Below are 240,605 nucleotides of genomic sequence, written 5' to 3' on the forward strand. Positions count from 1 at the left end.
GCGGAACCTGGCCTGCAAACAAAACCACCACCCATTTGTCCCATGCTTCTACATGACAACGAGAGGCAGGTTTAGCCTGAATGAGGATGTATGGTTTTTAAAATAACACCTACGGCACTGCAGCTCAGCAGAAGGATTCGGGGTGTTCAGGGAGCAGAGAGAGTGGTGATTCATCAGAGAACATCTGGAGAAGGTACACTCTGTCTTAAAATGTTTCTCTTGTTCTAGTTGTAACCTTAGTCTACAAAAAGAGCACAGAGTGTTCCTCTATGATATAAACAGCATGTGCTGTTGTAACCTGTATAACTGTTCATTAAAGAGAGTTAATGATTTCATACTGATCCCATAGATTGAGGCAGCACGGCCATACATAAAAGTAACATTAATTAAGCCTGACCTCACTGAGCTGCTTGAAGGATAACCTATTGGTTTGGGTTCTGTTGCTGGGTTTGCAGGTTGTTCTGGTGCCTCCACAACATTGGACTGCACCACTCAGTCAGGCTGCTGAAGACCCTCCACCGCGGACCTGTACAGTGTGGGCTTAGTACAGATATCCGATCCTGGACGGGAGAAGCACCCTGGGTTCAGTTTGGGGGCACTGAGAGGATTTATGGTGATTTGATGAGGGTGCCGGGCAAGTAGGAGACATTCGGCCAGGGTCACCACAGGGGACAGGGTCAACACAGGGAAACACAACAGCCAGACATTCGTGAGAAGGTGTTCTCATTTATTTACGTGTACAAAAGAATGGCTTTTTCAGCAGATCCATAATCGCAAGCGTGGGTGTCATCCAGTGCAAACTATTTTAGCTCCACTGTGTCACTCCACCCATACAGCATATATGCAGTGAACACCCCGGGGAGAGTCACAGAAGGAGTCACACACGCGATTCTCGTCTGCAGAAAAGAACCACAGCATTACAGTATCTCAGAAAGCCATAGAAAAGCAGAAGGCCCCTCATGATTAACAGACAGTATCGTCTATTTCTAAAGCTGGCTCGAACGCCACAGTAAAGCTACAATCAAATCCTCTTTCCAGTCCAGTTGCATTTCAGTGATTTAAATCTGAAATCTAAATGATAGCATTTTGCCCAAAAACGAGCCACAGCCAACATCAGCTGAAGGAGTCAAGACAAAGGTCTTTCTCTTTTCGATTTTTGACATTTACATCGTCAGTATAAAGGAAGTAGAGCGTTAAGCTATGTGATGTGAAAGCGCTAGGACTTTAAAGTGAGACATCACCTTTCCTCAGTCATCCTTCCATCCCACGTTCCGAGCTTCAAACCCCATCTGTCTACCACCATCCGTATCACCTCATCCATGACGGAAGTGACAGGCATGATCTATTGGTTTTCTTTTCAATTGTGTTTAGAGTTAAAATTCACTATTAGTGTTCAACATGTCAGTCACTTCCATTTTTATTTACAAATGCTCTCTGCAGAATATTTTTAAATAATATTTATTAGCTTGCATTTGATATCAGTAGTTTTAATGCACGCAGTATATCTGAATTTAGCAGAAAATTACAGTGTTTTCCTCCAAAAGTCCAAAGAAGTCACACTTCATGTAGCTAAAGAAGTAATTATGTAATAAAGATTTGACATCAAAATCTTTATCAAAACAACTTAGTATCAAATTTTTTATAACTTCTTTCAAACTCACCCAAAAATGAATAATTTTGGGTACCACGCTAGACTCCTTTATTTCCTGCTCAGAAGACAGGAATACATTCATTTCATTGGGTTAGACAACACAACTTAAAAAAGTTTGCATTGAAAGGTAACATTTTAGGACCTGCCGATGACCTGGCCCCGTAACATGTATCATTTAATCCGACTTCACACCTGGTTTAAAGCTCTAATGGAGTTTAGACCCGGCCCCTTGCATCAGTAGACAACTTTCAATTACATGTGATTTGAGGCACACTTATTTCAGCACACCGCCAATAAGGTGCAATACATCATGAAGACACAGACCAGGTCGACATGTTGAAGGGTGCCTGACACAGAAGAAAACTTTCAGCTTGAAAAATTTCTAAGACACGTGACCTGACAGACTCACACATTGGCTTACTGTACTTTACCTAACCTGTCAATTTTGGTCAACTAAAGGTTCCCATATCTGTACGCTGTGACACAATCTGTGGCAGCCTTGAAACAGCCAGATGGGGGCGCCATTTTCCTATGAATGTATAGCAACGGCAGGAATATTCTTGAAATATTGTTCTCCCATCAGCGCACAAGCTGCTCTGCCGCTAATTGTTAAGTAACCAGTGAAAGTTAAGCTCTTCTTACGACCACACAGTCTAAAAAACACAAAGTTAAGGAGAGATTAAGGCCAATCTCTGTCTTGTACTCTACAGAAGAATAGAGTCAATTGTCCAGAGTGCAAACTGGCTTTTGATCTTCCAGCCTATGAGTCCTCATTGCAGAGAGCATTCCCCAGGCCTCTCCGTGTGCAAACCATCCAACTTGGGGGTGTTTTTCTGCTCCATTTCCACCTGGAAGAAGAGAAGGCGCAACAGACATCAAGCCCTTACATCCAAGCACTTGCAGCCTCAAGGCTTTCCAAAATACATCTTCACGTATGATTAATAAATATGCTTCTATTTTGATTTAGCAGACAATGTACAAGAGAGGGAAAAAGCACATTACAGACATACGCGTTGTCATGGAGCTGACATTGGCTTAAATGTGGCTTGGCTGAGCTTACAGTGAATGCCTAGCTATAATTTAATAGCAATACTGGATATGTTTAACAGCACTGCATAGCACTGGAAGCCACCGTGCTGTAGGGCACTTTGAATTGTGTGTGCCTGTGCTAACACAGCCTTTGTACTGCAAGTCTCCTCCCATGTATGCTGTCAACTATTTGCTTCCACCTGATTGCTGATCACGGGGCAATTTCAAGTTTGCCACATACGCACTGAATGCCTCTGACCACAAGATGTCGCCACAACACAGTTTTCCACTACATTTCAAGTTCCTTAAATAAAAGCTCCTGGAAATTCCTGAGGCTCCTCCTCTGAACAAACTAAGAAGAAAGTTACTGATCTCAAACACACTCACACTCACATTCATACATACAGTACATACAGAACAAACATACAACTATCAGTTCCTGTTGTATGTGCTATATGTGCATAGATTTAATTCTAGAAGAGGAAATGAATTGAAGCTTTTGATTCAAGACTTAATGTTGTAGCACTTTAGAACCAGTTGACAGCACCTGGAAGGCGTGGTGTTATTAGGAGGTAATACACACACTACCTGGTACAGGAAGTGTGCCTTATAATTGATCCACTTCTTGACATCAGTTCTATCTCCCACCGACAGAGATCGCACGGTGGTTCTGGATGCTGAGGCAGCTGGCATGTCAAACTCCACTTCCAGGTGGCGGTGGAACTTGGTTGGGACCTCCCAGTCAGACCCCAGCTCCAAACGACAGAAGAAGGTGTGGGGGTGACTCAGAGCTGGAGAACATTGGAGAGAAGGGTTACCAGGATCAAGGGCAGGGAAACTGGATGGTAGTGATGCACAAAATGATGTTTCATGAACCACTTGCTGTATTTTCTGACCCCACTAGATGGTGCTCTCTGTTCAAAAAAAGGGCTCAAAGTATGCCCCAAAGCAAACCAACAGCACCATCTAGTGGTGTCAAAAAATACAGCAAATGCTTCATGAAGTGTCATTTTGTGCAACACTACTGGATGGATGCCCTGCGTGCATCTCAGTAAATAATCAAAGTCTCATTTTAAGGGAATGAGGGCAAGCGTCGGAAAGATACAGATCTACCAGACTGTGCTGGGTCAGATGCACCCAAAAAAAAATACCAAGCATTCCCGGGTGCGTTACCTGGGAGACAGGAACCTACTGGCCCAAAGTTAGAGTGAAGAACAAAATATACATTAGGATATTCTAACAGAACAGAATATACTGGGTCAGTTATACTGAAGAGCAGAACATACTGCTTGGGGTATCCTAACTGGACAGAACATACGGAGTCCAAATGCACTCAACATGAGACGTCTTGTTCCTTTATGTTCCTCCATCACTAACAGCTGTGAGGAAGCCTTTAATGTGGCTACTGGTTTATATTTCAGGTCACGAGATGTAAGGGCGTACAGTCAGAATACAAGGCGGCTATTATATTAAAGCACAGACCCTGAAAACTCACCAGCACAGTAGTCAAAGGTGACTTGTCTAACCTTCCAGGATGGCCCATCCTAGGCCGATTCTGACGACCGACACGTCATCAAACGAGATCGTGGGCAGTAAGTTAAGTGCTAGACAACACACGGACTCTCAGCAGATGGAGCTGGAGATATGCGATTATGTGCGATGAAAGCACCTCACAGATCGTGATGAACATTTTCAACTTTAAGTGGAACTAGAAAGTGAAACGTAGGCCTCACAGGATGTGTTCTGCCAGGAAAGGCACAAAAAAAAATAAATCACAAAAACACAGCTGCTCATCGCACTCAGGAGTGAACCACCAATCGGCAAAAAGTTAATGAAGGGTAACAGTTGCCTTTTGTCCAATCAGACACTAGAGACTAGACCAGGGGTGGGCAATCTTATCCAGAAAGGGCCATTATGTATGTGGGTTTTCACTTCAAGCCCTTAATTAGATTACTAATTAGAGGACTGATAGGCTGAAGAGTCCTCACACCTGGGTTTGAACAGCTGACCTAAAGGTTATCCCAAAAACCTGCACACACACCGGCCCTTTGCTGGTAAGATTGCCCACCCCTGCACTAGACGCTGGCCCTTTGTGGGTAAGATTGCCCACCCCTGCACTAGACGCTGGCCCTTTGCGGGTAAGATTGCCCACCCCTGCACTAGACGCTGGCTCTTTGCGGGTAAGATTGCCCACCTCTGCACTAGACGCTGGCCCTTTGCGGGTAAGATTGCCCACCTCTGCACTAGACGCTGGCCCTTTGCGGGTAAGATTGCCCACCTCTGCACTAGACGCTGGCCCTTTGTGGGTAAGATTGCCCACCTCTGCAATTGACGCTGGCCCTTTGCGGGTAAGATTGCCCACCCCTGCACTAGACGCTGGCCCTTTGCGGGTATGATTGCCCACCTCTGCACTAGACGCTGGCCCTTTGCGGGTAAGATTGCCCACCCCTGCACTAGACGCTGGCCCTTTGCCTGTCTAATCACACAACAGAGGCCTTGGCCCATTGACTTGGAAGTAAAAACTCACGAGGCAGTAATTCATGAGAAACTGGAGATCAGAACAGGTTCAGGGTAGACTGCTCTTCTCCTTCTTGCTCCATCAGTAACACAATACATCCTTGTCACTACTTCATTCATAAAAAAAAAATCACAACAAACCATCCATTTTCTGTACCCACTTATCCTAACCAGGGTCGCAGGGGTCTGGTGACCGTCTTGCATTTTCACACGTATCCTCTGATTTTAAGCACACAGCATTGTAACCTTGAACACTACTGGTGACTTCATGAAGACAGACCAATGTGGTAAGTAAACAGGGTGATCAGCATGATCTTAGCAGAACTGGTTCTTCTGCCCTACCTGAATTTTTATCAGGGAGAGAGTTTATCCTCCACACCACAGCCCTGAAGGCGTGCTCATATTTGGCCGTCCCCATCGTGACCCGCATGGCTGGCTCCTGCCCTGATGTGATGGTGGACCCAAAGTTGGCCCCCTTGTTGAAGCGAGCCTTCAGAGACTTCTCGCCCACCAGGCTTTCCCGCCTGAAATTCTTGGCCCAGAGCTGGGGGATGGGATAGCGGATCATCACATTCTCACAGGGGATCAAAGTGAGGGGATCCCGGTTGGAGGAGAATCCAGTTGACATTGCCAGCCAGGACTGCAGCTCTACCTCCGCGCCCCTGACGCTGGCCACCGTCCTCAGAGTGAAGGGCAGGCTCTTCTCCGCAAAGAGTGAACAGAAACGGAGCAGCTCGAATCTGCGTCCTGCCGGGGGTGTGAAGGAGATCGTTCTGTTGCGGGTGAACTCTTGCTTGTCTGCGCTACTGTGCAGCTGGCAGTCTCGCAGTCGGATCCAGCGTGTGGTGGTGTTGGGGATGATGTCATGCAGGGATACCACCTCGTTCCCCTTCACCTGGACGTCGTTGAGGCCAATCTTGCAGGCCGGTGACCCCGACACAAACGGCAGCACATAAATGTGGGTCATCACCAGCTGCTGCATGATCCTGCCATCGCACTTGGACACAACACCATGGAACTCATCTCGTACATCCACCAAGACCTCTTCCTCCTGGTAGGATGGGGAACTGCTTGGAGACTCTTGTTCCACAGGCAGCAGCATCAGCACATCCCTCAGGGCATGGGTGAAGCTCAGGAAGTCTGAATAGTCGACGGTGCCCAGTTTCACCAGCTGATCCTTGGCAGGAGTGTGCACCACGGCTACCTTGGACTGGATCTTGCGTTTCTCTTTGTAGGTGACGTGATCGATGCTGACAGTATGCACCCGGTCATTCTCGTTGTAGCTCTGAAGCTTGTGCTCGGAGATCTCGTGTCGGCCTTCTAGCTGAAACTCCTTGAAGGGCTTCTCCAGGCCCTTCTCATAGAAGAGCTGCAGCCGCCCGGCGTCAGACATCTTCACAAAGATGGGCCCCCAGTGCCGAGACGACATGATGTTCTTTTTCTCTGGGATGCGCAGCATCATGGGCCAGCCATCCCGTGGGGTCATGTGGCCCGGCTGATAGGGCAGCTCCTCCAGCTCCCCGGGCTCCACAGGATCGTCCAGCAGCAGGACGCTCTCCTGCTGATCTGATTCTGCCATCCACAAGCTTTGCCCACCTTTCTCAGAGGGGGGCCAGGGCAGGACACCTCCTCTAGCTGGGGTGTCCAGCTCAGTCGACAGGGGCAACAGGGATTCCCTTTTAATATCTGCGGTGCCAGGAGGGACCGGAGGAAAGGTGCAGGACTGCTGGGTGTTCTCTGGATAGCAGCCGTTGTTTGGTGTCACCTTGGCTTCTACTTGCTCCTGGAAAAAGTCAATGAAAGGGTTGATAGGAGATGGCTGCATATGTGACAGACCCTCGTCCAGGAAGGGGTTCTTCATGCTGGGCATGCCAATGCTCAACGGGGGACCGCCCAAGGCAAAGAGAGGGTGGACTCCTTCCGGTGTCAGGTCCAGGAGATGCCGTTTTGCATCTCGGGTCTGGACAGAAGGGGGAGAGGCTACGGGGTTCCCATCGACATCCGGCATGGAGCCGTCGTCATGGCTGGACTGCGGCAGGCCGCCAGGCCAACAGAAAATCGGTCCGTCGTCATCATCGAAGGTCACCCAGCTGGCGATACGGGCCACGTGGCTCTCCGATTGGCCGTTCACGTGCTTGGGGGCCGGCGGCCAGTTCTGTGATTCCATGTCTATGCCCTCGTCTTGGAAGATGGAAGAGTCTACAAATCAAACACATGAGCATATTAGAAACTGCTATAAACAAACATGGAGAATAACAATTTTCATTGGGAACTAAAAATAAAAATTCATACTATTCTCCTTATATGCTCGGGTGCCCCCCAGCCACCACTTGCTGTGTTTGCAGGTTGTCCCCCACCCCCCCTCTGCCGGGCATGGTGTGGCGCACACAGACTGCCTATGCGACACATGAACCAGACCAAGGCACAGTTCATTTTGGTTCTGGCGCCTAGTGCAGATTTTTCGCTGACTAAAGAGATCCTTTCAACAATATGTGGGAGGTAAGCACATTAGTGTTAAGCTTTACTCAGAAACACAACATCCAATAATGTGTCCTAATACCAGCCTGCCTCCTGTCCACTGTAACAGGGTGCAGGTCTGTTTCACAGACAAGTAATCTCACAAAACTAAAAAGTCTCCGCAATCAGTCCTTGAGCAGACAGGAAAAGCTCTTCATATTCCTCTGAACGAATGTGGCTCATTTATTCCTTAGGGTGCCCTGTCATATCACAGACATAATTACAAGGTCTGCATGTTACACATGTGGCTTCATCTTAAAAAGGATTGGGAGTTTTCACCCGATCCCCCTGCGAAAACACCCTTGTTCTCTAGTGCGAGATCTGCTCGTTCCTTCATTTGAATTTAATGCTTTTTACCAATGGAGGGGAAACATCTTCACCTGTTGCTAGGCACCGGCATTCCGCAGCTCGGCCGCGAGATCTCCCGCCCTGGCAACAAAGCATGACATGAATTCACTGCCAGGACAGGAACAAAAGGGGCAGAGACGGGCAGCTTGAAGCAGGGCCGAGCCGCGCGGATTCAGCACAACGGACGACTCTCACGGTCCACACAAGCATTAGCTTCTGGCACGTTCACAAAGAGGAACAGAAAGGCCAGGCATTAATATTCAGGTCACGCGACGCCAAGCGGCTGGAGACAGCCACATCTCTGTGGCTTACTGGGGGGAGATGTCACCTTTCTCATACACTTCCAACACACTGTTTGTGATCCAAACATGCATTCAGCTGTGCTTTACTCTCTGCTCTGTCGAGACATGAGGTTTTGCACTCTCTGCAGACTCCTCCCAGAATCCTAAATGGCAGAATTCTCCCAGAATTCTAAATGGCAATTCTTCTCGAGAATAACAGATTTCCTAGATCTTACCAAGGAAACACTCGTGAGCTCTCATGAATAACCTTCTCCATCCATGAGCGTCACCGTTTGTTAATCAGCCAGGGGAAAACAGGATGTCAGCGATACGCCGACCACAGAACATGTCGCTACCGCCGTCCAAAAGGAGGCCCTGACACGTTGCGAAAGTCCAGGGTTGAGGAAGCTGCCGTCTTTGCAGCCATGGTGTGGGAACGGAGCAGCAGAGCCTGCACTTGTTGTTCATCCTGACCTCCGCTGGCTGAAGCGCCCCCACCCACTGACATCAGGCTGCTGTGTTTCATTGGGGAGGGGAGAGCTTTCAAATGGGCCAGCCACACCAATTTACGAGCCACCCAGGGAAAAAAATAAAGACAAAATGAGCATGTTGCTAGGCACCGCCTTCTCTCCAGAGGGACAGACTTAAAAAGAAAAAAACCAAAGATTAGTGTGACTGGGGCGAGCGGGGCCCGGCCCAGACCCGAGCCGCAAGCAGAGACACGTTGGGCGTCCGTCTGACTCGCTCACTGTCTCCATTCAGAGCAAAACGCATCAAATGAACAGGATGGCTCGGGGCGGGGGGAACTCGAAAAGCTGTAAATGTCTCATAAACTCACAACCTCATGTTGCCGGTTGAGTCGTGTCCACACAGGATGGCGCTGCAGTAAAAACACAGAGAGATTTCAAACGCATGACTTGCTTTAAATGTCGACGGCCGTCGGGAGTCTATCAGAAGCTGTGGGCTGTGTCTGAATACAAAAAGTCTGCAAACAGAGGAGCTGTCCATTCAGCAGCCCCTCTGAGGGACCAGACGTCCCATTCAAACTGGGTGTCCTGCCCACTCCATCCCCCACTACATCTACAGCTCTGGTCCAGGCACTGGTCCGGTCATGCCTCCCCACAAAACCCTACCCCATGATCCCCAAACATGAATCGAATTTGAGCAGCTTTGGGCCCCCCGGCTCACTGAAAGCAGATGGCGGGCTTCCCCCCGTCAAGACTTGGACAGAGTGCCCCAGCACCACGGTGCTGGAGGGGGGTCATGTGACTGACTCAGCGCCCTGCATTGCTGAGCAGGGACATGTAAATGCCTGTCTGCTACCAGCCCCGATCCTGACCAGCATGGCCTCCCAGCAGGGGAGCTCGGCGAGAGACAGAAAGCAAGGGAGCTCAAGGGTGTGGGGGGTGGAGGGGGGAGGCTAAAGAAGTCACTGGAAAAACAAACTATGGGGGGGCTGGTATTACGAGGTGAGAGGGGTTTCTGGAGGGCTTCCCAGTAACAACACTAACTGGAATTTATAATCAGACTAGGCTACTGTGACACGATTAATGAGGTCAAGTGTAAGTTCACACGGGCCAGAGGATGATGGAAAGATGCTAACAGACTGACAGGCTCCTCCTTAAACCATCACTCAAGACGATGTCCCACATTAAAGCCTCTGTCCATGTTACCGCGACAGTGACTGAACTCTTTTTCGGTTTCCTGAGAGAATCCCTTAAAAACTACTTTTCAAGTTCCTGACCCTTTGCCAGGGCTGCGGCTACAAGCCGACACCAAAACAGGCCCAGCTGAGAACATGAAGACAGGAGCTGGCCGTCGAGACGTGTGACGGGGGGCAGCGGCCTTTAACTGACAGCACAGGTGCGGTTCTGGGCTGGGGGCGGGGGTCAGCAGGGGGTCACCCTTCGATAAACATTGCGACAGCCGTACTGCAGGGCTGCACGACCGATCCACAAGTCTGCTGGCCTACCAGGACATGGCATGTGACCGTAGGGAGCAGATCTTCTCAGCGACTCATGGGGGTTTTAATGAACAAGCTCAGAGCCACCAGGTCCCACAGCCGCTTGATTTTCCTGCCAGCGATGACTGACAGCTCAGGACCGCACGCCCTGGCAGGCTGGAACTCAGATCCAGCACCAGCTGCCATGTCCGTTTAACAGCACCATCAGTCCGGCTTCCGCAGGCCCGGCCTGGACCGCTGTCTGCGAACAGGCATGGTTCCTCCTTCTGACACAACAGGCCTGATGACAACACCCTGAGGTCTTACTGCTTCCAGCACAAACACTGGGCCAGCCTACAGGCCTGAGACTCACTCGATGACATCATCTCAGAGGGGACCGCAGCACAGCTGCTGGGTTCTCAGGCCGCAGAAAACACGAGAAAAAGGGGGGGGGGGGGGGGCAGGTTCTGATGGAACCACACCCTCAACCCCAAACCTCATACAGATCATCTTCTGGTTCTTCTCACCAGATTGGAATTAAAGCTCGGGCTCCTTCATTTGTTCATGAATACATTATTATTATTTTTTTACTTCGTTTATCATTGTTTTCTGAGTTTGTAACTTTTTTCAAGATGCCGGTTGTATTGTGTTTCAGAAGCAGGCTATTTGCATAACGAATCGAAAATAAACACATTTGCAAGTCCCACCCCAAAGTAGACCAGGAAACCAGTGACCCCTGTTTCAATTCAAGGGGTCGATGTGGACATAGTGCACTGCACAACTGCACTGTGCAAGAAGGGCCAGAGCCGTCTCTGTTTTCTGCGGCGGCTGAGGTCTTTTAACATCTGTCGGACAATGCTCAGGATTTTCTATGAGCCTGTTGTGGCCAGTGTCATACTCTACGCTGCTGCATGCTGGGGCAGCGGGCTGAGGAGCGGATGCCAGCAGACTGATCTGCAAGGCCAGTGATGTTGTGGGGATGGAGCTGGACCCTCCAAAGCTGTCGGAGAGGCGGATGTCGTCCAAGTTCAGGACAATGCTGGGCAATATCTCCCACCCACTCTGTGACGTGCTGGCCAGTCACAGTAGCATGTTCAGTGAGAGACTAAGACTACCTAGATGCACCACTGAACGACACAGGAAATCATTCCTGCCTGTGGCTCTCTCTCTGTACAACTCCTCCATCTAAGCACAGGTATGCACAGCAACACTGTATTTACACCCTTAACATAACAAAGGCCGTATGATAATTGGAGAACCTCAATTAAACTTTATCTATAGTTAATTTCTGCAATATATTTGTTTATTTATATATTGAATTATTGCATTATTAGAGCTATTTGTAATATTTTGCAATTTGTAATATATTGTATTATTTAATATTGGTATTTTAACTTGTTGACTACTTTCTTACTGTCCTGGAGGAGCAACTGTAACCACATAATTTCCTCAGGGATTAATAAAGTATTTTGATTAATTGATTGATTGATTGATTGATTGAGTACTGAAGTACCAAAAAAGTACCCCAGCTGGTTTGGCACTTTGGGTACTGGTACTCGACCAGAACTCAATAGAAATGGGAAAATACAAAAGTACCGTATCAAAAGTAAGGTACCTGGTGCGGCGGCAAAGCGCCTTTTCCTCCGCGTGCATTTTTATAATAAGGCAGAAGTGCACAACAATCAGGGTGGATATACGCTGTATACATTTATTAGAACGTATCATCAGTCTTCTTATAACTGAATGAATCGGGCGATCATAATGCGATGCTTGGCAATATAAAGACATGCTAGAGTGGAGTGACGCTTAGTTTATTAAAATTAAAAGAGTAACAATTTAAATGTACTTTTTGATAAATAAGTGCGTAATTTATCATGAACAAAAGTTTTTCCTGAATTGTTATCCTTGCAGTACTGGTATCGTGATACTTAAAGTGGTACCAGAATTGGGTCATAAGTTTGGTATAGTGACAACAAAACCATAGACCAACAATACCATAGACCAACAATACCATAGACCAAAGTGATCCTTGGCTGCCATGCTTGTGAAGTGATTCTCGCTACCCAATCTGAATGCGTCATTTTTTTTTTTTTTGCAACACAGTTTTGAGAAAAAAAATGACACGATCTGCACAGCCTCCTTCCAGGTTCAGTTCAGGTATGGCGTATGTGCGTATGCCTGTGTCAGTCTCACCACTGACGCCATTTAAGTGTTCCATACTCAGGCAGGGTTAGCAATTACACTAGATGCTTACCGTGCCCGAGTCCGACTAACTGTGCTCCAGCCCACCTCATCAAGCGGGCCCAGGCATGGCTAAGCATGCTGTGCCGGGGTATGGGAGGAGCAATCACACCAGTCAAACATGCTCAGGCACGCTACGGATCGGACAGTGTGAGTACACCCTTAATCAGCATGTTGGTTCCTCCGCTTCGGCCCTTCACCTCCCTGCCCACGCAGCTCCCCTGGGTTTTTCAGCACCTCCTGCGGGCGAAGCCACCTCCCCTGAGCCACTGGGAGCCGGTCTGCCGGGATTGTCATGTGCTAAGTTTACCGCCCACGAAGCCAGATGAACTCCTTCACCAGGTGCACAGTGACGGTCTTTGTGTAGCAGAGAGAGACTCTTACCAAAGGAAGGAGGGAAAGTGTGTGAGTGAATGGGGGGGGGGGGGGGGTACTCACTGGGCGAGTGTGTGAGGGAGGATGTCTGGCTAGGCAGGGGGGGGAGGTCTCCCAGCGAACTGTGCTCTTCTGACTGGCTCGTCCCACTGCTCTCTGAAGGGGGGTCGCTGCTCCAGAAGCTGGGTGAGGAGCACACGCTGTGCCGGGTGCCTGGGGGGGTGGAGTAAAGTGAGACGGAGCTGCCTCCCACAGGGTTGGCGGAGGACATAGGACAAGAATCCAATAAGTAGGGCATGTGAGGTGAGGCGGAGTCAACCTCATCGAGATGCCATGAGATCAATCAGCTCTCTGATACACACAGTTCCGGCTGCTGAGCCATCTGTCAGCCATCGTCCCCAAACAGCAACAGACACTGGCGAGGTATGAGAAACCTGCCCAAATTGCTGTTTATCATGGAGTCCGATTCATGTTCAGCCCTGCTGTGTCATTCAGTCCGCAGCGAACCGAGGCTTGTGTTACACAGAAGAGCTTCACATAAAGAACCGTCAACTAAAAGTCAACACCAAGATTACTCAGGGTGTGGCCGGCGGAAAGAACTACATGACTATAATCCATAACCAAGCTCCAAGCCAGTCAGGCAGGACAGCATGAACATCCATGAACATCCACACCGAGTTCCTCCAGCATGTTCTTCACTGTCCCATCTCCCAAACTCCTTCTAAAACCATGACAGCACGCACCCACCTCAGCTGACTGACTAGCGACGCAGTTTATTGAGATCGCCATGGCAACAATGTACTCTCTGCCTCTCTAACTGTGAGTAGAGATGGGAGGTGTTGTTATCACCCTGCAGCGTAGTTGCTTGGGTCCTGGACAAAAGATGACCACAGCTTGCTCGCAGATACATCTCCCAGAACTTCCCTTACAACCCTGAACCTCTAGTATTTCTGGCTTTGCACAATTTCTGCACGAAATGTCTGCTGCTATGCATGTATATTGTACACATGCCACATTTATTCTTCCAGATGCATCTATATCGCCATATCCATACTTATACTGACATATTCATATTTACACATATTTATTTTGCCTGCCTTATTGCCCTATGTCCTGTTATTGCCCTATGTCCTACGTGTTTGCCCTATGTCCTACGTGTTTGTCCTTTGTCCTACGTGTTTGTCCTTTGTCCTACGTGTTTGTCCTATGTCTTATTACCCAGTCTGTAGTAGAAACCATGCAAGTAAACATCTCATTGTAGTCAATGATTGGACCAGTACAAATGACAATAAACTTTTTGAATCCTTGAATACTTTGAGTCCCAAGGTACCTGTGTGGTTGCTCAAGAGGTTCCTGAGACCATGTGAAGGACAACACCATCTGTGCTGACAACTATGACTCTCTGTTATGTTTATAACAAGCAGAAAACACCTGGTTTTAAGACACCACTGGGGTATAAGCTGGGCCCACTGGAGGTCGCAGACGGAATCATTTTGTGTTCCCATGGTATTCTGATAATGTCTCACCTTTCACTTGTAGTTGTGAAGGAACAGTTTGGGTCGTAGGCCTATCCTCAAACTGGGCCCAGACAGTCTGCCGTGTGGACACACCCACTGAAGTCCTGCCCCCATGTATGAGGTACGGCGCTTCAGCAGGGCGGGGGTTCACTACACTGCCACCACCGTCTGAAAAGGTCAAAGGGCACAAACAGGACACCATTAATAACACCATTAATAACACAGTCATTCATCTCGCCAGCTTCAGTGCTGCAAAGACGCAGTGTCTAAAAATAATCTCTTGGACTTTCTGTTGCCAATATATTTGCAGTATTATTTCCACAGTCCAAACTGCTAAGATATTCTGACGGGCACCATCATGTCCCCAGCCGTATCACAGAGACACGGGGAGATCGATTGTATGGAAAAGAGAACGGGTCTGTCCTGGGAAGCCGCGTGTCATTTCAGGAGTGTCACCGTCACATGTCCCAGCCTTGAATACACAAAGGACTTGAAAGGAAATCCAGCTTGGCCCTTTTCTCCCACTCACGTTCACTGCATTCATTTCCTGAGGCAGGAAACTTGCCATAATGGGGGAAGAGAGCAAAGTCTGAACGTCTAGAGCAATACCATGCGTGACAGGCCGATACTGCTGCAGGTGTGTCGGGTAACTGAGCCCCGGGGCCATACCTGGGTGGGGCTCCAGGCCGGGAGGGCTGGGGTCGTCGTCTGTAAACACCACCCAGCCAGGTCGGGGTGTGGAGAGACTGCTGGGGGCCGCCATGGAAACAGCGAGGGAGGGGCGGCGTATAAACTCAGGGACGACAGTTCAGGCGCAGTATGTAGCTGGAGAACCTGAGCACATGGAGAAGAACATGACAGATAAAGGAGACCCACTACAGTGAGCCATTCCTCCAGCACCAATAGGGGGGGGGGAACTCACAACCCATAGACTCCTTACTTAAGTCGAATGGATAGCTGGGTCAGTCTGTGACCCAATACACTCAGGATAGAACCACTTTCAGGCAGGATATGCTGTCCCTGAAAGAAGATGAAGCCTGAAACAGCCTCGGCTGGATGCAATCTACTCCTAGATAAGGAGACCAAGAATCCACAAAGCCCATGAGAGCCTATGCACTGTGTGACAGGCCATGTGACAGGCCATGTGACAGGCCATGTGACTGGCCATGTGACAGGCCCCACAGTCCCACTCCCACCACGCCGATGACTTCATCTTCAGTCACGGAGCAGCATGTTCAGTGGGAGGATCTGGCTCGTCGTGGCAACAGGAAGCTGCCACCACACCGCAGTGCACTGAGCCTTGCGCCGCCACGCAGGACGATGATAAATGCAAACAGCACGTCAACTGGACCGCCAGGAGCACCTGGGTGGCATGGAGCCGTCAAACACGATCCACGCACTGCGTGCTTAGGCCGAACCCGGCACCATTTCTCTATGCATCACTCTATACCTACAAGAACGGATGAAGAGCCGCCTCGTTTTCCATGTCTAAATAAAGAACAATGGAAGTGCCCCTACACCAGGGCGAGCTGGCAGGAAGCACAGGATCCGAAAAGGAAGCGGTCCCTGTCTTTCAAAACCCTGCTATGACAAACTGTCTCTCATCCCCAAGTCACAGACCCGGATCACACTAATCATACCTTCATCTAGGATCGAGAGAGCTTTCCTCATGACACAACACGCCCAAGAACCGCATTTACCGAATTTAAAGCTAGGTCTGCATTAACACTTCGACACCAGGCATGAGATTCTTCCGCACGCTCTTTGTATAATTCCAATATTCAAGATGGACGCATGTCGTGTTTTTCTATGAACAAGAGGACGTGCCACATCTGCAGTTTGCTTTAATGAAAGCCAGTGTATATTCACCGGGTTTCCACAGGCTCACGCCGTGGACTTTATCTCTGCGGGCACAGGGGCAGAACACGCCGCAGAACTGGAAACCGACAGTGGCCAGAGTGCCTGCATTTTTATAGATTTCACTCTTTCCTGTCTTCTAATTGTCACCGACTCCTTGTCAAGGCAGTAATGCTGTCACCCCTATTACCACAATGACCATGTGCATGTTTGTGAAACACTGTTAACACATAGGGCCTTAGGCTCTGCATTTAACTGTCATTCTCAAAAACAGCGTAAAATCGATATACTGACTTTCCACCAGGCAACTGGTGGAACTTAAAGAGGGATTAACAGCAGCTAAAATTATGTTAATGATCAGGGAATACCTTCTGAAATGTTCTGGACAAAGACAGGATCATTCTCAGCTGCAGTCTGACTGTCGTCCCCCCCCTCCAGACAGGCCCTGCAGGTGGTTCAGACCGAGGCTGTAGCCCACAGCCCTGATCTGGTGGACACACTGCCAGAACCCCCTATCGGTCCATTCTCACTGGTGGCCAAAGGAAAGCGCCATCTGGACTCTGCAGGTAACCTAGCCATCTGACAGTCGATCAGTACTGTGCTCCTCCTCTCCTGTGGAGAAGCACGCTCCTCGTGTGCTCCTTTTCCCATAGGAGTGCAATGAGCTCTTACATCTTGTTGAGCCCAACACTGATTGGGTATCAGCTTCCTTAATATTAAGCAGCAGTAACACTAGGTTAGGGTGACTTAGTCATTCAGGTGACTTAGATCAGTGCAGTGGGGGGATGGGTGGGAGAGCACGAGCCCCCACCTGGGTAAACACTAAGCACAGAGCTACACAAGTCACCCTGAACACACATTAGGTAAAGAACTCACTCAAATTAAAAAAACAAGGCTGAAAACACATAATGAAAGCTCACATCTCCACACACCCCCTCTCCCTCCCCCCCAAGGGCCAAATCAGCAGTCTTACTAGGATACAGCTCGTATTTTGTCAAGCTTCTCACATATACAGCTCAAGATCCCGCTACAAAGAGCCAGATGGTAAACTGTCAGCTGAAGAGACAGACCTCTAATGCTGAGGGGTGTGTCGACGAGGGTCCACACGGGCTTGTGGCTGGCTCGAACCCGAAAAACAGAGGAGGAATTGAACAGGACGTTAACGCGGCCAAAGAGAATACAGGCGGACTGTGTACTGCTGGGACCAGTCCAAGCTGTGACTCTGAAACAGAGCAAACCGTGGACGGTGTGAGACCATTGCTAAACACAAATAGAATCCCAGTCTCAGCCAAAGAACCCCCCCCTCCCCTCCCAAGAGTAGCCCCCACATCCCTACCATGTGGAGGGAAACAGCTGAACAGTCCACTCAAGGAGCACAAACAGACTCTCTCCTCTCACCTTCAAGCAATACAAGTTAACACCTCAACATGTGGTCACACCATGTAGCAGCAGCAATCTCAGTTGGTGGACACCTCTGACATCACCCTAACCCTGACTGAGCACCAAGAAACAGTAGTAGGAGGAACACCACACACACCTATCCATTAATCTTAAGGGCTACCCCTGTGCTTCGCAGGGCTGTGCAGAAACGTCGGCATTTTTGACACATATTTAACCTAGGCAAAGTACAGATCCACCCGAATTCACACAAAGGCGTTGCCTACAGATATGCTTCCATGTGTCAATATTTAGACACCTTCTGTTTAGAGTTTAGCGCACTAGTCTTATAGCATATTAAACAAAATTCAACCAAGTTCTTGAGACTAATCACACTTTGACCAGTAGTGACGCAATCCTACCCCGAGTATCATAATGAAACTGTGACACCCTTACCGTAAGTCTCCCCTCCCGATCACCCAACTCCCACGTCACGGCATCGCAGGCGCCCGACGTCCACAGGTAATACGGAACAAATCCATCCATCCATTTTTGATACCGGCTTGTCCGATGCAGGAATACAGCCTGTACTCGTGCATGTACCTCGCCGCAGGACCAAGTTAAAGTTATGACCGTACGCACATTTCCCTCGAGTTTCCTGGTTTGTAATTCGTTACCGATTGAAAAACACGCAGGTATGTTACGCGATTAAATGTTCCTGGATGCCGGATAAACGTGCGAATTTTTGCCTAACAATAGCGATGAAAATCCGCAACACGTTTTGAGGCGATCGTAAATACCTCGGGCGATATAAGGCGCTTTCGGCTCCACCGCTTCCGAGAAATGCAGCACCCTCCGCATGTGAGCTCCGGGAGAGCGCCAGGTCCCGCACCGTACGGCCGCACTAGGGGCACCGAGGCCGGCTAGGCATCGGCAGGCAGGCACTTCCCCTGCCCGACTGATTCTGGCTCAGATCGTTGGTCCACCGAAGCCCAGTTTGGTGTTACGGCTGCATGACCGGTATTCCGGAGAAGGCTGGGTGCACGGCGGACACTGCAGCGCTATAGCGAACAGCTTAGTCCTACAGCCTGACGTGTGACACTAATGTGCCCGGGCAGGTTGCTCTGACAAAATCTTCACATCAGCGAGCTTACAAGACACTCTAACCAGCCCGATACTGTATTTATAAAACAAATCCAGAAAAACTTCAATTCGGATTAATACCATAAACGACACTTGTCATCCACACCCAGGCCGCCCGTAATTTCTTCAGTTATTCCCGTAACTTTTATATCAAGTAGCTGGAGGTGGGGCTGAACTTGTCAACAAAACTGGGATTTGAGAGCGCAGTGCGCTGGTTAAGCCCCAGGCGGGCATGGTCTCTATCGCCACCAGCTGGAAGTGTAACAAATTGCGGGGAGAGTGTAACACGGCGATCCAATTAAATAGTGTGATCACCAAGTATGTAATTATAAAACCCATAATCCGAATCTCTATTAACATTTCACGGTGACTAAACCTCCATTGATTAAAAATAGGACAGTCGGTTGGCACGACAAAATTAGATAACAAGGAAAAATACATACATGAGTAACTCATTACCGTTTTGCTAATATCTGAATGAACATGCTTGTTTATATTTTATATATATAAACAATACGAGAGTGCAGTGTTTAAAATACCATTCAAATCCCAGTATTGAATGGGCAGACGGGTAATTACGTGTTTCCTACCAGTAGATGGCAGGAGAGCTCATGAAATGGGAAAAACCGGCTATTCCACGGCATGAGAGACGCCTGGTGTGTTTAACGCACACAAACACCGTCCCGATATTGTCAGACATTGTATGGAAGGTAACATAACCCAGGTGCAAGGATATTTTTAGTGTCACTGTGCCATTATTTAGAAGTTTATCCAAACTAATGTCTTCTCTTTCTTTAGAACGACATGACCTTACTGGCTACTGATGAGATATGACTTTCTTCTGCATGTGTGTGATGATGATTCGTGCAAGTTGCAGTCCCTATGCAGATCACTGTGCACAGTGCACCGAGCAATCTTGTGCAAAATCAAACCTGCCCAAGGTCCAAAAGTCCTCAACTTCAACCCAATTTGACAATGGCAGTTGGCTTACAGCCTGTACAGCTGTATCTCCCATTTTGAGAAGGAAAGATGAGGTATGGAGCTTCTCATTCGGCACAAAATCGAGGTGTCTGGGAAGCCTGAGACCCATCTAGTCAGCAGCCCCCCAGGGATAGTGGTGTCCCCCCTATTGGACTGGCTTCCTTAGGTGCTGCAGGAAAATGCCTAATGAGAGATAAAGGGTGTTACCATGGTAAAAGCGATGTGTGGCGGCTACAGTGGGAGGCTCCGTCACCGAACATTAATTTTACTGCAGGCTGATTCACAGAGGTGAAGAGCGATGTGACTCGCGGAGGGAGTCTCTCAGCAGATCGGATGACGGGGGGGGGGGGGAGCAGAGGTGGGATTGGGAGTGCACACGACGGGAATACCCACACGCCACCACGCCCATGCTTATCGAACACAAATCCAGGTCTGCGGACCAGCCAGGCCAAACCATCATTTAAGCACGGCCTTGGGGGTATAAAATGTGGCACTCTCCATGACCTGGAACCGCTGGGCAGTACACTGGCGGATTTAGGCATAGGAGACATGGGCAGCCGACCAAAAAATCGGTATGGTGGCATTTACCCGACTGGTTTCCTATTTCTCATTTTCACATCACGTCAGCGATATCACCCCACCATGTGGGTGCCCCGATTCTAACTTGTGATCTGGGCAGGCGACCACTCAGATGTTCGAGATGGGGAGGGGGCGGGGCTGGGGTGAGCTCAGGTCGCATCACTGGAAGCCCGAGGCCGGGGGAGCAAGGGAGTCTATCAAATAATGCATCCCTAACTTCACACAGTACTCATGCAATTAGTCAAAATTATTTTTAATTTGATCATTTATTTGTATCATTCCAAATATCTTAATTAAAATGCAAATGGGTCTTTTTTTTTTTGGCAGGGGGTAGGAGATGCACAATTTTTGTTGCCAGCTGGGGGGGTGGAAGGTGGGTATTCACAGGCTGCCATACAAGCTAGAACCACCACTGGGACAGTAGAACCCGGGCTCTCCACAGAGCTACTCTACAGAGTGAGGATCCTGCACATTCCTGTGGAGCCCACAATGTACATTCCAGTATTTCTTAACCCCCCCCCCAGTGAATTATCCTCACAAAAGAGATGAACTCACTTGTGCTGCAAAGTCTGAAGAATAAGGCCAGCAATCTGCGGCAGGCTCATATCTGGTTTGACAGAAATGGGACAAATTAACACCAGTCTGCTGTGTATTTGGAGGGTCATCATCTCACAGAGCTCTGCTATCGATCTGCGCAGGTCAGCAACACCCCTGATCCCAGGCTGCCATGGAAACCTGGCTCAGCGGTCCCCCGGCCAGGTCGGCCTCCTCCCAACTCACCAGAGGCTGATGGTACTCCATGCTCTCTGAAAACATGCTTTTAGGAGGTCCCTCACAAGGCTGAAGACCAGGACAAACAAGAAAGAATGAGATGAGAAGACAAGTTGGTGTTTTCCAAGCTGAAAAAGTAGTGCACCTTACTGACGAGCTTGGTCAGTGCCCCAATCAACGGTCTTCTGATTTGGGCTGTACTGCAGGTGTACAGTGGCACCTGTATGAAGACATAACTCACTCCCACACAGGAACCTGCACTGAGCTGGTTTAGGACAAAGAGCACAGGGGGATACAGGAAACGTGACAAAACTGTGCACATCATGTGCCTAGTTAAACAAGCCAGAAGTCAGTGCAGAGAGACCAGACATTTCCCAAATGCTGCTGAGCACGAAGACAGGTAATATTTTCTTCAACATCATCATTCATACCTGGTTAGACACCCTCACCTGATCGCATGTGACAGTCAAGGTTACTGGAATACGAGTGCACACAGAATCATGCACACAAGCCGCATCCTACGTGTGGGTCACGTGTCCTCCCTGTTTCTGTTGCATAGCAACAGAATTAAGGAAGTGTGTGGTACTGTTGTCTGGAGTTGTTATTAAGATGCGCATCATGGTTATAAACGGACTGGCGTGTCAAGAATCTAGGTGATATGGATGTTGTAAGCGGACAGTGAATTTCAGAATGCGTTGCATCTCTGGCTTGGAGCCCCACGCCCCAACCATGGCGTCAGGACCAGGTCCGGTTTGTGATATCCATGACCATCGGAAAACTCTGGAAAAAGCTGGAGCGAATGAACACACGGTCAATGAAGAACATGCACCATGATGGACTTCTGCAACTTGGTCTTTTTATTGCAACTGGAAGACAATACATCACAGAAACTTCATGGTAGGTTTCAGAAAAATAAAAACAAGAACTCTTTTTTTGTCATAGTAATGGACAAAGTTATATTTACATTAACTGATGAAAGGGTTTGTCTTTGGCAATATGGTCACACATCAAGGAATTATAGAATGCAGGTGAGACGCAGGCCGTCTACATGCCTCCAGACCGTGTTTGATTAACGAACAACCAAGCAAAACCAACCACTGCCTTCTCCTTTCTGAAACCCCTTAAACGAGTTACCTCTTAAAAGAGAGTGAGTAAAGAAACTGGCCTCTTTAAAAAAAACAAGTATATACAGTTAGTCTCTCAAACTCGAACCCGTTTTCTACCACGTGAATGAAGAAACGAGTTTCGCGAGTTGGAACATGATACAAGGCAGTGAACAGGATAAACATGTAATGGCTGCTACATACAGTCAGGCGTGTGTATGTGAGGAGCGTCCTGACAGCAAACGCCGCATCAGAACCCGACATTTACCTCCAGCACGCCCAGTTTGACCCCAGTTTGCCCCACCTGCTCTCCCGGGACCAGAGTTCGACTCTTAGAGCGCGAGAAGGTCGAGAAAACACCGGGGGCATCTTCTGACAGTCAAGGGGTTTTTAGCAGAAGAAGCAAGAAGGTGGTGAGGAACCCACAACCACTTTCTCTACCTTCCGCAAAAGGTGGGACACCGTCAACAGACGGGACGGATACTGGTTTGGAAAATCTGACGCTTTCATGAGAAAAGCAGGACGTGTCCTCACAGGGATGACACCGATGCTACAACGTGACAAGGATTACAGGCTTTGGCACTGCACCTTAAACACGGAAATGGAGCGCACGTTTCAGCGGGCTCCGGCCCACGGGTCGCCCAGACGCCACTCGGCAGAATCGCGTCACGCGCTGCTACCTGACAGGAAGTAATACTGGGACCTGAAGTGCTACAGGCGCACATGGTCTGAAGTGGCACGGATGAGAGGAACAGGAAGACCACGAAACACGGATGTCGCCTCGACATGGAGACATGAGCAGAGTGCAGGCAGGCCATGGGGACACTCCACACGCACGCAGGCCGAAAACAGCGCCCCCCCTCCCCCCCGGGACGGAGGGTGAAAAGCGAGCAAGACGGGGCAGTTTCGTGAACCTCCCCAGCCCTAGTCGAAATTTAAAGTCTTCATATTGCAGAGACGGTTCCCAACAGTCAACGAATGTCCCTGAAGGTGTACCTTTAAAAGCCTGCTTCAAAACAACAACGAGAGGAAAAAGTAACGATAAAAAACACAAAACAACAAAACCATCTAGGCCTATGGGCATAAAAATTAGAGGCAAAGCCTTTTTTTCTAGGATCTATATTTATATGAAAATAATTCATGCTTCATGCTAAATACATTATTTACCTTACATGAATAAAAAACAGTTTCTTTTAGTTTACAGAACCCATGCAACACGATTTGGAAAATCCCGCTGGCTACATTGCTTAAATTAGGAAGGGAGAAAGTCTAGTGTAACTTTTATACAGCACTGTCCTGACTGCGTGAAATTGCTTATTACGTCATGAGGGCTGGAAACGCAAAACAAGACCAAACCGAAAAGAAAAGAAAAAAAGTTACTCCACAGTTACTTTGACATTTTTGTTGCTAAAACTTGGCAGGTTTTGCTGCACATTTTTAATACTCTCATCTAAGTCTGGCTGCAGTTTAACTGCAGATAAACAGGGAAATGTCCCCGTTTTGTATCACTTGATTATAATTTACCAATTCGGTCGGCAAAAACAGGCAGTTTTGAAGACGTTTTGATGAGTTTAATTTTGGTTTGTTTTTCCCCACATAATCATCTGGAACTACAGCTAATGGCTTTAACAGTGACCTCCCCCCCCCATGCCCAGCCTTTGTAGTGGACGAAATTATGGAGAAGAACTGGACCCCAGGTCACCAGTTGCAGAGCAGGGCTACAAAAGGCTCCCATCCCCACAGCAGTAACCGCTCGGGATTGTGGGAGCGTGACCACAGCTGTTGGGTCAGAGCTTAGGGATTAAGGCCTGGAGGGTGGCGCTCTCCTACGTGAGCATGCTGGTCTCCCAGCCACAGCAGCCATTCAAGAGGCCACCCACAGCTGCAAAGCATCCTGGGAGTGGTTTCTGTGGTGACAGCTGGTGACAGGACTGCCTGTCCCGCCTGTACCCGTGCCAATCAAATCTGGGAGGGTGGCTGATTTTCTCTCCGGTGCCTTTGTTTCAGCCAACAAAAACGTGGTCCTACATCAGCTGAACGTCAGTGAAGGTTTTCATATGGCTTTAATCTCCTTTAAAAAGTAACAAAACTAAACTAAAAACCCTCAGAAACAGTATCTAAAGGATAGGAAAACAAAGTGATTCTTGATATTGCCACAAATCATTAGGATTGACCTGATGTCCTGAAAAACAAGCCAGCGGTAAAGGTCAGTTCTTCAGGGTCTCCTTCTGGCCCTTGGCGGCTCGGTTGGTGATGTTGTTGAGACAGGCGCGCACGCCGGCCAGGTGCAGCAGCGAGCCGGCCGCCTCCTTCATCTCCTCGTCGTCGCTCTCCGGCGGCTTCTCCGTGTGCCTCTTCTTCAGGGGCAGTGACTCGCTGGGGCAGCGCGTTCTCATTCGGGTCCACTGCTGCCGCTTCTTGTGCTGGGCCAGGCCGGCTCCGTCCGCCGGTCGATCCGCGGGCTCCTTCTTGAGCCGCCCGCTGTCCACGTCGTCCGCGTCGCTGCCGGTGTCGCCCCGCGGCGCCCCCGCCTGGCCGTGCGGACAGGGGCTGCCCCCCTGCGGGGGGTTGGAAGATTTGGCGCTGCTGTAGGTGTGGTCCTCCTTGGGGTCACTGCTGACCAGTGGAGAGTCACAGGAAGGCTCGCTGTCGCTGCATTTGCGACAATCATCCAGGACCGACCTACGTGAGCACACACACACGGTCACACACACACACACGGTCACACTCCCCCATGACCCACCCCATGCGTGATGCTGTCAGCCTCTTTCAGCCTGTCTACATCCTGCATTTATGACTCAAGCCCCTGTTGCTACACAGCACAGTCAGGGAACTCTGTTTAATAATTAATGTGTAAATGTACTGCCTCCTGACACACAGAGGGTCGACTTTTCCCCGCCTTTACACTGAGGGAACATTCAGAGGATCCAAAGGGCCCAGAGCTGGTCCATTACCCGACCCCAGGGAGTCTGTGTGTCTGTGTGTGTGTGTATGGGGGGTCCAGATATACATTACGTTGTGGGGACCAAACGTCCCCACAATGTGATAGAATTTTTTTTGGTCCCAACAAGGGGAAATTCAATTTTATAAAAATGTGTGACTGTAATCAAAAAACTAAAAATGCCAAACAATCTTGTGTTTTGTTTGGTTACTTATGGTTAGGGTTAGGTAGGGGTTAACGTTGTCATAGTTGGGATTAGAGTTCCGTGTCTGTGTGTGTGTGTGTGTGTGTGTGTCCCATTCTCTGCATGGTGTTAGAGAGCAGACATGGAGGTGTGGAAGAGGGTCTGCTGCTGACCTCACAATGGCCGTCCTGGTCCCGATGGGGTTGATGGGAATGGATCGGATTCCGGGAAACAGACCCTGGCTCACTATCCGGGCTCCGTTCTGGATCACTCCCTGAGGAACTGGAGAGAGGGAGAGAGTGAGAGAGAGTGAGGCAGACCTGAATCACCCTGGAAGTCCTACAGGGCTACCAGCTGTACGACTATGTGAACCTGCAGGGGGCCAAGCAGCATAACAACCACCACCATCACACACACACACACACGTCCCCGTTTATCACTGATGAAACTTCAGGAAGACGCCACAAGTGTGATGAGAAAATTTCATAATTTATCCCCTCGTTTGGCAGTAAAATCACTTTCTCAGGGTGATAATGTACAGATCGTACACATAAAATACAAAGGACCCAAAGTAAGATTTCTCTGGGACCAGGAGTCGACGGGAAACGTTCCATGAATCTTTGAGCAGAAAAGATCAACCGTGGTCCACCTGTGACCCCGCGGGGCTGAGCTGGGTTTTGCTCGGCATATGTGACTTGGAAATGGATCCCACCGACTGGACCCAACGAACAGGAAGCCACGTCATCCCAGACAGCTCCGTTCTCATTGCCGAAATGCCGCGACTCCCTTCACCTGCTAAGTGAGAGATATCGACGGGGCTCCGAAGGTGAAATTGACCATTAAAGCGTCAGAGATTGGCTGGATCGATGGCTCCTCCGCGGCGCAGGGCGGCCGTCATCCGGGCGGCTCCAGTCTGCTCCCTGACAGCAGGTTCCAGACCTCCGCTAACCTGCTGCCAACAACATGGAGCAAGGCAGGGGCCAGAGGCTGGGCGGCAAGGAGCTCCACACCGCGGCCAGAGTGCCAGGTAGCTGCCCGTGGCCGTTCGGTGCTGCTTCGGCAAGACGACCCTAATCTGAGACAGATGGCCAGGCTAAAATACCACACGCACACACACCCTAGATACTCCCTTTGGAGTTTGGCACACTTTTTTACGCTCGTCAAGCAGCAGCACTGTTTCCATGGAAACCCTTCTCCTGCCGCCTTGGAGACGATATACAACTCATGACAGCCGCTGAAATGAGCCGAGAGAAACATCTGCCCTGGTGGGGTGAACGGCCCCACCGCTCTACCTTCCACGCACACACACCCCCCCCCAGCGCTCCCTTATGTGTAGGTACAGGCTGTGTGTTATGCAGACCACCTAACTGGACAATGAGCCCGTCGTAGACAGACCTCATAGGTAATGAGCACTGTCCACTATCAGGTGTCCAGTGAAGCTTGCAATCCGAGCACCGTGAATAAAGGGCGAACGCCGCATGCTTGTCGGGGCCAAGCAAGGAGACCCTGAGCTGTGTAGCAGGTGCTGAACTCTGAACAGAGCCCTCAGATGGTCTACAGGGTCAGGCCCTTGCAGATGGGGGGGGGGGGGCGTGGCTTAGGCTCAGCCCACTGACTGCTGATCCCTCTTCAAAAGGAGGGAAGGAGGCAGCGCTGTGCCCTGAGCCCCAGCAGCCCTCTCTGCTGTCAGGGTGGCACTGCTGGCCTGCAGAGCCTGACAGCCAGCCGGGCATCACCATGCCGATTGGGTTCCTAAGGGGGGGGGGGGGGGGGGGCATCTTCGAGATGCTGGATGTGGCTGGACAGAAATTCCTCCCTTTTGCAATTATGAATAATTTATGGACTGCTTCAGTTCCAAGTCCACAGGTGATGTTTTATTCTAACCGGACATCAATTTAGGACTGGCGGCGGACCGAAGCCACGGGCCCTATGGCTCGAGGAAGGGGTGACTGCTGCTGAAGCACTGGGTCAGCATGCAGGGAGGACAAGGCCAGGCCCGGAAGTGGGTGGGCACTTGAAGGGGTCAGCATCGCAAGCTTCTGTTCTCTGCTCTACACATGACACACCCTTTAAATGCAACTGAGGATGCACCGGGATATTAAATCGGCTGATCTCAGCCTCCCCACCACCCCCTCTATCTGCGAGTCATCACCATGACAACCTTTCACGTGCCATGCGCTTTGCTGGCGTGTGACATGCAGCAGTGGGGCATGATGGGATCATGACAGTGGTCACAGCACAGGTCACCAGGAGAGCGGAGAAGGGGTGCTGGTTTCACCGACATCTCGACATACCAGGTCTCACAAGCCAAAGGGACGTAGAGGTTCCCTCCATGGGGGGGGGGGGAGGTTCGGTCCTTCTGCATGCTTCCATGGTACTTCTCTACATGTGCTGGGTAATGGTGGCATGCATGGGAATCTGTACTTTGGCTAATGTACCTTCTGATCTCCCCACCCCTGCTGGAGCGTGGTTCCCGCGAAGCCCTTCTTCCTGTGACACCTCTCCTGCCTGGACCTTCTTCCTGTGACACCTCTCCTGCCTGGACCTTCTTCCTGTGACACCTCTCCTGCCTGGACCTTCTTCCTGTGACACCTCTCCTGCCTGGACCTTCTTCCTGTGACACCTCTCCTGCCTGGACCTTCTTCCTGTGACACCTCTCCTGCCTGGACCTTCTTCCTGTGACACCTCTCCTGCCTGGACCTTCTTCCTGTGACACCTCTCCTGCCTGGACCTTCTTCCTGTGACACCTCTCCTGCCTGGACCTTCTTCCTGTGACACCTCTCCTGCCTGGACCTTCTTCCTGTGACACCTCTCCTGCCTGGACCTTCTTCCTGTGACACCTCTCCTGCCTGGACCTTCTTCCTGTGACACCTCTCCTGCCTGGACCTTCTTCCTGTGACACCTCTCCTGCCTGGACCTTCTTCCTGTGACACCTCTCCTGCCTGGACCTTCTTCCTGTGACACCTCTCCTGCCTGGACCTTCTTCCTGTGACACCTCTCCTGCCTGGACCTTCTTCCTGTGACACCTCTCCTGCCTGGACCTTCTTCCTGTGACACCTCTCCTGCCTGGACCTTCTTCCTGTGACACCTCTCCTGCCTGGACCTTCTTCCTGTGACACCTCTCCTGCCTGGACCTTCTTCCTGTGACACCTCTCCTGCCTGGACCTTCTTCCTGTGACACCTCTCCTGCCTGGACCTTCTTCCTGTGACACCTCTCCTGCCTGGACCATCCTACTCATCCTACTGTTGGAAGCAGCACCATCACCTGCCTGCCCTGACACCAGCATCCATAACTCCACCGGACCTTCCGCATTTACACTCACACTATAACAGTTTGGAGCATATAAATCAGGACGTAATCTGACTTCCTCTGCCAGCCCAGAAGGACGGGCTCCCCATCTGAATCTGGTTCCTCCCAAGGTTCCTCCCTTTTAGCAGGTTGTTCTAGCCAATGGGCACTTTCACACCAAAGTTCCAGAACCTAGTCCTGGGCCGTCTCCACCTGGAACTCCCGGCCACTTCTGTGTGTCGCTTTTACACGCACAACAGGAACCAGGAACTTTATGCTCCAAACGAGCTTGACGGGCCGAATGGCCTCGTCTCGTTTGTAAATTTCTTATGTTCTTATGCTAAATAAACAAGGGAGATGCAAAAAGTTTAACCTACAAACTTCACACGTCTACACCGCCTTGCCTAAACAATGGAGGATAAACACAAATAACTAAATTTTGTTAGTTACTTGTTACTGGGGAGGATCGATGGCGATCAAAACAGGACACAACCTTTTATTTATATTTCACTTATATGACCCGAGACATGTTCATGATTCTTATTAAATCTAGCCAGCAGATCGATCTTTCGTTTTCCACAGAATAAAAAACGGTGTAACATTATCCCGCTAACAAGTGCTGGCAAGTTTCACTGCCGGCACCAGCGACATTAGACAAAAGTATACTGGTCAGCGATCGAATTTTCCCAAGCAGAAATATAGAGACGCAAGCATAAGTGCATTAATTGATGCATTAAATGTAATTGGGATACAAAAAATAATTCCATCTGCTCAGTTTTTGCTCTGATACATCTCTTATCCCCGCAATTTCACGCAACTTCCAAGTTAGCATCAATGCTTGTGGTCAACCAGTCAGCAAGCTATCGCTGTAAACACCTCTCTATAAACTCTCCAATAGTTTATGTTTGAACCCAGTCTAGAGTAGGTATGAAAAAAGGGCTCTGGAACTGCCTCTGAGGAACTACAATCAGGCCAAGTTCCTGCAGTGTGAACACAGCAAAAGTCCCTGGTTCTGGAAAAAGGTTCTGGTTCCGGAAGAAAGTTATCTCACTTATTCTCTGGGGACTTTTGGCAGGGATAATGTAAAATGCTTGCGAAAGTGTAATATTGTGAAGATGTGCTATACAAATCAAACCGAATTGGAAAATGTTATTGTTTCGGAGGCCCCCGGGCCAAGATCAGGCACCCAGGATCCAGAGGCAGCACGTGTCCCGAAGCTGAGTCACTGTGGAGCCACGTGGCCCTCATTGCAGAGCAGAGGTCAGAAAGGAGCTGCACGCCCTGACAGACGTCCACCTACTCGAGCAGTTACAGGGCACCACACTAAAGGAGGGGTCCAGGCCACACCAGGGTGACATCCCCAAAACCACGCCCTCCTCCCCCATCTCCCCTGCCAGGGACATGTGACCTTCAACAAATACAGTTGAGCACAGTGACTTTGTGTTTCACTGATATTAATTATCCAATTACATTGGGAAGCCTCCATCACGAGAAGTATGTGATAATGAATAAACATTAATCACACAGAGCAGCCTAAATATAACTCCGTTAGACGCACACTGTGCAAAAGAGAGAGGACGTGTGGCCCCAGTTATTATACAGCAAACGACCTGATGCCATCACACACACACACACACACACAGTATGGCCTGAAGTTGTCAGGCACGCACACACAATGACCAAATGTTATCATACACACACACACACACACACACAATGACCAAATGTTATACACACACACAGAATGACCTTTCATCACACACGTACAATATGCCCTCATACATGGTTATTGTGCATGCATGCACAGAATGACCTAAAGTTATACATCCACACAGAATGACCTTTCATCCTCCAAACACACACACACACACGATGATCTGTCATCACACACACAACAAATGACCTTTCATCACACACACATAATACACAAGAGTACAATATCCTACTGTTATCACATATATACAAAGAATGACCTAAGTTATTGTTCACGCACAGAATTAAGGTTATTATAAAAAAAAAAAAACACACTGATCTGAAGTTCTCACACACACACACGCACACATACACAGTCAGAGGATAAATGTGCAGGTGTGTGAATGTTATTAGGAAACCAGCACTCTGGGGTCTGTAACTCTGAACACAAATGGGACCAAGAGATTCCTCATCTCCTCCAGGCCATGGTGTCTCTGGAGATCAGAGGAAGCTAGATCACATCACGTTACTGGTGGGGGGGTGGGGGCAGGATGAGCCCCTCCCTTAGCCCGAAGGGAGGTGTCGTGTGTCCACGAGGGATCGATATGGCTGTCGTGGAATTAGTGATAGTACACTCAGGATACCAGCGTGGGTAAGTGCTCATAGACCAGGCAGGGGGAGATCTACAGCAACACGTGCACGGACCAGCATGCACTGCTGCCTGTGCTTATGAGAGAGGGCACAGTTGCAGGCAGGCCAGAAAGACAGCAGAGCCTCCCAACAGAGTCCTGGAAACAGCACAGGCTCCGTGACTCCATGCTGAACGTCCTCATCAGCAACCATCCATGGGTATAGCGAAATCAAGCAGCGCTCGTTAGCCTGTTAGCCCATGCCCCCCGCCTGGCCTGGGCCCTAAAGCTGCCCCCCTCTGCAACCAGGGCCAAAGAAATCAGTCTAATGAGAGGTAATCGAATCAGCATAAGCACGTGTACAAGGCTGCAGAGCAACAGACTGGTGGATTCGCAGAGTTCTCCCACAGTTACAGAAAAAGCAGCGAGGAGAGCAGGGCTGGGGTGCCGGATCTGCCAGAAACGTCCCGTTTCTCAGCAACCAGACGCCCCAATAACACACACACACACATTACCGTCATTTCCATATGATTTCACATCCCCAGATTCTGTACAGGAACGTGACTCTGCTCCAGTAGACAGAACTCACAAAAGTCATACAGAGACACTGTGCTACAACACCATACAGTGCATCAGACAACGACAGCAAAGAAATGTTAGCAAAACGTTAAGGAAATGTCCCTTTAATAGAGATGGGAAGCTTCTGATGTTTGGGTAAAACATTTATATGAACTGAGCTTGAACAGGACAGGTCACATTACCCGGTTAACAACCTTCAAGGAGGTCTAAAGAACTCACATTACACACCATCATTTTCACAGAAGCTGCAATCATCCCAGAGACCCCTGTGAGCTTATGTACAACCAGCTGCCTAGTTAACGGTAAAGACCCTACATCAGCCCGGCTGCCTGTCAGTACGGGATGCCACATGCCAGCAGGGGGCGTACACACACTGGTCTGGAGAACCGTCTGTCTGTTCTGCATCTCCGGCCATAAGATCTCGCGACAATCACGAAAAAGGGTCTGTCACTGCAGAGTCCACATGGAGTTTAAAGATAGATGGTATTATCCCACCACGCAGATAGACGGGCAGGCAGGCAAATCAGTAGATACAGGCGACAGGACCACTCACCTGGGCTCAAGATACAAGACGAGTAGGGTAATGGACGGCAGACAGAGCCAATCAGATTAACGAGGACTCCTCATTGGCTGAATGGTAAACGTACAACCACACTCTGTTTAGCGACTACCTTAGCGACCATTCGCAAATACTACAGTAATAAAAAAATCATTTGTAATTATTTTTTATTGGTATTTATGCACACATTTCCTGCAAAATGTTGTAAGCTAGAGCGAAATCGGCTACGGAAGGCTGAAGTAAAGTCGTAATCACAGTCGCGGTCACGCCTAGGCTACTGCGATTTTCGCTTAACGACTTGGTCGTTGGACCAGAACTCGGGCACTAAAGAAGGGGTGGTTGTATATATCAGACCTCAGTACGCTGTCAGGATGTGCTGCTGTTATTTTTAGGAATCACCCTACAAGCCCACTGTCATTAAGCGCAAACCCAGCCATGCTGACCAGCCCAGGTCCCACGTTTTCTGGGCCCACACATTCCTGAAGCAGGTCGCTTCTTCTTCCCCACCTTCTCCCACTTATTTTCCTGTGTGTCGTTCCTTTGTTTCCACAACAGAGAAGGGAGTTCCTCCGCCAGCTCTAATTCCACTGTTTAAAACAGATGCTTTGTCCCTGAGCCACTACCCAGAATGCCCCTGTTCCCTCCTGCCATACACAATAGCCATATTAAGTTCTGCTTGCTAAATTACTCACCCAGAGCCCAAGCCTGGAATACTGATGAACTGATCAAGTGACAATTAAACAAGTGCGATCTGTACTGTATACAGAGCTCGGCGCGCTGGTCGCTGGAGGCTCTCAGTACGGCAGACAGAAAGGCATTTCACAGGATTACACACAACCGCAGCCAGAACATTAACCACACGTGGCTGCCAGAAGCAGGAAAATGTGCATCTGTTAAACCAGGAACCTGTAATACAGCCGCTGCTCTAATCCCCTCACCATCTCGCCGGGTGCTGCAGTTCAGCGCCTCTGCTGGGGGAACGAGGAGCCCTCAGGGGAATCTGGCAACCCAGCACCCAGCAGCTGTATGCACAGTGGGTCATACTTGCCTGTTCCAGGGCAGGCTGCCATGGGACAGTGCCACTCAGCCATGGCAGTCTACCTGTACCAAATTTATATCAGTCAACCTGTACCACACCTGTACCAAACTTGGGGCAATCTACCTGTACCAGTCTACCTATACCTCCCCTGTATCTCGCCATCTGTATCATACCAGTGCTAGCCTCTCTGTACCCCTCCTGTACCACACCTTTACCAAACCAGTGTCAGTCTACCTGTGCCACACGCCGTCACGCCGGTGTCACTTTACCTGGCAGGAGGACTTCTCCATTTTTTCTGAAGAAGGGACTCCCTGGCCAAAGAGGAGGGCTGGACATGCTGGAGAGAGAAAGAGGGACAAGGGAAATCATCTGGTATCAACACTAGAATCTCTCAAAACGCCAGGAAGGTCAAGGCGCTCTGCAGGACAGCCACGGCCCAAACGCCCTCACAACTGCAAGGCATTTCCATGCTGTAAGCCCTACAGCCATGAAGCCACTCTCCATCACGTCACCTGTAGTCGCCGACTCCATTGCGCCTCCATCTTAAATCTTCTTATGGTGCATTAACTCTGTTTCTCAATCCAGTCCTAGGGGACCCCAGACAGTCCTCACTGTCTCCCTCCTGGCTTCCAGGACACCTGTACCAGTTATGTGGAGTTCTTGGTTGGTTCAGGTATGCATGGAGATGGGCTAACAATTTGGACTGTCTATGGCTCCCCAAGGGCTGGGCTGAGAGACACTGGGACTAGGAGAGCAGTCTGGGTCATCAAGAAACCAGGCTTTTACCTTCAGGGAACATGGCCTCTCTCTGTCACATCTGCAAGCCACAACAGGGCATCGCGGTCTAGTTAAGAGCACCGTGCGTAACAGCTGAGACACGCAGCCCGCAGCAGCGACGGGGATCGGATTCCGACCGACCGATCTGTCAGGTCAGACAGGAAAGCCTGATCACAGGGCTGTCACTCCCCGGCCCACTGATACTGTAATTACACAGTTCTGAGGGTCTTGTCTGACTTTTGCTGTGAGCGATTAATCACGCCTGAGCCCATCTCACCAGGTGCCTGGGAGGACTGATATCTTCATTAGCATATTAGTTGCCTAGAAACCAAACGTTTAACTTTTCCCCCCTTGCAGTTTCGGGTGCTCTGAGCACACATGATCCTCGTTCAGAGCACGGCGAGCGGCCGTGTGCTAGCTTAGTAAGAAGAGAACAGCGAGCCGGCTGCTATCCCAAACTCAGAAGTGTGCCACTGGCTTACAAACAGGGGTGTTTAACCCCGCACCGCTGGGCCACTCCAGACCCGCCTGCCAGCCCAAACATCTTCTATTATTCCACACGCACATATGCCTGGTGTCGGGTTACGACTATGGTATGTGTTGCCATGGACACCACATGCTTATAATACAGTGCCCAGTTTTTTTTTTTCCCCCAACCAGCTGTAAGGGCCGAGAAGTACAGCCATAATTTTTTAATTTCCCTCCCCCACGTTTCAGCACGAAACGGGACACACTGGAACAGAGTCAGATTATAGGGCTGAGCTGCCCAACTGAATGACACAAACTCCGCGGGGCTTATTGGAAAAACACCAAAACGGCATCTGACAAAATCTGCGCCCCTGAAACGCAGCGTCGGCACGAAGATTTGCGACTTGCGGAGCGGCTCCGCCCCTTAAAGGGCCGGCGACGCACGGAGGCAGCCTCTGCCAGGAGCGAGCGTGTTGGCGTATGTGAAATCCAGCTGACAGGAGGCTGCCAAGGGCCAGCCCCACAGACGCGCTTTTCTGGGCCAGGATGTGCCACCTATCCACAACTGGATTGGCAGAATATCTCAAGTGTGACTGTAGAATTATTGCCCCAATCACGTGAGCCCCTCCTTTGGCTTGCTGCCTTCCAAAGTGCACAACCCCTAAATCACAGCCCTCCAGCTCAACACAATCCTGCTTGAGTTCCCCAGTGCACTTATCACTATGCTCATACTGGGTCCCTCACCCGGAGTGCATGGCTCACAATGACGCCTTTCTCAAGGTCACATGGTCAGCGGGAGCGGCCTGCATTCCAGAAGTAACACAGGATATTCCATAAGTTGGAAGGTTACTTCACCTGCGGCTGACCTCTGCTTACCATTAAACCACAAAGATTATCTTTAGCTTAGCCATCGCAACCAGCGAACACACGTTAGGCAGTATTTGCTGTCAGGAACACTGGGAAGATCAGTGCCCAAGCCAGTGGGAGAGAGACTGTGATATGCGTGTATCATGGCACACAGAGGAATGGCACTCTGATGTAGGAGGAGGTCACCAAACACAGTGACGGCTTAGTACACTGAGGACAGAAAGGCCTTGTCTGTCTACTGACCCATGTCATCTACAACTCAGGAGGTCAGAGGTTCAGGATTCAGAGGAACGTCAGCAAAAAAGGAGGAGAATCAGAAGAGCTCCTATGAGCACATATAGGGTAGGGAACAAGGAGGAGCATCAAAGAGGAGCGGGGGGGGGGGGGTACAGAGTAGGGAGGAGCATCAAAGAGGAGCAGGGCAGGTATAAGGAAATAAGGAAAGAGAGAGGAACAGCAAGGAGAAGCACAGGAGGGGTACAAAAGAGGAAGGAGCAACAGTGAGGAGCAAGAGACATAAAGATGGAGGAACACCAAGGAGGAACAAGCCAAAGGGTACAGAGGAGGGAGAGGCAGCAAGGAAGAGCATGGACGAGGTAAAGAGGAAGGAGAAGCCCCAAAGAGGAGCAGGGCAGAGGTACGGAGAAGGGAGGAACATCAAGGAGGAGCAGGGGCAGGGTAGAAAGGAACAAAGAGGAGCACAGTTTTGTACTGTGGAATGAGAAATGTTCTCATGTACTATGAGGTGAATGTGTTGTAGTGCATAAGTGAAGTACAGCCAACAAATGCTGGGGAGCATCCAATGCTTGGATTCAAAAGGAAATATTTTCCATTGGACACGGCAGCATCTAGTCAGACATACTTTAGGCAGCAGGAAACTAGAAACAAACACTCAGCACCGATGCCCACAGGTGCAAAAGGAGAGACTTATCCAACATGCACATCAAACCTTTCTTCAGGACACCCTTCTCTCAATAGTGCTCAAGCCAGCACACTTAAAAACACTGCAGTCCAATCTGGGCTGAGGACAGAGAGCAGAACAATGAGCTCTTCTGGGACCCTAAATCTGAGCTTTAAAGGTTTTTTAAGTGACTGCAAAGTTATCTTTGGCTGGGGGCCATGCTTAGAGTCTGCCCTGAGTGCAGCCCCCTTTCAGGCAGACGATCCAGACTGACGCATGGGAGCACGGCGCTCTGAGTGAGCCCTCAGCTCCTGTTTCCAGGGGGATGGAGCCGGCGTCACGGGACCTCGTGGGCTGGGAGAGAGGAATGCAGTGCGGAATGGATACGGGTAGCATGCCACCGTACTGCCCTTCAGAGAGCTACTGTAGCCACGGCAACAAACAAACCAATCAGAAGCACAGAAATAAACAGGCATATACCTTTATTTGTAGATCAGATTTTGTAGTTTTTTTTTTTTTGTTTCTTAGACAGCGGCGCCTGTGTGAGATTAGTCAGGGTTACTCTTCCACATTGAACGCTTGCTTGCTCTTTCCTTTCAGAAGCAGGTTTATAAGGACTCTCCCAGAGCCAGAGGGCCACCAGTTGTCATCTCCAATACTTCACAGACCCACGGATTTTTATAAAGATGGACAAAAGCAGGTACAAAAACCCTAAAATAAGCTCCAAGCCATCTGGTGTTGCCATGGAGAGCTGTGTTGCCAGGGTGATAGCGTATCTCTCTGCGTTAATGGCCTGTCCTTTTGCCAGGCAACAAATAGCCCTGTGATGCAACTGCACCTGTCTCAGCTATGTGTTACCATGGAGGCATTCCCGTTGCCGTGGCAACCATCACGCTAATCACCTCACAAGGGCAAACATGCAGCAGTGAACTCCTGAGCACAGCTGCTGTTGCTGATCACCCCTAAAACAGGCTGGCCGAGGCACATGGGGGCTGTAAGTGGCCCTGAGGGGAACTTAAAGCAGAGCTCCACCTGTCAGGGCAGCATCTCACATCAGCACAAAGCCCCGTCCCTGTCGCTATCAAAGCACTTCCAAATACGCATATACTACACGCAAACGCTAGCATAGCCATATGTGCGCTTGAAAATAGAGGATGCAAAAAGTACATTAATCTCACCATATGCACAGAAAGACAACAGATCAGAACTCATGATGAAGGTGATGGTCTAGAGTAGGTCACTGTTACGACAGTGTGTGATGAAGATGATTTAAAAAAAATAAGGGTCAGTCTGACGAGATGATGATTATGATGAAGACGATACAGGTGATGAGGAACAGGCCAGTGTGAGGAGCTGATGAAGAGGAAGGTGATCATGGTATAACCCGACTGGCCTCTAGGAACTTGGTGTTTCGCAGATCTGCTGCAGATGAACTCTTCATTAGACTCTGGCACTCAGCTCATGCCATCTGGCCTGGTGGGGGCAGAGAGCCAAGTCGCTCCCCCCCCCACCACCACCAATCACTGCTGCTCTCTCACTGGAAGCCCACAGCCAGCCAGGGCACCACAGCAGGCAGAAGCACGTCTAGTCCTTCTGGAGATGGACCTAGCAGGACGCCTCCTTCTTCTAAGGCTAGCAGAAGACGTCACCTTTAAGAAACTGACAGGAGCCTCGGCTTGAAAGAACGTAAGGCGAGCTTAGAGCTGTAACCTTGAGGAACTCCCAAACAGCTCGTCCCCTGCTGTCCATGACTGCTTGAGAGACCCAAAGTGACATAATGACTCAGAGCTACGAGCCAGGGAAGCAGAAAACAGCACACAAGCATACGGTCAGCCCAAGTTTCTGCTCAGGTTCTGGTGGGAAAGCATGCAGAAGAACATTTCGGACCGTACCCAGCACGGACCTGTTGGGGTAGCAAAACTTGTGATGGTGTGTGAATGAGCCATGCGGCATGTCATGGTCCAACAATCCCATTCTTCAGTTCTCCTGCCCTCTCAGTTAAGGCAGAGAGATGATTATACCATCTGTCCCGCTTTGCTACCAGGAGCCCGCTGCCTACCTTTGACGTGCCTGAGGCGAAGCGGGGGGCGTGGCCAGCACGGGGGCGTAAGGGTGGCAGGGTGTCTTCTTCAGGGCCTGGATCAGGTTCTGCCTGTACTCCGGATCTATGCACCACAATGAGCCTTTCCCGATATTCTGTGGGGAGAGAGAGAGAGCAACAGGGAATCAGGCACCTCAGGAAGAGCACGACGACGCTGTAGTCGAACTGAGGAAGTCTCACTTGGGCCACCTCGTTCACCTGCTCAGATGGGGGACTCCGACTGTTGAACCCGAGCAGCAAAAAGTCCCATCAGCAAACAGGCTTCACATCCACCGGCGTATTCCCGCCCCTAAGTGTCCACCTGATGCGTCCTCACATCTACTGACATCACGAGAGCCTCTCGAAGGCAGCTCTTCCCACAGGAGCTTCCCACGCCCACGTGGGGCGAACACGCTTCATCAGAATTCCGTGTCATTGACAGCGGAGCCGCGCGGGCCGGGATTCCCCGCACCCCTCCCCCGCCCACAACAACGAGCACGGCATGGCAAGTTAATGATTTGCATGCCAGTGAGATAAAGTCCGATTTGGAGTTCAATCGACAGCGTCTCCCCTCGCTTTAGATTGTGAGAGATGACAGCGGTGACCCTAAAAACAACATCGCATTGTGCGCAGAACGGTGACCTCACACACAGGCCTCGAGCCAGTGCAAACTCATGAGTCGAGACAGAGTCACTGTATCCCGCAGCAAGACAATCAAATTCATCCAGAATCAGAGGCAACTCATCCTCCTTCAGGGAGGATGAATATTGTTTTCAAATCAATAACGATGACCTTCGGAGCTCCTGCCCTTTCTCCGGTTTCCTACAGCCTGGAATTCCTTTGCTGATGTACACATTCTCTACCTCTCTAGAACCATCACTCCCAGTCCAGGATTTTCCTTCCTCTTGGAAGAGAGAGGTTCTGCCAAAGGACCTGCAGGATGGCGGGATTCAGCGGACAAAGCTACTGAAAACACCACCGCGCCCCCCCCCCCACTGCTGCCACAGAACACATGTCCAGAACAGTACGACCTTGGAAAAGACCTCAGGTGTACTCCTCTACTCTGTGTTACACTGTCAGCATGACGTGCTCCTTATTCTGCTTCAGCACAAACATTTTTGGTTCTGCTCTGTGCTTCCTGTGCAGAACAGCACATGGACCTCCTCCTATTTAAGGCTTGTGTCTTCCAAGAACTCAACAAGACTTCAGCAACCTCCAAGGAGTCATCAAAGGTGAATATATTCGTGGGCTAGAAGTTTAGAAGCACCTCTCATTTTAGGAACCGTCACACCATGTCATTATATATATTTTCATCCATGTTTCCAATGTGAGCAAGATAGGCTGAGGTTCTAAAAACATCCTGTAATCAGGACACACTGGTGGGCTCCTCAGTGCTCTCCCTGTTACCCATCTCACCATCCTAGCAGCAGGGGCATCCGAGTGACGACGGCCTCAAGATGGGAGCCCCCGTCGGAGGCAGAGGAGGGCGAGCAAAAGGGAAAATACTTGGATTACACTGGTCGCCAAGGCAACAGGCAGCAGCAGAGCACATGGGAGCTGTTTGATAGTCTTGGCAGAGGGATGCTTCCTTCACATTGGAAGCGTGGGTCTCAGAAGATGCCCCACTTCATCACCATCAAGACGGTTAATCCTATCAGCTCCCATGCAAAAATAAAAGCCTTCCATTACATAGACTCTCCCTCCCCTCAGTCCCGCAGTCTGCCTGAAAGGACTGTGAAATATGGAACTGGTGAGAAGCATTTGGTCTAAAGCTGCCTTTCAGGAGGCTTTGACATGGGCAAAGGACCGGTGTGCGAGTTTAATTACAGTATTTGTCCAGCAAAAAGAGGAACAAAGAGGATTTAGAGCCATGAGACCCATCCTTCTGCTGTGCATTCAAAGCAGATTCTCTCTGCAAGACCCCCGATTTAGGGCCCCTGTTAACCGAATGTTCACTCTGAGGACAGACCCCTCAGGGATCACCGTTAACTACACGTACGCTCTGCCAGTGGATCCCTTCAGGGCCTCTGTTAACTGCATGTACACTCTGAGGACAGACCCCTCAGGGATCACCGTTAACTACACGTACGCTCTGCCAGTGGATCCCTTCAGGGCCTCTGTTAACTGCATGTACACTCTGAGGACAGACCCCTCAGGGATCACCGTTAACTACACGTACGCTCTGCCAGTGGATCCCTTCAGGGCCTCTGTTAACTGCATGTACACTCTGAGGATGGAACCTTTCAGGACCAACCCCTGTAAAATCACCATTAACAGTGTAGACCCATCATAGCCTTGTAACCAAAAGCAGTATCTAGGCTTGGGCACTAATTCAGGGCAGTCACATTACATTAATAATCAAAGTAAAGCTACCAATTAATAAGAAGATTTATCAAGTAGTCTTCTATATAGAACATTATATATACATATACACATACACACACACACACACACACACACACACACACACACACAGGAACCAACCCTGAACCAGGCTCCAGCCCACGGCATAGTGCACTCACTCACAAACACACTCAATTTAGGCACTTCCGATTAATTAAAGTTGCATGTTTTTGGACTTTGGGAGGAAACCGGACTATCCTAAGTAAATCCATGGACACACAAGGGGGACATGCAAACGCCGTACACACAAAGCAACAGCGTGCAGTGACAGAGGTACCAAAAGCACCAACGTGCCACCTTCAATAGCAGACCTGCACAATGTGCGATTTTAATATCAACATTGCATGTTATGCACATGTAACTGTCACATCGCAAGGACTGCAATAGTCAGCTGGGTTAAGACAAGTTACACCAAAACATTTTTACTCTGTCAGAGGAAATTTAGCGAGCTTTGCTATTTTAATGATGGTTCCTTTTGCACAAGATCTGCATGCACTCTCTGAATCAATCATAATCATTCTCGTCCTTGCTGTCGGACTCACTCACAAAAAGGGTGGCACGTTTGTGACCAACTTAACTAAATGAGTGAGGAAGAGAAAAACAAAGAAGACACTAGTCACCAGAAGACATTCACCTTCGGCTGTATGGAGATATTTTGGATTCCATAGACTATTGAGCATTAGCAAGTGATTTGTCAGCACTGCTTTGTGACAGTCAGCGCACTGTCACAGTGTCACCACCGACTTATCTGACATACTCAATTGGTAGATAAGTTATTTGGCTATGCATTATTTTGGGTAAATTTTCAGCTTCTTTTTAGTTTCATAATTATCACAATATTTATATATAAAAAAAATATATATATTGCTATGTGGACTTTTCTCAACTTCATTCAGGCCTGCACAACACACCCAGTACATTCAAAAAATAAGGTTATACACAGCTGTCAGATATATATAATGGTTATTAATTAATATTATATTATTACATATCGTATTATGCACTATGTTAGATGATACGACTAAATGACAAGGCTACCCTCATTTTCAACGTGATTATCTTGAGATAAAGGAATCGCAGAACGTAATTTAAGCTAAATGACTTGAGTCAGTGATAACAAAGATGGGATAGGATTCTAAAGGGCACATATCTTAGTCATCTGTGGCTAACTTTGCATTATTGGGTGAATCGATGGATGCCTTCTTTTAAGCAGTTGCATTGCAGTCATGCTGTTCTGCTTTGCAATACTGACAGATGCATGCATTTTCATTCACTTTTCATGTGAAGTGCTTCCACATAACTAAGGCTTTCATTCTTTATTTGGACCCTAAATCCACTATTCTCCATCTTCCTTCCACCATATTGCCGAGTAACGGGGAAGACACGCTAAAAATTATAATAATAATAATTATCGTGACAGCTCTAATCTAATTCTTCGTATCGTCATACCATTCAGACATCATACCATGGTAAACAGTATTTTGCAGTATTTTCAAAAGCAACACAATTACGATATTCTGAAGTCTTGGTCATAAAATACATGACACAACATGCCAGTTGGGGGCTGGGGGGGGGGCATTTTTTCATGATTGACCACCCGCCATCCCACCCCACACGGATAATTTTCGCGTCAAGAGTTCAAAATACTGCGGTATACCACTTCACTGTGGTACCACCCCAAGTCTAGCGGTACTACAGTTAGGCAGGTACCAAGACAGGAGTCCTACTGGGACTCAAACTGATTACCTTCAGGCCACTAAGCTGTGTCCTTAACTACCAACAACCTGCCTGTCTGCATTTTTAAAGGTAGCAACCCAGCTAAAATTAGATGATGACGCTTCAAAGACAAGAATAGTCATGAACAAGCAGACAACGGTGGGTACGGTGGGGCCGAGGCGGGGAGAGCAGGCAGAATCTCTCTCGGAGCACAGCGCCGTTTACGGCCGGGCAGATGCAGCATGGGGAGATTTTCACAGGCAATATGGCGTCCCCCACAAAGCCGGCATACGGCGGGGAGCACTGGGCCGACCACACTGTCGTGGGGGGGGTGGCCTCCTCACGCCGTCACATGCTTCACACAGCTACTCATGCACAGCTTAGATTCTGTGGCTTGCGGTTCGAATACAGCACAAACTTTATCACCACTGGAGGTGGCCCCCATTCCCAATCCAGCACAGCGACCCCTGCAGGGCGACGGGCTGTTTGCACTGGCCGAGACCACGGTATGTCAGCAAAGCTGCTCCCCTCTAGTAACGTCACGGCGCACACACCACTCACCCCAGCCCACCCAAACCCACCACCATGGTTGCTTCACCTGCCCTGACCATGCCTCCATAACAAGTGCATGTAACTCTCTCTGCTCTATCAGGGAAAACTGTAAAAGGCAGAGAAATGACATATGCTGCAGCATCAGAGGTAAGGCAGAGGGTACGGCAAGGAGACAGCAGGGGGCAGCACCACGAACAGGGATCAGTCAGAACCAACCACAAGCCCGCTGCACTGTTACATGAACAACAGGGCGGCGCTCTAATCACCTTGAGAAGCAAGCCCAGCAAGTCCAGTCTCTATCCAGTGGGCCCTAGCTTAAAAGCACTAGGCCACTCTTACCATCTCAAGGACCACTTTTAACTGAATGGATGTCTGATCTACATAACAGCACTAGGTGACACACACTCAGATATGAAGTGGTCAGACCGTCCCACCCAGGCTCAATGTGGGGCATCCACGGCCCACACTGGGGGCCCCACCTGGACATAGCAGGATGATCACTCCACCTGGTCACTCTCCTGGCGCCTTTCCGTCCCCAACGTGTCAGGCAGTGCTGCCATCTCCATGGCGACCGCACAAATAATCAGTAGCGTCCCACGTGCCGCACGGCACCGTATTCCGTCCTGGCAGAAACGACGATGATGTGACCGTCACGGTCCTAAATTATCGAGAGGCGCGGAATGCGACGGACGGGCCCACTCGCCGACGTGCGGCGTCATGCACGGGGCCCGCGCGGCAGACCGACACGGCGCTCGCCGATCCGCCTCAGCGGCGCCGAGCCGATGATCCCGAAATGGCAGCGGGGTGTTTGTAAACAACGCCATGGAAACAACAGGCCTGCCAATGAGCAGGCGGCGGAGTGGAGCAGCAGCAGTGACCCGGCTCATTAAAGCTTTTCAAACTCACCTTCCGACGTCTGGGCTCCGTCCTGCAGGAGAAAAGCTCTGTCCCTTTTCCAGGTAACGCTTCACCATCTCTCTACAGCCAAACCAACGCAAACTGGACACCTGTGTCCTGTGGGTTTCCCCCCCCCATCTGTCCAGTGATGTACTAGCATCCTGCTCAGGGTGGTACACCCCAGCCCAGTGCTGCCCGGGATGGTCTCCAATCCCCCCACCCAACCCTGACCAGGAGAAGTGGCAGAAAGATGGCTGGATATCAAGTATGCCTCACACAAGTGATCTCAATGCCAGTTATAGTTAAGACCACGCATTTAAGATTATGGATCCATTAACTGAGTGGTAATTTACACAGCCTGCAAAGGATGTGACCCTAGGCCAGGTAAGGATTTATCTGTCACTGGAAGATCCTTTCCTTTTCAACGGGCACGTGGTGGAGAATGCCACGTGCAGAGCCTTATCACTGACACGCTCTTGGTCCGAGAAACTGTGCAAAAGCTGGAGGGCTTGTCCCTGAGAGGACAACGCCGAACGGACTGAGCAATGGGGAGGGGAGACTGCTCCAGTGGCTTCACATCAGCCTTATCCTGAAACACATACACACTCAGGCATTGGTGTCCCTGTTGCCACGGCAACTGCTTTCTTTCCATGTCAACTGCAACCCAGTTTCTATGGAGACGCATATACAAAAAAAAAAAAAAAAAAAAAAAAAAAAATCCTTCGCGCTGCAGCCGAGGACCAGATGGCAGTGAACTGTAAGAGTCACATGATCAGCTGTACCGCTCAAACCGGCGCGTGCGTGCATGCATTTGGACACACATACAGTGATGCGTGCGCGCACACACACACACACACACCAGTGTAAACGTGCTGAGATTCCTCCTGCTACAGCCCTCACTGCTCTTAGGTTAACCCCTAACGCACTCCCACTCCTCACCCCCCACTGAAGTAACCCTCACACCTCAAACTCTTCTCTCTGGTTGTGATTCATTGCTGCTGCATGCCTCACACTGGCCGCATTCCTATGGTCTCTCTATGTCATCTCACATAAACCTTCATATGGTCCAAAAATCCGCCACATAACAAGACAAGCTCACCAAGAATACAGTCCCATTTACATCAGGCTACCCAAAAGCAATCCTGATCTACACAAAAAACAGACCCACTTATTTCATTAAACCTTTGAAAAGTAGGTCACAGCTTTGCACATGTACTAAAATGGCGTTACATTCAACAACATCCTTTCATACAGAGAGAATAGAAAGCTTGAATTTGCTGAAAAAACACACTTATCCCTGCCAGGCCAGAGGGCGGATCACTCCGGAGCCTCCATAAAAGTGACTTTACACTGCGCACCTTTCAAAAGTCCCGACCTGTCAACACACTGCATCACACTGTGGGTTTACACCCAGACACTCTCCTGTGGCCGTTTATACATCCAAGCTTTGAACAGGAGCGGCCGAGGTTAAGGACATCTCTCCAAGGTACAGGAACAGCCCTCCATGAAGGCATGACCTTTTCCGTGACTGAGCTCTGAGAAACAGCACACAAAGACGCACCTTTTCAACACAAACACAACAAAGTGAGCCTGATAAACTACATGTGAAAGGGCCAAATTCCACAGGAGCTCAACTGAGCCCCCCCCCCCCCCCGAGACCACACACACAGCCTCACCTGACTTCGGTCCTTGTCCACCTTCTTGAAACACTTATTGAGGGATAGGTTGTGGCGGACAGAGTTCTTCCACCCTGTGGGGGCGCTGGCGAAGTACGGGAAGTGCTCCAGGATCCAGCTGTAGATGTCCTTGACAGGGAGCCGCTTGGCGGGCGCGTCCTCGATGGCCATGAAGATGAGGCAGCTGAAGGAGTAGGGCGGTTTGCAGTTGGGGCTGTGCCTGGCACCGTGGGGCGGGTCGCAGGGCACGGGGGAGGGTGGCCCGTCGTCCTCCAGCTCCTGCAGTGGGCTCACACTACGCAGCACCGGGTCACCAAAGCTGTTGAGGAGGTTCTTGCTCTCGTGCAGCCAGTTTAAGTTGGTCAACTCCTCATCGTCCATGTGGGGGCGCTCGGGGCGCGAAGCCGCCAAGCCTGGTTCCATCTCCTCGGCCTCCCGCGGGGTCCTGGTGAGCGAGCGAGTCCCACGCAGGGGGCTCAGCCCGCTGGCCACGCCCACGCCGGAACATTCCGGCTTCTTGCTGGGAGGCATGACAGGACCCATGCAGAGCTAAACACCTGTGGAGAGGCAGATCGTGTGATCAACGCAGCCGGGTCAGCCAAAGTCGACGGAGTTCAACCAAGGTCAAGCAGAGCTACCCGGGGTCAAGCAGGCTTCAAGCTCAGCACTGTGAAAGGTGCACACACCCTAGGTCACAATGGTTTCATAGATAAGGCCGCAACTAACTATCTGCTAGTGCTCCTCCGACAGCCTGGCTCTGACCCCACTGGGTATGACACAACCAGGGGATTACTTCAGCACCCACATTAAATCATTAACATCATTTTCAATATAATGATCCTGAATAAATGGAAGGGGTTCCTTCAGGGACAGCAATTAAAAACAATTCTGCGGGTTTCACCCAGCAATGGAGCTGAAATCTTTGACTGTTACCTTGTGATTCCACTGGCATTCTGGATTAGCAGCTGTCATGGGCTCTCTGGAAGCCGGCCTCACTGTCTATCTAATTAAACCAGCCGACGTATGCCTTAATCCCTCCATTTCCCCGGATTTGTTAATCACAGCAGTTACTGAAAAATATCCGCCTGCTATAGAACTGCTCAGTGCGGCATCGTTTCCGGACAGAGGACAGCACAGGGTTTTATATAGCGGCAGGATGCGACGTCCGCTAAATGAAAGAGCAGTGAGGGGTGGAAGCGCACGGTGCATGAAGCGCAGCTTTCCCCGTTCGTTCGGGATCGACGACAGCACAGACGCAAGCCTGACACGGCTGTGAGCCCGCCCCCATCACACAGGCCCGCCTCTACGAGGTCCCTGTGCTAACGGGACGCTGACTGTACACCTCCATAGAATGACGTGCACTTCACAAATGACAAAGGTCTCATGATTTATTTACGAAAACAAGCTTTCCGATACATTGCCAGCAGTTAAGGCTTCAGGAAGGCTACATAGAAAAATAACCCATTAGACAATGGACATGGAATTAAGCATTTTTTACATAATACAGAATGTAATGAAAACGGCTTTATGTTAAATGGGACCCTGTTTAAAACATTCTTAAGCAAAGTGATATCGTTAACCCAGGCATAGATCTTTGCAGAAAGCTGCCGATCCAACATTGTCTCCAAATGGGAGCTGTGGTCCCGTGAGTCCTTGAAATTATATTATAGCTGACAGTAAAGTCATTTAATTGCACAGTTGCTATGACAACACTTCACTCTGTTTGGGCCTAATTTGCTTAACTGCCAATTGCATCCCCTAGGGAGCCCATACATCATTCTTCTCCAGTCCTTTGTGCTAAACAAACTTACAAACACCACCGCAGGAGCACCCTTCGCCTTTGGAGCCCCAGACCGTGGTGTAGGCCCTTTACTGATCTGCACTTCTAGTCTAACTATCGCTATTAAACCCCTACGTGGCGTTTCGATCCCGGACATATTAACTTAAATAAATGCCGTTTATTGACACAGGCAGTTTGGCAATGCGGCCGCGAAGCGTCACTCTGCATTCTCCTCGAAGTAAAAGTGCAAGCTCAGAGAAATTAGAGAGGAAAAGGAGCAAAGCGCAACCCCGAAAACTTTGTTTCGCAACATCTGACGTTTCCTGCATCCTGCGGAAGAAATGGCACGGCGCTGGAAAGCAGAGCCCGGGGCTGGAGTAAGGGCTGGGGAGCGGGGCGGACGGACCTTCCTGCCACGCGTCACGGACTGCGAGCCCCTTCCTGCACGCCCGTCAGGCTCGGGCGGCCGGGTCCGAACCACGGTGCTTCACGGTGCTGCATAGTGTGTTAAAACCATGCGAGACTGGGGACAGTGGCGTGGCATTTCCAAATGCCTGAATGTCACGACCATCAATGTCACATGGCGCAACGAAAACAAAGTGTACGATAAGCGATCGTTACGGAAAGGGTAAAGAAATATTACTTTTATACACGCGCACGCACGCACGCACCCACCCCTGCATTATCTCAGAGCCCAGGCATCTCTCGGTATCCTATAGCACGCCGTTTCTAAAAGGACGAACAGACCGTCTCTTTACCTTACCTGGGTATAAACCGAACCGGCTGCACAAACTGTCGCTGCGATCAACGTTTCTGCAAAAAAATCCTTCAAAATCTTCCATTGCATTCTTCAGCCAAAGTGAAACTCCGACCTCCAGAGTAAAAACCCGGGAAGGGGGACGAAATCCCGGCAGGCATCTGCACGCAGCTTCGGCACACAGAAAACCCTCCAACCGCCCCTGCTGTCCCGGCCGCCAGTCTGCCTCTGTGTGTGTGTATGTGCGTGTATGTGCGTGTGTGTTTTGGGCTCTTCTAGCTGTGAGAGGAAAAAATAAACTGGTGGACCGCGAATGAAAAGTGCACACATGAGCAGAGGGGAAGGCTGCGGGTGGGGCGTCATCGCCGCGGCTGGGTTTGCGGAGCCCGGCGGCGGCTGTCCGCGCCTAAGCGCGCTCTGCCCAGCAGCTGTCCGGTAAAGACCGATTAATTACTCCCGCTCTAAGGAAGGGGTGGGGGTCACGCTACGGTAAACACTCTTCTGATACTAACCTTACATCTTTTCGCGTTCATTTGATTTTTCGGGTTGGAGTTCCAACTAACGACCATATCTTTCTCATTATCCCAAAAAGGCGAAGCAACTTAATTATTACTGTCAGCATAGCGTTAAGAATTTACTCCAGTAAAATTTCCCCGAACGAAGCCATTTGTCCTGCGTTAAAACTTTATGCATGGCACAGGCCGGCAAATCTAGCAGTCGAAATATGACATTACAGGGTGAGACCACTCTCCTATTCCAGACATGAGTAGGGGGTTAGAAAAAATGCGGCAGGGCAATAAGTGCCAAGCAAGAACTAGAATAGCTACAGTCGTACTGAGCCACTCTTAAATTAGCACTAAGTGTGTGAATTGTCTTCTAGTATGCAGACCACCCATTTGTAAAATAAATTGAAACGATAACGCTGCTCATATCACATGAATAAGTTATCCGACATATAAAGCGTCCTACTTACGATCGTTCATATCCTTTCGGCTTTGTCTCACAAGCAGTTCTTAGGGAGGTAATTGGTAAGCTGGGACAATTTTTGAAATTTTACTCTCACTGTAAAAATATGATCTTAGTTATAAATATTAAAACATGAAAGTGTTATTGAAAGCCCAAGAACTGAACCAATGAACCAATGTTCATAGACCACAGAGATGTAAAGAATCAAGCATGTGTGACCCAGTTTACCCTTTCCTTCCACCTAACCAATACTGACCCTACTCCATATTTACTTTTGATACATCTTGTGGTACATATACGTGTTTATAGATGTTCAGTTAGAGGTTCTCCTTATAAATGGTTAGTGAACACAAACAAGGCTGTCAGCAGGTCTCCATCATGTTAAAAGGGCCACTTCAAATTAAGACTGAACATCTTTCTCCATCAGAGAGACAAACAAGTGGTTCACCATCTGGAAATCCAGACTGGAAGAACAGAGACCCTGTCCACATACTGCAGCAGCAAGTACCCTGATGAGTACTCAACTCTTGTTCACCACACTTGAAATACGCACATGCAAATAAATAACAGTAGCTTGCAAAAAAAATCTGGTCAAATATGGAAAAAAGATAAAACTCAAAGATTATAGCTAAAAGAACCAATGAAAGATGCTGGGCTTAGAACGTGGACATTTTCACCACAAACTCTGAAGAAAACCAAGGATAGAAGATAAGTACCAGTAAGCTTGAACATCACGTTCAAAATCTGAACATAGGCTACCGGGGCAGGTGAGTTGTGCTTAGAGTCCTAGACCACAACAGAGCACCGATGTTGGCTTTAAACTGAAGAGGCAGAGAGCACCCCCAGGACTTTAGTCATTTTGACTCACTCACTGCAGCCCAGTGTTTCTCAACCCAGTCCTTGGGGACCCCCAGACAGTCCATGTTTTTGCTACTTGCCAGCTCCGGGAGCAAAAACATGGACGGTCCCCGAGGACCAGTTTGAGAAATACTGTTGTAGCCCAGGCTTTGACACATACTGTAGCAGCCTTCCTACCTGGAATTCTGCTCCCTCTCGGACTCTCATTGAGGTGGACTCCTGCTTTGGCCTCCTCGCCGTGTCTTTGTGACAGGTTGTTTATAGACCTTGTGCGTCTACACGTCTCAATTCATGCGACGATGGGGTAAAAAAAAAAAAACAACAAAAAAACCACAGAAAGCCTCCAAGATCTATGTCAAAGCCCCAACAAGCCCTGACTCATACGTCTACTGTTTACTTGAGGAGCTGGAGCTGTCAGCAAACTCCTCCCTACACAGGAGTCACATATTTATTTACCTAAAGAGCTGTCAGCAAACTCCTCCCAACAAAGGAGTCACGTGTCTTTCCCGAGGTCTACCTGTCCGGTGAGTCTAAACTCCCTTGCATCTCATTCTTTTTTAGTTTAGGTTGTAAATAGCTGAAGTACAGCAGCCTGTGAAGTGGGTTTCTTATCTGCAAAGGTAGAAGACAAAGGATAAGAGCTAGCTTCACACCACCAGAGCAACCTTCCACAGTCAGCTTCAGCTTCAGCTCCAAACCCAATCTTGTCACTGTCATCCAGAAACATCCCGCCTCAGGCCAAACTGCATCATGATTTATCAAAAATACTGTTTTAATCATGGCTGAAATGTTTAGTCTCTGTTTTCCTTTTAATTTCCAGGCGTATAATAAATTCACACACGCAGCCAAGTACTGAGTCATGGTTTCCAAGACGTAAAAAAGAGGTTAATGTCAGTTAGTAGCTGCTGAGATTATTTATTACTATTTTATGACAGACCTTTGAGAGTAGTGATTTATACACAAACAGCCCATGGTGTCTCACAGGGTAAACTGCCCTGGCAGTGTCTTGTAGCTATTAAACCCAGCAGAGCTATTTAACAATGGTAGGACATTTTCAGCAAGCTTTCCATCTAACCCTTTAGTAGAAGGGGAGTGCCGCTTCATGCAGTTCAGTCTCAGGGGAGAACCCTGCGAGGTGAAAGAAGACACGTCCCCTTGCTTTGCAGAGCAGGCCAGTAGATACGCTACCTCTGAAGGCGTGACTCATGCCCGTTACCTCTGGGGAGTCTGATCACAGAGCTCTGCGCTAACTGCTGCGGAGGAAAGGGGGGGACAGGCATGGAGAAGCATCCACTTCACCATGGAGATCAGTAGCTCACTTGACTGATGGTCATCCATGTGCAGTGATAGGTGAAGTTAGGGATCGTCCTGTTTGAATGGACTCACGACTGCCACAGCGCCGCAGTGTAACCTGACACCCCAGGGACTTCTGGGTAAAGTGCTTGCTAAGGCAGAGGAGGTCACTTTTCTGCCGCCCTTTAAAGGAGAGGGGGTGCTCCCTCTCTACCAATCAGAGACTGAACAGATGGATTAAATCACTTTTTGATACCAGTGGAGAGAATATAGTCATTGTTGATATATTTTGACTGTCTGCTAAACCCAGAAGACAGACAAATTCCTCAGCCCTGGAAGATAAAGAAATCCCCAGGATTACAGCTGCATTACACTAATGTACACTAGTGTGTTCCCTCCAGTCCAGTGGGCACCTAGCATGGACCACAGCTCATTAAAACTTAAGCATTCACTTTTTATACATTTCTTTTGACCTAAAAGTAGATTGTTATTATTAGTGCTACAATTTGCAGAAATGAGAACTTTGAATTAGTTACACTTAGAAAAGGTACGTCATACTAAGCCAAAGAGGTCTGAAAATCAGCACTTTTGAAGGCAACTCGCAGAGTTCCAAAGAAGGTGAAGCTGACGCTCCAATCGCTGGTACGGCTTTGTGTGTCAAATAACGTATTCATGTGATATTATTTAACACGTCAAGGGGAAAAATGATGACACACATCAAACACACAAATGACACTGGCACTAGCAAATCAAAGCTTACCAACAGGCATAGATGGACACTTAATAGGACAATCACTAAACATAAAGGCATGGTTTCAAAAATGACTACAAAAATGGCGTCTCCGTCTCAATAATAACCAGACACTGGCTTCAAAACGCTCAAATGTACATCCGAGCCATCACTTGGAATCTGCTCATATCCATGTCCACTGCGGAATCCAGTGTAAGAGGCACAAAACCGCGACATCTAAGGAAAGAAGTATACCAACACTGTCAAATAGTCATCTCTCACCCTTTTTCCTCCATCCAAAAAGGTTACATTTAGAGAAAAGCACACCAACAATGTCCACTGGTATAGGGAGCCATCTCATTGGGGGCATTAATCCAACGACAGCTAATGCTTAGCTACTTACAAGACAACAAGAATTTATTTTGCACGGGCCAATACGAAGATATGAAATGACTTGACATGAAAAACCCATAATTCCAGAGGCTAATCATCCAGACTCTCATGCAGTCGTCAGAAGGGAAAGCAGACCTGTGTCACAGCATCTTAGGCTGTTCAAGGCTGCCCCTGCAAGTGTGTCACCACTGTTAGTGAGGACAGAGCGCGCTCTGGTTTCCCTGGCAACTGGAAGAGCCAGGGTGGAGTGACAAGCTGTGTTAATTCTCTCACCCATGAACTGCAGGGATCACCACCATTCATCTTCATTTCCATCGGTCTGTGTCACTGAATTAGGGGTATTAGTCTACTGGCATGGCTGAGCTCAGTATTCCAGGGCTGTTCTCTCTCCTGACTTCATGTAGAACATACTCATCTCCAACTAGGAGTCCACGGCTGTTCCTTCTCCTGACTATGCAGAATGTACTCACCCTCAGTCAATGAGATTAGTGTCGGCACCAAAATTCAGTGCAACAGCCCTAAAAACATAGCTGAGTGAATGCATCTTATAAGGGTATTGATACTAGTGAAAGTTTAGGCTTGGCTAAAGATGCGTATGCCCCCGTGGCAGAGAGGAAAAGGCCAATGGGAGGCATGCTCCTGGGACTGTGGCTTCTGCAAGGACATTGCAGACAGGAGGTCAAACTTGGGTTATAGGTCAGGGAGACCCACAGGGACCTCCAATGGAAAAGGTTGTGGCCCCAGGCTCCCCCAAGCCAAGTGCTAATGCCTCTCCCACAGGAGACATTTCAATAGCCTTGAAAGCTCCCAGTGAGACTGCTGGGGTTACACACCCATCTGCTGAGAAGAAATCAATGGTGAAAATGCATTGTTTGTGACTTCAGGTTCTCCCTCTTTCCAAGGTCCGACACTACTAAGAGACAGCCTAAGAGTGGAGATCAGCCAATAATGCCAAACCTCCACACAGCAGCTTACCCGTTTGCAGAAAGGTACACAGTGATGAAGGAGAACAGACAGCACTGGGATGTGCAGTTAGTGCCAAGTACAATAATAGTAAGCATGGAGTAATAGTAACACAGCTGAATACAGTAAGAGTTGCACAACAGAAATAGACAGTGCTGAGTAAGTGTAAGCCATTTCACAGTCACTTTGGCAGAGTAGTGCCTTGTGGTTGTGACTTAGGTAAGATTACTGGTAACATAAGGACCACCAAAGACCTGATGGCAGATCTTCAAGGTTAGAAACATTCTTTAGGAAGACCTGGTGGATCCCCACTGCAGGCTGGGATACAAGGGTGAACATTAACCTCATATGACTACACACTGAGCCTGGGGGCAAGCAGTCAGTAGTTTATGTGCATGGATGCCATCTCTAACAGGGTGGCTAATTCGTGGAGCACCCAGGGCAAGGCCAGGGCACATCCGGCTCCATGCTGACTTCCTGGCTACCTCTTTAGGTACAGCCATGCCCATGGCCCTAATCCTTAATCAGTGAGCCTGAAAGGAAGGCTTTGGGTGGTCACAACTCCCTTCTGCACCACTGCATCGTCGCTGTCACATAGCCAGCAATTCATAAAAGTGACATCTTTAGTAATGGTGCAGTCTTTGTTTGATGGAAGTTCAGCATAAACTGTCCGTGTGTTTTTAAATTTCTAACATTATAAATGATGGTTTGGCCTTCCGCATCAAATGCAATTCACAGACAGAAGTTCTCCTTTGGTATTAGCATTCCGTCGGCTCTGTCCGAGCGTGTTCCCTCTACCTGCTCCTGCTATGTCAACATGCCAGTACAGACACAAGTTCTGCAAAAACATCATTACACTGTCATTTCCTGCTTTCGGTTTGCTGTTAACGTTAAACATTCACACGTGGGTTATGCCACAGATAAAGTGTGCAAAGGTGAATGCTATTATCTGGTAAATACTTACATTAACAGTAACCTCAGCAAATATGGAGGAAATGCCCTCCACCTCAGCCTAGGAAACCACAGGGCCGCATGTGAACACATGTATGCTCCAGGTCAACCGCTCCTAACCTATGTATGTTCACGACTGACCTTGATCTTAACATGCACCATAAGGAATACATGCTGATGATTTGGTGTTTGACACATAAGCTGAGCACACAAGTGCAGGTCTTAGGGCCAGAGGTTCTGTGGTCAGAACTGACTGGTCCAGTCAAGAGGCATAGCTACGTGATCAGCGACTGGAGGGGGGCTCTCACTGGAGGGAGGCTCTCAGGCCAGGATAATCACACTGCCCAGCTTTCAAAATCAGTAACATCCCAGATTCTCTGCTGACAGAGTTCCCTGGCCATAAAGTAAGAATTTCATTGTACTGAGAAATACTACTTTTTCTGTACATATGATAATAAACTCTTTGAATCTTGAATCTTGAATCTCTGGCATCACTCACTTTGGGGCCAGAACTGAAGGAGACTGGACTGATGAGTACTGAGGAAATCTCACTGAGACCCCCCAGTGGTGTAGCAGGAACTCTGTGTTCAACTACTGAACTGAGAAAGCAGCACCTGCAGTGAGTGGGCTATGGGCAATGAAGATCACTGGCATGACGCACAACACATCCCAGGTGTTGATGTTTGAGGAGCATGAGATTTCCCTGCTCCTCAGGTGAAGTTCAGCTCGGTAGACTGATGAGCGAGAAAGACCTTACAGTCTGAAGAAATAGGAAACTTGTTCCACCATAGCTATAAGATATTGTTCCCTCTCGACAGGGGACAGACTGATGTCCTTGTGGTCTGGTACCATATGTGAGGTACACAGTGTCTGCAGATTGGCGGTGGGAGGAACAGGGGAACAGGAGCTGCAGTAATGGAGTCCTGCAGGAGCAGACAACTGTTCCATGTCACCTTTTGCAGTCCTTCGTCAAGCTCTGTGAGAGTCACAGCAAGAGTCCACGAGTACAAACAGGGACACTGCTGGAGTCAACTGCAGTGTGTAACAGGGAGCTGACGGAGATAATTAGGAATAAGTCTAACACCACAAAGGACCCCACTACAGCACTGCCTAAGCCTGCAATATCAGTGCTGGGCTTGCAAATGCCGGGTCCCTGAGACTCAACCATCAGACAGCTCTTTAAGCTTTAAAGGGGAACTATGCTCCACTGGCCATTTATGCTGCATTCAAAGCCCATGGAACTCAAAATAAATCTACATGTAGAAGGAAAGGAAGACACCACAGTGTGGGACAAGGTAGTGCAACACAATTAAGGTATTTTTAATGTTCTCTATCTTTCTGGGTTAGACCCTAGAGTCAGTCGAGGGAGTATACAGTCAGTGAAGAAGTGTCAGTTCTGACACAAGAAGTTAAATCAGAAAACCATCCTCAGAAATACCTGGAGGGATGCATCCCACTGCAGAAAACATGGCTGAATCTAGCCCTTGTTTTTAGATGGTGGCCATCTGAAAGCACCAGCTTGGGTTGTTGATGGTGCCATAGCAACAAAGACAGGCAATAGGACCAGAGGTGATCCCAATGGCGCACGTCACTCAGATGACAGTGACAGCATGGTTACAAAGAAAAAATAGGCCACAGGTCTCGTAGCAGAACATCATTTCGGAGAAATGTTCTAGTACATCCAGTTACATGATACCCGGAATGGTGTACCACAGAGGACTGATACCATGAGACTGTTTGGCAAGGATCTTGGCCAACGTGTATGCGATCTGTTTTCTGAGACACACTATTCCAATTTGTGAGATACGTACTAATTTAAACAGTAATGAATTCAACATTCCTTCCATTAACCCCAGTACAAGTGGTAAACAACCATTGAAAAACATGTTTGTCACAACGCAAGTGAGCTGGGACACGTTACGACGTATTCCTGGTCCCCAGCAATTCAGCTACATCTCAGCCCAGTATTATGTGAGCAATGCTGCAGGGCAACTGGCCACACTGACTGAATAAGGCAAGGTACCTCGTTCATTAGCTAACTAGCAACGTAACCTCTTCACTTATTGGACTAGACCATCTAGACAAAGTCAACTGATAGGGAGCAGGCAAATGACATGACAGACAGCTTTGTTTTCTCTGGTGAGCTGACAAGCACAAAAGACTGAAGTTCTCAGTCAAGGAGTTACAAAGTTAACAGCTTTCCTTTCAGGATGTACTCACAGTCTCTAAAGGCTTTTAAGTCAACTGACAAAAGGGCAAGTGGTTTCTAGGTCATTAGTCCTTTTGCCCCATCTCCATACCATACCAACCAGCACCAATCTGAGGTGGCATTTCAGTATGGAGAGTCTCTACATCAGACCAACCCAGTCTCTTATCCCAGTATGTTTTCTGGGTCATTAGTCCTTTTGCCCCATCTCCATACCATATCAACCAGCACCAATCTGGGGTGGTATTTCAGTACGGAGAGTCTCTACGTCAGACCAACCCAGTCTCTTATCCCAGTATGTTTTCTGGCCAATAGAAGCACATCCTTCCCTCATACTGGCCTGGCAACCACAGTGTCAAATCCAGCAAAGGATGAGTGGAATCCATGTCATTTGTTTTCTATACATGCTGATGGGTTAAGGGCTAATTGACAAGACCAAGTAATCTGGGTTAGCTTAGATAAGATGCATTAAAGCCCTCAGCTTATAGCTGTCAGAAGGGATCTCCTTCATCTGGAAACCTAGGCAGAGCCACAGTGAGGTCGCTCAGTGGCGGGAATGTGCCCCCCGGTGTTCTGATGCATTTTATTTAGACCTTTCGCCCTTAATAGGAGAAGGGCCTCTAGTAATGTGATGGTGGTCAGGGACCACCTCCCCCCTTCGCCTGGTGAGTAACCACACGTGGCCCACTTTGCCTCCTCTGATTAGCAAATTCATGGATCTGAATGCTGGGCTGTGAACAGCTATTGAGAGAAGGCTGGTCAAGTGGACCCCGGGCAATTCACTAAGTGGGACTGAAGAAAAACCCATTATCTGCGGCCAGTGGAAGAGGGGGCCGAACTGAAGGGCACTTACCGAACTGAGGAGCAGTACGACAGGGCGGCCGTGTGCACTGATGGCTATCCCCAAATTGCTACCTCCATGCCCCAGCAGAGACAGGTATTCCAGCTGCACCTGGTCCCCAAAAAGCGCCGGATATACAACTGTGCAGCTGTGCATTTTAGGTGTGTGACACATTCAACCGGCAAAGTGTTGCACTTCAACGGTGGACAGGTCTGCAGCACAGCTCTGAGAACAGCTATGACGAGCAGCCAATCCATGAGGGGTGCCCGAGGAACCACCAGGAACTCACGGCTCTGGGGAACGTTTGTATGAGTAAATCAACCTGGCAGGCTGGTAAGAAGCGCTCGGGCCATACAGTTAGCCTGTCTTCTCAGCGACAGTGCAGAATGAAATCCACATCAATGGAGTATGACACTGATAACAGGCTGGCTGAACAGACATGAAGATGACGGGACTCTCCTGAGGTCTCCAAGACGTCGAGACAGGCAGCCATCAGTACGTTTCCCAGGAAGCCACCCTGCCTTCAGCCTGTCACTTTAGGCTGCTGGGGATTTCTCGACATTAACACGGATTTGAACATGTCAAATCTGAGGCCACCGCTGTGACAGTACAAAACCACTGCACAACAAGGGGTCTTTATTTGAGAGCATGTAGCAATCATCTCCCACACTCCATTTTCAGAAGTATTTTTAAAAATAATAGAAAAAGACAGGGAACATTCAGAACGTAGCACGTCTGTGGTGTGTCTGTCACCTTCTGATGACATCACAGATGCCGGGAGAACCCTTCCTAGGGAGCGATGGGCCTGGGTTTACCCAGGGTTTTCATACATCCTCCTACAGATGTACAGGATTACCTGATCTTGGAGCAGGTCACAGAACACTGCGACTGCACATGGAGCAGGATGTTTTCAAGGACACCACCCTGCACCTCACAGCTGTCCGTTTCTGGAACATTCTCAGCTCAGTTTGATCTCCTTGGCTGAGTGGCCACGTTCGGAGGGAGAGCAGAAACCTCAGAGTTTCCATCTCACGTGAGGTCGTCATCATCCCCCACACAGGGTAGCTTTGGAAGCGTTCTAGATCCTGCTGGCTTATAGTCCTTCAGGATTGCGGATGACAGGAATTACGTGCCTCCCTCGAAGAGCTCAGCGACACCCTCAGAGTGTCCGGTGCTGTGTATGTGTGATCTCCTGGGAGAAGATCAGGTCACAGATGACAGAATAGGACCTCCCATTGCTGAAGCTGCCCAAATGGCAGCAATGTCTGTCATCCGTCTTAAGTACACCCTGTTTTCACCCTTGGGTCCACATGAAATGGAATGGAGATGCAGAAAAGCCGTAGAGATCTCGGGTGGATCACATTCCTCCAGACAGATGAATGTTCACAACAGCCCCTGGTCAGGTGTTCCTTTTATTGTTATTCCCTCATGTCTTGCCATTTTCCTTCGCCTCACAGCTCCCCCCTTTGGTCTACGGTTTAATATTCATAAGGGGTGGAGTCACACAGGGACCAGCCGCTGGCCACCGTCTCGAGTTGTCAGGGGAGATGTAGAACAGAGGCAGTGCTGGCAGGACTCCCACACGCCAATGGTTAAAAATACCTCCCATTCATGGCAGTCTGCTGCAAGACAACCTCCCACTTACACACACAGCCTGGAGAGCTTGGACTAAATAAACACAGAGCCAGTGCTAAAAGCAGGGAGAGCTACTGCTGCCTCAATCAAGCAAGCAATCTACCAGCCATCTGAAGGCAAACACTTGCATTCATGCCTTGCTGCAGAGGTGGCCTGGAGGCCTCAGGACTGCAGAGTGGGTTAAACAGACCAGCCCTGCTCTACAGCGACACCTACTGTTGACCAGGGGCCTATGGGACAACGCACCACTTCTCATATGTGTGAAAGTTGCAGCCCCTTATGATTTTGCCCTTGCATGATATGTCCAGTCGACAGGCATGGCTGAGAAGCTCAAAACGGAATGGGCTATAACCTGATGGACAGGATAAACTGAGGAGGTGCCCTGAGATCACACCCAGCGAGCTTCAGCTCCCCTCTCTGCCGACCCCACCCACAGCCAGCCTTCTCACAAGGCAGACACACTTCCTGCTAGCAGGCTTTCCTCAGATAAGAGTGTTCCAGTCAACAGGAAATCCTTTCATGGCGAGCGATGCAGCGCCAAATGCTGTCCTATCAAAGAGAACTCCTGGCTGGAGAAGGGCAGCCTGAGGACCTGGGACCGTGGAGAAGAGAGGCATGGACAGTGGACTGGAGAGAGGGAGAACAGCTTCCAATGCTCTGGACTGAAGACCCTCCTGAAGTAAATTAGCAATGGTAACGCAATGTCTCACCCCCACACAGAAATGACATTCTACCAAGAATCCAAGGGGAAGGACAGCCTCTCTGGACAGGTCACATGGAATAACTAATGGGGGGGTGACAATCGAATCATGTAAAAAAACAAAAACAAAAACAAAAAAAAAACAACAGTACACATACTCACACTCACAGGGCCCACCTGAGAAAGTGTGCATGTAGAAACCAGGCTGGAGAAAACAGTCTGCAGACTGCTGCAATGACATGCAAACAGGGCTTTCATAGTGTGGGGGGGGGCTGTCTTTGTCACTATGGCAACGGTGTCTCAGGGTGGCCGTTAGAAACCCTGAACTTCCTGTGTCTGCTCCCCAGCAGCCAATCGGTGGCAACGTTTTCTTTGGCATAAAGAACTCATGCTGTAAACATGCTGTTGCAGGGGCCACATGAACAGATCACAGAGAAGTCACAGAAAAGAGGCTGCAAGTTAGGGGGGCGGGGGGGGGGCATTCAACACCACGGGAATTCAGCTGGGCCTCAGTGTTAGTAAACATCCCGCTCTAGCCGAAATATCACTGAGCATGTTACATACCTACTAGCTACTCAGAGGGGCCTTCTGGCCATCAGCTGAGCGGAAGGCGGGGCTTTAATCCCCTCACTGTCGGCACGTTCTTCCAGCTGACTCACTTTTTCTAGGACTGGCGACGACGTAACCACAGCTCGGCATAACTGCAACACGATCACCGGGCAGACCGTCACAGGAAAGGCAGCCTGACATGGCTCACCGCTGCAGCCTTGGTGATGGACCCAGGTCAACAGGACCGAGGGAACCGGGCAGAGGGGGGGGGCAACCTAAGATTGACAGCTATGGGGCCCGGCTGTGGAGCTCATGAGTGTAATAATCTGATTAAGACAGACAGGCATAGAGAAGCTCACCAGCTCGCTCTCTCTCTCTCTCACACACACACACACACAATCACTGCTGCTGTGTAATGAATGACAGGTCAGTTTGTAGCGCAGTTTCACTGACGCTCAGAGCAGCCTCCAGTTTACCGCCTGACTGCGTGACTCATCTGCCACCGGGTACATGACATGTATCGCATACTATTGCTGCTGGGTTTTCCTGAGCCTGGGGACCGGCTGTGCCATATCGGGGTGTGAGGAAACTCTCACGGATGCGAGTTGGGAGCTCGGCACACATGCCCTCGCACGCTCTCAAACACACGGGGGCATGCACGAGACGCCTGGATCGCACACTTCCCCAACTCTTACACTCTAGCAGGAGACCCCCAAACCTGAAACCCAACTCGACGTGACCCCAACTACCCCCCCCCTCCACCCCACCACCCCACCGCGGTCCATTGTCCTCAGCCAACCGGGGTATACCGGGGACTCCCACAGAAGAACAAGCCAAGATTAGAGGAGGAATTAACAATCATACAGTAACCTTTTAATCCCGATCTTCTCTGGACAGGTTCCTCACCATGAGAGCGCTCTGAGCCTCTGCACGTTAAATCCCACTGGTTAATCCCTCCATTCTGCTCCGAAGCAGTGTTTCTGCAGTGACCACTAATCTCCACTCTCCCCTCTCCTTTCAGGCTCCTTCACTGTGCTGTGGAACGGAGGCTGCTGACGGCGAGGGCTGCGGGCTGTGGGCTGCCAGGTCCTAGTGCCTCCTGGGTTGCTGACAGGATTCAGCCGTTGCTCATTCTGTCTGTGGCACAGAGCTGAGAATGAATGAAAGACACAGGAAAACCCTGATGAAAGACTTCAGCTGGCTTCAGGGTTAAATATCATAGTGCTCATTAAGCATTTGTTTCTACAGAGCACACACTGTACTGTAATCTACCCATGGGGGGGGGGGGCAGTGTTGGGGTGGCCACTGTTGGGGGGGGTATCCTTCTGAATCACTGACCCACGGAGGAGCTTCTGTGATTTCATGCTGCTTTTTCAGGCCGAAGCAGGAAGCGTCCCTCGATGCCATCAACCCGGGGGCTGCGATGGCTGAGAGGTAGCGTGCCACATCTCTGGGGGGAGGAGGAACCCTGCCGCATGTCCCCTCCTGTAACGTCCCCTTTTAAACCACAGTTACACATGAGCACGCTGGTGGGGGGGGGCAAAGACAGCCACCTTCACACTGAAATGGAAAAGCGCAGGCAAGAAGCAGGTGTCACACAGCTGTGATAAAGAGGTCTCCCTCAGGTGGGCTTCACGCTCCATGGTGAAACGTCCTTCTCTCTGCGCACGTCTGCAGATGTGTGTCTGATTTGCAGACTCAGTGAGCCAGAGCCTAGCGATGTGGCCTTAATTTAGCATACAGTACAGGAACACAGTCATTCAATACAATCTGAGCACTGTACACTGTCAAGAAAAAAAGAAAGAGTACAGCCTTGGTACAGGTTTGTTTCCCAAGGTACAAATAATATAAATGTACCCCTCAACAGTACAAAAAAAAAAAAAGAAATGTTCCTCAGAATCAAGGGCATAATTTTGGGTTGAGGTCCATTTATGGGGGTCCAGGTGGTTGTATTGGCTGGTTTTGATTATAATATAATAATTTGCACCCATGCTCGGAGACAATTTTTGTAATTCAAATAAAACTGAAAGGTACGTTTACCTACAGCTAGGGTACAATTGGCAGACTCCAGTGACAAGATTTTTGTGCCCTCAAAAGGTACAAATTCATACTTTTTTTTCTCACAATGTACAGACCAAGAATGATATTTACGTCGGTACAAAGGGTCTTCTACAAGGAAATATACAGCAGCTGAAAAATGCACATCATGTGGAGTAAACCAGAATCGGGAGCAGTGGATGACAAGCCATCCGCAAAAGCACCGTCAAGCTCAGTGAGATGCAGTGAGCCCCATCGCAAACCATGGTTCACTGATCAGTCATCCTGGTCATTTAACATTCATCAATGATCAGACTGAACTGCCAAGGTCGAAGGCACCCTTCTCACTGGAACACGCTACTCTGTACAGTGCAGCAAAACCAGGGGACCAGGCGTCTGGACATGGAATGAGACCACAGGTGCAGCGAAATCCACACCACTGATTCGTTCTGCAGTGCAAGGCTGGTAAATACAGGAAATCTGTATTTTTAGCACTCAGGCTGGTAGTGCTTTAATACTTTGGCTCCTAACACAGCATACATCATTTCCAGGTACAGCCATTCTGCGGCATGCCTTGACTCAGGGTAAGAAGAGGGACTGCGGGGTGTCAGTGCTGAAGGTCAGTGCTGCAGCAGAGCGGGCATTCACCAGGAAGCCGTCCACCGAGACAGACTTTAAAGTGGTATCTCCACCCTGGTGTCCAGCGACCTTCCTTGATGACCCCGTACCTTGCATTCAGAAGAAACTGGCCACATATCTGTATGTCCTCTTTTCATGCCCTGTGTGTCTATGTGACTGTATCTGCCTTAAAAATCTATCATTGTAATCAAAGTCCCGCTTTCCCCTGGCAAAGCAGTGAGCAGCATTCATGCGATATGCAAACCAAAGCAGAAGCAATTTTTCATTGGTGAGAGAGAGACATGTCTCACCCGTCAGTCTTTGTTCTGATTGGTACGTGTGAACTGTCGAACTCTACACCCATGACCTCAGCAGCTAACCCTGCCTGCAGTGGAGTGACAAACAGCGCATTCATGCCACCCTGTGTCAGGGTCAGACAAGGAGAAGAGGCATACGTTATGAAAACGGTGTGCCATCAAATCACACACTATAGGCCAGACTACACTCTGGAAGGCGGCGGCAGGAGAGAATGAAACACTGGAGAAGAAGTTGCCAGATGACTAATATGAAGATGTCCACCCGTTTTATAAAGATAATTTTAAACTCAAGGAGAATCAGTTGTTCTACCACCCAAAGTCAGCCACATGGGCTACAAGATCACAACTCATGCATTAGAGTAGTTCAGTCTCACCTAATGTTACTTAATAGAGTGCAAAACGGTGGCTGCCGTGTTGTGATTGGCCGGATGTGACTTGCGTTCATTTATGACCCAGTGGATAAATTGTCTTCAAACAGCTTAGGGCTTCAGAGAGAAGGTTGTGTCACCTGAGATGTTTTGGAGTAAAGCTCAGACTGAGGGACAAAAATAGCTTCCCCAAGTTAATTTCATTACAGAATGAACATTAAATAATGCCTTTGAACATTCACAAAGTCAGAGGCATCGGCTTCAGATGTTATAATGAGACTATGTTAAATTTGTAGCGCAGATCTGGTCTTTTATCCTTAGTTGGGCAGTGTGAACACGAGCAGCACTGATATAATTAGAGTGAAATCTTCCAAAAGTTACAGGGAGCCGAGACCCTCCCGGGACCTCGCGTGCGAGAAGCGGCTCAGTGGCACCAAGCATCTCCATCTCTATAGCAACCGCCACCAGGCGCATTTCACAAAACATCCAAACATGAAAACAATGTTTTGGCAGGACAGACAAATCCGAATAAGGTGGGGACAGTCCTGCCGGGAACACTGCTCTGTGAGAGAGACTGTAGGTGCTGTACGAAAACCAGGAGGAGGATCAACAATGCCGAAGCCACGAGATAGGATCTCATCAAGCTGGTGGACGTTCAGCAAGCGTTCTCTATCCTCTCTGCCAGCTCTGGGGGGGGTCCAAGCCTTTTACCCCTGTCAGGTAACTAGAAACTGCTCACCAGGCCTGTTAGAGCATCACTCTCCCAACAGATTCACCCACAGGGGATGCGGACATACACAGTCCACAGCAGGTCAGCTTGTCAGGTCTACGGCTCTTCAGAATGGAGGCAGAGCCAGAAAGGACCACATTCTGACCAACAGGACCAGATATCAAGCAGACCTCTTCAGTCCCCCATTAGCCCCTTTATGCACTCCCGGGCAGTGTGTGTTCTGACAAGGGCCAAACTCTCTCTGACACAGGAGATTTTATCAGGCCCAAGTGACTGGCACCTGTTTCAGTCACGGCCACTTGATGGTTTTTATGAGACCTGATTTTATTTACCAGTGCTGTCAAGCTGCACGTTTGATTATGGGCCGTCTGAAAACAGCAGGTACATGCTCAGTTCTGCTGAAATCAATAGGTCCTTTAATCCATGAGAAATAGCGTTCAGCCAAGTCTAGGTAAATCCTTGGGGGGGATGGTGGTGACGATATCACAGGGCCAAACCTAACATCAGGGTAAATTTATGGTCATCCAGCACAGCAAAGTTCTCCAACTACCCACAGCAGAACAGACTTCTGCATCTGAGTGCCTCAAGGCTCCAGAGTCTCTACAAAAGTGTGTGTGTGGGGGGGGGGGGGGGGCAAAGCCTCCACCTACACCTCGGAAGTGCCACAGCAGGGGGACGAGTTCCACATCCATCATCCTGAGTCCCGGCCCCCACGTGGACAGGCATATTCCTCCACTTATCCTGCCCCCCCGCCCCGTCCGCAGAGGTCACAGCAGACTAAGGCAGAGTCAAGCATATGCCGGAATTTTTCTTGTGAAGTGACAAAGGTGCGAGCACAACATTGGCGTCCCAGGATGCTCAGCGAGCTGCCTGCCCAAGAAACATGTCACCATTTCCAAAGCTGTGTCTCTATGACAAAATGAGAGGAGAACCGTTCGTCTCAGCATGAAGCAACCTGTAAGCTGACCTCCAGTTTCTATTGAGGGCTACGTCGCTCACAATAATCCAATACAGCAGAAGCCGCAGCAAACGCTAGAGCCTATCTGCACACGTGGGCAGCATGCGCCGGGCAGCACCGCATAATCGTACCCTCTTAATGCTGTGCCAACATGACAGGCTGATAAGGGCTCTCAAACAGCGGCCGCACTGTTTACTGTCGCTAATTGAGCCCCACTCCAGTAATACAGCTCCAGCAGGTCACGGTCTGAGCTTCTGCGCAGCGCTCACTGAGGGAGCCCAACAAGGTAGGGGGGGGGGGGGGGGGGGATCAGGACAGCCGGACCCCACACATCCAGGGTGGGGTCCCAAAAAAAGGGGGGGGGGGGGACAGAACCGAAAGCAGCTTCCACACACACACACACACACACACAGAGTCAGAGACACACGCACACGGACAGACAGAGACGGACAAACACTTTCAAGTATCAAGATATTTCAAGTGTGAAACAATTAAAAATGTTTCTTAGACATTTAACCCTTAAAAGTTGAAAAATACAGCCCTCCCGCAAAAGGAAGACAAGCAGGCCCTGGCCACAGCACACAGGATATCCACATGCCACTCTGCTGTAAGTCATCATGAACCTGACGAAGAGTGCTGTGCTGAGGTCAGCAGAGCCATGCAGAGGGGTGATCTCTACACCAGGACTGTCAACTGGCAGCGCGGGCAGCTGACAGTGGAACGCGCGGTACGGTGACGGCATACACTGGCAGGCCGCGTGCAGACTTTCCCACTTCCATATGAATCACACAAAATCCCTGCACAGTGCCATCCATAAAACAGGGCTCCGGAGTGGCTGTGCCAGGCTTATAGGTAAGAGCAACAGACAAGAATCCATACATCACGTTTAAGAGTCTGCCTGTTGGAAAATCAATGTGCTCGTATGGGCTGAGAAATCACACTCGGAGACAGAGTTTATCAGAGATACATGGCCCCCCCACAACAGCCTGACCAGAAGCATATTTTCAAAAATAATTTTAAGACAGAAAATGACAATACAACGCTTTCCTGCCTGCTAACAGTGCTGAGCATAACCTCCATTTAAGTTGTAGGTTGACAGAACAAGACACGGCAAAAAAAGGCAGCTCACACCGTGATTCAGAAAATGCAGCAACGTGGCCTCCCTACTCACCTCCCCAGGACTGAGGGCATGGGGCAGAAGACCCTGGGGGGCAGGTCTATCCATCCAAGAACCCTGGGGCCTAACCCAGGAAGCACAGGGCACAAGAAATCTGGGATGCGATGGCAGTTTGTTTTTCAGAAACATTTACAGATCAACAGACACAGGTGGAGGAAACGCAATCTGCCATAGGGAGGGGCTTAGAAAGTGACATTTTAAGCTCTGGGTGGCAGCCCACCACAGGGACGCATCTGCAAAGGGCAAACTCACACTCCTCAATGCGGGCTGGCCTGCGGATTAAAGAGCTCGGCACCGTTCGCCGTCTGCGGCCAGCACAGCACTGGGACAGATTTAGAGAGCATGAGCGTGCAATCACTGTGCAGATGAAGACCCCAGGCAGAATATAGAAACAAACACATCTTTATTTGGATGGGTGGTGAAGCTCACAAACATTATTTAGTACACAACCACAAAGAAACGCTGGACACGCTGCGGAAACACGCCGGGGCTGCGCTGAGTGGCTTCTATAGAAATGATTAAAATGAGTCTGATTACAACACCCATTGTTTAATTTGCCCCCAACATGTCTACCTTTCAGATGTGGACGGATGTAGCGCAGGGAAGAAGGCCCGACTTGTGACCGCTCATAGCTATCTCGAGTGCCTTCCTCACCGTACTAGGCAACAAAGACCCTGAGCCAGCAGTGGCAGATAAAAGACTGTAAATGCAGATGGCATTACTCTGCTTGTGCAACACCTACATCTTTATCATTTGCTGGGTTCAGTGACTGGTCAGGATGAATACTCCGATTTGTTCAAAGACGTCAACTAGGGCTGGTCTTCGGCCCGGCCGACCACACGTTCAAAGTCCTGGAAACTGACGTGTCCATCAGAGTCTTGGTCCACTTCCCTGGAAGGGGAACAAAAACACAGCACCAGCCTTAGCCGGAGCCCAGTTCAGCCTCCGCAGTCGTGTTTCCCACCAAACAGGCAGTCCCTAAAGCCCCCGCCATGTGGCCCACGAGCCTCTGCATGGCGCCCAGCCACGGCATGCATCCACCTGCCCCCGGTCTCCCGGGGAAACCAAACAGGGGGCGAGGTGCCTCTGCCGCACTGATGCGCCCCCTGCAGGGGTGCAAGCACAAATGCAGATTGTGGGTGCAACAAATGTCAGGGGAGATTCTGCAGCAAGAGGGGGTTAAACAAGATAAAGCAAGGGAGCAGGCAAAAAATCAGCCTTTCACGCTCCATATAGACGCCGTCCATATGAGTAAAAGGCTGACGGTGGCCTGTTCCATGTTTCAACTTGGGTGATCTGCTGAGACCATCTTGTCCTCCAACCTCCATCTCTGTACGAATGCATCTCCTCCACTATCCCCACCTGTGAGAGGGGACCAGGAGACAAGTAGCTGACCCACCTCCAAACAAACAGTCATGCGATTGACCCTGAACACCTGGAAAGGCTGGATCAGAGTAACAATGTCAGCCTTGGGGACGCTCAGCTGATCTTCTGAGGACCTGTCCTCCATCCATGCCACTGTATACCAGTCCACCATTACCAGCTTCTTCATACACCTTCTAAGGTGTATTGCCAAGGACAAAGGGAGGGGCGCTCACAGAGTTTCATCACCGTCAGGTGACAGGTGGTCTAGGTTCCCACACTGGCTAAGCAAGGTGAACATTTCTCCTGGGGGAGATGCTCTGCCAACAGTCTAATCTTTTTGATATAGTTTCTGTCCCCTCTGGATACTGGTGTGATACACGCCCAAACACAGAGCAGGATGTGCTTCTTTAATAGGAGCAGCAGGGCTGGTGGGGGTCTTTTTACAGTAAGCATAAATCACCAAGCCACACTGCCATGGCAACCAGACAACGCCGTAATAACATCAGGAAGAGAACAGCACTTGAGACTCATCACCCACCTCAGAAACGCACTCCCACATAACCATCCTTCGCAGCCGACCACTAGAGGAATTTCTCAGGATCTGCCGTAAGGAACCACGTTCACAGTGTGCTAGCTGGAGAATGCGGCCGTTTGTTCCGAAAGACCCCAGGCAGTAAAGATTATGTAATGGGGAAACAACAAGGGCATTCCCTGAGAATACATCCCGTCACTGGTTCTGGTCATTTTAACTTTAGATATCATTTATCTATTTATTCAATCCACTATTCTTTTTCCACACCCCTATGCTTCTGCATTTCTTGACATAAATGCTGGATTAGATATATATACCCTTGTGTCCAGCCCCCCTGTTGCACACTGTCCTGATTTTTGCACGGTACTGTGAGTACTGTGGAAACCATCCCCTAGTCATCTGCTGTTTGTATGTTGTAATGTGCTGCTGGGGAAACGTTCTTTCATGTCACTGTATACCTGTAAATGGATATTATGACAATAAAACCCACTTGACTTAGGTTGACAGGCCAACCTCTAAGAGCAGCTTCCAGGGATCAAAGGTTTACCCCTCACTCCGTCGGGAAAACTCTCCGCTCCGGTTTGCATTTTTGATCAGAATGGCTGCTATCCTCAGGGCCAGAGCCACATTTTCCCCTCTCATGCTCCTGCTGCAAAACCAATGTCTGACACAAAAATTAGCGCAATGTTCAACCATCATGTACCACAGGACATAGTCAGCCTCTGTTCGGTTGGAGAATTCGCCACGGCCACTGCCAGAAGACAGCACACGGCCTGAAGTTTGGTCAAGAGTGATCACTGTCCCGCGTCTGATGTTTCAACCCTCGACTGCTCTTAGGGGCCTCATTGCAGACACAGCCGAAGGAACACCTAGAGCAGTGTTTCCCAACCCAGTCCTCGGGGAACCCCGGACAGTCCACGTTTTTGCTTCCTCTGAGCTCACCACCCTCCCAGGGTACCAACAATGCATGGATTCCGGTTACAATTACAGCTCAAAAGCAAAGTCACTCTCTCTGCTTTTCTACTGGGCAGGTTTTTTTCTGTAGCCTCAAACAGGAATGTCTGTCTTCTCCCAGTACATCCCAACAGATTAAAATGTACCAGTACCACAGACTGTGGAGACGCAAAGTGTACTTGAGAATGTACGTCATTAATGCCATTTTCCTGTGGGCTGCAGACGCTGCCTTAGAGGAGGACGGTAATGGGACACTCAGCGATTCCACCGCCATACTGATGCTTCCAGGTGTGTAGAAGCAGTTCTGCCTGACAGCTTCCCTGAGACACCGCGCACCCTGGAGGATCAGGTGCTGACCTTCCTGGCTTGGTTTCGGGAGGGAACGGGACATCGCCCCCCCCTGCGGGCCGCTTTACCAAACGGCATTTAAACTTGACTAAGAAGTAAAGAAGCTGGTCAAGTAATTAAGAGACTGGAGTTGAGAAGGCGGCTCCGGAAGGCTCTGGAGGCCTGGAACCAAGCCAGGAACAAGGCAGAGTCTGACTGAAAGGCACATTATGCTGTTCCTACAGGAATCCTGCACCTCAGCCAGCGAAGCAGGCATCAGCTGAGACGTTTATTACCAGCATGGAGAGGACCTCACTGCCACGTTTCCAAAGACTCACTGAGGGTAAGTTCTCCAGAGTGAACACAATATGGAGCATGAAAGAAAGAAAAAAAAAACAGAAAACACTGAAAAAGAAACACCAAAGCTTTACTAAATATCTAAGACATACACAAAGCAGATCGAAGACCCAAAAGGGCATGCGAGTCCCAGAGAGACACGCAACATCAGGAGTGGCCGGACTTTGGAAAGCCTGACTCAGCGTTACCCGTCGCACGGACAGACACAGGTGTTGCGGCCAGGTGGGAGCGACCCCCTCCCCCCCCCAAGCCCAGCGGGAGGATGAGTGGGAGGTGCAGCATTGGCCAAGACCACAGGAGGGCAACAGAAAGCAGCAGTAGGAGAAGTGTGTGGTAAGACGAAACCAGCGTTGGACGGTGCGTCTGGGAGCGCAGGCAGGGGGAAGGAGAGAAAACCCTGGGATTCTTCCTCAACTGCAGCGTTTTGCTTTAAAGCGTTTATGTTTTCCACAGATTCACAACAGGGGCCTAAGAGGCCCGGTGGCGTGGATGCATCGGCCGGCTGGCTTCTGTCAGGTCCGATTACCATCTGCGGCGAGCCATACTGGCGCACTACGCCCCACAATGCAACCACGCAGCTCCAGGATCCGTTCATCAGCACCCCAACGGGCTAGTACCTCCCACAATACCTTTGCAGGCAAAGGGGTTCCATTGATGAAGCTTTTCTTCATTCGCTCAAATTGAGTTATCACTGAAAGTGAAGGTTTGCCTTCGCCTCCTGGGGATCACTGTCCCCCCCCCCAGGGCTAGCATCAGTAGGACAGAGAGCACACAGGTGTGATACACAGTATCCAGCCAGAGCCCATTATCAGGACTCCCATTCACGTCACTCAGATCCAGATCTTCAGCATGGCTACCGGAACCTCAGAGCCTTTTACAGTGTGAAACAGCAGCAAATGGTTACCCTCACTGCCGGAGTCTCCATAATTTACTAGAATGAAAATGCACTGCCAAACATATGTCAGTGCTCAGATCATGAAAAACAGGTAAGGTCATCATCCCTTCCGGCCATTCATTCCCCTTTAAACAGAGCGTTTCATGCCAGCTGAAAGGGGCATAGGCCATTGTTTGTCAAGAGAGGGGACAGTAGACGACACAGCAGGAGAAGAATGCAGAAGCTGAGAAAGGCTTTGCACTGGACTCTGCTCTGTAACAGCACTGTATATGTGCCAGTGTCAGCGATCCAACGGGAAACCACATAACACTCAACATCAAACCCCCAGGACATGCAGTGACTTCGGCCCGCCCACTGGGACCGGGAGGGGAAGCGGGTGCCAGCATTGCCATGTGTCGACCTTAGACCCCTGGTCCTGACCTAAATTCCATTACCGAGAGCAAATCCTCGGGGGCATGGCTCCCACACGGCCTGACCTCTGACTATTCGTGAAAAAGGAAAGGGACAGTAAGAACAAAGGTGCCCTGAAACCTGGATAATTCGGCACATCCGCAGCGAGCCCGTAATCACTTCACAATAGGTATCTAGTGCCATTTTGAACTTGATCATAAGATCGGTAGACGATGAGATGGTAATCGTTTAATCCTCTCAGAACTGAGAGTGACTCCTCATTCCTCAAGCACTTCAGCATTTTCCTAGGATAGAACGGACGGGGTACAAGAGGGGGGGGCAAACCAGAAGCAATCCGAGCAGGAAGTGGCCTTGCCTGCTGCGTCAAAGACGGCCGTGTTAATAATAACGATGTGTGTCTCCGTATCCTTCCTCCAGCAGATCCAGCGCGACTTTCGCAGTAGCAGATTGCTGTACCCTCCGTGGATAAACATGCCGCGCTAAGGGCTGCGGGTCACCCTGTGCTTCGGAGCGACAGATTGGGTTTTTTTAAGAGGGAGCAGCAGATCCCTCCACGCGGGCCTACCTCATCTTTTCGCGGTGACCCGACGGAAAGTGGAAACCCTTTACACTGAGAATCCATCTGTTAGCGTATGAAGAGGCACAGGAGGGGAGCGAGGTGCTGTGAAAAACAGCGACGCTGAAGCGGCCCTGTGTCAGGGGGACAGATGGAGTGCTGAGAGTCTCATCTCCGGCTCCGGTCCTGGCCATCCCCAGCCAGAGTGTCTATTTTAGCATCTCCAGAATGCTGCCGGTCATCACCACACCGTTGCCCCCGCATGTTCATGGGCCGAGCTGTCAATCCCGAGCTTAACAGGGAGGCCCTGTGCATTTGGGCTTTGGCGGACTCAAAAGCAGTACAAGAAAAAAAAGGTGTGAGAGAAGTGCCCCCCTCGGGAAAAGCTGGCTTTAAACGGGCCAGCACAGCACAGCGAGGCACGTTTCCACTGAACGCGCTGTTCTCTGTTCCGCCGGAAACGCCAGGGCTGTGATTCACCAAAATCTCCTTGTGTGTTTATTCATGGCCTCCCAGCAGGAGTGTGCTACCGTTAGTGTTCCATGAGCAAAGCGCCGAAGCATCATTCACAAGCCAATGAAGGACACAGAATGCCGGTGGGTGTGACACCCAGTTTGACCAGTAGGGGGCTCCTTTACTGAAGTTGCAGAGCAGTTTCCCTTCACTGCAGTTCATCCCGATACCTGCTCCCACAACTCAGCTGGGTGCTGGGAAACACCACCCAGGGGCAGGGTGCCTGCACTTGGCGTGCCTCAGATAAATAAAAGAAGGAAATGCCCAGAAGTGGGTGGCTGACCAGTGGAGCAGACACCATGCTTCTGGGACCATGGTGCCACATTCAACAGACTAAACCTGCTGAACCCTCGAAAGAACCCTGCAAAGCCTCTGGTGTTGATGTCATCTCCCTCTGCAGTCCATACTAACACTGACAGAGAGAGGAGTCTGCTTGGTTCATCTTGCTTGTGTTGACATTTCGTAGCTGTTCCTGAACTTTGTCCAATACAGACATGAATGAATGTGCCATTGAAATTTTAACAGGGAGAAACAGAAGAATGAGCCGGACAACAGCATCCCGTGAGAGCAGCCAGTCAACCATCAGACAGTGCCACATCACACGGCCCGCAGTGCCAGGAGGAGGCTCGGGGAAGTGGTCAAAGCCGGCGACGAGTCTCCCTGTGGAGGCAACCCGGGAGTAAAAGGCATTGATGACATTGTGGATACAGCAGCACGATAAGGGAATTGAAGCCACTTTGATCGGTACATAGACAGGACAAGAGAATAAAGAACCACTGCGATGTAAAGCAGGTTATCCGGTTGGCCGGCCGGCTGGCCTGCTTTCTCCACACGCGATCCCAGTGCTCCGCTGGGATCCCTGCTTTATTATCACCAGTCGGCAGCCTGCTCCTTCCCTCACTTCGCCAGATGGATTAATTACGCCATTTATCGTGTTTATTTGTCCGTCTGAGAGGCGGGAAAGTTGTGCGGAGGGAGAAGTGGGCCGAGGTTGCTTTGTTCACTTTTTAATTAGCTTGAGATCGCACCCCCCCACCAGCTAAACCGGCCCGACAGGCAGCTGCCGTCTCTCCTATAGCCTGGGGCAAGTGTGTCAGGTTTAACGCCTGCTGTCCACATGTAGCATATCCAGAGCAGCTAGCGGGAGGCCACCAGCGTCCCCATGCAGGAGGTGGACATGGTGGCCGCAGAGGCCCCTCTAGTCCTCTTCAGCTTCTCATCAAAGGAGGGGAGAGAGAGAGACATGGCAGGTCTGTGCGTCCGCTCTGGAAGCCAGGGAACCATGACTGATCTGTGGAGCAGGGCTCTTTGGCGGACACGGCGGAAGGGGATCGCTTAGATGCCGGTCCAAACTATTTTTATTTTCTACAGGAAAAAACAGCCCGTGACAAGAGGAACGGTCTTCCGCTTCAAAGCTCACACAGGCCTCCTCCCAGCAGTCCGGCAGCCCGCATTTACAGTGAATTTCTGCCTGCCAGTCAAACACCGGACTCGACACCCTTCGAGGTTCCGGATGGAAGTTCTCCAGAATTCTTTGCTTTGACTGTGTGCCACATCTAAATAAACTTTTTTCCTCTATGAATGCCAAGACAACAAGAGAAGTTTAATGGTTGATGCGTTTATATTGCCGGACGTTTCACTTACTCAGGTACAGCTACACATCCCCCGCCCCCATAATCCGTAACTCAGATCACGAGTACTATTATCCGCAGTGTTAATGGCTGGTGTTTATGTCCTGTTCCATCGCACACCACAGCAGGTCCGGCCATCAAAGAGAGCCCTTTCCTCGCTGCTGAACCTATAGTTCTCTGTGTATGACACGCCCACCTCCAGGTCAGTGTTGGAAGGCCTGTCATCTATTCTGAAGGACCAGAGCCCCCACCCCACAGAGAAAAGCTTTCTCCAGCTGTAGAAGCATACCTCAGCCAATCATGGCACAGAATTCTGCAGCTGAGTATCTAGGGATGCTCAGAAAAATTCTGCACCCCCCCCCCCCTCCCCACACACTAATGAGCTCCTTAAGATGCTCCAGGAAGTGCGAGCTTGATTGCTCATTTTGTCCAATCAAAACTGAAGTCTGGAGTTATTTTTGGAGTGGAAAAAAACATAAATAAAATAAAACAATCCACAGAGGCAGCTCTTTGCTGGCTTGTTCCTGCTCTCCACTCCAAGTCTGAGGACGAGGTCCCCGGGTAGCACACAGGGAAAATTCAGGCCAGCAGCTTCAAGGCCAGACTAACTGGCTTGGAGAGATGAAAGGTAAGCCATCATTCAAAAACAAAATTAAATAAATAAGTAGACAAAGAGACTCGTTCTAGCACTCGAGATGCCTGGGCTATATCCAGTTAGCTAGGATTAACACGCAGAGCTGTGGAGCCTGAGAGAGCTCAGTCCAGCCAGCTGCCTGCTTCCCTTCCCCTGACAGGTGCAAGACTCTGAAACGCAGCTTGGAGAGGGAGGAGATGCGACCCTGTGGATGAGCAACTTGCCATAATGGCCTGTCGCCAACTATATTCTTTTTCTTTCTTGACAGAAAGGAAAGACCCGTTTGGTTTGATGCTTGAGCACCGACCACAATGGGCAATCTTTAAGAGCAGTGTGTTTGGGTGAGAGCTTACCCCCATGAGCCCCAGCTGGAGGATTCCCAATACTGTCTTTAAAACTGCATTCTGCCATATGGAAGACGTCCACTGTAAGACAACTCAAGGGACTTGCTGTCTGCTGGTTTTAAAGATTAGTCCCCTTTTGACTGCCTGCTCTCCACACGTCAGCCAAAGGAGGGCTATGCACCAAACCATCAAACATGTAAACTCAATTCTACAAAAACAGAAGGTGGTGTTCCGCTCTTTGGAACCTAATGTCCTCATACAGTAAATACCACAGCAATCCTGAGCTGCTACAACGCTGTAAGCCATGCTTCAGTCAAAAGTGTCCAATTAAAAGCCCACTGTCTCTAAATGGTCATCCTGTTTGAAACAAATAACTGTCATATTAAAGTTAGCTAGGTACATAGTCAGGGTTCATTTAAAAACACTGAGGACTGAGGCTGACTCAAGTGTACTTGCACAGCCTTCAGGTGACCACTGTGTGGACAGCAAACCAAAAACAGCACTCACTGTACCACTTATGGGATCAAGGGATAGATAAGAAGCATTGATTGATCATTTTAACAATTCCGTGTCCATTACAGTGTGACAGGCTGGCTCCAGCTGCCCGCCTCTCGGGAGGATAACTGCATACAGTCAGCACAAGGTGTCACTGACTCAAAGTCTTAAAATGAAAAGTGAAATTCTATCTGGGAGGCCTGGAAGCCCATGCAGGAAGCTGCATTTTCCCTGTTCCAGAAGACAAGGGAGGTGACATGCATGTCCACATTGAGAAAGCAGAGGAGCAGTGAGAGGTGAGTAACAGTGCAGAAGGCAGCAGTGGCCCACTACTGTACACCAACCCACTGTAAACCAGCCCTCTCCGCCAAATCTACCGAACACCACCGCTCTGTACCAAGTCGACCGCACACCAGCCCTCTGCACCAACTCTACCATGCACCAATCCACTACATCAAGTCTACTGTACACCAACCCACAGGACCAAGTCTACCATAGACCATCTCTCTACTGTACACCAAACCTTTACACCAAAACAATTTACCCTACACAAGCCCACTACTATGCACCAACCCTCTAAAAACAGTTCAATGTAAGAATGCAAATAAGCATACATATTTCTCTGAATTATTTTAGCAGGACCTCAAATGACATAATTGCAGCGATAATACAATTGAGAAAGAGCCTGTATAGACTGCCTGTACTCCTTACAGTAAAACACTCTGCAATACTTAATTGCATTTTGCTTTGATAAGAGCTTTATTGTGATGTTTTAATTCAATTTACATAGTTCACCCACTTTCCCACACAAAGAAAGATCACAGCTGCTTAATTAATCACTTTCACAAGAATACCAAGGCTTATCTTATCTAATGAATATTAAGCAACTTGGTCAAGCCTGTAAGACTAGAGAGACTAGAGATACATGGGCCAGCTCTGCACGCAGCACTCGTGATGCCCCGCATTCAGACACATGACCACGTCTGCAGGGCGGCTCCAAGACCGCGAGACCGTCAGTGAGGAGTGTACAGCTGAGCAGATGGCTATCAGGGGAGCGATCTCAGTGCCCGTGTTTATGGGAAGCTGACAACAGAAATTTGTCATGGAGACTGAAACAACAAAAAGAGCAACACTGCCAGCAGCAACGCTTCAGGTGTGACATCCGATGGCCCTAAGTCACTCTACCACGATGGTGACAAGGAGGCTGCACCCTAGAGAATGCCTTCATGCACTAGACTAGTAATCTAATCCAGTACTTATATTACTAATTAGTGGACTGATTGGCTGAAGAGTCCTCACACCTGGGTTTGAACAGCTGACCTAAAGGTTATCCTAAAAACCTGCAAACGCGCTTTGCGGATAAGATTGCCCACCCCAGGTTTAGACTCTTAGCCAGACACTTGGGGTTAAACAGAGCCTTGGGCATGCAGATAAACCAAGCATGGTTACAGGATCTGGCTGTTTACTTGTTGTAAGAAGCATGGCTGGTACAGAATACTCCCACAGCCGAGGTCAATGGCAGGCCACCGAACAGCACCCTGTCTGCACAGGAACATGAAAAGGCAAGGCCTCATTGTCGTGTTCCTCACACTCACGGCTCAGCACTTGTGGTTTGGCAGCTTTGCCAGCACGGGACTTTCCTGTCAAATGTGGTTGTTGCCGTTAGCAACGGAAAAGCTCAGCCGTGGCGTACACAGCCAGCCCCTGAATGCACAGCACTCCGGGTGCCCGAAACCCATCCGCTTTAGGGCACCCCCTTCACCTGCAGGGTAAGGCGAGTACAGCGGGGCTGTAAGCTGTGAACATTACACCCTTTGCTGAGGTCACCCGGACCTCCTGACCCCGGAAGTATTTATGCCAAGAATGACATGGCAAAGGCCATAAACACAGCAGGCGTACAGGCTGTGCTTCTGCAAACAGAGGGCAACTTACCAGAAGGCCTCTTGTATGGTCCGGTCTGGCAGGAGGGGAGCCAGGCGAGAAAAGACTCTTCTGAAATCCTCCAGGGTCAGAAAACCACGACCTGCAGAAACAAGGTTCTGAAAATGAGGGATCTATCTAAACTACACCAAATCATAGACAGTGCATACCCCAGGAAACTCAAAACACCCTCCTCAAATGTTAGCTGACGCCACAAGTTACTTTGGCCAAGGGAAAGCTGCTCACAGTCCAAGATCATGCCTGTGGTTCTATCAGACCAGCCTAGGTTGGACTCCTGCTTTTGAAGGTTCAGCTACAGTCAACCCCTCCTTCAGACCCTAGGGGACACTCCTGTTCTGGGGCAGTTACTCTGTTCACTGTCTGATGCCAAAGTGAACTGAGATATCCAGCCTACCCATTACTCCTACATACAGCTGTGCAGTGATGTGATCATGCAGAGCGCGCTATAAGTAAAGTACGATTTTAAGAGAAAATTACACACAAAGGTGACCTGAACGGTAGGGTGGGAATGGCCAGGCCCAGAGCATAAGGTGTACTATGACTGGCCAAGTGCTCTGAGGCTGCACAGAGGCTGAGATCTGGAGCTGCTATGCTGTGCTACTGCAGCAACCACTTGAATGTTAGCGCCCTCCAGTGTTTATGCCACACATCAGAGTCACTATAGACATGTACCAGAGCCCAGACAGCAACACAGTACAGATGCCTGTATGATGATCAAAATGGCACACTGGATCAGAATCATGATCCACGCATGTCGGGTCGGGGTGCTCCTTGAGAGCAACTTCATCACAAGGTCTGGCTCACTGTGTGACCACACCAGGGCGACACTGGCAGGGGGCAGGCCCATGGAGCTGGGGCTCTGCTGCCGTTTGGCGACAGGCCAGAGCCTTCAAGAGGAACGAGGCCTGGTGCACTTAAAGCCCAAAGACCCAAGGGCATTCTGGGAGAGAATGACTAACACATCAAACAACTGGCCTGCAAACAGCCTGGCTACAAGCAGACATATAGGAGACTCTTTGTGTTTGGGCTGTTTCGGTCACACTTTCAGTACACCCCAGCGTGTGGGGGTCATTAAGCAGACCTACCCACAATGGCACTTTGGCACACTGTATGCTGGGTAAAGGCACAGATCTGACTGGAATGACATTATTCTGGAGGTTACCTGACAGATTCCAAGCCAAAGATGACTTGAGCCCCACATGAAACTGTTGAGCCGGAGCCATCCAGTAGGGAGCGTGACAGACAGAATGCCCACAGGAAGACACTTTTGCTTGGTTAGATAAGCTTTCCTACTGCTGGGCTGAGGTTCTTAGTATCCCTCTTAAGACAGTCGCATGCAGTGATAGTTTCTGTCTTACACATAGGAACCAAATCATAATAATCATGACAGTGCCCCCTACTGACAGAAATGTGCCCCATAAAGAAGAACTCACAGTGTGCATCGAAGACACTGAAGATCTGCCTCGTTCTCTCATAGGGATCTTGAACTGAGAGCTTCCTTCCCATCAGCGACACAAAGTGGTCCATGGGGACACCTTTCCAGAACAGAGAAATCAAGAGAGACATAGTCTCAGCCCTGAAGTCACCATCACCATCATCTGTACGGCCCTCTTCATGGAGAGCACCGTGCGCGCAACACAGAGCGCATATCGGGGGAAACAGTGACCCGCACAGTCCGTTGATGCCGAGGGAACATGCCGAGTGACGGTGGAACGGGGAGCCCAGCCTGTGGAAGACACCGAATGCGCTGACCAAGAGTCTCCGAGGGCACCGAGGTTACAACAAAGGGAACAGAAAAGAGCTGATACACTGAAAAATATGTGAATTATGATTCATTTTTCTGAAAATTTAACTAAAATAACCTCACACACTTCACACACATTTTTAATTAAAAGCCTGTCACTGAAGGTAGATCTCACCGGGAGGGAATAATTCATTACAAAAGTGCTGATTATTCTTTCATTAACTCCGATAATTCATCATTAGACTGGCACTACACCGTCCACGGGGCCGACTTGCGACTGATCCCACAGGACACAAAGGGACCAGCAGTGGAGGAAACGTCAGCGGCGTGGTGGCCTTTCATCTAAGATCGCACAGCCTCCCTCGCTACTGCAGGCCAGCCATCTGAAGCTTGGCCTGCAATGATGAGTTAAAATCTGTAGGGAGAAATGCGAGATGGCCGCAGTGACTGGCTGCGAGTCACGGCCTGGCATGTTGGAGGCGCACGCAGCCGGCACTTACTCCCACCAAATTGTTGCACCCGCCCACCTTGCAGCGGGACGTCCACATGCAATAAGACCAAGTTGCTGGCTCTAGAGTACAACAAAAGTACCCACCTAGGCTTGAGACGTGAGGCGTAACTCTTTGGGAATACACCACTAAGACTGACCTCCAAGAGAAATATAAAAGGTGACAGGCCACAGACTCTGAGCGCAAGGGAGGGATGCAGTACTTGTGGCCCTGTGGTCTATCCAGGATATAATGCTACTGTCCAAGCATAAACAAGCCCCCAGAACATTTCACTGTCACATTTCCTGCTGGAAAACCTCATCAGAACAGCACAGCCCTGTGCACTGCACTAAAGCAATCCATCAATGCTCGAAACAAAGAGACAAATTTCTTACAAGCCTATGTCTATCACTTAAACCATTCCTTAAAGAGTAAAGTTTACTTGTTATGGGCCATCTGAAGCCTGTGTACCTTTCACGCAACTCCTTCGTGTTCTACGCTGTAATAAGAAGATGCAATGCTGGCTGCATCGAAAGCGGTTACTGTCCCAGCAGCCACCGGCAGACCAGCCCAAAAACATCTCGACAGAAGAGCAACACATGGAATATAAGATCACTGCACAGAATGGGAACAGCCTGTGGACATGACCGTGCAGCGATCAAGGTAACTCAGGCAGGCTGAATAAGAAATACAGCAAAGCTGTAAATGACACGGCTTCTACATTACCTGGTAAACTGGCTTTCAGGGCCGGCTCCATGAGGGTGTTTGTTTCTAGCTTTAACAAAAAACACCATTACATTACTTTTATGTATATTATAAAAATGTCATTAAAAAAACACAGATGAAAAAAGATTCATTGTTAAAAGTCCGACATTTCACAACTGATATTGACTAAATGAAATATAATTGAATGATTTCTTAATTGCCCGTAAAACGCAATTGTTCCTCTGAGGCCAGGGTGGAATAACAGTGTGGTACTGCCATCTAGGGGGCGCGGACCGTCATCACACTCAAAGAGGTACGCGTTGAACGGTTTTTACGGATAAACCAGTAAAGGCAGTAGAGTCACGCAAGACGGACTACCTTGGAGGGCTTATAGCCAAACAGCATGACCACGGCCATCTTCAGGTCTTCTCTGCTCAGGTAGCCTCTCTGTCCTTGGTCGCAAAGACGGAAAACCTGCGGGCAAGAAAATGCTGAATCAAACAGAACACACACCAGTTCAGTTATTTTAATTCAGCCGTTTAAAAAACCCAAGACACTACGAATGGAAAACCTGTAGATACGTATTCACTCAACCAGACAAAACACTACTGTAGACATTTTAAAACTACCAGCCCAGACATCAGCTCTCCGAAGACGGTGGGTAACAAGAGCATGTTCTCGGGTGTTAAAGACATAACTATGTACGAAGAGTCTTACTGTGGCAAAGTGTCTTCTGTCAGTATCTGTTATAACCTTTTCTTCTGTCATTAAATATCTTTTTTTATACGAGGACATTTCTATCTTTTTCGAGCGTTCCACTTAACTGACGAGGAAACCGTGCAAAACTGAAAAGGGGAAACAGTTCCGGGCGCCATGGCAACACTAAGGCCTCGCGCGTTTGGCCACGAGTTGAGGCCCCGCCCACCAGAAAACATTGCGGGATGCGATTGGTTAGGCAACGTGGTGCTAGCGCACGCTGACTTTCGGCGCTATTCTGGTAAAGTTATTGTAGTATGCATATTATAACTAACTTCTAATGGACATATTATCGTTTAATTAGCGGATGCGTTTACGTAATCAGAGTCGATTACGTTATCTAGCTCTCCGTCCGCCATGTTTCGTGGGCCGCGTCCAGCACATAGGCGTTTTGCTTTGTATCAGTGTTGCGCGTAAACAATGATCCGCTAATGTCTATTATCCCCATCATGCAGTATTGTGTAAATTGCATTTCCATTCTTCTGTTTGCATTATAAAACGTACTGTCTCACTCATGTAACATCTGCGAAGTGCGGGGTTATTTGACACAACTGTCTAGCTTGTGCATGATGGGCAACGTGCAAAACAAAAATGGTGCATGTGTACGCGCACGCGACATGCATCCTTAATAATTAGTGCAATATTTTTTCTTTGGCTGAGTATTCGAGATGTTACTATGCTTCGTGATTACAAGCTAAAAATTCACAATTCTAAACATGTTCACAGCTGCACGATGTCTCAAGAGAGTCAGCACGGAAAGTGGACGTTGTCCAGCAGTGATGACGAGGATCCGCCTCAGCAAACCGTATCTAAAGCCTTGAATCGCCCCATCCCCGCTTCTACAGATGACCATCACTCTCCACTGGGGGTGCAGCAGGAATCCACCTCCTCATCGAGCCCAGACGCAAAGACGGAATGGCCCCCGGAGCCGCCAAAGCCTGACGGTGGCGCTGTTGGCTCTGAAGCCAGGCAAGCAGCCCATTATAACCAGCAGAACCCAGTAAAGTTTGAAAACAAAGCGCCATCTGCCTCCACGAAGAGAAAGAGAGAGACGGAGGATTCAGGCTGGGCTCTGTCGAGCAGCGACGACGAAGCTGCCGACTCCAGCGACAGAAAACGCAAGCAGCCGAGTCCCAAGAGAACAAAGGTAGAAGACAGACGGCCCCCGAGTCCCCACAGGGAGCCGGACTACAAAGAAGAGCCGGAGGAGTTCTACGAGACCAGTTTGCCTCCGAGTGACGAGATATTCCGTTTTTACCTGAACAAGGTGTCCGGCGTAGAGAAGAAGTACAATACCGGAGCTCTGCACATTAGAGGTGGGCTGCTTGGGCCATGGGGGGGGGGGACGGGGGGGGGGGGGGGACGGGACTTGAAGTGCAACTCCTCATAGTGCCCCAATGCAGACACGTATAAGCAAAATTTAATAATTAATTAAGATTGTAGAAATAGGATCTATTAAGTGTTATGGGAGTGACTCACTGGCTTCCTGTGAGCTACTAGTACAGGGGTGGGCAATCTTATCCAGAAAGGGCCGCTGGGTATGTGGTTTTTCGCTGCAGCTCCCTAATTTGATTACTTATTAGAGGACTGATTGGCTGAGGAGTCCTCACACCTGGGTTTGAACAGCTGACCTAAAGGTTATCGCAAAAACCTGCACGCACACCGGCCCTTTGCGGATAAGATTGCCCACCTCTGTACTAGTAGCTTGTGAGCAATGTATTGGCATCCCTGCCCTAAGCCTCCTGCTTCGGTGTAACCACCTTCTGCTCTCCTTTCTCCTCGTGCTGGCAGACATTCTATCGCCGCTGTTCGGGACCTTGAAGGAGTCGGTGCAGGTAGGAGCTACAGCTGCGACTCTTTCCCACGCTCTCTCTCATACTGATATGCTGTAATAAGCAGTCATGTTTCTTTTCACATCTTCCAGTTCAATTACTGCTTCGACATCGGTTGGATGGTGCAGCAGTATCCCCCAGAATTCAGGTAGGACCCTGACTTCGGGATGAGTACTTGTTATGGGAACTCAGCGTTCCCTCTCATGCCCTGGTTGTGTGATCACATTGGGTAGCACTTCTTTGGAGGTGGAGGGATCTGGAATAGGTGGGTGTGTCTACGTTGACCTAACATGCTGTGGAGCAGTATGGTGTGCCTGTGTTTAACCCAAACATCGGCCCTCCAAAGGGACAAGCCCCTGATGATCGTTCATGGGGAGAAGCGAGAGTCGAAAGCCAGGTTGATACAGCAGGCACAGCCTTACGGACACATCCGCTTCTGCCAGGTCTGCATGTCACGCGTCTGGCCAGAATTCATTATTCTAAATCACTGAATGTCAGATAAGTAGATAAAAGGTTTTGTTTCCGTCCTTCTAGGCCAAACTGGATATCGCCTTCGGAACCCATCACACGTAAGTGGCATTTACTGATAATCAACCGTCATGTTTTTCCAGCAGAGGGCAGCGTGGAGCCTTAGTGCTCTTGTCAGTTGTGACTTTCCTGGCCATTGGTGTGCTGTAGAGATCTGGAGATGTTCCTCCTGGTGAATGGAAAGGGCAACATCCCACACACTACCCTGTATGACACCAGGGGTCCTCTTATCATGTAACATGCTTAAGACTCCTCATAAGTGCAGGTTTGCTTCAGATTGTATGATTCATCCTCCATTAGTTTTTAGGACATTCTGTAATGTGTTAAAGCATCAGCTCTAATATGAGCAATTTAAGGACCTTCTGTTCATAAATCTGGTTCATTAGCCGGAAGGCCAGCAGAAGCAGGACAACCTGCCTGCTGGCACTGTTAATATTTAATGGACTTTAGGGTAACGCACACAGGTGGCTTTCAAAGTGAACAAACACAGTACCTTCTCAGAGCCATGAGTAATTCACTTACCACTAATTTGTACGTGACATTTTAATCAGACTGAAGGGGGGTGATTTGTTTGGTTCACAGTTGGGTTTAATCCATTAATAACTGCTGGGACAGGATCATCTCATTGCACGCTTACATATTTATAAGGGGTGTTTGGTGGGTCTCATATTTTGCATGTTTTATTTAAGGTGTAGTGGACTGACGGGGGCCAGGTTGGTGTTTGATGTGTTTGATCTTTGCGGTAAACACAGCTTGACTGAACTTAATCGAGAAAATGACGGAAACGCCATAATCTTATTTTAACACCTAGGTTGTTTGTCCTCATTTTCTTTCGTCATCCTAAATGGCTGGTAAACGTTCTGCGATTGGCCGGCCCAGCCGCTCGTCGCAGAGCCGAGCTTCGTGATTGGTGGAAATCTTCCTCATCATGTGGCGGCTCTGTTGCTGCAGCCTGGAAATTTAGTAATGGGGAAAATCCCCAGGAGTGTGCTTACTGGTGCAGGCTGGCGGCTTCGAACACCCAGCACATGGCGTGCCTGTGTAAAGCACACGTTCGCTGGACGGTGCGCTGACAGGCTGCCCCTTTCCCCCCCCCCAACGCAGGAAGATGATGCTGCTGTGGTATGAAGAGGGGTTCCGGGTGGTCATCCTGACGTCCAACATGATTCCACACGACTGGTACCAGAAGACACAGGGGTGAGAGGAGATGAACAGTCGCGGATTGATTCGGAGCTGGGCTATTAGTGACGTGCTGCCAGAGGAGGTCAATGCTTCTGAAGTGGAGCATGTTAGGTACACAAGGAGAGCGAGAGAGAGAGAGAGAGATAGAGAAACTAAAAGCAAACTGCAACAGCTGCTTGACGGCAACAAAATGTGAAATCAGTACAAAGTGCGATTTAACATCCTTCACACCTGTATCTCACTGGAAGGACTGTCGCGCCAGTGCCACTGGTTTTGGGCACACGTGGGAGCCGGCCCGCTTCGTGTCCATAAGGGGTGCTGCGCAATGAGCAAAGTTAAAAACAAGTCTTTGTCGGTTGCCATGACGATGCGGCGAGCAGCTATTCCCAGATTAAATGAGCCGTGTTTCCCCCCCCCCCCCCCTAAAAACAGAGGAACTCGCAGCGTCAGAGGCTGAATAACCCAGTTTCAGGTCGGAACTTAAAGCGCAAACACAGTAAGGGGATCATTTTAAAATCCTGAATACAGTGGGGAAGTTGTGTAACGTCTCAAACTTCACTTTTGGAGTGCGAATGACTAGGTGCAGTTTTCTGTGATGACATCAGAGGTGCCCGTTACTCCGTCTGCAGACCATCGCGGCTTTGCAGACCATCGCGGCTGTGAGACATTAAAGGGATGGTGGCGTCAGGAGGTCTTGGTGGGACCTCCAGCAGGAACCAAGGCTCTAAAAGTTTCACACACCCTACCTCTCGCCTGGGGGGGGGGGGGGGGTGTTTTTATGGGCCTTGGGTGGAAAGGGGCCCCTAATTAGTGTGTGGATCTACCGAGGCCCCCTCCCTAAAGTGGAAAAATCTGCCAAGGGACCCCCCCCAACCCCTAGGTCACAAGAATGAGCTACGGGGGCCCAAGGTGACATTTTTCTCTGAACACGGCACTTTTGGGGAACTCCCCCATATTCCAAGTGTGGAAAGGCTTATAAACACTCAGCATCCCATAGATCAGATGAGATTCAGCTTTGGAGTCATGCAGAGTATGAGTACAATGCCAGTGAGATGCAGGTAGCACCAGAGCAGAACTGCAAGCATAGCATTATTTACAGAAAGTGTCAATTAACAGTAAAGTGCAGAATTATAATGCATGAACAGGAGGCCGAATGGGTATTCAGGGTCTGCTGTATGGAAGTATTATGTATGTATGTATGTACAGATATATACAGGTTTGTGTTATTTCATATGTATTTGTCATGAATAGAAAGCAACAGTAAAGGTACAGAATATAAATCCATAATTAAAAAATAAATAATATTATGAAAAGAAAACATACTATATATACTTGCACATGCACACCTGTCAGTCTCTTGCGAGGACTGTGTCTGTTCATGCTGGATGAACATCAGGCCGCATTTGGGAGTTTACAGAGATATGAGACGCACTGGTGCTTCCAGTGGGTTTACTGTTAGGAGGTGGGTGGGCCTCTGTCAGTCCTCACCTCCTGTATCGCTTTGTCACCACTCCCACCCCCAGGCTGTGGCTGAGCCCCCTCTACCCCCGGCTCCCTGAAGGCAGCCCCTCGTCGGCAGGAGAGTCCCCCACCGGCTTTAAGCGCGACCTGCTCGACTACCTCCGCTCCTACCGGTCCCCTGAGCTGGAGGAGTGGACCCAGCGCATCCAGGAGCACGACCTGTCTGACACCAGGTGGGCCGCGCTTGACGTACTGGGAATAGGGGCCACGGGGCGGGGACTCACCCAGGGCTGTTTGTGTCTGTGCAGGATCTACCTGGTGGGCTCCACGCCCGGCCGCTACCTGGGGGCTGACATGGACAGGTGGGGCCACCTGAGGCTGAGGAAGGTGAGCGACTCTGTAGCTTCAGGACGCTAACCCCGTCCAGGCGGCCGCACGATCTCCGCTGACTGCCATCTCCTTCCTCCAAGCTGTTGAGCGAACACACACGGCCGGTCCAGAGCGAGGAGCCCTGGCCAGTGGTGGGCCAGTTCTCCAGCATCGGCTCGCTGGGCGCGGATGAGACCAAGTGGCTGGCTGCAGAGTTCCAGCAAACGCTTACTACCCTGGGCAAGGGCGGGAAGGCCCTGGGCAGCCGGAACACGCCCATGCACCTGGTGAGGGTCTTTGTACGTGGATTAACGACTTAACCAGATTTAATTGCTGACTATTTAACTGCATCCCGGATTTCCTGGTTCTTCAAAACTTGTTGAATTGTTAATCCCAGCAATCAATCTGTAAGCTCAAACCATATTAGATATATATTACATTTTTAGAAAGTTTGTGTAGTTGCTATGTCACAGTAAAATGCAGAAAAAAGGTTTCACACCATTGAAGTTACATTTATGTGTATGGTATTTGGCAAGTAAGAGCAGCGGTCCAAATCAAGTGCGTGTTGAGTTTTCGTCAAGGTCCTTTAGCGTATCAGGATGAATCGCTTCGGTTAGGAGGGAATAATACTCAGTGGCAGTTTACTAGTGCCGTATATTAGAAGCCAAACTCAAAGTAATCTCCGTAACAATGGTCAGATATCAAGATCACGTTTTTTTTTTACTTTACAATTATTTGTGCAGCCATACTAGATATCGAATAATATCGAAAGCGAGAATGCAATTCTTACAGAGCCCGCAAAGTCCCCAAAAAATAGGGAAGAGGTAGGTGAAAATAGACACCCTCACTTTCATTGTTTATGGAAGCGCGCAATTATCTCTGATCATTTAATCCATCTTGGCTAATCCAATTCTCCAGCGGCTTTGAAGAATTGAAATAGCTGGATAACCATATCCACAGTTAGATGATCCAGGATGAGTCCTTTTATCTTGGATGTTTTAATCCATGAACGAACACCCCCCAGGTCCTAGAATGGCAATCAGGCCAGTTAGGGATACTGAACTTGTTTTTAGCAATAAAGCTGTGGAAACAGCCTGTGAATCCCCCACCCAGGTGTATCCATCCGTGGACAACGTGAGGACCAGTCTGGAAGGCTACCCAGGTACACCCACCTGCTGCCGGCCAGGTGATGCTAGGTGTTGCGCTCACAGGGGCTGCACCCCCACCCCCTGATGCTCTCCCTTCCCCGCAGCCGGCGGGTCCCTGCCCTACAGCATCCAGACAGCCCAGCGGCAGCTCTGGCTCCACTCCTACTTACAGTGAGTATAACGGCTGTCCGACGGTGGCTTTCGGGACACGACAAGCTAGCTGGTGTGCATGGAGCAGCCCTGTGGGAGCCTGGGTCACAAGGTACGACAGGAGATGGTAATGATCATGGCTTCTCTGGCATGTGCGCCGTAGCCGCTGGATCGCCAAGGGAACGGGCCGAAGCCACGCCATGCCCCATATCAAGACCTTCATGAGGGCCTCGCCCGACTTCACCGAGCTGGCCTGGTTCCTGATCACCAGGTAAGGCCCTCACGCCGGTCCGCATGACGCACTCAGAGCTGCTGCCGTTTGGAAGAGGCCAGAAGTGGTGGGCTCTCTGGGTACCTCACCATCAGGGAGTCGGTGGAATGGGGGGGGGGGTCTTGAATCGGATCTCCAGTACTCGGTCTAGCCTTCGCCAGCTGCGTTTGGTCCTGGGGGGCTGAACCGAAAGGTCTGCCAGGGCTGCAGCCTGGGAGATAATGCCAGTGAGAGCAGAAATCCTCCTTTAGCAGTGGATCCATACTTGCCCCGGACACAGCAGCACTGAGTATGTTCCTGCTGTAGATGATGAGGACAGGAGCCCAGCTGAATTCATCACCAGTGTGTATACACTTCATCTTCAAAGCTTTAGATTGTTGAGTACGCTGAGTATGGGACCAATTGGATATCAAGGATACATTGGTTGCATCCTTAACAGAAAAGATCAATCCCATGATTCATTGCGCCCCAAGTTCATTCTTGGGAGGCAAGTTAGCAAGACTAGTCTTGCCAAGACCACAAGTACGGTCTGCGTTCTTAGTATTGAGAAACACGCTCGGACAAACTTCAGCCTTTGTTTTCCCACACCAGAAAACCCTTAAAAGGTCCTGCAAGCAAACATACAGGCGTGTATCCTCCAAGCATGTTGTGCGTGTGGCCCTGTCGCTCAGCAACCGTTGCCAGGCAGCCAGTGTCATAACTAGGTTCCATTTATGTCAGCCTCCCATGAGCACCGTAACACTTCTGTTCGGCACGTGCAGAAATTGCTTTGAGTGAGAGTCAGAGACCTCTTCCCGTACCAGTTGCTGTTGGGTTCAGTCAACAGCACAAAGCCCGGTCCCTATCTATAATCTGACATTCCAAGAGGGTTAGGGTTAGCCCTTAAAAATCACAAACATGTCTGTTTGGGTTAGGGACACCCCCCGATATCAGAGATTAACTGGAGGTCAACCATCACAACTCCATACACACCCCATTCATTCATAAAAATAGACTGCTATACTATTAAACATTCCTGGACAAGTGTGTTCAGTCACTGAGCATCCCTTATTAGCAGTGTGGAATAAGTGTGCCCACACCTCCAGTTATGGATGCTCAATCTCATGGCCAAGCATGAGGAAAGGTCACGATGGTGCACTGAGGGGTTAATCAGTTCTGGGCCACCACACCTTCCTGCTCCACCTCTCTGTGGCTCCGTGGTCCTTGCAGACTGAGCTAGCTTCAACATTAGAAACGCTCTTTCATGAAGATGAAAGCCACATCAGATGCAGACCAGATCACATGTAGCTTAGCGACCAGCAGACACCTGAAACCTTAGTGTAGCTTCAGAGGGACCCAGAGAGAGTTGCCCAGTTTGAGCCTCGACCAAATCACCTCCCGGTCGGCCTCCTGTGGCCGTCTCACTGTTCCTCATGTGTTGGTTCTCTGTGTGAGATCGTCAGTCACAACGATTCCCCCCCCCAGTGCCAACCTGTCCAAAGCGGCCTGGGGTGCCCTGGAGAAGAACAGCACCCAGATGATGGTGCGTTCCTACGAGTTGGGAGTGCTGTTCCTACCCTCTGCGTTTGTGAGTATCCCCTCAGTGTTCGACGAGCACAGACTCAGCCGACCGTCAATTGCACTTAATTAAAACAACAGCTGGAACAGGAATGTACTGTAAAGCCGCTCAAGAACAGGTTCTGTGCCTGCAGGAGGCTGTGTTAAATTCAGAGAGGGTCTTTGTAAACATAAGCCAGAATAAACAGTCACCCACCCCTACGAGATGTGTAGGCTATCAGCGCCAAACAGAGAGAGCACGGCTTCACTGAAGTTCACTGGTAGACATCTCCAGCGTTTGCATGTAAACAAATTCTGTATCATTTTGTCTTCAAGAACATGAAAACATTTCGAGTCCAGAAGAATCCATTTCCCGCTACTGGCCCCTCCACTTCTTTTCCAGTGCCCTTTGACCTTCCTCCCCAACGCTACGGAAGTAACGGTGAGATAGCTGCAATTCTCCATGACAGACATCAAAGAAGCATGTCCTTTTGATTAGTCTTGTTGACACTGCTTTAGTAAAAGGGATAATGTACATCCTAACCAAAGTAAATTAATGTGAAATGAAACCAGTAACTGCTTTTGACCTAAATAAATCAGACAGGCGTGAAAAGAGAAGCCCAGTCATGCTGGTTTTCGGGCTGAATTGGAGATTTGTCTCAGGTGATCCACGCGGTTTGCTTTGGAAACACTTTGAGGTCAGGTAGTGTGGTGGGTTTCAGGGCTACACCAGTGGTAGCAGACGTACATGAAGTCAATCTAGGAGTAAAATAACTACATTACTCACCCTTAGTGACACTGCATGAGCACAGTTTGTAGTCCCTATGGAGCTATAAACTCACGAGTCTCATTTCCTTCAGCACTGTACACAGCGCCTCATCCCTCCATCATAACTGCCCCCAGCCCCATTTACTGTAGATATGTTGCTTTGCTAATTTAGTTTTTCCAGAGCTGACTGATCTTGCTTCCCCCCCCCCCCCCCCCCGGGGCCATGCCCAGCTTTGCAGTGGCTGTTTCCATGGACACTGGTTCTCTGTGTGGGCCTATAGGCCATGCCATGAACAAGTCCGGTTCTGCTCTTGCTCTCCTCTTCATGTTTTACGGGTTCTGTTCCTTCTGATCCCGCAGATTTATGGTCCTCCAGAGCTCAGGGCTAAGCTCGACCGTCTTTACGTTTCCCACTCGCCAGGGGAGCTCAGGGTGCCGTTTACTTACCTCATTACTACAGTTTACATTCGCATGAACTTTGCAGTGAATACAGCAGACTTATCCACACTTGAAACAAAGTCTGTTAAATATGTATCTTATGCCACATCCAAGGTTTCCACGGCATTTTGCTTCACATGGTTACGGTTGTCAAGGCCTCTCTCGCATTTTCAGATCAGCCTTGGATCTGGAACATTCCCCACACGCAGGCCCCGGACACCCATGGGAATGTGTGGGTTCCATCCTGACCTGGATCCATGTTCAGCACTGGAGGACTCAGGACGGTGTCACTGCAGTTCACCTATACTCACTGCTTTTTTTTTTTTTGCTAGTCCCTTAGGGGACCTATTCTGCTGTATTATTTTTATTTAATGACCCACTGTTTATCATTCTGAAACAAAATAAATGGCCATTTTTATGTGCACAAAATAGTTACAGGCTTCTGCTTCTTTTAGTAGATCAGAAAGTGTTGAGAGTCATAGACCCACCTGTTTGGTTGCAGCAGCCGCCTTCACACTAAGTGGCTCTAACTGTTCAAGATCATCTTGGTACAATTAATAAAGGAGACGGCAACTGTTAGATTGAAGTTCTTTGCCGTAGAAGTAGTCAGACATAGCAGCTCTGACACATCTGTTGTGACACTCGCACTTTCAGACTCTTATGCTCGCCCAAGAAATCTTATGGCCAATCGATATTATTCCATTATAAACCTATAGTTAGATACATCAAAAGAGTTGGGGTAGTTTGCAAACCTTACTTGTGCAGGACTTGCCTCGAAAATCTCACTCCAGCCAGCTGAATAAAGTCGGCAACCCTGGTTAAGGTGACGCGTTTTCAGAGCCACACGCGCTGCGGTTGATACGTTACTGTCTCTGCGTTATGACATTAGAGAAACGTGGTGGTGCCGGCGTAATGAAGGGATCTCTGCGATGCGAAAACGTAACATTTGCGCAAATCAGTTGCTGCGTGTTACGGATTTAAATCTGGAAACCTGTCGGCCGATCAGAGGGGTCACCCGGAATCTTGCTTTCTTTGAGATTGCTGGGCTTCAGCGTTCGGCCGAACTATCATCCGAGCATCGGTCAGGTGTGGGTGGCGCACAACACATCGCCGCCAGCTGAACCAGGAATGCCGAAGTCTTCCGAAATGTGATACGTGTAGGTTTCGCTTGTCTGAACACATCGTATTGTGTCGGACACTGCTTCCTTCCTCTAACAATTTTACACGCAGTATGAGCTGCTGTTACGGGACTCCGACATATTTTACGTGGGAAAAGGACTGATATGCGTAACTACCGAATACAACCAGCGTTATGGATACTGAATACCAAACAGAAAAAGCCCTCCCCGGAATTAAATTGTTTATTTGTAATTACTATACGGGCACACTAACAAATGGATAACATGGTTTTAGTAGCCTAAACAAACTCTTTTCGCTCAAAAAATTAAAACTGTCCTGAAACTATTTTTAAGGAAAATGTAATTCATTTAAAACCTGGCCCACGGTTAAGATTAATAACAACAGACTGGCATTACACTGAGAAGCAGGGACATTCGCGAGAAACAGGTTAGAATCGGAAAATTACTGTTTGCGTCAAACTGGGGACAGTGCGCCTCTTATTTACTCTGTGTGCTAAGGGCAGGACAGCGGGGTTTAACTATGAAATTACAACGTACGATTAATGTAGGGTAATGCGCTGGTTATATGCCAAAGTCGCTATACTTGCTGTAGGTCGATTTTGTGTGTGTAGGTAGGTTTTGTGTTTAAGGAAGGCGACGTTGCCTTTCGATTTAGGCTACAATTAGGTATCTGGCACAATTGAAATCTATAGATTTTTGGATGCCTTAAGAAAAATAACCCTTAAAATGGACTAATAGGTAAAGTGGTGACAAGTTTTACGTGGAATTCATTGGTCCCACGAACGATGCGCACTTCGTCCATAAACAGGCTGTTTAGGGTGTGATTACGCTTCTCATTACGCTTTCTCATAATGACCCAGCAGCAGGTGAAAGGCTGAGCTCTGCCCCGAGTCTCCCTCCGTAGCGCTAACATCTGATCGGGATTCCTGACGGACCAGAGGAAAGTTCACGAGTTAAGAAATGAGCCTCTAAAGGGTGATTTCATGCTGGAACAACGGCGTACCGAAGGTAGGATTAAACACACGGTAACCACTCTTTAACGGCGTAGGAATAAATCTGAGGCGTCGTTTCTAATTTATTCATGCTCTTTACGCGTAGAAATGAGAAGACGGAGGATGCACTATTTGTCAGGACAATGTTTCGCTTTCTTTTTTACGTTACAAAACCAGGGCTTTCGTGACACATCTCGCATGGATTTTGCGCAGGATTACTGCTCTTTCTTCGCACTGCTATTTGCAAACATGAAGCGGTGGAGAGTGTGGCTCTCAGAACCACCGAGGATTATATTTATTTCCGGAGGATCTGAATTTCGGATATCACTAGCCTGAAAGGAATTACCCGTAAACTACTTTCCAAACGTGCGCAACGCAAATCAAACTCTCGGTATTCCTGTTAAACTCACGACTAACTCTGCTTCTTCAGAATTTTCCCCCCAACGATTTTTGCATTTGTAAAAAGAAAAGGAGCCCTATTTAAAACGCAGTGGATTCAAAAACGGGTTCAATATTATAGTGGAAGTAGCCTAGTACTGTGGAAGTTGGCGATCGCACGCACAGACACCGGTCTTGCCGCGGACGGCCAGCTGTCAGAGAAAGCCCAAGCATGCGGACACGCTGCGGACTCATGTCAGCGGTGGCGGCATAATGGCCTGTCGCAGTGCCTGCTCTTGTGGATTGGGTCCGCTAAACGAAGACAACGCAAGGTTCCTCCTGCTGGCTTTGCTCATTATCCTGTACCTTCTGTGCGGAGCCGCTGTCTTTTCAGCACTTGAGCAGCCCAAAGAGAAACAGGCCAAGGAGAAGTGGGCGCAGCGCTTTGAGCATTTTACTTCAAAGCACAACCTGAGCAGAGGCGACCTGGAGAAGTTCCTGAGGTTCTACGAGGAGGCCAACCTGGCAGGGGTGCGGGTGGACGCGCTCCGACCGCGCTGGGACTTCACCGGAGCTTTCTACTTCGTGGGAACCGTGGTCTCCACTATCGGTAATGTCGTTTGCTTTCAAGTGAAATCCTTAAAACGTTTCATTTCTTCGAGCAAGCTAAAAGCAAATATTTATGCCTGTGCGTAAAAATCGGCGTACAAAATTATGAATAATATTTAGAGCCTATTGTAATATAACGTATTTTTATTTAGTTAACTAATAGATTATTATTTATAACTATATGCAGACAAAAAACAGTTGAATTAAGGCATTATACTTAAAGCAGGAATATATGCAGTTAGTTCAAGCACAGCCCTTAATGCTAATTAAGCTACGCTAAAAAAAAAAACGAAGCTCTTCTCAGTGTCAGGCTTGGCTGTGTGCGTAATTCAGTCCTTATTTTTTACAAGGGACAGAAACCAGTTTTTATGGGTAAGAGTATGTTCAAAGGGTACCTAATGCAGCCTGAATTAATTATTTTTAATAACTGATCCAATTAGACACCACAGAGTGAACAGGGCCACTGAGACATTAGCAGCAGTAGTATTTTAGTGACGCTCTACTGCAGGGTGATGCGCTTCTGAGAGACAAACCCCACCCGCGCGAACAGCGTTAAGCTAAAGAGCCGAGGGTGGGCTGGAGGTGGAGAGGGACGTTTGCTAGACCGGACACCCCCAGCGGAACTGATAAAGTCAGCCTGAGTGACGACTACACAGCTGGCTCCTGACTTTGACGGTACAAACCGCATATCTGTACACAAGTGGGTACCGGGAGTTTGCACCGAGCCTGTAAGGTATAGCCAACCTCAGATTAACTCGGTCAGCACTACACTGTCAGAAAACAAATCCTCAAGGGTCTGCCAATTGTACCCTATTTGTAGGTAAGTGTTTTAGTCTAATTTAAGGTACAGAAATGGACTCCGAGGAATATTTTGTACCATCTGGTTACATTCATGTTGTTTGTACATTGGGGAACAAAACTGAACCAGGACTGTATCCTTTTTGGTAACAATTTACAATAACTGCTCTTTCATAATGCCTTCATAATGCATTCGTGGAACATTCATAAACAGCAATTATACCTTAACATCCTAACATACTATAACAACATATACATTAATAACAGCGATCACTATGATCATTCCCCACACGCAGTTATTAATGTATATGTTGTTATAGTATGTTAGGATGTTAAGGTATAATTGCTGTTTATGAATGTTCCACGAATGCATTATGAAGGCATTATGAAAGAGCAGTTATTGTAAATTAATGTTATTAATGTATGTTAAAGCTGTTAAGATATACTAAGATGTTCAGGTATACCTACATGCTGTTTATGAATGCTCTATGAATGCAGGTGCAGTTAACGTGAAGCGTTACCCCCCTTTTACATATTTTTGCTATCATTAAGATATCTATTCATTCATAACTGCTTCAGGCCCAGGAACAGCTTGGAGCCACACTCAAAAAACACAGGACATAAGGCAGAAGTCCACCCTCCATGGGATGCAAGTCCGTTACAGAGTACCTGGAGAAAATCCACACAAAATGGGAAGAACATGCAAACTCCAAACACCACACACACATACACATTTGTATTCATATTGTTGTGGGAACTGTCCATTCATTCCTGTGGGAAAATCCCTAATCCCAACATGACGACCTTAACCATAAGTAACCAAATAAAATACAAGACTTTTGGAATTTTTTGTTTTTTTGATTGCAATCACAGGTTTTTTTTGAGTTTCCCCTTGTGATGACTGATAAAATGGTCCCTACAACGTCAAAGTAACAGGTTTTTATTATATTGTGGCGACATTTGCTCCCCAAAAACATAATATATACATAACACACTTGTTTCCCAATTCATTCGGTGTATGGTCAGTGAACAGAAATGGCTGGTAGAACTATCATCCTTTCAACAAGATAAGATCTTTAATGGGAAGAAATCAGACATTTATAGGCCGATTTATAAATACATCAGCAGCCTGAGCCACTGAAAAATGCCCATGTTAAATTATTATTTACTCTTTGTGTTAGTGGTTCTGCTTTTTACAGCTTAATACAGTCCCACTGTGTTTTCCTCTTTTGTTTTAATTTCAGCCCCAAGCAGGTTGTTGTCACAGCTGCTTCCAGGAACAAGGAACCCAAAAACGCTCTTTGTTAAACAGCAGGTGAAACGTACCGGTCAAGTAGGCTGACACCCTTTAAGGCTGAAAACATTCACAATTTTATTTCTGCGTATTGCCAATGTCACTAGGTGGCCCCATTTAAACTCAGAAGTTTGCCATTAGTCCAGTATATACAGAAAATGTAGAGCATTTTTAGATATGCCAAAGACTCAAGGTGAAAAGCTGAAGTCCAACTTTTTTGCATGCCTGTACCCTGGTGTGCTGGTCATGGACTGAAACTTGTGGTACTGAAAATCCAGGGAGCACACAGGAGCACGACAGGGGAGCTCAAGTAAGAGTCATAAACTGCTCCCCTATGAAAGCATCAATACCACTTAAGCAGGTGCCAACCCATCAAGCTCTGAGCTAACAGCACTAATAGTGTAACATAAAAGCCCTCAGATAGGTTTCTGTGGGCCTGGTTACTTGGACATGGCCTCCACCCAACCTGGTTCTAGCACGGAGAGCTTTACTCGAGCACTGTGATAGTCAGCTTCCCCTAAGATCTGCGCTGGTAGAGATCTTGGAAAGCAAAGAGATCTGCTGTCGTTCGAAGGGTTCAAGCCTATAGTGCTTTTTCATCTTCAGGGAGCAGAGCTAAGACAAGGTGTGAAGAAGCCCCCACAATTATTTGCATCTTTGTCAGCAAGAGACGGGGAAGATCTGTAACATGGGGACATTAGCTCCGTCACCAATGGCAACCTGACCAGGACTCGGATGTCTAGCGGCTAAGTGACGGCCCTCATTAGGGCGTCCCTCATTAGCGTGTATGGATCCAAGCATCCTAACGAGCCATGAAAGCGAACTGGCCCTCAGCTAGACCCGCAAGCTTGATGACAGGTTCCTCCATCATGCAGAGATGGGGGGGGGGGGGGGGGCTATGAACAGCTCACCACTCGCTGGAGAGCCGATTCGGCTCCTGTAGTCAACCCTTCAATTAGATTGAAATTACAGTTCCTTTTAATTAGCTAGAAACGATTAACTTTAGAAACAGCCGTTATGCAGCTTAAAGCTGGTAGCGTAGGCGGCCTTGGCCCATACCTCCGGTACTGTGACACATCTCCACAGGAGTGTATCAACGCCCTGACAGCACACAGTTTCCCGTTTTAAGGAGGTGGGTCTAAGCAACTAGAGGAGGCAGGACCAAAACATCTGACTGGTTGGTCCCGTCTCCTGTAGCTGCTTGGACCCACCTTCTCTACAATTTGAGTGGTCATCTCCCTGAACCAATCATTGTTCCTTTTGCCCCCAGAACATGTTTGTGTAAGTAAAACTCTCATGAGCTTTTTCCTTTTCCACTCCAGGCTTCGGCATGACAACCCCCGCCACCGTCGGAGGAAAGATCTTCCTCATCTTCTATGGGCTCATTGGTTGTGCGGCCACCATCCTCTTCTTCAACCTGTTCCTGGAGCGTCTGATCACGGTGCTGGCCCTGGTTCTGAAGGCCTGCTACCAGATGCGGAGTAAGGACGGCGAGCCGACCAGGGGTGGTCCGGCGGGGTGGAAGCCCTCGGTCTACTGTGTCATGCTCATCCTCTGCCTGGGGGCGGTGCTGATTTCCTGCTGCGCCTCCGCCATGTTTGCCGCCATCGAGGGCTGGAGCTACATGGACTCCCTCTACTTCTGCTTCGTGGCCTTCAGCACCATCGGCTTTGGGGACCTGGTGAGCAGCCAACGGCCGCTCTATCAGCACCAGTCCGCTTACCGACTGGGCAACTTCCTCTTCATCCTCGCCGGCGTCTGCTGCATCTACTCGCTCTTCAACGTCATCTCTATCGTCATCAAGCAGGTGCTCAACTGGATCCTGCGCGCCCTGCGGCGGCCATGCGGCGGCGCCCGCTGCTGCCCTGGCAACGGCTTTCGCAGACGGCGGAACCTGGTGGTGCCGAGTCAGCCTCGTGGCCGCCGCGACCTCTCCGTTGAGACGGACGCAGCCAATGAGAGCGATCTGGATGGCCGGCGGATGTCAGGGGAGATGATCTCCATGAGGGACTTCCTGGTGGCCAACAAGGTGTCCCTGGCCATCATGCAGAAGCACCTGTCGGAGGCGGCTAATGGTCACCAGGCCCAGTCTTCGTCCACTGAGCAAAACGATGGCTTCTCCAGGGGGGTGGGTGCCCTGGCCATCATGAATAACAGGCTAGTGGAAACCAGTGAGGACAGATGAGCTTGGGACATGGCTGTGGGCAACAAGATCTGAGGGCTTAGGGCAGCTTGGGGGTCATGTGATTCAGGTGTTGCACTAATAGCAGTGAAGCCACAGGCTGTACACAGGGGGCCATATGTTCAGATTTGACTAACTGAGCACCTGGCTTTTTGGTTCGTCACTGCCGGACTTCTGTCTCTAAGGGTTCATGTTGTTTACAGACTGAACACCCCAGGGGAGTTCAGACTTTCAGCTGTATTTACACGAAAAATGTCTGTTTACATGAAAATGCAGGAGGCTGTAGAAATTAGGCATCAACTGTGCTCGAGGTCACCATACACGGTGAAAAATTATTCTCAGAAAGACGGCGACCTTTTCTACCAACAACCAAACAGAATCCGTCCTGTATAATTAACAGATTGCTCTATTAATCAGGCTCTTTCCCACTATGCAGAACATCTTGTTCCACGTCTGGCAGAAAATGAGATCCGAGACAAAACCATATGTTGCGGTTTGCTTCCCATCCCCTGCTTACAGGAAAACACAGAGACCGACGGAAGAGAGAAACCTGAAAACTGATTTCCCCGTCCATTACACACATCTATTTTAGCATTGCTCCCTCATTACCTGGAAATTACGGAAACAGGCATAAGCTTTCACGTTCAGTACAGCAGACCCATCGGTTACACACGTGCTTAAATGTCCCAGAACCCACGTCCGGTCCCCTGCTCTCGGTGAAACCTGGTCAGAAATGTGCACTCAGAATGTCACATGTTGTTGTTAATGAATTTATTATGATGTAAGCTGAGAGTGATTTGTATGAGTGAAACAAGCACAGTGTTTACACCTCTGTATCCTGTTGGATCCTGTTGGTACAAACCAGAACCCCCCCCCCCTGACCTGCCAGGGATCCAAGGAGCAAGGCTTCAACTGGGGGCCTTTTCAAACAACCTCTTTTACCAGAGAATATGAAGAAAAAACAAGAAAAAAAAAATGCCCTGGGGTGGGGGGGCAGGGGTGCGTTTGCATTTAAAAAGGAGCGAGGGGAAGGAAGGTGTTTAAAAGGTGCAGGCTGGATCGACGTGGAGCACCGCCGCTGAATAATGCATGATGAAGGACATCAAAAGCGGGAGATTCTCAGGCTCTTTGAAAGATGCACCTGCGTAGTGACAGCCACGGTCATGAAAGCAGACCGGGCCTGCAGAGGTGATAACGCAGCACCGTCTAATCACGCCGTCCCAGCCGCAGATGCCGAACGCGCGTCTGTACACCAGGCGAAGCACGCAAGTTGAATCCCACCGTGTGTATCCCCCTACGTCATCTGCTCGGAGCTCTGCGGTATCAGTCCTGTCCTAAACAGACTTCAGAATGCTCTAAACACAGCCGTGTATTGATTTCCTGAAGCTATGACACGCTGCGTTTGCCCTGAAATCCTACGACACCATTCAGCATAGCTTTAGAACATCAGGTGTGCCTCACACACACACACGGTCAAGCAGTGCGAGACAGCCTTTCTCTTTTAGGCAGACATTATGAGTAACAGCCAGTCCTCAAACCTCAAGGCATTTAAACCCCTTCTGTTAGAGAGACCGTACATAGTGTTACTGTGTTTTATGCAGCTGTGGGATCTGTCACACACGAAATAAGACACTTCAGCTAAACTGCGGTCAGCCTGGTTTACGGTGAACTCGGACGACCTCCACCCCTCCCCAGCAGCAAATGTTTGTCCCCAGGCAACACACAGTAATGTGGTACTTGAGAAATACTCAGTAATTTGCCTGTTCATTTATGTCTGGAAAACCACTTGTCAGGTCAGTGCCATCGCTACAGGCTGTACACCCTACGCCCAAAGCAACAGATTTTCCAGACTAAATGACAAGCTGCATAAGGGCGGGGCTGATGGAACCAGCGTCAGGGACGTAGGAATCGGGGGGGGGGAACATGACCCCCCCAAACGTTTAATTTGGCTTCATGCATCCCCCCCAATAAACAGACCTCTGCATTTAAAATAATAAATTGTGTCCCTCCTCCAGTCTCAAACTCTTTCCTGAGCCATTACTTGCGTCACAAACTGTAGCCACTCACCAGGTAAATCGGCATACCAATGAAAACACACAGGCTACTCCCCCATGCCTGAACTACTGTTAAAAGTGGGGAGTTGCTGGCCGGGTTACTGGCTTGGATGGGATATAAATTTTTCATACCGTTATATCACCCAGACATTATACCACGGTCTGCGTTTTGATGGTATTTTCAAAAGCAACGCTTCTTTGCTATTGTGAAATCTTGGCGGAAAAATTTGCCAAGCTGGGGGAGGGATTCTCCCACGATATATTTTGCCGAACGACAATTTTTACCGTGGGGCACCATCCCACCCTCCCCCACTCACTAAGATTACCAAAATACCACGACGTACCATGTTACTCTAATACCGCTCAAGCCTGATGCTGACTCTCTTCCACGTAACCAGAAGGCTCTCAGGTGTGGTTGGATGTTTAAGGAAGCCCCTGGATCTTAACGAGTGATTCACATAGGGCAGGTAATCTCTGTTAGTAAGTGACCCCAATGCAAGTTCAGAGAAACACACATACAAATTCCACATAGCTGTCTTTGCTGAAATCCCCACAAAGAGCACCTGCTGAGACCTTAACACGCAGTGCACATCAGACTGGATACGTTCAAATAGCATTTCCTTCTAACCAACAGGGGGTGCAATTACACCCCCGCTAAAATCGCCTATGTACGGAGCGAAAAACTAATGACATTCGGCGCGTCTTTAAAAGGACAGAGAGCGGGAAGGAGGAATGAAGGTAATCTGGAGAATAAAGAAAGGCTGACATCTTAGTAAAAGATGTAAAGAAGAGAGCAGAAGCAGACAGTTACAACAGCATAAATGCCTATGGTTATGCATTATGTGACAACAACAGACCAAATATCTAAATTTACAATGAGTGGGGGAAAAATATCAGCAATACAGAGGTGATCCAAACAAATCAAACACACACACACACACGTGAAGTCCAAATAGGCACCATGACTTGAACTCCACAGTGACACAAACTGAACAGTACAGAAACGCACTGACAAATTAATCATTTATCAAGTAACTCTCATACCAAGAGCTTCCAAATGTATGGAAACTTTAGAAAATAAATCTAATGAAGCAAAATTTTAGGACACTAAATAAAACTTTGGGATCACTAAAACATTATATATTGCTTAAACATGTTTCAAAGTCTAAAAATCAAAGTGAGCGTAAACTAAACGCAACTAAAGCAAATTAGTGGTACGAACTTACTTTATGAATCCTGCTTGCTCACTGATGAAAACGTGTTTATACCAAGTTTTCTGTTCCTGCATTATCCAATTGAAACAACACAGTGCTCAGACTTTTCAATTAACCCTCACTTGCACGGATGCTTGGGTAAAAAAGGGGGGAAAAAACTATCCACACGCCATTAAATGACAGGAAACTACATTTTCAGCAATGCTCCTTGAGTCTGTGAAACAATTTACCATCCGCGTTATGTTTCTTGTGCGGTTTGGCCCAATCTAGTTGCCGTATCATAACGTCACAGACCGTCAATACAGCCGTCCGGGATGGTGAGACAGCGTTCTGTTATCTCTGTTTTAACTGTGTGTTTTGATCGTTATTATACACCGATTTCCCCGTCATTTCATGTCATCATGTGTCGTGCATGTCAGTTTTTAAACCACGCAGTGATCCACGTTAAAAGCCTCAGAATTTACGTTTGTTTGTTGGCTCACTTGAGACATCCCTGCCCAGCGGTATAATGGTGTGACAGAAGCTTGCTGTTTATTCCTTCGTCATTGGATCTGTTGAGCATGTCACTATAAATACACCGGACCGCATGCTTGTGAAGTCCAGCAAGGCGGCTCAGGGCCACGGTAATGCAGCTTTTTGAAGCAGCAGTGAATATGCGCGGTGTGGATGAGGCTAAAATGTTAACTCGTCCGGCTTTGTGCCTGTGAATATGTAACAGGGTCAGAGTCAGAGTGGAGGCCATGGGCCCGGCGGAGGAAAGAAGGATGACAAGGTGAGCTTATCCAGAGTTGTTCTCTGCCCATCCAAGTACCCATTTTTATCATGACAACATCTCTGTGGAAGACACTGCAGTACATTTTCTAATTTGTGAGTGTAATTTTAGGAGAAGAAGAAGAAATATGAACCACCAATTCCGACTAGAGTGGGGAAGAAGAAGAGGAAGTCGAAAGGGCCAGACAGTGCTAGCAGGCTGCCTTTGGGTACACAAGGGTGCAGGCTGGGATGGAATTGATCCCTGGGATTGACTTGGAATATAGTAACCTCTTCTGTGTCCTCTGACAGTCACCCCTCACAGCCACTGCCGCCTGAAGCTGCTGAAGCAGGAGAGGATCAAAGACTACCTTCTGATGGAGGAGGAATTCATCCGGAACCAGGAACAGATGAAACCGCTGGAGGAGAAGCAGGAGGTGGTTATGGTTATGGTTCTGCTTCAAAGCCTTGAAATCAGTCTCTGCTATGGATCTTCAAACCTTTGGTAACTGACATCCTGCTCAACGTGTGCAGGAGGAGAGGTCAAAGGTTGATGATCTGCGGGGATCTCCCATGTCAGTTGGGACGCTGGAGGAGATCATAGATGACAACCACGCCATCGTGTCCACATCTGTGGGGTCAGAGCACTATGTCAGCATCCTGTCCTTTGTGGACAAGGACCTGCTCGAGCCTGGCTGCTCTGTGCTGCTCAACCACAAGGTACCGGCCCACCCTGTGTAGTAGTCTGCTGCTGATTGTGCTGATTGGCTGGTGAGGGAATGATACATTGGCTTGTTGACAGGTCCACGCTGTAATTGGAGTGCTGATGGATGATACAGACCCATTGGTGACAGTCATGAAAGTGGAGAAGGCTCCTCAGGAGACTTACGGTGACATTGGAGGTCTGGACAGCCAGATCCAGGAGATCAAGGTGCTCAGGCTGAGAAGCTATCCCACACACATAGCATGGTTAAGTTCTGGGGCCCGTTTCACAAAGCAGGAATTTAGCCGGATAAGTTGTCTGATTTAAGGTAGCATGGGCTAAATCTAACTGAACAAAGAAAGTCCATTTAGTCCAGACTACCTTAAATCCGACAAGTTATCCAGCTAAGTAAGAAATCCTATTTTGTGAAACAGTTCCATATTCGATAAAGATGTTGCCGAGGTTCATTAAATATTCTGTTGTATAAAAATGATTAATTTAAGAGCCAGTCAAAGCTAATGCCACTTTTTTGAGATGTAGTACTAACAATTTTTTTCAAATGTGGTAGTTAGTATGACCATCCAAGCATGATCACATGATCCCTGACCTGTCATCCTAGGAGTCAGTAGAGCTTCCACTTACCCACCCTGAGTACTATGAAGAGATGGGGATTAAGCCCCCCAAAGGGGTTATTCTGTACGGGCCTCCTGGAACAGGTGAATGGGGCTTTCGGGGAGGGGGGGGGGGCGCATGGTCAGCAGCCGGATTTGCACACCGTAGCTGCAAGTTGAGGACACTCAAGGCTGTTTTTTTCTCTTATACGTCTGCATTTCTGGGTCATAGGGAAAACCCTACTGGCCAAGGCAGTAGCCAACCAGACGTCAGCCACTTTCCTGCGGGTGGTGGGCTCGGAGCTCATCCAGAAGTACCTTGGCGATGGGCCCAAGCTGGTCCGGGAACTCTTCCGGGTGGCAGAGGAGTATGCCCCCTCCATCGTCTTCATCGACGAGATCGATGCCATTGGCACCAAAAGGTGAAGCTCAGTAGGCAGATTGCTCGCGTTTTCTCCCACACACACACTGACGGAACAGTCAGTCTCACTGCTGGGAGGCTGGGTGCTTGGGCCTGCACTGAGCATGGCATCTCCCACAGGTATGACTCCAATTCCGGTGGTGAGCGGGAGATCCAGAGGACGATGCTCGAGCTACTGAACCAGCTTGATGGGTTTGACTCGCGGGGGGACGTTAAGGTCGTCATGGCCACCAACCGCATAGAAACCCTTGACCCCGCTCTGATCCGACCAGGTGGGTTACTTCATTGGGGATGTTGGGGGTTTCATGTATATAGAGTAAAAAAAAAAAAAAGCGTTGGGTATATGACATTGACAGTTCCGCAGTACTCCTCCTCAAAAACTGAGGAGATAAGATCTCTACCCACCACCCCCCCCCTGACCTTAACCCCACCAGGAAGGATAGATCGGAAGATTGAGTTCCCACTGCCAGATGAGAAGACAAAGAGGAGGATTTTTCAGATCCACACCGGCAGGATGACCCTGGCTGAGGATGTGACACTGGATGACCTCATCTTAGCTAAGGATGACCTCTCGGGGGCCGACATCAAGGTGCTTTGATTTAAACTGGATTGGTTAATGATGCGGTTTGTTTTGGACCATTAACCTTCATCTTAGACGTAGAACTTACTAAACATGTAAAACGCCCATTATGCTGTGGACGCGCTTTCCTTTGTGATTGTGAAGCCAGGCTTCATCAGGCAGCACCGCCAATCTCTGTCCCTGTACCGCCCACGTTTTTTCTTGCAGGCAATTTGCACGGAAGCCGGACTGATGGCCCTCAGAGAACGTCGGATGAAAGTCACAAACGAGGATTTCAAGAACTCCAAGGAGAACGTTCTGTACAAGAAACAAGAGGGCACTCCGGAGGGGCTCTACCTCTGATCTCTGCTGCCCCCTGTCACACTCCGAGGGTACTGAAACCTGTGCTACTTCCCCGATTCCTTTTACTCCAGGTCATGTCGGATTTGTTTCTGGTTCAGTTTTGAATTTACAAATAAATATTTAATTTCAAAATGCCATGTTCTAATCTTCACGGTAATGCTGCGTTTGTTTAAATCATGAAAGGCAGTCTTCTGAAACAAATGTATTTTGTTTTTCGTTGAGTAGCCGTAGAATTAACATTTTTACACAGTCTTGTTAACAGCATTTCAAAACATTCTACCTATCAGTATAACAGTGCAAAATATAAAGCATAGCTATTATGTAAGTTTTATACATCTTTCAAAAGTCTAATTTTGCAACTTTACAAAATGATTGTGCAACAGTGCCATCTACTGGAAGATGGGTGCATCCACAGTGCATTTTGTCAGTATCCCGTCTGAATATGCATGGTACAACTGAATGACATCTAAAACAATCTTAATTTCTTTTAAATATGTATTTTTCTGAAATAAAATACTATTAGCAGAGTAATTAAATTAGCTGCACTACACTTAATATCAACAAGGCACTTACAATCCCACTGAAAACATGTCAGTGACTACAGTAGCATGGTGGAATTGCACATCACATGACAAAGTAGGCCATGGTCTCCCTCTGTGCCATGTGATAATCATCTTGCCCCTGACCCTGGGAACACAAAGGGGAAATGATTAGCAGACTGTAATTCCAGTTTTTGCCAGCAGGTGGACACTAATTCACCACACCTGGCTTTTTAGGTAGCAGACAGATGATTTAAAAACACATAGAACCCTTTAGAAAAGGACTGAGTTTATAAACCCTTATATAAAACCTTGTAAAAAAGGATTGAGGCTTTAATCAAACATTTTCTGTCTGCTGTTTGTTCTGCTCTCCACTGTTACCTCAATGACTTCAAACTGGAATCTCTTCTTCTCCTGCTCAGCTCTTCGCCGTACCACCACCTACCATCAGAAAATGGGGGAAAGTTAGTGCGACGGGTCCTCGGCCTTCCGAGGATGGGGGTGAGACAGGCCCTAGGTCTGAGGGGGGGTAGGCTAAGGTGGGGCGAGACTCACAAAGACGGCAATGCCAGTGAGGATGGCCAAGGCGATGACGATGATGATGGCAGCAAAGCCAGGCGAGATGGTTTTCATGTTCATGCGGGGCGGCTCGTTGTCGAAAAACAGAACCTTGATGGAGTCCCGCTCCACCTCCAGGCTCCGCCCATCCACCTCCAGACCGAATTTGCTGTTTTTGAGCTGGATGGGGGTTATATGCATAGTTAATAGCAATACTACACATGCATCAGCCACCTGTGCAGCACGTTTATGTCGTATGACGTCTCAATTCCAGTCCCAGCGGTGACTAAGTAGTCCTCTCACATCACGTTCGATGTAGTGGGCTACAGTGGCCACGTCCACTGGGTCCTTGGTTCCGTTCTCCGTAAGGCGGATGGACACAACATGGGATCGCTCCTCGATCTGGGGAGGGGGCACAGACAGCTGCTTGTGGGAGGGAGCATGTCAAGAGAAGGTTCACACTCGCACAAGGACAAGGGCAGCCCTCACATTTATCTCCAGTATCTGTGTGGTGTCCAGTGTGTACTCCTTCACCAGCTTAAAGACCAGCTGCCTGAAACATAGAGGCATCTGTCACCATGACTGTGTTAAAGGCCTCTATTCAAAGTACAAAACCCACAAATAGGAAGCAAGCCGACCAAATGTCCCCACAACGTGATGAATACCCTTTTTTTTTTTTTTTCCTGGTCCCCATGAGGGAGATTTTCTAAAAATCTGACTGGAATCAAAAAACTAATAATGCAAAAACACTTGTATTTTGTTTAGTTACTTATGGTCATGGTTAGGGCTGGGTAGGGGTTAAGGTTGTCATAGCTAGCATTAGCATTTTACCCATAGAAATGAATGAGCAGTCCTCACAAAGATATAATTACCACTCTGTGTGCGTGTGTGTGTGTGTGTGTGTGTGTGTGTGTGTGTTTTACCGTCGTATTGCATCTTTGGTCCTGGCCAGCGGGGTGAACTCCACTTTGAACGTGAATAGAATCTCAATGAGGCTGCAGAAACACAAAGTGGGGGTGAATTGTCCCAGTGTGAGAGTGACCCACAGGTACACTGCCTGTCTTTATGTTCCAGTGTCTGGTACACTGCCTGTCTTTATGTTCCAGTGTCAGGTACACTGCCTGTCTTTATGTTCCAGTGTCTGGTACACTGCCTGTCTTTATGTTCCAGTGTCTGGTACACTGCCTGTCTTTATGTTCCAGTGTCTGGTACACTGCCTGTCTTTATGTTCCAGTGTCTGGTACACTGCCTGTCTTTATGTTCCAGTGTCTGGTACACTGCCTGTTTTTATGTTCCAGTGTCTGTCACTGATTATTTTTACAGCACCAGGAGCATTGATCCCAGGAGCAAAACAAGCATCAAAAAAAGGGCTGTTTCTGCTTAAAATTTCACTTATGTGACAGATTTCAAACAATAACTATTCTAGTCATTTTCAGTTTAGACGTCTCACCAAAATAAACAATATTTGCGTGCTTACTAGATTAGATGAGGTAAACTTTATTGATCCCAGGCGGGAATTCTTGTACATACAGCAGCGAGGTATGTAGAGCACAGACAAACATATTTAGTGTAAAGTCGTACATAATGCAGTCGGTGGTACTCACTGCACTCGCACTAGCCGGTCACACTTGGGGTCGTCCCCGGTCTTGTCGGTGACCCGCACACCAGCGCTGTCCACACACCAGCACAGGTTTGAGTCGTCGTCACACTGCTTAGGCTTGAACATGCCGTGCTCGTCACACTCGGGGTCGTACTCGATATCCAGCCGGCCGCCGGGGAGGATAGTACCGGTACGTCGTTTGTTCAACATCTCCAGATGCATCAGGCGGCACTTCGGGGTCACTGGGGGGGTAAGAGGGGCGGAGGGCCTGTGATTGACGGCATCCCGTGTGAGGGGTAGTGGCTCGGTGACCTGCTTGGACTCGGGCCGGGACACATACGCTCGTTGCAGCTGACCGTCAGGTTGTCGTAGCCGCGGAAGACGGCCTCGCAGGTGCCGCAACGGTTCATGTGACACGTCACGTACTCGTTGTGGCGGCAGAACGCGTCCTCGCACACCTCGTCGAACTCGCAGTTCTCTCGGGCCGGGAACTCGTCGTTGCACTCATCATCTGCAGGAGCGAGCGAGAGAGAGTGCAAATCACAGGCCGACTCCCCTGCAGACGGCCACACCTCCCACGGCCCCCACTCACCCGGCACCGCCGACACGGACGCGGCGCTCCCCAGAATCAGCGCCGAGACGATGCACAGCGTCCTCATCCTCATGCTGCCCCAATCTCCCCTCCTCGCACTGCCGCGGACAGCCAGCGAGCCCGGAGTGGAGAGGAGGCCCGCTTCGCTCCATTACACCCATCTCATTATTCACACAGGGAGCCCAGAGTCCCCCGGGGGGGCGGAGTGGTCCGGTGGCAGCGGCGGGCAGAGAATCACTCACAGCTCGGGGGGGGGGGGGTGGGGTTGACTTTATTAATTCAGAGTCGGTACAAATTGTACAGGGCCCAACATTTCCATATACATACATAAACATACACGCTGTGCCTTTTAAAAAAAAAGACACAAGCTTTCTGCTAGTCCATTAGTCCATGTATCTCGGAGGCACTTTATATAGTTAGGCTGGGGGTGTGTGTGTGTGTGTGTGTGTGTGTGTGTGTCAGGGTCAGTCCTCCAGCAAGATGTCCACCTCCTCCATGGGCACCCGCAGCCGTAGCTCCTTCTCCTGCATCAGGTCCAGGAACTCCTGCACGTTGTCCGGAAACAGCAACACGGCGTCCATGTAGAGGCTCTGGGGAAAGAGAAAGACGGTCAGACCCTGACAGAGCCTGGAAATTCCACCGGTTTGGAAGCTCGGGTTTACGGCCACCTCACCTTAACCCATGGGACGTACTGCAGTGCTTTATAGAAGATGCCCCTGCCTCGCTCCACCTCCCTCTCGGAAACCTGGAAAGAACCACAACGCTCAGTGACCCCCGCAGGTGTCCTACGAACACGCACCAAGAATGAGATTCACATGCAAGATGGTGCTAGAGCCCTTCAAGTGACAGTACCAGGAAGTGCAGGTACATCTTCCACAGCAGGGGGCAGCGTGCCCCATGTTCGCTGGCCGCCGCACTCTCGAACAGCGCCCGGATCCGATGCTTGAGGCCGCTTTCTGGAAGTGTGGCCTGGACGTCCCCATAGAGATCGCTCCTGTCAGAGGACATGAGGTTTTATCTGACCATTCTCATCTCGGGTCCCGGAAGTGGTACCCAGTGGTAACCATAGCGACGGCACTCACTTCTGCACGCGCTCCACGAGCATCTTCAGGCTCTGCTCGGCACGGATGGTGAACAACCAGGGCACGATGCCTGGCGAGCGCTGCGTGACGCCCCGGGTGAAGCGGCGGGAGCGGCCAGCGCCGTGGTACCGGCTCTCTGCCAGCAGGTACAGCTGCCAGAGATATTGGTTGCCAGGGAAACGGGAGATGGAGGAGGTGAGGGTGTCACGGAGACGGCCCATGGGACAGATGCTGGAGCTCATGGCGTAACGTAGCAGGGAGGCGCGTGACATGCAGAGAGCCTCCAGCTCAGAGGCCGCCTGGCACAGGCTGTCCTGTCGTGGGTGGGGCTCCTCCGCAGCCTCCAGCCGCTCTACGGCCTCCCGGTACACCTGGTCCGCAGCCTCCACCCCCACAGTCAGATACTGAAACAGGGCGAAGCAGCCCACCAGCCCCACGCCCCCCCCAGCTGCCAGGGCCTGCTCGTAGGTCCGCCGGGCTTTCAGGACAGATACGGGTGGCACCTGGCCGCTGAAGTGGGAGTAGGTCCCACCCTCGGCCAGGCTGGAGAGCAGATGCAGCGCGGGGGACGCCGTTCCGGCCGCAGGCCCCGCCCCCTGCTCCACTTCCAGCTGGGCGTAGAGCAGACACAGGTCACACTGGGCGGGGTCCTGGAAACCCCGCACCAGGCCCAGTGCCAGTGCCGTATCCAGAACCTTGCGGGCCTCCTCCAGGTTGCCCAGCAGCCACTCGAGATGGCCAAACTCCCTCCACAGTGCCAGGTCGCTCCGGTTACACTCCTCCTTCAGGATGCGCTTGGCGAGCCTCTTACTCCGCTTGCCCTGGGACCTCACCTGCTTCTTGGCCTTGGAACGGATGCAGCGCAGCACCTGGCAGGACCAAGACAAATTCATCAATCTACTGCTATGTGTCGAAGCCCGAACACCAAGGGCAGGAAGGGGACCTGAACCCACCTTGAGCTTCTCATACTGTAGCAAGCACAGTGACAGCTGGGACTTCTCTGGGCCAGAGAGCAAGGGCCACAGCTGTTGAACGGCGAGCTGTATGAACTCCTCCCCCTGCTTGCACAGGCCCACCGTCCTGCGAGCAGCACCTAGCATGGTCGTATGACCCACGGGGCTGACCCCGGTGGGCAAGAGGCCCGAGGTCAGGGGCCTGTCAGTGTCGGGGGCCTCCTGCAGCAAGGAGAGGTCGTCAAGCAGGATGTTCCAAGAGGGGCCCCGGAGGCAGCCATCAGCCGGCATTCCCAGGAAATGCAGGAAAGAGCGGAGTAGCTGGACGCGGAGCTCAGGCTGCATCAGCCGGATCAGAGAGGGCCCCACGTCGTCGAACAGGACCTGGGCAGTGAGCAGGCAGCTGATTAGGCCCGAGGCAGCAGCAGCATCGCCGGCTGCCAGTCTGCGGAGCTGGGCGGTACCTGTCTGTCTGGGTCTTCACAGTCCTCCTCCGATTGGCCCTTGGCTTTGTCCGGCCTCCAAGGTAGCCAATGGCTGGCCTCACGGGATGTCTCCACATCCAGCCAGATGCGCCACTTGGGCCAGGTCTTATCCTTCACTTCTGATCCTTCGTCCTCCTCATCGTCGTCGTCGTCGTCTGAATCGCGCCAATGGAGTACCCCATTAGCAGGTGTTGGGGTTATTCTACACCTGCTCACGGCTGTATAGCGATCACTGACCTGGCTCTCCGGGGACGACCCAGCCCCCCCTCTCCTGCTGGTGCATCCATGCTCTCCAGCCACGGGCCCCCTTCTCTCCCACACGCGGCTCCCCACTGTCCCAGAAGGGCTCGAAGAACTCGACCTGGACAGGTGGAAACACGAGTCCTCAGCCCAACGGTGCAGCCCCACAGCGCCAGCTTAAGGATGGGGGAGGTTCCACTTCTTGTAATGGATTTATGTAAAGAAGTCCAGGTGCTGTAGCCTGATGCTAAACAGCAGGATTAGCCTGGACAGGAACATCGCATCACTGAGAGAACATGCAAAGGTTACACAATGTAGCAGCAGGTAACTAGGTGATTAATGGGCTTGTTTTGAAATCTGCAGGAAGGCCCTCGATTGCGGGGAACAGCATGAAGCACAGGCGCATGCTCGTCAGCTCAGGCTGCCCTGCTGGCTGTTAGCATGTGAGGATACTATACCGCAGGTTATAATGGACGAGCGGGAGAGTCGGGGGGCGTGGTCATGAGGGGGCGTGGTCATGAGGGGGCGTGGTCATAAGGGGGAGTGGGAGAGTTACAATGGATGAGAAAGTCAGGAGATCTGGGAAATTCAAGGGGAGAGGAAAAGTGAAGGGGAGAGGGAGTCCGAGCATGGGACTGAAGGAGGACTTCCACACCAGCAGGACTGCTGGCTAGTCATGTCTCCTTTGTACCTCTGAGGCACTTCTGAGGCACTTCTCCAGAATTTAGTATTCCAGCAAAGCATCCACTGCCCTCCCTCTTGGTGTTTCTCTCGGTGCCGGGACCTCATTTGGAGGTGATTCTGATCAGGAGACCAGTCAATTCAGGAGACAAGAGGGCAAAGCTGGAGCAAGTGAATAACCCCGAGGCCAGAATGCGTACATTAAAGAGGCTTAACGAGAAACTGCTCATGTTGGGTCACAAGGGAGCAAATGTCAATGGAGCCGGGGTCTGTGAAGAGAGCAGATAAAGCCCTTAGTTACCGGCGTGGATATGCGCAGTCACACGGAGGCTGTAACGACTGCCGACCACGCAGAGCAAACAGCCCCGAGGGCAGAGCGGCCATTAAGCGCGACGGGGGCCATTACGGCCCCCAGAGACTCACTCCCTCAGCCATTTACTGGCCGCACTTTTCCATTGTGCTATTTACACATGAGAGGGGGATGTCTGTCTTTTCGGGAGAATGGTCCAATGGGATAACAGACCTCACTCGTCGGTAAGCTGAATGTGGAGCGGTCACACCTAGGCAAAGGGGGAGGGGGGCAGCTGTTCATTAACGGAGCCTCGTAGTAACAATCTGGATCGGCAAAGTTTCCACAGCACAGCTGAGACCACAGAGAAACAGACATGGTCAGAGGAACTGGGGGTCAGGCAGCATGAGGAGAGAAGAGGGGGAGAGGGGGAGAAAGAGGGAGGATGGGAGGGTGACTGTCAGAGTGAGGATGGGGGGGTGACTCTCAGAGTGAGGATGGGGGGGGTGACTCTCAGAGTGAGGATGGGGGGGTGACTCTCAGAGTGAGGATGGGGGGGTGACTCTCAGAGTGAGGATGGGGGGTGACTGTCAGAGTGAGGATGGGGGGTGACTCTCAGAGTGAAGGTGGGGGGGTGACTCTCAGAGTGAAGGTGGCTGCATACTGCAACACTGTCTTAGCAATACAGCATCGTATGATCTGTGATCACCATGCAGGGACCCCAAGGCGAAGTTTTTCATTTGTTTAGATCCCACCGGCTGTCCATGACTGGCTGACATGATGTGATGCTGTGGGGTTGGTCATGCAGCTAAAGGCACGGACTGCACATGGACTGCAGCACTACCCACGTGGCCAGCATGAGGCACACTGGGGCACCGAGGGAGGGGGTGTCACCGGGCCGCTCCGTACCTGCTGCTTGGTGTGCATGTCCTTCACCGTATCCGGCTTGAAGAAGTTGAAGTCGAGCTGCGCCTGGAAGAGAGCGATGGCCTTTTCCGAGTGACCTGCCTGTCTGAGGAAGTGACACTGCTGCAGGAAGAGGCCTGTGGGGAGGAGAGACCGGGCACTGCACCATCAAGGCAGCATCGGGGTGTCCTGTAGGCCATACCCCATGGCGTATCCCACAATGCACCACAGGCAAAACTCCACAACGTAGGGTGTACCCTGTGCGAACCCCATGGCGTATCCCACAATGCACTCTGGGCTGTACCCCACAGTGTATCCCACAATGCACCACAGGCCATACCCCATGGCGTATCCCACAATGCACTCTGGGCCGTACCCCACGCCGTATCCCAGGCCCCACCCAGTGCCCTGGACCTGAGCTTTCCCAGAACCATCAACTGATATCAGAGACCGTTTACATAATGAAACCAGTGGTGCTTTTCCACTGGTATACAGGAACCGAGCTGTACCGCGAAGAGGTGCTAACTGCAGCACAGTTCCAGTTCACTTCAGTTTTCCACTGCAGATGGGTCGCCTCGATAAGGGCATTGCTGAGTTTGGAGAGCAACAGTGACGTAAAACCAAAGAGACGCTTATTCACTGTTCACACGGTGTACATCATGATTTACTTTTTTTTTTTTTTTTTTTACTGTGTGCTAATTTCTGATAGCAAGTCTTTGAGATTCACGGTGTTATGCAAGTATCAAATGCAGGCGGAATTAGCAATCGCTTGTGTAAATCTGCATTACGAATCCATTCCATTCATGTGTTCTATAGAACATTTTCAAGTACAGTAGGAGGTTGGAAATTTCCTGAGTTTGCAGGAATGTATCGCGATGTGCAATACTATTAATACTATTAATAATTAATAATATATAGAATATATTTTTGCTTCAAATAATCTATGTGCAGAACACCAGTATCTAGTTATTTCGACCAATCAGATGGTGGCTCAGTTTGGTCACGCTTTCAGCCCTGCTAACAGTGCAGCTACGGCTCGGGTTCGGCTTGTATACTTTGCAATGGAAAAGTGCCAGTTTGCAGATATTGCTGCCCTTCGCAATGAAATATAATGACAAGTGGCAAATCGCATTTCTGCAGGACTAATAATGATGACGACGATTAGGTGGATTACATGGCAGAGGAACCTCTAATTAGCCAAAACCGCAGCATGCCCCACACAGACAATGACACTTTCCATTTCACACAGCCAAGCCGGTGTAATGCTGACTTAAACCACTAGGTGGCATCGGTTGATCATTGTTAAAATCCCAGAGGAAAAAGCCAGGGCCTGAGAATGAGGCTTACATGGACAGCTGCGGAGTGCAGACGCAAGATCTCAAGACAGTGAAATGCTACAGTGAAATGTGAATGAAAGGCATCTACTCCTAAAAACAAAGACTTTCTAAAGAAAGGGATCTAAGAGTATCACGCAATGTGCCTTTTACATACTGGCATTTCCAGAAACAACAAAAAGACTCTGAGAATCTCAGTGAGTGACTGTAACCCTCTGGCATGCATGCGGCACCTACCCAGCATGGCTTCCTCTGTGCCTGGCAAGACCGGGTGTGACACCAGCGCCCCGTCCAGCACGGACGCCAGGGTGCTCAGGCCCTTGCCGTAGATGGCGCTGACCTTGGGCACGGTGAGGGTGCTGAACTGGCCCTGGATGAAGAGCAGGTATTCCCTCCAGAGCCACGGGTCATTGGGCCGAAGGAACACCATCTGCCTCCACTCCCGGATCAGCGTCGCCGCATCCCATAATTCGCGGCCCAGACGCAGTCGTGCCAACTTCAAGTCCACGCAGCTCGGGTTACTCTCCAGCGCCCTGTCCAGGATAGACACTTTCTTCTCCAGGGTCATCCGCAGAGACTTCCTACGCCCCTCCGCTTCGCCCTCTGACCTCGAGAAGGGGCTTGCGGCAGCCATCAGCTCATCCTGAGCACAGACAGGGAGCGAAAGGTTAAGGGCCGTCTAACGCCAAACCTGGCGAGAGAATTCTGGGAAATGGCTGGGATGCGGCAGCTACCTGGAAGCGGACAAACTCCAGCCAAGTGGGCGTGTCGGCGGGATCCTCACGCAGCCTCCGGTTGAAGTCTTCCACCTTAGCAGCCAGCAAGGAGCCACCACCTCCACCTGTCCCCACGGTGACCGAGGAGGACTCTTCCTTCTGGCCTTCTGACTCCGGCAGGCCTTTACCCTGCAGCCACAACGAGGTGGACGAGTCGTAGACCCCTAAGGGATTAACCCAAGTAGGGCCCATGGTGGTTCTCATGCTCCCCTCCTCCTCGAGAACAGGAGGTACGGGAATGAAGCGGACTGCTGCCAGACTCGGGCCCGATCCACGTGAGCCGGGCAGTTCTGGCCGGCCGGCCGCACTCAGCTGCTGACGGCTGACGCTGCAGAAGTAGCGCTCCGCGGTCCGCAACACCCGCTTCGCGTTGGTCGGCTTGGTCTCGGCCCAGCTCACCGCCTGAGTCTTGGAGTCCAGGCCCAGGCAGGAGCTACCTTTGCGCCTGTACCTAAGAACAAGAGAGAGAGAGAGAGAAAAGGACGTAAATCAACCAGGCCGCCAGTCACAGAAAGTCAACAGGACAAGACGAGAGGGAATGGAAAAGAAGATATTCAGATAGCTGGAGGAGGATCTGCATCACATAAAATCAGGAAACAAAACATCAAACATATAGCAGGCGGCCAGGGGAAGCAAAACTCAAGCCCAGATAAGTGGATCTGGAGAGCAGTGCCGAGGAGCGAGCAGTGCCCAGGAGCGAGCAGTGCCCAGGAGCGAGCAGTGCCCAGGAGCGAGCAGTGCCCAGGAGCGAGCAGTGCCGAGGAGCGAGCAGTGCCGAGGAGCGAGCAGTACCTGGCGATGTCGCCACGGTACAGGGACTTATACTGCCAGTTCCCGGCATTGGCCTTCTTGTCAATGCAGAAGGGGCGGTCTGAGGGGGCTGGGAGGTCGTCCAGCCACATGAAAGATCCCTGAGACAAGGTCTGGTCCTCCTGCCTGCAGGGAGAGGGGGGCGTTGGAGCAGGAAACAGGAGACACAACCACAAGCATAAGTCACCTCCAGGTGTTCCAGTCAGATATTGCCTATAATAAAGCCATAATGCCCAGGTCCTCTGGAAAACAGGAGCATGCTGATGGGTAAAATAAACCTTGCAAACGTCTCCATCATTACTTGCAATTGATGTCTCAGCAGGTTCTAGTGGCACATTTGCATGTTCACATGTCACAGAGTCATGTATATAAGAATAGCAAGAGGCACCATAATTTTATTCTTAGGACACCAAAGGGATGACGGGGGCGAGAGGTCATCACCCCTGTTTCAGCTTCACAGATATGCTCTGGCCCCCACCTCTCTGCATCTTTAGCCTGTTTTAAAAGGTCGCTAGGATAGACTGTGTCCGACTCATAGCCGCTGCCCCCAGAGTCCTCTCCGCTGCTCCCTCTCTTCTTCTTCCTTTTCTTCTTCTTCTCTTTCTTCTTCTTTCTCTTAGACCTGACATCATCCTTCCATTCAGGACCCAAAGACCTGTGACAAATTATAAATAGTCAAAAGAGTATGTGGTATGTGCAGCCGATATGGCAGGATGAGGGAGGGGAGGGGATGCAAAAGCATCAACTTTACAAAGGAATCCAACCCAAATGAGATTATTTCACATCCAAATGGCTAAAGAAAGTGAATTTCCTAATAACTGTAATGAAAGAAAGTGAGTAATAAAACAAGAATGAGAGAGATGTGGATTCAGCCTGGAAGCTGGACTGCTTCATCAAAGTGCTGTTACCCATCTTGTGAGACCTCCTGCCCCTCAGATGTCGTCTGCTCCAGGGCTTTCTGGTGAAGGACCAGGGCGTCATGGGGCCGGAAGCTCTGGTTGCTGAGCCAGTCCAGGTCTGCGGGCAGGAAGAAGAACAGCAAATCAATTGCAATTTGCCTTCAGGGCTTTTAAGTCAGAGATACATCAGCGCTGCAGGCAGGAGGCTCATTCTGAGTGACCAGCAGGGCAGGATCCAGAGAGCCGTCAGTTCAAGTACATCAAAAGCTCTCAGTAGGACGTAAACCAAACCCGGGCCAGATTACAAAGCTTATTTCAGCATTTTCAAACCTGCTGATAAGTAGGATTGTTTTTACTTTAATCAAAAGATAACCTTTTCATTAAATACTCTCTGACAGCTGAAATAACATCAGGAGTGACTGCAGCATGGCACCATCCTGCTCAAAAAGGCTGCAGGTTTAAGACCCAGATATTTTCCAAAACATATATATGTCATAATATTAATGTCTAATTTATGTTGGGACAAGTGACTTTTAAAAAGCAAAGTCGTACAGAAAGGGTCACATGAACATTTTTATATTAAAAATGGGTTATATCGATCGATTATTCACTTTATTTGAATAAACATTTGTCTGCATGAACACGCAGAACCGTAATATGTCCGTATTTCTGATCTCTTCACCACACATTCTGTTATAAAAGTCCTCTCTGGATTCGCTACAGCCTTCTGCACAGACGGTTTTTTTGAGAAACACAAACGAACCTAAGACGAATCTTCTCTCTCTCTACCTTGTTTCAAATAAATTAACCACCATTAGAAACAGTAGCGACCGAATGGAACCAACTGAGATGACACTCGGTGGCACCCCGCGGCCAGAAAAGGCATCCCCTGTTAAATCTTTACTGTAGCTACACTGGACTGGTGAAACTTGCACAGGTTAGTTAAGACACTCTCGTTAGAACTTGATGATGGGATTATTTATTAATAAAATGTCACTTAAGTTTATTACACTTAGCAAAGCATATAAATGACCATGATGAGAATTCACATGAGAGTACACATTACTGGCATTGATGACAGGACTGTAAATGGCACATATCCAACACACAACACATACACCCGACAAAACTGGTTTTAACACCCATGCTAAACACGTCCACAGTGAAAAATAAATGTCATGTACTGACCTTTGGAAGAATTTTCATTACTGGGATTTCTGTTTGACACATCGGCAAAAGCTGGAAAGAGTGCCATAACTGGACGGCGTCTCCACTAGTAAATAGTCGCACCGTTTTTACGTCAGAGAGAATGCGACGCCATTCAGCGTAGATGTAGAATGAATAGATCAGACACCATAATTCTATATTCGTGTAATATATGCTGGCCGTGAGCCATACTGCGATGAATTTGTAATACTGACGCAAGTCCAATTTCAATATGGGCTTGGGAAGGAGAGGTTCAGTGTTTGTGTCTCTGTGCAGGTATTCAAGACGGCTCAACGGGTAGCGGCGTATCTGACCTAGTAGATCTATAACTTAGATCTGTAACGACAACAGCTACTTTCTTATCAAGGCGTGTGGTCTAACTTTCTTTGCATGTTACCTGCCTTATAAAATACAATGCAATTACAGAGCCATATATTGCTACGCCAGTTGGATAACTGGTTATTAAAATTTATGGATGACAGGTAATATGCAGGCTACTTATTTAGAGCAACCAAAATAAAAACTTGTTTTGCTTTGTGATTAAATCTATACATTAAAAAGCGAGATGCTTCGCAGGCAGTTTATTCAACAGAATAAACATTACTCAATAAAACATAACTATATTAAGATTACACATTTTGGGAGTGAACAAACTTTGCAGTTGGCAGATTAATTGCAAACTGAGGGAAAATTACATTTACTGTGAATATGTTGTATGTGATTTTAATTCACGCGATCAGTTCTGTGATCATTCGTAAGTGAGATAACTTATCCCCAAGATTTAACATAAAATACAAGCTGTGGTCCAGATCTCCTGTACTTGCCTCACTAAAAAGGCGCACGTATTCCAGCGTACACATGGCCCTACCTTAAGAACCACTACGGAGTAGGAAACCGGTAGACAGAACCACTCAGCTACGCTACTACCATAAACGACCGCTACTTGACGCATTGCAGGTCTAACGTAGCCAATCATGGACGCCGACACACCGAGAAGACCATTGCGGATTTGTTGTAGCCAATAAGCTGCAGCGTCACAAAGAACACGGAAAACTCTCTAGCGTCAACAAAGAAGCCGGCTCCAAACTTTGAGAGTATCCCTCCGCAGGAATAAAGTAGGGCCTCACCATCGCGCTGAATTACGGCTGTATGTCGGTGACGTTGTGTACATACCAACTGTCAGCGCAAATTACATACTGCTTACCCTACTGAACACGGAGCTAGTCAGAAGGCAGAAAGTTGCTTTTCTTCCACGGTGCCAATTTCTGAACAGTGTTTTGTTTTAATAAAGGAAAGAAACTGTCATCAGCTTCAGAGATGTAGTTTATAGCTGCATACATTTTAATTCTGATTTAGTTTGAAAGTAATACTTTTCAGGCAATGCACACAGAAACTGCGAGAGAAACGATTGTCTTTATTATTAGACACTGGCACATTGGATTAATGAAATATTTTCAACTCTTTTAAACTTTTTTTATCCGCCCATGCAGAGAAGCCGATCTGTTCCGACCTTGCAGAATCATAATGTGGAATACTCGATTGACACACCCTCGATTCACATATAATAATAATAATAATAATAATAATAATAATAATAATAATAATAATAGTGGTAAACCTTTATGAGCACCTAGTTATGTTGCCATAAACCACCACAGATATTTAATAAATAAAGTGCGGCTTCAGTCTCCACTCCTCACAGATAGCGGAGAGTCGTAATTTTCCTTTATTTACAGTAGTCAAAATTAAACGTTAAAACTTTATATTGTAACACGTGTTACACTTTCAAATACCAATATTTAGTTTTGAACACTTGCTCTTGTTAACTCTTATATGTTTAAAACTGATTTTCTTAAATCGAACATCATTCATTCAAAGATAACGTGTATTATGGAAGCAACAAAATTACATATTTGGAGAAGATGGAGCTTTAAATTGTCTCACCTTTTCCAAAACGGTCGGCATTGTTTTGCCTGGAAACCCCAGAAGAATAGACAAATTAGACCGTTCAAAGGTATGTAATGGAAACCGGCGGTATGACCGAAACCACTGGTGCATCGTTCCGGCCAGTGTTTTCGGTACGGCACCAGCGTATGCTGCGCTGTCTGCGGATCACGGTCTTATCGCGCCTGCTGCGCTTTTTGCGTCCCTTACGCTCGCCGGTCCTGTTGCGCCTCTGGCGCTCTCTGCGCTTGCTACGCTCAGCTGAGACGGCTGAAGTGAGCAAGTTACAGAGGCGAGCGGAGGGGCTGTGCGTGGCGGATGAATACACGCAGTTATAAATACGCGGACAGGCGCACATACTCCTACAGCCTTTAGCGAGGTGCACGGAACGTAGGTTCGTGTTTTGTCCAACGTCAGGAGACGAAGTAGACTCGCAGATCCGGTCCCACCAGACATGGTACGTATTCAGCTTCTCGTTATGAACCGATCGTGTTAATGTTTTAAATGGTGACATACGGAGAGGGGATAATTATGCAGTAGCACTGCGCACGGATGCCAGAGAGCCAGCTGCTGGTGTGATGTTTGGTGTTCTGATGGTATAAACGAATCACAGTTGGAGTCCGCGGTGGTGCGCTGGCCAGAGGAAGCACGGCGCTTGTTCGTAGTATTTCAGTGCAGAGATAAACCAGTGAGCAGCCCGACTCTAAAACTAACAGCTTAGTCTCTGATCTTTCTGCATGCGTCTCTTAGTTTTGCTGCAGTTCCGTGTCAGGCAGCAGTAATAACGCTGCGAAGATGGACAGATTTTGGTTTTGACAGATAAGGAGCTGGCCGCTAACTGCGCTGTGCGGGCGCATTTTTGCGCTTTTGACTCGCCACGCTAAAAGTGACGGCTGTTAAGTTAAGAATTGGTGTGAACACTCCGATTCATTGCTGAACGGTCTTATTCTGCGTCTTGGACTTGGGAAGTAACCCACCGCATACCACTAGATGCTTGTCTCTAACCATTCTGCCTTAAAAGTCTTTTTTCCATCTCTGCGGATCGGTTCCGTTTCGCTTGTATTACGGAGGAATAACGATTCAAGACTGCGCAAGTGACTGTACAGAAAACGTTAACCTACTTAAGGCTGCCGATTGTACATTAATAGAGAGTATAGACACTCGAATCAAACGTTTAAGGAGAAAAATAAAATTCTACCTATAAGCAGTGTTACACAGGACAGGCCGGGTGGGTGCGGCATGCACGCCTGGCTGTTTCTTACGGCACATAAATAAAACATTTACAGCATGTGGTCTGCCGGGTGCGTCTTCTGCAGAAATACATATTTACATTCCATGCTCGGGAAAGACGCAGCTATACACTTTCGCACTTATACACAGATACATCGAGTTGGCTGTGAGGACTGCTGTTTGCTTGGAGGGACATACAGTCCAGTAGTGAACTTATTCACGAATGTTCGAATAGAATTTCACTTAAAGTACCCATTACTTAGTTGTTAGGGGATCAGATAATAAATCCTTACTACTCCTTAGTAATTTTTATAGTAAGCTTCCTGGATGCGGTAACTCGCAACATTTGGGCTCAGACTGAAGGTGTCATTAAATTGGAAACACCGGACTGTGTGTGTACTGCAGTGCATTGTGGGAAGGGTCCTGGTAGATTGTGAACCACATGCTGGTTTCCCCTGTGTGCAGATTGGTAGGCAGCCTGCCAGTAATGACCTGATGGTCATACAGGACACAAGTATCAACACAGTTCCTGCTCCTACTCTGCTGGGGTTTAGGTCACTTGCCATACACTCTGGACCTGATATTCTTGCGCATCATGGCAGGGAAGTGGGTCACCACAAGAACTTTCTGGACACTTGTTGTCAAAGGCGTATCCAAGAGCAAACTCGGGATTACTTGCTCTTCAGGCCTGTGGACTTGGAAGTTTCCTGTTTGCCAGTTTTGAGCTGTGGCATTAAGAACCATGCTATGTGAGTGGCAACGTGGAAATCCCATAATGCTCAGCTGCAGCGCCTGTGGCAGTCTTGCCATGAGTCTCAGGCAGGACGACACCTCCATGGAGGGTCACTGCTCAGGGCAACCTCCACAGCCATGTGCCCACCACACACACAACACGATACGGGCACCGCGGGGGCACCTTTTGAAAAGCAGGGGCATAGATATTGCACCAGATACCCAGTCCAGCGGGACACTGATCTCTCGCCCGTCATGGTGTCGAGCTTCAGGTGAGCCGGACTCGCCACTCAGACTGCCGGGTCGGTCGGGATCAGAGCATGCTGCTGAAGAAGGCTGCCATTTGCAGGGGGGAGGAGCCCACGTCTCCGGGCGCTGTCTGTGAGCTGCTGGAGGGGCAGCTGCTCTCTTATATGCAGCTCCTGCAGGAGCAGGACCAGACGTAGCGTCCCTCCCTGTGGGCCACTGCGTAGTCCGCCTGCACCCATGTGGACAGCCTGACTCCGTGAGGTGGAGTCTGAGGACACTCCTACAGGATGGGCCCCAGAAAGGGGTGGCCAGGCAGCTTGTAGAGAACCGAACACCTCCGCCTGGGAGAGATCCAGGTGTGTGGTTGGGGGGTGATGGAAGGAGGATCAGCGCCCTCTCTGGTCAAGCGGAGGCGGTGTTTTTATCAGACGTGTCAGCAGTGGGAGAGGGAGGAGGGGGAAGGTGTGAGAGTGACACAGTGGGTTAGGGGCTTTGTTGGGGGCGGTGCATGGGCAAGGCGCGAGGGCGTGGCCACCGCGGACTTAACGAGTCCATTGCAGCCTTATCCCTCGATCTGCGTCATTTTCGCGACTCCTTGCCAGATTGTCGCAGCCCAACAGAAGCCCTCTTTAGCAGTAAATATGCACCATCTGCTCTCCAGCTGGGTTGAGATTCACGCGGCAGCTGCAGCCTCCGTATGCGCAGCCGGGCTTCGGCTCCCCCCTGCAGGGCCAGCTGCAGATCCGTCCTGCGACGCGTCCTGCAGGGAAAACCCACATCCTTCATCTGTGGTGTCACACTCGCCGCGTCTGTGACATACTCCCAAACGATAATAATGTTAACACTCCCTCTCTTCCCCTCCCCCAGGCCGACCAGCTAACGGAAGAGCAGATAGCTGGTGAGTATAGCTAGCTGCCGTTAGCATTGGTAATCCAGAGAGGGAGCGATTTGTGCTCATGTGGATGTGGGGTGTTTACATTACAGACCCTGAGGTTGTAATGTGATGACTGGCTCTCTGTGTAGTTAAAATAGCCACCCACCCCATGGAAGGTACATGGTTGGCCCGCCTGTGGCAAAAACACTCTGACCCATTCTGACCCATTCACCTGCCTGTCCACTGCAGAATTCAAGGAGGCCTTCTCCTTGTTTGACAAGGATGGCGATGGCACCATCACGACCAAGGAGCTGGGCACAGTGATGAGGTCACTGGGCCAGAACCCCACAGAGGCCGAGCTGCAGGACATGATCAACGAGGTGGATGCAGACGGTGAGCGGGTCTTGGGCTATAGCCCACCCTCCCAGACCGCTGCCATGACAACACAGCATCCAGGAGTGATCAGACAGAGAGAGAGAAGCGGTCTGGTCCAGTGAGGCGCTCCGAAACGGCTCTGCGCTGCGTAATAACGAACTTGCTGATTAGCTGTGAGAGCTGCAGGCCTACTGGGTGTGTCTCCTGACGAAGAAATACGATTTACATGGCAGCAGTGAGACATTTTAGTACGACCAGCCCTTGTCAATGTGAATAAAGTGCTTGGAAACAAATCCGTTGAGCCGGAGCTGAGCCTATCCCCAATCGCAACGTAGTGACCCATTAGCTCACAGTGCAGGGTGCGTGATGGACGTCGAAATCCATGGATCTCATCCCGTCTTCTTCTCCAGGAAACGGGACCATCGACTTTCCTGAGTTCCTGACCATGATGGCCAGGAAGATGAAGGACACCGACAGTGAGGAGGAGATCCGTGAGGCCTTCCGTGTTTTTGACAAGGTGGGGTTGGGTAATCGTGCAGTTGCTTGGGATGAAGACGTCCATGGCGTCCTGTAAAGTTTAGGCAGCTATCTTGGCATCTGACTCTGGATCAGTTCTTTAAACCATGACGGTGTGCTGTCCGCTTGGTCGGAGGAGTAGAAGGTGCCCAGAATGCTGAGTATGTCCTGGTGATTGAGAGACACCACAGCGTAACCCCCGACCTCCCTCCCCCAGGACGGGAACGGCTACATCAGCGCGGCCGAGCTTCGCCACGTCATGACCAACCTGGGAGAGAAGCTGACGGACGAGGAGGTGGACGAGATGATCAGGGAAGCGGACATCGACGGGGACGGGCAGGTCAATTACGAAGGTACGGTCGTGACGCCGTGTCACCGTAACCGAAACGTGACCCTGCCAGGGGGCGCCTCTTCCGGCCACGCCGGACTGGCCCCCTCCCTGCTACAGTAACAGCCTGTGAGTCTGTTAGAGCCCTGTTAGGACTCGTCACTGTGACTCAGCCTGCTAGCCGCCCCTTCCTGACAGAGTGTCTTTATGCTCTACGGCTCTGTGCAAATACAGCCTGCCTCCCCCAGGGGCTGCAGTGTTATTACATAAATGAGACCAAGTACAGGGCGTTCAGTCAGTGGCAGCCGGAAGGCAGCCAGACGCAGGGCGGGGCCGAGAGCCCCACCTCGCACCCAGCTTCCAGGAGCCCACACAAACCCCCCCCCCTCCATTTCTGTTCTCTCTCCACAGAATTTGTACAAATGATGACGGCAAAATGAAGTCCTCTTGGTTCTTCCTCATCCCTTTAGAAGAAAGAAAAAGAAAAAAAAAAGAAAAAAAAACGTTTACTAACCTCTTGCAAAGATATTCATTTACTCATCCTGTATCTGTATAGACAACACCTGAATGTTCGAAGTCCTTCTGTCAGAAAAGCTGAACATGTGCATGGTTAGTGGTTCTGTCCCCCAAGCTCAGACTCGCACCCGGCCTGACAGGAACACACCTGTACCACCGCTGACCCAACAGGAAGTGCTCAAGCACCCTGTGGCTCCATCCGCTTGCCGCAGTGTCTGGGCTGGCCGTCCCCCCCCCTTCCTCCTCCTGCATGCAGCTTAAGGATGGCGCTTTTCCGGCGGATCGTGATGTTCTGGCGGCGCCGTGCCGCCCTGCCCCACCGACGGGCCAAAGCGGGCCGCTCAGACTGGGAAAACGGGCTGCCGTCGCCTCCCAATGGGACCGGGACCAGGTGCCGTGATGAATCTGGTCGTTTACAAACCACGTTCGGGGATGCCGGGCTCGTGGGATTCGTTTCCTTGCGGCAGGTGGCACTAGGGTGGACGGAAGGGGCGTCAGGTGACCTCTGAGTCAGAGGAAGAGCATTCTCCTTTCAAGGAAACCTCAGCCGTTTAACAGGAGCGTCTGTGTTCATGGGTTTTGGCACAAGCTGTCCATCTGATTTCAGTTTACATCCATTCCAAGTTGTACATGCGGGTCTTTTGATTTTATTTTTTTTCCAATAAAAGTCCATGACCTCAGTTGGCTTTCCTCCTTTTCTTGCTTTGGCCACTGTGTGGTGCAGTTCAGACCCCCCCCCCCCCCCCCCCCCCACTGGTTCAGCCTTTGTCTCTCCCATGCTCTCAGCGGTGTTGGAGGCAGATCTGGTCCGGAGGGGCTTGTCGATCGTTCCCCTGGAGTGTCCCTCATGCTCACAGGGACACGGCCTTCTTCTCCCGCGGGCCGCGTCCGAAATAACTGCCTCGCACGCGTCCAGTGCCGGGGCACAGCAGGATCAGACTCTGCGGGTTGCCTGGCAACACTGTGCCCAAGGGGCCTGGGAGGGATTTAAAAAGGCACGTGGGGGGATTGTGGGAAAAGAGGAGAGCTATATGTGGGCCTTTGGTTAAAAACCTCGGTATTTATTTCTGTCCCTGGTGATCCAGACCTAGTTAACGCTTTTCTTTCAAATGGAACATTACATAATGAGCTCATTAACGAGAGCTGCCTTAGCCGCTCTCCACACACCAACTGGCTGTCGGCCCCAGCGTGGCACCTCACGCCCAGGGCTCGCCAACATCCCGCGGGGCGTTAGGCCTGTGATCACTCAGAGAACGGGGCTGGGGAACGGCCTACAGAAGGGTAGGAGAAGTGGGCGAGATCTGTTCCAGGTGGCACCACACCAGGCCTGAACTGGACCTGCTTATGGCCACCTGCTGCATGGAAGAGGTGCTGACAGGAGCCCAAACTGCCCCAAGGGGTCCAATAGGCCCCCATGTCCTCAGTGAAGGGTGGTGAGTTAGCAGTCCAGAGGTGTTCACACATGGGCTAGTCCAGCAGAAATAAAAAGACACAACAGGTTCCTCATGCACCAGATGAAGGTCCTCCTGAGCAGAAGTGCTGATATTTTCAGGGGATCCCAACTGTAGGAGCACAGGAACGTCTGGAGATGCAGCGGACCGATATATGGAGCTCTCAGCAGGGAAAGGGGAAAGGCTGCCATTAAGCAAACGAGCGGCGCAAACAGCAGAAATCCCAGAGGGCAGGGAGTCTAACGAGCATCGAGAGTCCTGAGGCGGCTGTGGGCAGGATGGTGCTGGGGGCGGGGGGGGTCACATTAAAGATAACAACATAAAATGGGTGACATCACAGAGTGGGAGGGCAATCAGCCAGATGATTGGCTTAATAGGAACAAAGCTTTCATTCAGCAGCAGGGGTATATAAACATACAGGTACTACTGTATTCTCAGGGACAGACGAGTTTATAGATGAACTGGGAGGGTGTCATGCGTTAGAAGCCAGAGTCTCACAAAGACTGAGGGGTTGTTGTGAGTGTGTGTGGTGGGGAGGGTCACATGCTGTATCTGATAGGCTCCTTCTCCCTCTCACTCACACATGCACAGCCCCTTAGAGCAGCGTTTCCCAATCCGGTCCTTGGGGATCCGCAGCCGGTCCACATTTTTACTACCGCTGACCCAAGAGCAGGGAGGGTGCAAAAACATGGACTGTCTGTGGGTCCCCAAGAACCAGACTGGGAAACTGCATTAGAGCGTAAGGCTATAATCACACGGTCGACCACCTTCTCCTACGCAGCACTTGCGTTATGCTATCTGAGACTGGAAGGAGCATTGAAACGATGCTCTGAAAGGGAGCGACGTTATTGCAGTGCTTCAGATGTGACGCATAGAACATGAGGACAGAGGACGGGGCTGTGCAGCCACCACTGTAAGGAACAGCACTGGACCTCATGCAGAATAAACCAGCTCTGCTGGGGTACAAAATAATGCCCCGGAGGAGATGAAGCACAACCGCATCGCATGCGACACAGCACCTGGACACTCGCATGAAAATGATACTTTTATTTCTAACATCCATACATCACGTTGGTACTGAGACGCTTTTGGCTTTACCCACATATCGACTGGAAGGGTTCGCACGCTCCCAAACTGCCACTAAAAAGCACCAAGTTCACAGGCTGCTCCAGGAAGCCAAGGAGCAGAACGGAAACCCCACCTTCTGCCCTTAAAGCGAGACGACGGCGACTTCACGCAGCAGACGTGGACGAGGCAGGGTCTGGTGTAACATCTGAGCTCGTCCGCCAGCAGGACTGGCAGAGACACAAACGAGAGAGGGTCTCACCGGTGGTGGGGGGCACGGAGTCGGGGGGCGCCAGCCGAAGGCAGGTCAGCTGACAGGCCACCTCCCTCCCTTTATCAGCAGGCTATCCCGATATCTCTCACCGCGAGGACAGGCGATTCCCCCACGCTGACACGCTTGTCTGATTCCTCCGTACAACCACACCCAGACTGATACAGTCACCTGACTTTTCTGCTCTATATCTTTGACCCAAATTAAAAAAAAAAAAAAAAAAAAAGTTAGCTTTTGGCAACAGGTGTGACTCACCCTGATCCCTTTTCAGGAGGGAAGGGGATGAACCTTCCAAGAAACAGGTAACAGAATTCTCTGGTGCCCAGTAATAACATTCCATCCATTCCTGTTCAGAGTTTACATAGTTATGTCACAATTCTGATGGGCTTGTACAGGACATGAGGACGATGGGATGGGTCAACACCATACACTAAAGGGGAGGACAGGACAGTCTTTGTCACATTGTTTCTTCCTTATTTTACAAGCAGTGTCTTTTTTTGTCACTGGCAAGACACGGGGTGGGACTTCCTGTTATGCAGGATGTCAGGCAGCCAATCAGAGGGCTCGGGGGATGATGGTGAAGGGCATGATGGGGCTGCTGGCCTCCAGCTCTAGGGCAGTCAGGAAGCACTCAGTGGCGGCGTCGTCGTTGCCCTGGGCCTGCAGCACCTCGCCCAGGCTGTTCCACACGTCGTGGGCTGTGGAGTTGACCTGCACTGCGTCCCGCAGGATCTTCTCTGCGAGGCTGTAACGCTGGAGCTGGTGCAGGATCAGGCCCTGGGGCAGCGGATGGCAGATGGGGGTGGAGAGGGGCAGGGTGGGGCAGGGAGAGAGCAGATTGCGAATGAGCCACAGACTCCCTACGCATTTGGACTTCATCATTATTTCCCAGCATACATCACTGTCCATCCCAATGGTCAATAATCCACCCAAGTGCAACAGGGCTTCTGGGAAATACTGAGGATCAGAGGTGCCCCCCCTAGAGGCGGGGCAGGTGAAGAGAAGTGATATCAGATACACAGCCATCTTAGGGGGAAATCCTCAACCAACCTTCAAAATCAGCACTTTGGGAAAACTACTTCTGTGGAGACATCCACCAAAGATCTATGTCGCATTCGTCAAACACACAGCCAGTCAGTGAGGCACAAGCCATCACTTTGCACTCACTCCATATGGCTGCCTGGAAACTGTACAACACCCAGTGACCGCTGTCACAACTGCAGCTGTGATACAGTGTTCCTCTCACCATCTCTACCCTGCCATCGGCCACAAATACAAAGCCTCCCCAGACCCTCTCAGGATGTCCATCTGCCTGGCATTAGCCAATGGAGAGATGAGACGGCCCTTTGCGGTCGCCAGCCTGCCTGCCGTTAGCCAATGGGAACATGGGAGGCCCCTAGGAAAGTCTGACCCGCAGGCACTAGCCAATGGGGATGCATAAGGCCTCTCCGTGGGCCTCCACCTGCCTGGCCCTGATAAATCTTGTCTTTAGAGATCTGCTGCCTGAAGGACACGTCCATCCAGGCAGAGTAGGAACGGCTCAGTGCCAACGTCTCTTCTCACCATTTAACATGGGAAGTGAGACTCGGACAAGCACCACGGGCTGTGCTCACTACAGCCGAGCGAGGGAGGACACACAAGCGTGGGTGAGGTGTTCAGCGAGGGCTCTCTCACATCCACCCACCTCACAGAGCCATCAGCAGCCAACCCAGCATTCACTGGCATCTTCAGGCCCTCAATGTTCAACCTCTGCATTCCACGTTCCCTCAACATCATCTGCATCAAGTTTTGCCTGGCCTGGGGTGGGATGGCAAGAAGGAAGCCCCGCCCCCATGCTACACCAATTCCCCAGCCCGGGCAAACCAGTATCTCGTCCTCTCCGCAGCCAAGTGACCATGAGTACTGAAAGCTTGGAGGCCGGGTGGAGCAGAGCCCGGCGTTCAGCCCAAATGGGGCAGTCAGGTAGCTCCGCCTCCAGGACGCTGGGAAGACACTGGCCCCGCCTTAACGCGGCGTTCCAGTCCATCTCGCAGGTATCCGTCGGGTGCCTGAGGAATCCCTCCACCAACCAGAGCTCTGCACATTAATCATCATCATCATCATCATTGTCCAGAGCCGTCTGGTGATATATACATACAAGCTGACCTCAGTGAAGGGTAGAGCGCTGATCATCCGGCCCCCCAACAGGGAACGATTTAGGAGCCCCCTGTGGCCACCCTGCCACCCCGTAGGTCACCTCCCCCGCACTCACCAGTCTCTGCATGGTCTTGACGTGGGTGGGGCTGATGGCGAGGGCCTCCTCATACCAGCGCCTGGCCTCGTCCACGCTGCCCCGGAGCTCAGCCACCTGGCCCTTCATGAAGAGCACGTTGTGGGACATGGGGAAGAGGTTGGCAGCCTCCTGTGTGCAGGCCGTGGCCTCGGCCGGCTTGCTCATGCTGATGTACACCTCCGCTGCAACGACCAGCACGACCCCCGGGGGCATTACTTGGACAGACACGTTTTATGTTTAATAAGTAGTAGCTCTCCCATCCTGGACACCGGAGTCTGAAACCTTATGAAGACAGGCGTCGGAACCGCTATGCCCCCTGCTGGCCTGCTGCACACACCGCACCTACCTGCGTGGAGCCAGATCTGCGCCAGTGTCATCCAGGGGTGGAGGGGACCTTGCTTGGGAGCGCTGCTCTGCAGGGAAGAGGCGGCCTCTGACAGCGCCTGCTCCACCCGCGAGGCCGCCATAGACGTGGCGTGCACAGAGCCTGGGGAGGGGGCGGAAACGAGGGTCATGGAGATCGCCAATCAGAGAGGGGGTGGGACAGACTGTGGGGTGGGGTGGGGTGGGTGGGGCAGGGGGGTCTGTGACATCACTCATCCTGGGACACCCCATTATTAAAGGAGGACCTGCGTCCTTCACATTACCTCTGGGGGGGGGGGGGTGCTTAGGGGGTAGGAGTGCCAGAGCATGAAGAATCTACCCCAGTCAGACCAGCGAGTTCCACTGACATCAGAGAGGGACACTGACTCAGACGCTGTCAGAAGGATGGATGGCGGCCCCCTAACGCCCCCCCCCACACCCACCCACCCCCTCAGAGCCCTGTCTCCAGACTCCACCCAGCTCTCCTCTAATGAGGCCGCTTCTTTCAACAATTTCCTTCCACAGCATGGTTGTGTGCAGCAAACAGACGGCCTTCTCCGGGGGCAGGGGGGGGGGGGTCCCCCAAGCCTGGGGCCGTGTCTGTGTCAGTGGGCGCCCTATCGCATGCTCCTGACTTTCCTGCCCGTCTCCAAACCCCTACTCAGACCCTATACACCCCCCTGCCCCGTGGCTGTGCCCCCCAGCCCCACCAGAAGATAAAGCTGACCGTCCCATTCTAGGCTGTTTATAGCATCATCCTGCAGCCTCGATCTGACTTATGAACCTCGAGGTCTGGAGGCTTCCGGTCCTCAGCAGACACACAGCTGCTCGGTTCTTCCCCAATACTGATAAAATAACCAGGAAATATGACAAACCAATCAATGGCAAAAAAAAAACACTGTGAGCAGTGGTTCCCTGGATGAGTTTAAAGTGGGGAGGTGATGATGATGCGTTGGTGTCTCCCACGGAGCGCCATCATCACCGGTCCCCCTGAGGTGTCCACATGTGGGTGACGATGTCAAGACCATGTGCATGCACAAAGAAAACGACAAAAAAAAAACCAACCAATCAGCTCCAGAGTCCAAACATTTGGCATGCGTCGTAGTGCAAAAGGTTTCACTGTGACAGGGTGACCATAAATGGCTGCGTGCAGGGGAGGGGGGTGGGGCTTTACTGCTGAATGACAGGATAGGGTGGGGCTTCACAGCAGGAAAAGCCAGAGCTTCTCTGCAGCAACACAGCTGTCCACAGCTTCTTAAAGAGACAGTGCGTCTTCCTGTAGGCCAGCTGGCTACAGCGGTAGCAGCCGTACCCATAACTTACCTCAGCCCGAGCCGACTCATTAAAACATACATTACAGATGTTAAACTTTAGACACAGGACCAAATTTTGATCTGAAGGCTGCCGGGGCCCAACCTGCCTTTAAACGTGGAAATCTCTGTGCTAACCGGGCTCCGGCGTGCAGCCCAGGAAAAACAACACCGTCTCTTTAATTATTAAGCACGACAAGCCATCTGCATCCAGCTCCCATCAGGCGGCACCACGCAGACAGGAGATGGAGAAACACAAGAAGGACGAGGCCCACGGCAGCATCCACACGCACGGGTAGCGTTCACGTTTGGTGGCGGAGGAAAGGGCACGTGACTGCGGGGTCCAGCGTGTGGGCGGAATCGAAGGGCTGGGGCCCTCCGAGTAAAGCACTACTTACAAACTGAAAAAATGGAGTAAAAACCATGAAAATAATCGTCTGGCGGGTTGCCTTTGAAATAACAAATTAAAACAAAATTAAGAAACGAAAGGAAAGGTCACCACAAACACAAACATAAACAGGACAGAGGAAGGAGGGAAGAGAACGTTACTGATAACAGCGGACTGGGGCAGACGGGCGCAGGGAAGGCCGACAGGGGCGGCTGCGGAGGTTTGGAGGGGGGGCAGACATACAACAGCACACAGCAACGTGGTGGGGGGTGGGGGGAGGCAAACTGCAGCACAGATTTAGATCAGCTCAGTGTAATAGTCATTTAACTGTCACATCTGTGAGTCTGTCAGTCAACTTGGGGGGGGGGGACGGACATGTGCTGCTTGCCAAACAGAGGAAACCCTAACCAATGACCGCGACCGATCTGGAGCGGCCCGTTTCACACGGCCATACTGAGCGGAGTCACAGAGTTACTGGTGACAGAGGGGCGTGGCCACAGAAGTGTGGGGGTGAGGCCTTGGGACCAGGTGAGAGGGGGTATGGGGGGAAAAAAGGGGGTCTGAGGACTAGCTGGGGGGGCACAGACCTAAAAGCTGAATAACCAATAAAGACAAAAGAACAACAAATGAACGGGAGGCGGGAAGACAGACTGACAGCTGGAGGGACACGGCCATAGCTTTGTCTATTTCTGGATGTTTCTAAGGGCAGCTGGATTTTAACACTAACAGAAACGCCAGGGATTCGGGGACAGGATGCCAGCGGCTTAATGGGAAGCCCTAAGCCTCCGCTGGGGCACGTGTGCCCACGGCATGCCCACCTGTTTCGGGGTCGCTGAAATCCGGCAGGGTCATGGTGTTCAGCTGCCGCCGGTCCGCTACGGCTCTGTCCAGCAGGCTGCTCCCGCGGCCTGAATCGCTGAGGACGAGCAAAAAACAGGGGCTGCTTAGACCTCCCAGAGTCCGTCTTAAAGCGAGCAGAAGAACGACAGTGGCACAATCCTCGCCACGGGGAAACAGTAGCCGTGGAGATTAGGGAGGATAATTAGATGATGTAACGCGAAGAAACAAACCGACCTGCCCATCAGACGTAATGGAAAACCATTGCACAGTGGCTGATTTCATCTGAGTGATGTGTAAAAGTGCTACACCTCAAGGGAAGGGGGAAGAGAGTCGTGTGTGTATAACCAGTGACGAGGTACACGCAGGGCCCACATGCCAAACCCCAACACACAAACAGCCAACGAGTCCTTCATTTTAATCCGTGAGCTCTATCCTCTGTGCTGTATATCACCTGGACAAAACAAGGCTGTCTTGATCTCATCACGGCAGAGGGAATGTACGGCCCATACATCTCTCAGCTTTCCAAGTGCTGCTTGGCAACACACTGTACCCAAAGTCTCCATCCCCTGTAGGCGCCAAAGAGAACACAGCGCCCTCTAGCCTTATGGAGGACCGAACTGCATTCCAAAGAGTCTCATTATCCTGTAGCCTGCAGCGCTCATTATTAATATGATGAGAGGTCCAGCACAAGGTGCCCACAGAGATCTCAGTCCGGCAGGCGGTACAGACAGGCCTCCCCCCAGTTCCCGAACGGGACATCAAGACGCACCTGGGGTTGGTCAGGTTGTAACAGGACTTCCAGATCTGCAGCATGTGCTTACAGGTGAGCAGCCCCTCCTCTGGCCCTCGACACAGGCTCTCTAGTTTCACCTTGGTGAACAGCAGCCTGGGAACACACGCACGCACGCACGCACGCACGCACACACACATGGTGCCTCAGTGAACGATGTGACAGTTCCAGTCCGTGCTGAGATCACATTGTGTGATCACTTAAACGCTGTTGCGACACAGTTTACAGATGTTTGCTATCCTGCAGCTCATGTTCTCTTGAATTATTTGCATGAATGATGTTTATTGCTGTTTATCCGACAATTTTGGATGATCTGTCCAAAGATAACTCAATGCTACAGCAACTACTCAACCATATTAATTAGGTTAGATGTGTGAATGCCTTTACTAGATAGCTGCCTTATAGTTAAAGGCAGACCCTTCGATGGCACGGACTGTGGGACGAACAGCGCCTCCTGCCTGCCGGCAGACACACTGCGCTCACATGAAGTTCTCGGGGTACTCGCTGAGGGCCATCTCCACGATGTTGAGAGCGTCGTGGTAGTGCTTCTGGGCAGACAGCAGCAGCGCCAGAAGGTGCAGCGAGTGAACGTCGTCGCCCTGTAGCTGCAGAGCCTGCCGAACGTAGCCCAGCGCCTCTGGGATCTGGATAGGGACAGACACACAGAGAGATACCATACATACACCAACCACCACACTTTACAGCAACACTCCCCACCACCGAGCCTATTACCCATCTCCATAGAAACCCAGACTAAATGTACGATAAGTTCTGCAAGGCCACGAGTGTCCTTGTGGAGCAGGACATTTTTAACAACCGAGAGGGAACAGCTCCTGAATCATGTGACCTAGAGCCGTACTACAATACCCACAATGCAGGGGGAGTTACAAACGGGCTGCAGTGGACGGCGAGTCAGCAGTGCGCCTCACCTGCCGAGACACGGCCAGCTGCAGGGCCAGGTAGAAGGCAGCCAGGTGATCTGTGGGGGACAGACTCTGGGCCCTGCGGAGGACAGACCAGGGCAAGTGCGTCACATAGCTGTCACACCTAAAAGCTGAACGGCGGGGACAGAGCCGACCCACCTCTGAAACGCACCCAGGGCCTTCTTCTGGTACTCCTCCTGCATCCCGCGCAGTGAGGCTGAAAGACAGGGAAGGAGCTCGGATTAGAGCCAGACGGGCTGCTACACATCAGTCATGCCGTTCAGCCAATCTTATGGCTTTCGGCTGATGACGCGGGCAGTTCCTGGGCTGGGGGGCACTTACCATCCGTAGCCCGCAGGCTATACACCAAGCCGATGGCCAAGTAGCCTTTGGCCCGGAATTCAGACGCTTTCTCTCCCATGTCCACCACCATCTTCGCGAAACGCTCACCCTCTTCCAGCTAGAGGGAGGGCCAGAGCCAGTGTCATCACCAAGCTGGTTGATGAGTGGGACTGCTCTTGGAGCCCGTTTGTTATGCCTCACTAAGGCCAGGCTATGGGTACAGACTAGAGGTGAATCCCAATATGCATTCTTGACCGTAGCTGTGTTCTCTTGTACCCGTTTTACATCATGATCGCCAAAGATCAGTTCCAATACTAAGAACACAAGTACAGAGGATGGTAGAAGTTCCCAGATGTTGGTCTTGCTCCTCCCCAAATATCCAGGATACGTCAGTTACCACCTCGCCAAACAAAACCAATCCCATGGTTCATTGTGCCCCAAGTTCGTTCCTGGAAGGCAAGTTAGCAAGACCGGTCTTGCCAAGACCACAGTCCAAGACCACGGTTTTTGCGTTCTTGGTATTGAGATTCACTTAGCACTGCTGGTCTTGACCTGAAGTACCAAGGGCAAGTCAGGTGACCTGCGGCACTCACCCAGTGCAGGCTGCCGATGCAGAGCTTGACGGCCAGCAGGGGGATAGTGGGGTCGTCCGGCTTCAGCCGAATGCACTCCTTCAGCACCTTGACTGCGCGGGCCGACTGGGGGTGCAGAAGAGAGGGCGTGCGGTGATGGCACGGCGTGGTGACGGCACGGCGTGGTGACGGCACGGCGTGCCGCGACTACACAGACCAGCATGCGGACCTACTCACCTTGCCGGCAGCCATCAGGGACAGGGCGAATTGGTACCACAAGTGGAACTCCTCAAAGGCGAATTTCATTGCCCTCTCGAGGCACTGCAGGGAAGCAAGAAGACAGTCAGCCACGGGCACATAGAGACACAGAGATACAGGCATGCAGAAAGAGCTTCGAGGACAAGCTGACATGAAGCTGGAGCCAGAATGCCCCCCCTCCCCCCCAGCCAGCCCCATCTCACCTCAGAGAGCATCTCGTACTGGCCCCGCCGGCCCAGTGCTATCGTCAGCAGGTCGTACACCACCGACGCACTCTGCAGGCTGATCAGGCGGTCATTGTTGTGCTCTGGGATCCGGCTCAGCACTGCGTCCCGGTTGGCCTGGATAAGGGGCGCAGGAGGGGTGAAACGCATCCCTAATGGTCCAAAGAAACATGCTGACCATCTCCCAGTTGGCCTGGACCAGCATTAGGTATGAACCATGTCCTTATTAATTGGGAGGCAAAAAATATATGTCATAGAGCAGAATGATCAAATGGTCCAAAAGCTCAAGTGCAAGCCTGAAGATAGAGCACCCCCTGGTGGCCAGCAGGACTTACCATGGACTCGCTGATGAGAAGTAGGAGCAGGGCCTCCTCTGTGTTCTCCTGAGGGCAGAACAGGCTGTGGGGGCAGAAAGCAAAGTGTGCTGTCAGCCTTTGGCCCCCTGATTCCCAGATGCAGGTGAGACACCAGCTCCAAACTGCTGCAATCCTGCCAGAACTCACTTTTCCCCAGAGTAGACGCGGGGCCTGCGGCTCAGGCTGTAGTCCCGGGCGAGGGGGCCCTGCCGCAGGGAGTCGTTGAGGGGCGACTGCTGGGGGGGGTCCTCTAGGGGGCTCCAGTAGCTCTGCTCACACATCCCCCTGAGAAGGATCTCGGCCAGCTGCCGGGCGATGGTCTGGAGCGTAGGAGAGGCAGCGTGTTAGACACCACACACCTCGTCCCGATCTTGGTCAGAACTCAGCGGCCCAACCCATGGCTCACCATGCGTAGGTTCTGTGTGGTTCTGGTTTCCACGGCACGGAGGATCTCGCGGAAGCGGCCGACGCCTCGGGTCAGATTGCTGGAAGAAAATGTGCAGAGTAAAAGAAAGGTACTGGACACCCTTCATGATGCACCCTTTGGGACCCACTACACTGGCCTGCAGCTCAGGGGAGACTAAAAAGGAAACATTAGGAAACAGACACCCAATATCCTGGCACCTTCACTTGCATGTCCTGGTGAAATAAACCAGCTCTTTGTCAACTGGAGACAGAACGTTAAGCCTAGGGGATGGGGGGGGGAGCATCTGACCAAACAGGGGTCAGTGAGCATCATTAACGTGCAGGAAGGCAGTTGGCCAATCAAATGATGGATGCTAACTGAGTGCTGACTGGAATAAAGTCTGATTTTAATTGACTGTTAGCTCTACTGTGAATGATTTTTCCACCCCTCTTAATTGCTAGAGCAATTAAGCCATGGGATTGCTCTTGTTGGCGAGATGCACTGCACTTCTGTTCTTAATATTGGAACTGGTTTTTCGGCAATGGAAGATGATGTAGAACGGCTACACGAGAACACAAGGATGGTCAAGTACAGATACTGATAAACAGCCAAAATGTCCGAAACAAAGTGTTCACAAGGTTAAACGGCCTGGCACTGCTCGGCACTCTCTGACATGCTTGGGGGGAGGTAGGCATCCTCTTACCCGTTTTTGAAGTGAATGACATGAGCCCTCTGAAGACCCGTCTCTAGGAAGTAGCCCAGCTCCTGTTCCTGGGTCACTGGACCGGGCTTTGGGCTGCGGTTCTGCATCCCAGCACTCAAGGCCTGGCGGTGGAGGATGGTACATATTATGAAGTGAAGTGGGGTGTAGACCACCTTCTCCCTGGGTGTTTAATGATCCTAGGCCAGTGCCTGCATGCACTACCCTCATAGGGATGGCGACCTGCCCGTCAAGATTCCACCACTGGCAGAATTTCTGACCGGCGACCATTTAGGGCACAGATGGGATCTAGCCGCAGGGTTGTTCAATGGCGCTGTGGATACTGAGGCCAATGGTCAGTTAGGGGCAGGCTGCGGTCAGCTTGCGACGGCGGTATGAAAGGCAGGATCCCGTCGAATCCCATATGATGTGGAGATGATCGCGGGTCAGCTACCTTCTCCATCTCCTGCAGATAGAGCAGGGCGATGTCCCCCGACTTCTCGTAGCACGTGATGATCTCCTGGTCCCTGTCGGGCCCGTGGCTGGAGATGGAGGACGAGGCTGAGGGGAGCTTCTCCAGACACAGACCTGCACACAAGTGACACATGCTGGGACTAAGCGCCACGCTGACGGTCCAGCAGAAAGCCCAACCTGGGATCAGGGGCGAGTTCCATCAACGCCATGTAGTCCCACGTGGGATAATTACCTCGATTTGCCCATATCATCCACACCGACTCTACACCAGACAATTACTGGGAAGGTATGGACATTATCTGCCCCAGGGTAACAACAAAATGGGAAATTGAGCCAGGGAGAGGGCTGGGAGAGTGTGCCCCAATAAGCCTATGGAGCTCAGGACTCGTGGGTGATGCAGATGAGCCAGGCATTAGGGACACTGTGCCGGGGGTCCTTATCCGACGCTGACTGACTGTCTCCCTCTCTCGCCTGCTTCTTAAATTCCTTGGTTGAAAAACAGAAAAGCTGACTGTTTGTTGGAGGGTAACCAAACCTCACAGTGGGGAGGCTATGTATTGTGCCTGACAGAGCATCGTGAGACTTTTGCCAAACGAATGAACTCTTGTTTACGTCATGACATGTAACCAAACTTTACTTTTGTCAACAGCACTGGTAGAGAGGTGTCCACACCTTATGCCATAGAGGACTGTGGGTGTTTTCAGTCTACAGATACACTGTATTAACAAAAGCTTTGGGACGCACCTCTCAGTCATTGAATTCAGGTGTTTCATTCAGACCCATTGCAATAGGTGTATAAAATCAAGCACCTAGTCATGCAATCAGGTTTACAAACATTTGTGAAAGAATGGGTCATTCTGAAGAGCTCAGTGAATTCAAGAGTGGGGCTGTCATAGGATGCCACCATTGCAATAAGTCAGCTCGTATTTTTTTTCCCTGCCAGATATTCCATTGTCAACTGTAAGTGGTATTATTGCAAAGTGGAAACACTTAGGAACAACAGAAACTCAGCCACGAAGTGGCAAACCACATAAAGTAACAGAGCGGGGTCACCGAGTGCCGAGGCACAGTGTGTAAAAGTCGCCAACGCTCTGTTGACTCAATATAATGAGTCAATATCTGCAGAGTTCCAAACTTCCTCTGGCATTAACCCAGCACAAAAACTATGCAAAGGGAGCTTCATGGAATGGGCTTCCATGGCCGAGCAGCTACATGCAAACCTCATATCACCAAGCGTGATGCCAACCATTGGATGAAGCGTAAAGCATGCCGCCACTGGACACTGGAGCAGTGGACATATGTTCTGTGGAGTGACGATTCATGCCTCTCTGTTTGACAGATGGACAAGTCTGGGTTTGGCGGACGCCAGAGAACGTTACCTGCCTGACTGCATCATGCCAACTGTAAAGTTTGGTGGTGGAGGGATAATGGAACGGGGTTGTCTTTTAGGGGCTGGGCTAGGCCCCTTAGTTCCAGTGAAGGAAAACTTAATGCTACAGCATACCAAAACATTTTGGACAACTCTATACTTCCAGTTTTGTGGGAACAGTTTGGGGAAGGTCCTGTGCTCCAGTGCACAAAGCACGGTCCATAAAGACATGGTTGGGTGAGTCTAGCGTGGAAGAACTTGACTGGTCAGCAGAGCCCTGACCTCAACTAGAATTGACATTGTGAGCCAAGTCTTCATGTCCAACATTAGTGCCTGACCTCACAAGTGCTCTACTGGATGAATGGGCAATGGACAATCTGCAGACTCTCTTGTGGAAAGCCTTCCCAGCAGAGTGGCGGCTGTTATAGCTGCAAAGCGGGAACCAACTCCTTGTTGATGCGTATGGATTTAGAACGGGATGTGATAAAAGTTCATGTAGATGTAATGGCCAGCTGTCCCAATAGTTTTGCTCATATAGTATAACATGAACTGTAGATCACAGTACCAGGACGGGGTTTGGCCTGACCTCAGGTGAACCCACCACGAGGAGAGCCCAGCACGCCTAAGTGGGGGAAACGGACGCACATGCACCACTTCTGTCCCTGTGACCCCATGACCTGACAATCGAGTGACTTATTAAAACTGAAAGAAAGAAGCTATCCTAGAGTCATTCCCATAGGCGGAAACAAACCACTTGAAAACCAGCAAGCCACTTCTTAGTAGGGTAAGCTGCTTGTGTCACTCATTTGGTCAAAGTCATTGGTTTACAGCTGTTCCTCTGTAAGTATGAAGAACGGCCATATTAGAGAAAATCAGCTGGATAAATGACATGAGAGAAGACGGTCTCTACCCGACCCACTGCTGGGATCAAAGGCAAGTAAGACACGTGAACTGATCCCAAGACATGAGACACTGCTGCCCCCATCAGGCCAAACTGTGACACTGCGAGTGACTTACTGTCACGACAGACACCTTAAGTTAATGGCAAAAGTTATTACAGAATTAAGAGTGAAATAAATAAATAAGTGGCTAAATAAACAAACAGGCCCTGGAGGCAGCTTCTAAAATCACACTGAAGTCTCAGGCTGTGGTTTCAGCATTCAGAGGTTTATGGAAAAACCCAACTGCCCGTTTAGGGAGCGGCACAAGGAGAGCTGTGTTTATAGGGACATTAGGTGCATGTGTGGCGCTCTGTCCTGTATAGCTTGGCACACGGTCACTCCTGGGCGGAACCTGACCTTTGGTGGCGTGAGCCTCGGCGATCATGGAGAGGCGGTAGACAGGGGCGCCCACAAGCTGCATGTCATCCAGCGTGACCTGGGAGTACTGGCCGATGGCTTCCTGGTAATCCCCCTCCACGTAGCATAGCTTGGCCATTAGCAGTTGGGCCTCCTGCTGGTGGTCGGGCTGGGGACACAAACCCTACTTATGTGGACTACACCAGGAACTCACCATGAAAGGAACTTCTCCTTCCAGAAGGCTGCTAAGCATTTCCATTACACGGGTGTGACTGAGGAGAAAGCAACTAAGGTGGAGTCAGACCATCTTTATCCTGTAGCGGCACTTGCTAATGCTAATGCATTAAGCTAACAATAGGATGAATAAGCTCGTGGGAGTTTTACTTACACAAATATGTTCTGAGGGCAGAAGGAAAAATGATTGATTCAGAGAGAAAACCAATCAGACTGTAGAGGAGGTGGGACCAAGACATCTGATTAGTTGGTCCTGCTTCCTCTAGTTGCTTTAACCCATCTCCTCTACAATCTGATTGGTTATTTCTCTGAACCAATCATTTTTTTTTCTGCCCTAAGAAAAATTTTTGTACAAGTAAAACTCCCATGAGCTCCGTGGCCCACGCAAAGTAGAGTTCGCAGGGATAAGCAGCCCCATCCTGCATGGATTTTGGAGCCTTGCCTCCCCACTACATTTAAAAGGAGTGGAGCTCAACACCAGAGGGTAGCAGCCAGTGTGAATTTCTTAGGTACCATTAAGGCCAAAGGCTGGTGAGCATGACTTTCATCTCTGTATTCAGCAAGTCAGCAACAGCCCCATAAACAAAAGGAGACAAGACAAGAGGGGGCACCCAAATAGATTCATCTTCCTGTGCTGTTTTAACTTAGCAGGTGATGCAATAACCTTCAGGAAGGGCTCGCCCACCTCTTCAAGCCACAGACAGACAATGACTCACTGGAGAGTCATGCCTCACCCAGTTTCACCCTTCTGAGGAGGGGACACTGACGCTATGAGCACAGCATGAATGGAGCCAAACTATATTCAGGGTAGGCTTGGGCTATGTCTGATCTTTCATACCATCTGGACATTGTAATGCAGCATAGGCGACTCTAGGCTTTTATACCAGGGAGTGCATGATGAGTGAGCCCAACAAGACATTCATCCAGATAAATCAATTAAAATAAATAAATAGTAAATGCATTTACAATAATTATTGCACATTCACATGAGTAACACTTAGCATTTCTATATGACCAGCAGGGGGTGAAATCGCACATCCTGCATAACCACCGATACGCTGATACATTTCAGCAAACAGCCACCCAATCTTCAAAAGATTTTAAAATGCCATGGAACACCACCCTAAGATAATTCCGGGTTTCTCTTAGGTGTGCCCCTGAGCGTCAGAGCCTTTCTCTTGAAAAACTAAAGTCCATTCAGGACACAGGAACATGCTTCTGGACCTACCTTGAGGTTCCCCCGGTCCAGAGCGGCCGTCAGATGTTTTCGGACCTCGACTAGTTTGGGCCGGGCACCCCGGGGACTGGCCCCTGGCTTGATGGGGTTCTCCTTCAGGTACTGCAGAAGCTTGGCCTCCCCTAGGAGCAGCTCTCCCAGGTCATCTGGGGGAAACAGTCCATGGCGTCAAAAGTGATCTTGGCCTAGTTCATGACTCTCACAGGCTTGGACATGATGTCTCATGACTGACTGATGTAGACATGACATCTTGAGGTCGTCTATGTTATGGCTCCTCCGATCAAACAAGCATGTCATCCATCTATGTGGATGGAGCATGAATGAAAATGGCACAAGCGACGTACACATCCTGCAGCAAACCGCAAAAAACAGCACTGCCTGCAAGTCTAACATTTTCTCAGGACTATACTACAGAAACAATAGTACAACTACTGCTAAGGAACAGTGTGTCTCTTGCCTATGTAGCCTGTTCTAAGTGAACAGCCCTCAGTAATGGGTAACGCCTTCAGTCTCTTTGCCAAAACAACACCGGCAGTGCCAGGTGGGTGGGGGGCCTCTGCCTCAATGTGGGGAAACAGAAGCATTCATGTCTGCAGAACCGTATCTCTTGATACAATCTGTGCTGGCCACGTGTAGCCTGATCCGGTTATAGACTGCTTGTTTCTGCTCCATCTTAGGATGAGCTTGTCTTAATTAACCAACTGGAAAAAAAACAGCGGAGAGGGGTAATCTGCCGGACTTTGTCACAGAGTTTGTCTAAATGAACAAGACGGGAATCAGTAAAGCACTACAGACATTGAGCCACGGAACTGTTCAGGAGCACCTTGGAGAGCTGCTGTCATCGCACCGAAGCCGAGAGATCTGAAAACCTTCAATATCTGTGGCAAACCAAGTTGAAAGTAATGATGTTCATTTTCAAGATGACTGTCCGCCTATGACACTGCAGGCCAAACTGCAGGAGGCACAATCACAGCCGTACATGTAAAAATAAACTAACTACTAACGCTAGACAGCTATACCAGCAGCTTGTATGCGAACAACAAGTCTGTTTAAAGATAAATTAAAAGAAAAAGAGAAAAATGTGAATTTGAGAGACACGAAGGGCTTTCCTGTCAGTTAGCCGGCTAGCCGGTTTGACAGGCTGCACTTTGCCCATTCCTTCAAAATATATATAACACAGCGGACACTTAAAATCAACGCCCGAAATGCTGTGAAACTGCAAGCTTGACGAGAAATTGAGATTAGCGCCAGAAGATGCTTTTCTTTAATGCGTCTTATTAGTGACAGCTATCCCCAGCCGCGAACCGGGGCTGAGAATTCAGAGTCAGCAAACATCCGCTTAACTTCCGCGCTCTTGTTCAGGAAACATCGCGGCTGTCGTACAGGCCTGTGGGAATAGCATTCAGCATGCTAATGGGCTACCGTACCGTTCGAGATGAGCTTGGCCGACAGCTGCCGCACCAGCTCAGGGATCTTGTCCCACTGCCCTTCGGACCGGCAGCGCTCGATCTCCGTCTCCAGCCGGGAGCCGGACTTCCTCGCCGTCATGTTTCTCCGGACCGCAGCAAAGCTGGGGAGCCAGAAGACGCCGAGGAAAAGTGGTGCAGCGCCGGGGAGGAGAGAGGCGAACAGCGACACCGCGGGCAGCCCAGGCGACTTTAATGGACATGCGAAGGGGCGCTGCTGTTGGACCGCTACCACGAGCGGAGGACTTCACGTTCTCGTCGCACCAAACCTGCGTGCAGCCTTGCCCGTACTAAAAGTACACTTCATCACCCATTAAATGGATATACAAATGGCTAGCAGTTTTTATCATAGTGTTAGCAGGCAGCTTTGAAACGCAGACCAATATAAACCTAGACTGTGAGCAGACATTTTATCACCGTTTATCATCCTATTACTAACCAGTCACTAGTGCATAAAAATATATGAATTTAAACACTGAGACTCCAAGTATACTTTGAGATTGTTTTGCTTTGAATACTATATTAGCTCCACGTCGACTGTGCAAAATGAAACGGCACATGTAATACGCCCCAAGAAATGCCTAAACTTGAACGCACACCATGATTCTTTTGCGAGAATACTGCTACAACCATTCAGGTCTTGCTGTAGGTCAACACCCCCATGATGGATCAGCACCCCCTCCCGTGTCCCCCATTTCCCGCGACAAGCTCTAGGTTCATTGTTATCCTATACTGGAGGAACAGTTATGGAACACAGATACATAGATTGATGCACATCAGCACACTGATTATATTTTTTAAACCAATATTTTTTCTGTACATGCTCACTTTACTAACAGAAAAGGGAAAGCATTCAAACATACAGGACAGGATATGTATATTACAAAAATAAACAGTACAGAGCCCAAAATCTCTAGAGATCAAAGCAACATCACCTTCACAGGATCTTTTTACAGGGAATTAAATTCCACAAACCTTTATTCACACATCATTTCATAAACAACCAGGTCACACCACCCCCTCATAGAACAATGACTCAAGCAAAATTCATGTTTAATACTGCTGTAGAGAAAGGTTACATACCCAAAACACAGTCAATAACCATGACCATTTATGATGATGAAAAAAAACACAATACACGAGAAGACTGACACTAATGGTCCAGACACAAAGGTACTGAGATCCTACATTTATGGGAAAAGATCAAAAAACCCATCGGTCCATCTGCTGATATTCCAGCACAACATCACCTCACAATGTCCCCAGAACATTTTCTCTTTGGCTTGGGTTGAAGTAGCACATTCTGGTCTCACTCTGCCCTAACAGATAAGCGGATCTCTCTGATATGCATGCTGTTGCACATTATTCACATCGGCAAGTAAGTTAAACCACTTTCCTACATATACACATTTTGGACAGGCTGCCAACTTTACCACTTTATATAATTTATTGTGAGGTTAAAATGCTGTCTGACCACTGGATTCTGCAGAAAAGAGGCATCCCAGTCAGAGCTGACGACATGAACATGAACTCCTGCCCTGTCACATTCCACAGCAAATAACAAGCAGATGGCCAGATGGGGGCAGCACACACATAAAAGAGACACCACTGCAGGCTGGTGAGCTTCTCCCTTTTTCAATTTCCTTTTCCTGTTTAGGATGAAAGTCAGAACAAGCCTACTGACCATGTGCAGTACACTCACATTCTGGTAAAGGCAGCTGCATCTCATTCCTTCTTACACCATGCTCTAGTTAAACCATCCCTTTCATCTCTCACTCTAATTAAGGAGAGTATTCTCCATCAACACTCAGCAAACACATGAAAGCTACAGCTCATGGGTGTTTGACAGAATTAGGCCAAGCGCTTGGTAGGGACTCATCTCAGCTTTAAAATGCCAGTCTTTTGAACGCAATATCTGTAAAACAGCACTCTTCAGAGGTCTGTGAGAGATGGGCCAGGGTGGGAATCACACATGTTTGATGGTGTATTTGCCCTTTTGGAGCTGCGAGATGTACAGCTTGGATTTGCTGCCATCAAGCCGTTTGAACCAGACCTCATCGTGGTTGATGGTAGTTATTGTGGCGCTGCGGGACAGAAACACATGTCACAGAGAGACTATGTACTCATCCCTGATACATGGACTATACCCAACCAAACAGATCACAAACCCATGCCATGCTAACCAGACCCATCCCCATATACAGATCACACATACCAATGACCCATCCCCCCGACACTGACCAATCACGTGCCAGCCCCACTCACCACCCAACATGAGACAGAGAAGCTGATTGGCAGTCAGATACCTCGTGGGGCACTCGTACTTCCTGTCGATGCATATGGTCTGGCCCCGGCAGTACCACTCGCCGTCGTATAGCAAGCGGCCATTTTCAGATCGGGCCTTGTGCTGATGTCGCTCAGGCTTGGAGAACGATGGAGGTTTAGTGGGTACGCTGGATTCCGTCTGGACAGCTGGACCGGCAAGGACCATCGTCAGGGGAGAGTGGACAGGCACCCAAGGGCATGAAACGGACCATGAGAATCAGACAGGCCAGCCCCCAATAGGTCAAAGAGGTCACAGCCCATAGGTAGTATCCTACAGACTCAAGAAAACCTATAGATTCTGCACTCTGCCAGATGGTACTATACAGCTGAATGCTGATGTGAGCCTTTCACCAGACCTGTGGGTTGTATTCTCTTTAAAATTACTGCCCTTTATGTGACTCATAAACGCCCTAAGACAATTACAATAACTAACTCTGAAACACTGAAAAAGGGGACAGAGTGTCACTTTACCATCTGTTTTTACTCTGTGGGGTCCGAGTGAGGCGACAGCCTGTAAAAACAGACAAACAAATAAATAAAGTGAACACATTCATCTTGTTAATTTCCATAATTCAAATTTGAAGCCAAACACCTTTCTGATCGTGGTCCAGTCCTCGAGGATGTCCAGATCCTGTAGCATGTAGACGATATATGGGCGTGAGAGAGTTAAAGGCAAAGCCATTTGCAATGTTTGGCTGACAGAGCTCCTAGTGTCATTGACTGTGACAGAGCAGCGCCATCCTGTGGGAGACCGAGAAAACCTAACAGAAGGAAGCTAGCAGATCCGGGTCATTCCTCCGGTGACACCAAAGAAGGATATCAGACACGACCACAGGCTTCTTCTTTTTGTCCGGGCTGAACGGGTCCTTCTTCTTGTTCTTACGGGACTGCAGCTCATCGTTCCACAGTTCTGAAAGACAGCATGACAAAAGAAGGCACCAGTGATTATGCCCCAATCGTGCTTGGAGGATATGGCCTACAGCGTGAGCAAAGGGGAGAAAAACCACTGCAGATTTACAGTGAAGAGATGCGTGGCCCCGTACCCGAGGTAACGTCGATGCTGTGCCGGTCCTCCTCCAGCCTCCGTATCTTCTCCTCCAGCTCACTCTGCACTGTGTCAAACAGGAGCAGCTTCTCACTCTGTGGACACAAGGAGCCGGGGTCACATGACAGCCAGTAAAGGGGAGGAGCTCCCACAGAGGGTGGGCCCCTTACCTCCCAGTGCTGCAAGGCGGCCTGGATCTCACACTCATATTTGTTCTTCACAGACTCCAAACACAGCTCCTTGTAGATGCCTAAATATGGAAGACAATAACAATGACTATCACATGACCCAAACTTTCCAGGATCTGATGCTTTATCACTTGAAGATCCCAACACACACCCCAAAAGCAGCAGCCAAAGCTGCCTGCACCCCCAGCCAGCCGAACACGCATTCCCATCCTCACCGGCCACTTTTGTTCTGATTAGCATGTTCTCCTGCAGGTTGGCCAGGGGCTCTAGGTACTCTGGTGCCTTTCCTGCCATCACCTCCTGCAGTTTAGCATCCACTTGTGTGATCCTCTCTTTATACAGTCTAGGAACAAGAAAACCCAGTCACAGCTACCGAAGCGAGAACCCGTTCATAAAAAAACTCTGGAAGGAGAAAGAATGGTGTGATAAAGGACGCAAAAACAGGAAATCTTACTGGTCTTTAAGGTCAGTGAATTGTTTTTCTAAATTAGTCATTTCATCCAAACATTCCATTCTTCTCCTTTCATAGTCCTCATCGTCCATCTCTACACGTGGGGAAAAAAAACATTGGACATCAGTCATGGAGTTTTTAAATTTTAAGTTGACACCACTATAGCATGCGCAAACATCGCTACCTCAGACGTATTTGTATCATGTGGACCTTCCTATTTTGGAACACAACCCATTAACACAACCTAGTTAACCTGAAATATTGGCGGAAGGTTTTCAAGTAAAAATAAACCTTTGCATATAAAAATGCGTATAGCTAGTTTATGTTACCCGCTCATTAATAACCAGGGGAATGCAGAATAACACCTGAGCTATCTCCGTCCTCAGACACGGTAGAGCTGTCAGTCTCCTCCTCGTCGGAGCTGCTGCCGTCCTGCTCCGGATAATCCAGCTCCATCTCCGCATGGTTACTTTCTCTCTTTTCGCGGGAATGAACCGGCATTGCCCAGCCGCCAAAGGGGCCCGATCAGTACCAAGCTGGTTGGATCAACAGAACTACCTAGCCAGAAACAACCGAAGCAAACGGCACTTGACTTCGTTAATAGACCAGGTTGTAGTTAAGCCAAAGGAATAACTACTTAAGATAGCAACGCTGGCATTTACACAAGGCTGCTATGTGAAAGCGCTACGTAGGTAAGTCAGCGGAGTGCCTAACCACCAAAGGTAAGTGATCCGATATGCGTTATTTGCAATGGACCGAGTAGGTAGTTATCTAGATACTAGAGTACTTAAGTCAAAACAAATCACCTGCCGCAGCTAGCCTATTTGGCTAACTAACTGACAAGAAAGCAAAACTGTCAAACTCGCAAGGAGATAACAGCCGTATCTTTCAACTGAACGTAAACTAGTTAACCTTTATATATTCCTTTAGACACACACGGCGGCTAAATTAACGTTTTCAGATTAGAGCAAAGTCGTGCTCGGCTAAAAGCTAAGCGACTACCGATCGCGTAAAGGTAACTGACTGGCGCGGAATTTGCGTTTTCCGTTTGCATGGGTATTGTAGTTCTATTAACGAGGCGCTAAAATTGGTGTAGAATTAGAAACGAGTGATTGAACTACACTTCCCGAAATCCACTAGTACTTCAAATTTTACGGCTCCCAGTTCAACAGCGGATACATTTTATAGGCCATATAATCGATTAGAGAACAACGGTATCAACACTGACAAGATGTCTTTGGGGACACAGCTGAACATAAAATGTTATGAATTCGTGTACCTTGTTAATTACAAATTACGTCTTTTGCTCCAATATATGGATCACGGCACTATTCAAATGGGTTTTACTTAACTTTGTTTTATCGTATTTAATCACATTACCCAATTTACCGTACCTCATACAGCGAACGACTATATGTTAATTTGGACACCCCTAACCTGTCCGCATATTTGGCTTGCGTAGCCTCCATGCGTGCTTTCCGCCCCCTCCCTCCTTGTTCGAAGTTGGATTGCTCTGGGCTAGATTAAGTGGCTCCTCCTGCCTGGATTCCGCCATGTTCGGGTCTGGTCTGTTTTGGGGAGTGGGGTTTTGAGCGCTACGCTGGAGCACACATTTCAGCTCAGCTTGGCGCAAAATGTGCGCCTGTCCGTGCCAGTCGGATATCCATGTGCATATTGTGACGAAGAGGGGGCCCTAAGTGTGCGTACTGCTCTGTGGTCAAGGGACCGGACACCGTGCGCCCAGGAAACCGTGTTTTGACGACCCGACAGGGGCTCGCTGCCCTCCGAGCCCCGCTCGCCGCCGGTATGTTTTCCAAAAAACCCCATGGTGATGTGAGGAAGTCCACGCAAAAGGTGCTGGACCCGAAGAAGGATGTGCTGACACGCCTGAAGCATCTGCGGATAGTGATCGGTGAGTATGAGAGGTCGGCTGACGGTGCCGCTTATAGCACAAGAGGCAGGTGGCTCCAATCCCAACATTGCAATTAAACCCCAAGGCTAATTGCTCATCCGCACGAGATAATAATAAAACACGCCAAGTTTCCCCGTCAAACGCAGATGTAGGATGGCTGGTTCACGCTAGCGTCATATTTATCTGGTATAAGGACATAGGTGTTATCAGCTGCATCATTATCCAGTAATAATAAACAACATAACTGTACTGTTGAGGTTGTTTGAGGGCGATGCAAGGATATGCAGTAGCTCGCCAGCAAGTTGGAAGTTGCTGTTATTGTGTGTGTGCGCGTTCAAATGTCCCTGGCCTGCTTTCTGTCGGAATCAAACATCCGGGAGGGGTGCATGAGTTAAACGTCCTTTAATGAGTGAAAGTGTGAACCATTTGTTGTGCTGAGCATCATTTACACAAGTGATTAAGACCCGCAAAGCTGCGAATACACTGGGGTAGATTTGTCCTGGATTAATCACAGTAACCACCTGGAAATAAAAAGTCACTTTTGCAGATTCTACTGGGCCACGAGTTATTAGCCGATAGCCCCGCTAGTCGGTCTCACATCGCTGATGGCCATTTCTGTTTACACTGTGCCATGTTTGTGCTGTGAGGCTATGCAGTGCCATGTTTGTGCTGTGAGGCTATGCAGTGATATGTTTATACTGTCGCTTGAGACCCGACTTGTCCGTACTTTTGTGAAAGCTGGAAAACTTGAACCACCATTAACATTTCTGGGAGCTGTCATCCATAACAAGTATCTTATATGACTGAATGTCCCATAGGCTTGCTATATGCTCTCACAGAGCCTAGATGTGTTGCTAGGAGGGAGATGATTGGCTGGTACTGCTTCAGGGCTTTGTGTGGCTGATGGAACGAGTCGGGGTGAATAGCTTATGAGGTGATGTGGAAAGGCAGCTAGTCTGATGAAGCGGTTTTCTGTGTCATGTGACTGGGCTCCGGCTTTAGTCATGGCTCTCTGCTTGGCTGGGGAGCAGACTCTGACTGTAATAACATTCTTCTGTTTAATCAAGCGATTGTCAGCAACACAAGTAACAAACCTCTGGCATGGATGGAGAATGGGCAAATGCAGAGTTTGTTTGGACAGTGAGCAGGCTGGGGTACAAGAATTGTCACTTGAGGTGTGGAAAGGTTTTGTTTTCGAGTCTCAAGAAGACAATGTTGTTGTACTTCCCAGTGTTCAGTCTTTTTGGATGCCTAATGGTGTGAAATGATGTTTCAAGTTTAGTTTGGGGGGCAAAAAAGTCCATTCTTAGCATCAGGGATATGGAGTAAGTGTGTATCTCAGAGATGATTTCATTGCTTCTCCGCCTGGCAGGAATGCAGGAAGGGAAGCTGTGCAGTGAAACCATGGGGCGTGCCTGCTCTGTGAGGGATCAGGCGCTCCAGTGTAGGGCGTGCCTGCTCTGTGAGGGATCAGGCGCTCCAGTGTAGGGCGTGCCTGCTCTGTGAGGGATCAGGCACTCCAGTGTAGGGCGTGCCTGCTCTGTGAGGGATCAGGCGCTCCAGTGTAGGGCGTTCCTGCTTGGTGAGGGATCGGGCCCTCTGGCGTAGGGCGTGTCTGCTCTGTGAGGGATCAGGCGCTCCAGTGTAGGGCGTTCCTGCTTGGTGAGGGATCGGGCCCTCTGGCGTAGGGCGTGCCTGCTCTGTGAGGGATCGGGCCCTCCGGTGTAGGGCGTGCCTGCTCTGTGAGGGATCGGGCGCTCTGGCGTAGGGCGTGCCTGCTCTGTGAGGGATCGGGCGCTCTGGCGTAGGGCGTGCCTGCTCTGTGAGGGATCAAGCGCTCTGGCGTAGGGCGTGCCTGCTCTGTGAGGGATCGGGCCCTCCGGTGTAGGGCGTGCCTGCTCTGTGAGGGATTGGGCGCTCCAGTGTATCATCCTCCAGTCGTGGATGTTTTGGGATTCCAGGGGTGGGATGGGACTCTCCGGCTGAGATGTCTAAAGTGGCTGCAGCCTCAGGGTCACTCGCTTTGCATGTGTGGAGTTTGCATGTTTCCACAGGGTGCTTCTGTTTTTATTTACGTTTTGTTTTCCCCTTCGATGCTGTCTCGGTGTCTCAATAACTGCAAATTGCCGTTTGTTTGAGCATTTGATTGTTGTAGCTCTGTGAGGGATCGGGCGCTCCAGTGTAGGGCGTGCCTGCTCTGTGAGGGATCAGGCGCTTCAGTGTAGGGCATGTCTGCTCTGTGAGGGATCGGGCGCACCTGTTACACACTAGGGCTGCATGATTCTGAAAAAAATGTGAATCACAATTTTTAATTTTTTTTGCTTACCACTGAGATCATGATTCTTTGTAACGATAAGAATAAGGTAACATTCCTCCTCCCCTTTCACAGGCGACTTCAAATGCTCCGCAGAAGAATATCTGATGGGATGAATGAAATAAACGTGATTGGCAGATTCAGATGGTGCAGGCTAAAGTTGACCAATTGGGTGGACAGAACAGAAATTTGGGAGGGCATTACCTACCCTTGCCCACTTGTACATCCGGCCGTGGGGCGTACAGCAACTCATTTTCAGTCCTGTTATTTGTACCTCTTTTCAGTCACAGAGCACTTTATTTTGAGCCTTGATTAAGCCAGAGAAGATCCTGTAACTTAGTGCAGTTTTGGGGAAATTTAAAGTTTACCGATTCCTTTTATTATGAAAATACTATTCTGCATTGAAGATAAGCTGATTTTTGCTTGCAAATGCTGTCAATTATAGTTCTTAGAAAGCAAATCAGAATCAGCAAAACCGGTACTGGCAGGTCACACTAGCAAAAAAAAAAAAATCGGAAATCGGCCAAGAAAATTGCAATCAGTGCATCTCTAGATTTTTACGATTAATTGTGTAGCAATATTACACATTACACACTGCATCCCAAAAGGCATCCCAGCTGGTTACTGAGGATGGATGGATGGATAAATAATGGATTCTAGGTGCTTCTTTAGTCAGTGACCAAAACTGTGGAGTTTTCCTTCTGAACATTGGCTGCTGCTATTGGCTGCGGCTTCCATACACATTCTGGGCTTGAAAGGTCCATGGTTTCCTGCAGTTCCGACTCCGTGGGTGAGTTGGCCGCACACACCGTACTGTGGCCATCAAAGTGAGCCTGGATGAGCGGTGCCGAAGGCGGCGCGAGCGTAGCGTGTCGCATCGCTGTTTTTGTAGTGCAGCGTTCTCCGTGCTCCGTGCTCACGGGCCCCAGGTTGGGAGGAGTACCCAAGGCGAGCGGCAGGAAGCCGCCTATGTGGAATGTGTAAACATTAGCTTTAGGAAGCGCCTCGGGCTTCGCCGGGCCTTCCCGCTCCATCTGATAGCGCGGATCGCTTTGTTCCACCTCAGGACAGGATGCCGCAGCGTACGTCAAATGCTTCAGCCTTCCCCAAGGCCTCTTCCCACACCGCACACAGTCTCAGGCCACACTTGCTAAATGCAAGGAAAGCAGGAGATCGTCACCAATCCTGTTCCCAGGTGTCCCTCGAGATTTGGGAGCCCTTATGTTTGGGGATACTTGATTTACATCAGACAGTAATATGGGGGGGGGGGGTGATCTGCTGTACTGGCATCTATCAAATAGAGGTGTGAGCTCACTGGGGCCCGCCTCGATGGTGACCCAGGTCAGCTGGGCAGTTTTAGTGGAGCTGATTGGCCGTTTGATGGTGAAGGGGGTCTAGTGTGCTTTAAGTGATTCCAAGGTTTCCCTATCCATAGGCCCTTTATGCAGGCCCTTAGATCTCCAGGAGGGCATTTCTGAAGCCTCCCAGGGCCATTTGGGGGGGGGGGGTCTTCATCCGTGTCAGCCCAGTTCTATTTGCTTGCCTGTAGTTGCATCACTGCCTGGTGGCTGACAGATCCTCCCTCATTCAGCCTGAGCTTGGCGGCTTTCAGCTTGCTCCTTCGTGTGCTGGCCTGAAGGTCTCAGGTGAATGGCCCTTTGGGGAGGGGGGAGGGGGGGCCGGTCTCTCCTGCAGTCTTGGTTGCTCTGCTCAGATTGTTTACCTGTGATCAAGAACAAATGACATGCCCCCGTTCGCTCATGCGGGACTCGCCGCGGTTCCAATGCAGTCTGCCCCATTAAGGCATTTCCTATGCTTTTCCCGTTACAGAAAATTCTGAATCGGTCGATCTGAAGCATTTCTTTGAGCAGAACTACTCCCATATCTATTACGTATTCTTTGAGAACTTCGTGACGATCGAAGCCAGCCTGAAACAGAAAGGTAAGCTCAGGTTCTCCCCACAACAAACTACATCCCCTTTAGCATGCATTACTTCTTGATGTCTTCTACACTATTGGTCAAAATTGTGGAAACACTTCTAATTTTTAGAGATTGCTGAAGTTTATTCCAGTTACTCCCCTTACTTAATAGTCTAATGTATATTTGTAAACATTCTTTGATTACTTATAAAAATTACTGCCAATATTCCTGTAGTAATTTCTAAAGTGTAATATGCTGGGTGTTTCCACAATTTTGGCCACTGATGTAGCTGAACCTGGGAATCTACCTTCCTCTTTAATTCATGACCTTTTTCTATGTACTGCCTCTATGAGGACGGTAATATGGTAATGATTTGCAAACAATAATTGGGGGAAAAAACAAGGAAGCATGAGAGGTGAGCAAAGGGAAATTACAGAGAGAATGAGAACAAGAATCTATAAAGACTAACGGCCCATGTGAGTCACAGACAAAAGTAATCAAAGACAGAGGTTAACAAGGATTAGAAAGGTGAGGAGCATTATATGGGGAATCTGTGATTTGATTACCGCGAATACCGCATTAGAAGGGTGTAAAATCAGTGTTGAAAAGGCTGTTACTCCATCGCGCTGTAATTTAGCCTAAATTTTTAAACAAAAAGCAGTAAAATGGGATGAGGCCCAGGTGATGCTGGTGACGTCACCGGGTAATTAATGATGGGACATGTGCGTTTACTCCGGTAATCGGAAAGAGAGCAAACAGGAGAGCAGCACGCGGCTGTTGCATCTAATTCTGTTTTGATCCCTGTGGCTTGTACCCTGAATGGCTTTGTTACCGAAATAGCCAGTCCCTCCTGGCCTCGTCCCAGGCTTAGGGTTAGGCGAGGCCCATAAGCTCTTAGCAGCTTTTAGCCATTAGCCTGCTAGCGTGAGGCCAGAGATGGCCAGATGTGTGTTTTTCTCATTAACGGCAGTACGGAGTTGCTGTGTTTACAGTGTCCTCCCTGCCTGTGTTCCAGGTCACAAATCGCAAAGGGAGGAGTTTGACTCTATTCTCTTTATATTTGAGGTAAGAGCACCACCCCCCCTCCGGCTGGCCAGGCCCATCCTGGGTCACAGTCAGACATCGTACACTGTTATGTGTAAGGTTAGACGGGCCTTTTGACATCACGGGCTGCCTATCGGACTCCTTATCCGATTCCGTTCTTCTCATGCCGTTTCCTTCTTCCATTACTCCGCTTTCCTCCTCCTCTCGTTCTCTGTCTCCCTCCCTACCTCCCTGTTTTCCTCTTCCACTCTTTCTCTCTCCCTCTCTTTCACCCTGCTTCCTCCCTCCTCTCTGTGACGCGTGATATTTATAGAGGCTGAAGGCCTTTCAATGCCCATGATATGAGGTGAGCAGCAGGCACCACACAGCACCACTGACGGACGTCAACGCCGACTGCTCCCGGCGGGGTCACTTGCATGTGCTTCCTCAGGCTGCAACCTTGAGGCACTGTTGTGGCTGGAACAGTCACCATTGCAGCTCCCAGTAGCTGTAATGTTCATGTTTAGTGTCATCTGAGGGTGGCAGAGCCTGGGGGGAGGCGGGGCTTCCTTATTCACTTACCCTCTGGCTGTGTTTTTGTCACGTGACCACTCAGCTTGGCCTGGCTGCAGGCTGGGCCCTCACTATAATGAGAACACTGCCCCTTACAGTCACCCTTCTGAAGGACAGCGTCATACTGCTCACATAGCCTATGGAGAGACGGACCTTCAGGTACATTGGACAGAATACTGCAAACCACAAACGCTGTGTAAGAGGCATGCCTATCCCTTGTGTTCCAGAAAATACTTCAGCTGCTCCCGGAGAAAATACAGGGGCTATGGCAGTTTCACAGCATTGGTAAGTATTCTGTCTGTGTCTCCGACCTTCCATGTGGGGGCGCCCTGCGCACACTTGAGTAAGACTCCATTGCTGACTACAGCAGGACATGTTGTATGTTTATTTTTTTAAATCAATATTTTATTGATTTTTGAACACATACAATAAACTGACATAACAGAACTAGACAAGGCAACACCAAGATAATACAGGACAGTGTAATGTATTACAGAACAAAGTTTTTTAAAAAAAAAGCTCAATCAGTAAAATAATGATTGCAGTGCCATGACAGAGCAATACAGTAACATGCCATTCAGTCTAGCAAATCAAACCACACGCAGCCCTACATATGCGCATACCCATCAAAGTCAAATTGCGGCGAAAAACGTTGCATTCAGTTCTGTATGGAAGCGTTCCATTGAAAATTTGACCTCCCCCTATGCACTAGATCCTTCGTTTAATTGGATAGATGGTCTAAAATTGGTTTAGTTTATCATTCCCACTAACAATATCAGTAAAGTTCTCTGTCAGAAGTACCTTGTAAATTTCTCCGTACACGTTGCATGTTTTTTCCGTTTCCTTCTGAGTTGGGGTAACTGCGTTAGTCTACCCCGTGCCCTGTCAGGCCGTTCCAGGGGCCGTCTGTGGCCAAGGTGGTCTCTCCTTTCCCGCTGCGAGTAGCGTAGCAGCGGGGTACAAAGACCACCGAGAGTAAGAAGGAGAATGCCAAGGGCCTGGTTACGAGATGTGTCCAGACCTGACCGAGACCTCCGACACGGACCTGTCTGGCTCCCAGCAGCCCAGGCGATGGTCTATGTCAGCGGCGGCCAATCTTATCCGCAAAGGGCCCGGTGTGCGTGCAGGTTTTTGGGATAACCTTTAGGTCAGCTGTTCAAACCCAGGTGTGAGGACTCCTCAGCCAATCAGTCCTCTAATTAGTAATATAATTAGGGAGCTGCAGCGAAAACCCACACACACAGCGGCCCTTTGCGGATAAGATTGGCCACCCCTGGCCTATGTGAACATCTCTCCTCTTTTCTCACAGGGCTGATCCTGAAAAAGCTGCTCCACAGTGGCAACTCCTTGAAGGTGCGTCCTCTCCACCAACCAGGCTCTACACTCCATCCTACTATACATTAGCTGGCTAATGCTAAACTGCAGACTGTTACAACACATTGAGTTGCTTGCACTAGTTCCGTCACCACGTTAGGTTTAGTTAGTCCACTAATCCAAATCCCTTTCTTTACATCTAATCGTCACATATACAGTATTCAGTCTTTTGCCCAATCATTAGCCTAACACTAAATCTCATGCCGTTACATGCAAGCATCAGTCTAATGCTATGTCTTATTCCATTACACTGTCAGTAGCCTAGTGATAAGCTCTCATACCATAGAATTGTAATTAGCTTAATGCTAAATCTTGCACTAATGCATGAAGTGATTAGCGTCATGCTAACTCTTGTGTGTCACTTGGCGCTAGATTCGGCGGGAAGGCGTGCGCCTCTTCCTGCTATGGATGCAGGCACTGCAGACCAATTGCCAACAGGAGCAGCTCTGGCTGTTCGCCTGTCTGATTCCTGGCTTCCCAGCTCCCATATCTGAGCACGGCCCACGGACACTGGACGGACTGATCAACCCCCCACTTAGCCTCCAGGATAGTAGGTGTTCTCGTTAACTGGTGTTAGTGGTTACCATGGCACCTCCAGACCGAGGGTAGCTTCATCCTTCACTGGTTGCACATCATTTCTTGAGAGATTTGATGTTTGTCCAAAACCTGCAGTACTACTGTTATAAAGGACCAGTGTCAGTCACTCTTGAAGCGGATTCCTTCAAAGGACGTCAATAAGCTTGTCTTCTCTAAACACTAGGGACCGTTTAAGAACGCTGTGCCTTTGGGGTGGATGTCCTGTATTCACTTGGTGTCCTTTCGTTTTTTTCCCCACCTTTTTTTCTACCATTTGTTCTCCCCTCACAGACCAAGTCACTCCTGAAGAGATCAGTCCCCTGGTGTCTCCCCAGTCTGGAGACAAAGGCCAGGAGGACCTCACTGGATATTTCCTAGAAGCACTTTTGAAATACATGGTAAACCAGGTACACGTCTGATTCTTACTAACCTGACTAATGGTTTGTGTATGTATGTGCAAGCTGACCGAGGCTCACATGTCTTGGCTTCACCTGCTGTTGGAACCATCTTTGTGAGATTGTGACATTTCCAAGGGCTCACGTGGGCATCTGCCGTGTCTTTACAGGCTAAGAGTCTGGAGTGGAGATGCAAGGAGAACCACGAGAAGGGCTTCGCCTTTCTGTTCGGCATGTTTAGGAAGTATTACCTCCCACACATCTTCCCGAACTTTGCCAAGGAGACCAGTCTGTTCAACCCGATTCTGGGTAAGAACTGCACTCAGGCTAGTGTGTCTGGCAGGGAAGGCCATTTTCGTTGGGTTGTGTTTTTTATCTTTATTTCTGAATGGAATGAATAACAACATTTGATGGACAAGTCCTCCTGGGCTTTCTTGAAAGAGTCCGTATGTAGAGTTGTATGCATATGGACCATGAGACCACTTACATGGTGACCCCTCTGCCTGTCTCCCAGAGGTTCCACACATGAGACCAAAGCCCCATTACCTCATCGTAAAGCGAGACCAGGAGACCAACGAAGCTGTCTATTGCGTCAAGGAGATGTTCCTGAATGCAAGGGTCATCTTCATTCGCTGGTTGGTGTCCTTCTGGCTAGAGCCCCGTCCCAGCAGTGGGACTCACATCCCCGGGGTGGAAGGAGACAACGTGCCAAAGAACATCCAGGTAGGATGTCTGTCCATAACAGACCGCGCTGGCTCTCTTTCCAGGACTGCATATGTCATCGTCCTTGTCTGTAGACTCTAGAAGCAAATGTGACAAGTGGGAAGGTAGCTTCTGTGCCATGGAAGGAACCCATTCAGCCAAACGTGACATGTCTATGTCCTTCAGAAAGCAGCGGCGGGCCTGGCTGCAAGGGAGGAGAGCGTGATTCGAGGTCCCGATGGACTAGAGGGTGTTGGGGAACCGGAACAGTCTCACTCGAACACCAGCACCCTGACAGAGCGGGAGCCCAGCTCCTCGAGCCTGTGCAGCGTGGATGAGGAGCACCTCACTGACATCGAGGTGCTGCGCAAGGTCTTTTGCTCCTCTAGGACCAACGTGAACTTCATCACCGAGGTGTTCCGACAGGTAGATCCCAGCTGTATCCTCCGCACAGCTAACGTAAGTGGGGGGTCCGTGCAGGAAGCTGAAAGTCTGTGTACCCCCCCCACAGGCCTTCCTGCTCCCCATGTGTGAGGCAGCTGCCATGAGAAAGGTGGTGCGTGTCTACCAGGAGTGGATTTCTCATGAGGACAAACCCATCTTCATGAGGGAGCCAGAAGAGGAGTCATGCCTACCTACTTCAGCCACCGCTTCTAACGGGGACCATGCTGATTCTGGACAAAATCTGGAGAGGGAGGAGGTGAGGTGGTTGAATTGAGAGCAGACATGGAGAGGGTGACCTACACACTGCTGAGAGTTTGCACACTGTCCTGCCAGAAGAGAAATTAATAATGAACACAATGACCTTGGGCCTGTTGAGAAGATGCCTTGCTCCTTTCATGACTTCTTCAGGGTGCTCTGAATGACGTGACTGTCTCTGTTTGCAGGACAAAACACTGAAAGGCTCCAACGGCGGCAGAGACTCCAATTGGGCACACAGCTCATCCTATAAGGCAGTAGAAGAAAGTGTGTGTGCAGGAATGCAGGCCAATTTGCAGGTAGCTACTTTTCTGAGCTGTTTTAGGACACATGCTGGATGCAGTCCTCTAACACGCCACTGAGCCAAGCTCTCTGTCCACCTTCAGGTCTTTATCACCAACTCTTCCAACGTCTTCCTCTTGGAGCCAGCCAACGACGTGAAGGTTCTCTTGGAAGAGCATGTTGATATGTGCAAGCGTGTCCTCAATATCTACCGCAGCCTGGTCATGCATGAGACCATGGACCAGAAAACCTGGTACTGGCCATCCGCACATGCAAATGTCATGAAGGTCACGGCTTCTCACTAGGAAGAGCTAACTGATAACCAGGCCTCACCTCACCTAAATAGAGTACCTTGTCCTCAGAGGTGGAAAGTACAGGTCCAGAAAATAAAAATTGATACATCCCTGTGCACACAGAGTGGTAGCCATAAAGCCTGAACTTACGTAAGCGTCACACAGTGATAACACAAACTGCTAATCTGGACTTGGTCGGACAGACATGCTAGTGGATGTAACAGCATTGTAACTTACACTGCTCATGGGCTGCAGTCACACACAGTCAGACGGACAGACAAAGCAACAATGGCTGATCTTGACGTCTTCTCCCAGGGAGCAGATCCTGCTGGTGCTCCTCAGGGTGACAGAATGTGTGATGAAAAAGCCGCCGTCCATCATGCCCCATGGGAAGAAGAACTGCAGTCTTTCTGGGAGGCTGGCAGGGGCAATCTTTCAGGTATCGTGGGGGGGGGGAGGAGAAAGCATGCATCACTTCTGTAGACATGTGATGACACCTTATCACAGAGAGCAGAAGTAACGCTAAAGTTTAGGCATGTGTAGAAGAGTAGGAGAAGCTGATTGACATCCATTTTCTGTAGGGCAGCATTGTCTGTGGTTGACTTGTGCCCTCTGTGTATTACGTATGAGTCTTATTGTGCCATGTGGGGACCTTCCCAGTGGGGTTGGGGCCTGGCGTTCCTGAATCGTACCCCTATTCCCGCAGACGCTGATTGTGGCCTGGATTAAAGGCAACCTAAACGTGTACGTCTCACGCGAGCTGTGGGACGAGCTTCTCCAAGTGCTGTCCTCCCTTACCTGCTGGGAGGAGCTGGTCACGGAGTGGTCCCTCACTATGGAGACCCTGACCAAAGTGCTGGCGCGCAACCTGTACAGCCTGGACCTCGGCGAGCTACCCCTGGACAAGCTTAGCGAGCAGAAGCAGAAGAAGAATAAGGGCAAAGGTGCTGCGCCGTGCCGGGCTGAGGCAGGGTGGGTCATTGCGGTGAACCATTGAACTTAATGGCTGAATGCCACCACTAGGAGGCGCTCATGAGGGACAGAAGCTATCAGTGGATCGGTCCTTCTCCAAGGGCTGGAGCCGCGACCCGCCGGGACAGGTGCTGATGCGGCAGCGTAGCGCCACCACGGCCGGCTCCCCGGGCATCGAGAAAGCCCGCAGCATCGTCCGGCAGAAGACTGTGGGTGAGCAGCCAAGGCGTTAGCAGTTAGCGGTTTAAGTGTGTGGTGCAGAGGCAGCTGGCAGGATCTGGAAGATGACAGCAAACCACACCACCTAATACTAGTGCACTTAGGGTGTGAGTAACAGGTTACCAGAAAGGCAAGGCTCAGGACTTAATGATGTAGTTTAATGTATGTTGTTTTGTCCCTGCTAAAGAGCTCCTTTAAGGACAGAGAGTGGCTGGCCTTTGGCCTCTGAGCAGAGCCGTGATGGACACAGACGGAGGCCAGGCAGAAGCCTCCCACAGTGCCGTCCGCCTGCCTTCTGTGGCCCTTCTCTCTGACTAACGGTCTCACGTCTGCCTTGCGTGTCTCTTCCTTACTTTCTCTCTCCCTCTCTGAAGCGCTGCGGAGCTGCTCCACAGGCGACAGCCTCCTGTCTTCAGCCTTTATCCGCAGTGCTAAAAGCGCCCCAGTTCTGATCCACCCTCTTCACCCTCTCCTGCCTGATTCTGTCCTCACTCCCCTAGCTGACGAGTTGTCAGGTAGAGCGCCCTCTGCTGGTAGCTACGTGTCACCGCATGCCTTCCCTGTCTGTTTTGTTTTTCTCCTTTGCTTTCTTTTGGTATGCGTTTGACGTGTCTCTCTGCATGTGCCTTTGTGTTGTGCGCTGCCTGTATTCTCTTGGAAATGCCTAACCGTGGGTCCATGCTGTCCCATGTTGGCCACCTCCAAATAACATCTCTCCTTGTCTGTTTCGGTTACGGACAGTGATGAAGCTGTCTGGTGAGATGCTTGTTGGATGTTCGGCGCCCACTTTCCTCTCCATTTTCGTTTGCTGTGGATTTTGGTTTGCACTGCTGGAAAATTGCCATTGAAGGCATAACATTGGTGCCCCCCCCCCCCCCCGTGACCCAATCTTGTGATGTTTTTCTCAGATCTGGAAGACCCTCCCATCACCGTCCGTGGTCCTCGCACTCGGCACTTCTCCCAGGGTGAGAACACGCCCCCCTCGGAGGTATTCTCCGCCCCCGGCGAGGAGCAGCCCCTCCCCCGCAGCAGCAGCACCTCAGACATCATGGAGCCCTTCATCACCGAGCGGGTTAAAGGTGCCCTCCCTGTCCCCGACAGCCCGTCACACGCCACTCTAGACGTGGGTGATAGCATCTATGACCATCTGTGCCAAATGGGGGGGTCTTCAGGGGGGCCCCCGGCCAGGCCTGTGCCTAGCCTGCCCCCCCAGGGTGAGGCAGGGGAGGGCTGGGGGGACGAGGAGGAAGAGGAGGAGGAAGATGATCTGCTGGCCTCACTCAGAGAGTACCTGCAGCTGAGTGGGGTGGGGGACAGTGAGCAGGCAGAGGAGCCCGATGCTGACAGGGCTGTGGCAGAGCGGGGGGGGGGCTCAGACGGTGCGGACACAGACGAGGGCAGCCCCGAACCGCCGGAGCCGCCTTCCTGCTCAGAGCAGTGTGCCGGGGTGGGTGTGGCCTTGCTCAGACAGGAAACCGGTGACTGTGAGGCCGATCTGCTCCCCCAGGGGCCTCGCCCTCTGGGCCCCAGGCCCCTCAGGCCACGCCTGGGCCGCGGAGGGGTCCGGAAGCGCCTTCGGGCGCCGCACGTGAGCTTCCGTCCCTCCACCGAGTCCGTGCAGTTCCACAACCCTCCAGAAGCCAAGGAGGCACCTTGGAAGACCCGGCTGCGCAGGCTGGGCCACTTCAGCGGGGGCGGGTCCGGCCACGCCCTCCCTGGGGCGGGGCCTCAGTGCGGGGACCCTCTGTCAGATCGGGAGGCGGCGTTCTCACGCAGGAGGCTGGTGCCTCGATCCAGGCCCCGCAGCCAGGAGGCGGGGTGCAGCCCCGGGCAGCAGCAGCAGGGGGCGCTGGGTGGGGTGTATAAGTGTGTGGTCCATGCTCTCTCCAAGCCCAAGACGCACACGTCCCCCCCGCGGCAGAGCAGGCCCGCGGCCGAAGCACCGCTCAGGGAGCTCTACTCGCATGTTATGGGCTATTTTGGAAGGAAAGCAGCAGGTGAGGACCCCCGACCCCCCCGCCTCGCACCGGGGACGGACAGCGTCTCTCTGCTCTTCCTTCCCAGTTTTTTTCCTCTTTGGTTTTTCGCTGAATGCCGGTCGACTGTAAAGCTTTCCATAAAGAAACGAACCCCCCCCCCCCCTCCCTGCCTGCCGCCAAGGACCTCCGGCTTCCTGAGCTTCTGTGGGACATAATCTCTGCTTTTTCCAGACCCCCCCCCCCCCCTTCCACTTGGATGCTGCATGTGGTCTCACAGCTCCCTCCCAGCCACCTAACCCCGAGACGTGCAGCCTTAGCCCAGGACGCTTACAGTTACAGGGTGGGTTGCGGAGTGAGACAGCTGAAATAGAGGATAAAATGGAGGCAGGTATGCCAGCAGGTCTGCTTCACCCTCCTCTGGCCCCCTCCCCCTTTCTTTCAGACCATGGGTCGACTTTTATGTTTTTTTTTTAGCCCGCACACTTCCTAATTTATGTTTAGGGCCGCAAAGCAAAGTTTGGCCAGCAGAGGGCAGAGCTCACCCTTAAAAGCTGTCGGATGAGAAGCGCTCTTGTCACAGAATGATGTAAATACAAGCTTAGTGGAGGGCACAGGCTGACCGCTGACTCCTGAGCCTCTGGCTTGGCCTTATTCCCTTTCTGTGTACAGAAAGCTGTATCACTGAATATCTGGGCCATGCCAACAAAAACTTTCAGTCCAGGATAGATTTGTTAACTATGTTAACTACCAGTGGCTCTTGGCTGTTACTGAAGCTGGAGACAGCGAGGACGACTCGGTGTCGTGTCTGTGTGGGTCCAGACAGGAGCGGCAGAGACTCACCCCGTTATAGAAATCAGTCCTTCTGAAGGGTGATGGACTCCTTAGGAGAAGCGGGACTTCCTGTCTGCAGACTGCGAGCGACGCCTTTCTCTCTCTGCTTCGGGGAGCCATTCCTAACAGACTCACAGCCGCCCTCCTGCTTAACGGCCGTTTGGCAGTGGACCGACTAACCCCGTCTCCGCCCGCCCGCCCGCTGTCCGGAGGAAGCATGGTGTGTCCGTATCCCCGCATCGGCGGCTGCCCGGCTGGATGGCCGCTTCCTCCCCACTGATTCTTCTCAGTCGCCGGCCGGAGAGTGTTTGTGTCCATAGCTCTGCCGTCTCGCTGACATTCCTGGCTTTCGTACGTGGGGGGGGTGGGGGGGGTGGGGGGGGGGTGGCAAAGGAGTTTGATGCTGTACAGCCCCGGCAGAGTGTGCACACAGAGACCGGCCTCACGGCGTTTACCGGCCCGATCGCCAGCCAGGCGGTTCCCTGACCCCAAGCCCTTTTCCATCTGTCTTTCTGGGTCCAGCCACCAAAGAGGAGCTGGGCCAGAGCCTGAGGGCAGCCTCCACGGACACAGGCAGCAGCAACCCCAACATCAGCGACATGATGGATGAGTTCATCCAGGAGCGTTTGCGGGCCCGGAGCACCGCGGTGAGTCGCGGTCCGCTAACGATCCGCTCTGGCCAGCACGACGTCACAGCCCATCTTCTCTGTTCCTGCCTGTCTCTCTAGCCCGTTAATGAGCACGATTTTAGCATGTGATTATTTGCAAACAGTGGTCCGCCTGGACTCTTCCGCGAACTGGCCCTGTTGTCCCCATCTGCACAGGCCATCACCCGGCGGGGGAGCAGTCCCGGCAGCCTGGAGATACCCAAAGACTTCCCGGACGAGCTGACTCGACAGGGTGCGGCGACGCGGCCCGTCGACGACCCCGGCGTTCCCTCCGAATGGACGTCGCCGGCGAGCGGCAGCGGCAGCGACCTTATCAGCTCCGACAGCCATTCGGACTCCTTCAGCGCCTTCCAGGAGGACTGCTGCAAGTTTGAAAGTGAGCCCCCTAGAGGCCAGAGTGGGAGTGGCCGGTGGCCTGATCGGTTTCCTGCCTGAGCTTACCTGCTTGAATGCATATACGCATGTGTACGCCTGTACTGATGAGGTTGCACTGGGGGCCAGATTTCAGCTTCGGCCCCGAGGCGTGCACCATGGGCTCCCTGGAGCAGGACAGCCCGGCCGCCCAGGCACAGATGGCTGAGGAGCAGGAGCTGGCCAGCCTCACTACTCTGCACATCGACTCGGAGACCAGCAGCCTGAGCCAGCAGGGCCAATCAGCTGACACCGCCACCATTACGGGTGGGTTTGTGTGTATATGTATGTGAGGGGGGTTGGGGAGTGTTCGTGAGGCCCATCCTCTCAGTAGTTAACAGCACGCACCAATATGTCCCCCCCCCCAGGCTCAGAGAGTGCCTCACCCGCACAGTCCCCCCGGGGGTCACCCTCCCAGACCCCCTCCCCCGCAACCCTCACAGAATCTATAGAGCACAGAGAGCTACAGCTGGACCAGAAGATGCACCACTCTGTCCTGCAAACCCCTGATGACCTGGGTGAGATGGCCCTGTGGATGCACCACACACACACACACACACACACACACACACACACACAGCCTCTGAGGGCAAGTAGAAAGTACTAATGTTTTGTTTTACCCTGAGGGAGGCAGGCAGACGGATATTTTACCAGAGAGAATGAGAGTGAAGCAGGTGTTTTACCCTGAGGGAGGCAGGCAGGCAGGTGTTTTACACTGAGAGGCAGGAAGGCAGGTAGGTGTTTTACCTGAGAGAGAGAAGGATAGAGAGGAATGTATGTTTTATCAAAGACAGAGGGCAGAGCGGGTGTTTTACCTGAGTGAGAGAAAGAGGAATGTGTGTTTTATTTGAGAGAGAGAGCAAAGCGGGTGTTTCACCTGAGGAGAAAGAGTGGAGTGGGTGTGAAGTAGTTTTTTCTGAGAGAGAAAGAGAAACAGGTGTTTTTACCTGAGAGAGAAGCAGGTGTTTTACCTGAGAGAGGCTGGAGAGCTTTTTTTACTTGAGGATGTTTAAACTGATTCTCCAACACTTCCCCTGTGCAGAGACCAGCGAATTCCCAACAGAAGACTGCAGTGTGATGGCAGGGGGCTCCCTGACTGGCTGGCACGCTGATGTGGCCACGGTGATGTGGAGGCGGATGCTTGGCATACTGGGAGACGTAAACTCCATCAAAGACCCGGAGATTCACGCCCAGGTGTTTGATTACCTGTGCGAGCTTTGGCAGAACCTGGCTAAGGTACGCATCCCCGGTGAAAGGAGCAGATCGCCACCAGTCCCCAGCAAAGTCTTGTGGCTCACTAAGTCCGCCGTACCCCCTCCCAGATCCGGGACAACCTGGGCATATCTCTAGACAACCAAAGCTCTCCACCTCCGCCATCCCTGATCCCCCCACTGCGCATCCTGACGCCCTGGCTGTTCAAGGTGATCCCCGTCTCGGCCCTGTAGGTCATGCCTGGAAGGGGCTGGTCCGCTGTTACTGCCCCGGCTCTCGCTGATCCTCTCCCCTTACAGGCCACCATGCTGACAGACCGGTACAAGCAGGGCAAGCTGCACGCCTACAAGCTCATCTGCAAGATCATGAAGCGCCGCCAGGATGTGTCGCCTAACTCGGACTTCCTCACGCACTTCTACAACATCATGCACGGCGGCCTGCTTCACCTGGACCAGGTTTGCTCTGGTCCTCTGTGGTCTCCTGGCTGCCTGGGGTTAAGTTCGGCACCAGCATTCGAAACCCTTTACGCTGCCCCGTCTTCCTGCCTCTCTTCCTCCCAGGACATCGTGAACACCATCATCAAGCACTGCTCCCCACGTTTCTTCTCCATCGGCCTCCCGGGGGCCACCATGCTCATGCTGGACTTCATCGTGGCGGCCAGTAGGGTGACGGCGTGTTCCTCCCTCAATGTGAGCATCGGGCCGTGGTCCAATTCACCGAATCCATCCAGCAGTGCTGTTTTATTGACTGAAGGGGGGTGTCCTCATTTTTGGAACCAGGGTCCCAAATTTTGTATGGCTTAATCATTTTTGCTTTCATTAATCAAATCTTACCAAAACTAGAATGTTCATACTACTGCTTAAAATATTACTGGTAAAAATAATGAAAAATAAAGTATAGAGCCTCAGAACCTCTCTAACCCCAATTCTCAACTTCCATCTCTCAATGTTAACGTTGTCTTTTAACATTCTATTCTATATAGCATTTTATAATCTTTCTAAGGTCAGGTCAGATTGGGGAGGGGAGCATGCACTGGTGCAGCGCATTGCCACGCCCACAATATCACGAAACACCCCCCCCCGGCTGACACGCAGTCTGACACGCCCCCTCCAGAAAGGCTGATATCGTTACTTACACAATGGACAAATCACATCACAGTCTTGGCATCTTTTAAACACTCTCACAGCTGCCCCCCCCCCCCGAGTGCTCCTGCTAACACGGCGCGCCCCCTTCTCCCAGGCCCCCCGAGTGGAGGCGCAGATCCTCCTGGGTTCCCTGGTGTGCTTCCCGAACCTGTGCGAGGAGCTGCCTGCCCTGCACCCCACCACCGCCGAAGTGGTCGTCACCAAGTTCAGGGACGTCAAGGTAACTGTGGGCGGCCCCCCCTGTAACTGTTGCCATGGCGCCCCGCCGGGCTCATTTCCGTAATGAGCCATCGGCATGCGGGGCCGCAGTAACGGATCCGCCATCCTCATTAAAGCACTAATGCCATGCAGGACAGCGTCCCGCGTCCGAATGGGGAAATTCGCACGATGCCATCTGATGGCCGGAGCCTCGTTTTGCATGACAAGAGGCGACTTAAATCTGCCCGTGGGCCCCTCTGGGCGCCGTGTTTATTGGATAAATAAAAGATGAGCGTGACTCGAGAAAACAGACCCACAGAGGAAGCTGTTAACTGTTTATGGGGTCTGCCGACTGAGTCGCGTGGGGCTCTGCCGACTCTTCTGTGTTGTCTGCCTTGCGAGTCACGCAGACATTAGCTGGTGCAGGTTTGAGTAGATGTGACCATAAGGCTGCATGTTCCGAGGCCGAGACTCTGGGGTTTTGCTGGGGGGTGGCAGGTCTGAACCTCTGTGTCTGTTCCTGTCTCCATAGGAACACATCATCAAACACATACTGCAGTCTGCCCGGGAGGAGCCCTCCGCACCGGCCAGGTATGCCTTCTGCCCCCCCCCTGAGAGAACATCCCGCCCGCAGCCCCCCCCCCGCTCTGCTCGATCCGTTCAGCCCGAATCTCGCCGAAGCGCTTTGCAGGCAGGCTGCGGATTAGCAACTCCGGCCTCCTCGTCCCCGTGACACGCCTCGCGGCCACGCGGAGGGGCAGCTGGGACGTGAGAATCCAGGGAGGGGGAATCGGGGCATGTTTGGGCTGCCATGACACTGGCCCCTCTCCCACCATCTGCTCCCCCCCCCCGGAGGGTCTGCCAGGCCTTGGGAGACTCTCTTCACGCTCGTTGCAGACCCAGATCTCAACATGTGGATGGTCTCCATGTTTTCTGCGCCGCTTTATGATGCCCAGCGCGGCCCCCTGCCGGCGATGACGTCGTAGCCTTTTCATGGCCCTGAAGTGTGCGTGCGATTCACCTGTCCGCAGGTGTGTGGCGCTGTGCAGCCTCGGCCTGTGGCTTTGTGAGGAGCTCATACACGACACACGGCACCCGCAGATCAAAGATGCTCTTAACGTGCTCTGCGTCACACTTAAGGTAGGCCCCCCCCACCACGTGGCTGGGGCAGGGGGTTCTACTTCCCTTTTGCTTCAGCCCCCAGAATATTGCCTAGCTGCTGTTCTCTCATGCCGAAGGTCATGTGACCTGTGGAGGAAGCGAGTGCTCTTTGTTGCTTATGTGACCTGCCGGGTCTCTCCTCAGTTCCCCAACAAAGCCGTGGCCTTGGTGGCGACCGATATTGTACACCTGCTCATCAACTATGTGGACAACCTCCAGAAGTTCCCCCCGGACACACCCAAGAAGATTATTGAGGTCTGTTTTTGTGCTTGTTTGTCTGTTCTGTTTGTTTGCATGTTTGTTTGTGTGTTTCTTTGTCGGCGTTCTTGTGTATGTGGGCCAAGGGATTTTCCTACAGTTTACGTAAATGTTCTTTAAACATTTGTTTTGGCTCCTCCAGGTGCTCCTTGCCACCATTACCCACCTGCTTCCTGCTACAGAGTCATCACCTCACGAGCAGGACAAGAGGGTAAGGGAGGCGTCCACACCCCCGGTCCTGGAGAAGAAGCCGTTTTAACCGCTGACGTCCATAGTGCTTTGCGCTCCGTCTGCAGTTCGCCAACCTGCACTTGTTCCTCTGCAGCTGGTGGTGGCATTGCTGCTCTGCCTGCTGGACTGGGTGATGGCGATGCCTCCCAAAGCTCTGCTGCAGTCCGTCCGCACCCAGGCGTCAGATAAGGTCCAAAAATCTGTCCTCAGCTGCATATTTAAGGTAGGTGGCTCCCCGTTGTGGCTGGGCTTGCCTGTTAACTGTCACCGCTTCTCTATACGTCTGCTGCCTGCAGCACGAATGCCTTCACCCTCCCCCTCTGGCCACACCCCCTTCATAAGGCACTCCAGGGACTAACCCCTGTTTCTATAGAAACGGACCGCTTCGGCACACTTGGGGTAGGTGGGACCAGGTAGCTGTTCTGGCTCTGACGCCCTGCCCTCGGCCCAACAGGTGCTGCACGGCTGTGTGTACGGTGCTCAGACCTTCACCAACCCCAAGTACTTCCCCATCCACCTGTCGGATCTGGCCAGCAGCGACTATGACCCCATGCTGCCCCTGGACAGCCTGAAGGAGCCGGAGCCTCTGCACTCGCCGGACTCGGAGCGCTCCACCAAGCTGCAGCCAGTCACTGAAGGTGCTTCCTGCCACCCTCTCTGCACCTTTCACTCCCCCTTCCTTTCCTCTCCCTCCCTCTCTGCTGTCTTCAGCCTCCCTCTGTCTCCTCCTCTGTCCCTCCCTCCTTTCACTCGTTTTCTCCTCTTTTCCATTTTACCGTCATTAGCCATCTCTCCACAGCCCCCGGAGGATCGCATTGTGTTTCAGGTCACCACGGCAACACCGTGTCAGTGGGGGTGGCGGGGGGGGGCAAAGGCTCTCCAACCTGACCCTGTCGTCCTCTCTTTACCAGGAAGCTTGAAAAAATGAGATTTGGCTAATTCCCGTAAATCTAAGCCGGCCTCAGTATGGCTCTAGAGAGAGAACGTGTGTGGAGAGGTTGCTGGAGTACTTGCCCTTTAAATGTTCACCACCCGATTTAAGAGGCGGGTAGAGCGTGTAACCCGGTGATAAGGACCAGGGTGAGGTGGCATGGGCACCAAGCAGTTAAAGCCTCTGAAGAAGAATCAATTCGCACTTCACTGTTAGTCCCCAAATTGGAGGCGATAATGGGGCTGCTGGAGGCAGGTGAGCTTACCCAGGTAGCCCGCATCCCATACCGCTGTCCTGCTGGCAGGAGCCCCCCCAGTGCCACGCAGGACAATGCAGCCGGCGGCAGGGGGTCCGCGCTCTGCAGCATCCTCCACCAGGGGAGATGAGTAATCACCTGAGGCCTGTTTGAGTCATGCCCCCCCTGCCGGGCTGCTTCTCTTCCCGCGTCAGATGCATGCTAAGGTCCTTGCACGCTGTACTGACCTATAGGGGACGTCTGCATGAAGGCAGCCTTTAAATATAGACGGAACCTGGGTAAATAAAAGGTCAGTTTTGGGCTAAAAACCCATCAGCTTTATTGTTAATGTTTCTTAGTTCTGACGCCTTCTGCTGTGTGTTTTTGTATTTTGACTTATTTTGATTTGCTGCCGAAATGTACGATGTGTGTAAAATGCAAGCTGTGAATAACTTCATATCTTAATGCATTTTGACGGGAACATTACAAACACATAAGCAAGAATATTCCATGCAGTGATAAGTAATTTTGATGGATTTTAAAGTTTTGTTAATGTTTTTAAAAAAAATTCAAGTACTATTTAACCTTCCCAGTTTATCCGGTATAGCTTTAATGTGGTAAGAACTTGCCGACAAATTAATATACTGTATCTCTAAGTCTATAATCATAAATGCATATGAAAACTAATGCACGAATGTACAGAGTGGCTTATTTAAGAGCATCGCCGTGGTTCTGATTTAACCCCTGCGAGGGGGTGTGTTTGCCTGACAGACTCTCCCTCCAGGGGTCCACTGCATGCCTAACGCCATGTTCTGGTGATTCGGCGGAGAGCGTGTCGAATTAGTGCCTCCGTATCGACCGGCCCCTTTAACCGCAGGAACACTCCGGTCCTCAGGCCCGCACGGTTAGCCGAGCGCCGTGCAAAAACGATTGCTCTCTGTCTCCCCCTGCAGTCAAGAGCCGCATGCAGCGGGGTCTGATCCCCATAGCGGCTCGCACGGTCATCACTCACCTGGTGAATCACATGGGTCACTATCCGATGAGCGGCGGACCCGCCATGCTCACCAGCCAGGTGTGCGAGAACCAGGACAACCCGTACAGCGAGAGTGCCGAGCTGTCACCTGAGCTCTTCAGCAGCCCCAACCTGCAGTTCTTCTCGCTGAATGGGGCCACGCTGCTGTCCAGCCTGCAGATCCGCGCGGAGGACGGCGTGCCGGGCGGGGGCATGTCTGCGGGCCTCGCCAGCACCAGCGCCTGCGTCCGCCTCATCGTCCGCGACATCTCCGGCAAGTACTCCTGGGACTCGGCCGTGCTCTACGGACCGCCCCTCTGCCCGTCTCCCTGCCCGCCCCCGCGCCCGCCGGGGCCTGTCCGCCATGCCGTAGACTGCTCCCATGGGGGCGACGTGCAGTGCCATAACGTGGAGGAGGAGGAGGAGGAGAAGATGGAGGAGGACGATGAGGTGGAAGGGGAGATGGAGGTGGGTCAGGAGGTGGCCATGGAGGAACCAGAGGAGCAGCCGGAGGAAGTGTGCGAGGAGGAGGAGCCAGAGGATGGCATGAGCCCACCGGCACCCCCTCAGGCCAAGCGCCGGTGCCGGGAGTCAGTGCCGTCCTGGGACTCGGTGCGGGACGGGGAGGACGCCCTGGACGAGATGTTGCGTTACCTGGGCAACAGCAGCCCGGAATGCCTGCAGCGGGCCGGCGCCCCACTGAACGTTCCAGCCCCGCCACCCACCTGCATCTCCGAGAAGCAGGAGAACGACGTCATCAACGCCGTGCTGAAGCAGTTCACGGAGGAGAAGGAGCTGGGTGCGCGGCGGGACGGGCGGCCCCACGTGCGGGCACCGCGCCAAGCGGAACCGGCCACGCAGAGCCCCCAGTCCGCCTTCTACTACTGCAGGCTGCTGCTCAACCTGCTGGGCATGAACTCCTGGGAGAAGAGGTGGGTGCAGAGAGCCACAGGAGCCCCCCCCCTGCCCGCCGTGTGAGGCTTAATGATGGGGTATCGCGGACCCGGGCGGGGGGTGACACAACGGGCCTGTAATGAAGGCCAGGCGCCCCCATTCATCAGAGGTCCCCTTTGTCCGGCCGCTTTGTGCAGTCCTGTTACATCACAGCCGCGCGCCTGCGAAATGGCTGCCTTTCAGCTGGGAGAATGAGCTCTATTACCCAGCCTAATGTGGGGTGGGGGGGACAGGAAGGAGCGGCTGTATGTATTTTGCTCCGGGTCCCACGCTGTCATTAATACAGAGCATGAATCTGCAGGGATCGTTAAGTTATGTTTTTCTATGGTTGTACCTATAATGTCGACGCCGTTTTATCACCGTGAGCGGATCGCGGCCCCCCATTTCTGCCGATCTGCCCCGCCCCTGCTCCCCACAGCCCCCCTCCCCTCGTTCATTTTTTATGGCTGTCCGGCCCGGTCCGCGTCCTCGGCGGGATCGCAGATTGAGATAAGCGGCTTCCTTCGGGAGTCCTGCTAAGGGGATTGTGGACTGCGCTCTCGCTCTGTCCTTAATTAGCGCCCCCCCCCCCCTCAGTGGATACGCTTACTGACAGGTTTGCCTCCCACTGCTTGGTGCGCTGGGTCTGTTATTAGATAAACCCCCCCAACACATGTAATGTGTGCCCCTTCTAGGAGCAGTTTCCACCTTCTGAAGAAGAATGAGAAGCTCCTGCGGGAGCTGAAGAATCTGGACTCGCGGCAGTGGTGAGACTAACACTGCGACGTCTCGGGGTCGAGCCTCGTCCGAGTGGGCGGGGCCTTGTCTGACCTGTGTGTGTGTGTGTCTCGTAGCCGGGAGACACACAAGATCGCCGTGTTCTACGTCGCCGAGGGCCAGGAGGACAAACACTCCATCCTGTCCAACACCTGTGGCAGCCAGGCCTACGAGGACTTTGTGTCCGGCCTGGGCTGGGAGGTAGGAGCGTGGCTCCAGCCAGGGCCGCCGGCCTCTGAGGACCCGAGGCAGGGTTAGCCGTAAGTGCCTGTGCTCCTGACCCGCAGGTGGACCTGACCAGCCACTCTGGCTTCATGGGCGGCCTGCAGAGGAACCGCAGCACCGGCCCCAGCATGCCCTACTTTGCCACCTCCACTGTGGAGGTCATGTTCCACGTGTCTACACGTATGCCGCCCGACTCGGACGACTCGCTCACCAAGAAGGTGGGTCCCCTGGAGCCGCGATACGGTCACAGGCAGTGACACGATATGACGTATTGGCCAAATCTCACAAACTATACAAGGCCGTCTAGGGCCCCCCCATTCCCCCACAGGGCTGCCAATCACCATCCTGCATCCCCCCCATTCCCCCACCGGGCTGCCAATCTCCATCCTGCATCCCCCCCATTCCCCCACCGGGCTGCCAATCACCATCCTGCATCCCCCCCATTCCCCCACAGGGCTGCCAATCACCATCCTGCATCCCCCCCATTCCCCCACAGGGCTGCCAATCTCCATCCTGCATCCCCCCCATTCCCCCACCGGGCTGCCAATCACCATCCTGCATCCCCCCCATTCCCCCACCGGGCTGCCAATCTCCATCCTGCATCCCCCCCATTCCCCCACAGGGCTGCCAGTCTCCATCCTGCATCCCCCCCATTCCCCCACAGGGCTGCCAATCTCCATCCTGCATCCCCCCCATTCCCCCACCGGGCTGCCAGTCTCCATCCTGCATCCCCCCCATTCCCCCACAGGGCTGCCAGTCTCCATCCTGCATCCCCCCCATTCCCCCACCGGGCTGCCAGTCTCCATCCTGCATCCCCCCCATTCCCCCACAGGGCTGCCAGTCTCCATCCTGCATCCCCCCCATTCCCCCACAGGGCTGCCAATCTCCATCCTGCATCCCCCCCATTCCCCCACCGGGCTGCCAATCTCCATCCTGCATCCCCCCCATTCCCCCACCGGGCTGCCAGTCTCCATCCTGCATCCCCCCCATTCCCCCACCGGGCTGCCAGTCTCCATCCTGCATCCCCCCCATTCCCCCACCGGGCTGCCAATCTCCATCCTGCATCCCCCCCATTCCCCCACAGGGCTGCCAATCTCCATCCTGCATCCCCCCCATTCCCCCACCGGGCTGCCAATCTCCATCCTGCATCCCCCCCATTCCCCCACCGGGCTGCCAATCTCCATCCTGCATCCCCCCCATTCCCCCACAGGGCTGCCAATCTCCATCCTGCATCCCCCCCATTCCCCCACCGGGCTGCCAATCTCCATCCTGCATCCCCCCCATTCCCCCACAGGGCTGCCAATCTCCATCCTGCATCCCCCCCATTCCCCCACCGGGCTGCCAATCTCCATCCTGCATCCCCCCCATTCCCCCACCGGGCTGCCAATCTCCATCCTGCATCCCCCCCATTCCCCCACAGGGCTGCCAATCTCCATCCTGCATCCCCCCCATTCCCCCACAGGGCTGCCAATCTCCATCCTGCATCCCCCCCATTCCCCCACCGGGCTGCCAATCTCCATCCTGCATCCCCCCCATTCCCCCACAGGGCTGCCAATCTCCATCCTGCATCCCCCCCATTCCCCCACAGGGCTGCCAATCTCCATCCTGCATCCCCCCCATTCCCCCACCGGGCTGCCAATCTCCATCCTGCATCCCCCCCATTCCCCCACCGGGCTGCCAATCTCCATCCTGCATCCCCCCCATTCCCCCACAGGGCTGCCAATCTCCATCCTGCATCCCCCCCATTCCCCCACCGGGCTGCCAATCTCCATCCTGCATCCCCCCCATTCCCCCACCGGGCTGCCAATCTCCATCCTGCATCCCCCCCATTCCCCCACCGGGCTGCCAATCTCCATCCTGCATCCCCCCCATCTCCCACTGGGCGCCGCCTACCCCCTGTGACTGATTTGGCCCCGCCTTCCTCCCGCCCCTGCTTTCCTGCTCCTGCCCCCCCCTCCCTGCGTCGGTATTTGTCTTGCGGAATCTAATAAGGGTCATTAACGCTAACGATGGCCGTGGCCTATCCTCCTGCTTCCGCGTGCATCCGTCTTCAGGCCGACGCGCTGCTGACGTCGCAAGGCAGACGCATTAATACCTCACCTGGGTGTGCATGGCGGGGGGGGGGGGGCTCCCGCTGAGTTCCCGGAGCCCTATTGGATGTGGGGTGTGAAATGGGCGTGTCCTTAGGTTGAGTGCCCCAGCGACAGGATAAGGGGCCTGATGCATCGTGGCTGATGGGGTTAATGAGGCCCGCAGGGAGTCACCCTTCCAATGCCCTGCGTGTCACAGCCACGTTAAGGCCCCCCCTTATGCAGGTCCGTCACTCCCACCCCCCGGACTCTCAGAGAGTGATGGCACCATTGTTTCAGATCATGGTTCCCTGCCTCCAGCCCCCTGATTTGATTTCCCAGACAAAACGACACACTAATCACCACTCACCCGCTTATCTCCTATCCCTCATTGCCCCTTTCCCGCCGCGTCGCAGAAATGACCCCCCCCCCCCCCCCCCCCCGTGCGTCTCGCAGGCCATGTCCGCAGCCCCTGGGGGCCGCTCGCACGCTCTCGCCGCACACACCCATAATGCGGCCAGATTCGATTGTATCGTGGCCCTGCTCAGCATTATATCGTGAGACCGCCGGACATAATTGGATATGAGCTGTCAGAGGAGACACGGGCCAGGAGGGATCCACGAATACAGGCCATAAACCGTGTTACGCCGGCCGTGCTGACTGACCCCTCGCCCCTGCCCTGCGATTGGCTCAACATGGTCTCTTCCCCCCCCCCCCACCCCGCCTCGTTCCTGCAGCTCAGACACCTGGGAAACGATGAGGTGCACATCGTCTGGTCGGAGCACTCGCGGGACTACAGGAGGGGCATCATTCCCACTGAGTTTGGGGACGTCCTCATCGTCATCTACCCCATGAGGAACCACATGTACAGCATACAGATCATCAAGAAGCCAGAGGTGGGCGGGGCCACAGGGCTGGGTGGGCGGGGCCGTGGGGCCCGTTAGTCTGAGGGGCCCGAGCTCATGGGCAGGTCCTCCGTTATGAGCCCCGTAATCCAATGAGCTGGATATTTGGAATTAAATTCCACTGTGGAGGAAGATGAAACACAAGGCCACTTTAACAAAGTCCACGGAAGTGTAGGACCCTAAGTGGATGGGGGGGGGGGGGCGCTCTGGCTTCTATAAATGCCAATTTGGGCCCTGAAACACAACATATTAGTAACATTAGCTTAGCTTTGCTACCCCCCACTCATTTTCAAAAGGACATATGGGCCTTCATCTCTCTGCTGAAATATGTGCGCCTCTGCTTTCTACTGAAGCAGGCGTTTTGTGGAGCAGCTCAGTGCTCCGGGTTCGAGCATCTCCCGTATCTCTCATTACCAGGTCCCCTTCTTTGGCCCCCTGTTCGACGGCACCATTGTGGACCACAAGATCCTGTCAACGGTGGTGCGGGCGACTGCCGTCAACGCCAGTCGAGCCCTCAAATCCCTCATCCCCCTCTACCAGAACTTGTATCCTTTCCCCATTCCTGCAGTCAGATACGGGCGCTGACCCACAGGGGGCAGCAGTGAGTCCTTGTAAGACTGGACCTTACAGCCTGACGTACCCGACCGAGCCGGGGGTGTCAGAGTGCCTCCCTCCTTCCAGCACGGGAAGCGACCCTCTGGATCGATGGCAAGAGGCGCTGGGTTCTGCAAGACATGTACACAGGGCGACAGGGAGCAGGGGAGCGGGTGTGTGCTGCATCGATCCAGATCCGGGGGGGGGTAGGTGGGGGGTGGGAATCGATGGATAATTGACGCCTCGTGTCTCTCCCCGGTACGGTCGCCATCTCATTCGCGACTAGGCCACGCTGCACCGTGATTGGCTTTCGAGCTCTGTGACAGGTGACGAGTCGTCCGTGTTAACGGGCAAACCGGCCGGTTCTGGCCGCCTGTCATGCGACGCGGCCAGTGAGCTGCTGGTCATGTGACCAGCCAGCCGTTATCTCCGATGGTGGGGAGCGCCCCCCCCACACTACACGCGGCCAGGTCGTGTCCCGCCGCTGTGGCTGCCAGCCACTCTATCTACACCGTCAGATCGTCCCCAGGACCCTGCCACTATCCCACTTCAAAAGCCCTCCTTCTTCGAAGAAACTGCTCTGCCAGAGACAAGATGGAGAGGGGGGGGGGTTGTGGTGGAGAGACCCAGTTCTCGCCGGCCTGGTCCTCCAAGAGAGCGCGGCGGTCTGGCCAGGACGCGCGGCTCTCAGAGCGATGGCGTCCGTCTGCGTGCGCAGCCAGCTCGATACAGGGGAGCGCTATCGATCGGCGTGAGTTGCACAGGTCGATGGTCCTGACAGCCAGAATTACAGTCATCTGTCATTATCGACGGATGTCTTTCCAGCATCCCCCCCCCCCACCCCGTTCTGCCTTTGCCTCATCGCTGATAATTGAGGTACGTTTAGTTGAGAACTGATTGGCCTGACATGAAAAAGCAGTTTATTTGGGAGACTGGCACCCCTGTGGAAGGGAAGGCGGGGGGGGGGCTGATTGTCACCACGTGGCGCCCTGGGGAGTGGGCGGGACTTCCCAGGCTAACCCCCCTCCCCCTTCCCAGCATGCACCGGATCTCGTGTCACACGAGGCATGTACTCCTACTCCCATGTGCTGAGGTTTGGCTGGATTTAACTGTGGGGTTGGGTGGATTGGGGGGGGGGGGGTCTCAATTAGAGAGCAGATGTGTAACATGGCGCCCCCTGGAGCGAGGTGTTGTGATTACCTCTGCTTACACTCCAGCGGGATGTCACTCCTGAGGTGCTTGCAGACCCACACCTGGTGGCCCCTGTGTACCCGGCCCTGCTTGTGCCGTCAGGCGGTCGCACGGGAGAATTGGGCTGGGGGTGCTGTGTGCGGGGGCCCTCTTGGTTGGGATGCCGTGGGTCCTGCTCGACTCTCCCCTTCCCACAAGCCCCCATTCTGGGGTTTAATCGGCCTGGCTTGGGGCGGCAGGGTGGGGGGAAGGGGTGGGGGGGGGGGGTGGTGCTCCAAGCTGTTTGGAGGCTAAATAAAATGCAACTGTGCAAGCCGCAGTGAGCCTCCATCTGTCAGCCGCCGATTGTGGAGGGGGCCGCCGTGCGTCTGCGTGGGGGGGCTAAGCCGCGCTCCCATTGGCCTGCCACTCCAGCGGCGTGTGTATGTGTGGGGGAAGGGGGCCGACGGCTGCAGCACGGCCGCTGGGCTGGGGGGGTCAGCATATGGCCAGGCGTGATAGGGAGAGCTTGGGTTCGTGCCCCGTCCCTCCACGCTGGCGTCCAGGGGCGAGAACCGATGAAAGCCTGGGCTCCCCCCCACAGTTGCGAACAGAGGGCCAAATGCCCCCCACCCTCCTAATACACAAGACTCCTCCCTCCCCAAACACACACTGGACCAAGACTCCCCTAATCCACCAAAACAACCCCCCCCCCCCCCCCAAGACCATCTCCCTGACATTTCTCTCCTCCAGCCCCCACAAAGGCCCCATTGTGGCTTCATAAATGGGGGGCGGCAGGGGGGCTATTTTTCTCTAATTGCTTCCTGTTGTTAAAGAGGAATGGAGGAGGACGAGTCGTTGGGGTGTAAAGTCTGCAGTGGGGGGGGGGCGTCGGTGCCCCCAGCATGGGTCGGACGTGGCGCTAACAGGCCGGCCTTTTGCCCCCAGTGGATCTTGTAGCCCTTCTTTTTTCGGGTGGGTACGATCTACCCCTCAGCAGAGGCTGCGCACACCGGCTGGGGGGGGGCCACACCGTCCCTGTGTGTCAGACACGCATTTACGCTTTACCTGTCTTATGTGGGATCTGGCATGAGCCCCCCCCCCCCCCCCCCCCCCCCCCCCAACCCGCGCGATGGCCTGGGACCCCGGGGCGCTGTGGCACGGTGCCGTTTAAGTGGAGATTAATGGGTGGAAATGTGACGGGGGCCCCTCCGCAGAGCTGCCCCCCCCCACAGCCGTGACGGGGACACTAATGGCCGGGTGGCCGTGACAGCAGCCCATACTGGTAATAAAATCACTTTTAAACCCCCGACAGCAGAGCCATCAGATGGAAAAATAACCCAATTACTCCGCACTTGGGTACACATAGATGTCTGTAATTACAGTCTGTAAAACTACTCAAATTTAATTATTTATATGAATTTTTTTCCTTGTCCCCCCCCCTGTCTGTTCCCTTTGTTGCTCTCCGTGCAGCTGAATTAGGTTTCCCTGACATATCTCCATAGTTTAACCGGATATCTTGTGAGAGGTGGGGCCCCAGGCCGGACCGGGCCATGTTTTATTGCCCCCCGATTTAGCTGCCCTAAGCCCCCCCCCCCGAAGAGACAAAGGGACGCGCTGCTGTCTCAGAGCCCCGATTGGCTCCTTCTCTGTTGGCCATCCTTCCTGAATTTGCGCCGCTGTCTGTTCGAGGAGGCGCATGGCGGCGATGGGATGCGACCACGCGGCATAGGCTTCCTGGCCTGTGGGGGGGCGTGGAGTGACTGTGCTGGGGTCACCCCCATTCTCTCACCACCCACCCCCTGGGTGTGACGGACTGAAGAAACAGCTTGTTTAGACAGCAGCTTGTTCTCCCTGGGCCTGGCAGAGACCCTCTCTCTCCTGGCAGGCTTCATCCGCTCGAAGGGGGTTTTGGGGGGCGGGGGCGGGGGGGATGGGCAGGAGTGATCAATTTGGAAGCTATCAGTAGCAGCATGTTCCGAGAGCGCGGGGACTGTTCCCCGGGCCGCTCCCAGATCCCTCCGTTCCCGACGTGCTAACAAGCTGGTTTGTTCGGAGTCGGGAGCCGTGACAATGACAACCCGGCGGGAGAGGCGGGGGGGGGGGCTGGGGGGATGGGGCGCTCTTTATCCAGATGGAAAATGAGATTCTGCCCGCGCACAAAGGGCAGCGCTTTCCACAGCGCCCTCTGCACGGACGCACTCGGCGTGGATGAGCACCGCGAAACACACACTCTTAGAAATTCAATTACCTTATATCTGGGGTGGGGGGCTATTTGGCTGCATGTGCAAGGGGGTGAGGGGAGGGGGTGCTTTTCTTATCACCTCACAACAAAAAATAAAAAAAGCTCCTTTTCACAGCCCAAAGTAGGTAGCAGTCAACAGAGTGGGGGTGCTGGTCACCGTGGCAACACTGAGGAGACCGGTGGGGGCCCTGGAAGGGGACGCGGGGATGTTACCATTGTGAGGTTACAGGTACAGACAGCAGCCGGAGTGTAATAACGGTGATGCAGCAGGCCGGGGGCGGGGGGGGGCGCAGCGTGAGCCAGTGTCGCAGGTTTCCGCCGCTGTCACATGGCTTCGTCAGCCCACTGCGCCTGCCCCCCCCCCGGCCAATCGCAGCCCATAATTGATGGCTCTGGGTTCCAGTATCACGGTGTAACCACGCCGAGCTGCTTCCTGCCGGGGGGGGGAGCAGCACGGGAAACGGGAGGTGTGGCTGCAGCACCGCTGCATGCCCCCCCGTGCTGAGACGAGCTGGAGACGGGCCCCATTTCCTCACCCGCTGTTCCCCGTAATGGGGCGCTGCATCCGTGTTCGCGCTCGCCCTTAACGTGCCGCCCCCTCAGCTACGAGGAGCGGGCCCGCTACCTGGAGACCATCGTGCAGCACCACCTGGAACCCACCACCTTCGAGGACTTCGCCGCCCAGGTCTTCTGCCCGGCGCCATTCCAGCAGCTGCCCTCGGAGTCGGGTACGTCCCACTGCCGCAGGGCGGAGTGAGCTGGATGTTCCGCCGCAGATGCTGCTCCGGTGGGCCTCGCGATGCCGCCAGGCCAGGGTGGGGGGATTCGGGCTGCCGGGGGGGTGAGCGTCAGCCCATCGGCGAGGCGGATGTGGCCCGTCCACAGCTCTCCTTCGCTGCTGCGGTTCCGAATTTCACAGTGATTCTGGGCTCTGATCCGGCACCGGTGGCTCCCCCACCCCCAGGTCCTGATTAATGCACCCCCCTCATCATTGGGGGGCTTCCCCCGTTTGGGATGAATCCTCGTGAGCAGGCTGCTCCGAACAGGGGATGATCCTCTGCTTGTTGTTTCGCCTGTCTGCCGTTACAGATGTTTGAACTGTATTTGCACATACATAGTATTTTTTTCCATGAAAAACAGTGTGTCACTGGATGTGTCAGGTTGCCCCCCCTGGTGCCGCCCAGGTCCAGGATCAGCTGATGATCATTCTCTGGTTCTTTGGTTCTCGTTTTTCTTTTAGATCATTAACTATCGCTTGTGTATCTGAAAGGTAAGACTGGAAGCCATTTTAATCTCACTTCTGCCTGTCAGATTGTAAGGCCCCCCGTCCTGTCCACTAAACCGAACCTCCTGGGGGGGGGGCAAGGGCAAGGACACCCTCTCTCCCTCCTGATTAAAACGTGGCACTAACCCCTGGCCCGCATGCCGTCTAACAGACCAGTCGGTGTGTTCATTTGCAGGTAGACCGTGGTGCTCCCTATCACGGCTGGTGTAACCCCTAACACTGTTCGTTCGTTCGCCTCTTCTCGTCTCTTCACCACTTCATTAACACCTCTGGTCCTACAGTGTCCTCTGGCATGAGCTGCAGCTGTTTTCGCCCACACCTCTGTGTGTGACATGCTATATGAAGCACGCTACGCGTTTGAGGGAGATCATGTTACGGAGACACATAAAGGGATTGGCACCCTGTGTCCGGTGTTACATCATAGGGGCGTTCCGTCGTGTCCTCGGTCCGGGTTGTTTTTTTCTGTGTAGTTCGAATGTCAAGGTGTGAAGGTTTCAGGTATCCATCACACTAAGACCCATCAGAACCGGAGAGCTTCTGCTGGGCCATTCTGGTACCATCTTCTAAGATCTCTATAATCATAATCGCTATTCTAAAAGTTCCCTCTCTGGAACTGTGTTCCTGGTTAATATTGTAAGAACAAAAATAGGAGCAAACAGGTCAATGTTTTTGGTTGCGATTTAGTAGCATTCAGAGATTTTATGCTGAAATTGTTTAATTTTCCCATTTACAACTATGAGTACTTACTACTTCCATGACCTCAGCTTGCATCTCCCCAAACCCCGTTTCACTCAGCAGCTTGAATCACTTTCCTTTTCATGACTGTACAGCTGCTATTAGTACATATTATTAGGCTCAGAGATCAGATCAAATCAAAGTTTATTTATCAAATGTGCAGCAGTCCAGCAAACAGCAGTAGATGCAGGTAAAATGAGTTGTTATATTAAGCAGCAGGCGAATGTAAAAAAGTAAATTAATGAAATGGTAAATGAATTCTAAAAAGAAACAGAAAAAAGAAGAAAAATGGACACGTGCAAATCATCCCTACTAATAGCCTGACCAGCTACTGAGTAGCCTCACTGCCTAAGCGTAGAAGGGGGGGGTTTGGCAGGATTTGGCATCAGTAAGTAAACCTTAGCTTTGCATGCCATCTTAGTATCCAAGGCCTGTGTCTTTAAAGGTGGTGAAGAGGTCTGTATGTGTCGGGGGGGGGGGGCTCAGCTCTGTGTTTTCGCTGCCCGATGAGTCTCGTCATGTAGCCTCCCACTCTGCTCCCATTTGTTAATTTTCCATTTCTTTTCCTCTCTCTCTCTCTCTCTCTCTCGCGCTCTCTGTCTCCCTCCTGTTTTTCCTTCCGCTCTTCTCCCGTTCGGCTCCCACCTCGTCGCGTTCCCCCGTTGTCACTCGGGGAGATGCCGTGATTGCTCTGCTGCTTCCCAGAACCCCATAGGTAACGTGGGGCTGGAGGAGATGCCGGTCCTCCTTCCGGGGGTGTCGCTAACCCCCCCGGCACAGGCTGAGCTGCACGGTGGCCTCTAAACAGCGAAACTGCGAGCTCTCGGTGTTGATTAGTCCCGCATCTCCTGCGGCTTCTTCCTCCAGCTCGGCTCAGGCGAGCTCGCACATGCAGGCTCGCTGCAGCCCGTGGCGGAGCGGAAGCATCCTTGCTGTGTCCCTTTCGTTTCTGGTTTGCGCCGAGCTGGAGCAGGCCCTGGTTGGGCGGGAGGGGGCACCCAGTACGAGCTGGAAAGGCAGGGCATATCGTTACCATGTAAGGCCACTTATCTGAGCGCAGGCTCCACTGGACGGTGACACCCAGCCAGTAAGCTTGTCTTTTTCACTGGAAACTACTTTAACAATATGGGCAACTTGAATGGGAGCCATTCCTGACACCCCCCACCCCCCACCAGACATCACAGTGTGATCCAGATCGCTGATTTCACGTCGGAAAACGGCCTTGGACCGGTTCGGACTGGTTCCAGCTCTGCACACTAAAGGAAAAGGCGCCCAATGTCAGGTTGTGTAAAATGTGGCCTGGGGTTGGGACGGAGTCTGTCCCAGGACCCACTGGGCCCGTTTGATCCCTGGGCCCCATGGTGGCATCTGCGCGAGTCCCGGCCAGCTGGGTGAATGCAGGAGACGCGGCCAGATGGCACGTGACCGCGAGAAGCGTCCCAGGTCCCCCTTCCCCCCCTGTTGGGGCAAGCCAGCCGCTAGAGGAGGCAGTCTCGCGCCATCAAGAGTCTCTCCTGGGGGGCCCTGATGCCTCTGCTCCCCCCCTCCCCCACAGGCTCGTGTCCCGAGAGTCAACCGGCCGAAAGCCCAGCAGTGCCAGGAGACGGGACTGACTTGCCTTCACCGATGTCGCCCCGCGCCAGCAAGAGCCGCATGTCCATGAAGCTGCGTCGATCCTCAGGCTCCGCCAACAAAACCTGAGCGTCGCCCATGCCCCACGGCCGGGCTGCACCCCCACACGCTAGGGGGCGGAGCCCCGGCAAGCCACCGCCTCCTCCACACCCTCCGACACGCAGCCAGACGTCATATACGTGTATTTACGGTAGATATCTATATATACACATATCCATGTGCATAGGTAATGTACAAACAAAAAACAAACAGATGTGTATTTTTGTGTGTCTGCTGCATGGGATAGCAGCTAGAGCGTCTGCTTAGACGTGATTATTAATTACCCACCAGTTAATGCTCTTAGCCTCGTGCTAACGTCTGTCATCTTAGCTGTGGTCACCATGGCAAGGTAGTGAAGGCCTTCCCAATGGGATCCCATCTCGGGTCGCCTCAAACATTTACTGTATTCCACACCGAACACACTTTTATATCTGTACAGTGGTATATACCTAAAAGAATAAACCTTTCTTTATTAAAGGGCTGGATGAAAGTATCCTAGTGTTTCCGAGCTGGAAGGTTTTTGCAGTGGTGTTGCCTTGCGATTTGGTTCCCTAACTTGGACTTGTGGCTGCACCAGGAATGACAACATGCACTGTTTTTTTTTTCCATTTTTCTTTCGATTCTGCTTCTAATGAATGTTTTTTTGATTTTTTTTTTTTTTTTGATTTTTTTTTTACGCACTGTGTATAATGCCCTATGTATCCCTTCTCACTGCAAGCGGTTATGTAAAAATATATATGTTGGTATGTGAGTGAGAGGTATGTGTGTAAGCACTGGGTATCTGTATATATTTCACTGTATTTAAATCTGCCAGGAACAGAAACTTCAGTTAACCTCCAGTCACCTTTAGGACGAATGGCATGTTAGAAATCCTGCTCTGACCTGACTTGGCGACGACGCCCTGGCACCACAAACAAACACTTCAGCTACAGAAGGGAAGACTCTCACCGGGGAGAGGAGCAGTCCTCCAACAGGCCTGTCCCTCTGATACGGCTGGATACCAGGAGCTCTGCGGTCTGCGCGCGGCCCTGAGGAGCTCTGCGGTCTGCGCGCGGCCCTGAGGAGCTCTGCGGTCTGCGCGCGGCCCTGAGGAGCTCTGCGGTCTGCGCGCGGCCCTGAGGAGCTCTGCGGTCTGCGCGCGGCCCTGAGGAGCTCTGCGGTCTGCGCGCGGCCCTGAGGAGCTCTGCGGTCTGCGCGCGGCCCTGAGGAGCTCTGCGTGGTGGTGGACAGCAGGGCCGATTCATGCCACGGCTCCCGTTTTTGCTTTGCTGTATTTTTACATCCATTATGTTTGGTATATTTCTGCGACGGCAGCAGGTCTTCTGCTGCACGACCCGTGTTTGACCTCACGTCACTGGCCTCCGTCTGCCCCGATGGTGATCCCGTACCCGCAATCGGACCGTGAATCCCAGTGAATTTACCTTGTGAGTTGCAGTCGCCAGTGCAAGCAACGAGAACGGCAGCATTGGAACATTTTTGCGCGGCCTGACGTCCGGAGAAGCAGAGCTGCTTTGGTCCACCCTGAGAACGCGTTGGCCCGGAATGCCCAGTGTCCGTAGGACCGCCGCCCAGCCCCGGCAATGGCGCCCCCCACCTCCCAGTCTTCCCAGTGCCCACGTATCACTGAGGTGCCGTCAGGTCATTCGGTGTATGTCAGGACTGCAGCATGAGGCAGTAGAAGCTGCATGAGTCTGTTACAGAACCACTCACTGTTAACGCCATCGCTGTCAAACATTAGATTCCCTGTTTGTAATCGCTGTACAGGAAGAACAACAGACGTGCTATTTACTTTGACAATAAAACTGTTCAAACGGAGTCTGGTGGTTTGGTGTCTGAGGGAGGGACTGACCAGGCCAGTGACACCAGCTAGAAAAGGGGGGACCCTGCATTCCTATCCACTATGAGGGTGCCATCATCTCTCAATCCCCAGAAGGACGAAAACATCATGTTAGCTGTCCGTCCTCAGCAAACTGATCTCGTACCCTACCAACCCTCCCCATTGTGAGACCATAAGAGACATAATATTTCAATGACGCTTGTTGAAAGACCTCGAAGACAGAGATTTTTATAAAATACTAAAAAAGAAAAAAAACTCGAGTTAGATTTAGAAGAGCAGAATGGGGACAGGACGAGATGGACAAACGGCAAACATCATTAATGAAACTGTAACTGATTTTTTTTTATTAACCTTTGGCTAACACACAGAATAAACAGACGTCCAATAAGCACACATTATGTTCAGCACAACTGAAAAGCGCACAGTGTCCATATCTACTGCAATACACCGTCAAACTAACCAGTTTCCCAGCGTTGACACTCGGGGATCAACTCGTTTTCCCGTCACAAAACACAGACACCGACAGGTAATCATTTTTCAGTAGGAAAATAAATGTAGATAGTGTCCTTTTATAATAACAACGGGCAATATACGCATATTTCCATAGGAACCATCTCGAACAGTTTTAGACACGCCGTAAGCTGCTTCGAACGAGGTTTTATCGTGTGATTTTCAGTCTGACAAAAATCCCCACAGGATATCACACAATGCCGAAACTCAGGCAAACCAATGATGATTATACCTGTAATCCCAGAAACGGCTGCAGCTGTACCGCTTCACTGTCATACTAAATGGCATCACTCCTTTAACCTATTTGAAGTTGTGCATCGACAACGCAAAACGACATACAGACGAAATCTACTGATTGATAGACTAACTTATTTGATTTAAGATGTATGATGTGTTGCAATTTAGTCCCACTTCAGTACTATACACAAATTTATAAGTACTTTGGCCTATTTAAAATACATATTTAGTTTTTAACGTTCTACGTTTTCCGACTACAGTGATATAAGTTCCGAAATATCCAGATACTTAAAACCAATGCGACATACGCTGTGCTTGACTTCACACGGGAGGAAAGACGCTTCTTGGCGCATGTACAGAGTTGCGTTCATCTGCATGTTCCTTTCGGGAAGCTGACAGTCCCAGCGCCGCTCTCCTAAGCTAGCAACCCGGCCGGACGGCCATCTGAAGCAACATCACCTGTCGGCTTTCCGTCGGGTGAGCTTTATTGATGTGCCTGGTCAAGCCCGGCGAGCTGAAGAAAGTGGAAGGGCAGTGCTTGCAGGAGAAGATCTGCTGGTCGGATTGCAGGACGTCGGGAGCCGCGAAGGCGCTGGTGCCGGCTGCTTTGCTGGGACACGCCAGGAGCTCGTCCCTCACTGCGTGCCACAACCGGTGCTTATCCCGTATCTCCACCGAGGGAAAATGCGCCCCGCACAGCTGGCAGGGGAAGGTGATCTGTCCGCTCTCGATCTGGTTATAGGACGCGGACCTCAGCGTTTCGTGAGCCGCCTGGTGCTTTTTGAGGTACGCCTGCCTGCGGAACTTTTTCTCACAATATTGACACTCGTACACCTCCTCGGGGGGGCAGGCGGACAACAGGTAAGAGCCGGCGATGGCATCAGCCGCCCGGGAGCAGCCCGGGAACAACTGGTCATCTCTGGGGATGTGATGCGTGTCCATGCGTTTCTCTGGCGCTTTGTAGAGCCGCTCCAGCGCCTCGTTTTCCTGCGGGTTTTTGCGATGTTTATCCTGTATGTGCAAGCCGTGAGCGGGGCGGTGCTGCGGAGTCGGGGGCTGGGAGCTGTCCAGGGGAGAGTGGTGCTGATCGTTCTCTTTCCCGTCCACCGGCACCGCTTTCTCCGGTTCCTTTTTGCCGCCCAGCTCTGCGTGGTTCATCGGACGGGGCTTATGCCACCTGCGGTGCGAGGCCAAGTTTGCCGGGCAGCTGAAAACTTTGTCGCAGTCCGGGCAGCGATACTCTACGCGGACGATTCTGGAGCACTTGTGCTGCGCCAGTGAGAAGGGGTCGGGGTACTCCTCCTTGCAAAGCTGGCAGATGAACTCGCCCAGCGGCTTTCTTCTCGCGGAGGACGGCGTCTTCGACTCGGGACCTTCCTTCTTTATTTTCAGTCCGAGCACAGGCGAGATGGTCACCTCATCTTCGAAGCTCAACTTTCTCGTCACTTTAGGTTTTTTGGCCGCGGGCTTGGCTTTGCGATCGGGGTCGAAGCACGACCGCTTGGTGTTTGGGTCCAGCGGCGCGCACAGGTGCACAGGTGTGTTAAACTTCGGGTCCGCCGGCGAGCTCAGCAGCCTCTCCATGGAAGCCACAGGCGCACATGTCGGGAATGATTCAGCCGTTGCTGGAGAGCTCAGGCACCTCTCAAAAAAGGACTTTCCCTGGTCCGACCCTACCGGCTTAATGGGGCTGTAGGAGGCTTCTGCTCTACATGGAGATCCAAGTTGGTGTCTGCTAATACCATCCGTCGTATAATCGCGAAGGTAATCGGGACCTTCGCCCTTCCCTAAGCTTTCGGTCGACTGGGCTTGCTGCGTTGCTGCCTGGACACCTGTACGCATTTCGCTCCCTCTCCCCGGACTTCGGACATCAGGGCAGGTGACAGGGACGCCACCCTCGGCGCTGTACAGGGGCAGCTCTGCGCTATGTGCTCCGCTGTCCGCCTCCCGCATCCTGTAGGATGCTGGTGAAGTCCGCTTGCTCCTTTTCACTAAAAATCCCCTGGGCATGTTTTTAAAAAGGACTCCCTGAGTGTCAAGCAGGGGTGATCGGTGTCTGGCGACCCGAATGTATAAGTGAGGGCAGGGACACAGGGAGACGGAGTGTGTCACATTGGTTTGCTGGTTGTTTTTATCTTTGGGGGAGTCTTTTGTGCTCCGTGAAGTCACGGCGTGTGTCAAAGCCCTGCCCAATCAGTACAGGAGCGGCGATTTACACCGCAGTCCCAAGAGGACATCAAGTGGGAGGGGCGACGCCTAACAAGGATGCCTACGGTCGATGTCAAATCTACCAAATCTACTAATACATACGGATATTAATTCATCAAAAAGAGAAATTGTCTTTTTCAAATTAAATAGAACTTTGTAGCCTATATTCGTCCATAACGCACACGGCAAACTACATGTATTCCTAATAGTACTTGCTAGTACTGTATAACTGTAGAAGACGTTTGAATTTATAGGTGCCTCAGAAAATTAAAACTCCCAAAATCTGTCACACACCACCTAAAGTTAAAAGCATTCAATCCCGTACGATGCTGCAAGTCTGTCTTTTAAATCCTTTCAGAGTATGATGGCTATTTCTGGTATCTTTTTAAACTGATAAATGTATAGGAAAATACAAATAACATGGTAATATTTGTATTCCGTTTGGTAGTCTAATTAAACGCAACGACATGGCTATAATAAACATATCTATTTATGGTAGCCTAAATTATAGGCCTACTTACTAAAATAACAGCAGTCATAATAGTGATCATAACAATGTTGATTAATTTCCATTTCTCGCGCCCAGCTATAAGTGGTAACTCGATAAAGCATTCCGAAAATATTAGCTCATATTTCACTTAGTATATTCGCTCAAAAGTAAACTAATAAAACTAATAGTAACAATGTTGAAATATTGTAATACAAATGGGACCTGTTTGAACTCGTTCGTTATAACCATTTAGAGGGAAATGAGAAGGTATGAGGATACAAAGTTTCCGTCAGTGTGTGTCTGCTGTCACGTCTTCGGCCCGGCGGCTAACAGGCGTCTCTGCGCCCCTGCGCTCCTCTCCGTTTACCTCCCTCCGCCTCCCTTGCTCGATCTCTACCGTTTCGTGTGTTTCATAAAAGCAATTAAAATTGGCAGATTCCTGGGGCATGATGTCCCGTCGGCATGCAGGGTAATATATCATCAGAAAGCGGCCTGATGTCATAATCTATCCATTGGATGCACTTCACCCGCTTTTTATTAACGCTCCAGCACGCTGGCTGCGTGGGTCCGTCCGACGTTCAAACTTAATTATTGTTTCATTCAAACTCTATCTCCGATGAATAACCTTCCCTGTCCAAGTCAGGAACAACTCACAACTGTAATTTCCAGTTTGAGTGTTTTACTGTGTATGCCCGACGGTTTTATATATGTGTATTTTTAACAATTTGTATTTAAGCCTAGACCTACAAAATGAAAGATTCGTCGGCGATGCACGATGATTCATTGCTTTGTCGAGGTGGGAAACAGCAAACTGTATGACAGAGCACATCATGTAGGCCTATAGGCTATATAATGCTCACGACAATATGTCTGAATCATGTTTCTACATACCAAGTAGCTACTATTGGGACTACAGTTTACTATGTGCGCTATGGTGAAATGTAAAATACAAAGTTCTGTTTAATCTGAAAGGAGCACTTCTCTTGTTGAAGAAATAGACCTATACTGTCCACCGTATGTATTTGTAAATTTGACATCGATCTTATTACTCAAACGGCAGTTCAACTAGAAATAGGCCTATAGGCCTATGTCATATTTTTGTCGAAGCAGGCCTACAAATTGCAGTGAACCTGTCTGTTACGGATTCTAATATATAATTACTGTAATGAAGTGTAGTGTTTATCTACAGCAGAACATGGGTTTTACATGCCTAAATTCGTAGACTTCGGGTCATTGTTCTTACTCTGTCATCACATTAAAAATATTTACGCCGATTTATACTGAGAGCAGCTTCAGTATGCAGGTAGAAACCTGTGGAAGTTATTTCATAAATATATAAATTGTATTACGTTCTACATAGACTACTTTAATCTGGTATTAATTCGCTTTGGAGGTAATGACAGGCTGTTGTTTACACACAATTTAACCTGTAGTTTATCGCAATCCAGCACATAGGAAACAAGTAGGGCTAATCATGGCCTTAAATGGGGGTCCAAAAGGCAACAGTCTCGGCTAATTGATAGGTCGCTTGCGATTTGCTTTTATATGGTGTGCAGACGATGGGAATGTCTTTACCGGCGTTTTCCCGGGTGAAAGGACTCCGCTATCTGGGCAACAGAAGGGCCGCGATGCTCCCGGCTTGGGAAGCGGCCCGATCCGCCGATAAGGCATGTATGTCTCGCCCATCAGCCAGGCTGGGGACGCCGATAAGACATCAGAGCGGCCGAACACCATTATCCCAATCCCAGCCGGGCAATGAGGGGGCGGCACCGTAAATCAAGGAGCCGTGAGAACCACCCATCATGGACACAATTGCCATGGGATCCATTTAGGGTTAAAGATAATCTCTTTTTACGGCAACATTTCACTTTGTACTACCTCCGGTCAAACTCCGCAGATACATAAAACCATTATTCAAATGACAAAATTTAATTCTTTCACGGTTTTCCCCTCACATCAGATGAGTGTCATAAATTACGTTTGTAGTTCTGCTTGTTTAATTGATAATCCTTCGTTTGCGGTTTGCTTTACAATTATACGCTTTATTGCCTACTTCACGTTTTTTAAAAAAGTTTATCGATGATACTTAAAACGGGGTTGTTTTAAGATGAATATTTATTGATTTATAGATCATTAGAAATGCTTTTGCTAGTTAATTAATGTACTTAACCTAAAATCACCGCCCCTGTTACACTGTGTAGCCTACACGCGTGCAGGAGTCTAATTACATCGATACAACATTAAAGTATAGCGTTATTAGCGCGTCTTAATCGGCTCTGCACCCTAATCCACCAGACTGCTGAAAATTCATTTATCAAAATGTCTACAGTATCTTTCTTATGCACGTTATGCCAAAGACTGGACGCAACACAGGAATCCATACTAATGAAATACTTAAAGAAATCTAATTATCCGTCGCTTCTAACGAGCGCGGCTACTTAAGTCATACCGGTTGGGGCGGGCAGCACCACGCATTTCACAATGACTAAGTACAGTCTTGATCTACGGACTATCTGCGCCACACAATTCAGCACCACGGAGCGGACAGATCTAGTGCCCAGGATTGTTGACCCAAAACTGGCAGCTTACGTGCCAATTAACATTTAATTGTTCCCATCTAGCGCCGCAGATCTGTCTGTCAGGAAACGCATGTGTTTCATTGCAATCAACCTTAAAGACCCTTAAAACAGTAGATAAAATAATTTAAAACATGAGACAGTACTGTGCAAATGGGAAAATTCTTCTTATAGGCTTACTTTGATCGGTTTTGTTCATTCAACATACACGAATATCCTCCTACACTGTGAATAAAATGAAATTAAGTTATTTATTTATAAAGCGCTTATCTCAGACAAAAAGTCACAAAGCGCTGTACAATAATTAAATTAACCATAACATAGCAATTAACAATTACCGTGTTCGCGTCTGTGCGTTTTATTCTTATTTTGTAGAGCTTACTGTCGTTTCAACTTAAGATCAATTCTCATTCCACGCTGTATGACAGGTTCCTCTTACAGTAATATATTCCGGGTACATCCAGGATCACAAAACACTCATTAGTTTGCCGTGCTCATCGTGAGCAGATGTTTATGGATTATGGTCACCATATAAATTAGTTTGCACAGGATGCATATCTTGTAACTAGGCATTCATTGGAAGCTCATTTTATCCGCATTTATGCGCGTATGTTTGTAATGTGCTGCTTGCCTCACCGGTGCCTCAATTTGGACAGAAGCGTCTACTAAATGAAAATAAATATAAATGCAGAATTTCAATCCAAAGTAAAATTGTCGGTGATTGTCGCCATCTTGCGGACAGTCGGTGGGAGCATTTTTTTTACTTTCAACTGAACAGGTCAAAGGGGCACGCCGAGTGTATGTCGCTTAAAACATATCTCTCGTGGCTAAGTCTGTATTTCCAGGACTGGTTTTGCAAGTGTAATGATCTCTGTTACACCTCTAACTGCTGTTGCCTTAGTTAATGTGCAATAAACTGCATTTAAACGTTTTTACATGTTTCGTCGCCAGGGGGCAGCACACTGAACAAACTCATTCGATCCAAAAAACGGAATTATTTGAAACAAACGTTGCATTCTACTCCAAGCTTTTTATATACTAGGTGTGTCGGAGCCCAGGTTTCTGGAATCGTAAAGCTTTAAAATAAAAAGTACAACAAACAGCGATGGCATATAAATAATAAAACCACAAATATGTTCAAGAATATTAATTTATAAAATAGCTAAAAACGAAGTTCAATATACTTTGCTGGTTGTTAGACAATAATATCAGACACAGATTGTCTCTTCTTATTACTTCATATGCAAAAAAATAACTACTGATTTTGAGGAACGTAAGAATTATAGACTATTTCCAGATGGTGTATTCAAATCATTTGCCAAATGTGTTGTAATCTCACAAACTGTGAGCCACTTCTACGCATATGTCTAAAGTAACGCAGACATGTCCTGACCTTATTTTTATGAAAGGCAAGCTAAATCCCACCCTAGGGTTGACATGTGTCACACCCACGGCAATCCCAAAGAGGTAAAGCATTTCTGCTGTTCCTGGGGGGTGGATCAGTCTATTTCAGGGACTCCCCTGTCCGGACCTCCCACAGCCCTCAGCATGCTGCAGAAGGGCATTCCCTCAAACCACAGCAATCTCTTGGGTATTGTGGAATCACTAGAAGTGCTTTCCCACCTCGTCTCCTGTTTGAAGGGGAACCCCCCTACCCCTAGATCAGTAGCCACATGTAAGATGTGCCTCTTCTTAGGGACTGTTTCCCCTGGAAAGTTTCAAAACACAACACTACCCCCCCCCCCCCGCTGAATTGTATAAAAAATGTTACACATTCAAGGGTGCCCGGAAAGTGCTGGGCCCCCTCAATCTGCCAGGGTATCCATGCCCTTACTGAGCCCCTGCTCTGACGGACCACTCACAAGCTCTCACCATCTCTCACATGGAGATCCGCTTCTCAGAAGGCTGGCTTTTGCTTCCAGGCCGTATTCCTAGTGTGATGAGGAGGTGAGATGGAGCGCAGGGGCATCCCTGCACGGTAGGAGTGTGACTCATAGGGTGTGGCCCTGTGTGACTCAGCGTGGGCACCATTCCCCCCATTTCCCTGCCCGTCGCCGGCTCGGCGTCCTGTCGCGACGGACATCTGCCGGTGCGCGTGTGTATGCGTCACATTCGCTGTGGTATGCTGTGCCCCTCCCCAACTCATCACACTTTGCCGGAGGACACTGGCTGGTGCTCAGGTAAAGTCCGCAGCTGCCCAGAGCCCAGAGCAACAGCCCTGAACAGCCGTTGAGAGCTGTCAGAACCTTCTCTCCAAGTACATGGATAGACCTGTACATCATGACCTCCAGGGGGCGACAAACCAGTCAGGCACGGGGGAGCGACTGTGACCCGGGCTTGTGGGACAATCCCCACCCTGCGTGAAACAGACGGCAGGAGGTGGTCCTTTCATTTAGATGAGCCACCAGCTCAGTCCACGGAGAACTTGCTAAACGCAGACAGGGGGTGGATTTCTTACGGCTATTTTGGAGTGTTGAAGCAGATTGTGAGGAAAAAAAAGATGATTTGCACATCTATTCTGCATCGTATCCTCAATCTCCAAATCAGATGCCTCTCCCCAGTACCTCTGCCTGCTGGACATGCTTCAGTGCAGCCCGGGACTGTGTAGAAAAAATCCCCACAAAGCCTGGTATGTCGGCATGAGCAAGAACAGAATCTTTCCTTGGGGCATTTTCAGGGTGAGCAATCTGGACAGACCACCCATGCCCAGCCAAAAGCCCCTAGCTCAGGGGGCAGCTGTTAACGCCCCCAGGTGGACACGAAGACACGTCGCATCACATGCACACACATTTCACCCACTTGGTGTGGCTGGATGGCGTGCGAGAAAGGAGTGGGATTCTCTGTTCTCTCTGTCCTTTTAAGGGACCTTTTGGAGCAGGAGTTTACTGCAGTTCCCAGACAGAGGGCTCAGGAGCCTGACGTCATTGGGGTCTGCCTCGCCAGTGACTGGTGCAGAGCCTAAACAATGACGTCAGCCACAAGAGGACACTGTGCCTTAAGCTGCATGGATACAGTTGCTATGTTGCTGCAGCTGTGCCTGAAAAGTGCCTCATGCAGTGAGTATCAGTTCTACTGCGTGAGAACCTGCCGGACGGGTCAGGGTGGTGCCCCCCCCCAAGCATGAAATTTTGGAACTGCTTTTAGTTTTCATTCCTAGAGTTTTGCTTTATAATAATAATGGGTTTATTTATATAGCACCATTCACACATCTGAAAGCAGTTCAAAGTGCTTTACATGGAGGTGCAATAGATAGAAACAAAATGAATAAAACGGAAATTAAAACAAAACAGAATCAAGAAACACAGTGATAATAAAATTAACACAAACATTGCATCAGCAAGCTCGGTGAATCAGCTCCTTATAATTTTTCCCAGTATCATATACATGATTTGGTTGAGTGGTGCTGTCCTGAGAAAGACTGTACTGGCACACTTATGTAAGTGAACTCAGCCCATGAATGAAGGTTACATAACTTCCAGTGAATTATGGAAATTCTGGGTGACTGGGACAAAGCTCTAGCTCAGTGGCTAAAACCGGGGGTTGCAAAAAGTACCTAAAACACTCCACCCCCCATGCAAAAACACCGCAGAATCACACATACCCCGCTCCCAGTATGAAGCAACAAAATTCCCACTGCGTTAAGATGGCCACTCGGATCACAGATACTTTTTATTATATGAATTAGTGGTAAAGTGAGTGTAACATGGACTACCCGAGAATCCCAGTAGTTACTGTAAAACAAGACTAGCGCAACCTGTAAAAGGAAATAAAGAGTAACAAACGTTAGAGGAACTTCAGGGGAAAAAACATTTTCCCCAGATGCAGGTTCTGACTTTCCCTACTGGCCCCGGGTCGGCTGCAGCTCTCTGGAAATCCCCCACCCCGATCGGGCTCCGCCTACCAGTGCAAATTTAACGTTTAGACTGCAGCGGCGCAGGGCCCAGTCAACTTCAGAGGCAGTCGAGGACAGAGCTACTTTGTACCACACTAGCATGGATCTCTACCAAAAGAACAAAAACCCGACGGATTACAGCGCCGGGGGTCGGGACGGCCACGGGAAGGCGACAACCTGCCCCGACGACCGGCTCGACAGCGGCCTGGACTCGCTGAAGGACGATGAGCTGAGCAGCCTGACAAGCGAGACGGAAGGACTGCGGATCAGCTGCAGGGAAGAGCCCGGAGATGGGCTGGGCGAGCCATGGCAGCTGCAGCGGACTGAGGACGGAGACACGTAAGCATGGGCTTGGAAGGGGACTGTGCAGCGCGGCGCGCGTCCGTCACTGCGGGCGAGTTTCTGAATACGGTCTGCGTGGCCGTGCGCAACAGCAGAAAGTACGGCCGTCAGTGCATTAAGAGCGGTGTGGGACACTGTATGCCCCAGCCCCCCATTAGGGCCCCCCGCCTCCGCACTCCCTTGTCTAGGGCCTCAGGAGCAGCGCGAGCTTGGAAATCCCCTGGCGCGCGGCCAGGAGCGCGATAACACGCGAGCTGCAGCGGGTGGAAATGGCTCCGGCGGAAAAAAAAAAGAAAAAAAAAGAATCCGCGCTTGCGCAATGTGCCGCTCCGTGTCACCCTCCCCCAGGCTAAGTTCTAACAGACCCCCCCTTTCTTTTTCAGGCTTCTGCATCTCGCCATTATTCAAGAAGAAAAGGAATATGCTTTTCAGATGATCAATCTCTCACGTCACAGTGCTTTTCTCAATATCCAGAACTATGAGAGACAGGTAAAGACATTCAGCGGTCCCTTCATATGTGTTGTAAAATCAAGCTGTGTATCTGGGGGCCACTGTGATTGACCTACCCCCACCCCTCCAGACACCTCTCCACCTGGCTGTCATCACGGAGCAGCCTGAGGTCGCTGAATGCCTCCTGAAAGCAGGATGTGACCCACAGCTGGTGGACGACCACGGGGAAACCGCGTTGCACATCGCCTGTAAACGAGGCTCCCTTCGCTGCTTCAGCGTCCTGACCCAAGGCTCCCCCCACATGCTGCCATCCATCCTGCTCCAAGCCAACTACAGAGGTACATATCCTTGGATCTCACTGCTGGACTCATCACTATGCTATCGAAGGCCTGAAGCCCCCTGGCCGGAATGCTCATTCCTGATTGGTTGTCCCTCCCCCCACAGGTCACAACTGCCTGCATCTCACCTGTATCCATGGCTACCTGTCTCTATGCGAGAGCCTTGTTAAGCTGGGTGCAGACATCAATGCACAGGTAGGTCTCGGCAACCCAGCTGGGACGTGTGCCCCGTTAAGCCATACCGGAATTAGCTGTGAGGTCTCACCAGGTCATGTGATCCCTCCCCAGGAGCAGTGCAGTGGCCGCAGCCCCCTTCACCTGGCTGTCGACCTCCAGAACCCACAGCTTGTGCGGCTGCTTATCTCTCTGGGTGCCAATGTCAACAGCCTGACCTACAGTGGGCATAGTCCCTTCCACCTGACCTACGGGCGGCATGATACAGGCATCCGGGAACAGCTGTACGGGCTGACGGACCGGAGCTTGAGGGAGCTGCCGGAAAGTGAATCCGAGGACAGCGACGAGGACCCAGGGTCTGAGGACGAGGTGAGGTGCCGGGGAGGTAGCTGGGGGGTGGCTGTGGCAAAGCTGGGGGGGGGTAAACTCGCAGCACACTAACACCCCGCTCTGCTTCTGTCCCTCAGATGTACGATGACATCATGCTTGTAGGACAACAGTAGCCGGGCCTGGGGAGACTGGACCCGCAGGGGAGACTGGACAAGAATGATCAGTGGCAGCCGTCAGCACTCAAGACATCGCGGTGGGCCTGGGCAACAGAGCGCAATACCCACAATGCCCTTCTGTCCCCGGTGCATCCACTTGTATAATGTACAGAACTGTGGAATGTACAGAAATATTGATCACATTAAGAGATTTATTTTTTTACTAAATATTTTCAAGAAATGTACATTTTGTAAATATCAAATGTGTATATTGACACTACTGTAAATATGAACACACTCCTATAAATTAAACTATCTCATAAAACACCTGCCTCTGTGTGGGTTTGTTTCTGATGTTTTTGGTGAGTGGGGGGTTAAACTGGGAAAGAGGTTCGTCTGAACAGGGAATGGTACACAGACGCCGGTAGGCTGTGGGTCCTCGGGTAAAGGGCAGCGTTCGTCTTCCCCTCCCAGACGTGCTGCCCAGGCCACTGAAGGTGGTGTAAAGCGAAATGCCAGTCAGCTTTTATTGCTCCTGACTATTGACAGAATGCGCACTGGGGACACGTGCCACACGCTTTACACCAGTATGGGGAAACAACCTTCAGCCATAGTGAGCACACACAGGAATTTCCTGTGTTACTATAACCATTCAACTATGACTTGCACATGTAAAATCCCCGTTCTGTCTTGAGTCCCCGGAATCTTCCCGGATCAGGCCCGTGAAAGTACACTTGACACAGCTCTCTGGAATGAGGGAAATTAGTGATTTCTGCTGATGACTAATTGCAAAAGACTCCACGGTTATGAAATGCAGTTCCTCCTAATGTTACCACAGGTCATCGCTGGTTAATTACACTTGAATAGTTTTTTCTGCTTCGAGTCAGGTGTCAAGTGAAAAACAGACTAACTGAAGAATTCAAAAAGTCATGTCCCACATAGACTGCCCCCACACCACCGGTAGAAACTCCTTGAGGTTAGCGGCCAGCCAGTGACACAGACTGCTTTAAACACAGACTGTCAGTTTAGCTCTGAGTCTACTGACTCTCACCCACCCCGCACAGAAAACTCTGAAATGCCACAGACTTAAAAATAGACTTTCTGCGACACAGTACCAGTGTGTCATGGCATGGAACTCCCACGCAAAGCCGCACGTCGCAGTGCGCAGATGCTGGGGTCATGAGAACCCTAAATATCAACATCTACAGCAGCGGCAGCCGGAGAAAAACGTAACAGCACTCCGGTGTTTTGAGTGTGTTTACTCATCCAAAAATCAGGTCTCTGGTTTTAAATTTTGCAGAGGGGAGGGTATGAATATTGGCGAGCCATCTTTACTCATCGGTGCAATTCTACCGCTCATAGTGCTGAGAATCTCTGAATAACTTCAATGCGAATGTCTCAGTCATACCAGTCAGCAGCAGGGGTTTGGAAAGATGGAGCAAACTAAGTTGTGGGGTGGGGAGGGGGGGGGGGGCACTCAAAACAAATGATGATTCAGCGTGATCCGGGAAGTGATACTGCACGCAGTGGAAAATCCAGAGCCCCTGGGCAAACTGGAGCCAGACAGCGTGAGCAAGCACAGTGTCAGGACAAGCCGTGACCAGCTAACATGGCGCCCAAGACAGCACGAGGGGGACGGCGTCTGGAGCACAAGCGACCCGCCTGACATCACTGAATTAGTGTGACCGAGGCGACAGTGCGACCTGTTGAAAACTCAAAAAGTGACATGTGACATGACGGATTCCCGGGAGCAAGACGACAAAAAACAGCAACATGTATAAAATGGCAGCCGAGCCTTTTGAGTGCCGTGATCCAGCTGTCAAGCTATGAATTTCGTTCTAAAACAGGAAGCTGCAGAATAACATATTTCCTTTTTAGCCATCCAAATTTCCCTCTCTCCATCACTGCCATGCCAGGAAACAGATGGCTACATTGGTGACACTGTTCCCAGAAGGAAGGACAGAGTAAATCAGCATATTTATTGGGCCCTTCCATCAAATTCAGTCATGACTTCCTGTTAAAATGGGTGTAGTGAGCCATTCAGTGACGAACCCAAATTAGGAGATGGCAAAGCCAAAGCATGCCCCTCCCCCTAAGGGACGCCATGCCAGACTGACTGGATTTCGCCACTTTACCGTGGAGGCTGTTAAAAAGCTTTTTGTTTTCCTTTATGTGGAACTTTGCCTAAAGCGGGGCTCTTCAAATCTAGCCCTCCATTCGAATTCCAAGCCTTGTTTTCCGTTCTCCCATGTAGCTAGTTTAATAATAACTGAGTGTGATTGGCTGGAGGCTTCACACCTGGCTCACAGGTAAAGGAAGGCTGGAAAATCAGGAGCTCGGACCTTGAGGACCGTGATTTGGGCAGCCTTGGTCTAAAGGTTTCAGGGGCAAATATTCCCACAGCTCAGCAGTGGTTGTAAGCTCTGTTGGGTCCTTAGTTACACACTTTATAAAGGAAGCTACATGCAGAGAATGGTCACAGAGAAATGGCTATCACTGGCACATGGAAACAGACAGGGCTTCAATGCTTAGTAAGAGCCTGCCTCTACTATTCAATCACAGACTATCAGATTACCAGAACTGTGCTTATTTATTAAGTATTTGTGTATGTGTGTGTGTGTGTGGGGGGGGCAAATTTCAAGAAGACAGCTGTCTGCGGGTAACAGTGCCACGTCAAAAATGAAAGACAAGACTAAACAGAGAACCGACCAGCACCAAGGTTCTGGTCGAATGTGAGTATATATCAGGACACCACGGTCCTTGGGGCCCCCACCCTGCCAAGGACACCAGATGGGTCTCTGTGTCTGACTGGGACAGAATCCTTGGGGGGAGGCGGTGGTGGAAGAACAAAAACTTTATAGAGACTTGAGGGCCCTGTGAATACATGTGGGAGTATTACCTGCCCCCCCCCCCAAGTTACAAAGAGGACTGTGACAAATAGGCACATGGTGTTGCCACCTGTAGCTGCCAAACAAAACAGGAACAAGACGTGTGGGGGTGCACCTCATATCCTCTGTACGTGAAGACGCGTGACACTTTTACTCTCGACACAGGAAACACTTGACACACTGTAGACATACGGCGATAGCTGTTTAGGAAAACTTCACGTGCTTGTGGGCGACGTTGGCTGGTGGGCAGGAAGACGCCCCCACGGGACAAGCCACTGGCTGCCACCTGTACCTGGACTGACAAGGTGGCACCTTTGAAGGCCTCTTGTTGCAGTGCTGCCAACTCTCGTGCATCTGACGTGACACTCGCACTTACGCACGAAATCTTACGGCAAATCTATATTTTTCCATTATAATCCTAACATTGGCTACATTGGAAGCGCTTGCAAGCCCTACAGCAGGGGTCACCGACCTTTTTGAAACTGAGAGCTACTTCACGGGTACTGAGCCACACGAAGGGCTACCAATTTGAAACGCCCTCCTAAACTTACCTAAACTTCATGTACAATAGACATGTTTTAAATGCTTTTTTTTCAAATCTATATAATGCAAATGTGATTAAAGAAGAATAGCAACAGGATAAAATTAAATTTTAGATGCTGCTCACTGGTGAGTTGTGCTATTTTTAGAACAGGTCACAGGGCGACTCATGTGGTCCTTGGGGGCATCCTGGTGCCCACGGGCACCATGTTAGAGACACCTGCCCTACATACTATTTTCAAGGTAATAAAACTGTTACATACATGGAAATGCGTGTACAGACTTGAAAATCGAATTGAAAATCTCACGCCTGCCAGCTGACCAAACTTGGCAAACCTGGGTCAGGCTGCCTTGCTTCACGTTCTTCACTGCCAAATACGCATTTGATGTTTTTGAAAAATTAATTCCGATAAATATTTAATCTTTACTATGATTAGCTGGGGAAAGTAAATAAGGCTGGTTTTAATCATCAGCAACAGCAGGATGGGCAACGGGCAACACAAATCTTACAGCAAATCTATATTATCCCATTATAAACCTAAAATATGCTACGTCAGAAGTGTTGGGGTAATGTGCAAACCCTACAGACTATCTACAAGGTAATAAAAATATTACATACATGTAAATGAGTATGTAGACTTGTCTCGAACTGATCAGAATCTCACGCCAGCCAGCTGACCGAAGTTGGTGACACTGCAGCAGATATATCGCTCCTGCTCTAAAGTGAGGCTTAGTACATAACTAACCTGCTTGGGATAATTTACCCTCCGTTAACACAGGGGCAGATTACGGGACACTCTGGCTTTTATATATATATTAGAAATTAAGTTCCAAGCAGAACACTTGGGATTCCAAAGTTCCACCCGGAAGCATTATTATGCGACGCGCGCAGAAACGATTAATCTGATTTCTAATCGCAGTGGGTAAAAAGGATCAGGAAAAAAAAAAAAGGATCAGGAACTAGTTTCTCAGTTGTTTTAATCCAGTTTACCGACATATTCAGATGAAGATGGTCAACATATAACACCGCAGCAATAAACATACTTATCAGAAAAACTTGTGGCTTGTGGTCAGCTGGCTGGCGTAAGATTCCAGACAAGTAATTTACATGTGTATAATAGTTTTATTACTTTGTAAATAGTCTGTATGATTTGCAAACTACCCCTACGCTTTTGATGTAGCTAATTTTAGGTGTGAGAGCGTGAGAGTTGGCGGTCATGCTTATGATTAGCTTTTAAAGCCGGGTGAAGAGCAGTAAAAGCAGTTTAAGTAATGGCGAAACTGTATAAAAACACCATTTTACATAGGCGAATCATCGTGCTGTTATGGGTAATAAAATGCAGAATGGAGGTATTTAAACGGCCAGTAATTGACTGACGGCCAGGGAGAACTGCGTGACTATTGAATAATGATGAAAGTGTGTAGTGAAGGGTGAGCTCTGGATGTCAACCCAAAACACGTAAAAACCTTGTTTATGGTAGTGACACTTATTGTAGCATAACCATCCTTTTCTTATAACTCCCAGCCAGGAAATTCACCTTGCAGACTTTAGAGAAGGCTGTTTTTTTTTTTTTAGAGGCACCAATTTTCTTCAAGGTAGTAATTGAAACAAAAACCAACAATAGGAGAGCTTCTGGGTTTTCACTTGTCCATATATATTTAATCATTTCATGCATAGCCAGTAATTCCTATTTCATCCTGAATTATAAAAACACATTCAGATAACAGGTAAAAGTTTCCTAAGTGAAGGAGGGTGCAGCCCCATATGTAAATCTGTGTGAAACGGTGTAAAACGCACCCCCCCCCCCCAGACAGGAAGTAGGGAGGAACAGCCGAGCAGGATATCATGGGAAAACGAAGGTGACACCAAAGCCGAGGCATAGGGCTGCACCTCTTTCATAATTTTACTGGGCCGTGGCAGTCTATATGCATGCAGAAGGGACTTCCCAAGCCGGGTGTGTGACAGCCCTAGATAAGAGGCCATTCAGGTCTTGAGCAAACACGCGTGACTGCTTTTGTTTTTGTACATGCGGGCTATGTCCGTGCTCTGGACAACAGGCACATCACCACATAACCAGCTTAAATTGTGGGGGAGGTGGTGGTGGTGGTGGTGGGGGCGGCATATGAGGAAAAAAATGGGCAACACGATGGAGCACCGCATTTCCTTATTGTCTGACGAGGCAAGAAAAGCAAAGGTGGTATGGTTAGGTTTGCTTTTATTGTCACTGACAAGTGCTGTGTACACTAAGGTGTGACGCAGGGAGCAGTGTCAGGATGCTTCTGTTGGCCTTGTCGGTCTTCCCGCTCTCCTTAAACACAGCCAGGTAGTGGGCACCTCGTAGGAGCACCGGTCCTGCCCTTGGGGGTCGTAGGGTATATGCCAGGAAGCCCCATCCGTCTGCAAAATGGTGTCGTAACTCTGTATTCTCTGAAACGGACGACGGGACCTCAGAACACAGTGCCGCGTCACTTTGACACCTCACGTACGCATCATGTGACACAGTAAATGTTCAGGAATTCCCTGAGGCGCACTCCCCACCTGGAAGCGAATCCGCCTGCCGGGTGCGTAGCCGTGAACGACCAGCTGGTGCCCCCGCTGCCACTTGAAAAAGAGGCGACGAGTGGTGCCATCTGCCAAGCAGGCCTTGTGGTCCCGCATCAGGTCGCGGCTAACGAACATGCAGTGGTTCCCAGAGTGAAGGGCGGCATAGAGGAGGAAGGGGTCGTCCTCGGATCTGCCAGTTAAAAAAAAAAAAAAAATGTAAACCCACACAGGCCCTCATCCTGACAAGCCTGTGGTTAACCTCCTCGAGATGGGGGCGTGTACCTAATTAAGATAAGATTGTTAGAATACCTTAGTCTTAAAGCAAACCCAACAGTAGAGTATTTCCAAAACATTGGAAGGTAAAAATTTTTTTTTTTTTTAATCCATTCATGACTGCATGTCTAATCCAGAGTCATGGGGGTAGGCTGGGGGGGGGGCATCACAGGGCAGTAGGCAAGGGGAGACCCTGTGGGGAATGCCAAGGCATCACAGGGCACAGACAAACTCACGTTGGCACACTGTGGGAATTCTAGAGACACCAATACATGCAAGATCGGAGGAGGCGTTTGAATCTCAGCCCCGGAAATCTGAGCCCAAATGGTTAGTAACTGTATCACCACAAATATCAGAATAATCAAGGCTGGACTTACTGACGGCCTAACCAGGGCCGTAACCAAAGCCTCCAAAATATTTTTTTCTGGTTGTTACAGCAGTATTTCAAGTTTTACGCTTTGGGTCTCTGTGAAATGTGAAGTCTACTAAACTGAATTTTTATATAAAACATACATAAGATTGTGAACAGTAGTAACAGTGTGAGGCTGCTGGGGCAAAAGCAGCACTCTACAACCACAGAGGAAGGAACTACAGAAGCAGAAATTCACGAAGGGCTCCACATCGCAAAGGTAAGGCCCGCCTTAGGTTCCTTCAGTGTGAAAATCTAGTGACAGAGAAACCTCAAGTGACGTAAGTGACCAGTGGCTTTCTTAGAAGCTGCGAGGAGACGGTCACAATGCAGGATCAAAGACTTGTCCTGGGTCTGACTGCGTCTGTCGCACGACTCACATGTCGTCGGTGAAGAAGCAGTGGGCCACCTGCTGTACGCGGGTCATGTGATCTCTGTCCCAGCTGTGGCTGTGACGCCGCATGTGACTCCTGCCCAGGACCAGGATGTTCAGGCCCTGCTTCTCCAGCTCCGTCGCCACGGCCAGCAGCTGCAGGACACACAGGCCGTCACTGACGTCTGGCTGACCTCACAGCGGCCGTCTTACACAACACACAGGGAAGCGGCGCGGGGCAATGAGTGACCGGGATAGAGAGCCATGATCCGCTTCAGCTACATTTTTTTTGGCCACCCACAGAGGGTGGGGGTAGACTTCCTGTGGTAGGGAAAGTGGGGAGGTAAGGAAATGTGACATGGGTGATGTAGGAGGTCAAACCCTTATGTGGAGTCAGGACTGTTCCTGTGGTATCGCAGAGGGAACACGCACGCATGAACATTCTGCCAGATCATTCTCTGAGAATTTCTGGGCTATTCCGAAGTTTCCCCAGACCGTAACCTGCTTCCTGTACTATGGACTTTGACCCTCCCCCAGGCCGACGCCGCTCCGTTATCAGTCCTGGCGTCACAGCCCGAAAAGGCCCCCCGACCCCCAGCGTCCTGATTCACTAAGGACACGGTGCTGACTGCATCTTCACGTGGCCTCAGATCCAGCCAACACGAAATGAGACAAAGCCACTGTGATCTTAATCAGCAAAAAGAGAAGACATTTTCAGCCTTCGTCCCGTGAGTCATATCAGGCAAGGAGAGAATTCCCCTGTCTGTCTCCCCACGCACCTCAGAGGCATGAGTGGGCAGTCATAAGACCCGTCACCTGACAGCCCAGCCACACAGCAACAACACCATGTGGGGTCCCACTGCCGATAAGGTCAGGAGGTGGGGGGGATGTAGAGATCTTCAGTCAGCTCACAAGACCCCCTACCCAGAAGGGTAGAAACCAGTCATACTGAACATACCTTGTGAGGTGAACGAAAGAGCCAGATCACCCAAGACCAGGCAGACACTATCTGAGGACCTCCCAGATGGACAGGCATATCCCATAATCCATTGGTGAAACATCACATGGCCGGTTCAGCGCAGTAATTTCTAGTGACACTTATAAAAGCGCACGTCCAAATAACGTCGACATATGGAAGAGAAGATGGGGGAGGGGCAGACCCCACTGGTTTTGAAGTGCTGGTGTCAACTTTAAGGTCACTGTGTGACATTCCTCCCACACTGGAGACAGAGTAGTGATAAGACTGTTAGCTCTGTTTTTCTTGTTTGTGTTTGCAGTTGTAATAAATCATTTCAAAACAATTTCTGGTTTCCCTGCTGTACTGAAATTGCACCCAACCGTAAACCCAGAACTGAGGTGTATAGAGAACCTTTAGAGAACCTTAAATTGTACCGTTACACCCTTAATTTTTATCCTTTCCTCCAGTCGGGCGCAGCCCAGCCCCTGCTCCAGCTACCCACCCTCCCTTGGTAATACCACGGATCACCCTGGAGATTAAAGTGCACAGTGTGTTTGGCCTCGGAGACCCCACCCTATCCTGTAGGGGGCGTATTCCTCTGGACATGCTGATGTCAGTGTGTATTATGAGCACAGAAGCTGATGTAATGAGGGAGAAAGCGGGGAATAGAGACATGACTCAGCCTGCCCTCCCCAAGCCGGCGAGGTGCCTCGATGGGAGCCGCGCCCCTCGCTATACGGCAGGGGGGGGGGGGTGTAGTGGTGAAAGGCAGAGCCGGGGATGGATGTTGTAAAAACCAGAGTCTGACAGCCAAGGGCTACTCACCGTCTCCGATTGCTTCCCCTTGCCAAACGTATTGGCCACGTTGAGGCCATCGAGGACCACGTCAAAGGCCGGGACGCTCTCCACAAACTTCCGGAATCTATCCAGCTCCTACGAAGAGGGAGAATCCATTACCCGGCTTTTATTGGCCCTGGCGTACAGAAGCACCTCTACCGTTACTCCATTACTACACTGATGGAGACCAGGCGGCATCAGTATAACTCCTCCATCTAAGTACATACTGCAGCAACTGTATTTACACCCTATTAGAGCTATTTGTAATATTTTGTAATTTGTTGTATATTGTATTATTTAATATTGGTATTTTAACTTGTTCTGCTTTCTTCTTACTGTCCTGGAGCAACTGTAACCACATAATTTCCTCAGGGACTAATAAAGTATTCTGAATTTGAATCTGAAGCAAGTAAAAAAAAAAAAAATGGAGATGTACTTTCAGGTCCCAGAAGTACACTATAATGCCAGACGTATTGAGACACCACTTCAAATCATTGAATTCAGATGATCCAATCGCTTCCATAGCCACAGGTGTATAAAATCAAGCACCTGACAAACGTAGTTCCAGTATATCATGAAGTGCACATCACTCTTTGAATTATATAGACTGAGACGCTCCACATGACAGTGCTGTAAACCCCAACGCGATGCAGGCTGCTACTACAACAAAACTGACTGCCAGTGGTTGATTAGCTTTCCTTGGGCTGGCCGGATAACCTGATATGTACACTGGGAGGGGGGGGGGGTCCCATCACACTGTTCGTTCCTTCTGGCCAAGGGAAGCCAAAGAGTAAAGCTCAGGAACCAGAGAATCAGCCGAGGGAGAAGTGACTAGTGATGGACAAAATGACGCTTCATGAACCATTTGCTGTATTTTTTGACCCCACTAGATGGTGCTGTGTTACAAAAAGGGGCCCAAAGCAAACTAAGGGCACCATCTAGTTGGCTCAAAAAATACAGCAAATGGAGGCCTTATTTTGTCCATCACTAGCAGTGACACTTCCACAGTGATCAGAGGACCATCTGGGGGCATTCCACTGCTCTGAAGCAGGAGCCCAAAAGTTGCCCTTTTCCTGGTCCTCCATGAGTCCTATGAGGACTGAAAAAGCCAAGCTTTAACATCAACAACACATGCCCCAAGAGACTCAACGCACCGTATCCTCCTCACGTCCCAAACACCTGACGCATGTCTGACACACAGCCACATGACTGACAGCTGTGCCCGGCCACCCGAAACACAGGTCTGCTCAAGCAGGGTGGCAATAAGAAGCAGAGCCACAGATCCGGCACGTTCCGACGGGCCGCGGAAATGCAGCTAAGCACGCGATGCAGTCGCTAGCTGCCCACAACGTGGGAATCACCTCCGCACTGGGATTTACTAAGAATGCAGCACACTCCCAGTAAATCAAACAGACAGCTAATAGACTGCTCCTCCCACCTTAAGAGGACTGAGGCAGCTTAAAAATAGCTTTGCTATTGTTACAGACCAGCCGTAGTAGATTCCGTAATTATGTGTATAAGTAGCATCTCATGGTGACCAGTGACATTCCAACACACCAGCAAACCCGCCTGGACGCGTTCCTGGGCCGTGCAGCCCCTCCAGTTGCCTCTGCCAACGTGAAATCCTGGCACACGTCATGTCTATGGGATGGCCTCCTCCAGACACTTTGATAGGGGCCCATATAACCTGCACAAGGAGCCTGACAAGCATACGCAGCTCGGTGACTGCATGCACACACACAGGAAGCCATGCAGCTGGCAGGGGAACGACAGGCTCCAAACTCTCACGCATCCCGTGCGAGCAGCGTTAACACAGAGGGCGGGATCCGTCCTGCGTTCAGCCTGAACGCACTTTCCGCACCATCGCCCCACAGTCAGTCCGTAGTTGCAATGTGCAGCAGCATCACCCCGAGTAACTCTCACATGCTGCGAGCGACGAACAGACACTTAAAGGAACAAGGCGCCTGCACAGAATCACATATGCAGGGAGCCTGCAGAATGAAGCCGACTTCGAGGGGGCCAGAAAACCACAAAATACTTGGGCAGAATAATAAAAGCCTTATTTTTCGCCTCAGAAAAGGCCTGCTATGGCCCCGGGGCGGGGGGGGGGGGGTGGGGGTTGTTTTGGTTAGGCCAGCAAAGGGGAAAAAACAAGCCAACTGCACTGGAGTTCCCCCTCCAGCAGTCTACTCCGATTCTGACGACGCCACCACCACCTAGTGGCGGATTTATTTAATGCAGCTTGGCTGGCCTCAGTGACGGCCAAATCATGCCAATAAACAACCTCCATTCTGTTAAAGGTGTAATTACTGTAAAGGGCTCTTGAATGGTATGTAATGGTAAAGTAATGGTAAAGTAATACATTTTTACAGCCTCAGCTTAGAAGAGCAACAAACAGTGCACATCTCTGACCTGAACAGGGTGCAAAATACAAAAACCAGGAGGAGAGCTACAGAAACATAAAGGGAACAACATGCAAGCTGCACAAACACAGATCTGGGAACAGTTATGAAGCCCACAAACTGGAGATGTGAGGCTATCACCATCCAGTGAGCCACAGGTCTTTTCAGTGCATCTGGAAAATGTACTTTTTTAACACAAACAAATTTTAAGCTACAGCAACAGAGCCGCACCTGAGGAGTAGTTTTGGTGAAGACGTCACGTCCCATGATGACATCCCGCATCACGCGGTCCTTCAGCAGCCCATACTCTTCCTCACTCAGCCTGATGGACTCTAGGGCTGCCCCACAGCACTGGCATGTACCACTGCATGAGGACATGGAGAGGATGGGGGAACCGGGGATCAGGCAAACATGGGGAGGTATCAGGAGGAGGAGTCATAGAGAGGCATCTTCTGGCTCAATCTGCATGCATCCAATACGTGACAAAATGACGGCGTGAAAAGTACATCTATACCTCGGTCCCGCAGTGGTCCAGCTTCCCGTCCAGTTGTCAGCTGGAAGACTGAAAGAAGCATGTTAGGGTTTTGGTTCCTGGGCACGCAGGCTCAGCTTCCACCATGTGAGAGAGGTGGCTCACCTCTCAAACCAGGAACTGATGCACTGGGCCAGCGGCTCCCCCGGATACAGCTGATTGTCCCTCATGAAGAGCAGGATGTCCCGCAGCCGCTCGTTATGGCTGTGCTCGGAACAGCTGCTCTTGAACAAAGCCTGCCACGTGTCCTGATTGGGGCTCAGGCCCTGTTCCAGGAGTCTGTCATACAACGCCCAGGCCGTGGTGCTGTCACCGTGCTGCAGGGCCCCAGCGATGACGTCGCCATAGTTACGCGGAGAGGGGGTCATGGTCTTACTAAGAGACTCCAGCATGGTAAATGACTCCTTCCAGCGGTCTGTGGTACTGAACACCTTGATGAAGAGGCTGTACGCTCCAGGGTCAAGAGTCTTGAAGTGGCTCTTCATGATTTCATAAAGGTCGAATACCTCCGAATAGTAGTTACCATGGACACACAGGGTCAGATACTTCAACAGCAACTCATAGTTCAAAGTCCCGGTCTCCACAGCTACGTATGTTAGCAAGGACTTAGCAATATCAATGCTAGATCTAGCAGCCACCATTCTTTTCATCATCTGAACCTCAAACTGATGAGGACGGAGGGAATTCTGTTTGAGACTGGCCCACTCTGTCACCGTAAGAGGACAATCTGGAACTTCAGCATGACTGGGGCCCTTGCTGGTAGCCACAGGCTGATCTACCATGTCCTCCCCTGATTTCCTCCTCATGAACTCAGCTGTCCTGCTGGCCGTCCCGGCCGCAAATACGGACCTGGAGAAAGGCTGCCGCTCATTGCGCCTCGAGTCTTTCTGAGCTACTTTCTTCTTGTGTGCAGCGTACCTGCTACCTTCTTTAGTTGATTCTAGACGCAGATTTGCCAGTTCAGCAGATTTTAAATACGGGTGCAGGCTCTTAAGAAAAATACTTCGCCACGGTCTTAAAACGGAGAGTGGTGAGATTTGTTTTAAGTTGACTTTCACGAACGGGAAGAGCAAGGAGGACATTGTCTCATCCGAGTGAGGTCAATTAAAAAAACAAACGGCACAGGTCTAGACTACTGAGGATGACTAAACTTAAAACAAGTCGAGGTCCTTCACAGAAAAGCGGGAAGGCTTTTATTTAAATTAAGGTCCAGACGCCATCGTATACAGCCCTTAAGCTTCATATAGCATCTAGTTACTGGTCGCGTGTGTGACATAAAAACTAGTCACCAAAACAACAAACCAACAACTAGATTTTGGAATACATTCGCACAAAAGATCAGCAATTATAAACTTCTACTTCACTCAATATTTAAGTACAACCCAATAAAAATGAAGCAAAACGTATGACATGGGCTACACAGACATATCGTTTAACGATGTAAGGAACTGCCTGATTTATTAAAACACGAAATAAAAATGAAGATCGGTCACTACTCACGAAGTGCTTTTTGAACTATTTAATCATTCAATCTAAAGACTCGGCAAAGCGGTCCAAACCCACGTTTTAAACTCGGATAAACAGAGCAGTTTTCATCAGGCAACGTCACATTGGCATGTCTAGGTGTCCGCATTTGATGACGATTAAATCACATGGTTAGCACGACGCTGCACAATAGGTTAGATGCAAATATTCACGCCTTCGGGGAAAAAATAGCCAATCAACAGACGCAATAGGACACGACAGGGAAGTCTAGGAGAACTGGCAATCTTATAACTGAATTTTAAAAATATTCATGCCGAATAAATCGGTATTAATATGTCTAATGATACGGTGCGACAATGGAAAGAACTACTGAAAAAGAAACTGGCATCTGCACAAAAGGGTGAGAGTACGCTGTGATTGTTTTTGAGTGCTGGAATTTCAGTTACACAGTATACTAGGCTAGCTGGCTATTTAGCATCAGCTGAGTGCTTGAGCCCGTCACACATCGCTGACTGCTCAGCTGGAATGGCTGTGTCCCGCATGCATAAACCGGGACTTGCCGGCAACTTTAAGTCGGTTTGTTCTTTTATTATCGTTGAGGTTAAGGTTTTCGTGGATTACACATTTATTGGCAGATGAGAGGACAGAGGAGGAGAAGAAGGAGGATGAACTCCGACTGTTTACGAAGTATTACACAGAATGGAGGGGTGGCGACAAGACTGACTCCTCTTACAAGAACATACCCCGCTTTTATTACCGGGTACTTACGACGCCGACCCGGTCACTGTCCCCCTTGAAGGGTCTTATTTTACAAGGTGATGGTCATCTTAATGCGCTTCTTACAGCTTCCTGCCGACGACGAGATTTTGCTACAGAAACTGCGTGAGGAGTCCAGAGCCGTGTTTCTGCAGAGGAAGAGCCGAGAGCTTCTGGACAACGAGGAGCTACAGGTGTGGTGTCTTCCTTCACTGTGTGATAAAGCCTGAGTGCTTTTGCAGAGATGATGCTGTGTATGTCCAATATGCTGATTTTTCCTCTTCTGCACCAGAATCTGTGGTTCCTGTTAGACAAAAACCAAGTGCTTCCCATGGCTGGGGAGGAGGCCATGATCAATTACGACAGCTTCTTGAAGGTTGGAGAGACGGCAGGAGAAAAGTGCAAGTAAGTGCAGCCAGCTTGCAGAATTTCAGGGTTCAAAATTTTTAAGGTATTACCTTTTTGTTGGTTTAGCGACAGAAAAGCAGATATTCCTGCCAACACTCTCTCTGTTTTCTCCCACCAGACAGTTCTTCACTGCAAGAGTTTATGCCAAACTTCTGCACAATGACCCATATGGACGCATATCAATAATGCAGTTCTTTAACTATGTCATGAGAAAAGGTTTGTCTTACAAAAAGCAAACGTATAGAGAGAATGGAAGCTGTTCTTGGAGCAGGGTTGCTGAAATCCATTTCTGGAGGGCCGGTTTGTAGATTTCCCTGCTCACATACACCTACTAAACCTGCCATTTGGCTGGTAAGCTGAGTAAGGTGTGTTTGAGGAGGGAAATATGGGAACTGTGTGGTGAACTGGCCTTCTGGGACCAGATTTGGGGAACCCTGACACAGAGTGTCTACTTGGCACACTAATTGGAATTGTGAGATTTACTCACTCTGTTCTTGTGGCATAGATTAAAATTTGGTACCACTGTGATACTTTCTCCCCAGTTTGGCTTCATCAGACCCGGATTGGCCTGAGTCTTTACGACGTGGCAGGTCAAGGTTACCTCCGCGAGTCGGTAAGCATCGTCAATATTAGTATGATGCTGATTTTAAGCCAGTGAAACGGATCCATTCTCCCAAGTCCCCTTGTGTGCTTCTAAGAGTCAAAACCTGTCTCATGGTAGGACCTGGAGAACTACATTCTGGAACTGATCCCCACCCTGCCCCAGCTGGACGGCCTGGAGAAGTCCTTCTACTCCTTCTATGTCTGCACCGCCGTCCGCAAGTTCTTCTTCTTCCTGGACCCGCTGCGCACTGGTCTGTGTTCCACAGCGTTCCCCACCCTGTGCTGTCAGTGGCTGCTGTTGTGTCATTCAGACTCTTCTTCCGAATTCTTGGATGCATTGATCTAAAGCCAAACCCTTCAGCATATCAGTTAATCCTTTAATGTTACTTTAATGAAACCCAGCTGACCCATCGCACCTCTACCGTAGTAAGGCTTTGCCTTCTGAGAAGCCAAGGAATATTGTCCTCTGCTCCGAGGGGTCTTTGGTACAGCCTACTCATTCAGTTTTCTCTTACTCAGGAAAAATAAAAATTCAGGACATTTTGGCCTGCAGCTTTCTAGATGATCTTCTGGAGGTATGCCATCGCCCTTATATTACCTACGGAGGATTTGGAGTGGAGGTTCCCTTTAGAGCCACCTCCCTATTAACTTGTTCTCCATCTGAGTTGTGGTGTCTGCCCTTCCCTGCATTTCAGCTGCGGGATGAGGAGTTGTCCAAGGAGAGTCAGGAGTCCAACTGGTTCTCGGCCCCATCAGCACTCCGTGTCTATGGTAGGCAGACATGCTCATATCCGAGTTCAGGGCACCTAGCACACTAATCTGCTAAAAAGTGGTTTGTGGTTTCTACTCCCAGGGCAGTATTTGAACCTGGATAAGGACCACAATGGAATGCTGAGCAAAGAGGAGCTGTCTCGTTACGGCACCGGCACCCTAACAAGCATCTTCCTGGACCGCATCTATCAGGAGTGCCTCACTTACGACGGAGAGATGGTAAGCAGATATCCTTCAATATCCCCAAGTGGCCTTGTGGTTGGACGTGACACTCACGTCATGCTTATGTTGCGGTTCCCAGGACTACAAGACCTACCTGGACTTTGTCCTGGCGCTGGAGAACCGCAAGGAACCTGCTGCCCTTCAGTACATTTTCAAGATATTGGATATGGAGAACAAGGGCCACCTGAATGTGTTCACACTCAACTATTTCTTCAGGGTAAGGAATACAGTATCAGAGAGGATGGGACAGGACACAAGACAGCAGGAAATAACTCTGCTTTGTCCTCCAGGGAATCCAGGACCAGATGAAGGTGCACGGCCAAGAGCCAGTGTCCTTCCAAGATGTCAAGGTATGTGTACAAACTGAGGAGCAGGGGGCTAATTATTTTGTGCCCAATACCAATCAGTTTTCTCCTTGTAACAGGATGAGATCTTTGACATGGTGAAACCCAAAGATCCCTACAAGATTACCCTGCAGGACCTGGTGACCAGCGGGCAGGGTGACACCGTCACCAGCATCCTCATAGACCTGAACGGCTTCTGGACCTATGAAAACAGAGAGGTTCTTGTGGCCAACGACGACAGCAACACAGATATGGACGATACGTGACGCGGGCTTTTGTGTCAAGCAGCAATGCTTTTCAGTACTATGCAGGATATGTTGAGATGGACCTCCACACTCCAATATGGAAATACCTCATCAGTTAGAAAAGTACAACAGAATAAGCATATGACAGTTATTCAGTTTATTAATATGTATATTATATAAAATAAATGCATCTGTTTTCTCAGTTATAAAACTTTTAGTTTGAAATATATATATATAAATAAAACAAGTTTAATTTTTCAGTGATACAATAGAAAAAAATTAAACTATACTTAGGTCTGACCAGTATTCACTAATGACAAAGTACAACATTTTAAGGATAGACTTGCATCCTCAGCTGCTTTTGGCCATTTCTTTAAGCGAACATGCAGGAGAAGCAGTCAGTCTCTCTTCCCTCCGGGGTTTTCGTGTTCTCCCGTTGTCCAGGGGGGAGAAGCGTGGCAGCCGAGAACCCATAGAACAGAGGGGCTGGGCTGAACGGTTCCCCTGAGACGGGAGTCATGGAAACGGGGCCGCTGGCAGACCCGCAGCATCAGTGTGGCAAACAGTTATTTACAGAAAAAGATCAACAGAACACATCAATTACAAGATACCTGAAGAAAAGCAAATGACAATGAATGAATCACAGGAAGTGCTGTGAAACGCATCTGGAAGTCAGTCCTTTGGAAAGTTACAAGGAATTTCATCAAACATGAAAATAAAATTAAAAGGCTTCAGGAAAGCTAAGACACCCATGGGACCTTAAATCCCAAGTAACCCAGACAACCCTTTTGGCAGGTCAACCATACGCTGTACCCAGCACAATGAGACACACAATGAGAACACTGATCATGTTCTACAGCTGCTGTTTTAGAACAGCACCGATATGAGGATAAAGATGGGCAAGCTGCACAAATGATGAAAACCAAGCTGGCGGAGGTCACTGAGGGCTTAGCTGGGGATGGGTGCGGCGACCATGTTCATTTCCAGCGAAGTGTGCGTCTCCTCTTGCACGTCAAAGGTTACTTTAACGAAGGAGGCAGAGCTCTCTGGCTGCTCTGTCATTGGCTGCTTGCCTTCTGGGCTGAGCTTCTCGTTGAAGTGACGTTCTGCTTCCTCTGACAGCTGGTTCTCCTCCGCTTCTTCTTCCTCCTGCAGTGCCCGCCATTATCCAAAATCAGCACATTCTCTGAGGTGTGATGCAGCTCACAGTTTTCATTCATTCAGGAGGGTCACCCCTTGATCTTTCCACATACCTCTTTCTTGATCCTGTAGAACTCGTCAATCGCGTACTGGTATTTGGGCGTTGTGATGCCCAGCAGCGAGGACATCTTCTCCCCGAAGTAGTCACACACTGAAAGGCAGAAACAGGCAGGCACACTTGAAGAAACCCATCTGCTCTTGGGGGTCGTGCAGCCTCTGGCCAGTTCACCCCCAGGCACGGTGCCCAGCGACTCTCCAACAGAGTCAGGAAAATGGAATACCTGAGTGTGTAACTGAAAATCTTATCAGCAGGATAAAGGCTATTATACCAGGAAACTAGTTCATGTTTAGATGTCATGGTTATACCTTGATCAATGTTGTTGTGAATTAGTCACTATCTACTTAACAGGAGGCCATAGCAGCTACAGAAATGAATGGGGGGGAGCAGACTGGGGCCAGTTATTCTGTGTTGGTTGAACCAGATGCACTTCACCTTAATGTCCTCCAAGTATTACTTACACTAGATCACCAGCATTAAGAAGCAAAAGACAATTTTGAGAACCGGTGATATTTATGCAATGCTTTGCAGTCACATTTTACAGTTTTTACAAATATGTGACTCACTCTGATTTCTTGTTTAGACTGTCCTGCTTCCACAAGCTTGATTATTCTTTTCTGTCGTTAACTTTGCTTTCACCAACTGAAGCGACTCAACCATCTGGCGCACCCGGTGCTTACATTTGTTTCAGCTGTTCCCAGCGCACAAAATTTTAGCCCATGCATATATACGTAAATAATAATAATAGTAATAATGCATTTATTTCAGACCCAAGTAGCATATGTTTTTAGGGGCCCTATGGACCCCCAGAGCCACCCCTGACTACCAACATAATCCAAGTGCAAACTAAAACCATAGTAATGCAATTACCAGAAAGTCTGGCGAGTCAGGGAACCGACAGCAGCTGACAGGATAACGTGGTGTCATTACTGCCCATCATCCCACTGGCTGATCTCAGTGGCTGCCTTGATACGCATGGCGTCAGAGGAAGAGAGGGCACTGAGAAGCTCAGTGTCCAAGCAGCCTGCTGCATCTCAGCCTTTGTCGGCCAAATAAAGAGCTCTATTGTACTGCAGGGGAGAAACCACCCATGGCTGGACACACCTCTGTAAAGCCTAAGATGGAGCGTTCCACCCCTCATTGTGCAAATGAAGGAAAAACTAGCTGGATAAAGGGATTTTTCTTACAGAAGAAAACCCAGGCTTGGGTGTCGGCTGCTAACATTAAAAATAACTCCTGATCCTATGCCCTAGGTTTTGATGAATCCCTATAGTCAGAGACAACTGGCAATAAAATAACAGGAGTCACAGAAACTACAGGCATGTTTAAATTAATTAGTTACATTAAAAACAGTCCCCTGTGATGCAGCAAGGCTAGCTTAAGAGCTGTATGGTGCAGACAGCAAACACAAAACGCTTCTTGTTTCAGGACAATGACAAAGTGCTTAGCCAATCACAGAAAAGGAAAGCACAGCAGCCTAGTCTAGGCAGTTACTGTCTGTGATGGTCCCTCTTGTGGAGCAGGACTGAAGTTCACCAATTCTTACAAGGTAACAGACTCATCCAGCTGAGCTCTTGGTTTTTTCTGCCAGCTGGTATCGGACTCTACAAAGAGTCTCTCCTGACCTCTTTTACCAGACCATAATCTGTTTGTACTATATATTTTGCACTTTTTGGTTAATTGTCTTTCCTTGTTATTTGTGTATACGGGGTGGGCCAAAAGTAGATATATAGTTTCCGTTTCACTGATTGGGTCCTGTTTAGTCTCTTATGTGCTCAAACTGTCCTCTGTCAATGTTAATACATTCCTGCAGACTGTCTCTGACACTGTGACACAATTTAGCACACAAATCCCAGTTAGCATCGATGTCCATAATTGCTTGCGCGACTGAACTCCTTCAATTCATCCACTGTGTGGGGCTTCCTCTCAAAAAACTTTCTCCCTTAAAACGCCCCCCCCCCCCCAAAAAAAAGGCGCCGTGTCGCCCGACCCAACACTGTGGAAAGGTGTTGTCAAGGTAGCTAAAGTGTCATAGTGTCAGGGACAGGCTGCAGGAATGTATCAATGTTCACAGAGGACATTTCGAACACGTAAGAAACTAAATATGACCCAATCAGTACTGTAAAATAAAAACTGTATACCTATTTCAGCCCGTCCTGTATGTATACTGTGCCTTTTATAACTTTGTTCTATTTCATGTGCTGCTTGCAGGTAACTTCAGGATCAATACACGTCTGTCTGTCCACCTGTCTGTCATATAAAAGATATAAAGACTTTTGTGTTTCTTCCTGCTATGGCTCAGCAAAACGTTTCTGTGTTACTTCAAACAGCGAGAACAAACTGGAAGGGTTGCAGAAATCACACGCGTGACTGAACTGCAGTGTATGTGCTGGGCTGAAGGTAACTCACCTGACACAGTGGACATGGCCGCTCTCCACATATGAAACAAGAAGTATGGCCCCCACGTCAGCTTTGCCTGGAAGAAAACGTTAAGGGGTTCAGACACCTTGATACAACACATGCTACACATGCTACAAGAGGGTGGGCATTGTCAGGCCAACCAGACACAGGTCTACTCACAGGGTCTACTGTAGGTATGAGATCCTTCTTCTCTGGTTCCTCTTCTTCCTCATCTGTGCTGTACTCCTCCATGGTTTCCCCACCGGCAAAATATATGGTCCGACGTGGCGACTTTTGCTGTGGATTCCTCATCTGATCTCCCAGCTCCACATTTTCAAAGTCCTTCCCTGTGCTCTGATAGCCGGGACACAAAGAAAAATACTGAGCTATTGTAAGGGAGGACTATTCCCATTCGGTTCTGTATCGGCCATAAAATAAAAGAAGATGGCTTTAGATCTTATGGGTTGCCAGTCTCAGCACGATCGTACAGAAGATGGACGGGGCCGATCTAAGAGGAGCCAGTGGCAGAGGGAGCATGTCATCATCTACAGAAACTCTAAACAAGTGATATATTGTCACGACAGTGACGGACGGCTTCGATGCAAAGCCGTAACAAGGCAAGTCACGCAGTACACGAAACACGTAACATTAAATATTATCCCTTTCTCGGAGGAGTTATTACTTCACTGCCAGTTCAGTCACTTTGTTAGTAAAATTACGCACGCACTCGAAATACACCAAGACAAACTACAGACCCTGAGCGAACTTCCTATGGCGGAGCCCTCAGTTAAGAGGCTTAAATAAACTAACTTTAACATGGGGAACTCAAAGAAACCATTAAAATCGGCACCTTATCTGCGTCCATACTGGGCATCAGAAATACTACAGTTCCACCCGAAATTCGTGTCCGCGGTTTCTGCTAAGAAACCCGGATGTGACACGATCCGGAGCGCGCACGCCTCCTCGCGCTGTCCCGCACATATCTATGGTCCCGCAGACAAACACGGAAGTGATGTAAAAGCCAGCGTCGCTTTCACCTAGAATTTGGGAGGGGGGTAACTCGGGTGCTATGTGATAGTATACTGATTTATCAACGGAACCTATTAAGCTATGCCTTACCATGAGTTACATAATATTATGTAGCAGTTACTGCACACCAAGCAATCTGAAAAGCAGATGCTTTAGCATCAGTAGAATGTAACTTGAATGCTGTGCTTAATGTCACTTTGGTGATAGCGCCATTAAACATCTGGGGGGTATTCCAGAAAGCTTGGTTAACTTACCATTTGGTAAATCTTAACCTCTGGGTTGATATACCCCAAACCCGCATACCATGAGTATGTCGGTTCCAAAACACCTGAGAAGAGTAAGTTCAATCAACCTCCTATTGGTTACCCAGAGTTAATGCGCGTGCACCGTGCATACATAAAGACGCTTTCAATTGATCGCCGATTTCATGAGTCAAAATGGAAAATCAAAGTGAAAAAAAGAGAGCGGCATACTTCACAGAGGCGGAGTTGGAAGTTTTAATGCACGCATATGAGGAATTCAAGCCAATAATAATGAAAAAAGCAATACGGCTGCATCGGCTAAAGAAAGAGTTGGCTTGGCAAAAAATAACGGACAGAGTAAATGCGTGTGTATTAAATTGCAAATTTGACATCGCCTCCCCTTTTATTATAATGCAAAATAATTAAACACATAACCCTTCCGCATCCTTTTTACTGTTAAATCACTATGAAAGCATTTACTTTTCCTGCCATTCATTTCTTTAGGTTAAAATAACAATGTGTATCGACTAGGAATATATGGTTTCTTATTTAATAAGGTGTAATCCTTCTGGAGACAGAAGAACTTTGAGCCAAGTCAAAATGAAACACAAAAACATTCTGCAAAAAGGTAATTGATTACACGATAATTGATTACCTATACTTTGTGGAAAAAGTAATGAGTTTGATGATTTTAACAAGGCAAAAAATTAAGGATACAAAATCAAGTTACCTGCACATTGATACTATGACTAGATTTCCTCCGCTATCTCGCTGTACTTGTATAGTGACAATAAAGACATCTATCTATCTATCTATCTATCTATCTATCTATCTATCTATCTATCTATCTATCTATTAACATAGTCTCCCTCATTTATTGAAGGAGCTTTAATAGGAATGTAGGTGCCATCAATGCACCCAATTATGAATGAATGAATGAATGAATGAATGAATGCCTTTTATTGTCACTATACATGTATTACATGTATTCCAAATTACATTTGGAAACCCTGAAATAGAAAGTCATATAGGGAAGCATCAAGTGTGTGTGTGCAGGATGAATACATGTAGGCTATAGATATAAATAGTATGACTATATATTAAATATGCATCATAGATTTTACTACAAAGGACAAACCTACCACTCTGTGGAATTCCTCTTTAATAACACGCAGAGCTTTATGGACAGGGAACTGTACAAACGTGTGTAAGAAGCGTTAAGTACCAGACATACTGTGCGAACGGCTCTACACACAGTTGCCTTTCCTATATGCTCTGCGTCGCCCATATTGTACAAAAAATGCCCTGACGCAAAAAACCGAAGTGCTATGCACAGAATGTTTTCTGTGCTAAGCGCAGACCCGCGGTTTGGGTTTGTGACATTTGCAATATGCGGTTTCAAGAGATGTTAAGTAAATGAACGATTCTTTTGAAAACTGATAACGCTTTTTCAAATAATCATTAGGAAATGACAAGACATCAATACGCGGTCTTATAACTCTCTCCCGGCGAAAAAAACCTTGTATAATTTATGCCTCCACGTTCACAGGATCGTCATCAAAAGGGCACGCCATGCTCAGTAACCTTCTGCAACAAACTTACCCTGGAACATAACCTGCTCAGTAGCAGGTTATCTTCAGGGAGTAAGCTGCTATGGTTACGTACATACCCAGAAAGTTAACCTCCGTTTTTGGAACCGAAAGTTGAGGTTATCCACTAACTTACCCTTAAACTTACCCGGGTATGTCACATAACCTGCTTTCTGGAATACCCCCCTGAAACTTGTCGTTGCGTTTCGTTAAATAATAACAATAATAAAATATCCAGTGGCTTGTAAACTGGGAAACAGCGTAACTGCTCCCTCTACTGAAAACCACTTAGTATAGCAAAAATAACAAGGCTTCGGAATGACCCAAATGAGGCAATGTGGTGGGCTTTAAAATAATTGGCCAAATAATATACTTGGCTTCCGGAATTATTTAATTATTTCAGAATAGTATGAGAAACCGGGGATTCGATTTTATAAATTAGGTATTTTTTGGATTTAATTGCTGAAAATATGATTAAACGAGCCAGTACGATTGTTGTTCCCCCAAGACAGGAAGGGCTTGGTGCGCTCCAGTAGTATTGAAGGAAAAGCTGCCCAGCTTGTTTATTTTCACAGACGGCGAGCAGCGTAGAGGCGCAGGCCCGCACTGCAGACCTCCGACCGGTTACTTTTCGGTAATTTCCTCTAAGTAACAGTCCAGTAGCTGTTGGCCATGGCTCTGTGCGGGGGTGTCGGAGCCTTGGCCTTACCCAGCGAGCTCATCGTCCACATATTTTCCTTCCTGTCCCCCCGGGACAAGCTCCGGGCCTCCGCCGTGTGTTCCCGCTGGAGGGAGTGTCTGTTCTACCCAGCGCTGTGGACGAATCTGAAGCTGCGTGTCGGTGGCGGCACTAACGGCGGGGGCTCGGGGTCCGAGGAGACCCCCAAGCTGGAGTTTCTTATGCGGAAGTTCGGGTCCTTCGTCCGAGAACTGCAGCTGGAGTTCGCCCCTGTGGAGGGTTGCCTCCAGCTGCACGGAGTGGAGGCGCCGCAGAGCGACCCCCGCTTCCCCGATCAGTGGAAGGATGCTGCGAAGACCTACCTGGACCAGGTGCTCTGTGTGCTGCGCGGCCTCCGGAACAACAGGTAGGCGGCCGGGAGGAGGCGTGCGGAAAGCCATTTTCGACTGCGTCAGATGCTGCGCAAGGCCAGCCACTGAGCCGTCATGCGTGGCCAGTCGGGGTCTCGGCCCGGCCGGAGCGGACACCTGTCATCGGGGCGCGGTGACATGCACCAGCCTCGCGGGGTCCCCGTGTTTAGCCCGGATGGGCTGTTCGCGCAATTTGGCAGAGCATTGGGGGGGGGGGGCGTCTCTACAGTGGTTCCTGTTGGCAGCTGTTTGTGTGCCTGTCAGATGTAAACAGATCGGTCTCTCTCTTTTATTAACGTGCCCGGACGGGTGGCATTGGGCTCCGCATGCACCCGGACAGCAAAACCCGTAATTTTGTTAATGCTAAACTGATCAGATGTCCCCCCCCCGTAACCGCTTTCAGTGGTGCAGATATGTAAGGGGCATGTGATTGTGAATGGGGACATGAAGGGTCAACGCTCCGGCACGGAGCCCCCCGAGCCGCAATCTGGAGCCGCATTCCCCTGACCGGACGGAAATGCCTGGGTTGGGGCGCTTTGATCGCTATTGTATTCCCATTATTTACCTGGCCGCTTTTCATGCATTCTAACAGCAGCCGGTGCTAAGGGCACGTAGACATCTAACTGTAGAAATAAAGCAAATTCAGAGGGGAAATAGGTTGGCTTCGTGGTCCCGGAAGTGGAAGCGGCAGGGCGCTGAGGCCGCTTCCTGCATTCTCTTAATTGCCCTATAAGTCAGTGGGGTTTATTCGCTGCTTTTTTTTTTTTTTTTTTAAATACACAGGGTGACAGTTTAGAATATTGTTGATGGGTCTCTACTAATTTTTTTTGTTAGGAACATAAGGAAGCTTAGCATGTACGGCGACACCTGTATTCTACAGGACGAGGGAGTTTTGGACAGCCTTCATCTCAGCCAGGTCGACCAGGGTGGAAAGAAAATCAAAGAGTAAGTGCTTGTTATATTTATTAGTTTTTATTATTATTAATTAGAAAACAACTGTTACCTGAGTGTTGTATCGGCCTGTGCTTCAGAATCCAGCGGCTGTTTGGGGAAATCCTGGCTAATAGCCGTCAGCTGAACTGGCTGTCCTCAGCATTCATGCTGGGTATGGTGACTCCCAGCTCCTTGGCAGCCGTGTCCAACTCTAGCGCCGGATCTCTGGAGCACCTCAGTCTGCTGGACAACCAGCTGGTGCCGCTGCTGGGGGTGGTGGAGCTGGAGCGGCTCCCACACCTGCATTCCTTGGCGCTGGACTTCAGCGACTTCAGCGCCACCATGTGTCGCCTGCTGTCAGGCGGTGACCGCGCGCCCCTGCACCGCCTTTCCCTGCTGCTCAACGGCGGCGCCCTAGCGGGCAAGCCTCTGAATGGCACCCCAGCCGACGACGACTGGAAGGCCCTGGTGCGCCACAGCGCCAACCTGCGCGTCTACATCATGGCCCTGGACACCGGCAGCCAGCACCTGCTGGCCATCTTGAAGCCTAGCATTCCGCTGGAGAGGATCCACTTTGACAGCTACTCTGCCTCCACCAGCGAGGCCACGGTGGAGCTCATCTCTCTGCAGTACCACAAGACCCTCACCCATTTCACCCTCATGAGGGACGACAGCGGCTTCCCAGACCTCAGTGACAATCGCAACGAGGATCCGCTGGTGCTTCTGGCTTGGCGTTGTATCCATCTGTCTGTACTGGTCATCCATGGTGAGCGGTGTTGCACGGGGGCACAGGCCGGCACATTTCCATCCCCTCCCATTCTGTGTGGTACCGGGGCCTCGACGGACCCGCATACAGTACGGCTCACGGGCCTGTCTCTCTGTGCACAGGTTACACGATGTGGGCCCACAACCTCATCGCCATCTCACGCCTGCGTGGCTCCAACCTGAAGGTGCTGGCTGTGTCGGAGGAGAGCATCGACTTTGACCCGTACCAGACCTTCTCCGTGGAGGAAGACCCCGTGCACAACCTTATCAAGGAGGTGTCTCTGGGACTGGGCCGCGTCTGGCACCCCGTGATGGACGCCAGCGTCGTCCTGAGCGAGCCCACACAGCACTTCTACCGCGAGGTGCAGAGCTTCAGCGAGGGCATGTAACTCCTCGCAGCCTCGCCTGTCACTCTCCCCCTGTGTCCGCCCTCAGACCCCTCTCCCCCTGTGTCCGCCCTCAGACCCCTCTCCCCCTGTGTCCGCCCTCAGACCCCTCTCCCCCTGTGTCCGCCCTCAGACCCCTCTCCCCCATTCCCAGCCACTGACATTGCCGTCACATGTAATGCCTATGCTAAATGCTCTTTACGCACTAGGCCCTGTCTCATTTTATGTTTTTTTTTTTCCCCCCAATTTTTTTTTGTTTTCTGTAGTGAGATCTAACCCTTTATGTGCTGTTAACCCAGTAGTAGCTCTATATTTATATCTATCTATATATCTTGCTTCTGAAGAGTATAGTCGGTATTGGTTTAGTAGCTAATAAGCGTGTGTGGGAGGGGCTTCTCTGTCTGGCTTATGATATGTGCTGCGTTTTGTTCTGCTCTTATGGACGAGTATAGAGCTGCAGAGAGCTAAGGCTATCAGTTTGTCCATCCCTGCCTTTTTAAGATGAGTAAAATCCGTTGTACTCTTACCTTTGACGAGGCTTGCGTCTTCCGGCCTAGGACGGAGCACTGATGGCTACCCCTCTGGGTCTAGAATATTCTTTTTAAACCGCGTGTTAGCTCTTTGCGATGATCCTACGTTCAGGACGCTGGTCCTGCTGGTTTTTGTTATCTGGAAGCGCGTTTGTGTTGATGGGACCCGTCCACCCTGAACGCAGATGTTGGAGGCTGGACGCTAGGTCCACTGCGGAGCTCTGCAGGATTCCAGGGCTCCTTCTCAGCCGCCCCCATAGGGGGGGGAGGGGGGTCACTCGCAGTCCCTCGAAATACCTTTGGTCTGCCTCTGCTATCAGCCAGGCACTATGTGAGACTGTTGCGATGAGGATGACCACAATCCATGAGGCAGTTTGCCGGTCTTTCCGTTTGCTTGGGTAGTCTAGAGTCACAGTTGCCTTGAACGCCTCCTCCCCCCTCCCCCCCCCCGCCCACCCCCGTATCTGTTTCAAGGTCTACAGGTCTCATCTGTTGAGCTTTGGACAGAAGAACAAATTAGCTGGCCTGTTCTGTATCTCAGGTACTTCTACGATGAAGGCTGTTGTGCCATTTGGGGGCTGAGCTCACCTGAAACCTTTTTTTTTTCTCCATCTCTGTCATTCCCTCACTTTCGTTTAAATGGTGAACATCTACATTGTGTCTCTGAGACTTTTAAATGAGCTTCAATGGTATACTTGCTGTTTTAAATCTCAGTAAAGAGGGAACAAGGTGCTTTGGGGGGTTACAATGTAAATATGAATCTGGTAGCCTTTTTAATGGCAGGCCTGTAGATTTGGTCCTATAGCACCCCCTCCTGATGGCATTTTTCTCTTTGCTAGTCTAAGTGGAGCAGCGTTCCACTAAGGTACATCGATGGAGGTCAGCTGATCCCCATTTATTGTGTGTTGATAGACCATCCTCAGGAGGCACTGAATGGTTTGGTCCAAGTGTTGGCATGGCCTCTTTGGAGAACCTGCTCTGTAGGTCCGTGTCGATTGTTAGACCAAAGGAAGTTGACCAGTGTTCCTGACCCATCAGTCTGTATCGGTTGAGGCCGACGTGTGAAGAAGTTAAAGGCGCTGGGGTGGGGGGGTGGGGGGTAGGTGGAGGTTGTTGTTGGTCCAAATAACAAGGAGATCGACCTGGTTTCGGAAGAGCCCGAAGCGTTACTCTGGACATGAAGCCAATGGTTTACACATGACAGGCCCAGAGTAAGACAGAGCAGAGATGCGTGTCAGCAGGGAGATTGTTTCTATATAAATTTACAATTTTACTTAATCACACCAAAAAGTGATAACGGGTCGTTAAGTTGGAGGCAAGTGTTGCACGTGTGGAACTAATCAAATTCGTTAACTGTTGGAGCAAGGGGCGCAGCAGTTAATCCAGTTCCTCAAGCTACTAACTGAGGCGACTAATCTGTGCAGCCTGAAGTCACCTGGCTTTTGGTACCAAACCCCTCCCCACCCCCGTGTCAGAACCACTCTTCTGTTGTGCGATTTCACGTCTAGTGTGGTAGTAGCATCTGGACTACTCTCTTAAATTCCGCTCGCTCGCTCGCATAATTCTCCCGTGTGTGTTAAATTGAGACACGCTGAAGTAGGAAGAGGGGAGGCCAGTGATATGGTGTACCGCTTTGTTGCCAGTGAACAACAGGAAACGCCTTTCTCAGGGTTACAGTCAGAGCGAACCAGGTGGGGCTGCACTGCTTAGACCTGAACCACAGAAGTTAGTCGTGGTGGAGAGCAGAAACAAGTCACTGGATTTCACGTGCGTCGGTGTCCATATCAGCTGCTTATGTTGCAGCGTTCGCCGGGCACCCACATGCGGGGGGCAGGCGGGGGGCCCGTGCCTCGGGCTCAAGTTGGACCGGTGTGTGCACAGCTGTGCTGTGGCTTGGTCACCAACAGTAGGACTCTAACAATGCACCTGTTTCACTGTGAAGAGTGAATGTACAAAGGCAAATCACTAGGTTGGTTCTATCAAACCTGTACGCTGCTATGAGACGTTGTAGGGACATTCCACTGGGGTGATTTCCAACCAACACGAGGCCAAATGTCTGCATGGAGCTTATTTTTTTACTTTCTTTTGCAGTGGGATCCAGTTATTAGCCTGCAACTGGTCTGTCATAAAGCCTCCGTGCACCGTAGAGGTTTCTGTGTTGCAGGCAGGCTCAGTCTTCATCCACCATGGTCAAGTGGAAGGGGAGCCTTTGGAATCTCTAAGACCAGTTGTCCCTTAAGCTTGGATTCCTTTTTTTTTATCTTGTGGAAACTGTATGCATTCACAATCTGAATTCTCTCACTGGAAAGCAGGGAGTTAACGCAGTGAGCGGCTTGGATATCAGTCTGGAGCCGGTACTCGGTCGCCTCTGAGGTGGCGCTCTCGCTTCCACCTCGCTGCAGCTCCTCTTGCGTCCGTCCCACATGGAGAACCCTTAACCGATTGGCCGATTGGCGAGAGAGCGGCCCGGAGAATCCCGTAAGTGCACAAGGGTCACGGGCTCGCTGTGCTGTAGGCCGGGGTGAACGGGAGGCTGCAGGTCATGAGAGAGCAGATAAACTATGCAAGAGGATACACATCGTCGACCCGCCGCTCCTGTTTTCTGTCACTTACAAACGGAGAGATCTTACCTGCAAAGATACTTGGCCTTATCGTTTTAAAACCTTGATTCTTCGGAAGCCAACTCAGTTTCGGGGGCAGCCGTAGGTACGGACGTGGTCTCTGTGAGACTGGCCGTCGCCCCAGTTTTTAGTGGTACGAATGTTGTGCATTTGTTTAAAATCAGGACAGTTTGCAATAAAGTCAAAGTGGCCACCATGGGGAACTAGCAGTGCTAAAACCTGGCTGCTACCTTGTAAACTTCTGGGATCACACACACGTGCATACACACACGCACACACCCACAGTGTGTATATATACATATGCCAGTATATGTATGTATCTGCACACATGTCCGGATTCTATTTATGAACATGAAAAGTTTATAAAGCGTTATTTACAGAAATGGTTTTACCATCTTAAATGTTTAATATTTGGACAGTGTTCTGTCTGCCTTTTTGTCTCCAGTGAGCACATAGTGTTGGATTTTATATGTACATCAGCAGAGGGGAGTTGTCCCAGTGGGGAATATGCTGGGTGTGGGAGGTTTTAATCGATCGAAGGCGATCAGAGCTTAATTAAAAAGAAGGGGAAACACATTTGAGAAGCTCGAGCTGACCGTGTAAACCAGCTGAATACCGAGTCTATGTTGAATGGATGCATTTTCTTTTAATCCGTGAATAAAGCATTAAAAATGGCCATCTTCTCCTGGTGTTCCTTTCAGCGTTGCACGTGACTGATGTCTGCGCGGTACAGCATTAAAACCAGAGCGTACGCACGTCTTGCACAACCAGAATCCACTTTATTACTTCTTTACATGACTGTCCTTAAGTTATAAATTACAGTAATTCATTAACAGCTGATTTGGGTGGCTCAAACAAGTACATATCTGGTAGGGGAAAAAGGGGGTGTAATCAAGGACTTATGAACAATATCCATACAACTTCTCTATGTACAGCTCAGGGAGGGGCAAGTTTGCCTTAAATTCTACTGCTAAAAAGCTTCCCTGTGCTCATGAAAAAGGCAGCTGATCCACTACTATGATGCCCTGACCGTTCAAGTTTGTTGATGGTGGCAAACGTAGCCACGTGCCCTTTAACGAGGGAAAGCCAGACGAGGCAGGTGGCCTGCTTAGTGGTCCAGGTCTAGGTCCAGGTCCAGGTCCAGGTCCATCTCACTCATGCCTTGTTCACCTCAAACTGTCCCTCTGCTGGTAATGCAAGAAAGGAGGTGGGGAGCTCAGATCATGTCCTGTGAGAATGGGTGGTGGTCTGGGGGGTGCTCGCTGCCTGGAGGGGAGGGTCTGCGGGGGGGCCCAGACCGGCTGTCGGGAGGGGGGCCTGCAGGTGGATAACCCGTGGGATGGGGTGGCAGTGGAGGGAATCTCGGATACATCCCAGGGGGCAGCGGCCCACGCACTGGAAAAACAGCAGAGGGACATCTGAACAAAACATGCAGTGGCTGCTAATGGCCCTTTTCCAAAAAAACCTAACACCCCCCCCACCAGCAGCAGCAGCATGAAGACACGTTAAAACATTACTCACTGCCCATGGGGGGGACTCGAGGAGGGAAAAACTCGGGGGGACCATAGGGGCCTCGACGATGGAAGTGGTCCGCAGGGACCAGTGGAGGTGGGGGACCCAGAGGAGGGGCCTCCCGTGTGTTTGCATCAGGGACATTTGACGGCTCCCCAGAAACAGACAGGAGGCTCTGGGGACAGAGACAGAGCCAGTGTGAATATCTCAGGTATGCGATTCGTGGAAGTAGCATCGGCGGAGAGGAAATGGTTACTCAAAGATGCTGGAGCTGAGCACCATTCCGCCAAACCGCAGCGACCCCGCAACAGAGCAAGGCCATCTGGGACTGTACTTACATCTCTGCTCTCACTGAGGCCCAATCCGAGGCTGCTGGAGGTGCTGCCTGGTTCTGCTGAAAGAGGCGAGAACAGGCTGTGAGGATCCAGCCTCGTTCCCTTAGGAAATCCTCAAAGAGCTCATTCACACCCCCGTAGCACCGACCCCGTTAGATAAGGAGACCTGCAGGGGGGCCTGGAATCTAGAAGCACATTCACACAGACGCTCTTACACAATGGGAAGGATGAACGCCACCTGCTTACCAGACCTACCGGTGGGATTTGGGTTGAAGTGGGTCTCAGCCAAACCGGGGCCCCTGGGAGGCAGGGGGCCTGGCGGGAAGGCGCCAGGTGGTGGGGGACGGCGGTAGGGGAGCCTGGGGTCTGGATACAGGTAGCCTGGAGGACAAGCAGTAAAGACCACTCAGTCCACCGTATTTTGGCGAGCGTCTTGGGAGAGGGAATGTTCTCTGATCGTTTCTGATAGGATAGAGATGAGACGTGGGCTGGATCATAGGCACGCCTCATGCTGAGGAAGCAACTCCGTCAAAACACGAAAGGCCAGACGCGAATGCAAGATTAACGCAATCAAGGAGCAGGACTCATACCTTCTGCCACGAGAGTGATTACGGTGCACAACACAAACACTCTAAGTACAGCGATGACACGGTCCATTGGCACCCCTGTGACGTGGTTCCGGTCACCCAGGGCCACGCTTGGTGGCCCATTTAAGCCACATGAGCTCTACCCTCCATGCCCAAACCATGGGGCACCAAGAGTGAGGGGAAGATTCTGGAATGAGCATAGGTAGGCTGTCACCAGAGGTAAATAGTTCAGGTCCAGAAAGTAAAAATCCAGACCAAGATTTTGTTTCAACCAACCAGTTGAGTACTCTGTGACTGTGACTCTTCAACCTGAAGTGGTTGGTTGAAACAAAGCCTTGGTCTGGATTTTTACTGTCTGGACCTGAACTATCCACCGGTGGCAGTCACCCATGTAGGTGCTCTATGCTTAGTCAGCTATTTCTGACAGCTTCTCCCTCTTTCCCTGGCTGAGGGACAGCCCCCCCCCCACACTGATTGCCCAAATGAGATGAGAGCAACTGAGAATTCAGGGGATACTTTGTCTCAGGGGCGCCAACGTGAGAGGTCTTCACTGTACCTGGGGGGGCTCCGGGACCCCTGCTGTCGGAGCGAGGGCCTTCCCTGGCGACAGGGACGTCTGTCAGGCTGGGAGGGCCATGCGACACTAACAGGACACAAGAGACAAAGCACGACGGCAGTTAGACGAGAAGATGGCAGGTGAGACGGAGGGAGTTCACACACTTTGTCAGTCCTCAACAGAGGTCAATGAATGGGATTCTGCTTTCTGTGCAGTGGATGTGCAGAGTAAGGTCCGCATCTGGCTAGTGACCAGGCGCTTCTGGAATGGGATGTGAAACACAGAGCTAACAAAAACACTAACTGAGAAATGAAGAGCTAACAGAGGTGATACATACAAAAGACAGCTAACAAACAAAGGCATTACACAGAAAAAACAAGCTAACAAAGGCAGCACATACCAAACGCAGAGCTAACATACAAAACAACGGGCGAACAAATAAGCTACAAACAAAAAAAACAAAGCAAAAAAAAACACACAGCTAACAAAAGATGTTAAATGCAAAACTCAGATGCTTAAAGCTAATTCATGAGCTTGCTTCCATCACGGGGATCCATCCCGTTTGTTTCTTTTTAGGAATTTAGGCACGATGGGAGTGTTTATGGTGGTAGGGAGGTCACCTCGGCTGCCAGGCCCCAGAGGAAACTGGGGTGATAAGCGTGGTGGCCCGTCCATCAGGGTAGGTGGTGACAGGAAGGCTCTAGTCTCAGAGGCGGGCCGCCCTAGCGGACTTGGTCCAAATGGTGATCTCTCTCCTATGGGAACGAGACAGAAACAAGGTTATGAAGCCCAGAGTTCTGCATTGAAGGGAAGGAAATGTGAAAAACCACAGTGGTTATGGACAAGATCACCTCTGAAGGAGGATCTCCCAGGGCCCTCCAGGGCAAATGGGTCCTTCTCCACCATCTCCAGCTTAAATTGGAGGTCTGTCAGCCTGCATGGGGAAATGGAACAAGTTTCAGACCATGCTGAATGCTCCCAGCAGATCATGTGACGCCCCTTGACGCTCTTGCTCACTTTTGCCTGAGGTGGGCGTTCTCCCGCTTCACGTCGGCCAGGTCTCGGTCAGCTGCCCGCGCAGCCAGCTGCAAACAAACCGCCGGCTTCAGTCACAATCACAATGGCTTCTTCGCACTGATCTGTGCCTGAGGAGCAATGGGACGCTACTCACCCAGTTGTCGTGAGCCTTCTTCTCGTGGGCCGCGATCTGCCACATGGGATAGATTCTGAGTGAGTGCTCACTGCCAAGTTCCTGCCGCTACATTACTGCGTGAGGACTGAGGTACTCACCTGGTTTTTGTAGGCCTGGTTGGTTTTCTCCAGCTCTTCCTCTAGCTCCTGGGCCCGTTGTCTGTTCAAGAACAAAAGGGCAGTGAAAAGCAGAGCTTCTCTATTGGGCTGTGCCAGAATCAGATGCGGAAATCTAGTGCCTGGCTATTCCCCAGTGTTTTACAGGTACAGTGGCCAGGCTTGGAGCTTACATCACAAGACTAACAGCTTGAGAGGTACACGCTTACACTGAAAAGGCTACATCAGCCGGAATGACACTTTTCAGCTGTTTATTTTGCTCAAAAATCTGCCCGCCTCTCAACAACCCCCACCAAAATCTAAGCTGATTAAAGAGGACAGGCCCTGCTGACAGAGCGATGCTCATGAAGAGATTCCCGAGGCTCCTGCAGGTACCTATAGGTGCTCAGCTCCTCAGCGGCCAGACTGATCTTCTTGTCGGCCTTATTGAGCTTCTCCTCCTTCTGCAACCGTTCCCTCCCTTCCACAGTCAGCATCCTGAGGGCGATAGGGATTCACTGTGTGTGTCTGGCCCGAGGGTCAGGGCGAAGGCTGCCTGAATCTACTCCAGCTCACCGATGCAGCTTCAGCTCATTCTCCTGGTACATCTCAGTCATGATCTGCAGCTTCTTCTGGAGCTTTTGTGTCTCATTGGCAAACATGACACTCTCTGCCTGTAGCGAGTCCTTCTCGCTCTGGAGCCGCTCGATGCCACCTGTCAGATCAGAAGGAGGACGTCCTTTAGATGCCACCAAGTCATATCCAGACCGAACCAAGCTGCCCCAACGTGGGGGGAAGGGCTAGGAAGTCAGTATATTTTTTTGTTTTTTGGAACTGAATGAGGTTTTTGCTCCAATGTGAGGTATCAGCTCTGTACCAACCTTGGAGGTCCTCTTTGGCTTTAACCTCATCAGTAAGTCTGGCAACCAGTCTGTTCTTCTCCTCTTCCAAGGACTTCAGATCAGCACTCACCTGGAGACAGGGAACAAACAGATGAGATCCTCCGTGCACACTGTAGCACAAGCCGTAGATCATGCATACATACCTTTGCTGCAGAAATGAGCTTCTCTACTTTTTGCTTCTGACGGATATCTGGGGGAAACGGATTTCCAAAAAAAAAAATTAAATCAAGTTTTCTTCTTGTTTGCACGAAAAGCACAGTTTTATGGACACAGTGAGAGACAGCCTGTATGAATGAGCCCCACCTGAGGCATCCCCATTCTCCTGGACGGTCACGTCCTCCATCTCCGAATCCCAGTCCCTCATCTTCAGCAGGCAGTCAGTCAGAGACTACAGAAGAATCAGGCACTCAGCATTTATACAATCCAAAGGAATAGTGTCTTATAGGGCTATGTGATATAAACGATATACCGATTTTCAAGATAGAAAATTTAAACAATAAAAAAAAAAATCAGAAACTTCGATAAGCTTGATAACAAACACTGCTTGATTGCACACATCAAGCCAATCACATCACAGAAACAAACTGAATTCCAACCAATCATATCGTAGTCTTAAGAACACACAACCTATGCCTAACAAATGCACAAGATCTCACATTTTTTCATGTTCTGATTCTGGCTAAGGGGAATTCTAAAGGGTTTTTAAGCAAAATTTCAGTGAGCCTTGAGGTAAAGAAACAAAGACTTGAATTATACAGGGTGTCCATAAAGTCTCTTTACAATTTAAAAAATTTATTACAAAGGCAAATGAAAAGACATTTGTGGAAATTATTACAAAATGAGACGTACATATTTAAGTTTTTTTTTTGTGCTTCATTTAATACACCTCTATATGGACACCATTAGTTGCACGAAGCACATCAAGACGGTACTCGATTTCTTGCCATGTTCGCTGTAGTATACCCTCATCAATGGTGACAATGGCATCAGTGATCCTCTGCTTTCGATTAGTGATGTATCTTTGTTTGCAATGTGATTAAAAACTTTGATAACCACTGAGTACATAGAACAAATATGATGAAGATATCTCATCAATTGCCTTTGTAATACATTTTTGAAATTGTAAGGAGACTTTATAGACATCCTGTATAGTGATGATTATGAATATTGATTGTTATGAAAAATATTGTGATAAAATATTCTGCCATGTCGTCCAGCCCTAGTGCTATCTCGCTCGTGGTGCAGGTACATACCTGAATGCACTGGTCCTTGCTGGTGCACTGCTCCACCATGTCCTTGTGGGAGCTCTCACACATCTTCATCTCCTCCTCCAATTCGCTCAGACGCTCCCCCCAGCCTTCAGCTTCCTGTACCAACTTTGGAGAACAGTCCTCCTCAGTCTCAGCCAGACTACGGCCACAAGGGCTGCCGTTGCACCGTAAAACATACTTCTGAGTACAATTCGACAAGGTGACGAGATGTTTGCAATGATGTGTGCAGAGCCACCTGGGTCACCATGCAGTGCTCAGGTATGGCGGTAAGGTTTAAGCGGGACATCTGGTAAATGACCCCATTAGGCACAAGGAGACGTCACACAAACCTGGGCTTTACTCTCCAAAAGCTGGACATTCTCCTCCTTGGCTGCCTGTAGCCTTTTCTGTAACCTCTCACCGTTAATATCATAGATCTTCAGGGTTGTTTGTGCCTGGTGAGATTAAAACAGAGCTCATCACAGCTTGGCACAATAATCAAATGAGGCACACTCTGTAATCCATGTGACTCTGCCCCCCCCCCAAATACCTGCTCCATCTGTGACTTCAGGTTCTTCGATTCCTCTTCCAGGCTTTTCAGTGTTTCCTGCATGCTGGCCAGCTGAGGAGCAAACAGCTACATCAGTATAACTGTCCAACGCTCTGATCATCCAACCAGCAGCTGCTCAAATTTGCTGACTAACCTCTGCTCTACTGCCATAGACTCTTGATAGCTATTAGTGGTTATTTTTTGAGGAGATAAGCAGTGAACCAACTGTCTTTACTTCAGCTGTACGGATGTTCATGTGAAGAGTAAGAGTCTCAGCTGCTATTACCTCATTAATGAAATTAGCTGGTCATTGCAGACTTGAGGGAAAGAGGGTGTCTTACCGTTTCCTCCTGCTGCAAACGCTTGGACTTCTGCCCTTTCAAATCCACCTTCAGCTGTTCGGTCTCCTCCCTGAGTGTAGCGTTTGCCTCTTCGAGTTTCTTGGACATGGCCTGAGAAGACGCGTTACAGAATGCCCAGAGCGCTCTCGCATATGGCACAGCATGCAGTAAACGTGTCCGCGTGGTCTGTTCGATCGGGCCACTCATCCCACAGAGTAACTCACCTCAAGATCTTCACCCTCAGATGCTTGTGCAGAAGCACCTCCATTCTGCAGGGCAGTTTCCAGTTCCTCATACTACAGGACACAGAGAGACACAAACAGTGTGTCATACTACAGATACACACACACACACATATATACAGTGTCATACTACAGATACACACACACACACACAGTTTGTCATATTCCAAACAGATGCACACAGACACAGTGTGTTTTACTCCAGATTCTCTCTCTCTCACACACACACACACACACAGTGTCATACTGCAGACACACACACACACACACACACAGTGCCACACTGCAAGTACACACACACAGTGTCATACTGCAGGTACACACACACACACACACACACACACACACACACACACACACACACACACACACACAGTGTCACAGTGCAAGCATACAGACCCTTGCTGCAGTAACACTCACTCTGTGACTGCACTGACTGAGTGTTTCCAGTGCTTTACATTTCTCTTCAAGTAATTCTGCTATCTTCTGGCCCAGCTTTCTCTCCTTCCCTGAAAGCCCAATGGAAGATTACAGTATGTCAACATCTGGCTGAGTTAAGATATCCTTCTTAACAAGGCATGAACCAAACTTACCGACATAGAATCTGCTTTTTATCTGGAAAAGAAACACATGAATGAGTAAGGTTCAATATCAAACGTGTGAGTGTGATGCAGAAGGTTCTGCATATTTATGAATTGAGGCCCACTGCCAGCATAACTCCCCACGTGCAAGCTTACAGACTGATACAATCTGCAGGTGAACAGCAGCATAGTCAGTATCCCCAGCAGCGCAGTCACTATAACCGCTTCCCACGGCAGTCCATAGAAATCCGGCCCCGGCTTCAAGTCATCAGGGAGGGAGGACACCACCTGTTAAAACAAAGACTACTTTGACATGGGAGCGAGCCGCCCACCCCTTCTCTTTGCATCAGTAAAATTGTAAGCTGGAGGGAATCGCCTATTTGATCGTGACCAGTACACAGTCAGTATCACCATCAGACACGTCTGCCCTGGGACAGCGCTTGCAAGTGTCACCGGGGGACTGATCTGTCGGCACTCCATCAGCCTCAGGAAGTCGTTTATCTACCTTGTCAACATTGGCGGACTAAGCATCAACAGGCAGATTAAAGCATTTACGGCGCACGTTATAACGGATAACGTAAAACAAGCTTTATAAAAACGGAGAGAACTAGCGAAACGCCACTCCGTCGGGGGAGCTCCTCTAGCCTGGCGGCGGGCTATCTCACATCTCTCACGGTCTCCACCGCACGGGAGTAGTAGACCCTCGCTGCCACTTTAAGATCGGTCGCTTCAGGCGACGAAAGGACCGGGTCGCCCGCTAACTCCTCTGCCATAATGCATTAAGTTTAAGCACCGCTGTCCACTTTGTTTTCACGGAACAAATGCCAACATATCCAGCCCGTCTACTGTCACTTCACGGCTTCCGAGACACCTAAACAGAAAGCCACCACGTAACGGTGAACGGGTCGACACCGGTTGCGGAGGGGTGCCTTGCTATCCGGACATATCATTATCCCACCCGAATTTAATATTTTCTTAATCTATAACTATTTTCATGAATTTCGGAATAACTAAGCAAATGTGTATGTTTACTTTTATTATTAATACACTCGTAGATAGGCAGGTGCCTATAAGCACGCGCACACACCCCTGTTTTTCGCAGTGTTCCTACGTGGTTCATTCCAGACGTCACCAATTGTAGAACGCCACACATCACCTCAGAAACAATGTTAAAGTGACACTACGAGAGCCGGGCCGTCGTCGACGCAGCTCACGGCTTTGTGCATTCAGCAATAAGTCGGCCAACACTCCTGACTTAATGGGAAGTTACATCAATGAACACAAACTTAAGCGTCTTTATATTCAAGAATGTTTCTTCAACCGGTCTGTGACACAATAACATGATTCCGTGAGACACACTTCCTGGTGAATAGCGAAAAACGGCTCGATCTGATTAAACTTCCCTAAATCGTTCAGAATGTTCAGAACATTCCAGATACGGGCGCGATCGCTTGACCAAAAGGATCTACTCTGACCACCACGTAATCACCCAGCTCACTGCTTGGTCAGCGAGTATATTCAACCACTACGCCGAACTTGAACGACTCCACTGTAGAAATACCCACCTCCATGTCATCGTCAGCTTCCATTTCAGATGTGCGCTTCTCTCATTGTAAAATATTCCCGATTTACGCCGATGAAGAGGCCCGGCTAGGAGACACCAGCACCCTAAAGAGTGCCTCTCCCCTTGATATAACCTGAGCCTTTACTGACATCAAATTACACTTGACATACAGCAGGGCAGTCCCAGCAAAATCTGCACTGTAAACAAGCCTTAAAGTAACAGCTTCACCAAAACGGAGCTTGTACAATGTAAATACTGCAAATTAACCGGAGTGTATTCAACACAACACAAAGTGATATTAAGTTACAAAAACTGCCAAATCAAAACCGCAAATTTCCCCATTTAAACAATGGTGAAAGAGGTCCACTATAAACGATTCGTTTTTTAAACTTTGTAAAATATGATTGATGTCCATACCTGTATGATGAATTGTGTTAAACGTGATACAGTGTCTTGAAGGCGCTCTGTAGTTTCCAGTATAACTTGGCTGGTACAGTTTAGAAACAGAGCAACAGCAGCAGCTCTACCTGTCAGATGAGCAAAATCAAACCTATTGTCATAATTTTATATATGCTGAAATACATAGTTTTGCATATGTTGCTTGAATTAGGAAGCTACTGAAACTGATTTGTCTTCAATCAATATATAATTGGCAATAGGCTAGCATGACATTTGCCTTTGAAGGATGCAAGACGTACCATCGTGTAAATCCTCCGACTGTGACTGAAAAGGAGTCTTCTCCTGGACTGTGGGGAGTAGGTCCCCTTCCTCAAACCTCTTTCTGTCCTTCTCTGCTGCATCATCTTCAGGGATAAAACAGCTGCCGCCTGTGCATTCGGGTCCACCTGTCACTGCTGATGCGTAATCATAACTCAATAGTCAAACCTGGGGTAAACCTCCACATCGTACACAACTGTTGTTTCCATGGTTACTCAGGATTTCAGTACTACATATAAAGTACCAAAAATACATTATATTGAAAGACACAAATGACACTGCTGAGCTGTACCAATAAAAAGTGCAAATAAGATTTCAAGAACAATGTATTTCCATAGGTTTTTGGGTTTAGTAAAAAAAAAACATTCATTAATATATTATATATTAACATACTGCGGGCAGCAGGCTCTCGCTTACAGAGAGCAAGTTGGATGGAGGCAAAAAGAGAATTTCCTCACAGGGATCAATAAAGAAGTATCAATTAATTTTTAACTCATGATCATACTTAAAAATAAAATTACACAGCAAAAGTACCTTGATTAGAATGTTTAAGGACAGTGGGTTTCTCTTGTGTGAATATACTTTTTAAAGTAGATAAAAGAGCTTTTAATTTTTGAAGTGAGGCTTCCTTTGTATCACCATCAGCTTGACTGCCTTTTGAAGTAGAAGTTAGTTCAATGTGATATTGTAGAAGTCGTTCAAAATCATACAGTATAGCTAGGTCATTGTCAGTATTTTCCACAGCTTCCCAGTCCCGAAGGTTTGCCAGCTGATAGTCAAGCCACATAAGTTTGTGTTTCCCTATTAAATCCAACACTTGGTGTAGGTCTTGGTTAGTCATGTAGTTCTGGATATTTCGGTAATCTTTAAGATGTTCTGGAAACTTAACAGCATCCTTTGTGGAATGTGGGTTTCTATTAGGCTGGGCAACTCCCCCATGTTTTTTGATGACACTTTCCATTGGTTTTGGTGTTTCTGTAACACCTTCTGCTGGTTCTGATCTTAAAATACCAACGTGTTCTCCCGAACCATCATCAGTGACCATTCCAGTTGTTCCAGATGAGTAGTTTGATTCCATCTGCAAACTATAATAATCAAGTTCGGCGGTGTGCAAAGTTCCAGTTCCAGAATCCTCCTGAATATGTCTAGAAGAGCGAATGTCTCCAGCTTTGTTTCCCTTCCAGTTCTCTGTCCCACCAAAATGTTCATTATTTACTATTTTGCTGCAAGACCCTGTGTCTTTGCTCTCTCTGCCCTGCTGCCCTGTTTCTTCTTGTTCAGGTGCAGTAAATGGATCTGGTGTTCTCGCTTCATTTTCAGCACCAGATATACATGCATCTTCCTTTGGTTGTAATGTCTCAGTCACAAGTGTGTCTGCAGCCAGACTATTAATGGTATCTACTTTCTCTTGTATTTCAGCTTGATTTTCCCAACTATTGTCCTGATCCTCTTTTTCATAAGATACCAAATTTATTTCATGTTGTCCCTCAGTGGAATAATGTTTAAAAGAAGGTGGATCTGGAATGCCCATCTGGTTTAAAGCAATTGTTTCTTTGTTCTCTTCCGTTACAGAAACATCTGCAGTGGATGCTGATTGTGTTTGGTCAGAGATGATTGCAGAGATCTGTTCCACATTTTGACTGACCGATGACCTCACTTCACTGTCAACCACAAGAGACCCCTTCCCCTTCTCAGATACAGATGGTATTTCCTCATTGTCAAAAACAGGTGAAGTGTCCACCACCTCTATCAAAGACAACTTGTCAACCACTAAGAGTTCTGGCTCAGTGTTCACCCCAGATGACTCACTGCCACTGTCAATCACAGACGGTGCCTCCCCATTTTCAACGACAGTGTACTTGTCTCCTCTGTCAACTATGGATGGTCCCTGTGCTGCTATGTCAGCTATAGCTGACTCATTTCCACTGTCAATTATGAATGTTTCTTCCACATTATCATTCACAATCAACTTGTTCCTGCTGTCAGCTACAGATGGCCCCTCACTATTGACAAACACCATGTATTCCTCACCACTTTCAACCACAGTTGGCTCGGTTACTCCCAAGGTTGACTGTTCCCTGGCATCAACCGCAGAGGTCTCTGTCTCTCCCAAGGTAGCCTCCCCCCTGGTGTCAACCACAGATGGCTTAGCGTCTCCCATGATGGATTCCTCTCTGCTGTCAATTACAGATGGTTCAGTGTCTCGCAAGGTGGATTCCTCTGCACCATCAACCACAGATGGCTCAACATCTCCCATTGGTGACTGCTCTCTACTGTCCATTATAGATGGATCAGAGTCTCCCAAGGCTGACTCCTCCATGCCATCAACCACAGGTGCCTCAGAGTCTCCCAAGGCTGACTCCTCCATGCCATCAACCACAGGTGCCTCAGAGTCTCCCAAGGCTGACTCCTCCATGCCATCAACCACAGGTGCCTCAGAGTCTTCCAAGGCTGACTCCTCCATGCCATCAACCACAGGTGCCTCAGAGTCTCCCAAGGCTGACTCCTCCATGCCATCAACCACAGGTGCCTCAGAGTCTCCCAAGGCTGACTCCTCCATGCCATCAACCACAGGTGCCTCAGAGTCTCCCAAGGCTGACTCCTCCATGCCATCAACCACAGGTGCCTCAGAGTCTCCCAAGGTTGATTGCATCCCACTGACAAACACAAATGGCTCAGCATCTCCCAAGGATGACATCTCTCTGCTGTCAACCACAGATAGCTCAGCATCTTCAAAGATTGACTCCTCTACATCATCAACCACAGACAGCGCAGCATTTCCCATGTTTGACTCCTCCCCACTGTCAATTACAGACAAACCCCCCCTACTATCAGCAATTGCAGATGACATAGGGGAACTTTCAGCACTGTCATATATTGACGGCCTGCCCCCAATGTTTATTACAGTCTCGTCCACAGATAAATCATTATCAAGGTTGGAATCATCAATGACTGATGACTCTGGCCCACTGTCAATCAAAGATGCTGCTTTCACAGCATCCATCACAGATAGTCCCTCCCCTCTACTAGTCACAGATGGGACCTCCGTACTATCAATCAAAGTTGACTTATCCCCACACTCAGAATGCACAGGTTTACTGTAACTGGCAACAGGGTTTTGAATGGTCTTTGTGTTATAACCTTCATTTTGAACTACTGCAGTCTTCTTATCCTCTTTACTGACATCCATTTTGGAAATATTATCAACAGCATATACTACTGATACATTACCAGACAACACACTGTCTATATTATTAAGATCCATTGGTACTTGCAGAGTACTGTTTATGTCGACTTGGCCTGATGAATTAATGTCAGTGCTACTTGCAGTTTTGTCATTAATATCTACATTATATTTTTCATTTGACTCTATGGGTTGTGAAGCATTCATGTCTATATCACCCATCAAATCCTCAATGACATCTGAAATCTTTAGCTGATCTGCCGATCCAAGTTCAGCCTTTGAAGTACCATCAGCTAATTGAATGTCCTCAGCTGCTAATGTTTCCTGTGGTATTAGCTGAGTTATATGGTGGTCATTTGTATCTCCTGTACTTGACAGAATGGTATATGGTTTATTGTCGTCTTTATCAATATTTTCCTGTTTAATATTGTTGCTGGATGGATTAGAATTACTGGTTTGGGGTTCTAACAAGACGTCCTTACCTTTGTCTGTCATTTCTAGGGCTGACTCATCGTAGTTTTCTGCATCTTTATTAACATCTCTAATGTTCTGCTGAAACTTTGACGGCAAGCTCCCAAAAATGGTAGAAATACCACCAATGGAAAACAAAGACTGAACATCTTTTGTTGTCTCATCCTGGCTCCCATCTCGTGTATCAGATCCTGGCTCTTGAACATGTGAACCTTCAAAAGACCCAGGCGAATTATCATCGGCATTCTCAACCTCACGTTTTTCACCATAAAGCTCTAAAATACTGCTGTACATGCTCCCATAACCAGTTTCTCCATCATTTTCAGACTTTCCATTTTTATAATCATTATCATGTCCATTATTTTCTATTGAAGAAAAACCTGA

At 50.1% G+C, this 240,605-nt stretch overlaps 19 protein-coding genes across 54 annotated transcripts in view; 8 read left to right on the plus strand and 11 right to left on the minus strand.

Annotated features, from left to right (window-relative positions):
- Nucleotides 1-706: 706 nt before the first annotated feature.
- On the minus strand, nucleotides 707-19,003 carry ston2 (stonin 2). Of its 3 annotated transcripts, none has more exons than XM_023828749.2 (7): nucleotides 18,877-19,003; nucleotides 15,088-15,252; nucleotides 14,428-14,586; nucleotides 12,965-13,114; nucleotides 5,540-7,396; nucleotides 3,269-3,471; nucleotides 707-2,499 (listed from the first exon to the last, which is right to left on the minus strand). In XM_023828749.2, exons 2-7 carry the CDS (start codon nucleotides 15,179-15,181, stop codon nucleotides 2,422-2,424), a joined length of 2,541 nt encoding a protein of 846 aa, XP_023684517.1. In that variant the 5' UTR covers nucleotides 15,182-15,252; nucleotides 18,877-19,003; the 3' UTR covers nucleotides 707-2,421. The 3 variants fall into 3 exon arrangements, with proteins under 3 accessions (XP_023684517.1, XP_023684515.1, XP_023684516.1); XM_023828747.2 differs by having other exon boundaries at nucleotides 18,453-18,983; XM_023828748.2 differs by lacking the exon at nucleotides 18,877-19,003 and adding an exon at nucleotides 18,109-18,442.
- A 2,959-nt stretch (nucleotides 19,004-21,962) lies between these two features.
- On the minus strand, nucleotides 21,963-61,597 carry foxn3 (forkhead box N3). Of its 6 annotated transcripts, none has more exons than XM_072699120.1 (7): nucleotides 61,439-61,597; nucleotides 61,007-61,250; nucleotides 45,479-46,035; nucleotides 38,214-38,350; nucleotides 33,411-33,478; nucleotides 25,528-25,636; nucleotides 21,963-24,911 (listed from the first exon to the last, which is right to left on the minus strand). In XM_072699120.1, exons 3-7 carry the CDS (start codon nucleotides 46,019-46,021, stop codon nucleotides 24,437-24,439), a joined length of 1,332 nt encoding a protein of 443 aa, XP_072555221.1. In that variant the 5' UTR covers nucleotides 46,022-46,035; nucleotides 61,007-61,250; nucleotides 61,439-61,597; the 3' UTR covers nucleotides 21,963-24,436. The 6 variants fall into 6 exon arrangements, with proteins under 6 accessions (XP_072555221.1, XP_072555219.1, XP_072555223.1 ...); XM_072699118.1 differs by having other exon boundaries at nucleotides 60,971-61,250; XM_072699122.1 differs by lacking the exons at nucleotides 61,007-61,250; nucleotides 61,439-61,597 and adding exons at nucleotides 50,017-50,114; nucleotides 50,296-50,311.
- On the plus strand, nucleotides 46,714-104,835 carry LOC111852627 (26S proteasome regulatory subunit 4). Of its 3 annotated transcripts, none has more exons than XM_072699124.1 (11): nucleotides 46,714-46,717; nucleotides 102,014-102,068; nucleotides 102,180-102,276; nucleotides 102,359-102,483; nucleotides 102,581-102,766; nucleotides 102,849-102,977; nucleotides 103,369-103,465; nucleotides 103,593-103,782; nucleotides 103,902-104,053; nucleotides 104,216-104,370; nucleotides 104,569-104,835. In XM_072699124.1, coding segments are annotated over exons 1-11 (1,323 nt in total). In that variant the 5' UTR covers nucleotides 46,714-46,715; the 3' UTR covers nucleotides 104,704-104,835. The 3 variants fall into 3 exon arrangements, with proteins under 3 accessions (XP_072555225.1, XP_023684520.1, XP_023684521.1); XM_023828752.2 differs by lacking the exon at nucleotides 46,714-46,717 and adding an exon at nucleotides 101,523-101,613 and having other exon boundaries at nucleotides 102,015-102,068; XM_023828753.2 differs by lacking the exon at nucleotides 46,714-46,717 and adding an exon at nucleotides 101,633-101,919 and having other exon boundaries at nucleotides 102,015-102,068.
- Nucleotides 61,642-81,103, minus strand: efcab11 (EF-hand calcium binding domain 11). 2 transcript variants are annotated; one of them, XR_011982556.1, is made up of 7 exons: nucleotides 80,915-81,103; nucleotides 80,576-80,671; nucleotides 80,219-80,267; nucleotides 78,694-78,795; nucleotides 77,252-77,342; nucleotides 67,048-67,196; nucleotides 61,642-61,660 (listed from the first exon to the last, which is right to left on the minus strand). XR_011982556.1 is itself a non-coding variant. In XM_023828757.2 (6 exons), the coding sequence occupies exons 1-6, from the start codon at nucleotides 80,990-80,992 to the stop codon at nucleotides 67,115-67,117; spliced, it is 498 nt and encodes a 165-aa protein (XP_023684525.1). In that variant the 5' UTR covers nucleotides 80,993-81,103; the 3' UTR covers nucleotides 66,692-67,114. The 2 variants fall into 2 exon arrangements, 1 of the variants encoding a protein (XP_023684525.1); XM_023828757.2 differs by lacking the exon at nucleotides 61,642-61,660 and having other exon boundaries at nucleotides 66,692-67,196.
- tdp1 (tyrosyl-DNA phosphodiesterase 1) lies at nucleotides 80,543-91,068 on the plus strand. Of its 2 annotated transcripts, none has more exons than XM_023828750.2 (16): nucleotides 80,543-80,635; nucleotides 81,680-82,269; nucleotides 82,745-82,788; nucleotides 82,878-82,933; nucleotides 83,132-83,228; nucleotides 83,320-83,354; nucleotides 84,418-84,510; nucleotides 86,019-86,189; nucleotides 86,265-86,343; nucleotides 86,427-86,612; nucleotides 87,439-87,487; nucleotides 87,578-87,644; nucleotides 87,787-87,894; nucleotides 89,359-89,461; nucleotides 89,767-89,872; nucleotides 90,811-91,068. In XM_023828750.2, the coding sequence occupies exons 1-16, from the start codon at nucleotides 80,601-80,603 to the stop codon at nucleotides 90,882-90,884; spliced, it is 1,893 nt and encodes a 630-aa protein (XP_023684518.2). In that variant the 5' UTR covers nucleotides 80,543-80,600; the 3' UTR covers nucleotides 90,885-91,068. The 2 variants fall into 2 exon arrangements, with proteins under 2 accessions (XP_023684518.2, XP_023684519.2); XM_023828751.2 differs by lacking the exon at nucleotides 80,543-80,635 and adding an exon at nucleotides 81,124-81,194.
- On the plus strand, nucleotides 92,374-98,997 carry kcnk13a (potassium channel, subfamily K, member 13a). 2 transcript variants are annotated; one of them, XM_023828754.2, is made up of 2 exons: nucleotides 92,374-93,755; nucleotides 97,169-98,997. In XM_023828754.2, exons 1-2 carry the CDS (start codon nucleotides 93,419-93,421, stop codon nucleotides 98,029-98,031), a joined length of 1,200 nt encoding a protein of 399 aa, XP_023684522.1. In that variant the 5' UTR covers nucleotides 92,374-93,418; the 3' UTR covers nucleotides 98,032-98,997. The 2 variants fall into 2 exon arrangements, with proteins under 2 accessions (XP_023684522.1, XP_072555257.1); XM_072699156.1 differs by having other exon boundaries at nucleotides 92,374-92,783.
- A 57-nt stretch (nucleotides 104,836-104,892) lies between the features above and the next one.
- Nucleotides 104,893-108,152, minus strand: LOC111852629 (epithelial cell adhesion molecule-like). The gene is made up of 9 exons (XM_023828756.2): nucleotides 107,993-108,152; nucleotides 107,741-107,911; nucleotides 107,405-107,642; nucleotides 106,724-106,795; nucleotides 106,290-106,353; nucleotides 106,104-106,202; nucleotides 105,798-105,980; nucleotides 105,624-105,683; nucleotides 104,893-105,390 (listed from the first exon to the last, which is right to left on the minus strand). Exons 1-9 carry the CDS (start codon nucleotides 108,063-108,065, stop codon nucleotides 105,328-105,330), a joined length of 1,023 nt encoding a protein of 340 aa, XP_023684524.1. The 5' UTR covers nucleotides 108,066-108,152; the 3' UTR covers nucleotides 104,893-105,327.
- A 94-nt stretch (nucleotides 108,153-108,246) lies between these two features.
- Nucleotides 108,247-118,198, minus strand: nrde2 (NRDE-2, necessary for RNA interference, domain containing). Its single transcript, XM_023828746.2, has 14 exons — nucleotides 117,636-118,198; nucleotides 116,457-116,565; nucleotides 116,027-116,203; nucleotides 115,531-115,674; nucleotides 114,697-115,189; nucleotides 114,200-114,605; nucleotides 112,632-112,765; nucleotides 110,750-110,873; nucleotides 110,492-110,667; nucleotides 110,028-110,411; nucleotides 109,075-109,943; nucleotides 108,845-108,986; nucleotides 108,666-108,737; nucleotides 108,247-108,582 (listed from the first exon to the last, which is right to left on the minus strand). The coding sequence occupies exons 1-14, from the start codon at nucleotides 117,700-117,702 to the stop codon at nucleotides 108,457-108,459; spliced, it is 3,423 nt and encodes a 1,140-aa protein (XP_023684514.2). The 5' UTR covers nucleotides 117,703-118,198; the 3' UTR covers nucleotides 108,247-108,456.
- A 1,698-nt stretch (nucleotides 118,199-119,896) lies between these two features.
- Nucleotides 119,897-125,097, plus strand: calm1a (calmodulin 1a). The gene is made up of 6 exons (XM_023828758.2): nucleotides 119,897-120,054; nucleotides 122,676-122,706; nucleotides 122,932-123,075; nucleotides 123,468-123,574; nucleotides 123,791-123,926; nucleotides 124,313-125,097. The coding sequence occupies exons 1-6, from the start codon at nucleotides 120,052-120,054 to the stop codon at nucleotides 124,339-124,341; spliced, it is 450 nt and encodes a 149-aa protein (XP_023684526.1). The 5' UTR covers nucleotides 119,897-120,051; the 3' UTR covers nucleotides 124,342-125,097.
- Nucleotides 125,098-126,900: 1,803 nt separating this feature from the next.
- ttc7b (tetratricopeptide repeat domain 7B) lies at nucleotides 126,901-143,473 on the minus strand. 3 transcript variants are annotated; one of them, XM_023828793.2, is made up of 21 exons: nucleotides 142,988-143,467; nucleotides 141,552-141,706; nucleotides 140,090-140,258; nucleotides 137,403-137,536; nucleotides 136,952-137,073; nucleotides 136,249-136,327; nucleotides 135,990-136,162; nucleotides 135,822-135,885; nucleotides 135,466-135,603; nucleotides 135,242-135,325; nucleotides 135,026-135,130; nucleotides 134,433-134,550; nucleotides 134,250-134,307; nucleotides 134,097-134,169; nucleotides 133,651-133,811; nucleotides 133,147-133,263; nucleotides 132,356-132,453; nucleotides 131,548-131,598; nucleotides 129,823-129,963; nucleotides 129,456-129,658; nucleotides 126,901-127,981 (listed from the first exon to the last, which is right to left on the minus strand). In XM_023828793.2, exons 1-21 carry the CDS (start codon nucleotides 143,106-143,108, stop codon nucleotides 127,760-127,762), a joined length of 2,586 nt encoding a protein of 861 aa, XP_023684561.1. In that variant the 5' UTR covers nucleotides 143,109-143,467; the 3' UTR covers nucleotides 126,901-127,759. The 3 variants fall into 3 exon arrangements, with proteins under 3 accessions (XP_023684561.1, XP_023684562.1, XP_023684563.1); XM_023828794.2 differs by lacking the exon at nucleotides 131,548-131,598 and having other exon boundaries at nucleotides 142,988-143,463; XM_023828795.2 differs by lacking the exons at nucleotides 126,901-127,981; nucleotides 129,456-129,658; nucleotides 129,823-129,963; nucleotides 131,548-131,598 and adding an exon at nucleotides 130,052-130,829 and having other exon boundaries at nucleotides 142,988-143,473.
- A 498-nt stretch (nucleotides 143,474-143,971) lies between these two features.
- brms1la (BRMS1 like transcriptional repressor a) lies at nucleotides 143,972-148,058 on the minus strand. Of its 2 annotated transcripts, XM_023828797.2 has the most exons (11): nucleotides 147,842-148,058; nucleotides 147,401-147,593; nucleotides 147,039-147,129; nucleotides 146,800-146,927; nucleotides 146,567-146,646; nucleotides 146,395-146,491; nucleotides 146,172-146,261; nucleotides 145,944-146,008; nucleotides 145,823-145,862; nucleotides 145,333-145,498; nucleotides 143,972-145,110 (listed from the first exon to the last, which is right to left on the minus strand). In XM_023828797.2, the coding sequence occupies exons 2-11, from the start codon at nucleotides 147,534-147,536 to the stop codon at nucleotides 144,993-144,995; spliced, it is 1,011 nt and encodes a 336-aa protein (XP_023684565.1). In that variant the 5' UTR covers nucleotides 147,537-147,593; nucleotides 147,842-148,058; the 3' UTR covers nucleotides 143,972-144,992. The 2 variants fall into 2 exon arrangements, with proteins under 2 accessions (XP_023684565.1, XP_023684564.1); XM_023828796.2 differs by having other exon boundaries at nucleotides 147,401-148,058.
- An 86-nt stretch (nucleotides 148,059-148,144) lies between these two features.
- ralgapa1 (Ral GTPase activating protein catalytic subunit alpha 1) lies at nucleotides 148,145-184,985 on the plus strand. 7 transcript variants are annotated; one of them, XM_023828788.2, is made up of 42 exons: nucleotides 148,145-148,947; nucleotides 153,092-153,202; nucleotides 154,197-154,246; nucleotides 155,005-155,062; nucleotides 156,087-156,130; nucleotides 156,524-156,701; nucleotides 157,019-157,134; nucleotides 157,293-157,431; nucleotides 157,637-157,845; nucleotides 158,011-158,250; nucleotides 158,336-158,524; nucleotides 158,712-158,822; nucleotides 158,910-159,058; nucleotides 159,414-159,537; nucleotides 159,805-160,042; nucleotides 160,122-160,283; nucleotides 160,664-160,804; nucleotides 161,198-162,286; nucleotides 163,622-163,746; nucleotides 163,924-164,143; nucleotides 164,269-164,445; nucleotides 164,547-164,696; nucleotides 165,221-165,414; nucleotides 165,501-165,599; nucleotides 165,690-165,845; nucleotides 165,951-166,079; nucleotides 166,630-166,755; nucleotides 167,266-167,324; nucleotides 167,765-167,873; nucleotides 168,039-168,149; nucleotides 168,295-168,363; nucleotides 168,478-168,606; nucleotides 168,838-169,021; nucleotides 170,503-171,493; nucleotides 172,190-172,261; nucleotides 172,349-172,472; nucleotides 172,559-172,714; nucleotides 175,303-175,461; nucleotides 175,888-176,015; nucleotides 180,083-180,207; nucleotides 180,720-180,749; nucleotides 183,055-183,193. In XM_023828788.2, exons 1-41 carry the CDS (start codon nucleotides 148,842-148,844, stop codon nucleotides 180,725-180,727), a joined length of 7,254 nt encoding a protein of 2,417 aa, XP_023684556.2. In that variant the 5' UTR covers nucleotides 148,145-148,841; the 3' UTR covers nucleotides 180,728-180,749; nucleotides 183,055-183,193. The 7 variants fall into 7 exon arrangements, with proteins under 7 accessions (XP_023684556.2, XP_023684554.2, XP_023684558.2 ...); XM_023828786.2 differs by lacking the exon at nucleotides 180,720-180,749 and having other exon boundaries at nucleotides 183,055-184,985; XM_023828790.2 differs by lacking the exon at nucleotides 180,720-180,749 and having other exon boundaries at nucleotides 161,198-161,368; nucleotides 183,055-184,985.
- A 350-nt stretch (nucleotides 184,986-185,335) lies between these two features.
- On the minus strand, nucleotides 185,336-187,865 carry insm2 (insulinoma-associated 2). Its single transcript, XM_023828835.2, has one exon. It carries the CDS (start codon nucleotides 187,762-187,764, stop codon nucleotides 186,175-186,177), a length of 1,590 nt encoding a protein of 529 aa, XP_023684603.1. The 5' UTR covers nucleotides 187,765-187,865; the 3' UTR covers nucleotides 185,336-186,174.
- Nucleotides 187,866-194,920: 7,055 nt separating this feature from the next.
- On the plus strand, nucleotides 194,921-197,034 carry nfkbiab (nuclear factor of kappa light polypeptide gene enhancer in B-cells inhibitor, alpha b). The gene is made up of 6 exons (XM_023828759.2): nucleotides 194,921-195,259; nucleotides 195,646-195,751; nucleotides 195,843-196,050; nucleotides 196,157-196,245; nucleotides 196,339-196,593; nucleotides 196,692-197,034. The coding sequence occupies exons 1-6, from the start codon at nucleotides 195,021-195,023 to the stop codon at nucleotides 196,725-196,727; spliced, it is 933 nt and encodes a 310-aa protein (XP_023684527.2). The 5' UTR covers nucleotides 194,921-195,020; the 3' UTR covers nucleotides 196,728-197,034.
- Nucleotides 197,035-202,336: 5,302 nt separating this feature from the next.
- On the minus strand, nucleotides 202,337-210,111 carry prorp (protein only RNase P catalytic subunit). 2 transcript variants are annotated; one of them, XM_023828778.2, is made up of 7 exons: nucleotides 208,572-210,111; nucleotides 208,449-208,496; nucleotides 208,166-208,298; nucleotides 205,521-205,628; nucleotides 203,745-203,893; nucleotides 202,677-202,872; nucleotides 202,337-202,535 (listed from the first exon to the last, which is right to left on the minus strand). In XM_023828778.2, exons 1-7 carry the CDS (start codon nucleotides 209,546-209,548, stop codon nucleotides 202,407-202,409), a joined length of 1,740 nt encoding a protein of 579 aa, XP_023684546.2. In that variant the 5' UTR covers nucleotides 209,549-210,111; the 3' UTR covers nucleotides 202,337-202,406. The 2 variants fall into 2 exon arrangements, with proteins under 2 accessions (XP_023684546.2, XP_023684545.2); XM_023828777.2 differs by having other exon boundaries at nucleotides 202,337-202,565.
- Nucleotides 210,112-210,177: 66 nt separating this feature from the next.
- ppp2r3c (protein phosphatase 2, regulatory subunit B'', gamma) lies at nucleotides 210,178-213,511 on the plus strand. Its single transcript, XM_023828780.2, has 13 exons — nucleotides 210,178-210,351; nucleotides 210,587-210,711; nucleotides 210,797-210,901; nucleotides 211,000-211,112; nucleotides 211,234-211,331; nucleotides 211,658-211,728; nucleotides 211,837-211,969; nucleotides 212,238-212,293; nucleotides 212,414-212,489; nucleotides 212,572-212,708; nucleotides 212,791-212,928; nucleotides 213,002-213,061; nucleotides 213,136-213,511. Exons 1-13 carry the CDS (start codon nucleotides 210,285-210,287, stop codon nucleotides 213,319-213,321), a joined length of 1,365 nt encoding a protein of 454 aa, XP_023684548.1. The 5' UTR covers nucleotides 210,178-210,284; the 3' UTR covers nucleotides 213,322-213,511.
- fam177a1 (family with sequence similarity 177 member A1) lies at nucleotides 213,443-221,084 on the minus strand. 2 transcript variants are annotated; one of them, XM_023828783.2, is made up of 5 exons: nucleotides 220,860-221,084; nucleotides 217,139-217,312; nucleotides 216,968-217,034; nucleotides 214,554-214,651; nucleotides 213,443-214,449 (listed from the first exon to the last, which is right to left on the minus strand). In XM_023828783.2, exons 1-5 carry the CDS (start codon nucleotides 220,935-220,937, stop codon nucleotides 214,249-214,251), a joined length of 618 nt encoding a protein of 205 aa, XP_023684551.1. In that variant the 5' UTR covers nucleotides 220,938-221,084; the 3' UTR covers nucleotides 213,443-214,248. The 2 variants fall into 2 exon arrangements, with proteins under 2 accessions (XP_023684551.1, XP_023684553.1); XM_023828785.2 differs by lacking the exon at nucleotides 220,860-221,084 and adding an exon at nucleotides 217,809-217,945.
- fbxo33 (F-box protein 33) lies at nucleotides 220,026-223,968 on the plus strand. Its single transcript, XM_023828779.2, has 4 exons — nucleotides 220,026-220,903; nucleotides 221,742-221,852; nucleotides 221,939-222,606; nucleotides 222,729-223,968. Exons 1-4 carry the CDS (start codon nucleotides 220,491-220,493, stop codon nucleotides 222,992-222,994), a joined length of 1,458 nt encoding a protein of 485 aa, XP_023684547.2. The 5' UTR covers nucleotides 220,026-220,490; the 3' UTR covers nucleotides 222,995-223,968.
- Nucleotides 223,969-226,901: 2,933 nt separating this feature from the next.
- Nucleotides 226,902-240,605, minus strand: part of mia2 (MIA SH3 domain ER export factor 2) — a 15,588-nt gene continuing 1,884 nt past the window's right edge. For 2 of the 13 annotated variants that reach the window (XM_023828760.2, XM_023828769.2), the window contains exons 4-29: nucleotides 237,101-240,605; nucleotides 236,548-236,703; nucleotides 236,267-236,376; nucleotides 234,442-234,573; nucleotides 234,298-234,319; nucleotides 234,125-234,213; nucleotides 233,687-233,758; nucleotides 233,463-233,573; nucleotides 233,122-233,193; nucleotides 232,922-233,026; nucleotides 232,575-232,697; nucleotides 231,625-231,709; nucleotides 231,465-231,511; nucleotides 231,301-231,391; nucleotides 230,996-231,134; nucleotides 230,816-230,917; nucleotides 230,423-230,483; nucleotides 230,304-230,339; nucleotides 230,150-230,217; nucleotides 229,984-230,066; nucleotides 229,753-229,887; nucleotides 229,133-229,219; nucleotides 228,236-228,370; nucleotides 227,993-228,048; nucleotides 227,664-227,829; nucleotides 226,902-227,537 (exon numbers count right to left, since the gene is read on the minus strand). The exon at nucleotides 237,101-240,605 is cut by the window's right edge and continues 750 nt beyond it. In XM_023828760.2, the coding sequence (XP_023684528.2) occupies nucleotides 227,359-227,537; nucleotides 227,664-227,829; nucleotides 227,993-228,048; nucleotides 228,236-228,370; nucleotides 229,133-229,219; nucleotides 229,753-229,887; nucleotides 229,984-230,066; nucleotides 230,150-230,217; nucleotides 230,304-230,339; nucleotides 230,423-230,483; nucleotides 230,816-230,917; nucleotides 230,996-231,134; nucleotides 231,301-231,391; nucleotides 231,465-231,511; nucleotides 231,625-231,709; nucleotides 232,575-232,697; nucleotides 232,922-233,026; nucleotides 233,122-233,193; nucleotides 233,463-233,573; nucleotides 233,687-233,758; nucleotides 234,125-234,213; nucleotides 234,298-234,319; nucleotides 234,442-234,573; nucleotides 236,267-236,376; nucleotides 236,548-236,703; nucleotides 237,101-240,605 (5,967 nt within the window). In that variant the 3' untranslated portion in view covers nucleotides 226,902-227,358. Of the gene's footprint in view, nucleotides 227,538-227,663; nucleotides 227,830-227,992; nucleotides 228,049-228,235; nucleotides 228,371-229,132; nucleotides 229,220-229,752; nucleotides 229,888-229,983; nucleotides 230,067-230,149; nucleotides 230,218-230,303; nucleotides 230,340-230,422; nucleotides 230,484-230,815; nucleotides 230,918-230,995; nucleotides 231,135-231,300; nucleotides 231,392-231,464; nucleotides 231,512-231,624; nucleotides 231,710-232,574; nucleotides 232,698-232,921; nucleotides 233,027-233,121; nucleotides 233,194-233,462; nucleotides 233,574-233,686; nucleotides 233,759-234,124; nucleotides 234,214-234,297; nucleotides 234,320-234,441; nucleotides 234,574-234,950; nucleotides 235,298-235,850; nucleotides 236,190-236,266; nucleotides 236,377-236,547; nucleotides 236,704-237,100 lie in introns of those variants that run through there. The other 11 variants (XM_023828770.2, XM_023828772.2, XM_023828771.2 and 8 more) reach the window with 11 other exon arrangements.

Source organism: Paramormyrops kingsleyae, chromosome 14 (assembly GCF_048594095.1).
Source record: "Paramormyrops kingsleyae isolate MSU_618 chromosome 14, PKINGS_0.4, whole genome shotgun sequence".
Classification (NCBI taxonomy): Eukaryota; Metazoa; Chordata; class Actinopteri; order Osteoglossiformes; family Mormyridae; genus Paramormyrops; species Paramormyrops kingsleyae.

Bases quoted from the DNA above. Each gene is read 5' to 3' on its own strand.
- ston2 (XM_023828749.2), bottom strand. From the start codon at position 15,181: ATGGCGGCCCCCAGCAGTCTCTCCACACCCCGACCTGGCTGGGTGGTG. The intron at 14,587-15,087 runs GTATGGCCCCGG...TGACCTTTTCAG, and splicing joins CGGCCTGGAGCCCCACCCAG to ACGGTGGTGGCAGTGTAGTG. The intron at 7,397-12,964 runs GTGAGTACCCCC...TTTGATTTGTAG, and splicing joins CTCCCTCACACACTCGCCCA to ACTCTTCCATCTTCCAAGAC.
- foxn3 (XM_072699120.1), bottom strand. From the start codon at position 46,021: ATGGGTCCTGTCATGCCTCCCAGCAAGAAGCCGGAATGTTCCGGCGTG. The intron at 38,351-45,478 runs GTGAGGCTGTGT...CTCTCCCCACAG, and splicing joins TGGACAAGGACCGAAGTCAG to AATATCGGGAAAGGCTCATT. The intron at 33,479-38,213 runs GTAGGCAGCGGG...TTCTCTCTCCAG, and splicing joins TCGCCTCAGGCACGTCAAAG to CATGTCCAGCCCTCCTCTTT.
- LOC111852627 (XM_072699124.1), top strand. The intron at 103,783-103,901 runs GTGAAGCTCAGT...CATCTCCCACAG, and splicing joins GATGCCATTGGCACCAAAAG to GTATGACTCCAATTCCGGTG. The intron at 104,371-104,568 runs GTGCTTTGATTT...TTTTTCTTGCAG, and splicing joins TCTCGGGGGCCGACATCAAG to GCAATTTGCACGGAAGCCGG.
- tdp1 (XM_023828750.2), top strand. From the start codon at position 80,601: ATGACCACGGCCATCTTCAGGTCTTCTCTGCTCAG. The intron at 84,511-86,018 runs GTGAGAGGAGAT...TCCCACCCCCAG, and splicing joins TGGTACCAGAAGACACAGGG to GCTGTGGCTGAGCCCCCTCT. The intron at 86,613-87,438 runs GTGAGGGTCTTT...TCCCCCACCCAG, and splicing joins GGAACACGCCCATGCACCTG to GTGTATCCATCCGTGGACAA.
- efcab11 (XM_023828757.2), bottom strand. From the start codon at position 80,992: ATGTCCTCGTATAAAAAAAGATATTTAATGACAGAAGAAAAGGTTATA. The intron at 77,343-78,693 runs GTGAGTTCTTCT...TTGTTTCTGCAG, and splicing joins CAGTGTCTTCGATGCACACT to GTCGTGGTTTTCTGACCCTG. The intron at 67,197-77,251 runs GTAAGTTGCCCT...TTCCCCTTCCAG, and splicing joins ACCATACAAGAGGCCTTCTG to GGAAGTGGACCAAGACTCTG.
- kcnk13a (XM_023828754.2), top strand. From the start codon at position 93,419: ATGGCCTGTCGCAGTGCCTGCTCTTGTGGATTGGGTCCGCTAAACGAA. The intron at 93,756-97,168 runs GTAATGTCGTTT...TTTCCACTCCAG, and splicing joins AACCGTGGTCTCCACTATCG to GCTTCGGCATGACAACCCCC.
- LOC111852629 (XM_023828756.2), bottom strand. From the start codon at position 108,065: ATGAGGATGAGGACGCTGTGCATCGTCTCGGCGCTGATTCTGGGGAGC. The intron at 107,912-107,992 runs GTGAGTGGGGGC...TCGCTCCTGCAG, and splicing joins GTCCGTGTCGGCGGTGCCGG to ATGATGAGTGCAACGACGAG. The intron at 105,684-105,797 runs GTGAGTCTCGCC...TTCTGATGGTAG, and splicing joins TCACTGGCATTGCCGTCTTT to GTGGTGGTACGGCGAAGAGC.
- nrde2 (XM_023828746.2), bottom strand. From the start codon at position 117,702: ATGGCACTCTTTCCAGCTTTTGCCGATGTGTCAAACAGAAATCCCAGT. The intron at 116,566-117,635 runs GTCAGTACATGA...TCCTGCCCGCAG, and splicing joins TAATGAAAATTCTTCCAAAG to ACCTGGACTGGCTCAGCAAC. The intron at 109,944-110,027 runs GTGGGTTCAGGT...TGGTCCTGCCAG, and splicing joins TACAGTATGAGAAGCTCAAG to GTGCTGCGCTGCATCCGTTC.
- calm1a (XM_023828758.2), top strand. The intron at 122,707-122,931 runs GTGAGTATAGCT...TGTCCACTGCAG, and splicing joins AACGGAAGAGCAGATAGCTG to AATTCAAGGAGGCCTTCTCC. The intron at 123,927-124,312 runs GTACGGTCGTGA...CTCTCTCCACAG, and splicing joins CGGGCAGGTCAATTACGAAG to AATTTGTACAAATGATGACG.
- ttc7b (XM_023828793.2), bottom strand. From the start codon at position 143,108: ATGACGGCGAGGAAGTCCGGCTCCCGGCTGGAGACGGAGATCGAGCGC. The intron at 135,604-135,821 runs GTAAGTCCTGCT...CCCCTTATCCAG, and splicing joins TTCTCATCAGCGAGTCCATG to GCCAACCGGGACGCAGTGCT. The intron at 131,599-132,355 runs GTGGGCATGCCG...GTTATTTCAAAG, and splicing joins TTTCAGCGACCCCGAAACAG to GCAACCCGCCAGACGATTAT.
- brms1la (XM_023828797.2), bottom strand. From the start codon at position 147,536: ATGCCGGTTCATTCCCGCGAAAAGAGAGAAAGTAACCATGCGGAGATG. The intron at 145,863-145,943 runs GTGTTTGGCTTC...CTGTTTTTACAG, and splicing joins ACTGGACCACGATCAGAAAG to GCTGTCGCCTCACTCGGACC. The intron at 145,499-145,822 runs GTAAAGTGACAC...TTGCCGGTCCAG, and splicing joins CCACAGAGTAAAAACAGATG to CTGTCCAGACGGAATCCAGC.
- ralgapa1 (XM_023828786.2), top strand. From the start codon at position 148,842: ATGTTTTCCAAAAAACCCCATGGTGATGTGAGGAAGTCCACGCAAAAG. The intron at 160,043-160,121 runs GTGCTGCGCCGT...TGCCACCACTAG, and splicing joins GAAGAAGAATAAGGGCAAAG to GAGGCGCTCATGAGGGACAG. The intron at 163,747-163,923 runs GTGAGTCGCGGT...CCATCTGCACAG, and splicing joins TGCGGGCCCGGAGCACCGCG to GCCATCACCCGGCGGGGGAG.
- insm2 (XM_023828835.2), bottom strand. From the start codon at position 187,764: ATGCCCAGGGGATTTTTAGTGAAAAGGAGCAAGCGGACTTCACCAGCA.
- nfkbiab (XM_023828759.2), top strand. From the start codon at position 195,021: ATGGATCTCTACCAAAAGAACAAAAACCCGACGGATTACAGCGCCGGG. The intron at 196,051-196,156 runs GTACATATCCTT...CTCCCCCCACAG, and splicing joins GCTCCAAGCCAACTACAGAG to GTCACAACTGCCTGCATCTC. The intron at 196,246-196,338 runs GTAGGTCTCGGC...ATCCCTCCCCAG, and splicing joins GTGCAGACATCAATGCACAG to GAGCAGTGCAGTGGCCGCAG.
- prorp (XM_023828777.2), bottom strand. From the start codon at position 209,548: ATGTCCTCCTTGCTCTTCCCGTTCGTGAAAGTCAACTTAAAACAAATC. The intron at 203,894-205,520 runs GTGAGTAGCCCT...TGTGTCCTGCAG, and splicing joins AGGGGAAGCAATCGGAGACG to CTGCTGGCCGTGGCGACGGA. The intron at 202,566-202,676 runs GTGGGGAGTGCG...CGTCCGTTTCAG, and splicing joins GCAGGCGGATTCGCTTCCAG to AGAATACAGAGTTACGACAC.
- ppp2r3c (XM_023828780.2), top strand. From the start codon at position 210,285: ATGTCTAATGATACGGTGCGACAATGGAAAGAACTACTGAAAAAGAAA. The intron at 211,113-211,233 runs GTAAGTGCAGCC...TTCTCCCACCAG, and splicing joins ACGGCAGGAGAAAAGTGCAA to ACAGTTCTTCACTGCAAGAG. The intron at 211,729-211,836 runs GTAAGCATCGTC...GTCTCATGGTAG, and splicing joins AAGGTTACCTCCGCGAGTCG to GACCTGGAGAACTACATTCT.
- fbxo33 (XM_023828779.2), top strand. From the start codon at position 220,491: ATGGCTCTGTGCGGGGGTGTCGGAGCCTTGGCCTTACCCAGCGAGCTC. The intron at 221,853-221,938 runs GTAAGTGCTTGT...CCTGTGCTTCAG, and splicing joins GGTGGAAAGAAAATCAAAGA to AATCCAGCGGCTGTTTGGGG. The intron at 222,607-222,728 runs GTGAGCGGTGTT...CTCTGTGCACAG, and splicing joins GTCTGTACTGGTCATCCATG to GTTACACGATGTGGGCCCAC.
- fam177a1 (XM_023828783.2), bottom strand. From the start codon at position 220,937: ATGGCTTTCCGCACGCCTCCTCCCGGCCGCCTACCTGTTGTTCCGGAG. The intron at 217,313-220,859 runs GTAGGTCTTCGC...CCCGGCTATCAG, and splicing joins ACACAGAGCACCTGGTCCAG to AGCACAGGGAAGGACTTTGA. The intron at 214,450-214,553 runs GTATGTGGAAAG...CGGGCACTGCAG, and splicing joins TCTACAGGATCAAGAAAGAG to GAGGAAGAAGAAGCGGAGGA.